This window comes from Simochromis diagramma, unplaced genomic scaffold, assembly GCF_900408965.1.
Source record: "Simochromis diagramma unplaced genomic scaffold, fSimDia1.1 OVJJ01000557.1, whole genome shotgun sequence".
In the NCBI taxonomy this organism is placed as follows: Eukaryota; Metazoa; Chordata; class Actinopteri; order Cichliformes; family Cichlidae; genus Simochromis; species Simochromis diagramma.
In genome coordinates this window covers 3,254-248,205 of record NW_024387156.1, presented here as the reverse complement: position 1 = coordinate 248,205, position 244,952 = coordinate 3,254, and the positions used below count along the sequence as shown (strand labels likewise).

Sequence of the window (244,952 nt, the reverse complement as noted above, 5' to 3'; positions counted from 1 at the left end):
TCCAGGCCTTGAGGGCCGGTGTCCTGCAGGTTTTAGATCTCACCCTGGGTCTATACACCTGAATCAAATGATTAGTTCATTTCCAGGCCTCTGGAGAATTTCAAGACATGAGGAGGTAATTTAGCCATTTGAATCAGCTGTGTTGGATCACGGACACATCTAAAAACTGCAGGACACTGGCCCTTGAGGCCTAGAGTTGGGGACCCCTGCCCTAAAGTTTACACTAAGAGGTTTGCCAGGTACCTGGTGGATATTAGAAGGTTAAATCCAGTTGGTTAAAACAGTCTTGGAATATTCTGGAAATACTTTCAGAGTCAGAGTTTCCAAAGACCTTTTTGAAAGGTCGACTGGTGTGGGTTTTTCTAACATTTTGGCTGCTCAGCTCTGTGACTGGATTTTAAGGTAAAAAGTGAAGAGGTGAAAAATATAAAGAGCCAGTAAAAGGCAAATGGACGGGTATTTTTAAATCAATATTTGGAATTCAATTTAAATAATTAAACCTGCCCTATTAATTTATGTATTCAAATACACTGGTGACTCATCAGAGTGCCCATTAGTGGATCCTATTGCTTCAGGGACTCGAATCCTCTACAGGGTTGACGATGCAAGAGCTCTTTGAACCGTGAAGGTGTTGGCAGACAGCAGGGAGCTCAGCAGAAACAACCACAGCTAATGTTACTGACAACGTTACCCTTCAAGTCGCACCCAAAGAAATACAAAGTTCATGTATTCAGCTCAGTAAAATCAGCTGCACCACAGTTTCCCTTCAAAGTAGAGTGTAAAAGAGACCAGGCACCTGCAAGTCAGTTATAACTTTTTTACTTTAAGATATAAAGCATCCTGAAGCAACTGACAGATTACTTTTGTCTTGTATAGCATATTTGATACTATATAATTAAAAGTGAATGTTGGAGGTAGAACATTCTGTGGTCTAAATTTGGCAATTTATTATTTCCTCTAACTGGGCTGAAACTGCCCTAATTATGTCAAAAGAAAGATGTTAAACGTGCTGTCCCATTTCACTAAGCCAGGTTTCCATCCAGTTGAAACCAAACCTAAAGTAAATCATGAATGAATCATGAGTTGGTTCATCAAACTGCACGTGGCTTTAACTTACCGGTCAGTACCATTAAAATAATAAGACACAAGGCAAAAGCTCAAAAGGTGGAAATGTAAAGTACACTTTTGCTATTATTATTATTATTATTATTATTATTATTATTATTATTATTATTATCATCATTATTATTGTTAAGGTTTTCAATCCTTCTATGGACATTGAAGTGGTGTTTCAAGTACATCATAAGTCTCTTTAATTGAAACATCACCAATTTTGTCATATTTTGGTGATTATGGATTAGACTACTAGTTCTTAATGTTTTTTAGTCTTCAATCCTTCTATGGACATTAAAGCTAAACACCATAACTAAATATTACTCTATGAAAAATATCCATAAACGGATAACTTTAGATCCCAATGTTATCTACAGGACTGCAGTTGTCAGTATAGGGGTTCTGGCCCGTTAAAACTGCATTTTAAAGCATTTAGAAGTAGAATTCTACTTTAATTTGTGCCACATTGTTCACTTTTCAACGCTTCAAAACAAAGCAAAGCGTCAGTAAGTCTAATTAGGAGGACAATAACAAGGTTGTAGTAGGATGTTAAACAGACGCGTTGTTGCTTGGTAAACACTCCAAGGTAAAAAAAACAAAAAACGACACATGCCCGTGGCCCGGGATTCCCTCCACATGCTGCCTTCAGAAGTAATGAGGACAGAATCTAGACCATGTGAGTAAAGTGTGCGGGTGCTCGGGGGATTCTCTGTGCTGCAGATGGTTTCGCTCGGCTTCAACCCTGATTGTACAGACAGGAAAAACCTCTGAGCTGACAGCTAAGGGACAGGAGGCTTATAGCTTGTACGTTATACAGGTACCCACAGAGGCAGTATGTAACGCTTCCACAGAAATGTCTCACAAAATCTTCTTATTGGTTCCCAGTCATAATCAGCTTGTGAAAATTTAGAAATATTCAAATGTACCAAGGAGCACTACAATAAATTCCAGCTCAAATTATTTCTTTTTTTGATTTCCTGGACGATGAATGTTCATCCTGCTATCCATTCTCTTCCGCTTATCCAGCTCAGGGTCAGAGACTAGTGTGCAGCTCGGTGCCCTAACAGAGATACATTACACAAAAAGAGGCACCGGGCAAACGTTCAAACATTGTTTTATCTTAAATAACAGTTTTACAAATTGGCGAAACAAGAGTTAGAGGCTTTTTCAGTGAAAGTTTTAATCCTCCTTAACAGTCCATAACAGTTAGGATCTAAATTAAATAAAAATATTTAAGTTATTATGTATCATATTATTATGTGTCATACACATGCTAATACTGGATCATAAGGAAGGATTTATTTGTGTGTATAACATTTTAGTTTTGCACTTGGTATGATTTATGTTAATTTGAAGGGCCACCTGAGTATAGCAAAGTATGTAAGTTAATTAAGTGTTATTCTTTTATCTTTTATTTCTCGAGTCAACAAAAGAATCAAAAGTTTAAAAATTTTGGAAGCAGTAAACGTCTTAGCCTCATATGCCACAGGAGATTTTGAGACTTGAAAGTCGGCCTTTGAATTTGCAAGTCTGGAAATGGCTGATCTATATTAATAGAGCATCATATTTAAGCAGAATTATGTTTCAAATTTTGCTAAATAAGAAATCACAAACACTTGTTTTGAAGGCATCTGCAATTCCTCTTTTGATTCGTGATGACGTTCCTCCATGGCAGCAGTTGGCACCCCACGTCACGTCCTGTGGAAAAGGCAGCCATGTTTGGTGGTGCTGAAGCATCTCTGCTTTTCTCAGTAAACGGTCTGCAAACTGTAACGATGCTGAGCAGCAGACAGCAGGTGGTGGAGAAGCTGTAGGGAGTTTTAATTTGAATATCTTCACAGCTCCCACATGTTGGCAAAGACATTGAAGTAGCTTCTCAATCTGGATCTGTTCAAGAACGATCAATGTGAAACATGTTTCAGGAAGTCTGCAGAGCTGCTGGGACATGTGATGTTTGGTTTGCACAGCTGTGTTTGCCTGGTGTTGCTGGTATTCGTGACAGTTGCTGAGGGAAGAGTTTAGACAAAAAATTAAGTGCTTTAAACATATTTAAGCTCATCTCCAGAAACACTCCGGGTAAAATTACTTAATTTTCTGCCAAGTAGCAGAGTTAACAATAGACCTGCAATCACGAAGTGTGATTCATCTTGTATCAGGGGGAGTTTTTAATCATCAACTGTTGTTTCCAAATGTCTACCACCGCCTTTCAAACATGCCCAGCAGTCTAAATTCGACCCTGCTTTAAGCAATATTTTTGCCAAGCTGTTCTCTGAGCGAGTGAGCTGTTATTGTCCTGTCATCTCCTCCTCGGGTTCAGCTAGGAGACTGCCATCATGTTTCGTTGTAAACTTGAATTTTGCTGCTGTAACACATTTTATTCACATCACTTTTCGTGAGAACGTCCATCCTGTCTTAGATTTGTGTTGACTGTTGGACACCTTTTAACCATTCCTTAAAAAAGCCTGAGAGCATGAATGTATTGTTTGTTTAATACGTCAGATTCATATCTGATTGTTCTTTGTCTTCATCAGTGATCTTTGTGCAAAATTCAAATTTATTCACAAGTGGCGTTCCTCTAATGTCCACTTGAGGCTCCAAAAATGAGAGTCTGTCTCACTTGCAGCACAATGACCCAAATATGTGTGTATGATGACGGGAGGCTTTAATTTCTGATCTTAAGGAAACTGAACAGCTGTGGAAAAAGCTGAAAGTCCACAAACCTGAGAACATTGGTGGGACTTCTCAGTCTGGTGACCCATGAGAAATCAGAAGGTTACCCCTGAAATTAATTAATACCAAGCAAGAATTCAGTTTATTCTCTGTATTTTAATTGTAGAAAGACCTTTTATCTCAACAAAAATTCATTTGAAGTCATCGCTTAAGGGACAACACATGGGTCTGAAAAGTAAACCCAACATGGAAGTACCAAAAGCTGCAGTTCCTTTAACATCCAGCAGGTGCTCCAGCAGTTGGTCAGTACCCATAGACTCCCATATTAACACTGTACAACAGAAATAAACATGTTTACAGCCTGATACAATCACTGAATTGGCCTTTATACTGTATTCACCCTTTAGTTTGTAACTCATCTTTTTAAATTGTATTAAGGTTTAAAGTTTGCATTGCTGGGGTGAGGCCTTTTTGACTGACAGGTGGATAGTGACACAGGTGGCTATAGCTGCTAGCTGTTTGCTAGGCTTCGCTTCCGCTAACTGGTCTCCCTGAACTGGACCTCTGTTTGTACTGTTGGAGTCTTTTGGAGCATTTTAATGATGTTATCCGACCAATAACATGACTGCTGTGTGATTACTGTACTAACAGACTGTCTAAAGAAGCTACTTAATGTAGTCTGCCAACAAAGCTAGCTCGCGTTGGCTAATAACATATCCAAAGATGGTACTTCTGGTTCTAGAAACAAGATTATACATATAGCACCTTAGTGTGCCACCACATTTCAAAATCGAGTTGAACCATCTGATGCATACTGTCTGTCTGATGCTCTTCAGAAACCTGTGAAGAAAAACAAGCTTTCGTGTTCTGGTGTCCTGTGTGAGACACCCGTGACACTAACACACTTTCTTTCTAGCACAGGATGTCTGGTTCCCACGGGCACTTCTCTGGAGTGCTCCCTCAGGGAGAGTGGTCCATCCTAATCCCCTAATTAAGATAAAAAGTCTGAGCTTGGCTGGGCTAATGTTCTCCAGACCGCTTAGGGAAACATAAACACCAGTTTACAAAGATATTGTGTCAGTCATTTAAACATGTAGGGGGGATAACCACAGATCCAGTCACAGTGAGAATGAACAGTTTGACTCCATGAATGTAGAGAGGCAGAAACAGGACTGAGTGATGTAGCGTCATTAAAACATAATCAGTGCCTGAAGGAGTCAATCAAAAGTCATCAATTCTTTACCTTTTCTGCTTCTTGGACCCTTTCTTCTATTTGTGCAGCTGCTCCTTTTAATACTTGTCCTTGCTTGCTTGCTTGCCTTGTTTTTGCCACTTTTATCATTTTAATTCTTCTGATTCTCTCATCTACTTTCTTTCTGCCCTTTTCTCTAACATTTTCTCTTTCCATTATGCTGTTGGATAAAAACTTTCTAAAAAAAAACAAAACTAAGGGATGTTTATGTGAAAGAAAATTTGTGCACACTTTGAATCTGTTTCTACCGTTAGCTCCTGTTTTTCTTCTTTAACACCATTAAAACTTCCTTATAATCCAGGATCCAGCTGTTTAAAAGCCATCATGTCGTCAATGAATTTCATTTGTCCTCTCCAAAGAAAATGTAGCTTTTGTAGCATTTCTGTGTATTTTCGTGAGACTTGATGAGGTTTTATTGTCTCTGTTTGAGGTCTCCATGTTAGATTTTCTATCTAAAGCCATATGCTAAGCTGTGACCTGCAGTAGCAACTAAACGCTGTATTTAGCTTCTTAACACAAGCAAACGTTTCATTTCATTCTGACAGATGTTTCGGTTTTAATCCACAATGTAACAGTCAGTGACTGAAAGGTGGATGATGGTTAAATGTTTTAGTTCTTCATTGACTGTTTCTCCATAATTATTCTCGGTGTTATTCTAATGACTGTCAAATCATTTCTGTTTTTTGTGTTTGGATCATGCCTTTGTATTAAGAACTGTGTTGTCTGCAGGTATCTTGTCGTCTCTCCATCTTTTTTGAACCTCAGCACTGTATCATGTGACCCAGGTAGCCGCTTCGCCCGTGTTTTCACGATAAAAATGATAACTATTGTGCCTCATAGAAATCTTTAAATAAAAACAAACCTTTTGTCTTCAAAGCCTCGCCATAGAAGATTCTTTTTTCATTTTCAGATCTTCGTGACTTTAATTTATTGATATTAGCTTCACAGAAGCAACTGTGGCTAATCAAATTAAATGTGTATATGAGAATATCAGTTATCTATCAATACCAGATATAGGCGTTTACTTGCTAATGATAACTCTGTTTATGTTACAAAACACACCGTTCCTAACTGATCTCAGAGTTGGCAGCCGCTTATATAGCATGCTAGTCCAGAGATTTACACACAATATGCAATTAATCAGAAATGGCTGCTGGCCTCTCAGCTTAACAAGCTCAAGCTCAGAATACAAACTCTAGTGGCTCATAGTCAAGCAGAGTTACAAGGTGACAGTAATGTAAAGGATGGTTTTAACAGAATGAGAGTTCACTTTCACTTTGACATATTTTAAATGACATCTATTTTTAGATTTCACAAGATAAACACTTGCTTTTCTTGACCTGGTGGCATGTTGCTGGTGTTTGCATGAATTGGCTAAACGTATCTACTCAAGATAGTATTTTACAATAGCCTTGAGATTAGTGTTTCCATTGTTGGTTTAAAAAAAAACATGATGAGAAGGGGCAAGTCTGACTATGAAACCAATTGGCCATTGGTTATCAACTGTTAATCACAAATCAATAGCCAATGAACATACCATGAATAATCCTTCATTTTGAAACAGAGTTTAGAGTGACTGAGCCCATAATCTCTGTAGGACTAAACTAAGTGAACTAACAACAGAAGCGTAAAACCCTGTGTTGCGCTGGAGTTGATGATTTGAAGACTTAATTTCTAAGCTAATGTTACCTGGTGTTTTTTTTTTTTTTCTTTTTCCGCATTAGGACTATCAATGAGAGGCACTGACTCAAAAAACCTGTTGTGGGAAACAGAAACGACTCCTCAGGCCTTTAGACTCAAAGGGGACAACTCAGACAAGGAAGTTCTGTTCACACACTGGCAATGAAAATGGCTTCATGCATTAAAAAAAAAAAGCAAGCCCAGGCTCTACCAGAAGCAACCAGATGCAATCTTCAGGCAAGGTTCAGTTTCTAGGCCCAGTCACCAGACTACAACCAGGCTCCACCATCAGCCACCAGGAAAGTCAACCAAGGCTAGGATCAGGCTCCAATGGCCCAGGACCAGACATCCTTATTAGCCTCCAGGCAATACAACCGACTGAAATTTCAGTTGTAGCTTAGGCATTTAGCCTTTGTACAGAAGAGGTAAGACTGTTTGCATTATGCCACCAAGAAAAAGTGTAGTCAATGAAGAAGCAAGCAAGCAATTTAATCATATAGCACGTTCAGAGCAACTCCCAGCTGAACACAAAGTGCTGTACACTTGACATGCCAGAAATGATACATTGAATAAGTGAAAAAATAAATAAAAATAAAATTTAAAAAAAATAAGATGATAATTAAAATGATCTTAAAAATAATAAAATTACCACAAATAGCAAAAAATAAAATAGTAAAAAATGATAATTAGAATTACATTTAAAACAATAAAATCAGCACATTAGATTAAAACAATAAAATCAGGGTCATATTGTGTCATATGCCAAGGAGTAAAAATGGGTATTAATAAGACATGTTTTAAAAGTGGACAGTGAAGGGGCCTCTCTAATGTGCTGGGGCAGATTGTTCCAGAGATTAGGAGCAGCGATAGAGAAGGCTCTGTCCTCTGAGCTTTCTCTATATATCTTCCAGTTATTCTGGAAGATATATAGAGGTCAGTTAACTTCATGTCTGAAGAAATGACAAAAATCTCAAAACAGCCAAAAAGTGATTCTGGACTTAATGGGAGAGATAAAAGACCTTAAAAAGCAAAACTCAAGAGGGTTAAAAGGATTGCTCTCTCGAGTTTGTGAGCTGGAACAATACTCCAGAACGAATGGCCTGATAGTGAATGGGCTGGAAACCATGCACAGATCATGTGCAAGTTACTGCAGGAGAAAATAGGCAACCTTCAGAGAAAGAACAACTCTCCTTAGAACAACAGGTATTTGCCTTTTTTGAAACAAGGGTATAAATTTAGAAAGCAAGGACACTGATGTATATCACTTTCTTCCAAGAAAAAACTTTGGAGAAAAATTGAGAAACCTCTCATCATAATTCATGTTATTAACAGAAAACAAAAGAAACAGTTCCTTAAACAGGGACAAAAACTGATAAAACTATGTTAACGAACACCTAACAAAGAAAAATGCTGACACTTGAGAAAGCAACTAAAAGTAGTACTAGTGGAGAAGTACTAGTCAGTAAAAAAGTAAATGTTACAGCTGTTACAGAGAGGATGTCCTGTGAATGATGTTGACAGTCATATATTGCAACTAACACAATATACATGTTAGAAATTGAAAATGAGATTGATCCAGACAACAATTTACTAAATAAAATGGAGACTAACTGTTGCTATTACAATGAACAACAGTTTAATGACACAATTCAGCATGTGCAAGGAATATCACTTATTCATTTCAACATCAGAAGTTTATATGCACATTTCCAGAACATAAAAGAATACTTGGCACAGTTTAAAAAACATTCATTATAATTGCAATCTCTGAAACATGGCTTAAGGCAGATAAGGTAACCGATATTGAGCTGGATGGATATGAATTAAATTGCATGAGGAGGTGTGGCTCCATATGTTGGAAAGAGCCTCGTGTATAAGATTGTTGACAGCATGACAGTGTCTATAGACAATATATTGGAATATGAATGGAAAAAAAAGAGAGATATAGTTCTCAGTTGTGTATAAAGAACACCTGTCACGGTCTGGCTGGCAGACCGTGGGGGTATGGGGAAAGGAGGACCCAGGCACGGAGCTCTATGTGTAGACAGTGCGTTTATTTACAGTGAGGTAACAGATGCACAATAAATCCCCTTTGCTCCCTAGACTCCCATGTGTGTCTTCCCCTCCAACGTCCATGCTCGTGCTCCTGGCAGTTGTGTTTCTGCACACCCTGTGCGTGCTGCCCTTCTGGTCCCTCGTTCCACCTGCAGGACAATAACAGAAGCAGCCGTTAAACACTGAACCCATGCGCGCACACAATCCGCACTTCCTAATACTACACACACTGACTTGGAGTCTTAGCTTAATGATCCCACGCCAGTGGGAGCTCCAACACTCTCCTAAGTAGCTCCCCCGACGAGCCCTGATCACCAACAGGTGTGTGGCAGGAACTTCAGGTGTGGCCAGTCCTCCTGCAGGGCCACACCCATCAGGCCTGCATGTGGCTGTCCTCCAGCCACACATGTACACACCCACACCCTGCCTATACATATAAGTGGAACACAGAAGCATAGTGCAGAAAAACACATCCCCAAATAATAATAATAATAATCATAATAATAATAATAATCCCTACTGCTCACGGAGACCTCCCGAGCCGGGTCCATGACCCACCAGGATCAAACATAAAATGTTTAACAACATTATGGAAGAACTGTTCACAAAAACAACTCCAAAGACCAATTTCATCTGTGAGGATTTCAATATAGATTTGTTGAATCCAAACATAAAAAGACTGATGATTTTATTGAGCTAATGTACAGAATGAGTTTTTTTTCCAACAATTACAAAACCAAGCAGACCATCACCAACCATCTTACAGTGCCACTCTGCCACTATTTCAATTTACCTACAGGGAGAAGACAGGGCATAATGAAGTGGAGTATAGGAGAGTGAGAACAGAGTCTATATATGCTCTTAGAATGGATTACCTAAACCATAACTGGAAGAGTGTATATGAACAAACTAATGTAAATAAAGCATATCATTTGTTCTTGCACACATTTAAAACCTTGGATGGCAAACACTGTCCAATAAAACAATACTGCTTTAAAAGTAAGTATTCAGTCCCTGGATGTCCAATGGTTTACAAAATGCTTGTAAAAAAACAATAATCTGTATCAAAAATGTAGAAATTGCAGAACGAAACTGACAGAAGTATAAAAAATATAAAAATGTATAAAAATGCATTAACTAGAATTAGAAGGGAATGTAAGAACGATTATTATAACAAAACGCTAGAGGATAATAAGAATAACACTAAAGGTAAATTGAAAATATTAAAAGTATTTTTAGAAATAAACAAACCAAAGCTAATTACCCAGACTATTTCAAAAAACATGGTTATTACAAATAGGAATAAGGTGATTAACAGATTTAATGAGTTCTCTGTCAGTGTGGTCCAAATCTAGCAAAGGAAATAAAAAATACACTGCCTAAGGAGAACAACGCTAGTTCTTTCTGGAAGAAATAGTTAATAAATGTAAAAATACATTTTCAACACTGATTGATGACTATAGTAAAGAAAGTAATTGATGGAATTCTATCACTACCAATATATATATATATATGTAATTTATCATTCAGAACAGGTACTTTCCCAGAGAAAATGAAAATAGCCAAAGTTATCCCATTACATAAAGCTGGTGACAAGCATAATTTTACTAATTACGGGCCATTTTCCTTATTTTCACAATTCTCTAAGATAATTAAACATCTATTTGTTGCAAGACTTGACAACTTCATTGAGAATTGTAATATTTTAATGGGGAGTCTGTATGGCTTTATATCAACTAGATTAACATATATGGCAATATGGAGTTAATGGAAAATATAACTGAATATATAGATAACAGAAAACATACAGTGGGGATATTTATTGACTTGAATAAAGGCTTTGATACATTTAACCACAAAATATTGTTACAAAAACTGGAAAGATATAAATACCACACATAAATTGCACAACTCTCACAAGCAGAGATGGGCAGTAACGCGTTACTGTAATCCGATTACTTTTTTCAAGTAACGAGTAAAGTAAGGGATTACTATTGCAAAAACGGTAATTAGATTACTGTTACTTTCCTGTAGAAACGCTGTGTTACTAAAACCATGATTTTTTTGCGAGAATGTCTCATGACAGCCACGTTCGTGACAACAGCTGTGTGCAGATCAACAATGGATAATATATCGAGTGTGGGAGAGAGTATGAGCGTGCAGCGTTTAAAGCTTGGAAGTACTGACCTTACTTTGAGTTTGATTCCATAAAAAGTGACAAAAACATTAGTGTCCGTTGTGCGTGGGAAGAAAACTTCTTTTTACAGCGAAAAAACCCCTAAACTTCCAAGCAAGCACCGAGTGCGCAACGAGGTAATGGGAAACTCACAGAGAAACTCGCGGATTCTTCCACTGACCGCCACAGCACACCTGCACCAGGGTAAACCTCCGCCTACCCAACTCCTGCTTTACAGGTGAAAATAGAGCAAAAGGACCGCTAGTCTTTGATCTTATTTATTTTCTGCTGTGTTTTACTTGCATCTATTTGAAAGAGTGAGTGTAAACACACACACAAAAAAAATTATGTGCTGGAATGTGCAGAAAATAGGTTTAAATATTAAACAAATTTCTTCCAGTCAGAGAATGTTGCATATAATTAAATTTTTGCTTGATGCATAAAGTTAAAAGATTAAAACTAATAAAACAAGTTTTAAAAAGGGACCTTTCCATTTGATTACATTTTGTATGATGGATTATGTAGAAAAAGTAGAATTGCGCTGAAAGAGCTATCCTTTATCACCTATTCAGGTTGTAAATCGTGTTTTTAAAAAGTAACTAAGTAACTAAGTAATTAATTACTTTTGAAAATAAGTAATCAGTAAAGTAACGAGATTACTTTTTTGGGGAAGTAATCAGTAATTAGTTACTGATTATTTTTTTCAAGTAACTTGACCAACACTGCTCACGAGTCATGCAATTTATGTGTGGTACTCAAAGCAAGTAATAATATGCTTCCAAGTAATGTTCAAAATGTATTTAAGAATAGAGAAGTACGAACTGAGAGGAAAATGCAATTTAAAGCAGCTATGCGTTCGCAGCACTCGTTAAAGCATGTGCACATCAGCTTTTGGAATAACTACAGGCAATACATATTTGATGAGTATACAAATAAAGAGATTAGGTCCATCATGTATATTTTTTATTCTGGTTTTTTATGTTTTCCATTTCCTGATTGTTTTGTTGAAATTTTAATCGTTTGAAATGAAATAAAGAAAGAACGTTGCATAAAGAACATTTATCTTCGCAAATTTTTCTTTGTTTCAGGATTGACCATGATGTTTCAAATCCTTCTGAGCCTAATTTAAGACTGAGTAAATAAGTAGAAAAGAAAAGATAATGGTATGTTTTGTGGGAAATGGAGATGATGAGAAAAAAATGGTGATGAAACGAAAGTAGTTGGTAAATGAGCATTGATGCTGTGGGCAGCGTTGACCGTGTAATCACAATGTCCCTGTTTGATTACCAGTCAAGGATGTTTGTTGGATTTAATTTTCACCCTCTTTCCCCTCACTTCCTGCTACCTCACAACTACCCTCCATCAAATAAACCTAATTAGTAATATTAGACATATTTAGTGACAACAACAATCATACTGTGAGCATGAAAAGTCTTCCCTTGGAAGAGATGGAAGATTTTAATGCTTCTACCACAGGTTTGGAAAGTGGAAAATGTTTTTTTGTGTTGTAATAAACTAAAATGATTTTATCTCTTATTATTCTACACGTTAGTCAAAGTGAAATCAGTGCTCTTAGACTTGTCTTTAATTTGTAATTGGACAAAAAGAGGAGCTGATTTATTTATTTTGTATGCCCATCAAATGAAAACTCAGTCATTGCTTGCTGTGAGTCAAAAAGGGTTAACAAGCCATTTCGCACAGTTTTTTTCTACTCTTGGATTTGTATGATGTCACGGTGGGTTGACAGCCTTATACGGGCATCAGAATCAGAACACTTTATTAATCACTGAGGAAATGATGTGGTCACAGTTGCTTCCACACAGTAAGAACAATAACTAACTAGAAGCAATCAAATAAATCAAATAATACAATAAATTACAAAGTATAACAAAATAACTCTAAGCATCGTCCTTACAACCATCCATCTAAAAGTAGCGAAGTAAGGTCTGAAAATCTGCTGAATAGCAAAAGACCACAGGGAAAGCTAAAGGCTAGGCCTGAAACTCTGATTGTGGGTGACTCTGCCGTGAAGGATGTACAAAGGATGTGCGGTAAGAACACTAAAGTCCTCTGCTTTCCTAACGATATGGTCAACAACCTGAAGGAGAGAATTCTTCAAATTGCAGATGAATATCCAACTGTGACAAACATTGTTCTGCATACAGGGTCAAACGATGTGTCCAAACAACAGTCGGAGGTTCTGAAACGGGACTTTATTGGATATTAAATACTGTAAACTCTCTGAATGCAGCTGTATTCATCAGTGGACCTGTACCGCCGGTCAGAGGAGGAGACGAGAGATTCAGCAGGTTGTTTACACTGAATAAATGGCTTATATCAGCATGTGCTGACCACTCAGTGCATTTTATCGACAACTTTAATATTTTTTGGGAACGCAGGCATCTGTTCAAAGCAAATGGATTTAATTTTAACAAGTCAGGGGTGAAACTGTTCACCTCCAACTTGTTTTATTCCATACGTCATCCATCTGTGCTTGGTGCCAAGGCTGAGATAAACGAGGAGTTATCTCATAAAGAGGAACAAACAGTACTCCAAGAACAGACAAAGCCCAGCAGAAACCTTGAGGAGGAGCTCCATTTGCCCCCACCCGGGAAGAGCCTCAGAAAGGAAAGACATCTAAGGCATCTGAGGAAGAGCCTCAGAAAGGAGAGACATCGAAGGCAAGAAGAGGGGTCCCTATTTGCCTCCAACTCTCTCAACAATACCAACGACCAGGACAAGGGACCACGACCTTCCCCAGTCCCCCAAACCCCTGACAGGCCATCACCCTCCTCCCCCTCCCTTTCTCCCTCCTCCCCACACCTGAAATTCACTGAGGAGATGATGGAGCGGGTCAATGCTGGGCTCAGATCTACCCCCCGTCCCAATCCCTTTTTGTCCCCCATAAACCCCCCACCAGAGCGGCCAAAGGTTCGCCATCGAGCCCCACCCTCAACAGAGCAATCGAAGTCACATTGCCCAGCCTCGCCCCCCTTAGTTCCTCTTTACCACCTTCATGCCCTGTCTCCGCAGTCTGATGTGTGATGTGTGAAGGGTCCGGGCTGTGAGGATTATGGCAGTGGTGACTTTTCCCAGGAGAAGCTGGGACCCTGTTTACTAGAAGGTTTTAAAATTTCTGTACTTTTAGGTGACAGGAGACATGTGGCCTGGTCAAAACACAGAGAGCTGCACTCTAAAAGATCTTTAAACATAGTAAACATACCTTGTGTGCCACAGACTGCTCCCAAACACGAGGGGACAAGTAATACCTCTAAAACACTTAAGTTGGCTTTATTAAACGTTAGATCTTTAGCTGGGAAAACATTTTTAATTAATGATTTAATCACTGAGCACAGCCTTGATTTTATGTTTTTAACTGAAACTTGGTTGGACCAAAGTAACAGTGGAGCTGTTCTCATCGAGACGACCCCTCCTAACTACAGTTTTATCAGTGAGGCCAGGGTGAGCAGGAGAGGAGGAGGGGTTGCTGTCTTATTTAATGAATCATTTCAATGTAAGCAGCTATCTCCTGGAAGTTTTCAGTCTTTTGAATATGTGGCTTTACAGCTGAAGGCCCCATCCAAAGTTGTGTTTCTTAATGTTTACAGGCCTCCCAAATACTGCACAGACTTTTTTAATGACCTCAGTGAACTGCTGTCTGTGATCTGTGTTGATTTTGACTGTGTAATTATTGTTGGGGATTTTAACATTCATGTGGACAACCCTCAGGACAAAGGGACTAAAGACCTGAGTAACACTCTGGGCAACTTTGGGCTGACTCAGCATGTAACAGAGGCCACACATAATAGAGGACACACTCTTGACCTACTGATCTCCAAAGGCCTGAGCATTTCAAAGGTTACTGTGTCTGATGTGGGCCTGTCTGATCATTACTGTGTTTTCTTTGAAAGTAAAATCTCAGCCCACACAAATATATCAACAACAGTGATCACAAAACGGTGTATAACTGAACACAGTAGTGCAATTTTTAACCAGGTCTTCCCATTAACACCTGACCTGTCCAGAGGGTCAGTCAATGAGCTCGTCAATAGCTTCAATGCTAACATGTTAAATGTAATGGACACTATTGCTCCCATTAAGGTGAAGGTTATCTCTGGAAGGAAAAAGTCTCCATGGAGAAACTCCACACTGGTGAAAAATGAAAAAAGAGAGTGTAGGAAAGCTGAGCGCAGATGGAGAAAAACAAACCTCCAGGTTCATTATGACATTTATAAAGAGAAACTTCACAATTATAATTTACAACTGAGGAATGCAAGGAGGTCCTACTTCTCTGACATCATCACTAAAAACAGCCATAATGCTCGGGTCTTATTTTCTACAGTTGACAGGCTAACAAACCCTCCTGTGTCAGTGGCAGCTGAACTTCATTCGACCATGGCCTGCAATGACTTTGCCAAATTCTTCACAGAAAAAATCCAAAAAATTAGACAAGCAATTGGTACATCAACAGCAAATCTAGGATATGTATTGTGTCCACCAAAAAACAGTTTAAACACCATGAAACAGTTTCAACCTATTAACAGCAAAGACCTGGAGGACATCTTAGGTAAACTGAACTCCTCCTCCTGCTGTTTAGATGTCCTGCCAACAAGTTTTTTCAAAAAGGTCTCAAAGACTTTAGAGTCAGACCTGTTACAAATCGTCAACTTTTCTTTATTATCAGGTGTGTTTCCAGAATCACTAAAAACTGCTGTAATCAAACCTATACTGAAAAAGGACAATCTTGACAAGACACAAATGAACAACTACAGGCCGATCTCAAATCTCCCATTTTTAAGTAAGATCATTGAAAAAGCAGTTTCTCAACAGCTCAGTTACTTCTTAAAACAGAATAATTGCTACAATGCCTTCCAGTCAGGTTTTAGACAGAACCACAGCACTGAAACCGCTCTGACCAAAGTGTTTAATGACATATGTCTGAATACAGACAGTGGAAAAATGTCAGTCTTAGTTTTACTGGATCTCAGTGCAGCATTTGATACAGTTGACCACAACATATTACTCAAACGACTGGAGAACTGGACAGGTCTTTCAGGAACTGTACTAAACTGGTTCAAAACATACTTAGAAAACAGGAAATACTTTGTATCAATAGGTAACTTCACATCTGAGCAGACAAGTATCACATGTGGAGTTCCCCAAGGTTCCATCTTGGGACCCCTTCTGTTTAACATCTACATGCTCCCACTGGCACAGATTATAAAGAACAACAAAATAAACTATCATAGCTATGCAGATGACACACAAATATATATCACAATGTCACCAGGAGACCGAGGCCCTGTACAGGCTCTTGGTAAATGCATTGAGGAAATCAATGACTGGTTGTGCCACAATTTTCTCCAGCTAAACAAAAACAAAACTGAGGTAATAGTCTTTGGCGCCAAAGAAAAACGATTACAGGTCACCAGAGAACTTCAATCTATACATCTAAAAACCACAAACCAGGCAAGAAATTTGGGTGTAGTGATGGATGCAGACCTAAACTTAGAAAAACACATTAAGACAATAACAAAGTCAGCTTACTATCACCTCAAGAATATTTCAAGGATAAAAGATCTGATGTCTCAACAGGACCTGGAAAAACTAGTCCATGCATTCATCTTTAGTAGGCTTGACTACTGTAACAGCATCTTTACAGGTCTACCTAAAAAATCAGTCAGACAACTACAGCTCATTCAGAACTCTGCTGCTCGAGTCCTCACTAAGACCAAAAAAGTGGACCACATCAGTCCAGCTCTGAGGTCTTTACACTGGCTGCCTGTCCGTCAGAGGATAGACTTTAAAGTTCTGATGCTGGTCTATAAAGCTCTGAATGGTTTAGGACCAAAATACATCAGTGACCTCCTGACCCAGTATGAACCTTCCAGATCCCTCAGGTCATCTGGATCTGGTCTTTTATCAGTTCCCAGAGTCAGAACCAGACACGGAGAAGCTGCATTCAGCTTCTATGCTCCTTATATCTGGAACAAACTCCCAGAAAGCCTCAGATCAGCTGAAACACTCAGTTTATTTAAATCCAGGTTGAAGACTCACCTGTTCTCAGCTGCATTTGAATAAAGCACCAAATCCACACTTTTAAGCTTAAATTTCAAAACTTACATTTAACTACTGATTTTATCTATTGTTCTGATTTTATCTGTTTTGATTTTATATACTGTTTTGTTTGTTTGTTTGTTTGTTTGTTAATTAGTTAGTTAGCTTATTTGCTTGTTTTAATCAATTTTAAATCATGCTTTTTATTTGTTCTTGTTTCTAATGTCTCTGTAAAGCACTTTGAATCACCTTGTTGTTGAATTGTGCTATACAAATAAACTTGCCTTGCCTTGCCTTACAACACCACCTTACGGCAGTCCAGCTCCATCCCCACAACATTGCTGGCCTTAGGATGTGTTTATTGAGTCTGTTGGCATCTGCGACCCTCAACCTGCTGCCCCAGCATGCAACAGCATAGAGGATGGCACTGGCCACAACAGACTTATAGAAAATCCTGAGCAATGTCCGACAGATGTTAAAAGATCTCAGCTGCCTCAGAAAATAGAGACGACTCTGGCCCTTCCTGTAGAGTACAGTGATGTTTTTACCCAGTCCAGTTAATTATCCATCTCTACCTGCCCCAAACAATAGTCTTTATCAAACCAGATTTTACAGTAGAATTAATTTAAAATAGTCTCTTTCAGAGAGTAACAACCTCATACTCCTCCTTGAAAATTAGATACTGTAAATTGTAATCCTTTTGCCCTCCCTTTCTCCGGACTAAACTAGCACTGTTTACACATATTGCATATTATATGTGCATAAGAAGAGCAGAAAACATCTCCAGGGTTACAAACCGACTGTTTAACTGAGGAAAATATATCTAATTGCAAAGTTTTAATATTAGATATCAGGCAGTGAAGAAGGTCCAGCAGTGCGCTTTGTTGTAAATAGAAATATTTCTGCAAGGTATTCAGTGTGCGGGAGTCTCCCACCCCTACTCAAAATTATACTATTGTTTACACAGAGCATTGTTATGTAATATGAAATATTCCAAATACCCACGCAGTGATGAAACCCTGGCAACACCTCCAGAATAAAGCCAAACTTTTCACTGGGGGAAACCACACAAATTGTATAAAACAAAGCCTGAATTAGAACAACACACTGAAAATGTGAAAAAAATATGTTTCTGTAATGCTAAAGTGCAACAGAAAGCTTTGTTTTGCCTTTCTTCCGCACTGCTGCTGCCTAGTGCTCAGAGCAGTTCAGTGGGTTTGTGTAGCACTGCAGGGCCTTTCCCTTACAGTGTGAAACAGCCACAGACGCTCCTTACAGATAACAATGCACTGAATTAAAATGAGCTTGAGTGCGTGTGTCCTCCCTTTCATTCGATGTCCTCCATTTATGCGCTTTCATTCATAAACCCCAGCCAAACGAAGGGAGACGAATGGCTTCCTATCGGACAAGAGGAGCGCACACACACGCACACACACACACTTGTACTGCATGAGTCAGTGCACTCGCTCTTTGTAATCAATGAATATTCAATGACTCTCTTACAAACACATATTGACCCTCGCTCACCTTGCTCAGCACTGTTAATGCCAAACCACTTACCTCGAGGCTCTGCTGTGATGAGACACACACTCTCCATATTACCATGTCACGCTTTGTCATCACTGTTAACTCAACACATCTGATCATTAAAGCGAGTCCTTCAACCTAAACGACCACATGAGTGGTTTGATAAAACCCCTCCTTATGAAACGTGAGAATGCTACGGTAAAGGTTCGGCTATGTTTAGTCACCAGATGAGCTCAGGTGGGTTGACCTGTTCTTCTCACTTCCAGCTTCATGTATTTATTTTTGGACTCTTCTACAGTATCTTTGTACGTTTCACAGCACAATAATAATTCTTCTTTATCTTATTCTAACCCTCAGTTCATCCTCAGTCCTCAGATTACAGCCTTCTGATTGGTTATTGATGCACATCAATAGTGTAGCAGGAGATATGTGACTGAAGATAAGGGCAAGCAGGTGCAGAAGACCCTTTTTAAAGAGTGCCATCATGAATACAAATAACAGACTGAAGTTCACTCTGTTGGAAACCCATCCATCCACCCCAACCTCCTCATTATGCTGACATTGTTGCCTTATAACTTGAACAGCTCACAGGCTGCAAACCAGCAAACACTCAGGATAAAGCAGCTTTTTTTGTTTATGTGACTGCCACCATGACTTTGTAACTGATGTATTTCATTGGGAAGTATATTTCCCACTTGCAGAATGTACGCATCTGTGTGAAAGTGTTTATAGATGGGCAAGGCAGCCCAGAAATTTTAGTTTTTCTAAACATAACCCAATAGTTTTAGTGCCCCAACCTAACCAGTATGTTATATTAGAATTCTAACAAAGCCACGGGCTTCCACTTTTGTTCCCATTATAATTACTACAACCACTAGGAGGTGCTACTGGGGTACAGGGAAATAATGCTTAAACACCAGGCTGGTGGACGTAGAGTCTAGCTGTGAAAACTGTAGTTAGAGTTGAAGTGTTTTAAACCTGCAGTTTTTCTAGCATCAGAAGGGGGCGACCCCTCAAATACGATAAAAAAATAAGCAGGGACGTTTAAGGTCAGGTTTACCTCACTTCAGTATGAATGTGCAGTCTCTAATTCACATCCACCCCTCATTCATCACGTCTAGTTTCTACCAGGGCAACCCTCAACTTAAGGATCACTAATGTCAGCTACAGCCATGTTTTAAATACAGTCTATGGTTGGAATCTACTCCAGTACGAACCGCCTGTTTGTTTGGGGAGGGTTTTTGTTCCTCCTGAGGATGACAGACATTTTCAAATGTCATTGTGCTATTTTGAAGTCAAGCTCGGGATTACATACTCTGTTTGAGGTCAGTGAATGTACCATTGTCAGTCTGTGATATTTCAGCCAGAACACACAGCTGTAGATTCAGACTGTGTCACTTACATGCACTGACAACTGACTCGCGCTACTGCTTTATAGCTTATTTATGGTGTCTCATTATTAGTATTGTTCTGCACTTTTATAAGAATTCCTAATTTCATTGTCAAATCAGTTAAGTTTTGTATTAAAGACATGAAGTTGTCACTTTATGTTTTACTGAAGCTTACCTTTGTGATGCAGTAGCATTTCTTACTTCTTAATACTCTTTTATATGACCTTCCATATGGAACAACACACCAAGAAGTCATGTGGTAAAGTACCTAAGATCATCTTTTTGCAGCCCATCTTCAAGAATTTGTAGTTGGTGTAATGGTGTAATTTGTAAATTCATAAAAGGATCTCCTATTAGATGAACTATAAAAATGATTCTTAACCCGTGATTTTATAAGTTTTCTAGCAAATAATATATGGTAAATGGCCTGTATTTGTATAGTGCTTTTACTAGTCCCCCCTAGGGACCCCAAAGCACTTTACACACCCAGTCATCCACCCACTGGTGGAGGCAAGCTACGGTTGTAGCCACAGCTGCACTGGGGTAGACTGACAGAAGCGAGGCTGCCATATCGCGCCATCGGCCCAACAGGTAGGTAAGTGAAGTATCTTGCCCAAGGACACAACGACCGAGACGGTCCGAGCCGGGGCTCGAACCGACAACCTTCTGATTACAAGGTGAACTTCCAACTCTTGAGCCACGATCGCCCACAATATAAAATTGTGGTCTGAAATACCAGTGATAAAATTATAAGATTTAATAATTCGCTTGGGCTTATTGGGTTCTAGAGTGTCTCGTTATTCTTGTGGGTTGTTCAATGTGTTGAGTATAGTTTAAAGTCTCCATTAAATCCTTGAGTGTTTTTCTGTCCTTTTCACAGTCCCAGGTGACATTAAAATCTCCCATTACAATTATTTCATTAGACTTATTATTTATAGTATGATATTTAAGTAATATCTGTAGTTGTTCATAAAAAATATTCTTTGCGGAAGGAGAGCGATATAAACAGATCAACGTAAATGACATTTCTGGGGAAAGAGTGATTTTAACAGAAATATGTTCTATTTCAACATCTATTGGTGAACTAAGTAAGCAGCAATCCAGGTGTTTTTTTACATACACAAGTATTCCTCCTCCTCTTGTTCCAATTCTATCCCTTCTGAATACTGTGTACTCTGGAAAGACAACCGCAGACTCAGGAGAAGAACTTGTGAGCCAAGATTCAGAGATACCCAAAATAGAAATATTGGAATTGCTTAGAATATGTTCCAGTTGCTCATGCTTTGGTCACATACTGCAAATGTTAATGTGTCCACATAGAAGCCCCTTTGGTTTATTTTTAGTGTCCCAGATTACTTTAGCCTGATTAAATGTCTTGCAGATCTTTTTTCCTCTGTAACTTTTATTAGCAGGATTTCTTGTCCTTTTGTTGACAATGCTATGAGCATTTAACGATGAGAAACCCTTTACCGGAGACTGTAGTTGAGGTACAGCAGGTGGGGGCACAGGCAGCCGAGGTGGAGGCCCAGGCAGCCGAGGTGGAGGCCCAAACAGCAGAAGCGGAGGCCCGGACAACAGGGGCGTAAACACTATTAGTTGCAGTTGTAGCCTTACTAACTGAGACGGTGGTTGGAGCACAGTTAGTTGAGGTGGAAAGCAATGCAGAGATAGCTGTGCCCATAGGCTAACTAGGTTAATTAGTTGTAGCCAGTCCAAATCACTGATGTTTGAAATAGGTCCAGGATTTAGTTCTATATCACCAGCCAAAAGTAGCATCAGAACAAGTTTCAGAATCTCCAGGGACAATTGTGGTGTATTTAATTGTTCATGTTTACCTGTGGGTGGTCTAGCATGACCAAAATCCAAGAATCTTGTGAACAAAAGATGTTGACTCCATTTGGCTGGGAAAATGGTATAGTTATCCATCTTTCTTGGACATGTCGAACTCCACAGAAGATAAAAATGTATAAAAACAAAAAGACAAGTTGATGTCAAGATCCAGGGGTTTTTAGATGGTTTTTTAGGTGGGTTTTTTTTTTTTTTTGCAAAAGCACAGGACCTGCCAAGCTGTGTGTCTGCACCCATTCCAGTTTCTCAGATGTGATTATTATCAAATATGAACTCAAGTTTGGAACAAAACTAAACATTTTAATTCCCCACATAATGAATGAGAACTTTTTCTCATTGTTGACAAAAATAAATATAATTGATTTCAGTCTTAGAAAGTGTGCTGTTGCTTTTTCTCCAATAAACCGCCAGCGTGTCCCAGCACTGTCCCAGTACTTTTTGGATTACTTTTGATGAGTAATGATGAAGGAAAATGTTCTGTTCTGCTTATGTTGGACCTTTTGACACAGTTGACCACCACATTCTGCTTGAAAGGCAAATGTGTGTGGAGGCCTTTTTTGGTTCGGTGCCAGTACAGCGGGGGTTAGTGATGGGTTGGTGTATCTCCAACTGCCTTAGAGTGGTTCTCCTCATATTTACATCACCAATGTTTTCTGTGGAGGTCTCTTATTTCAGGCCATCCTCTACCTCCCTTACTTAGAGTGTCCCTCAAGGTTCAGTTTTGGTGCCTTTAATGTTTTTATCTTCTTCCCCTCCAACATATAATGAGCCCCTTCAAGGATATTTCCTATCACTGTTATGCTGATGACATTCAGTTATACATTTCTTTTAAGCCCAGAGATTTATCTGCACTCCAGCTTGTGAATGATTGCTTAGATTCAATCAAACGTTGGATAGCTGTTAACTTCCTACAACTTAATGAGGGGAAAACTGAAGTCCTTGTATGCGCTCCTGACAGATTTTTACCTCAGATAATGAAAGCCCTTGGTCCTCTTTCGGTTTATGTTAAATCCTCTATCAGGAATTTAGGTGTCACTTTTGACTGGACTCTCACATTGGACGGTCATGTCAAATCTGTGGTTCGGCCTTGCTTTTATCATTTAAGAAATGTTGTTAAGTTAAGCCCTATTGTGTCTCGCTCTGAACATTTATATCTGCACACTTGGACTACTGCAACTCATTGTTTATGTGTCTAAGCAAAGGCTCCCTGGAACATCTGCAGGTTGTGCAAAATGCTGCAGCTAGGCTTCTGACCAAATCCTCTAAACATTCACATGCTATGCACATTGCTATTTCAGTTATACTGGCTTTGAATTCAGAGTCCATTTTAAAATCTTAGTTTTGAATTTTAGAGCTTTGCATGGACTGGCACCAGCTTACATCTCTGATCTTCTACAGCCTTATGTCCCTAGCAGGTGAACTCATCTGATTAGGGCCTGCTTGCTATACAGCACACTAAGATGAGAACTAAGGGTGATAGAGTTTTTGCCACTGTGGCCCCTAGACTGTAGAAGTCTATCCCTCTGCACCTCAGTAGTCACTTCTAAAAAACATCTCAAAACTCACCTTTTTAGAATTTCTTTTGGTTAATTTTTGCCTGTTTATGTTGTTTGTTTTATGTTTTAGGACTTGTTATTCTATGTGCAGCACTTTGTGATTCTCTGTCTAGAAAGGTGCTATATAAATAAAAATTTTACTTACTTACTTACTTTGAGGTTAGCAGACTCATCAGTGCGGGCGTGCAGCCGCTGAGGGCTCGGCTGGATTAAAAAGCTGCAGACGCTCGGCCCTCTGTGGCCATTTAACTCCTCTGCTGTTCAGGCAGAAACACAACTCTTCCCAAGGTGCCTTCTTTTCAGCTCGTCAATGTAAGGAGCACTCTGATCAGCAGAATGAGAACCTAATTGAGACCAGTCCATCACTTCCCCCCGCTGTACTGGCACCAAACCAAAAAAGGCCTCCACACACATATTTTAATACAAACTGATGATCAGAAGCTTAAAAACACTTTCCCTCCACTCTTCTGCAGAAATGTTAAATTCAGTGATGCTCTGAGAAAGCAGACGTTTCTCCGCAAAGATTTAAGTAAACCATAATCCTGTGCTGCTGCTCACCCTTTGTTACACATGATGACGTTTTCTGTCTGGTAATACTAGGCCTCAAATTCTTTATGTTAGCTGAATTTGGACATTAACTTCCCTGCCAGGTCACAGAGGGGAGGCTGAGCTGGATGTTGGTCCTGGGGGAATGGGGTTCAGCTTGGCCCCTCTGACAGGACCTTCTCAGCTCTCCTTTAAGCATGCCATAGCTGCTCTATCTGGGTTACCCAGTTCTGTTCGGGCCTCAGCGTGCCCTAGATCAATATGGAAATCAGAGGTTTTAAATGAGCCTCACAGATGCAGATTGGAGCAGTACACAAGAAAGTTTTCTTATGTGTTGGTGTGACTGTGCTTCAAGTTCATGTTCAGTTCTTGTTTTTGTATAAAGTTTTCAGGTTTTCTGACGATCCAGATTCTAACATTGTATAACGTCTTTAACTGATGTGAAACTTTGGACAGTGATGCTCAGTCTTAGAGGATGATTCAGTCTCAACTACTCTGAGTCAAGTACAGGGTGGGCCATTTATATGGATACACCGTAATAAAATGGGAATGGTTGGTGATATTAAAGTCCTGTTTGTGGCACATTAGTATATGTGAGGGGGCAAACTCCTCAAGATGGGTGGTGACCATGGTGGCCATTTAGAAGTCGGCCCTCTTGGATACAACTTTTGTTTTTTCAATAGGAAGAGGGCCATGTGACACATCAAACTTATTGGTAATGTCACAAGAAAAACAATAGTGTGCTTGGTTTCAACGTAACTTTATTCTTTCATGAGTTATTTACAAGTTTCTCTTTGTTCACAGCCATTGACATGTCGAAGAGGTTAACACGTTAACACGTGAAACCAAGCACACTATTGTTTTTCTTGTGACATTACCAATAAGTGTGATGTGTCACATGGCCCTCTTCCTATTGAAAAAACAAAAGTTGTATCCAAAATGGCCGACTTCTAAATGACCACCATGGTCACCACCCATCTTGAGGAGTTTCCCCCCTCACATATACTAATGTGCCACAAACAGAACTTTAATATCACCAACCATTCCCATTTTATTACGGTGTATCCATATAAATGGCCCACCCTGTAGAGTGTGATTAAAGTGGTGGGTGGGTTCTTTTACATTTTGAGAGAAGCCAATTGAGTCTAATAACAGATTAAATGCCATGTTGAGGCTGTCATTTTTTGCATCTACATGAATGTTAAAATCACCCACAATAATTATTTTATCTGAGCTGAGCACTAAATCAGATAAAAAGTCTGAGAAATCAGACAGAAACTCTGTATAAGGCCCAGGTGGATGATATATGATAACAAGTAAGACTGGTTTCTGAGTTTCACAGCTGGGGTGGACAAGGCTAACCATCAGGCTTTCAAATGAAGTCTGTCTTGGTCTTTCGTTGATTAATAGGCTGGTGTGAAAAATTGCTGTCACACCACCCCCTCGGCCTGTGCTTCGAGATTTCTGGTAGTTAGAATGACTCGAGGGTGTTGATTTATTTAAACCAGGGGTCCCCAATCCCAGTCCACGAGGGCCGGTGTCCCTGCAGGGTTTAGATGTGTCCTTGATCCATCACAGCTGATTTAAATGGATAAATTACCTTCTCAACATGTCTTGAAGTTCTCCAGAGGCCTGGTAATGAACTAATCATGCAATTCAGGTGTGTTGACCCAGGGTGAGATCTAAAACCTGCAGGGACACCGGCCCTCGTGGATTGAGATTGGGGACCCCTGATTTAAACTAACATAATCATCCTGCTGCAACCCGGTTTCTGTAAGGCAAAGTAAATCGATTAGTTGATCAATTCATCAACTGGACAATGTGACTGCGATCATTGTCCAGTTGATGAACCAGTTTGGTCCAAGCTTTAGCTGTGGGACAGATGGCCTCACAATTACCTCTAGAATACTTTGGTACTCTGATGAGTTCATGGTCCACTCAGATCATCACCCATCCACCACCATGCTGAAAGTTGCTAAGAGGTGTTTGTGGTGATGTGCTGCATTTGATTTTGGGCGAAGATCTCAGCTTTGGTCTCATCTGTCCAAATGACAATGTTCCAGAAGTCTTGTTCTTTGTTATGAAGAAACTTTGCAAGCCTATGCTGTGCTACCATGTTCCTTTTAGTGAGAAGAGACTTCTCCTGAAATCCTTCCACACAAAATGTACTTGTTCAGTTTGCAATTTGTTTGTTTTTTCTCTGAGATTTGCATGGTATGGGATTGGAATGAACGTCAGAAGAGTTTATCAAAACATTGTGTAGCAGGAGCATGAATCCAAAAATCACTAGACCGAAGACAATGACGGCTCAGTTTTAACAGTTAATATATTTACTAATGACACCAACAATAAAATAATGATTGGGATGTTAATCAATAACAGCCACCTTCCAGTTTTTATAGTTTTCAGAATCAGAATCAGAATCAGAATCAGAATACTTTATTGATCCCTGGGGAAAATTATTTTTTTGTTACAGTGCTCCATTATAAACCAACATAAACCAACATTAACAAGACAGACAATACGCTAACTAAGAATAGTACAATATATACATATATATATTAGGGGTGCAACGATACACAAAATTCACGGTTCGGTTCGGTTCGATACTTTGGTGTCACGGTTCAATATTTTTTCGATACAAAAAAAAATGTTCATGCCTTTTTAATTTGTCATTTATTAAATTTTCACGGCACATTCCGCACCACATCTCTGTGCGTTCATCATTTGTTTGAAGCCAGCTCACCTCCTGCAACTACTTTTCTGAGAATACGTGCTTCTTTTGTGGTTCGGACTCCTGACATTTCTTTGGAGGTGGAGGAACATCACAGTAATTGCTTAAATGAGTTTGCTTCTTCGACATCTTTAAGAGTTCTAAACAAATGTCTGTCCTCCTCCTGAAAATCTTATGTACGCAAACACGCGTTGCAACTTCTTATCTTGTGCGCGTTTTTTATTTTGACAGCGAATGCGCACCTGCGGACCACTTATGTGCACCCCTGGTTATATAGCTCGTCATATTGCAGCCACAGAAATTCTTTTGTCCATGAAACCATAAAGCTGCACTTTCTTTTTGCCTTATAGTCTGATTTGTCATAACTTTTCTGTTTTGTGGTAAGCTTTTCTTTGGCTGTCACTTCTTCACCCTGACCTGTCTTATTTGGCTCAGCAGAACTAAAATATATATCCTGCTGCTTTTACACACGCACTCACATAACGCTCAGCGATTCTCTGCGTGATCAACCTCTCACATGTTTAAGCTTGCTGCGGGAGATTTCACTTGTCATGTTTGCATAGTAAGCTAACGATTGATAAGACGATATCAGAGGAATTGGTGCGCAAATTATCATCACTCACCAATCAGTACTGTCGCTCTCTATACACAGTTCGCTCATTGCAAAGTGAAAGCAAAAAACAAGCGCAAATTCAAACGCGATTTCAATATGTCACATATTGACAGTGGCTCACCGATGCCAATGACATAATTACCCAGCTACATTTCTGAAAGAATGCAAAAGCATTGACATATATTTTTCCTTCCTACATAGGCCGACGGGCAGGGCAGAGATAGATTTTGGTAGCCCGACTGGAAAAATCGCTAGCCCGACGTTGCCCTGTATCTGATTGAGGAATCACTCATCTTTGGAAAAGAGAGTTTATTACAGAGAAATGGCTCTTTCCAAAATAAAAGCTATACTATACGCTTCTTCTGGGCTATATTCTCAGCAGCATATTAAACATATCAGGTCCCCATAAGGAGAATCATGTGCTAACGGCTGTCTAAATGACTCGGGTAAAGTTTGTAGCATGTGTGCTTGTTGTTTGTCGGCATAAATGTGTAGTCATATTCGTTGTGTTCCCACTAGTGCTGTCAGCGTAAATCTCGTTGAAATGACGTTAACGCCACAACACGGCAAATCTCCGTTAACGAGCTACCGTGGATCGCCCCGTGCATGGGGCTGGACGGCCAACACGTTAACGAGCTAACTGCGCTAACACACTAGCTCCCACCAATGTAATTAAGCATTGCGTGGCACATCCAACATACTGTTTTACTTTAGTCCATGACGCGCTTAACTTCAGGGTCATACATCACATGAAAACCAAAATAATTCCAAACGCCAGATCTGAATGAGGGTGGGGGAGGTTCAATTTGCCATGTTGCAAGGAGAACTTAACTTCTGTCTGGCTAGCTTGCCCTGCGCTCAGTGAATCTGCGTTCGACTACTCCGCCTAGGCTGCACTGTCAAGCGCAGATCCACTGAGCGCTCAACACAGACAGCATCGTCAGAAGGATGGTTGATAAAATAAATTAAAATTTTTGTATTGTTCGATACATATGGGTACCGAACCGAAAGCACTGTATCGAACGGTTCAATATCGATACGAGTATCGTTGCACCCCTAATATATATATATACATAAGTCACTCATTAATAAATAGCTGGAAAAGAAACATGTGTAGTTGTAGCAGTAACCAGCAGTGTTGGGTAAGTTACTTTAAATTAGTAACTTAGTTACATTACTAGTTACTTCTATCAAAAGTAACTCAGTTACTTCAAGGTACTCGTCACTTTCAGAGTAACTAGTTACTAGGGAAAGTAACTTTGGTTTTACTCAGAATTCTCTTGTTAATGTGTTGCTTCCGTAACTGGATACCCAGCAAGATTGTCAGTCTTCTAGCTTGCTTACTTGCCACAAGTGCACTGTGCCACCTACCAATAGAAAGGAAAAAATAATGTGCACATTTCCACGAGAGAAATCCCACACCTGATTCTATCCTAGCCTGCTTTTTACATCCAACACAAAAACTGCAGTTGTGGTGCTTTCGATTGTACTCAGAACTCGGAAATTCTGCCTTCTGAATAGGAAGATGTAGGTAACACCAGACCGCAGATGAGCTGCATACAGGGCTGGACTGGGACAAAAAAATCGTCCCGGGCATTTTGACTAGAGACCGGCCCACCATTATAGGAAAAATCATAAAGCCTTTGAATGAAAATAAACACTGTTGTGACAGTGATGTACACTGTTCTGATGGTATATATGTATCAATCTATCAATTGTTTGTTGCAAGACTCAGATAATTATTTTTTTAAATGTGAGACATTTTAAATGAGAATAAGAAAGTATTTCCTTGTGCCCCCCTTTCCCTTTTAATGCCCTACATGGACCCCTGGCAACACTTTGCTAGACCCGCCCCTGCACAGTTACCAGCTGTCAGCTACTTAGAAAAGGATCCTGGTGTTATTTGTCTCTCAGAAACAGTTCATAACTTCCCTTCAACTCATGTTAACTAAAAGGTAAACCTGTTTCTCCATCACAGCTCTGATGATTCAGTAAGGACATCTCCTGGTTTCATCTTCATGTTTCCCTTTCACCACATATTCAAACCGATATCATGACCAACAGGTTTACAGCTGTGGCTCCAGCAAACATCAGCTGATACTAGAAATTAATATTAAATAAATTCTAACAACAGCTGATCAAGCTTAAAAGTGCTGCTGTTGTTTACCGCAACATCCGCTGGTTTCCTCTTTCTGGCGCAAAGTGGGCGATAAATAAACAAGAGAGAAAAGCCAATCAGCTGATCATTGATCAGTTTCATGATTGAAGTAGAAACAGGAGAGAGAGGGTGAGAGGATGAGAGGATGAGAGAAGAAGAGGCAGCTGTGCAGCGTAAACACAGAATAACTCCAGCTTTGTGTCTTTTTCCATTCTAGCTGAAGTCCGGGACAAACTGTTCCTTTTCACCTCAATACGAAACGCGTAATATTTTCTCTGAATACGAGACATTTCCGTTTTTTACGGGACGCTTGGCAACTCTAATAATTAACCTTATGAACAAAATAAAGTTCAACATCAGTAACATCATAGCACCACCCAGCTGTATAGAAACTCCGTCATGCTAGCTAGCATGCAGTACGAATAAGTCAGCATAACGAAAATAAACTCCACCTAAACTTGGTTCATATCTGACCCAGAGAGACTGCAGGTTATAACTTCTTACCTGAAGTTCAGTTCACCTGACACTCTCGGACCAGCGGCCGCTTCGGGTCTCTCCTCTTGCCTCCCTTTTCCTTCATCCACCTGCTGGCTTCCACCACTTGCTAATGTTATTGAATCTGTGGAAGCTCCGCGATAGCCACCACACGAAGTAACGAATAACGAGCCTATCTAAATCCAAGTAACGAGTAACGCGTTCCCGGTTTTGGCATAATAACTAGTTACCGTGCTCGTTACCACAATAATAACGTAGTTACTGTAATGCGTTACTTAATAACGCGTTAGTCCCAACACTGGTAACCAGTGTGTTAAGTGGATGCGTTGTACAGGGAGATGGCCACAGGCAGGAAAGATTTCCTGTGTCGTTCAGTGGTGCTTTTCGGTAATCTCAGTCTCTCACTGAACGTGCTCCTGTGACTGACCAGCATGTCATGGAGTGGGTGGGAGGTAGGGATGGGTATCGTTTAGGTTTTATCCGATACCGGTGCCAAATCGGTACTTAAAGAATGGAGAACACAAAATTGGTCCAAAAACCTCTCATGTTCAGCTGTTTTTTGTAAAAAGATAACAATGTTAACCTTTTCTGCAGCTATGGGGCATATATGGTATCACTCTTGGCTGGAAGCAGTGCTTAAACAATGGAAAAAACACAAACTTTGTCCTAAACCTCTCATGTTTAACTGTTTTCCACTTTTTCTTTGGTCATTTTAGCCTTTTTGGCCAGGGTGAAGGGAGCATCTGCCATCAAACAAGAGGACAGCCGCATGTAGCTATGATGATGTTTGCTACTTCACCTTACATGCATTAATGTAATAACGTGGTTAGCCTACTCAACGTAAATTACACATGAACAACATTAAGCTACTCACGCAGAGAAGAACAGCTGCTGCTGCATCATCCTCATCATTTCTGCTACACTGGCAGGGCTAGGGGCCAGGACTCTCCTCTTCGTGTTTTTGGGGGATTTTGCATAACAGGCAACCCACCCGCAGTAGGTGTGCTCGGTGTGAGGTCTCGCAGCAAGCTATCAAATACGGCGCATTTCTCGGCTTTAAAAAAAAACCCCGCTATGCGTCGCCAGGTGTTTCATCAGATTCGAGGTGTTACCTCCTTTGACAGTATCACAGTATCAGCTTAAAGCACTTGTTGCGGGCTGCTGAGTTTGCATCTTTTGCTGTGAAGTACAGCCAGACTTTTGACCGCTTTGCCTTGGACATTTTTAATCTGTAGCTCTGCTCTAAAAGAACGTACGTACCTGGGCCCGCCTACTATCCTCGGAAACGTAAAATGATTGGCTAGAAGTGTACCACAGCTCAGGAAAAAAAAGCACCGAAATAAAGCACCGAAATGTGCGCTGCTTTTCGGTCTGGTTACTACCGTTTATGTCAGAACCGGTGCCATGATGGCACCGGACACCGGTACCCATCCCTAGTGGGAGGTGTTATCCAACATTGTCTTTATCTTGGACAGCATCCGCCTCTCCGACACCACCTTGAGGTAATTACAGTAATTACAGGAAGGAAAAGCAGGACAACAAAACAATCTACAAACAGGTGAGAATGGTGGCATTGATGAGTAGCTTTATAAACATTTTACTAATGCAAAATGACACAGTATGTGTTCCAGCCCTAGAGAAATATCATGATCCTGGCACTTTTGATTTTGTGAGTTATATTTCCGCTTATCCTGTTTCTCCCATATCTCATAAAGTCTAAGTCTGTGCAAGTTGTTCTTATGATTTAATTATTTCTGGTTTTATTTTGATGGTTTCTTATCTCGTTTGTGTTGTGTTTAGTTTCACTTCCACTATCTTCTTTTCCCTGATTAGTTTCAATTGTGTATCTCACGCATCTCCATTGTGCCCCAGTCACCCTACTGTGTGTATTTAAGCTTGGGCCCCAGTCAGGCCTTTGTCTGTTTGCTTACACTTATGTTTCTTAGTAATTGTGTTCAGACAATTTTGGATTCCTGCTTTTTTTTTTCATTGGTTTTTTCTGGTACCTGTTTCTACATCATCAAACAAAAACAAAAACAAAAAGATGGATTATATAGATAGTCCATGGATCCCAAAGATATTGCAAAACGCCAGTAAAAAGAAATATATCCTGTACAGAGAATTTATAAAGTGCAGACCTAAAGAAATGTGAATGATGATTTTAATAAATTCTTTGTAAGTTTCAGATGAGACCTAGCTGATAAAATTACTGCTTTGAGAAAGAGCAGAGGAGCAAATAGAAGAAAAATCCTAATTAAATGTTTCTAACAGCACAAGAGGAAAATACAGTAATTGATGTTGTAGAGCGATGTCAGGACAAAATCTCAACTAACTGAAATGGTATTGATATGAAAACTGTTAAAAATGTAATTGAATGATTTTAAAAACCTCCAACCTTCATCTGCAATCTGTCATTATAAGGCGGTACAATTCCAAACAAAATGAATAGGCCTGTTTCTCTACACTCACGATTCACCCAAACACTAGTGAAATACTTTATTGATAGACTGGATAAATATTTAAATGAACACAAACTATTAATAGAGAGTTGACATGGATTTATGTCAAACTGATTAATGTTTAATGCATTAATTGAACTAAATGAAGAAATCACAAATTGTATCAGTCAAAGAAAGTATGCACATGGAGTCTTTATTGACTTGAAGAAAGCTGTTGACACAGTTGCCAATCAGATATTAATTGATAAATTGGAAAGGTATGGTATTAGATGGGTGGCGTTGGACTGGATGAAAAGTTACATAAACAACAGGCAACAGTTTATGAAGGTGGGAGAACATTAATCAAACCTTTAAACCTTGCTTGTGGAGTTATATGGGGTCTAAACCTCTAGATCATCAGATATATTGCGGTTCATTTTATTTGCAAATGATACAAATATTCTTTATCATGGAGAAAATTCACAGCAGCTTTTAGTAAATTCACATAAGAATTTACTAAAAACAAATTATCACTGAATTTAAGCAAAACTAAAATTCTATCCATCCTACCATATTTTTCCGCTTATTCGGGGCCGGGTCGCGGGGGCAGCAGCCCAAGCAGAGAAGCCCAGACCTCCCTCTCCCCAGCCACCTCCTCCAGCCTATACGGGGGGACACCAAGGCGTTTCCAGGCCAGCCGAGAGATATAATCTCTCCAGCGTGTCCTGGGTCTGCCCTGGGGCCTCCTCCCGGTGGGACATGCCTGGAAAACCTCACCCAGGAGGCGCCCAGGGGGCATCCTTCTCAGATGCCCGATCCACCTCAACAGGCTCCTTTCGATGTGGTAGAGTAGCGGCTCTACTCTGAGCCCCTCCCGAATGGCCGAACTCTAAGGGAGAGGCCAGCCACCCTTCGGAGGAATTCCGAAATTCTAATGAAGTTTTTTTTTTATTTTAAATTTCAAATATCTATATATTTGAAATATCATTATCTTAAAAATGTTAAACATGGAGAATGATTTAAGCAGCATTTGAAAATGTGTGCATAATATTTATGAGCTACTGTAACCTTTCACCCAAAGAAAAAAGGCCACAAACAGTGAGGCAGATATTTTTATTCAGCACTTTATGATCAAGTTTACAACAACAGGACAGCAAATTCTAAAACTCAATTACACATTTTCTTAGGGCCTGGTTATTTAAATCCAAATCACTTTCATGAATCCATCACGATATGACAAACATAATAAAGTTTACATAAAACAATCCAGCAGGTCGAATGTATCAGAGAAAATCTTTAAAAAAAGAAAAAGTGCAGACCAGCTTTCATAATAATGAATTTAGCCATAGTATTTTAAATGTAATGTAAATGTAAAATGCCATATGATAATACTATAAAATAAAATATGTTGCATGAGCAGAGGTAATTTAAAATGAAAATCCTCCAGCATCTGAGTTGAACAGAAAAAAGAAGTTTGGCCAGCTTTTCAGTTAAGTTTGAAATATTTAAAAAGAGAAAAAAAATCTCTGCTTTTTCTAGAAACGTATACAATCACAAAAGTCAAATTCTTTCACAATATTTATAATGATGGTTTTATTAAGAAAACATGAGGTTTCTGCATTGTATTCATACTTCAGTCTTTTATGTTTAAAGTTTAAATGGTTTACAAGCATTAATTACATTAAAGAGGAGATCAGTGTGCTCATTTCCAACTCCAGAGCTTTCTTCTCAGGCTAGTAAAGTAGCTTAATGTGATATCGAGTATTTTTACTATTTTTTTTTTTTAAATCCTCTGAGAAACAGGCTACTGTCACTTTAAGGCCCCTCCCCTCTCTTAAAACTTATCTTATGATTAGCCAGCTTTCAGAAGCCAGTTGAGGGGCGGCACTTGGAGCTTGTGATCTGTACTAAAAGTACTTTTCTTTACAGGGATTACATTTGCATACCTCAGTATTTAAAACTTTGGTCACGTTTAACATGAATGTCTAATGCTGTATTATAAAATATATGACAGAGAATAAAGCCTCTTTGAAGTCTGAATACAGCAGGTTATGTTTGCTTGCAGCTACTCAACAGGTATAAAAGAGAAACAGAAGTATTACACAACCAGGCAGTTGTTGACAGACATATATATTCATCATATTGTAAAAAAGAAAAAAAAAAAGAGTATTACATCTATATTTACATACAGCAATATGTGTGTTTAGAATTTTTAAATAAACAGCTTATATGGAGCAGTGAGTGAGAACATACTGGAGGGTATAAAAAATAGATGGCTCTTTCCTTCCCTGCTGTCACTCAGTTATTATTTGGATCACAACAACCTGAGATCAACCAGTGCCTACATTAAAGGGACTCCACTATGTTTTTCAATGAGTTTAAATCCATTTCTAACAATTTAATTTTTCAAAGTTTGTTGTTTTTGTTGACAATAAACTATATATTTTTTTTAACATTTAGGATTCAGATAGGGCTGAATTTGATCGATCATTTGTGCCTTCTTTCTGTAGGTTTGAGTCAAAGCAGTCCTGTAAATTGAGCTGTTCCAGTATGTTTAGCTGGTGGACTTTGCTGGACTGTCAGGTGGATTTAGAAAAAAAAAAGAAAGAAATCCAATTTGCATGCCAATCTGAGATCAGATGCAGATTATTTAACAGGTACTCACAGTTCTTAAACAGCTTTACGGAAGATGATTTATTCAAAATTACAGAAATGACTATATAATTATAATAATATGCTGCACAATTATCATTCAATCCTTTTTTAAAATATATAAACGTATGGTTAAAAATAATAAGTGTCAGATGTTTTAATGGTTTTGGATTCTTGTGTTGAATAAAATCAGACTGTAGATTTAGTGGAAAGTCTGTGAGGTGTTATTTGCTAAATTTACTAAATTTTAAAAACTTTTCTCAGATTGTGCTGATCACCAGCTGATCACCAGCTCTAGCTACGAAAGTCTTCCCTGCAGCGCCAACAAACCCAGAACCTCCGACTTGTCTTATGCTTTGTTTTTATTTAATCCCAAATCTGCACTTTAATTTCTACTTTTCCTCAATGAATTTGTTGCTGTAAAACCAGTGATTCAGAGTGCAAGACCTACAGCCCTGAAAAAAGGGTTTTACAATCTTGGACTTATTTATTTATATTCCCTGTTTTGTCCGTTTCTTGTGTTGGAATGTTTCCTCGTTTTGATCGCATGAACATCGTCATCTCTTTAGCGTCCAGTGTAAATGAAATCTGAGAAAACAAAGGGACAAAAAAGGAAAAAAAATGACTATGATTGCAGACAAATACACAGTTTCTACTGAAATATATAAATGCAGTTTCAGTTCAACTGTCAAACACAGAAATGGGACGGTTCACGTCCACAGGTGGACTGTTTCATTACTGGGCTCCGATGACAAATGTTAGAAACAGTCTCACCTCTGCAGTACTCAGGGTTGAAGTTTTCGTAGATGGGGTAGAGAGGGTTCTCCTGTTCGCTGCGATGCTTTCTGGCTCTCAGGACATCCCGAATACACTGATACAGGAAGGCATACTGGCACTGCAATGCAACAAGACCGTTATAATGTTGTAATAAACACCTTCCGGTGCTTTTAGAGCATTCAGTGCAGAATTCATTCATGTCCCATGGAAAACACAGACGTTACTTTCACTAACCAATAATTTGTCAGTTTTCATCAATAACCTTTTTTATTTCTGACAAAAACACGACGATAACAAAATAAAAACTAATGCAAAAGGACAAAATACTATTGATCCTTTCGTCAGCAAATAAAATTGAATTGACTAAAACACATGATTAAGACTAAATCTAAAACGAAATCAGCTTTGTTTTTCTTCCATTATTAATTTTTTCCCACGTTTTAATGATGTAGCTCCAGTTTAGTCTAAAATTCTCATTGTAATATTAATAGTTCAACTTGTTTTTTATGTACAACAGTGTTTTTTTTGATTCGCTACAAACTGGTTTGGGTGTTGTAACGTCATCATAAACTGTTTTTTCAAAACCAATTTGCATTCAATATTTACTAAAAAGGAGGATAACATCCTACTTTTAAATCTTTATTGGTAGTTAAATTCTAGATTAGGTCAATATTTCCTGATGTTTCTTGTCTAATAGTTTCAGTTTTAATTATGTATTACCATAAACCATGCAGATTTATCAATAGCCAATAAAATCTGGTTTCTTTTCTTCCAATTATTTGTTTTTTTGCGACTGGTTTATTTCAAAGTTTATTGTTGTTTGCCTTTGCTTCCATGTGGGACTATCCTTAATCATATTCTAATAAGTAAAATTGAAATAATGACTAAAATACCTGCTAAATATAATGAGGTGAACTGAAGTGCTACAATCACTGGTCTAAGTGGGAGAAATGTCTGGTGTACAAGTTGAAATCAAATAGTCAAACGAATGTCCTAGAATTCAAAGCTAAATACTTAAATATTTGAATGTAGCTCTTACCTCAGTCTGGACCATGTGCTGGCGGTGCAGGCGGAGGTCGAACACGCAGCCGTAAAGGTCGATGGTTCCTTTGGAGTCCAGCTGCTGCAGAACCCGATCCAAAGCAATGAAGGTCCCTGTGCGCCCGACTCCAGCACTAACAAGCAAAAACATCCAGTTATCAAAGATCTTAAACAGAGAATCAAAGAAGGTTCAAGGACTCAATAGTTCACTCTTTTTTTTGGGGGGGGGGTTCTAATGACGGGATTCTGTTAACTCACAGCCAATCAGATTTCTCCCTGAGGACAGCCTCAAGCATCTACCTGCAGTGAACGACGGTGGCTCCGGTGCTGGGCGATCGGTCCACATAGTCCCGGGCTGTCCTGACAAACTGGATCAGGGACTGGGTGCTCTCAGGGACGCCGTGATCAGGCCACACCGTGTAGTGGAAGTGACGTAGTACCCGAGGATAACTGCAGCTGCTCTCCTGTCCAGGTCGATAATGGATTTATTAGGATTGTTATCACCCATAGCAACATTCAAGGTCTGGATTTTGAGGCTTTAGATATAATGTAACATAACGACATAACGTTCGTTTCAACATAACATAGTGGAAATCAACTTTTTCATGGCCACACCAAAAACATGCAGAAATAATCAGAATAATCCTTCTGTAGCCTCTCGATTCACCCTCTCCATGAAACAAGGGTGGTTTCATGGAGGTTAGCTCCTCCCCTTTTAACAGATATTTGAACAGCAGGTGGGTGGACTCTCTGTCACAGAGATAAACATACTGTATAAGGATATCCCCTTAAAACCTCAAATCTCTGCAACTTTAGCTTTACAGACATTGTTTGGCCATGTTTATCACATGAGCTTTATTTGGAGAAGTTATGAAAATGAAAGCTTCACAATAAATATATCCCTTCTTCATTCTTTAGATATTACTGCTTTTCTACATTTTTACGCTGGAATAAAAAACGAGAGTAAAAAGAGGCATACCGAGGTGATCTTGAACTCTCGGATGGTCCACTCAGGCAGGACAGACTCTGACAGCATCTGAATGACCAGATCACCGTAGTACAGAGGCTCTCTGTCTGCAGGCCAGTACTGGTCACACTTCACCTGGAAACACAGCATTCATATAGTTTAATTACTTCTCAGGGTTGAGTTTATCTTCCTTTGCTAACCTGTGAGAAGAATCTGGAGCTCTTTTCAGCTTGCAATCAAAGCTCATAATTTCAGTTTCATAATCGTTCCACTCAAGTGGACATTTTGATCAAGTGGACGCCTCACCCGTCCTTTCTCCACACACTGGGTCACCATGATGATGTTGTAGACGCCGTGCTCCCACACCATCCGCCAGAAATCATCTTTTGTGCCCGGGAGCGGCCCCTGGGTGGCAATGTACTCCCTGCGGTAGTTATTACCCTGCACATGTAGGCAAGAGAGGCGGTATTAGTGTCATTGTCAGTGAGTGCGCTCAGTTTGTGCTTTTTAGCATGTGCTCATACAGGTATGTAGCTGGCGTTGATGTAATCGGAGCAGGGGTCGTCCTCCAGGTACGACAGCTTCACTCGGGTAGAATCATCTAGAAAAATGAAGAAATAAGTCACCAGCGGCTTTCATTATCTTTAACGTGTAGTTTAAACTAACTCTAATGCAATGAGTACTGAACTGGTTTAATAAATGTTGACTGAATTCCTCCCACTACATCCAGCATCCACAGAGCAACGTAACCATAAGGCGTTTTAGCTCCATTTTTGGTCTCCACCTGTTCTTATAAATAATTTCTGGGTTTTTAGCTTCTTAAGGTTTCTCTTTCTTCAAAAGCTGTAACTGTCTGCTGTTTGCTGCTGAGCTGGGCACTTTTAGAGGTTATTTATTAAGTAGTCATTTACCTAAAATCAGTTTGTACACCCAGAACTAAAAGTGTGAAGGCTATAAAAGCACCACAGGGCGACAGCCAGACTCTGACTCTGAAGTATTGCTCCAGTTTTCTTGTTTCTTGTTTTCTGTGTTTCATCATTGTAGAAGTTTCACTAAAATGTCTTTTTTCACATTTTTTTTTTTTTTATCAGTTAACCTTTATTAAACTGTCAGTATATAGAAAAAAGGCTAATCAGTTTGGTAGTGGTAGTGTGGTAGTCTCGAGAGGAAAAATTAGGGATAAATTAATATTTATTAATAATTATTTAAAATTGTTTGCAATTGTTTGGATAACATTAAAAATTTTGGATTAAAAACAGGTTTAACTGATGCTCTCAGTCATTCAGTTATTCTTATTTTTTTCTTGCAATTTTAATAAAATTTATATCATCTTATTGCAGCTTTGCAATAATACTAAACATCAGATTCGCACATTTAACCTTAAACCAGCCAAAAACTAACAATTATTTCTATCAGTCTACTTAGTGAAGAAGCAACCATCATTTTGAGCTACTGAGGACATATTTGTAAATGCAATAAGCGCAGATTCCTTATAGTTTAATCTATATGGTCACATTAATGTTTCACCATAGGGTAAAGGATGCAGTTTATGTCTGATGGTGAAATTCTAACACATCCACTCCAGAATAAGTAATGAAAACAGCGTCTCTCACAGCTTTCCTGAGGTTCTTATTATTGAATGTGAAAGATGTGTGAATGCGAAACAGACTCAGTAATGACTCATTTCACTGAGAGAGAGAGAGAGAGAGAGAGAGTGTGTGTGTGTGTGTGGTGTAAGTGTGTTTACTTCTCTGACAGTTAATTATAGAGGTGATGTTGTAAATGTGGCACCTCAAGTCATAAATCTGATTTTTTTGCAGTTATAAATGACGGATGCTTAATTACTTTATTTTAAACTGAGGATACTTCAGAAGGAAAAACTTTGAAAATGACAAATTGTGGATGTGGAAATTTCATTTATAATTGCGTAAAACAGATGTACCAAACAATCTTCATGTGATTAGAAATCTGTCTGTATATCACTCCCATAGCAAAAAATCAATGAACTAACATTTCAGACACTTAAAAATAATTAGCATCATCCCCAACGACGCAGACAGAAAACATTTTCACAGATGTATCATAATTTTAAACATTACATTTAACAGATGATTCATTAATTGAGTAATAACAATTAAAACAGCAACTCTTTTGTGCTATTTCAAGCAAATGTTATTGTTACCTGAGTAAAGATTGCGTCATTCAAGGAAATTCAGATTCAGTGTCATTATTTAAAACAGCTCCTTTCTTTTTCTTTCTTTCTTTTTTTAAATCAATACATCCTTAATATAATTTAGCTGTTTTTCAGCCCATCATCACACTACCTTTGAATGAGCAAAAATTCAGTTATGCAAATTGATTAAACTGGACTCTGATACGAGGGCTGAAACTTTAAGATCAATTAAATTTGGCCGGTTGTTGGTATCAGCTGATCAACTGGTTGGAGGACATACCATTTTATAGTTTTTAATCTGCTGGTTGGAAAAAAGATGCTATGCGAAACTATTTTGTGACGTGTGGATAATAAATAATATAGAGGACAATCTGCTTGGGTGGCTAAGAAATGGAAACGAAAAGCTAATTAAATGAGTAAATATTCCACATAGATGCCGTATTTTCAGTAGTATTGTGTAATTATGAAGGCTTTTATCACCTCAAGCCTCAGAGTTCATCCTTGTCGCCAAGGGAACAGGTGCTGCCTCATTAAAGCTCTTGACGATGTGATAATTGCCATGATTTCCACTTTGATTTATTTTTCTTTCTCACTGAGGGACTTGAAGGGTTGTCAGCTAACTGTTATGTGGAGTGACTGTTTTTTTTTTCTTTTTTCTTTTTTAACTTTTTGAGAAGCAAAAAAGCTTTAAAGCTAAAAACTGCACTTACATGGCAGGATGTTGTTGTAGCGGTTCTTTCCTCGGTTTTCCGGCACTCGGGCAACATCCATCGTCTGGTTACGGCCGACATCCTTCAGATCCTGAACAGAGATGAGAATAATTACATTTGTACAGTTATAAACATCAGGACTTTGTGACTAACAAGACCAGCCAAAAATCTGCTTTTGAAGAAAAGCAGTGCCATTCCTCATCAGAGTCATGGTACATTACTTGACCTTTAAGTTTCAGAGAAGCAATGATTGAAAAGCAAAATGGTTCTGAAAAGGCGGGCAAGTCGAACCAACAGCCAACTGGCATAAGCATGAGCCCAGAACAAGCAGTTTGATTTGCTGTGAAGTTCGTACACAATTAGAAGACTTTCAAGGTTTTTGAGTGTAAGATGGGTGTCCAAAACCCAGAGTTATTCCAACAGAGTGATCTGATGTTATTCAACTGAACTGTGAAGCACTTTGATGCAGTTTAGAAGACCTATTTTGTTTTATTTAATCAGTGACTGTATATCACAGAAGTACTTGTTTTTTTAATTTACCTGATTTAATTTAAGTTCATTTGTTGTTATTAATACCCACACAGTCAAAGGGACTGTGTGGGTATTAATTTTTCCTTATTTTATAGTTTTAAAGGTGCTCAATGATGTCAAGAGAGTGAGCCGTGTTTGGTGAGGAAATAAATGGCTGCACCCGTTAGAGACTCTTCTGTCATTCTTAATGCCAGGGGCTGCTACAACAGTGATTTAATATTATTAATATGCAAAACCTCTGGTAAAAGAAACAGTGTGTCTTTCTGTCTTCCTGAGATTTAACACTCCAAATGAAAACTGAAGACATGCCCAACAAACAAATAGTATGATTGATCAGGTTCTTGAAAACACTTTTTGTAATAATTTTCATACACTTACCTCAAACTCTTCAGAAAGCAAGTAGTTGGAGTCGGCCTGCAGCTTGGTTAGATGCGACTCGAAATGGCCCGCTTTGATAGGACTGAACAGAGAAAGATGGACAAATACTCAGCAAAAGGTATATACTGGAGGTAGAGTGGTGATTTTTAGCCATTTCAACAAATTAATTACATACAAAGTTTCAGAAATAAAGCCTAAACTCTCACCTGGTGATCCGACGGTTACTGCAACAGAAGATTAAAAAATTGAATTAATTCATGTGACAGTACAATAAGGTGGTGAAACATAGGTTGGTTTATAAAGGTGGATAATCAACTAGACAGTAACACAAACATAATACAGGAGTGAAAATGATACATTATGTATAGTTTTATCGCCTCTTGTAACATTATGCAGTAAGAAGAATACAATATGGTTCTGTTATAGCAATATTTCCAGTCTAGTAGACAGTCAAAACATCTCTATTATTTAATTCTTTATCTATTACTTAATTGTGTTGGTGAAGTCTTTATCAAAGAAAAAGCTGTATGTAACAGTCCAAAATGTATGCTCTCCTAGAGCTTTCTTTTTCTAAAACAGTCCAGCGAGCTGGATTGGAGTCCTTGTTGTGCTAATTCTGGCCCCTGGGCCTTACATTTGACACCCTTGTTCTAAAATGTCATTGACTGTGATTTTACGCAAAAGTGGGGTTTAATTTAATCATCTATAATTTAGCTGGTTCAATCAACACTTAAAACATCTCATATACTCAGTGCAAGAAAACCTTACATTTGTGACCTTAAAGTCATTTTAATTCATGGCCCACAAGCTGAGGTGGGCTGGCCTATCCTGTGACAGAATGATGGACAGGCTGAGATGTCTGACAGACGTGTAATATGAAAAATACCACAACAACAGCCTATTTTTACACATTCGGTGGGTTTAAAACACTTGTGTCTAATCACATTACTGCAATTTACACGCCTTGCAAAGCTGTCCCGTAAGCCGAATTGGACCCTCTGGTCGGTTCTGGCCTAAATAATGCTGGAATTTTTCATCTGCGATTTGTTTCCAAGTGAATTTGAGATCTGATAATCACTGCTACTAGCAAACGCAGAGGAGCATCGCCTTTATGTCCAGTTAAAAAACATGCTGTAACTGTAAGCTGGGGTCATTTATAAAGCACAGAGAAGCTTTGTTTCTACGCTCTGTTACATTTGTGGTTGATGAGCTGTGGCCAATATACAAACGTATGCAGACACACACACACACACACACACACACACACACACACTAATTAACAGATGCTGCGGCCTGTGGTGGGTGAATGATGAGGTAATCTGAGAGAGGGAGCGAGCACTTTATTGGAAACTAATTCTTCTTCACACACTCACATATTGGACGTGGGAGGCGTTGGAAACTAATCTCTCCCTCTCTCACGTACTGAAGAAGAATAATTATAGATGTGCCGCGCGCACAAACTTACCTCCGGACGCCCATATACATCCCTGAAGTTGGAACTTCTTTCCACATGCTCATCCTCACCACCGGGTTCTCCTGCACAGCCCTACACAGAAAATATCAGCACTGATTAGGAACATTAAGATCAAAGAGTTAAACCAATGAAAACATTCGAGCCCTGCCCTCTACGCTAATAAACGTGTTCACCAAATCACAACTAATTAACTCTGTAAATTAGCTTAACAGCTAAATGACTGTGAGAAAACTGATGTGACATTTTGGAGCTAATTTTCTGTTCAGGGCTCTGTTGTGGGACCATAAATGTTACATAAAGTCATGAAGCCAGTTGGAAATTTCACACTGATGCCACAGAGACAACGCCCCATCCAGAGTTAGTGGCACTGATGGTGTAGTATTTAAAAAGGAATGTGTGTTATCTCAGATATGCTTTAAAAAGCTGTTAAAGTGTCCATTCTTTTGACTTATACAAGAGGAAATCTGCAAACAGAAGAACAGATTCAACTTAAAGGTAACAAACTCTAAGCTGTAGTTAAAAAAATGTTTACTATTCTGTTCTTAGTCTGAAATAGAAAAACTTTTAAACTTAGCCAAATTATATTCTCCTTTTTCTTTGCACAATCTTAAACTGTCAGATGGTCCAAACAAACATGACCACAGGTTCAAATAATGAAGTAAGTGTTTGAAAACGGTAGAAGCCAGCAATCCAGTGTTTGGATCTCGGCCTAATCCGGCTTCATCAACAACTTTTCCTATATTTCACTTTGTTTTTAACTTCACTACAAACTGTGGCTTTCCCGCTTTGTTCTGATTGGTTTAACATTTGTTTTGAAGATTATGTAATCTGTTGTTATATTAATATTTCCCCTCTGTGTCTATCTCTGCTCCACTCCGTGTGTGAGGAGGTGCACTCAACGTGAAACTGTGAGCAGGGAAAGGATGCGCTAACATGACCAACTGGAGTTCAGCACCTTCATAGGTCTCTAAGAGAAAAAAAACCTAGATGATTTAATTTGAAAATCATTCAAATACACAGCTGTGTTTTAAACTCCCAAACACTGACTCATTCAAAGCTCCCGTAGTGGAGTTTCAGATTAAAGAGCAGGAAATGAGCAGCCCATGTTTTGGCTGATCTTACGCTTCCAAGCGTCCTTGAGGTAACTACAAGCAGAACGCCCAGTGTACTCACACTTTGCGTAGCCTCTGTCTGTAGGCCAGCAGAGAGACGACTGCCACCATCATACCAATGAGGAACATGCCAGCACTCAGACCCTCCACCACGCCACCTAGAGGCTCTGACAAAGAACAACACATATCGGGAGATAGCTGAGGTTAGACAGACCAGCTGTGATGTTTCAGCTTTTACTTCATGTGCCCTTGAGTGGAAGGTGTAGATAAAACATCTGTGTCATATTAATGCGTCAAAACTCAAAGACACTGCAAATTTTTAAAAATTTAGATGAGATGGTCCCAAAAAATTCATTAATTCTACTCATTGCTATCCTTAGTTTACAGAAAAGTTAGGTTTGGTTAAACTCAGGTTAGATTTTTAAAAGAAAAAGAATAAAATCTTTAATCATCAGTGAAAATGGTCGGCCGTCTCACCTGCATGAGTCCGGAGTGGCTCTGACAGGTAAGTGTCAGTGAAGAGCGGCTGAGAAAACTCTCTGTGGTTCTCGTCAAACAGTCGGGTGAAGGCTCGCACGCTTAGCCTGCGCGAGCGGACACACACACACATACACGGTCAGTAGCTGAGGGGAGGTGTTTCTGTGCTCAGTGGCAGTTCAGCAGCATCAGTTTCTCATTACCTGTATGATGTTTTTGCTTTCAGCGGCCCGTCACAGAAGGCACCGTAGCTGTCACTCAGATAGAGGTCACCATCATGGTAATGATCACAGGATCCCCCCAGCCGGTCTCCTCCTGCGCCCAGATTCACCTCCACCACCTGATCAGGTATTGATTGACCACATTAATATATTGACAGATATACAACCAGCACAGTTCTTATTCAGAGGGTGACTGTGATCATTTTTTTAACTTCTTCACTTTTTTAAAAATTATCTTAAAAAATGTAATAAAATTTAATATTTTAATTCTAATGTCTTAAATTTTAATTAAGCAAATAAATAATAAATAAAAATGTTCTTTGTGAAGATCAGAATCTTGAGTTTAATCAGCACCTTTATTATGACTAAAGGTTTGGTTGTTTATGTCAAGTCATTTTTAGAAAAGTTAGAAAAAGATCTATTTCAACATGTAATTTGCAGATTACCTGCCCAGCAGAACTCTCAGTGTCCTGTGGACAGCGGCTGGGGAAGTAGGCAGTCTGATAGGCTCTGACGGATGAGTTGCTGATGTAGTCGCGGTATGAGGGCAATGGGTGGCGCTGTTCTGGCTGCAGCATTTCATTGGCTGTCAGAAGAGACAAAAAAACTTGTCTACCTCCAGTTTGCCGGTCTGGAAATGAATGTAAGTCAAAGTAATGTAAACATGTGTTGGTGTGTTTGTACCATCAGACTCGGCCACGATCACGGTGAAGTATCGGACGGCTCCGTTGGTGTCGCTGAACCAGGAGCAGTTAAAGCGAAACAGGATGGAGGATGACTTGATCTTCGATGACCTTTTGGTGACACGTACACTTTGAGGTGGGACAGGAGGGCCTGACAGGAGAGAGGACTGGTTAAACAAATATAAGTGCCATTTTGACTTTTTATTAAATATATTTTTAGCTCATAATAATTGCAGTAATCATTTTAAAAATTAAGTTGGAACTTTTGTTTATTTTCTCAAGATTTGGACATTTTATCAAGCTCATAAGCTATTTTATAACTATGAAATTATCATATGACATACATGATTATTCATGGCATTTAAAAATATTGTAATATTAATTGCAAAATAAACAGCACATTGAAATGTTTTTTCTGAAAACTCTGAAACAAGAAATGTACAAAAGTTTATAAAAACAAAAATTCTCAAAAGAGAAAAACAATATTATGCTTCCATAATCAGCACAATAGTATCACATGGTGATCATCACTACTAGTATACCACAACACTGTGAAAAGTATATAAAAATATAGTTTTGTTGTTTCTGAAGAAACTGGCTTTTCCAGTTTCCATTCGCTCTTTCTCCCAGTTTCATCCTTAGCTTTCTCTTTTCCTGAAATGCCAACTATAAAAAAAACTTGTGCATTTTCTGCCTTTTTCTGTTTCCAGTGCGCTTGTGTCAGGATGATTTATAATGCAACACAAGCACAAAGAGGGAGGAAGAGATGGACGTGAACTAAGGGGGGACAAAGAGAAGAAAGGAAAAGGTTCTTGCAGAGGAGAAAAGTTTCCAGAGTGTTTGGGGTCATGGTGACTTTTTCAAAAAGGGCAAAGAGAAAAATAAAGTGACACTTCAAAGATTAAGAACCTGTGTGTGTGTCTCCTTCCTTCATTATGAACACACACACACACACACACAAAAGTTCCCTTCTGTTGTTTATTTTTTATTGTAGCAGGAGTTGACTGCACCAGATGTTCAAACTCGGCCTAGTTAGATAGAATCATAGGAGGAAGTGTGCTATTTAGAGGTTTTAGACCCTTAATAAATTAAAGATAACGCCTTTTAGTTCCAATTCAGTGTAAGGTATAGCTACATACATATACAGCAGAAACAAAAGGGTTTGACAGCAAACACGGAAAACCAGATGATGTCGAGTCAGATCCCTTCTGTTTCTCTCTGGCACCCATGACAGGATCATGAAGTCATGAAGTTGGCTTATTCAAATAAGAGCTGGGCTTTAGAGTGATTGAACAATCAATCACAATTTAGTTTGCTTGTAAAATGACAAATGTGACCTTAAACCTGAATGTTATTAATGAAAAAACTCATGGCGAGTTCCCTAAAATGTGAACCACAATCTGGGAGTGAATTATGGGTGGACAGCTGACGGGCAGCTGTGCCAAAGTCAGTGATGTAAAAAAAAATGTCTGCTGGACGCTTTTCTTGGACTTTCAAGTAAGGAGAAATCTTCACAAGAGCTGCTTTATGTTGCTTTAAGTTAGTCATGGGCTGCTAGTTTGACTCATGGTAACTGCTAATTGAGTATTTCTAGCTTGCCATGTGATTACTGGTTATTGTTGATGTGTCAAACACAGCAGTAAAGTCAAACATCAGTCACTGAATCCCCCCTTAGCATTCCACCCTCTCCTCCAAATGTGATTGTGTTTGGCTACAGAAACCCAAGATGGCAGTGGACATAAAGATTAACTACAAGTTAAAAACATTTGAGCGTTTTTAAGGAATTAGTTCAGAAAAGTATAGAATAGTCACAAAGTTAATCATGATATTTGAGCATTAATGCCACTGAAACAGGTAAAGAAAACTGACTATGCACAAACTTGGAGTAAAGTCAGTCTTCAGTTCCCTCTTTGTTTCCCAGGTGAGCAGTCCTACTTAAACTGAGGTTTTATTTAAACAACCAAATCCAACACTTTACCTGAGGGGAATATTGGTGTGTGTATGTATGCTTGTCTATCTATCAATGTGAGGACCAATGAAATTTAATGAAAAGTGAGGACTGTTCTGGGTCAGTCCTCACATGCTTAAAGGGTCTTAGTTCAGGGCTCAGGTCAAAAAGGTTTAGGTCCAGGTTAGGTGCCTGAGACTGCCTTATTTAAATGAAGATCCTTGTAAGTGTGTGTTTAAACTCACGGTCAATCATAGTGACGGTGGTGTGTGTCACCGGCGGGCTCGTCTGTCCGGCTGATGACACTCTGACCATCACAGAGTATTTCCTGTATGGCTCCAAGTGGTCCAGTGTCACCGCTGTGACGCCTCCCACTAGCTTCAATGCTGAGATCAGCTCCCGGTCATCGTAGCGCCGACACTCAACCTCGTAAGAGTCAAAGTCAGCGTGTGGAGGTGACCAGGAGCAAGAGAGGGAGGAAGAGGAGAGAGGGAAGCAGTGGATGGACTTTAGAGAAGATGGACCTAGAAAAGAGGAGATAAGGACACAAGGATAGGAAAGAAGTATAGAAAAAATGAAGACAAGATGAGAAGAAAGATGATGAATGAAAAGTGACAAAAGGAGACAAAAAGAACAAGTCCAATGAACTTTCTATTTCTCACTTTGCTTATTTTCAAGTTTGACCTTCATGAGTAAAATAAATTCCTTGTGGGGTTTATTTTTTCAAAACAGAGAGCGACAAGTCTGCTGCTGCTAAATTCCCCATTTATTTTTCCTGATCAGATGATAAAATCACTCTTTAAGAGATGATGAATGTGCCTGAGGACAAAGACAAAGGCAAAGGACAACACATTTGTCATTTTTTTGGCTGGGAGCAGACAGAAGATAGAAAAATAAGATGAAACTTTTGTATTCAAGAGGTGAAAATGAGGGCCTTTGATCTGTAAACATGAGCTAATTATGACATAATTATTGTACTACAAAATTATTTGGATTAAAACTCCTGTGAGTACAACAGATAAATAAATAAAATCAGCACTAATCTGACTGCCCTTTAACAAAGTAAAAATATCTAGGTTGCCCCCTGGTGGATAGGTGGAGTATAAGACATGTGCTCCCCCCCCCCCTCTTACATTAGCCAAACCAAATAAGTGAATATTTTGCTGAGATTAATTCATTCTTATTTCATTTGTGCTCATTTCTGCTGATTTCATGCAGTTTAATGGTTAGTAGTCATTATAACTTAAATCAATATGAATCCATGATTCAGTGAAAGTGTACACAGGTTACATGTAGAGACAGCGTCTATTAATATCCTCCAAGCCTTTTTGAAATGTTAAAAATAATGGCAAACGATTAAAGGTAATAACAAAAGCTTCAAGCTGTTCCGTTATCATCTTTAAACATTTAAAGATGGATTGATACTCTGCTTTTTGGTTGTTTTTGACAAGGTAAAAATAGTTTTAGGGCTTTGGGGTGCACTCACCTGGGTCTGTATTCAGTGAAGAATGAATACAACATACCTCTGATAAACAGACATTACTTGCATTCAGTTGTTTTTCAAAGGGATTTTCTGAGTCTTTTTCTTAAAGTCGTCGTTACTCTTCTAATGATACACAGGGAACTTTTGGCCATGTACAGATCTAGCTTTTAATTTTGTACTTCCTGTCTGAGTGAGCTCAAATTAAGGGCTTCTCTGTGGGCATCTATAAATGTGTTAAATACTTCACCACTTCGTCTGCTGGAAATTAAAAAAGGAAGCTGTGAAGAGAAACTGGGTCAGATTTATTTAAATATATGTGACCTGGATATTTTTTATTCCTCTCCCTGATGGTTTCAGTCCCTGCAGCCAAAAACCCTCTGGACAAGCAGGATAGGATTAAAAATGGATTTAACTCCACAGAGAGACTCAGAGCCTCTGCTGTGCTGCCATCAAGTGGAATAAAATCATAAATGCAGCTGGTTTGTAAAATGCTTTTAAAGCTTTGGATCCTCTTCTTGTAAGCTGATAGTATTTTTTAATGTTTGCTCAAATTATCTATAAACATAAATAAAACCATAAAGATTGTCTAATGTGCATTTCTCTTATGGGTCATGATTGACAGCAGTTGCCCCCGGTCAGAGGTTGATTAATCCTGATCTGATTAACAGAAAATGCAAGAAACATGCCAAAATTAATATGCAGAAAATTTTTCCACGAACAGGAAATATTAAGACAGTAAGGTCAGTATAAATAAGTCTGATTAAATACTCGCACAGTAGTAATTGATTTATTTTTCTTCCTTTAGGTTCACCCTACTTGTTCTTATGTTCCTCTGGATTGGCTGGCTCCTGACTGTTGGTCCACCTTTGGCTCCGCCCCCACTGGCAGTCATCAGAGTGAAGTTGTACTCTCGCCCTGGAAACATCCCGCCCACAATGCAGCTGGTCAGATGGGTTTGTGTGACCGTCAGCTGATCAGGAGGAGTCCACTGCAGACTGAAGTTACTGTAGTCTCCTTTGGTGGGAACAGCCCACAACAGCTCTATTGTGTCATTGCTTGGGCCTTGTTTGACAGACAGGTGGGCAGGCGGTTGGGGAGCTGGGGGAAAAAAAAGTAATCAAAATAATTTGGCATTTAAACTACATCAAAAAAATGTGCTTGTGTGTATTTTCATTTCACTCACAGGTGCGCCCAAATGCTGAAACATTATTGGTCAAATCTCCACTGTGCGTGATGACCTCAGCACGGTACAGTCTACCAGGGACCAGCGCAGTGAAGGTGTGACTTGTGTGCTCCGCACCAAGAGTCTGGGCTCCCAGGGTGGATCCAGAAACATCGTACAACACCACCTTACGTAACAGGGAAACAAACAAATCAGCATGAGATTCTAATTGAGAACTCCACTGAAATTTTTTCTGTTTTAAAATCGGAGAGTCACGGGGAGGAATTTAATTCTAAACCATGAAGACCGAACTCTGCAAAACATGGCTAGTGGGATTTATTTTTTTGTGGACTGAAGGAGGAGGTCATGTTTGCAACAGTTTAACTGCAGATATCACAGAGATACATTTACCTCATAACTGCTAAAGCTTCCCTCTCCATGGTGCCAGCTGACTCCCAGTCTGTCCGTCCATCCTGAACTCTCGACCTGTAGAGACAAGACTGGAGATGGGACTGCAGAGCAGAGGGGGGACAAAAAGGAAGAAGACATTTTAACAATGTGACTGAGGTAAGTGAAATGAGAAGAAACAAAAAGAAGAAAATTTTAAGAGAATAGAAAGGAAAGATGGAAGAGGAGAAACTATCTGACTAAATGCCGAGAACGTGGAAAAAATATCTTGAAGGTGAGAAAAGATGAGGACAGAATGAAATGAAGGCTAAGCGATGGCTGTGATGTTTGTATCCATACAACAGCACTGACTGACCGGTTCTGGCCAGCACAGATGATTCGCTGCTCATGTCTCTGCTCCAGCTCACCACCTGCAGCTTGTACAGACTTCCTGCTCTCAGTCCAGAGAACACACAGCTGTCTGCAGCCGAGCCCACCTTCTGCAGGTCCACCTGTTCACCTGCATTCTGAAGAACACACAGCGCACATTAACACGATGAAACTTAGCATGAACTTAGCTTAGAAACTTAGCTTAGCATGAACATCAGGAAACATGTGAATGTTGATCCCACCGTGTGATGATCCCTCCTGCTCCCAGGAGAGCCCTGCCTGTGATTGGTGGTCCCCTCAGAGATGCTGTACAGGGTCAGGTCATAGATGTCGACATGGCCATCGGATGGACGCCAAGAGAAGGAGAGAGAGGAGGTGTTGGCTGAAATGACCAATAGATTACTGACGGCAGCGGGACCTGAAGAAGAAAGGATTCACCTTGGGTCAAAGTGTGCATTTACAGGAGGTTCTTTCAGGAGGTTCTTTAGTGAAAATACTTCTTTTAACATGGGAGTCTATGGGGCCTGAATGACTGCTGGAGCCTCTAGTGGATGTCACAGGAACTGCAGGGTTTCAACACTTTTTAAAAAAAAAAACATGTAGCAGAAGAGTCATAGTTGTATCATAACGTGTTTTATACGTCATTACCGATCCGTCCTCTTAGTAAAAACTTCTAAATTGAGACTTACGTGTTTGCCCCTCTGCGCTCGCCTCCAGTGACGGCACGCCACCACTCAGCGTTACGACCCTCACGCGATACCACTTCCCTGACGTCAGACCTTCCAGAAGCTTGCTTCGACTCTCGGCTGCGACCGTTCTATTGATCACCACAATGCCGGCCTCGTCCAGCAGCTGCAGGCTGTAGCTGTCATATGCGCCCACTGGTCGCTCCCAGCTGACGGTGAGGCTGTGGGTGGTGTGATCATTATCAGCCTGGAGGGCTGTGACTCTGGCTGGAGCTGTGGTGAAGGAAAGAATTTACCTATGTTCAGTCTGCACTGATCTAAATGACAAAACTCTAATAATCTGTCAGGTGCCTTACCTGTCCTGCCTGTAGCTGTGTTGCTATTGCTTAGCTTCCCACTCATCGATTGGACAGTGATGGTGTAAAGGTGACCTGGGGTCAGCTCTAAAAAGTCCAGGGTGGTGACATGTTTGGGAACAGGACGAGTGTCGATAGTGACTCCGTCCTAAAGACAGAAAGTTGAGAGAGAAGTCTTAAGTCGTCTGTTACTCCACCCCCTCCGCATCCCTTCATTATACAGTCTGAACATCACCCATTCATCAGTCGACCCAATGCGTACATGAGCTGCTCGTGTTGGTGTGGAACTGAAAGTACACACATTTTTAGATGTCTTTAATTTTTAATACATTTAATTTAAATTATGAGTTCATATGACTGCTGAATGTTTTGAGCTCAAACTAGGGTGTACTCATGCTGGGAATGTTTGCCTCGTACTGTCCTTTAGCACAATTATCCCTACACCCAGGCCCATGTTTGTTATTAAAGCAATTTTTACAGCAGAATGTTGATTTGCTGTCTGAGTTATATACCACACCCCGAACTGTTATCTGGTGCTTTGTTGTGTTTTGTTATTCAAATAAAAACATTTCCATTATATTATACTTATACAGAACAGGTACAAAATCACACTGAACCTATTATTCCATCTAACTGTATACATTTCAAACTAATATGTTTATGATAAGTGTGAAACTTGCAGTGTTTCATATCAGATGCATTTTTATGAATTGCAGTTGAAGTTGGAAGCAAAAAAGGGGTTAAACAAATCATGTGGTGAGGTGTCTTTGGTATTAACTTACCACGGTCAACAGGGACACAATGTACATGTCCAGGTCTCCTTCGCCAGGCATCCAGGAAGCCAAAAGTCCAGCAACAGAGTCAGTCAGACCAGGTTGTGGAACCAGGTGGAGGTTTCCTACAGCTCTGGGAACTGAAGACGAGATGGATTTACTAAACTTCAACCCAAGATGCTTGCAGTGAAGCTGTGAACATATACTCTGCATTTCTAACCTGTTCGCCCCTCAATGAACTCTGCTCTCTGATATGATCCACTGAATGTCGCCACTACAATCTTATAAAGCCGCCCAGGCGTCAAAGAGGTCAGCCGGTGTTGTCGCACCTCACCACCCAGCGTGACCGGAGGGAATACTCGAGAATCGTTGAAGAGCAGAGTGACCTGGAGGTACAGGAAGTGGTGCAGTGAGATGAGTTCATCCTCTGGGAAACAGGGGTTGAATTCATGTTTGATGATACATTTTAACATTTTTAAATCATATCAGTGGGAAAATGCACTTAGAATACTTCACTTACTCCACAATTTTTAAGTAATTATAGTAATTTATTTTAACCATAACCCTATTAAACATACTTAAAGTACCTGCTTACTCGATCATATTTTTAAATTCCCTCAGTAATATCCGAATTACAACACATTATAGCTGATACTGATTATTTAGACCGGTGCTTTCAGATTGAACTGAAAAATGTTCAGGTGTTTGTCTATGAATAACTAAATATTTTTTAAACAAAGTTTTGTGAAGCACACCTCATAGTAATCCACGTCTCCAGGGGCGGGGCTCCAGGTGACGTTCAACTTGTCGGTTCCTGCATTGCTGAGTAACAGATTCTGAACAGCTGCAGGAACTAAAATACAAAATTCATCCCAATCAGGAGAAATAACACACACAAAAATAACTTTTCTGTAATATTACCATGTTAGGTCATTTTTCCCATTATGTCTTACTCACAGGTGCGTCCATCAGTGGAGATGCTGCTGACATAGTCTCCACTCCAGGTTTCCACAGTGACAGTGTAGAGTCTACCCGATGTCAGAGATGAGAAGACGCACTCGTTGTGTCCTGCTGAGACACTCTTATTCTGCAGCACGGTGTGATTGTAACGGATCAGAACCACGTAGCGGTCGAGAACCCCAGCCGCTTGGCGCCAGTACACCTGAAAGTATGACACAATAAGATCACATAGTAATATTTAAAAATTTAAAGAATCAATCAATCAGCTTTATGACTCTCTGTTGGTTCTAGCTTTACTCTTATTTGTACGTTTGATAACTCCTTCACCCAAGTTAACTAAACCTGGTTATGGCGAGACCAGGTGCTCTAGTTCAAAGCTGATGGCGGGGTTCCTCAGGGCTTGGTACTTAGCTCATTTTTATTTTTAATACATATGTGCTCAGGCATGTTAGAGTAGTGCACATCATCAGTGTTATGTGATGACACCCACATCTATTACAGCTGTAATCCCAACACGAATAAAGTGTGCCACCTGTTTTGCAGACAACAGCCACTCCTGTTTTAGCTGTAACAGTTTGTGTAATGGGTGCTAATTTGTTCTCAATTAAGCCACCTAGAAATATTTGTTTTGATGATTATTCAGCCTTAAAACAGATAACCCCCACATTAATTTTGGCTGTGACTCTTTTGTTATGTGTAAGATTAAGTGTCTTAAAAACATGAAACATTTAATTAAAAATATATAGTTTATACAGAAATTCCAACACATTATTTGAGGGATCAAAAGGTAATTTAAAGTAGTGAGAAATTTCCTTTTAATCTACTTTTGTGTCTTGTCAAAAAAAAAAATGACACTTTTGCACCTTAATTTCTTTTAACAAATCCATAATTTAGTCTCTCAGAGCCTGAAGTCGCAACACAGGTTCAGAAGTAAAATCGTTTTTGGACTATCAAAAAAAAAAACCCCAAACATTCAAATATCCCCGAAAGTTGTCTTTTTCTGAGATGTAGACCACTTAGGTTATCATTTCACTAAGAGAGCTTTAAAAAAACAAATAAAACAAGTAAAAAACTGCAACAGTAACACCACATTAAATTAAATGTTATTCTTGTTACACAGATATACCTTGAGGAAGTTGTCTCTTCCAGAGTGAACAGCTATTGGATTTTGCACAGTGGCTGGTTCTGCAAAATGGATCAAAAGACAAAGCAACAGAGATGTTTTAACTTAAGTACAAACAAAACTGGTAGATGGTAAAATAAACATAAACTCAGACAAATATAAGACTTTAAAAGGACTGGATTCTTACGTGTTCGAGCTAGGACGGTGGCGGCAGTCTCCAGGTCACCACTCCTTGTTTTTATGACCACCGAGTAAAGCCGGCCAGCCTCCAGCGACCTGAATGAGCACTCAGGTGGTGAGGAGTGGGACACAACAAATTTGTGTTTAGGAATTCCCTTCCTCTCCTCAAGGCAGACCAGGTAGCTGTCCACGACTCCTGACACAGGACGCCACGACACCTGCAGAGCATCAGACTTGCCGCCATTTGAAACAGTTATCTCAGAGACAGGCTCCGGGGCTGAAAATAAAAATATCATTGTATCGTTTTTACTACAGTGTTAAATATTTGTAATATAGAGAATGAAATGAATGCATCTCTTTTAAAAAAAGTGCATAAATTGTAAATTCAAAAAAACATAAATAACCTTTATCCCCTTTGTTTCTCAAACTTTTCTTAAAAACAAACAATGAAAATTGCGTATGCCATTGCAGATACAGCAATGATGCCACTTACTGACCAATAGAAGGTTATTTGAGGGGATTGAGGGTGGAGTCAGGTTTTGTTTCTCTACAGTCTAAATACTGATTCGTTAGCAGGAGAACAATACAGACATTCACATCCAGAGTATTCTGAAAGTATCTGGAACATTCTATGGGAACACAGTACAGTAAGTGCTCTGAACAGGAAGTGTGTGTTTGCTTGTATAAGTGTTTATGTGAGATGTAATATGAGTCTTAGACTTTCTGAGGACATTTAAAGACCAAATAATGCCAAATTTTGTCTTCACATTTAAACAGACCTTCAAAGGGTCACTGCTGAGTCCAGACTTAGTTATGGCTCAGATTGAATTTTAGGTTTTGGTAATGGTCCCAAGAAAGCGACAAGTCTATTGCTATAGTGCCCAAGTGTGTGTGTGTGTGTGTGTGTGTGTGTGTGTGTGTGTGCGTGCGTGCGTGCGTGCGTGTGTGCGTGTGTGCACAGGAGGTGTTCCACACAAACCAAAACGCTCCTAATGGTCAAAGGCAACATTCCAAACGTTCTTTTTAGTGTTTCAGCCATTGTTCTAGAAACCACCTGATGTTGTCACATAACATATTTTTACTTACCACTTTACCTAACTTTAACCACCACAACCTGAAACCACACCAGGTGGTAACCAACTTCTCAAGAAAATAATGTCTGACAAATCATCAACATTCAGAAATGTCATGCTTTCAATAAACAAACAAGAAAAAACCCAAAACATTTACATGTTTTGTTTTGGGTTTTTAAACAGTTATTTTACAACATTATTCATCTGAAAAGAAGTAAGGAAAAAAATTTTCATGTTGAAATCATGCTCTTTCTTTTGACTAAACTCTAATATTTCCAGTGAGCCTGATTTTACAGCGGTCCACAAAGTCGACTCAGGACATTTTTTAGTTACGGTACTGTAAACTGTCTGCTGACATTCCTGTTCAGACTGTTTGGTTGAGAGGGTCACTGAGTTTTTCCTGTTCACAGACGCCGAATCTGTTCACCACAAGGGAACACACACAGCAATATTGTCTCTACACAATAAGATCCCGGCAATTAAACGGTGTTACATAAGCTGTCGTGCGTTTGCATGTTTGTGTGTTGTAAACATTTCACAGTTTCTCTGGCTTCCTGAACAGTAACAGTTACTGTAAACTGGAGCTTTTTTGTTAACATGATTTTTCCCACTCTGAAACAGAATAAAAAATGTGTAAATAAATATTGAATTCCAAACAATGTCACATTCACGTGTGCAGAGGGAGTACAAACACAGCTGTGCCCTCAGGTTCATTATTTAAATACAAGCACTGATTTTTTTCTTTCTTTTTCAGCCATTCTGTTGGCGATTTGCTTCTGTGTACTGGCTTGTTATCCTATTGCACGACCCAAGCTTTAGCTTTAGAAAAGGTCATCTAGCATTTGATTTTAGAATACTCGGAAGTCCATGGTTTATGGAAGACTTGATGATTGCTGGGTATCCAGTTTCTGTTTTTGTAAATCAAGCCCAAATCATCAGCCCTCCACCAACATGCAGACAGTAGGTATGAGTTTTTAGTGCTGACAAATAAGCTAACCTGGTTCAAACACCCGCTAACTGAGGCCTGTAGAGTCTGCATGATCTGAGCGTGGGGTTAATTTGCTGGAAAATTAATGTTCAAAATAGGACATGTGGAGGGTTGGTGTGACAGAGGAGGATATCAGGGATTTATTGAGATGAGGGTTAGGGTTGGGGTTAGGCAGATGATCTGCTGTGGTGACCCCTAAAGTGAGCAGCTGGAAGATGAAGAAGAATGATGGACTATTCCAGATGGGCAAAACATCATCCTCTATAGAGGTGCTTACACTTACTGATGATTAATCAATCAAGTAAAATTGATTAGCTGCTACTTACCCAGTTAATTTCTGTGGAAGTAGGGAGTTTTGACCTTATTTTTCACATGATTTTTATTTTTAGTTTCTATATGTATTTTTTTTTATTTATGATGTGAAATTATTAGAAAGGAGAGATCTCTTAACATAACCCATTAACAATAAATACATTTTCATCAGAGACTGCAGAGATATAAAGGTTTAATAAAATGTCACCTGTGCGTGCCTCCAGACTGATGGGTTTAGACTGTAGCTTCCCACTGACAGTGACAGCCTGCAGCCTGTAGAGGGTGCCAGGTGTCAAACCAGCCAGCAGCAGAGAAGAAGAGCTAACTGGAACGCTGTAGTTCTGAACCACAACACTAAAAAGGAAAATACATGTTAATATTCACACTGACATGAATAAAAGTTAAAGCAGAGTGGATAAATGTATAACGAGGGACTTTAAAAGCAGCTGTAGATGTTGCTGGTTACACATACTGCATGATTGCAGTTTGACTTCTATCTGTTTTAAGACGTGGGCTGAAAGATGAATGATCTCAGACCTCGTGTAATGCTGTAGATTTTACAAGTGTTTTAAATACCCTGATCAAACAGAAGTTACTGTAATAGTTTCCTTATAGACACACCTATCCTGTAGCAATGTCAACATGTACAAGTCTACATCTCCTGGTGGTTTTGTCCATGAGGCCTCAAGATTGTTGACGCCCATGTTTCTCAGAGTGAAGGCATGCAATTCCATGGGAACTGAAGACAAACAAAAACACATGAGGAACTTAAAGTAAATGAACATCTTCCCAAAATACTTAAATATTCCTTAAGCCATTCAATAACACTTATCTCAGCATTCAGTTTTTTAACTTTTACTGTTCTATAAATGCTATTATTGTATGTTGTATATATATTAGGGGTGCAACGATATTCGTATCGATATTGAACCGTTCGATACAGTGCTTTCGGTTCGGTACGCATATGTATCGAACAATACAACATTTGTAATTTATTTTATCAATTTTCCTTCTGACAATGCTGTCTGTGTTGAGCGCTCAGTGAATCTGTGTTCGACTACTCCGCCTAGGCTGCACTGTCGAGCGCAGATCCACTGAGCGCTCAACACAGACAGCATAGTCAGAAGGAAGAGCGCAGGGCAAGCTAGCGAGACAGAAGTTAAGTTCTCCTTGCAACAGGCAAATTGAACCTCATTCAGATCTGGCGTTTGGAATTATTTTGGTTTTCATGTGACGTATGACCCTGAAGGTAAGCGCGTCATGGACTAAAGTAAAACAGTATGTTGGATGTGCCATGCAATGCTCAATTACATTGGTGTGAACTAGTGTGTTAGCGCAGTTAGCTCGTTAATGTGTTTGCCGTCTAGCCCCATGCACGGGGCGATCGGCGGTAGCTCGTTAACGGAGATTTGCCGTGTTGTGGCGTTAAGGTCATTTCAACGAGATTAACCTGAAAGCACTAGTGGGAACACAACGAATATGACTGCACATTTACGCCGACATCATCCTAGTGCAAAGACAAGTGGAAGCAGACAAAAAAAAGCAAGCATGCTACTAACTTTAGCCGAGTCATTTAGACAGCTGTTAGCACATGATTCTCCTTATGCTGCTGAGAATATAGCCCAGAAGAAGCGGATAGTATAGCTTTTATTTTGGAAAGAGACATTTCTCTGTAATAAACTCTCTTTTCCAAAGATGAGTGATTCCTCAATCAGATACAGGGCTTGCAATATCGCTAGCCCGACGTCCCGGAGCTAGCGATTTTTTCAGTCGGGCTACCAAAATCTATCTCTTCCCTGCCCGTTGGGCTATTGTAGGAAAAATATATGTCAATGCTTTTGCATTCTTTCAGAAATGTAGCTGGGTAATTATGTCATTGGCATCGGTGAGCCACTGTCAATATGTGACATATTGAAGTCGCGTTTGAATTTGCGCTTGTTTTTTTGCTTTCACTTTGCAATTGTGCGAACTGTGTATAGAGAGCGACAGCACTGATCTGTGAGTGATGATAATTTGTGCACCAATTCCTCTGACATCGTCTTATTAATCGTTAGCTTACTATGCAAACATGACAAGTGAAATCTCCCGCAGCAAGCTTAAACATGTGAGAGGTTGATCGCGCAGAGAATCGCTGAGCTTATGTGAGTGAGCGTGTAAAAGCATTTCAGTTCTGCTGAGCCAAATAAGACAGGTCAGGGTGAAGAAGTGACAGCCAAAGAAAAGCTTACCACAAAACGGAGAAGTTATGACAAATCAGACTATAAGGCAAAAAGAAAGTGCAGCTTTATGGTTTCATGGACAAAAGAATTTCTGTGGCTGCAATATGACGAGCTAAATAACCAGGGCTGCACATAAGTGGTCCGCAGGTGCGCATTCGCTGTCAAAATAAAAAACACGCACAAGGGTTAGGGTTAAATTTAAAAACTGTACTTTTGAGTTAAAATATATATTTATAATTTTAATAAATGACAAATTAAAAATGCATGAACATATTTTTGTATCGAAAAAATATCGAACCGTGACACCAAAGTATCGAACCGAACCGAACCGTGAATTTTGTGTATCGTTGCACCCCTAATATATATATATATATATATATATATATATATATATATATATATAAAATAGTTAAAATTACATTCTGATATTTTGAACAATATCATAATCTTTTCTGACACTGTACGTCATGTTCAGTTATCTGAGAAAAACGTTCCACATTTTTACATGCCAAAATAAAATCAGTTGAACTGGTGTTCTTTCCTACGGTACCTCGTGGGGACCTGCAGTTTTACTACCACTAACACATGGGCAGTATAAAAACACACACCTGTTCTCCCCTCCACAGAAACAGAGGTGTTCAGTTTTCCACTTCTGGTTGTCACGGTAATGGTGTACAGTCTACCAGGTGTGAGGACATTGAAGGTGCACTCCCTCATATTTGGCTCCACCGTCCTGGTAGCCTCTGTGTTGTTACCTAGGAGACAGCAGGAAGTATAATGAAGAAAAATCACCTATTTCTAACATTTAAGAGTCAAACTTTTGAAAATAGCAATGCTGATTTCAGAGAGTTTACAAAAAAAGAAAAAGACTGGTAGGCTGTACTGTTATTACCATGGTAAAGGGTGAGGAAGTAGCTGTCACGTAACCCCAAGGGGGAGTGGCTCCACATAGCACTGAGTGAGGTCTGATCAGAGTGCCGAATGTGGAGATCCAATACCGGAGCAGGAGCTGCAGAAACAGACGGAAAAGCAGCAAGTTTTACTGCAAGTTGTTATTCTGGCACACCAGTACAGGAGCCCAGTTCAGCCCTTACTTTGAAGTGGTCAGATTAGTCAGTACCACAGGTCAAAGCTGAACTTCACAAGTATGATATGTACTATCATATGTATTTGTGCTGATATATTTCTGACCTGTTGATCCCTCACAGCTACTCTCAGCTGTCAGTCCTCCACTCTCCACTCTCAACACAACTCTGTACACCCTCCCTGGTGTTAGTCCTGCACTGGGGATGCTGAAGTTCACTGCCTCCTGGTCCAGAGATGTGCTGACTACCTGTTGAGAGCCATCAAATAGGAACAGCCTGTAGTTCTCCCAGTGACCAGCTGGAGGCGACCAAGCCAGGAAGAGGCCACCAGAGGCAGAGGGAGACAAGGTGAGGAGGGATGCTGGAGCTGGAGCTGGAGACAAGAAGACGCCAGGGTGAGGGGAAAGGGGGGAAACAAAAAATAAATAAATAAAGGGCAGCTTCATTTCATCATCTCACCTGTCCTGACAGTGATTTCTGATTGGTTTGTCAGTCTGCCACTCCTAGAAGTCACTGTAAGCTGATAGGCTGAGCCAGGAGTCAGCTGATGGATGGTGACTTCTGTGACGTTCCCAGGCAGGGTGGTCTCCCAGAGCCTCGTGCCATTGTATGTGAGCGTGACGATGAGAGCGTCCAGGTCGCCTTTGGGCTTTTGCCACGACAACAGCAAGCTGGTGCTATTCTCGTAGTTAGTGGTGAGGTTGAAAACAGCAGAAGGCACTAAAGAGAAAAGAGACTCAAATGTAACATTTACTTTTTTTCCATTTTACTTTGCTGTCTTCCTGATTTTTTTCCTTTACTGTTTCACTCTCTCACCTTTCCTTGTTTCTGTTTTTCTGACTGTCCTTGTTTTTTTTTCCTTCTTTTCTTTCTGCTGCCTAAATTTTGTTTAATTCCTTCATTTTATTTCTTTTTCTCTCTTGCTTTTTGTCATTTTGCTTTTTCTGCTTTCACTCCTTCCTGTCTTGTTTCCTTGTTTTATTCTTGCTTTCCTTTCCTTTTTGCCTTTCCATCTTTTTATCCCTTCATTCATTCACTCATTTACCTCTTTCCTCCTGTCATTACTTTCCCCCCTCTTGCTCTCCTCCCTCACCTGTCTGAGCCTCGATGGTCCGGCTGTTTTGCAGCTTGCCGCCCTCTGTCACCACAGTAATGTTGTACAGTCGACCTGGCACCAGGCTGTTTAGTGTGTGTCGCGTTGTTGTGCTCCCTAAAGTCTCGTTCTTCAGCAGACCTGCAGACATGACAGTGGAGAAGAAGTTGAGAGGCTGAAAGCTTCAGACTGCTTGAAACAATCAGCTAAAAACAGTTTTTTTCTGTTTCTTCAATCTGAAAGAACCTGAAATGTAAACTCACTCATGGTGCCTTATTTTAAACTGTGAATCATGCAGAGCTACTCTGGTAGAGTCCAGGATTAAAAGTATGGAAACGCTGAGAGTGGATGATTGCATCAGGGCTGTTTCTTTTGAGGACATGGATGATCATAAGCAGTTAGAAACATCACAGACGTACCGGACTGATCTGGACTCTCAGACTGTTCCCACAGCTGAAGCCTGAAGCGCTGCGTCCTGCCGTTTCCGGCCTGCCAGGAAAGGCTTAGACTGCTGCAGGTCCTGGATGTCACCGCCAGGTCAATCACTGCCGAGGGCTCTGAGACAAGAGCAAATTCAACATTAAACTAAATAATTCAATTTACGGCCCGCTTTAACCTTTTGCCTTGCATGCTTATTTCATTTAATCATTTGTACCTGTTCCAGCTTTTGTAAGGTTAAGTGCAAAGACTTGCAAGCATTTAAATGCCCATTTAGGCTGGCTGTTCAGATTTTTGTTGTTTACTCCCCCCAACCCCTGTCGTTCTTGTTTTTTTGTTTTTAAAGAAAAGCTAATGGCGGAAACTTTAACTGTTTATTTGTGGAGATTGTGATGACTGTATTTGACCTCAGACTGGAGTGGCTGGTGACACAAGAGTACTTTTTTAACAACCCTGTGAGGCTGCAGAGAGGCGATGTGGGAGAAATTCAAACAGGCATGTGTGTGTGTGTGTGTCAGCAGGCCTCCCACGATGTTCAGACTTTGATGACAAGGCCACAGATGGATGCGATGGATCCTTTTCCTGCTGAAACCTCCCTGCAGTCCGACTGACCTTCATGTTCAAAATATATAATTTACCTTAAAGGAACAGTCCCACTGTTTCAGACACAACATGGAGCTCTTCCATGTTCGAGCTCAACACATCCTTTGGTTAGATGACAACCACAACATCAGTGGACACAAACACAATGCTGTAACGCAGCACATGTGAACATGGTGCAGCTCGAGGCCGTTTAGGATCCACAGTTATTTCTTTGTTCTTTGTTCAAGCTTTTCTGACCCACAAAGCTACGACTGGTCTGAAGAATTTAGGACTGGTTCTGTACGTGCAGCCAGTCGCAGCCCTCTTCCTAAAACTGCTGTGAAGAAATGCCACCATGCTAATGGTTAAAGGCTACAAAGGAGTAAAGACATGGCATCAACATAGACCTTCACTGTGAAATGATTAGAAGTATCTTTACTTTGTAACTGGCAGATATACATGAACACTTTAAGAATTCTCTCATAACCTGAACCCAACATTAAATATTTAAGTTTTTCCTCTGTTGCCAACCAACTCTCTGAAATAAGCGCAGGAAACCTCGACACCACCCATAGTTCAGAGCAGAGAGCTTGTATTTGTTTCCAATAGCCTGAAAATGATTTATGAAATTTGACCATTTTCTGTTACTATATGGGATAAAAATCAATGTCAGAAAATGATAACTGTTGCTTTTTTTATAGAAACTGTTAGCATTCATACATCTGCTGACTGAAGTCAATCATTTTCAGGTTCACATTCTCAAATCAAATAAACACAGAGTTAAAATTGTTTCAGCTCCAATAAAATCATCAGTGTGTCTTCTCTCCAGGAGCTATAATGAGGTGTGATGTTCAAACTTCTATGACAAGCAGGACTGATGAGGTTTTAGTTTTAGAAACATCCTATGAGGTCTTATCTTAAAGACCTCTTAGTACTTTTCTTCTGTCTTCCTCCCCTTACACCCAGCCAGCTGCAGCAGATGGCCACCCCTCCCTGAGCCTGGTTCTGCTGGAGGTTTCTTCCTATTGAAAGGGAGTTTTTCCTTCCCACTATATGCTTGAGCATAGTTTGATGGTCGGGGTTTTCCCTGTTTTATTGTAGAATCTTTACCTTACAATATAAAGCACCTTGGCAAAACCGCTGTTATGTTTTGGTGGTATATAAATAAAACTTAACTGAACCAAGTTAGAAATTAGCTACTTCGTTTTTATCTGTAGAGGATATACCATGTTCTGACTTTCTTTCTAAAAAGTCTTAAATGTAGAGTACTGCTATAACTTTGCCATAAATTTGGACAAAAATAAAGATGAAAACTAAATAGTGATGTTTGGAAGGTCAGTATAGTTGTGCTAGTTTATATAATGATTTGATATGTTTTAGCCTACCTCGTGACTAGCTACAGATCTAAGACTAATATAAAAACACTTGCACAAGGAAGATGGAGGATGGGCGTTAAACTGTTCTCAATAATAGTTAATGTTGAGGACAAACAGACAAACGTCTTCATGTGACAGGAAGAAGATCCCAAAAACAGACCAAACTTCAGACCACGGTGTCTGACATGATCCTTCACGCAACAACTTAGTTAAATATAAAACTAAAGTCGGGATTAAGAAAGCTTGAATAATCTAGTAAGCTACAGGTGGATGGTTCTGTATCTAAAGATATCTTCAAATATCTTCAATACTAAGTTTCTATGTTCTTTGAGACGTGAGACAGTTGCCTGGTTCATAGTTTGATTTTTCAACCAACTAACCAACCAACCAAGCCGGCAACCAAATAAATACATGTGATGTAAAAATATTTGACCAGTCCACTAAAGGTCAGTGGATGTAACAGTCGGCATGCCACAGAAGATAAGAAATCACAAACGCCACAGTAGAAGTGTTTTGCATTTCTGAGAAGGTTACTGTCGGGACTCGATTGGGTGCAGCAACACCCAGTTTTCCCCAAACTCAACACACACATGAACACAAACACACACTTATACACACCTTCACACCCTTTCCCAGTGCTTCCCACAGAACAAAGAAACAATGGAGGCAGGAAATGGCTGAACCCTGAGCTCTGCCCACGATGGAAATACACACTGAGGGTCCAACTTCTGTTCTGGACTCCCGCCAGCGTAGAGACACAACACACACACATGCATTTACTTTAACAGCTCTATCACTCTCTCTCAGCAGGGCAGGGGTTCCTGTAGCTAATCACAGAGCTGCAGAGAGGGGAAGCTGCATGACATTAACTCTGAGATACACAAAGACATGGAGGTCGAGTCCTGTTGGTTCACTTCAAACGCGAGAGGGCAGAGGAGATGGAAACAATGCAATGAAACAGAAAACAATAGAGTATTAGCTCCACTATAGTGAATGGGGTTTAAGTCTGTGAACTGGTGCAGGTATGGTGTGTTTAGCACCGTGTCAAATAAAATAAAAATTTGTCATGCCCTAATAAAACTACAAGAAGTAGCAGAAATGTCACACGTTCAACATAAATTAATTGTGCATTTGTAATCAAAATTACTGAGTATTCTAAGTAAGTAATGAGTATGCACATTAATATGGATACTTCCGTCAACAGTATGTATCTTTTTTGAATATTTTAAATTTTTGACACATCTAGAGGGGATCAGGACTTACTGGTGTGCGCGGTGATGTTTGCAGACTCCTGATCGGTCTTCGACTGCACCTGCAGCTGGTAGGTGGTCCCAGGCTCCAGGTGATCCAGAACACAGGTGAAAACTTCTCTCATGCTCTTGTTTCCTCCTGCTTCAACTCCTAGCTGGTCGGTTCCTACATGATGTGCTCTGCTTGAACCCTCCAACGCCTCCTCTTCTCTTGTTCTTTGCCTACACTCGATGCCATCTGTATCTGGAGAGGTCACAGTGAAAGAGCAGTTCTGTCCAGGTGTGCTCACAGTCAGTGATATGGAGTCCAGACTGGATACCAGTTCAGATAAGGAGATGCTACATGGTGAAGAAGCTACATTTTCCTCTGCGGGAGCTGCGCTGCTTCCATTCTGACAGAAGAGATTGGACATCAGTGAGAAGAAACATTGAGAGGAAAATTTTAGAAATAAAAGCATAACATGAGGTTTTTTTTCCAGGTGTTTGTGACCAAAAGGTACACCAGTTAATACTGGGGGAAAAAACGCAATGCCTGAGCAAGGAAACCAAAAGCTGCATTTCTCCACTTGAGGCTTCAAAAGCGAGTCAGTCCTCAAAGACTTCATTGTTAGAGCTTTACAGGAGTCATACCTTTTGGTGCATTTCTAATCATCTGACCAATAATATGGCTCCTGTGCAGTTAATTGTATCAAACAGTCTATAAAGTTTGAGCCATTGTGGCCCTGAGAGGTCAAGTGCACTGCAACTAAAGAAAAATTAAGAAAACACCAGCAAACGCACATGCAACAAAAGTTGAATTAACAAGAAGTTGAACTTAAAAAAAAAAAAAAAAAATATATATATATATATATATATATATATATATATATATATATATATGTGTGTGTGTGTGTGTGTGTGTGTATAAAGGAAAAGAAAATCTCACAAAACACAGCGGAAGTCTTTTTGGGGATGCAATATTTCTAATGGAACAGCTGCAGAAGTGACAGAAAAAAAACTATGCTACAGGATGCAGGTAAAGTGTGTTTTAATGGGATGAGTTGTTTAATATTGTAATTATATGTTCGCTTCCAGCCGTTTACCATTAGCTCGTCACTTCTGTCTCCATTGTGTTTCGTGAGGATGTCTTTTGTGAGCTGATGCTGTCTTTTCTGCCTTGAGTTGCAGTGCATTTGACCTCTCAGGTCCACCGTACTGAAATTCTGAGAACTGATTTTGGATGTTGCTGAGCACTAATGAGCAGGTCTCTGTATCTGTTAGCCAATACCACCCTATCATCCAAATATGGTTAACAGTTTCTACAGACATGTTGATGCTGGAGCGTTCAGGAATCTGCAGCCTGTTTTCCATAAGGGAGGAAACAACAGACTTTTATAGTCTGCTTTCAAGTCTACAGGAGGCTCATTCCCAAAATGAAGACGTTGGGCGTTGCTGTACTTTGATCCCATTGTTCTGATAACTTTCTGAAGTTCTGGCTACAGAGGAGCCAAAACGTAAGTAATACTCAGATCATGAGTCCAAATTTTCCCCACCCTTCTTAATTTTGATCAGCAAACAAAAACTTTTTTTTCATTTTTCTTTAATATTTTCTGCTTTCCAAATATTTTTCTGATTTTGACTCACACATGAATAGGGGCATATTTTGGTGTTGATGCTCCAACCACTGAGAGGTAAGAGCCCAGTTTGACCTGCAAAGTTGGCGCTGGGAAGTAAGGGGGGTGGTGTAAGTTGAGCGGCTATTTTTAGAGTCCTTTCTATACCTTGTTCTGTAGTTTGTTTTTTCCTACTTGTTTTTGGCTTTCAATTTAACTCACTGAGGTTCAGACCCTAAAAACAGCTCAACTGGGTTTAGGAAAAGATCACAGATGGACACAGTGATGCCACCAGTTGCATGCTAAGAGTGCTAAGTTATCAGCTAATGCCAGCTAAATTAGTTAGCACGCTGCATCCATAGACTGTATCAGAGCATCACACAAACTCCTGCTAATCAGTGCTCTGTAACATCCAAATAAAATCCTAGAATATAACTCCTCAAAACTGCAGCTCAGACATCTTGGACGGTCTGTTAGTACAATAACCTCACAGCAGCCATATTAGTGATCAGATAATGTCATTAAAAATGCTCTACAACGCTCCAACAGCACAAACACAGTCCAGTTCAGTGACTCCAGTTAACTGAGGTGAAGCCTAGCACACAGCTAGCAGCTCCAGCCACCTGTGCCACCGTCCATTTAGCAGTCAAAGAGACCAGGCCCCCAACAATGCCAACTGTAAGCCAATTTAAAGAGGTAAGTTATAAAAATATTCTGTACAATTGTTATGAAAAGATTAAATTAGCTACAGAGAACGAATTTATACATAATTCCTGCTTTAAAGTTGAGCATTTTAAAACGTTTATAGGGACTGACTTGCTTTTGAACCCTCAAGTAGACATCAGTGTAACAGCAGATTTTGTCTAATGGCCCCAGATGTTGCTACTTGGCCAACAACATTAATAACCTTTGAGATTCACACACCTTTATCACCAATGTAATATCCCACTCTGTCAAGCTACACACCAATGGACATTTTGTGTGTGACTTAGTCATACCAGCAGTGCAGCTTTGACAAAACAGCATTAATTAATGAGACTGAGGTGCACAAAGCTATCAAAGTGTCACCAAAAAATAGAATCAAATTTATTTGGTTCACCTCATGAGGGTCCAATCAGAAATGGCAGAAACTGACCGATCAAACCAACAAGCTTTTTAGCAACTACTGTCAGCGTCTGCTGCGAAGTATAAAGATTAAGAGTTTATTTTAGTAAAAGGGCTGATTTTAAGGCTTTGAGAGCTGCAGAGTTTCTGAAGTATCCACCGCACGGACAGTTATTCAGCTGTGCTATTTAAAGAGCTGCGACTGCATGTTTGTGCGTTTCTATCTGTTTTGGGTTTGACTGTTGAACTGACCTCCTCTGTACTATGATAATAAAGTTGGAGATAGTTGCTTCTGAGCTTTTTGTCCTCAAATTTTGGCCAGCACAAGAGAAAATAAAACAATTTGTCACTGATAATGAAGTTCAGGGAGTTCAGAGACAACAATGCGGCAATGAGGCGACAGTCAGGAAGAGAAGGAAGTGCGACCGAGGAAAATGAGACTGTATAAATGTTGGTGTAACTTACTAATCACAGAAGTAGCAGCATGAGGTTATGGTTAAATCAACCTTCAATCGGCTTTGATATACTTTGATATAGTTGGAATTCTTTATTAATAAAGAAACGCCTGAACTGCCCCCAAACACTAATGTGAGCTAAACCTTGGCTTACTGTGAGGTCAGACTCATTAACCCTGTCCTACCCAGATAACTGACAGTGAGACTAGTCTGGGCTTCATTTTGCAAAAGTTAAGCACTGGAAAATGTGTGCTATGACATGTCCAAATGTGGCCCACATGTCATAGCACACCTCATATGTGGCACGTCATCGTTAAACCTCTGGGAGATTTCAGGCAGTCAGTCAAAGTCAAATATGGCCCAAGCAAAACTGTACAGGAGCCAAACCTTCACTGCTACTTGGGTAAACCTGCTGATGTGCAGTTTTTGGTTTCAGCCAACAATCATCAGAGTGTAAACCTGAAGACACTGGCTAGAAGTAAAATGTTCTTTTCAGTGTTTCTTTCACTGAACAAACATAAAGAAACATGAAACTGAAGCAATGATAGTAAGAACATCCCATTTTTTTTACTTCTGAAAAAAAAATACATATTTATTATTCGGAACTGTAATCTAGAAATGCATTCATCAGGAGCATGTGTTTCTTCTCTGCTTTTCTGCAATCACATCCCTGGTTTAGCGCCAAACAAGTGACTCGCTTGTTTGAGTGTTTTAACTGCCAGGTCCACATATGTGGACATCACATTTTGGGTTGTCTAGACCAAAATACTAAATTTTGCTCTACAAGGGCATGATATCCACTTACAAGGACATTATACGCCACTGTTCTATCGAAATTTAAAACAAATGTCCTCAATTGTGGATCTCATTTTTCTCAGAAACAAAAATTGGGTAAAAAAAAAAAAAAAAAAAATCTGGTAATTCTTTGTTTTTACATTCATCAGGTCCTAATATGTCCAAATATCAAAGAGAAATTAAAAATGCATGCCATGGAAGAGTTCAGGTCTTAGGAGGTTAAAGTGGATGGAGGTATATTTAATGAAGTGAACCGTGCAAAAAGAAATCATTTTATACATAGAAAAATGTTTTAGATTGTGTAAATGCTCCATCACATGTTGGAGCTCAAAGCAACACAAAGAGAGATGGAACTTTATGAGGTTTCCCTTTGCAGTAACAGGTGTCACCAAAGAAGACAAACTGTATCGCACAAACTTTTGTTTGTATCGAACTCAAAGTCTAAATTATAATTTTTAAAGGGTTCATTTCAAATAAAGTCCCATACATTTCTGGCAATTTTCTTGATTAAACATTTCCATTTTGGTGTTTAGAACAGGTCAAAAGCCTTTGAAAAGTGTTGAATGTTAAACAAATCAAACACTATGCATAGTTCACTGGTGACCTGATGGATGCTAACACCAAGATTTGTTTGTCATGAAGACAAATCTTTCTTAAAAGGATGAAAAATACAGATTGTTCTAAATATATACGTATATGTATATATATTTGGTTGGTTTAAGACAAAGTTTGCTGTTATATCTCAAGTTTTCTAACTAAGAATGACAAGGTCCTTAAAGCTTGACATTAACATAAATTAACCTGTTTTCATCTTTTTAGGCTAAACAGTGAATCTACTCTATGTAACATCTCACATGGATTTCATTTTATTTATCTCATTGCGTGTAATTTTATTCACACCTGACTTCTTTGGTATTTAAAATGTAAAAAAAAGAAGGGCCAGTTTTATTTTGCAGTTTAATTTAAAGAACTGAAAGAAACCATGATTTAATATTTGCTCATCTTGTATTAGGCACACTTTTGAAAAGAGAGTTGCGGAGACTTGTTCACAAAGCACTTTGTTTCTTTTCTTGTTGCATTTTCGTAAAAGTCCATGAAATATATAATAATTACTAAATTTCTAAAAAAAAAAAAAAAAAAAATTACATATTTGAAAAAGTAAAAAAAAGTTTGCATTGTGTCCAAGATGACCCTGGACTACAGGAGCATGCAGAGTGATCAAAGTTAATCTAAAGAGTAACTCAGATCGCACGAGGTTGATATCACATTTGAAGCTTCTTATGTATGTGCTCCTTTTCTACACAGATCATGAACGTCAGACTGACCTGATGCAGCATCAGCAGCAGCAACGAGGTGAACCGCAGACAGCAGAAATAACTGCAAACTTTACATTTCAGCATTTTGATCCTGTCTCAGATCCCCACGCGGACCATGCACCACCATAATCCTGAGCCTGAGGTAGGACGGGTGTGTTTGTATTCACTGTTTCAGGTGGATGGTAGAAAATATCCTTCTCTTTAGTCTCTTTTGTGTTCAGCAAAGAATCAAAGTCCTGATAGGAAAGCGAAGAAAAATGTTGAAAAAAAGTGGTTAAATGTCCTTTTTAATATCTTTTAAAAAATTATTCCTTTTTAGACAAAAAATTTAAATTTTCCCAGGAAATGTGGTTTTATTTATCCGTCGTCTCTGCTCTGCCTCGTGTCCATCCTCTCCTTAAACCTCTCAGAGTAAAACAGCCTTTCCCCTCTTTGCGCTCCCTGTCTCACCAGCTGTATGTCTCTCTTCCTGCCTGTCTGTCTGTCACTCTATAGTGTTGAGGTTGGGACTCAGTAGCGGACTTCCTCAATCAGGCCAACAGACCTGTGAGTCACTGCAAAGGCACGACTACAAACCCAGTCTGGATGGAGGCTAAAAATAGGCCCGCAACTACAATAGCAGCACACCTTGATGCACTGACAGCAGAGGTAGATGTTAAAAATAGAGACGAGTGTTTGATTAAATCTCACTGAGACTGAAGTTTAAAGTTTGCTCCGTCTCTCTTTTTTAGTGACAGCTTTGTCTTTGGATGCCGCTCCATTAGTAACTTTGCTGTTTCTGTGGGTCTATATTCGGCTCAGCTGTATATTCAACTCTAACAAGTCTTCTATTGAGTAGGTTTACAAGCTAAACGCCAAGCGACTGTTTCTCCCTTCAATGGCAAGTGACCTGCTGGATATTCAGAGAGCATAAAACCAGTGCATCAAAGAGCTGGGGAATTATTTTTATAGAGCCAACATCAATGATGATTATATTCATATAAGAATTTATATGTATGACTAAACTCTATCTTAAGAAAATATATAATCCATAAAGTTTCTTGATTAAACATTTCCATTTCTAGCCATGTAGTGGCTAGAATTTTGTTTGCACTGACAACAAAAGGTCTCATTCTCAACAGGTGCTGGACTTCACCAGCACTGCCCACAATTCTTTTTAGGTATTTGTCGGCAGCCTTTCGTGAAAAGGTTCCTGTTAGGTGGTATATTTAAGGTGGCCCAAGGATTGCTTCACTGAGTGATGAAATCTGGCTTGCCCTGCAGCAGTTTGCAGCTGAGTTTGCAGCTGAGTGCAAATCACTGTGTACTAACTGTATATAGTTGAAGTGACAATAAAGGCAACTTGACTTGACTTGACTTGAAGGAGTAAGGGTTAGTACCTCAAAGCCTGAGGCCATGGACATTTCCTGGACACCAGCTAGATAATATACTCCATGCATTACTACCAGGAGCAGGCCAACCCAGGACGTGCTGGATTATGCTTCTTGGCTGGCTCGGTGTCCCTGCAGTGGAATTAGAGGCCTCATTTAGGGAGGGGGAGGTCTGGGCATTTCTGGTTACACTGTGGTCACCATGACATGGACCAAGATAAGCATCAGAAAATGGATTGATGGTTTAATAGGTCAGTATAACGAGACAGACCCATGGTTTATTTAATGGGTATGCATTAAATATATGCAACCAACACTTCTCAAAAGGAGCAACGTGACAGCAAGGGGACTCCATTTCTTCTTTCGAAGTTTTACGACTACCAGCGATCAGCTGCCGAGTGCTTACAGGCGAGTTTCCATCACCCATGCAAACTACAGACAACCGTGTCAATCTGCGAGCAATAAAAGCATTCACAAGGAGATTTTGGTGCATCATCTTCTAATTTCGCCTAACAAAGTCCACCAACCTCAGGGAATACACAGCATTCCCTAGTGAGGACCCCAAGGGGGCCCACTAACCAGTGTCTGAGACACAGTAATGGACAAAGTGGTTTTCCAACAACCACAGTTTTTTGTTTTTTTTGTTTTTTCCATAGCAGAATTTTAACATAGAAGCCTAACACATCCTCACATGTGTGACAAACTGCTAAATACTGGAAATCAAATTTCAGCTTTTCCATTTTTCACTGTACAACTTTTATCTTGTAGTTTCAATAAATACAAGTCAAAATAATAAATACCATGAAAGTTATGTTGGAAAATTCAGATTTGTTGGTTCTTGTCTGTAATGCCTAATTAGCTGTAATTGTGCTTTCAGGCCTCTGGTTAGCTTTCTAGCATGATGGAGTTTTGTTTATATTATCTTTGTAAAAAACGTAATAATTCTAATTCAGTTTTGTGTTATGAATTTCTCTACTGTTTCCCCTTTTCCTCCCAAAATATATACACTTAATTATCCACAATAACAAGACAATGATCGGTAGATTTTTGGCCAGGGCTGCCAAAGATCAAATCTGAGCCAGAAAAGGTCAAAGTCGACTTCTTTATGAAGCAGTGTTAGCAGTGTTATAAGTTAAAGGCCAAACTCCTTTTGTTTCAGTTAGTTTGAGCCACATTTAGTCATCCCCACCTTTTTCCTTCCTTCCTGTTCCCCTCCTCTCTCTCTCTCTCTCTTAATCATAGTTTCTAGGAACAAAAATTTTCAGCTCTACACAAGTTAGTCTTTAGTGTGACTCTGACCATTAAACATTTCATTTTATGGAATCTGGTAAATTTTAATGCAACAGTTTGTGCAGGGGTTACTCTCAAATATTTTACTGTATACTAAAAGTTTTTCTCCCAAAGTAAGCTCTATAAATGTGTGTCACTTTTTCATGTCATGTTGACCGCTTCTCCCAGTCTCTGTTCAAATGTGACTTTTAGGTGTTTTTGTAACGCCACATTGCTCACATTCCTCAAAAAGGTTTGCACACACAAATACATGATGCTTAATTTAGAAACTGAGACAACTCCCTTTAAAAATTCCCCATTTAATTTTTTTTAGCTGCTGTTTATTGAGAAGATGCTGATTAAATGCTGGGATTAAAACTTTAAATTTAACCACAGTAAATTAACGTATCTCAGCTGTAATATCGTAACTTCTCAATGTTTCCAGAATCCCTACATATACTATTAAATAATAGTATAAATATTTTTTTCCCATTTATGTCTTTCTTTTCTGATACACTTTGTAAGTTGAAGTTCTTTTGATTTCTTTTAACAACTGTTGGATTATAATATTATTGTCATATTAGGTTGTTTATATAAATTTCCATTTGCTATAACAGACTAGGTATTATATGAATATGTTTTTATGGCCTTCAGTACCAAACATATTTCCTGTGTTTCTTGATATTTACATGCTGAATATTTTTATCAGCACATCTTTATTTTGTTGTTGTCGTCACTGCTTCTTGATTTATTAAAGTACATAAAAAGTAAAAAATAAATAATAAGATAAAAATATTTAATGTCATCGCATAACTTCAGCATTTAAATGTCAACATTTGGCAACCAGAGGTTCCAATCCTGCACCCCAGACAGCTTTACACCATGTAAGACTTTACAGAGAAGTAACTGAAGTTATTTTCAAGGTTTAGATATTTTGTGGGATATCACATGAAAAAAAAAAAACCCCTGCTAATATACATCGTAAACACAAAGCAGTATTTTTGCTGCAGAACATTTGTGAATTGAAAATCAAAAATATTATTACTTATGTAATTATATTCTGCTTATAATCACAGACTGAAATTATATGTTTGAGATGTTCAGGGAAACTATTTTTGCATTTTTTCCAGTTACTTCTGAAAATGGGGTCAAGGCCAGAGGTCGAATGGAACACGATATTTAGATGCAAACTATAACGTGATAGTTTGAATGCCCACATAGCAGTGCCATTTCCTAAATGTTACCAATATAAACATAGGCAGCAAAACTTTAAACAAAGTTATAAAAACAAATGACATTTTATGAAAATTTGAGCTTGAAAAGGTCTAAGGTCCATAGTCAAATATTTAGAATCCTCATATCATCCTATATATCTATAGTTGTCAATACAAACAGTGGCAGTAATAAAAAGTTTAAAAACAGTTCTATATGGCCTTTTATTATCATTCTGACCTTCAGATCAATCTACTAACCCTGAAGGAGAAGTCAGAGGTCAGCTATACAATATATACCATACTCGTAAGGAAATTGATAAGTTAGGCACCGCTGAATGACACAGGAAGTCATTCGTGCCTGTGGCTCTGTCTCTGTACAGTTCCTCCATCTAAAGCACAAGTACACACTGCAGTAGCTGCACACTGTCACATCCTCCACAGAGAAAATTACAGTCAGTATGATAAGACAGGCACTTTCAAATTTATCTCATTCAATTTTATGTAAGACTTTGGAATATTTATACATCAGACCTATTTGTATTCAATAGAGCTATTTTGTAATTTTTTTTATTATTAGTACTTTAACTAGTGAGTTATGTTTGTACTATCTTCGAGCAACCGTACCCTCATAATTTCCTCTGGGATTTATAAAGTAGTCTGTTTTTGTCAATTTGTTATTATAAAAATCACTAAATCACTTCATCCTGAAGACCTTGGTGGGTGTAAGTTAAATTTGAATAGACTGTTAACATGATCCCACTCTACACTCCTACAAACTTTTATCACAATTCATACAAAACTTTTAAGTATTGTATTTACAGATGGAAAAAAAACTAACACCATTAATCGAACACTGTTGTTAAATCCCCTGAATTTAAGCTGAAAGTCTGCACGTCCAACATGTTATTAATGTTTGATGTAAAACTTTAAAAATTGTCTCACTGTCCAAATACTTATGGCCCTGCCGGTATCTGGTTTTAAATCTACAGAAACGTTTAGACAACAATATAATCTGTCAACTTTTATACAAGTCCTTGCTGCTGCAATACTCCCACATGTTTGATTCCTCTATTCAAGTTAGTGTACAATACACATGTAAAAACCTTGGATATTATTTGGACAAAAATAAATTTAGGTCCTCTATTTTTATTTGCCTATATGCTGCCACCTCAGTTCTGGCAACATTCAATTTAGATGGATTATGAACACAAACCTGGAAAGAGTCAATCCAGATAAGCAAACAGGAATCCATATTTTTCATGTTCAGTGTTTTTAATCCTCAGGTTACAGGTAACAATATAGATATATATATATATATATATGTGTAGATAGAGTAGATAACAAGGTTACAGCACTACTCAGTGGCTAATGTTCTGAACCATTACAACATTCAAGCTGGTTAGTAATACATTAAAAAGCCATGTTTCATAGGTATAATAGTTAGACCGTACATACACTAAATAGTATCAAGTGTACTCTGACTGATCTGTAATGCCCACACAAAAGAAGTTTAGAGGGACCGTTATGTTATGTTATGTTATGTTATGTTATGTTATGCTCTCTCTCTCTCTCTCTCTCTCTATATATATACACACATACATATATATATACACATACATATATATATATACACACATACATATATATATACACACACACATACATATATATATATACATACACACATACATATATACACACATACATATATACACACATACACACATACATATATATATATATATATATATATATATATATATATATATATACATATATATACACACATACATATATATATACACACATACATATATATATATACACACATACATATATATATACACACATACATATATATATACACACATACATATATATATACATATATATATATACACACATATATACACACATATATACACATATATACATATATATATACACATATACATATATACACATACACATATACATACACATACACATACACATATATATATATACACATACACATATACATATACATATATATATATATATAAGGGGTGCAACGATACTCGTATCGATATTGAACCGTTCGATACAGTGCTTTCGGTTCGGTACGCATATGTATCGAACAATACAAAATTTTTAATTTATTTTATCAACTTTCCTTCTGACGATGCTGTCTGTGTTGAGCGCTCAGTGGATCGGCGCTCGACAGTGCAGCCTAGGCGGAGTAGTCGAGTGCCGATTCACTGAGTGCAGGGCAAGCTAGCGAGACAGAAGTTAAGTTCTCCTTGCAACATGGCAAATTGAACCTCCCCCATCCTCGTTCAGATCTGGCGTTTGGAACTATTTTGGTTTTCATGTGACGTATGACCCTGAAGGTAAGCGCGTCATGGACTAAAGTAAAACAGTATGTTGGATGTGCCACGCAATGCTCAATTACATGGGTGGGAGCTAGTGTGTTAGCGCAGTTAGCTCGTTAACGTGTTGGCCGTCCAGCCCCACGCTCAGGGCGATCGGCGGTAGCTCGTTAACGGAGATTTGCCGTGTTGTGGCGTTAACGTCATTTCAACGAGATTTACGCTGACAGCACTAGTGGGAACACAACGAATATGACTGCACATTTACTCTGACATCATCCTAGTGCAAAGACAAGTGGAAGCCGACAAAAACAAGCACGCATGCTACAAACTTTACCTGAGTCATTTAGACAGCCGTTAGCACATGATTCTCCATATGGGGACCTGATATGTTTAATATGCTGCTGAGAATATAGCTCAGAAGAAGCGTATAGTATAGCTTTTATTTTGGAAAGGGACATTTCTCTGTAATAAACTCTCTTTTCCAAAGATGAGTGATTCCTCAATCAGATACAGGGCTCGCAAAATTTTTCCAGTCGGGCTACCAAAATCTATCTCTCCCCTGCCCGTCGGCCTATCGTAGGAAGGAAAAATATATGTCAATGCTTTTGCATTCTTTCGGAAATGTAGCTGGGTAATTATGTCATTGGCATCGGTGAGCCACTGTCAATATGTGACATATTGAAATCGCGTTTGAATTTGCGCTTGTTTTTTGCTTTCACTTTGCAATCGTGCGAACTGTGTATAGAGAGCGACAGCACTGATCTGTGACTGATGATAATTTGTGCACCAATTCCTCTGACATCGTCTTATCAATCGTTAGCTTACTATGCAAACATGACAAGTGAAATCTCCGGCAGCAAGCTTAAACATGTGAGAGGTTGATCACGCAGAGGATCGCTGAGCATTATGGGAGTGCGTGTGTAAAAGCAGCAGGATATATATTTTAGTTCTGAGCCAAATAAGACAGGTCAGGGTGAAGAAGTGACAGCCAAAGAAAAGCTTACCACGAAACGGAAAAGTTATGACAAATCAGACTATAAAGGCAAAAAGAAAGTGCAGCTTTATGGTTTCATGGACAAAAGAATTTCTGTGGCTGCAATATGACGAGCTAAATAACCAGGGCTGCACATAAGTGGTCCGCAGGTGCGCATTCGCTGTCAAAATAAAAAATGCGCACAAGATAAGAAGTTGCAACGCGTGTTTGCGTACATAAGATTTTCAGGAGGACAGACATTTGTTTAGAACTCTTAAAGATGTCGAAGAAGCTCCTTTAAGCAATTACTTTGGTGTTCCTCCAAAGAAATGTCAGAAGGAGTGCGAACCACAAAAGAAGCGGGTATTCTCGGAAAAGTAGTTGCAGGAGGTGAGCTGGCTTCAAACAAATGATGAACGCACAGAGATGTGGTGCAGAATGTGCCGTGAAAATTTAATAAATGACAAATTAAAAAGGCATGAACATTTTTTTTTGTATCGAAAAAATATCGAACCGAACCGTGAATTTTGTGTATCGTTGCACCATATATATATATATATATATAAAAAAAATTTTTTTTTAACTGTACAATTAAAAATGATCTTTGAGTAAATGCACATGTACAACTCATAGCAGAATTGGTAAAGCTTAAGAAAGTATTCCAATGCATGTATTCATGAAAAGAAGTTAATACGACATGAATCAATGTGCAAGAGAGACCGAAGATTTAAATTAGAACAGCTTTGAACCACTGGGCTAGAAACTTTTTATTAGCTAAAATTCCTCAATAGGGTAATGTTTGCAAATGAGTAGATTTTTTAATTAGGAATAATTTACACCAGCCAGTCCCCAACCCCCGGGCCATGGACTGGGAGGGGTCCATGAGTCGTTTGGTACTGGGCCGCGAGTGTTGAGGCTCGGGTGTGTAATTTATGGTTTTCAGTGGTTTTAATCGTTATTTTTTATCGTTAACTCTGTTTCCCTGGGTCTTTTCACGCGTTTTATTAATAATCTTTTTATTTTTGGTACTGGTTTTATTTTGTTGCATTTATCTGCGACACCTTAAAGGCCGGTCTGTCAAAATATTGTCAGACATAAACCGTTCCATGGTGCAAAAAGGTTGGGGACCGCTGATCTACACTAAAGAACAGATCCGTACATAACTGACAAGCTGATCGACTTTGGCTAGCTAAGGCTAGTGAAAGATTTAAAACTTTAAAGTTATACTGTGTACAATTTCCACCACCAGATATCAGTTCACTGAGTTCTGCTTTCTTACCTCTGCCAATCAAGTGCAAAATCCTAGCTACAGTGACTGTTAAAGGGCAAACAAGTTTTAGTCAGCCAAAAGAGTTTAAACAGATTAAATTTAGACTATAACCCATAATACCTGCGGGCAGCTGGCATGTTTCAAGAACTGTTTGTGTAAAAATACTTTTTGGATACACTATATTTCAATATTTGAATAATAGACATTAAATACAAATGGATATGGTCACTTAAATATTTTGCAGTATTTTTCATTTTTACCCCAGAAGCACCCCAAAAACTCTTGCCACTATTGATATGCAGAGAGTGTACTCTGATAACAAAGTGACTCTGGACTGGATCCAGCTTGGAGAGTTTCCCTATTGTGTAATCTGTTTGCCTACTGTTTAGCTCAGCTGTCAATGCTGGATGAGAAACATCCACCTTAATTTTTTTAATGTGCTGAAAGTGGTTCATATATTAGCACAAGTTTAAAATTAGTCTCTGTGCCAACATAGTTAACTATGCATGTGAAAATGGTAAACAGCTTTTCAGGTGTTTAAGATTTAGCTTTATATTAAGTTTAAAATTTCAAAGTACAAGACAATGCTAGACTCCTGTATAAGAATGTAAATACACACCTTAGCACTTTTAAATGATTGGAAGTTTTAGTTTTGTTTGGTCCACATGCTCATAGTTTCTATTGTTGATTTCCTGGAATGAGCCAGAATAATCATCCAGTGCCGATGACTTTTGCAAATTTCACTCTGTAGTTTCTGTATTCATTCTGAGTCAAGAAATTAAAATTTAAGCTTGCAGTAGTTTCTAATGAAGTGAAAGAAGAACATTCTCTAAATGGCTATACATTAGCATCTGAGTTAACAAAAAAAAAAAAAAAAAAAAAAAAAAAGTAAATTTGAAGATCTTCAGCAGAAAGTTGAATTCTTACAATAAACACTAAGAGCCCGGAAGCTGTAAATTTCATGTCAAAAAAATGAAATGCACTCTAAATTGTTTTCAATACAATGTGATTACAGTATGATAATTCTTTAAACATTTAGGGTCCCTTTAAGCTCCATCAACAGTCAACAACAATACAAGTACAGAACATGAACCACATCCTACTGTACACAATACTACGTCAGAGGCAGTGTGTGTTGTTGTGCCCGCTGCTGTAGAGGGCATGGAGACTGGGCTGAACCCACTTTCACTTCAGTCAGTTCAAACAGAGAAAATTGTATCACTACTGAAATATCCGGATTCGTCATCCAGTTCCTGAATTTGCTGAAGTGAAGGGCGGGTTGATGACGGTCCCATGAGGCACGTTGGACGTGCAGACAAAGAGACTTTGGTCCGAAGTCCCATGATTGTATCATAAGTAAAGAAGTAAATAAAAATATATTGTTACATAGAAAAAGTCTTTAAAGTTCCTCTTGTTTATTTTCCCTTAACGGTCTGATCCCAATGCTCCCAGTTATAGCAGCGAGATTTGTGTTTTTGTGATGTGTACTTTGAAAAGATAACTGCCCACATTGGGTTTAATAGCACTTTAACATGTACTGTACATGGTTTTCCCATTCACACAGAGAGAATATTAGATGATAATGCCAGTGTTCTCCATTACTGACATTAGTGTTGAAACCTCTGATCTCTAACAGAAAACTGAAATAGATGTCTCAATATTGTTATTTTTGTTTCACATTTTGTTCAAAAGAATATGTAGTTAGTCTATTGGTTCTTTAAAAAATAATTTGCTGACAAATATAAGAGTCGATACTTTTTCTTTATCTCTTTAGCTGTAATTTGGTTTAAGGAAATTTAGAAATTACTGCTCCAACACAGAGAGAGGCTTAAACAAAACTAAGGTTTGAGGTTGTGTCAAGCTTGGATTTTCTGTCTCCAACAGACCAAAAGCCAATTTTTAATTCATGTCGAACATTTAATGATAATGAGATATGTAGCCCAAATGGCTACAGTTGACAGAGGACTGCTAAAGACATCAAAAACATGTAAAAACTGTATAAAAATAAAGTTATTATTACTTTGATACACCAAAATAACATACTCACTAAATAACATAATTTACAACAGCACATCGATGTGATGACTGCACCATATTTCACATTTTTGGTATAAAGCAATATATCACACAACAGGGAACATGTCAATGCTAGACAAGGTTAACTAGATGGAGTGTAAACTCTGAGACCGAGCAGCACTAATTTCGTATTTGTGGCATCAGGAATGGCTTGTATTTTTTGACCCTGTTTTAGAAAGCCAAACTAAAATGGCAACACTCAGTTTAGAGAAGACCTCTGTTGTCCTTTGCTACAGTCTGTGTTCATTTGAACTATGAATCATGCGAAGTTACCAAAGACCTTAAATAAAAATATAGAGCTTGAAGTAGCTATATCAAATCCCCTTCAGTTAGGCAGGGTTCAAACTGCTGGGGGGATAGTGGGGGGGATTTCTGGGCAAAAGCTAAAATATGTTGTTTTTTGTTTTTGTTTTTTTTACACTCCCTGTGCTCTTCAGCAATCACAACCTGATTTAATTATAGATCAAATATAGGGCTGCTCAATATAACGATATATATTGGATGACGATATAAAAACGTCTATCGTTTCATTTTATGCTATCGTTTGTTTCGTGGTGTCGCAAAATAAACTGTTTACGGCAATATTTTTTCATCGTTTTGATGGTCACTGTAGTGGCTATATTAATTTCTTAAAGTTCTCTCTTTCTCTTATATTTAATATAACCACACTACGGACGGACAAGCGCCTGTTTAATGCGTTGTCGTTAGCAACAAAACCACTGCGTGTCCGCTTGTTTATTTTCCACATAAACCTTTCACAATAAAGCTCAAGATCCTGTTTAAACTTTTCAAAATAAACTGAATCACATGAAAGAGTATGCAGAGTGTTTACGGATGAGAAGCAAAAAAGAGCCGTCAGGTGTTAAAAAATAAACCTTAGACTCAAACATTAGAACAGGCTTTTCCCCGCAGCACGCCGTGTAATAAATACTTACAAAGAAAACGGCGGCCGTTACAACTTATGTCTAAAAATGTATAGTTTCATTCAGCGTTAAAACACTCGACTCCAGTTACACGACGCCCAGCTGGAAACACTTCACGCAAGCCGAGCTGCCCGAGATTCACAGAATTTATAGAAAATGTTAAAATTTTGTGATTTATATCGTTATCGGGACGATAGATGTCTTATATCGGGATATGAGATTTTGGTCATATCGCACAGCCCTAATCAAATATGAGTTTTGACTTTTAATTTAACAATTAAAAACACTACTTGTGAGATACCTTGTAAGCCACCATTTTCCATTTCCCTATGTATTTTCATTTGTTTATTTATTTATTTAATGTATTATTCATTATTCTTTTTAAGTGTTAACATAAAGGTGATAAAGAAAAAAAATTTTTTCTTTTGCATTGTAAGTTACAGCTACCATATTACCCAGACTTAGCATTGCTGCCAGAACCTCTCTGGAGCTGTACTTGATGAATATTACATAAACAACTGTTAACATCACTATACAAGCTTCGCTTAGCAGCAGAATATTAGATTTAATTGGTTTAACAAAAATACTGTATTAGGATAATGCACTACTAGTTATAGCATGAGTTAAGTGGTTAGTATATATTTATCAACATTAAAGCAATAAAACTACTGGAGCTATAATTAGCCACTAATTGCTTTGCTGTACTACAAGAACTATAGCTTAGCGGAAGATTAGCATCAATCTGCTTTGTTAGCTTTTAGCATGTTGCTAAAGGTAGCCCCATTTGGGACCTCAGCAAAAGCTGGGAAACTTACAGAAACAAGAATGTAAAAGTTGCTGTTACCCCATGGGCAACCATTGATAAAAGAATTTATTTGTTAGCCGTCTATCCATTAGCTTACATAACTACCAATGTCAGTTGTTAATGTATCTGAACCTAGCATTAGCCCTATTGATGTCAATCTAGTTTGTGTGTTTGGCATCTCTGAGAAGTTTGATGTGCAATAGTTTAACAAGTCAATGAGATTGTGAAAAAATATGAAAAAAGAAAACCCACCAATAAATAACAGGTTAAAAAAAAGGAGCATTTGAACCTTGTCTTAGCCTAAGTGTAGGAAGTGCACTGACTAAATCAGAGAGTAATGAACAGCATGCTGAGGTCACAAACAGGTAAGTGTTGGTTCAACAGTACTAGAATAGTTTAACCAGTGGTGCAGCTAACAGTCATTTTTCAGTAGCCATTTTTATAAAAACACCACTTTACAAAATAATGAAAATGCTAGAAGACATAAACACAACAGTGTTATTGAACAATGTACCATCAGTTTCAGTAAATTGAAGTTGTTAAGTCTCCATGACAAAAGAGACATTATGGGAGAGTCTGGTTAGTTAAAACTCGATCCAACAATCGGTTGGTTAAGTGAAGTGGGCGGGTCCACAGAGTTTGATGAAAAAGAAAAGATGAAAAGATACATTCCATTCTTAATAATTTGCCTTTCCCTTTTCCTTGAGCAGATTCTTCCCAGAACAGTCCTGCTTGGTTGTCCATGCTGTCCATCAAATTCCAAGGCCTCCTCCAGAATTTCCCCAGACTTCCCAAACCACAGTTCACACCCGCAGAGGACTGTTTTAGCACACTTCCAGGTTAAACTTGTACCTTCGTCAGGTGGATAAACCTCACTGGCCAGTTTCTGCACATAGACGGGCTTCATATAGGCTCAAGGCATGATGGACAAACTCATACTGCTCACCTGTCTGGATCATGCCTCCTCTACATAACGGAAGAGAGAGACAGAGTTAGGAATGAGAAGCAAAACTATTTGTTTAAAACATGCAATAGGGATGAATTTAGTGCTGGCAATAAACCATAACACACCATCTGACTCTAAAGTGCAGACAAAGTCAAATTTGCAATTTATGTATCTTATGTCACTTAACAAGGCTGGGCGACATGTTATAAATCTCCAAAACAACTCCTGATGAACTCAACAAATCAAAGTCATATTCGTCCAATCATTCAAACTTTGTTATGATTACTAATAATTTAATTTAAATTAATATGTATTGGATACATGTTTAAAAAAGGTCCTCAATGAGCGCTTTAGCAACCACAAAGAGGACAAAAAAACAACAACACTGAACATAATCATCAATGGCAAGGAAAAAAGCGACCACACAGAAAGAAAACTGCCAAAACCAGTTTAAACAATCAATGCAACACAAAACAACTGCAGGACAACTTAAATTTCCACAAATGAGGGGGGGAAAAAATTAAAAAAAAATAAATGTCCAGATACACATAAAATACACAATTGTAAACAAAAACAACCAGAAAGAGAGAAAAAATGACCACAAACTAAAACAAGACTATCACCAAAAGGTCTGAAACAACTGCAAGGATGTCAGACACACTCAATGCCTTCAAAGGGAAACCAAGAGACCACAGAGACTTAAAATGACCACAAAGACGAGCGAGGCAGCTTCAGAGTTTATGCAAAAACCATGTTTCTCAGTGACTAATGGTACTTTCTTACAAGAGCCAGTTAGAGGTTTAAATGTCAGCTTTTTAACACCCTTTGGATTGTTTTAATCATGGAAGTGAGGACCTGCAGGTCATCAGTAAAAACCTGCAGGAATACACGTGTGTTACCTGTCGGCTCGGAGCTGGCAGGTGATGCCCAGTACATCCACCACTCCTTCCAGCTGTAGCTGCCGGCAGCCCATCGTCGTGGCGATGAAGCATCCCGTTCGCCCAATCCCAGCACTGCGATCAAACGAGCAGGGTGTCATTTCATAATTATATATTAGTAACAGAACTGTCACGCTGTCGGTCAGTCTGTCAGTACCTGCAGTGGACTATAACTGGTCCCACGGTGGTGGCGGCCCGTCTGTCCATCTCTACGTCAGTCATGAGCTGCAGCAGCGGCAGTGCTGAGACCGGGGTTTTGTGGTCAGGCCACGATGTGTACCAGTAATGCTGCACAGAGCGGGTTTGGTTCCCACACTGCATACATGAAAACATACATGACATATTAGTCGTGATTCTCAGCTCTGATGACAACACGTTCCCTGCTGTGCAACGTGTACCTTGAGCGTGAGGCTGCGAGTGGTGTAGTGTTCGCACTCTCTGATGCTGTTCACCAACACTTCAACCTTCCCATAGATGCCTCTTTTCTCCGGCCAGTACAGAACACACTTCTACAGAGGCAAGCACAAAGACGGCATTCATTAACTTCAGCTCACCTTTAACTCCTGCTGAGCACTTTCCAGATCACTCCATTTTTGTTGCTATACACTCAGCGCCTACAACACTTAAAATCTACCCTGGCATTAAGAAGACGCTCTTTCTTCCACAGTCTTTGCTTTTTAGACTCTTACCTCGTTCTTCTCCTTCAGTTTGGTTATCATGACAATAACTGGTGACTCCTCTTGCCAGGCCATTTGCCAGAAGTCATTCACCGTGTTCACCATAGGACCCTGAGTGGCGATGTACGCCTTATCGTCCCCCAAGTAACCCTGCAGAATGAACCAATCACACAGCAGGGTCAGCATCATTCACAGAATGATGAATGTATTCCTCCACCAGGGTCTATCAGCAGCAGTAGACAAAATATACCGGGATTTCCCAAAACTTCATGAAGACATGTGCAAAGAAAGAACCTGTTACATTTTGGAATACATAAATAAAATAAAAACGTAGAAAAACCCATTTGTCTGCATTTAAACCATTTTTACACAAAGAAAAACGGCAAGAAAATGTTAGAACTGTAGATTAGTCTAAAATAAAGAACCTGAAAAACATAAACTTGGTTATTCAGCTGATCCATTCGCTCGTATTCACCGTTAAACAGCAGGTTAAATCTTTCATGCCTGTATATGAGCTAGTTTAATTGAACAGTGATTCAGTGTTCTCTGGCTGGCATGGCCTTTAAGGCATTTGTGAATAAAAACTTGTTTTATTTCAGGGTGCTCCTCATGCTGTCGGTTTTTAACAGACATAACTGATAACTGGATCAGGATGTGGCTAGTTCCAGACTAGCTTGAGCTAAATGTGTGCAGAGAGCAAAAAACGGTGCATTAATGACTCCAGGTGACATAACAAAACAAACAAACAGTAAGACCGTGCCAAACTGAACTTCAAAAAACATATTTCATTTCTAAGCTTCAAATTAAAAAAAAAAAAAAAAAAAAAAAAAAGTGCTGTGTTTCATTTCATAATCGCTGTTATTTTCATGTAATTGAAGTGCTTACTTATTCTGGATGAATAAGATTTTTGGTGTGTGTGTGTGTGTGTGTGTGTGTGGTAGGACAAAGAAATTAAACAGCCTCTGTTGTCTCATGAGGTCCGCCGCTTTAAACTGTTTCAGTGGTGTTTCCTGACAGGAAGACAGTCTATTGTGTGGAAGTCTGAGAGCGACATTACAGACTTCTACAGGCAAATACTTTCACTGTGTAGGTCGACGAGGAGCCAGAAGAAAAAGAAAAGGCTGTTTACATTCCAGATGAATGATAATGACAGCCTGCTTGCTGTTTTTTCTAAGGTTTAGAGAAGATTTAACAAAACAAATGTCATCATTAACTGGACTGAAAAGTTTTTCAAAACCTGAGTAAGTACTAAAATGTCTCCCAGAATAAACACAGCAGCTGAGAGCTAGAACAAAAAACAGGAAATACAAGTAAGCCAGGCAAAAATAAATAAATAATACTCAGAGTACAATTTGTTGTTATGCAACTGATCTACAGAAAGAACATGAAAATACAGATGAGTTGATCAAAACAACACAAACAGCAAAGAAAACACAAAAAGCTAATTGTCTGGAAAATAATGAATAGAATTTTTTTTTCAGAATAGAAAAAGGAAAATAAATGAAAACAACAAGTATGTTAAGTATTAGTTCATAAATCGATTGCTTGGACTGCAGGACAGTTTGTGCCGTTACCCACCCGTATGTAGTTAGCATTGATGTAGGTGCTCAGCAGGTCATTGGAGCTCTTTGACTTTAGGATCACTCTGGAATGAGGGTCTAGGAAACATACCAAGGACAGGAGATGAGGACACAAGGAAAGGTACAAAGGAGAAAACTAACGAGAATAGTTTAAATTAAGCTCAAAAACATTCTGAAGAAAAGTATCACTTTTAATCAGCACCTGAATTTTGAAACTCATGTCTCAAAGTTTACCCAGTCTTGTTTCCTTCATCTGAGAAATATTGTGTAAATCAAACTTTTACTGTCAGTCAATCATCTTAAACTTTTAGTACACACTTTAATTTTCTCTAATCTTGATTATTGCAATTCACTTTTCATATGCGTCACTTCTAACACCTTATCAATGCAGCTGACCTCTCCAATCACCTAACCAGGGTCGTCTAACAGTCCCTCGCTATCATATTAAAACCAGAGGTGACAGTGCTTTTAAACTGTAGCTCCCAAACTGTGGAACCGCCTTCTTCAGCCTATAAGGTCACCTGACTCTGTTATTTGTTTGAAATGGCTGCTGAAAACTTATTTTTAGGTAAAAGCTGAGGCTTCAGTATAGTCCTAAACAAGCCAATATATGATGACAGTGGATATCTACCTATAACATCTAGGGTTGGTAGAGTCCTATTGCAGGTTATGTTTTAACGTTTGGAGCACATTTAAGAACAACACAGAATGTGGAACAGAGGAAAGTCTGATTGACAGCAGCTCTAGGTGAGCATTCCTTTCTCTTGATTGGTCGGAAGGAAGGAACAGTGCTGTATTAATAACCCCACCCTCCTCCCAAAGCACGGCTACACAAACCAAAAAGTAAGTGTGTGTGTGTTAGTTACATAATGTCTTAATCAGGATAAGTTCCTGGCCAACAGTGTGAGAACAAACTGTGCTCAGAGGAAGATGTATTGTTCTGTCTGCTCATGGGGAAGAGGGAGGTGCGATAATAGCTGTCCTTACGGTTGTTGGCCTTTGACACCAAGTCCCGCCTACATAATAAAACAACTTCCTGGTTCATCAGGAAATCAGAGACTGGGATTGTTTTGGAAGTATTTCTAACTCCATAGCAACACTGAGAATACTCACTGGGCAATATGGTCTTATATCTGTTCTTGGTCCCATGATTCGGAATATCCAGCTCCTTGGGATCTATGAAGTTCATTGGGATTTCCTGAGATTTTAGGAAGACAAGTTTCAATTTTATGGCACATTTCTTACCCAGATTAAAACACAATGCACTTTACATGAGTATTATTTCAACTTGACTTGGTTAGTTAATGATCTTTGTAAATGAAGAAAATGCAATGCCTTTCTCTTCTCATTGCAAGAAACTGCTGCTGATTTTCTCACATAGAGCTCTAAAATCCATTATAAAGCTGTTCCAGCTATGAACTTGAGGGCATTATGAAAGACTGCATCACTGCATGTAAATCAGCCCTTCAACATTTCAGTGTGTCCCATCAGAAACCCAACCAAAGCATGAAATTCGGGCTCACAGCGAACTCTGCGTGCAGCCTGTGGGTGTTGTTAACGATGTCGCGCAGCTGCTGTCGGGTGAGCGGCCGGCCAGCCGACAGCAGGTACTCCCTGGCCACTGCCTCCCTGGGGGTTACCACGGCGACGTTAAGGGGCTCCACAGTGCCGAGAGCAGACATGTCCAAAACCAGGGAGACATTAGAGCCACGTCTGCAGAGGAAGGATGGGAGGGAAGAGACAAAGACAGCTTTTGTTAAAAATGGAAGGGCTCATCACGCGAACGAGTTCCCTTCCTTCCTACATTTTTATTGCACTTCTCTGGTTTGCTGGTTGAGTTTCAGTTTGGCTTGGTCAATTTTAAGGTTTTTCCTGACTCAGAGTTTGCAATTTGATAAACAAAAATCCCCCTTAATGCTTCAGACAATAATTTAACACAAAGAAAAACCAAAATTGGTTGAAAACAATTTTTGTTTACTTTATTTTACAACAGCAGTGATTTAACCTCGGCTCTTACTAAAAACTCTGTTTGGTCTGACAAACTCTTGCTTTCATAAGGAGACAACGCTCTTCCAGCTGATAACAAACCACCGAACCAAACATCAAAGAAGTTGTCGTGTTCAAAATGGTTTGCTCCATCTGACAAATCACTCACTTTAAAAGCTCAGTCTCATTCCTCCTGTACATCTTCAAACCAAAAATTCAGTTTTAAAATAATTAACTGCTGTTCACCGTCATCATGACTCCACACAATCTGGTTTTACGTATGTAGGGGAAACCACCGCCAACCTCAGCAGGGTATATGGTTCAAAGAAGGATTCATTCACTTCTGGGGCTCAAACCTGGTCACAGACAGTCTGTTTGATGAATTGTTACTGTCCCATTATAACAAAAATATAGTCAATTATTTTACGTTCAGGGAATCTGATCTGTCTGGTGACTGACCATTTGCCAATTACAAAGTAATTCAGTGACAGATTCCTGCAGTCTTGCTAATCAACAGCTAGCCAACAAATGTTAGCTTATTCGCTAACATTCAAGTCAAGTGCCAAGAGAGCTCTGAATTATACATCGGGGAAACCAAACAACTTCTGCTTAAGCAGATGGCACAACAGGATTCCGAAGTCAATTATTACAAGATGAGGATGTGCACATGGTGGACTGGAAGGAGCACTGGGTTGACTGGGCTGACAAGGACGCCCATTTTTATGAAAAGGGGACATCTCTGAACCAATGAGGGGACCTAATGGTCACAGCAGCCAAAAAAGCTGGGGTGCAGCCATCTCCCTCACAGTTTGCATGGTAATTGCTTATGAAATGGCACTTGTGGCTCATGGTTAGGCACTGGAGCTGGTTTCAGTTGTTATGCGGCTTTATGGTTTATAATGTAGGGAAACCTGCAGTCAGCTGACTGAAAAAGTTACTTTGATGAGAGATGAAATATTTCTTCCTGGATGAATATGCAGCATCCAGATGAACAGACAAACATCCACCTATTGACATGAAAGTCTGGTTTTATAAGACTCATTAAAACATGATTTTTCAATAATTCATGATAATTTTATGAATATTTTCAATTCAAACTGGAACTTTTCATACTTTGTGTACTTTGGTTTTACTTGCACATCTCTGGTTGTTGCCTCCTTGATATTAACCCTTTAGAGCCGATCGGCGCAGGAACGCTCTGTTTTGCGTAACTATTTTTAAATCCCAGTAGCACTGCAACCACGTAAGCTAGCGCAAAAATTTTTTTTGCATATGAAACCGGAGGAGTTGTACTTACATCTTATGCCATCAGCTTGTCCTAGGTCACGGTTTCCTTCCACATAAAGCTTTGCAAAAACTGCATAAAAAGCACTTGCAGGAACAAAAACATAATATTCCACAAACACGCTTTACCGATCCGATCAGCTGTTCATAACACTTCCTACGTTGGAATAGATGTCAGCGCGAACTTTTGCATTTCCGCCATTACCTGCCCGAAACCGGAAGTGACGTCATTTTCGTGGAAATGTAGTCTTTTTTTGCGATCAGGGCCTCAGGGCCTATACTGCTCTTTTTAAAAGTTATCTTTGACTTTATGACTTTCTGTGTCGTTTCTGGGATGCTTAGGACTCATATTGCACTGCTGGAAATAGTTTATTTTGATGCAGATGCTGCTTTTTTGCAAATTTGCAGTATAATATTTATTTTCGTTTTTCCTGCAGTGTATAAAAATTGGTGTATTTCAAAAATAAAACTATGAAGACACTCAAAATTAATTTCCTGTGGTGGGAAACTATTTTGTGCAACTTTTTTGTATTTACAGTTTTGAGGGATAAGCCTCTTAAATTTCTCTAACTACAAATATATGTTAAAAAATCAAAAACGATTTTCGATTTTTTTGTAGTTTATTGCACTTTTTTTGCAATTTATGTAATTACTATGCACTTAATGAATACATATTATTAAAATCTGGGCTATAATGGTTGTATTGATGTATAGCAACTTGAAATGCTCCCAAAAATGGCTCCACAGCATGTAAAAATATAATATAAGCTCTGGCGGACTTGGTTCTATGGTAGGTCTTAAAGGGTTAATTACATGCTGCATGCATTCTTCTGTCTAAAACATGGGGTGCTGCCATCCCGTCCAGTGCAGACATATCTGGCTAAATAACCAATGCATTTTACGTTATTCAAGAATCTCGTAATAATCCCTAAATAAACAAAGGAAATTCTTTATTGACAGCAGATTAATAACCAACACAAACTTCATGTTGAAAGAGCAGAACTGCTGAGCTGAACTCGGACATTTTCTGTGTCACAAAAGTGTCGGAACAAAAGGCCGAGAGGTACAGAAGACAAGGTGTGCTTTGATGGGGTTCATGTGGGTGGACTCTCTTCGTCTGACTACGTGTCGGCCAGTTTCCTCTCCAGGATGCTGCTACTTCCAGTTTGTCTGATTGGCGATTGGCTGCCATCCAGAGTGGACAACGCACACACAGACACACAAGTGAGACACAGACACCGAGAAAAACATCCTGTTCTCACTGAGAGCCCGAAATCTTCCTTCCTTTTCTTACCTTAAGGAACACTGTATGTTTAATTACCTCACTCTGATGTGACCAGAACAAAATGGCCTCCGAGGTCTGAGTGTGATTTAGTGGAAGACTTAGGAGCAGCAGATGAAGCCCTAAGTGCTCAACGTCAAGCTGAGGCGCACAAAGATGTTTTCTTTTCAGTTATGAAACTACTTAAGGGGGGAAATGAGCCTCAGCCAAGTTTGAAGGCGACAGCAACTGTATGAAAATGTAAGTCGGCGTTCTCTCAACACGTCTGACTTAGAAAAATGAGGTCAAACTAATTTACTCAACCAAATCCAAGCGTCTCACAACTAAATGCGTCTTATGTAACTAATGTGCCGAAGGGTGACTTTTTAAGGCAAAAACATCATCATATTACTGAAACGATATGATGATAAAAACCTTCAAAGATGTGAGATAAACTTTAGGCACACCTGCCAATGTTTGCCAAGCTTTTACTCTTTTAAGATTTGTATTAAGATATTTATGATATCTAACAAAGGGACAAATTGTTGAAAAGAGTGAGTCAGTTTAAGTAAGTGTACACGTTATATGGCACAGGTTGGGAACACAAGAAGACCAAAACTTCACCAGGACTACGGATTCACAATCCTACCGCTTTAAATTTATTAGTAATCTGATAATTCAAAGGTAAGGTGGCAAATTCTTTCCACTCGAGGTGATTCATGTTAAACGCCTGTCCACACAGAAAGTGATTTAGTTGTTGGAGAACGCCTCGAGCTGTTGGTTATCCGCTAGCAGGGATGCCACGCTCCTGCTGAGGAGGTAATCAGCAGGACTCTTTGGTCCCACTCAGAGTTGATAAATTCTGTAATTCGGGATCCACCAACTTCACCTCCACAGCAATTAGTTTGTTTACAAGGCTCAGAGTTTCAGATACTTCCCATCAGACAGGCCAAAGAATCTGATTTAGTGGAGAAGTAACCAGTAAAACTCCAGAGCCTACTCCTGCCTTGCCAAATATATTGCACTCCACTCGGGAGAGAAGTCTGCATTACGAAGCTGGAGGTGTCATTAATCACAGCTTTGTCAGCCAGAAGAATCTCAACTGCAAGCTGAAAATGACTTGATTAGGTCTAAGGAAAGAAAACATCAGAGTTTGGGTTAAAGACGCCCTGAATAATCAGGAACTAGCCCTTTATCAACTCCATCAGAACCAGACAGCTCCTGGAGCGAGGTCTCAGCGCACACACAGGATGGACTGAGGGGACAAAGAGGGGTCGTTTTAAATTTTCAACTCGAGACCAAGAATAAAAATGCGTTCATAAGAATCAGTTTATGACTGTGGAAACCTGAACTAACAATACACACCTCACAGCTCCAAGCCTGAGACAAGTGTGGAAGTGTGTCCGACGGGACCCCTCTATTCATATAAACACCAGCCTAAGGACCTGCTGAGTCCTCTCTGATAGATATGAACACACACTCTGCAGACTGATTACAGAGGAAACTTACGTGACCGTCTAAATGCAAGCCTTAGGTACTGATAAACAGGCAGACAATATATTAAAAGGGAAAAGCTGAACCCTTCACCCCTATAGTGAGGGGAATCCCCTGGTTCCGCTCTGCGGTGCCCTCCAAAGCCACTTGTACCCTTAGAAGGAAGGGTTGCTGCAAATCACTTTTATCCTACGACAACATTTCTATCCTGATGGGAGCGGTCTCTTCCAGAATGATAACGCTTCTCTCCAAAGGCTACAAGGGCTCACTGAGTGGTTTGAGGAGGCTGAATATGATGCGAATCAAACACTATGGCCTTTAAAGTCAACAGATCTTAATCCAGTTCAATCCCAAATTTAACATCACAGCTATAGAGCAGCTAACACCATCAAAAGCAACAGCTTACAAAAGTGTTTGCATTTTATAATCAGGAAATAGATGGTACCCAGCTTCAAAGAGGTTTTTCTTCTTTTTGCACAGTTTGTGTCGAACTTGCCAAACACATTTCTCGTGCTTCCAAGTCTTTAGTAACAACGAGAGTAAATGTTAAGACTCCATGAAATGAGAAGACTGAAAAAAAATAAACTAATCATGGATTTAATGTTTCCACCACACTTTCCACCTTGTGTAAGCACATCTGTTCAAAGGCTCATTGTGAGCACGTACACAGCTCAACACCTGCCTGCTCCAACAATCACAGGTTAGAGGTTACGCTACTCCACGCACGCACACACACACGGAGCGCGTTCTTCCACTCACAAACACTGTGAGTGCTCATTAGATACATTTCCATCTGAATATTTAAAAAAAAAAAAAAAAAAAAACAAAAAAAAAAAAAAACATACAGGCTTCATTGCCATTTGAAATTCAGTAGCTTTTTGATCTTACAATATTTTATAATTAAAAAATTCCCATTTCCAGATGCTTTTACATTGGACAGTAGATATGTGTGCTACCACACAGCTGAAACTGTACTGAACCTCTACTGAGCGCACGTCAGTGTGACCGGGTCCTACAGTTACTAGTCTGGTTTTATTTAATTGAAGTCTTTTTCAGGGACAGGCTCTCTTTTTTCAGTCCAAACCACATTCAGCACAACAGAAGAGTTCAGGTCTTAAAGTGTGATGTTCATGTTTGGTACCGGTGTTTTTTTCAACATGACAATCCAGAAGAAATTCTTACCTTTCTTGAAGTCCTGCAGCTGGTTTCATCCTGAAGGGGGAGGGGCAGGGCTTCAGCTCGTTATTGGATGTAACTGGGGTCACGCTGGGTGGGGGTGTGTGGTTGTTGCTACCAATAATTGGTACAGGTGTGGGGGCGGGGCTATGAGGAGAAAATAGAGTAAATTAAGCCTAGACTGATTAAAAACTATCAAAGCAGCAAGCTGTGGAGCTTCATAAGATCATTCCCATTATGAACATCTGCAGATGTTATGCAGCTGAGAAGTCCCGACTTTTAATCAGATTATCACTTTATTAAAACTCAAACAGAAACTACCAAAGCATCATGGGAAAAAGTCTGTGGCTAAATAAAATAACCTTGGCAGAGGGACGACAGGTGGACCGAGGCGATGGCAGGCTGTGATTGGCTGTCGCTGGGGAATGGGTGTGGCTACAGCAGGCAGGAGCTCAGCTTGGACCATGCTTCCTGAAATGATCACCTGAAACACACACACTCGTTAAGTTGCATTCCTGAGCCACCTGGCTGTTTTAAGCTGGGCATACACTGGAATTTTTTCAGTCATGTTATTCAGCTCAGGTTCGTCAGTCACGATGCGTGGTCTCACACTATACAGCACAATGCTCTGATGCGACCTGAGTGCTCACACTATGCGTCCATAACATGAAGCTTATAACACAAAATCTGTCTCTTGGTCTCCCTCTGTCACACACACACACACACACACACTTTGCTTAAGAAAAACATTGATCAGGCAGCTGCAACTCAGCAGTAATGTCCATCCAACTCTTTTCACGGTTGGTGCAGTCGTGATAAATTTGTGAGGCTAGACCAAAAAGGCTCAGATGAGCTTGCCAAAGTTCTACAAGTTGTGCTTTCATCGCTTGTGTCCAGATCACACGCTGCACTGCCGTGCTGCTCTGTCTTCCTGCTTCCATTTCTGTTTGCGAGTGCGCATTGTGAGAGGCTGCATTGACATCCTCACGAGTGCCGACAGGATTTCAACCAGGTTTGATTTTCTTGCGACCCTGCGATTGTTGATCGGGAGTTGGTCGTGAGGTGTTAATCACTTCTCATCACCCCATGTATACTACACGATGCACGACACACGATAAAGGCGAAACTCGGGCCGATCCCCAAAACGGTCGCAAGACTGAAAAATCCACTCAAAATGGACCAAAAATTGCACAGTGTATGCCCAGCATTAGACAAGCAGTGGGAGTGTGGTGGTGACCTTGGTGCCCTTTGACCTCTGGGTGGGGTCTGGAGGTACTGTCGGGGTTAGATGGAGGTCAGGGGGTGGAGCTTTCAGCTGTCTGTCAGAAACCTGCACCTTCTCTTTCATTCGGTACAAAACCTGGAGGGAAAAAAGAAAGAAAGATCGAGGTCGGTTGCTGCAGAGCGTGAAGGATGGAGCTCGTTCAGATCAGGAACCTGAAAATGTTCTGATCCCAGATGTGAACATCCAGGATTTGCATGCTGGAAAAAACAAACAAAAACAAACAAACAACAGGAACCTTCTACAAAAAAAATACACTTAAGGATAAATGATGATGTCATTTATTGGTTTTTTTAACATTGCATTTTTAGTCTCTTCTATTTTGTTCTTTTTTCTTTTAGGAGTAAATTTTTTTGTTTTACCTTCCTGTGGGCCATAATTATTTTATCAAGTTTTCCACTCACTTTTTTCTATGTCTTCTATCAGCTGTATTTAATAACTTCTTGCTTTGTGCTGGTTGACTGATTTTCTCATATATTCTCTGTTTACTGTGTTTAATTTATTTTATATAGTTTCTTACGTCTATATTTTTTTTATATTCTTTATTATATTAATATTATTTTTTTAAATATATATTTGGGTTGACTTGTGTATTTCCTTCCCATTATTTTTTTATTTTCTATTTATTGTATTCAAATGTTGTTTTATTTCCCCCACTCTATTTCTTTTTCAAATACTGGAAAGTGACATTTGTATTCTTAGATTTTTAATATATTACAGTTTTATTCTATTTTATCATCCTTTTATGTTATTCTTATTTTAATGTATTTATTGCTTTGTTTCTTTTGAGGGTTCACTGGTGAGTTTCTGCTTGAAGAGCAACAAAATTTGTCCAGAGGAAAAACAATTTACTTCTTTCTTTTTTGTTTTTAAATATAATATTTTAACAGGTTTTCATTCCGTTTTTGTTCTGTTTTCGGTCTGTTTGTTGGATCTGACATAAATCTGCTAAACCTGTGAATATTGGAACATTGTAGAAAAGGAAGAGGAGAAAAAGGGGAATATAACAGAATACAAAAAGGCTGAGGCATGTGGAGGTTTGTGTGTGCAGGTGCTCCTTCATGTGGACAAGATGTGACGTGCAACTTTTAAATATTAGTGACTTTTTTGTGTTTGCTTTAAAAATTATTTGTTGTTCATATGCATATGATTATGTGATTTTATTTGTTTCTTCTTTCTATTTGGGGTTTATTAATATTTTTTGTCATTTGTTTTTTATAACTTTTTATTTTCTTTTTGTATTTTGGGGAGTGACTTTGTAATCTTATTTAATGTTTTTATTAAGTTTTGTTTGTCTCTTTTGTTTGTAATGTTTTCAAATTTTTATTATTTCTAAGAATGAATTATTCATGAATTTGTTTTCTTTCTTTCTTTCTTCTTGGAGAATTCATTTATTTACTTTGAAGGCTTCATATGTTCTTCAGTAACTCTCTGACCTAATTACATGTAAGTCAAAGTGCTTGAAGGAGTTCTTGTTAACTGGTTGATTGGATTTACTGATGTGGCAGCTGAGGATTGTGAACCCAGATTTGAACCCAACATCGACTAATTAGATTAGCAAATCTTCTATCTTCTTTCACTGTGGGATATAGGACAAGTTTTTATGCTAACTTTATACACATTAGTGAGTGAGTGTCCAGTCTTGCATATTTACAAAAAAAACAAACAAACAAACAAACAAACAAACAAACAAACACAAACAAAAAAACCAAAACAAAAAACACACATTTACCATCAAGCAGGTGATGACGATGACGAATACAGTGAAGAAGAGGACGACAGCATAAAAGCCTTCTCTGCTCCACACGTGGTCCCTCTGCTCGCCCTGAAGGACGTTTTTCTACAGAGGAAACGAAATTTAAAATCCAGTTTGTGATCATCTGTTCAGGATTTGCTTTATGACCTCCTCACGGTCTGTGTTAGGCTGTGAAGGTGGGAGGCAGATCTGAAGACGTTCAGTCCATCATGATCTAATATTTCCCAACAGGCCTGCATCTGTCAGCTCGTACTTCCTGAGAATATCTGATTTCAAAAAATTTCCACAAAATTATTGAAGCTATTCGTCCAGAATATGTGAACACAGTTTTTGTTCTTCACAGTGATTTTACAGCCTTAAGCTGCATTTATACTTGACCTTTAAAGTTTATTAGATTTACAGACTCTGGTTTTGTTTTGTATATTTTTGGTAGCACGTTTTCCAAAACAGTGGCTCCAAATTTTTTGCACAGTACTTTAAAGATCACCATAAAGAAGATATTATAGGAGCTGCCATTCAGTCAGAGATTAATAACCTCTGACTGAATGTTGTCACTGCAGTCAGAAGTCTGAGAGCATTCGATATTCAAAAACAGATTTTTGGTGGATTACTCCTTTAACGCAGCCTGATTGTGGGCATCTGCTTCTCACTGACACCTGTGGGAAGTTTCTGATTTGTTGCTGTAATATCGCCACAGAAGAAGAACTGCGTTAGTCACAGCTGCGACTGTGAGTGATAATATTAACTTAACGTATAAAGCTGCTCCGCTCCTCATCTGGCTGATCGATGGCGCTTTAATAGTTCTATTAAACTTTCAAGAGCGGCGCTCTGCCCTCTAATAATCTCAATCCATCCTCCCTGCCTGTCTCCATGGCAACTAGTGGGGATGCTTAACAAGAAACACACACACACCTCAGTGGAGACCTCGGTGATGCCAAAGTGTCCCAGGTGGCGATGAAGCACCCTGACGTTCAGTGATTGGATGACCTCCTCGGCGGGGCGGGGCTCGGAGATCCCCAGCCTATCGGAGGACACAAACAGCTCGATGCCATTCTTCTTCTCCTGTAAGAGATGTCTGTCAGTCAGGCAGTCAAGTGAACAGCGGGTGAGCAGCGGGTGATCGACTGGCATCTTACATTCAGCTGGTTGATGTGGACATGCCCCACAGGAACGCCCAGCGCTGCCGCTACACCCTCCCGAAACCACCGAAGAAGACTGACGTTCAGCCTTCTCACATCCACAGCCAGGTACTGAGAGAGAGAGAGCGAGAGAGAGAGAGCGAGAGCGAGAGCATTATGACACAAAAAAAATAAAATAATGCTCCATTTATTTAAAAGAAACTAAATTTTTGCATCATTCAGTAGGAATTCATAGCAGGCCAAAAATCAAACCTCAGCAATCACAGACCGCCTGATGTCGGCTGATGCTGTTTCCAAAGTCATGGGGGTAAGGCCTAAACCGGACCAGTTTGTGTCGTTTAATGCAATCATCTCACCCAAAAAAACAAAAAAAAAAAAACAAAAAAAAAAACACAACAACAACAAACATAGCTGCCCTGTGCTTAGATGCATAATTATTGTACCAACAAACCATCTGAAGAATCTAGTTTTGGTGAGTAAAATTCTAGAAACTGTAAAACTATATTTTATGGACGCATTTGCCCGATAACCCCAAAAGTCATAGCAGTCAAAAAAAACTCTATTGATGCAGCCGTGCTAGGATATTAAATCTAGCCAAAAATATCAAACAGCAAATATCAAAAAAGTCATGCAAAAAACAAAAATACCAACACTGGAGCTTTACAGTGAGTCCACGACCAGTCCAAGGCCTGAAGCCTGTCGATTACATACTGTAACCCCAGGTTCTGAGAACACGGGTGCAGCCGTCTAATACAAAGAGACCAAAAACATGTCATGACAGTTTCGCACTGATGGGAGGACACCGTGAAGCAGATGGGAAAGTTATGCTGATCTGAACTTTGATGCAGTATGATGGACAGGACTATGAATGCGAGAACAGGACATTATTAGCTGAAGGCGGTCACCGACACAAGCTGAGCTGGAAACTAAAACTTGGAATTCAGCTGAAAAACACCTGCAAACATCACCTGATTATACAGCGCACCGTTTTTGTGATGTTTTCAGATTTGAAATTATTGCATCGTGAATGTGTGTTTAAAGGGGAGAAACAGAGTATTCAGCCAGTCGTGCTTTACTGTACTCTCTTTTTCTCCTTGGTCTGGCCAAAATAACAAAAATAACAATAAAAAGAAAAAAAAAAAGGAAAAAAAAGAATGACAGCTCTGAACTGAAGATCAGTCCCGACTCAGACAAATAAAACTGGAAAAGAAAACCTAAATAATCACCATGCTGGATCTCCTGCCTCTCCTTAGGAGGAGAGACTTTTGTTCTGTGGCTTCATCACCAAACAGATCAAATCATCCCTCCATCGCCCATCCTGTTATTTTATCTCTCTGTGCTCTCACCCTCCTCCTCCTGTTTGGCTCCTCTGGTTTTCCCAACAGCCTCTCAGCTTCCAGAAAAAGTGATATGACAGACGCTAATGAGTCACTGAAGTTTACTGCAATCTGTGTGCAGAGAGAGCCAACAGGAAGTGCTTCTTTGGATGAAGACTGACGAGTACACAGACAAAGAGCTGTTTGGTTTAAGTCTCTCATTTCAAAGTAAACTTTATATTTAAGGGAAGTGAAGGTTCAGATTTATTGACTTTAAATCCACTTATCAAATCCAAAACCTCCCAGATCCCTCAATGATCATCTCCAGTTGTAATCATTTGCAAACATTACAGATAGATGCAGTTGGCTCAGTTAACAGCAGTTTATAGACCTGAGCTACTTCAGTAGGGACGGTGGGGCCAGCGGGGGCTTTGTGTGCTGTGGATCAGTTTGACTATGCGGGCAAAAGAAATACTGCTGTCCTTGTCATCTCACACCTGTGCTGAGACACTACAGAGAGCGACAAGCTGAACACACTCGTAAGTGCTGCCGCTGCCCTAACATCACACTGTGCGTGCTTGTGTATGTGTGTGCATGTGCTTGCATGTATGTGCATGCGTGTGTGCACGCGCGCATGTGGGAGGTTGTTTACTAATGGCTAAAACAACCTGTTCTGCTGCCACTTAATTCAATATGAGGAACAAAAAGCAGAGGCACACAGCTGATGTTATTATCCAACTGCGTCTGGTTGCAGCTCGTTCTGTTAAACAAACATCTCAAACTGCTCGAGAGACACAAAAACACAAACACGTAACCCACTACTGCAGAACTGGACGCCACTAACCAACCGATGTCTGCTCTATAAAGGTGAGCAAACTGAAAAATACCAAAAAAAAAAAGCTCAAATTAAAGCAGTTTGTTGAGAAACTCATTTAACTTTCACCAACTGACAAACCAAACCAGATGTTTAGTCATAGATGATAAAGAAAATGAGAAACCTACGAAGCTCGAGTCACCACAAAACAGAATCAACGATACAAAACAAACCTGTTTGTTTAAAAATTGTCAAAGAAACCATCATGTTTATGCCTCAGAAATCAGCTTCACCTGCTGACAAACCAAAGTATTCAGTTTTCTGACGTGAACAGCTACACAAAATTAAAAATCTCAGATTTAAGATGTTTAAACTTCTTCAGTAATCAAAATAAAATGTTTCTCTGAACAGTTTGCTGAGACTTAGCTTCACAGGCTGAAAATCTCAAAACTCTTACTGGCTCAAATAACCAGAAAAAGAGAAAGAAGAAAAAGATGAATCTTCAAAATTGTAAAAGTTTTGATATTAACAAATTAAAAAGTTCTCAATAAGAACCACTTCATTTTCCTCAGTGCTTTAAAATGCCTGGAATGGTCACCCAGTGAACTAAATACCTTCAGATTATTGACAAACTGTTTCAATGTGAAGAACGACTCATCAGCTGAGTGAAAGTTAAACAGAGAAACTGTCAAATACAGAAAGAAGCTCACCGAAGTTCATCCTCAGAAGCAGGTGTAGTCTTAAATGGATGTCAGTGAAAGAGGAAAAAAAACAAGCAAACCACCAACAACACCTACACAACCTTACCGAGCAAACATGCAAACATTGTTGATCCTCGCCGTCTGCCACAGGAAGCTTTTCACTGAATGAACAGACACATACACAGAGGCAGGCGATGCGCCTAGCAGTCTGGGCTCAGGGACTTTTTTCTCCATTTCCTCATCTTGTCATTCCCTGATCTCTCATTGGCTTAGAGGAAGCGAGAGCTCAACCTGCTACCTGATTGGCCGTTGTCCCAGTAATGCCATTATCCCGCTGTGCTTCCTGTCGAGATCAGGTGCTATTTCTGTCCTCCCCCCACACACACACACACACAAATGTTAATAACAGCTAATTAGCTGATAGCCTCCGGTCAGGTGGGAAGGGAATCCAATTTGGTTCAATGAGAAAAATCGGAAAGAGGGGGAGGCTAAAGTAGTGCAGATAAATAATAAAAACATAAAAATATTTAAGAGTTGGAGAAGAGGAACAAGAAAAAGTGCAGGAAAAAAACTCAAAAGCAAAAGCAGGAAAGGGAAAAAGGGCAGTAGGGCATTAAAATCAATCAGAGCAGCAGCGATTAGGCAGCTAATTGAGTAGTTGGTTAACAGAGAAGTAATGCAGCTATTTTAAGTAAATAAACAGAAAAGCCAATTAAAGTAATCACTGTGGCCTCTGAGGAACTGACAGACTTTTGACCTCTTTAGGGAGCTAAGTGAGCTGGAGTTATTCCTATAGTCCTGCTGAAAGAAGCATTTAGGAAAACTTTCTTAAATAAAATATAGAAAAAAAACATTACACCATGGAAAATAAGTAAAAGTACACACTTTGCAGAATCATATACTGTACGTCTTATTAGTGGATCTGATGTGATACATAAAGAATCAATTATTATTAATTATATAAAATAATCATGATGTGAATCAATAAAGAGAATGATTGGTTGCTGCCCTATAAATAAGTAGATTACCATTTCATTAAACAAATGGTTTATCATTAAGTGGCAACCTCAATGCACGTAGAATTAACCCTCAAGTATCGAAAAACTGCAGTTCCCCCAATGTCCACCAGAGGCTTGAGCAGTGAAAAATATGGAAGCCTGTTTCCGCCACTTAAAAAAAAAAAAAAAATCATAAATACACACACACACACACACACACACACACACACACACACACACACCGAAATTTTGAGTTATCCTTCTTGAAATTTCGATTGATTAACTCACAATTTTGTTTTATTAACTCGAAATTTTGAGAAAAATAAACTCAAAATTTCGAGTTAGCTCTGCCAATCAGTAACCTACGTGGAATGTCCACTCAAAACCAGTTCACAACAAATTGGCGCTTTCGAGAGTACGTTTGCTGCTATGTGATTCAGCTAATAACACAAGGATTTCATCATTTGTGAAGCCACGCTGAAAATAATCAGCAACTTGTGCATTCATGACTGGCTGTAATACTGGTAGCTTAGCTGTAGCATTTGTTTTCTTACCGTATTTGGTCCATTTGATCGACCTTTGTTGTTATTATTTATTTTATTTTATTTTCAGTTGTTACAGATGGGACAGACATGACTGGGGGATAGGAAAGGGAGAAAGAAAGATGAAGGAAAAGAAAAACAAAGGGAAAGAGGGACAGTGAGAAAGGGCACTTAAAAAGAAAGCCAGAGAAAAAAAAAAAAAGGGCAAACAAAATCTCCTGGATCACTTGTTGAGAGAAAAAGACGAGAAAATGAGCAAAAAAAGAGAGAAACATAATAAACACAACATCATCGCATTAATCTAGCTAAGTGTAAACAGCAGTAAATACTAAATATTGAATGCTGTGGTGCAGGATGCAGGACTGACAGCGCACAATGTGCTTTGAGGTAGCAGCCAAGAAAGGTGTAGTTTATGTCTATGGACAGTGAACACCCGTGTGCACACCTGTGTGGATCAGCGCGCTTGTATTCAAAAGGTTTCCCCATGTAACGGTCTGCTAGAGGGTGTAGGGAGCCATAGCCCCGTCCCCCAGGGCATGAAGCAGGCATGGAGGAGATTCAGGCCCCAGACATCCAGAGGCCCCAGAGTGCGAGAGCCCAAGGAGGACCACCGGAGGGGCATCTGTGCCACTTTCCTGGGAAGAGCTGAGGAGAGCCCCAGACGAGGGGTCACCCAGCAGCCACAGAGCAGAAGCCAGAGGGGGCTGCACTGGCGTGCCCGTCGGCTCTGCCGGCAGCCAGCTGTGTCAGAGTGAACTGAGCTGCAGGCCCAGAGGCCGGAGGCCCAAGGGCCCCCTACGCCCCAGAAGAGGCCTGACCGAGCAACAGGCGCCAGGCCCTGCCAAGTAGCTACCGGGAGTGAGCTGATACATACCTGAGCGCCCAGCCCCGGACACCAAGAACCACCAACGCACTGACCCCTGAGGGCATCAGCCACTGGCAGGGAGTGTGGTGAGGGGAGATAGGCCTCCATAGCAGCTGTAGCATTTGTAGCTGAGGGTTTCAACTTCCGTGTAACAAGGAAATGACGTCATTCACGTAGATTACTGATTGGCAGTGCTAACTCAAAATTTCGAGTTATTAACTCGAAATTTTGAGCAAAGTCAAAATTTCGAGCGACTTTTCTCAAAATTTCGAGTTATGGATACTTTTTTTTTTGTGGGGGAAAACAGGCTTCAATAGACCCAGACTCTTTAGAGCAGAAATAAACATGTTTACAGCCTTACAGAAACAAGTTGGTCTCTGTGGACAGATCCCTCCCTTTCAAATTTTTTTATAGCTTATTCATCTGGAAATTTGAGTTAGGGGCAAGGCCTCTTTGACTGACAGGAGGATCACGACCCAGGTGGGTGTAGCTGCTAACTGTATGCTAGGCTTCAGCTCAGCTAACTGGAATCCCTGTACTAGACCTGTGGATTGCATTTGTACTGTTGGAGCCCTTTTATTTGCGATTATCTGATCAATAATATGGCTGCTGGGCAGCAAATCGTAGTAACAGACCATCCAAAGAAAGAAATTCCAGCCCATCGACACAGTATAGCCAACCAAGCAGGCTAGCATTAGCCAACTACTCCTCCAAATGTGGTACTTCTGGTTCCAGTAACAAGGTGTAGTCTTGGTCACAGTGTCTACGTTTATCTGAGCCTTGCCGGAGGTTCATCACAGGGAGTTTTTGCTTCTCACTGTTGCCAAGTGCTTGTTCATGGGGGGTTGATTTTGGGGGCTTTCCTCTGCATTATGGTAGGGTCTTTACTAGTGGTGCAACGGATCAAAAATCTCACGGTTCGGATCAGATCACGGTTTTAAGTCACAGATCGGATCAATTTTCGGATCAGCAAAGAAAAGAAAAAAAATACAAAATTTTAACATTGACTTATTAACTTATTTAAGTACTTTTTGCCTATTAAAAACATTAAAATCAAGACTCATTCCACAGAATTATATAAAAACAAATTAAGGTGCAATATAGGGCAGTACAGGGCTTTGTATCTACCACTCCGCTGTGATATAATGAGCGGTCACGGTCACGTGGCTTTCCGTTGCCCTGGAGGTCCACCCATTTGTAGTTGGGCAACAGAAGATGCCTGGGACAGTTCAGCCATAACTTATAACTTATACATAACTTTTCCTGCTCATGCATGCCTGGGTACAATCTTGTCACTAAAGTGGACGCGCAATGGGATATGTGGCTAAGCACGTTCATCATAGTTTAAACCCCTTGTTTTGCACAAGGGAATACGGCCTCCCATCTGCAGCTAAACACCCCAGTAGCTTTTGTAATAGCTTTAGCCCGGTCGGATTGGGCAGCAAAGGGCTGCTTAAATGCCGCAAACTCCTCTGCTCCTCCACTTGGACCACTATCGCTGGCTATAACTATCGCTTGACAGACTGACCACGTGCACCATACACATACTTTTTTTTCTTCTTTTTCGAATCTTCGGATCACGTCGAACCGTGGAGTGGGATCGGTTCGGATTACGGATCAACCGTGATCCGTTGCACCACTAGTCTTTACCTTACAGTATAAAACGTCATGGAGCAAATGTTGGCTGTGGCGAAGGTGTGGTCCGGGGCGCGGCTGCAGGGGAGGAGTGGTGCAGTGAGCTCAACGGGGCGGTGCTGGTGAGAACAGCTGATGGCGATTTGGACTGATGGTGGTTTTCCTTCCTTTTATATAGTTAGGTGGAGCGGGGGAGGAAGACTCTGCGGGAACCGACCGCTGTCAGACGGTGTTCTGTTATAATTTCGTGGACACTCTCAATAAATGTGGAATCTGATGATAACAACCTGTGTGTGGGTGTATCTGTGCATAGCGTACGTCACATTGGCATTATAAAAATAAAACTCAACTGAGCTGAAATGCATATACCTCTTCTGCATATGGATAACGTTGCCTTGCCGGATGACAAATTAAAGGAAAAACCAACAGAAAGGGTTGAGTATAAAGGTCAGGCCAAGAATGGTGGGTATTTAACAGAAATATGCAATATCATTAATAACAGAGATAACAAAACAATAATCCAAGCGGAGAATTAATTTTGACTGCTTGACATCGCCTAATTACTCAGACTGACACGACTTCAGTCAGAGCTGGTAATATTTTCTGTACCGTGAATTTAATCACATTATGATTTTTTTCTTTAAATAACCGTCTCGGTGTGGAATCTGCCTCAGTCTCTTTTTCCTTCCATTGTGCAGCTTCTGTGCAGAGCGCTGGTGGGAAAAACGTGAGCGACACGTGACCTCAAGCTCAGTGAGATCTCACACAGACACACACGGCTGAATGAGTGGGATAACATGAGGTTAGATTATTCATGCTTGTGTTGTTTCCTTTGAGAAAAATTACTGCAGTTGTATTTTTATCAGCACAGAGTGGTATCATGACATCAAATCTCCTTATTCTATTTGAAGAGTTTATTTTATATACTTAATTTATTTCTGTTAGTTTATATTATATTTATCATAACAGCATTTACTGGTTATTTTCAGTGTGTGTGTGTGTGTGGGTTCTCAGCACAGTGAGCAGCTGATTATTACCCATCTGAATATTTTTAGGATACAAAGGCCCTTTATGAATCTGTAAGAGGCTGGTAAACAGTATAGAGTGCAGTGCTAACACACGATGTTTCACTTACTAACGTAAAGACTTTCAGTATATTGATATAAAAATGATTTGAGTACAGGAAGCAGTAATGGTGGTAGGGTTTGGGGTGGGTATTACACTAGATTAACATCCACCCCTTTTCACAATTTACACCTATTTGAACACCCACATGGAAAAGATGTTAAAAACACAACACAAACAAAACTGCGCCCAGGGATAAAAAAGGGAAAAAGGAAGCAGGAATGAAATCAAAAAGCAATGATTTGCAAATCACAAACCCTGAGAGAAAGACCATTTAAAAAAAATAAAAATAAATAATAATAATAATTTTGAATTTGGCAGCTCCAGAAAGCTGGAATCTAGCAGGATTCTAGCTGCTCAGCAGTTCCGGGTCTTTGTCGTATTTCTGATTTCATAATGCCATGTTAGCTAATATTGTTAAAGTAGTAAAATAAAAGAACTAAATACAAAGAGAAGTGGCACTAAAATAATCTCACTTGACTAAAGATTTAAACTATGCATTTAAAAGTTAAAAATCACTCAACGACACACTAGTATGAACGTCAAAGCAAACCTGTAGACAGACTTTAGGAGTTAACCGAGCAAACGCAGAGCAGTGGATGAATCATGTTCATCTCTGTGGGTTTGAAGTGGTGTCAAAGTTCTCTCCACCAGCAGTTATAACGCACGCACGCACACGCACACACGCACACACACACACATAAACTCAGTCACCCGCCCGCTGGTTTGGGTCTGCATGTTTAAACATTGGCTTTGCACATTTGAAAATTTGAAGGTTTTTCAAACTCAACAAGAAAAATTCAATAATCTGTCTCCAGGAAAAAGTTTGACTGCACATCTGTTCACCCAGTGACTTTTCACCTTCACAGAGGGACGCCTCCAACGTGCCCCTTCTGCATCAGACATCCTGCTAAAGTGGTAAACCGTTGCACTTTTATATCAAGTACAGCAAAATCTGTGTGCAACAACCAGCTCACACATGCAGTGAGAAGCTGACAGGGAAACAAAGGCCACACACACACACACACAGACACACACTCACACACAGTAGTGTCTTCCAGGCATGCGATGGGATGCAGAGACAGGAGGTGACTGGGTACCATCTGGGAGTTACGCAACCACTCCGCCTCTCTCAGCTTCCATCATAGCATGTTCCTTGAGTCATATTATGTTGACATATCACAACAGAATAATAACAACAACATGAGATTCAGGAAGAGGTTTGCAAGTCTGCATATTCAAGAAGTGCAGCAGGGGAGTTTGAGAGCAGCAAATGTAGGAGTTGTGGGGGTGGACGGAGAGAAGGGGAAGTTTCAGGTTTGTAGGTGGCTCGATTTGTCTTAAGCTTATGCGCATCATACTTTTATTAGACTAAACAACGCAGAGCAACAGCCTGTTAGCAATCGTAGGTAAACAGTGAAGTTCTAGCAGGCCTAATTTTTTTGTCATCCACGAACAAAAACAGGAAACTACACCTTTAAGGTGGATGGTGACACAGACTCAGGTAAGTGGAGTCCCTGAGCTGGACCTCTGGACTGTGTTTGTGCTGTCGGAGCTTTTTAATGCACCGTGGCCACCAAAGAGTTAGATCAGTGTGAGTGTGGCGAGGCTCAACTGTGTCACAGAAACTCTCCGTCCATTAGTGGTGAAGTGATGGCACGGCAGCAGCCTGCAGGGACGGGTCATGTGACCACACGGGAAGTCAGTTAACACAGAAACGAGTTATTCAAGTGTACACTGCGCCTCACAGCAGTTTCTCATTGATAAAAGCAGAAAGGTCATCAGGGGACATGAGTGGCTGAAAAATCAAGTCATTGTGTCAGAAAATCTGACTGTCTCTCAAAAACAGGCTGACTGTGGCCCAGTGGCAGTCAGAGATAACTCACCAACAAATTAGCCACACAATTTAATTAAAACTAAAATTACACACAAGCGTTTAACTTGGAAACCACGAAGGGAATAAACACTTGCTTACGAAAGAAAAAAGAAATGCCAGAGTCCAATAATGTACTTTTCGTACTTTAACCAAAAACTGGTATTGTATTTTAATACATCTCATGTTTATTACCTGCTCATAAAAGCTGATGTGACCCTGATTAAGTGGTCCCATGAATGTGTTAATTCCTTAACTACAAATTTAGATTTCATATTATTTTCTCACAGCAGTCCTTTCAAATGTTCTTATGTTTTGGTCTGTGTGCGTTTTATTCATTGTGCATTGTGAAGGGTGACCTATGCCCCGCTGGAAGGACCCCACATCCTGCAGACTGATCCAAAAACAAACACAGAGGGAGACTGAGCTGCAGAGACAGACAGGTAGCCATCTGTAAGCTCTCAGCATCCTCGCCCGTCTTTTAGTTTCCACTGGAGGTTTCTCCACATTGCCTCTACTCCTACAATGCATCTGTGGCGATGACACCATTGACTGCTTGGCGAAATATTGTGGGAGTGTTGGTAGCGAGACTTCACATTTCAGGCATGTAGAGATTCAGTTAAATGAATCAGCAGCAGTGTTTGTCCTATAAATAAATCTCTCTGCCTGCTGTGAATCAGACCAAGTATCAGATGACTGACCACAGCTCTGAAGACGTACACAAGGAATCAATCATGAAATCCAATATGTGGTACAGTGGGGAGCAAGCAAATGGTAAATTAAGACAAAAATAGTACAGGAAATATTTTACTGTGTTCACATGATGACACATGAACTCCTATAACTAGAGTCACGCCCTGGTGATCTCTGCTTCTCATATATAATAAAAGTGGCTGCTTGTGTTCAATAGTGAGGAAGTCTGGACACCACTAATAGTGGTAATTACTAATAGTAATACTACAATCAAACCCCAGCAAAAATGAGCTTTACAAGTAGTTGTTCCACCTTCTGCTAGAGTGAAGCGCAGCCAATCAGAAGACGGCTATTATAAAGGAAGAGTTGCCCGAGTTGTTTCAGACACAGGATGAATATTCATTTATACTATGACTCATGCAGTTACAGCAACAAGCAAATGAAATTTTTTTTTTTTTCCCCCCACAGACCCGCTAGAAAAAAAAAAAAAAAATCCTCATGAGAGTAAAAATAGTCCAAAAAAAGATTTATGGATGTGTTCTTTGCTGAGAAGAACACACCTGAGCATCAGTGTGAGAACACAGCACAGCTGAACCTGCAGTCAGAATCTGGGTCACAGAAAAAAATGTTATGGCTTTCCAACATCGTTATTTATAAGGAGAGCTTGTTGGTGTCATCATACCGTCGTCTAGCACTGCCATCTTTTACCCGCCTATCTCCCTCATTCGTCCACCTGTGTCGTTGTCTCAGCATCGCTGTGAAGGTCACTGCTGTTTGTCCCCGAGTTACGCAACCACCCCATTGTGATGGTAAAGTGGGTCTCTCATGCACACGCGCACACGCGCACGCGCACACACACACACACACACACACACGATCAAGGTTACCATAGCAACAGTGAGTGCAGCATCTCTCTTCCTCCTCCACCCATGATGTGGATAGAGCAACGCCTCACCCATCATTCACTTCCTGTCCCTTCACTGCGACCTCTGATCTTCTCAGCATGAGCTGCCTGTAACCTCCCTCACCCCGTTTATCCAACAATCATATCAACGGTGGGAAAATAAGACGACCGACTCACACCATCCAGAAATTCCTTATCTGCAGCCTTCAGCTGCTGGAATTTCACCAGCTGTCAAACTGACATTTCATCATTATGGATTCCTGTTGGTCAGATTTACTTCCAGGGCTTAAAGCAAGGAACATTTGTGTCTGAAATATATTTCAGAAACCAAACATCCTCTGATAGAAAGAATGCATTTTTCAGCACAGACACTCAGTTTTCTGTATTCTGGTGAATTTATAAAAACGAACTTTTCTGCATCGATATAAGAGAAAGCCAACTTCCCTTCTAATCCCCAGTTTTGGTAGTACACATCATAACATGCTAAAATCATAACGTGACAAGCTGTAAACCCAACGGACAGTTAATATGGAGTGTTCACGCACATCTTCAACCTTTCCCTCTCTCTGTCTGTAGTCCCAGCCTGCTTCAAAATGGCCACCATCGTCCCTGTACCCAAATCCTCCACCATCTCCTCATTGAACGACTGGCGACCTGTAGCCCTGACCCCCATCATAAGCAAATGCTTCGAGAAGCTGGTCAGGGACTTCATCTGCTCTGCACTACCCGACTCACTGGATCCTCTACAGTTTGCATACCGCCACAACAGGTCCACTGATGATGCCATAGCCCTGACACTACATACTGCCCTGTCACACCTGGAGAAGAGAGACACGTATGTGAGAATGCTGTTTGTAGATTACAGCTCAGCATTCAATACCATCGTTCCCTCGAAGCTGGACAGGAAACTGCAGGATCTAGGACTGAGCAGCTCCCTCTGCAGCTGGATCCTTAGCTTCCTGTCTGACAGACGCCAAGTGGTCAGACTGGGCGGCATCACCTCATCCCCCGTCACACTGAACACTGGTGCTCCACAGGGGTGTGTACTGAGCCCTCTCCTATACTCACTCTACACCTACGACTGCACAGCCACTAACAGCTCCAACATCATTGTGAAGTTTGCGGACAACACTACAGTGGTGGGTCTTATCACCAACAGTGATGAGACGGCTTACAGGGAGGAGGTCAGCGCCCTGACCCACTGGTGTCAAGACAACCATCTCACCCTCAACGTCGCAAAGACAAAGGAGTTGATAGTGGACTTCCGGAGGTGCAGAGAAGTACACACCCCCATCACCATCAACGGCACTGCTGTGGAGAGAGTGAGCAGCTTCCGGTTCCTTGGTGTACATCTGGCTGAGGATCTTACGTGGTCAGTACACACAAACAAAACAGTGAAGAAGGCGCAGCAGCGCCTCTTCTTTCTCAGGAGACTGAAAAGATTCGGCATGAGCCCCCGCATCCTCAGGACCTTCTATCACTGTGCCATTGAGAGCATCCTCACTGGATGCATCACCACCTGGTATGGCAATAGCACCGCTTACAACCGCAAAGCTCTCCAGCGAGTAGTGCGGTGCTCTGAACGGATAATTGGAGGTGAGCTTCCCTCCCTCCAAGACATCTACAGGAAGCGGTGCCTGAGGAAAGCGGGGAGGATCATCAAGGACTCCAGTCACCCCAGCCATAAACTGTTCAGACTACTTCCATCAGGAAGGAGGTTCTGCAGCATCCGGTCCCGTACCAGCAGACTGAGAGACAGCTTTTTCCATCAGGCCATCAGACTGCTGAACACGTCATAGACACCTCAGCTTCACTACTGGAACTTTAACATTATGCACTCCATACTGTACAGTAATGCCACTGTTTTGCACATGTCTCAACTCTGTATATTTTATATATTTTATTTATTGTTTACTCTATTTAATTTGTAAAATATGTGTACACACACACACACACACACACACACACACACACACGTAGAAAAATATTTAGTATGCACATCCAGAAATGCATATACTATTATATATTGTACATATATTTATTAGTTTCAGATGTAGCCATTCTTGTATTTTGCTTGTTTACATTATTGTATTTTGCACAACTCTGTTGCTTGTGAAGCTCGCACACAAGAATTTCACTCACATGTGCTGTGACAATAAAAGTGATTTGATTTGATTTGATATGACTGTGTTCATGTCCAGACTGAGACCCTTTCACACTTCGCTCACTCCTCAGTTTGTGTCAACATAACATGTATCCTAAGAATTCCACTGATGTCAAATGGCTGGTTACTCACCACAGTAACCAAATGTCGTGCGGATATAGCGGCATGCTCCGGCTGCACCTCATGATGTGGTTGTGCCAGCAGGTTAAGGCTTTGCTGGCCGGCGGGCTCCTGAGGAAACAGACCATCAGGTAGGTCTTTGGCTAATCTGGCAGGGTGCTGATGGTGACGATGATGATGGAGGTGGTGCTGGAACTCTGGCAGTTTGTTCACATCCTGATGACCATACAGAGATGGAGGGAAACGACCCAAGTGGCGGAAAGGTGAGGCCTCATTGGAAGATGATTCTGTGGAGAGAAGGGGGGGGGAGAGTTAGTTTAGAATTCCTGCAGTGGATAATTTCCACAGTCCGTCAGACCAGCAGGTTTATGCTGATGCATCGACTCGGACTGAAGCTGCTCTAATGAATGATGCACCTTTTTAATCTCAGTGGTATAGTGTTGGAGCCATAGACTGTGCAAGAGGAAACCCCTGCTCACCAACTAAACCCAACCAACTGTGACAAATATGAACTGCATAATTCACCATCGCCCTTTAATTATCATGGCAAAAGGAACAAAAAACCCTGAGGAAGCACTTTCAGTGCAGCAGCATATGTGATTTCACATACGAGCATATACAATACAACTGAATATAACCTCTATGAAAGTGGTATGAGATAATCTTAGTGGATGTGGACCCAGTACAGAACCCTGAGGTGCACCACACCACATTAAACTAAAGTATTTTTCTAAAGCTATACCTCATCCATTGGTTTGGAAGCCTCAACATTAGTGTTTTGGGTCCCGCCATGTTGTTTTTTTCCATGCTGTTTTTTTTGGAGCCAGAAGTGACCAGATTAACGAACATATTCGTTAATGCTAGCAGGTCTGTGCAATGCACAAATAGAGCTTACTAGGTAGCACTAAGTAACATCTAAAATAAATCCTCCTTACTCACATAAACTGGAGCACAGCCTTCTTGAATGGACTGTTAGTGCATTTAACCTGACAGCAGACATATTATTGGTCAGATAATTGCACTAAAAATGCTGGAAAAGCTTAGCACTCAGCTAGCAGCCGTCTGAGTCACACTTCACCTGTCAGTCACAAAGCCACGCCTTTAAATGCAAATTTAAAGGTTAATGCGATTTAAACAGGTGAGTTATAAAAACATTACCTCCTTACATTTGTTATGATGGATAAAATCAGCTAAAGAGACCAAAACTATTAATTGTAAAACCATGAACATGACACATTTGACATAAGTGAGAATTAGATGAGCAATTTTTTGGACTTCACAAATAAAAATACTTTTTCTATTTTTATTGTAAAGATGTGGATAATGTCCACAGAAGTAGGAAAGCGTCAAATCAGTTGCTAGTTAAAATAATTTCAGAGAATGAGCGTTATTTTACAATAATTAATTTAAATTAATGTTAATAGTTCTTTAGTAGATTTTAATTACACATAAAAAAAATTTCAAAGTAATCTGTGTGCTGGCATTTATCCAAAGCTTTTCACTCGAGACTTGAGAAAGAAGACGTGCACCAAGGCTTTACAGTTCAAAAATCTATTTCTTGTAAAAATCCTCTGCTGTGTCCTCCTCCTCATGCCTCTTATCTTTCATGTCGTTCTCCAACACATCACAATCAGTATCTCTCACAGAGATGAAGAGAAAGCAGCAGACAAAATGAAAGCAGGAGATCCCATCTGTCTACCTCTGCCATCCCAGCTCATTGGGCAGGACAGAGACTTTCATGAGTCTGCAGGCAGGCTGAGAGGAAACCCCTGTGCACTGAGTGAACCCACCCATCTGTGATGAATACAAACACTGCATAATTCACCATCAGTCTTTATTTATCCTGAGTGGTGGTGGTGGTGGGGAGTGGGGGGGGGGGGGGGGGGGGGGGTTGACTGAGAGAAGCACTTTCTCCGTTTCATATTCATTCATGGTCCTTTCTATTTAAAGAACACTCAGACATGAAAGAACCATCAGAAGTGGCCAGTCCTCTTCATGTTTAGTTTGCTGGCGGACAGAAAATTAACCGATTTGATTAAGCAGAAAGTTTCTGAAATATACACTTGAAGACATTAAAAAGCTCAAGTCTGCATGTGAATCAATCAAGAATTAAACTTTAAAATGACTAATCATGTCTAACTAACACAAGAGGCCTAGTGCATGAAACTCTGTATATTCACAGCGATAGACTTGTGTATTGTCCATCTTTTTATTTATTAAAGTCAATTTGTTAGGTTTTTCTGCTGCCTAGCTATAACGCTAGCTTGCATCACTTATGTTATTTTCACTGTCTGCAGGAGGAGGAGTGAGCAGATGATGCTGGAAATTTCTCCTGCAGCTTCAGCCTGAGCTGACAGACTGTTCGTCCGGCCGTCTGTTAGACTCCAATGTTTGTTCTGGCAGCAAAGACACGGAAAAGAAGGTGTCCTCCGACTGCTGTCGGTCTGCAAACATTATTTTTCTCTGCTGTATCGGTGCCAAAAACCTGTTTTCTGTGAGTCAACAAATGCAGACAGAAACCAGGAACAGAGACCTGATATAGTCTCAATTTTATCTGGAAAATACATGTCTGAAAGTAGGTTTCATTAAAAATAAAAGAAACATGTTGAATTTTGCTGTAAAACATTAACAGCAACAGGAAGCTGCAACAATAAATCAGGTCTCAGCTGAAATGAAAAACTGAAGCAGGCCTTTCAGGCGTCCGGGAAGCTGACATGGCTCTTCACGTCTCTGTTTGGCATCTTTTTCCCTAGTGACAGCTTCCTGGTTGCCATGCACAATGCTGAGTTGAGCTGTGCTCGGATTGGACAGAGGAGCCGGCTCTGCCTCTTTTCCATGAGACTACCAGCAAATCACAGGTCAAATTAGAGCAAGGGCAAAGTCTTCAGTATGCGCGTGTGTGAGAGAGGAGGAGAGATGTTTAAAGTTATGACTATTAAAATTCATTAACAGGTTTAAATGAGAAAAAACAAGGACACAAGGATGTTGACTTCTTGTTTCTGTAAAATAAATCTGTTTCAAGTTAAGTATCGTGTTTGTCTTCTGTCTTTATTTCCATCCAATGTTTGTCTTGAAAGAATCTCCCTACACTGCAGCGGGTAGGAATGTACCCACTGGAACATTTGGGGTCTATAACACAGATCGTATAGAAAAGATGGATGTAGCCACTGTGACATCACCCTTTTGTTTCTGAGCTCCGCATTTTGAAGCCTTACCTTTAGCATTTGGGCCTCCATCATGTTTTATTGGACCTAGTCACCATATCTGTGATGAGTGCCATGCCAAGTTATCAGCGAAGTGAGCAAAATTGGTTAGAAGGTTGGCAAACATCCAAATAAAATTCTACAATTTCACTGCATATAGGTCATATTGTTGATCAGATACTTGTAAGAAGGCCACAACAGGCTCCAATTAGCTTTAGAGACCACAACTGTTTGTGGTCAACAAAGTCTGCCAAAATCAACAGACACCAAACACTGATCTGCCCTGAAAGGGCCAAAAGAAGGAAGACAAAAAAAGTGCTCATCCAACAGGTGATGTACATAAATCTGCAAAAAGCTATGTACCTCTCAAATATCAAATTATGAAGATTACAGATCTCACACTATAGTCAAAATTCCATCAGTCTCAAACCAACGTGGTCGCACAATACCAGCGTCTCAGGAGATCTCAGTGTTCCTATGTCAAGATGTTTCAAAAGTGCTTACTTTTAGTTTTCTTTGCCTTAAAAGCTTAATCCCATTCAAGGTGTGAGATATCAATGTTATTGCCATCTTTCTTTACATCCAAGCAGTGATGCAGAATCAGGACTCTTTACAATTTTTAAGGCAGTAAAATTCTTTTCAGAACATGAATGAGCTAAGTCCCTGGAACAAGACGAATATCTGGATCTGGATTCGTCTGTAATATTTTCTTCTTCTGTCATTCTTATTTAATTATGCCCACTCTCTTGTATTGGTAAAGAATCCTTTCAGAAATTTCTGGATCCCGATTGAGTCCCCTTCTTCTGGTTAGACCTTTCCTAAATCCATTCTCAAATTTGGAGAAACCCAACGACGAACACCAAACCTTTCCTATGAAACTCTTAAACTACTTCAAAAAGCAAACCCATTTCCCTCTACCTTTTATTAGAGTTATTCCAGTCGTTCCAGCAGCATCCATTTCACCTGCCTGGGGAAATCTAAAAGCAGCTTCCAGGAAAACAAAAGTGCAATCTTCTTCCTGTTTAGGAGCTTTCATTTCCCCCAGGAGGCTTCATGCCCGTTGTCAGACAGAAAAGTCAAAGGGATGCTCGTATGGAGCCAAATCAAAGGAGCAATGATACATTTTTAGCCAAATTAAAAACTTGTCTTTAAACAGCAGGAACCTAACTGTACTTGGAGGAATCTGAACCGAGAAGTTTCTAGTTTACAAAAAAGAAAAGCGCTTACATATACATGCCAAAAAGGGCAGCATTTGTACCAAAACAACCTCACAGAGGAAAATGCTCCGCAGCTCACTTACTGCAGAGCTCCAGTTTTACCTCAGCCTGGTAAAAATGGAGCCGTGCAGTGAGCCAGTAGCTGATCTTATTCTTCAGCTGTGCGCTTGTTTCCAGCCCAGCACCTGCTTCTACTTCTACCAGTCATATCATGTAGCAATACTGAAATGCATCTGTCTGTGGTGCACAGGTAAAAGTGAATCCCTGCAGTGTGGGAGCCATCGATTTTCTTGAATTTCTATATGACCTCGTGTAAAACACAGCAGCTGTCCAGCTGCCAATTAGGAGCCCAGGTTTGTGGGGACACAGTCTGGTGGTTTACTCTGACCTAGATTCAATTTTGAGACTTTGCTCAGGAACTGCGTCATTAAAACAGCCGGGAAGGTGCAGTGAGGATGCCAGCACCTTCTGCCGCAGCTTCAGATGACTCGATTATAGAAATGGAATATTTTTAAATGCAATCCTTTTGATACAGAAATTATTAAATGGAAAGAAATTTTCAAGCACAGGTCTTAAAATGCTATGCTTAAAATCACAGTACTCCACTTCAGTGTGTCATTCTGGGATTAACATTATTAAACAGAAACTATTAAAATGTTGCTCTGTGAAAATGATATAGCATCTGCACTAGAAAATACTGGAAAACTATATGAGTCAGCAATGGAAATGGGTTCTATCATAGCCTATTTTTGCAGTATTTGCAGCAATAGAGTCATCTATATTCAACACTTCTGTACAGACAATATTTAAAAGTCTGTCTTTTCTATGTTTTTGTTCCTCTACATGTGTACAGCACACATGCTGTGGGAGACTTAAGCACTTCTTCTGAGGAATGTCATCTTAAGGACTTAAACTATGTATTTGCAGTTGATATAACATCACCTGCACTGGGTAAAATCCTATTAAGGACGCTAGCGGTTTTTCTTTCTTATTTTATCTGGAAGACCTTCAGCCAGCTATCAAACAAGCAAACCGCACATTAGAGGAGATGTGAGCACCATCTGCGCGCATGTTTACAGGCTGGACTGTAGAAACATATCTAATCACCGAAACAGGATCACTGTGAAGTAACACACAGCAGGCGCTTACCTGTGAGCAGCAGCTGTGTCCATATTAGACACACGGACAGAAACATGGTGAATGCTCCTTTGCAGCTCACTCTGAAAGAATCAGCTCCTCGGATTTCCTCCTGCAGCTTGTCTCGGTGCTGTAATCAGCCCGCGGCTCTTTCCTTCATTAAGCAGCCGCTGCCAGAGCTCCGCAGACCCGCTCCGGCACCGAACCCCGCGTCGCTCCTTCTCCGCCCTGCCGTGCCCTAAAGCGGCCTGGCCGAAAAAGGAAGAGTCGCTCTCCAACCGCGTTAGATGCGAGCAAAAGCAGAGGACTCTCTCCCTCTGACATCAAAGGAAGAATAGTGTTTGTGTCCACATCAGCTTCAGGTGGAGGATGAAGAGAGAGACGAAGGGGAGGAGAGAAGGCGTGGAGAGGAGACGAGGATTCGTCCTTAAGAATATCAGCGCTCAAATTAATCTCAATACTATTAGAATGATTTCAGTCATCTTCGCCATTATTTTGTTTAGCGATTAATAGAATTACATTTATAAAAACCTATGTTAGCAATAATGCAACAAATCGTTTACCCAGAACATAGGTGTCAAACTCTGGCCCGCGGGCCAAATTTGGCCCGCAGCCTATATATTTGGCCCGCGAAGCCATACCAAATTACTATTAGAGCTGGCCTACTGGTATTATACAGCTAATATATATATTGTTTAGTATTAACCTTTGCTTGTTCCATATTCAGTTTTTCAGCAAAACTTGTTTGAGTCCATAAGAAAAGATTCATTCTTATATCTAGAGGAAGATTTTTTTTTTTTTCAATAAATATTAACGTTAGCCCGCAACTTTGTTCCAGTTTTGAATTTTGGCCCACTGTGTATTTGAGTTTGACACCCCTGACCCAGAACATCGTTTTACTTTAAATGACTGCAATAAAATTGTAATTTTTCAGTCACTGGCCTGATCCCAGAATGTATTTATCATATCATATTATATCATGTTAGGTTCACTGGTGATTTTAATTGGTTGTAGGTGTTGTAGATGTGAGTGTGAATGGTTGGTCTGTGTTCCCCTGCTACAGACCGATGACCTGTGCAGAGTGTATCCCGCTTCTTGCCCTATGGCAGTTTCCCCACAACCCTAAATTGGATAAGGAGAAGAAAATGGATAATGTAATATAATATAATATAATATAATATAATATAATATAATATAGGTGACTATAAGAGACTACAAGGTAACTCTAGCTCTGGCTGTCTGGACATTGCTTAATCACCAGGAGTGTAAAGTATGAAATAATAATACAAATAATACTTTCAGTTTGGAGATGCTGCTGTGGAACACCAGCTTGAAGTTGCTCTGTGGCTCCGGCTCAATCCAGATCAGTCAAACGTGGGATGCTTAGAGGAGACAACAACTGACAGTTGTAGCCGAGTCCATGCTAATCACCTGATTGTCAGCTCTTGGAGTGCCAGAAGGTTAAAACAAGATGTTTGGCAGAGATTTGTCAAGTCATTCATGGGCACGGCCCACATACTCATCTCCGCTGCTCATCCCAGAAATGTGTTTTCCTTACAAATAAGGCTCAATTTAAGGGGAAATAAACAGAATAAATAAATGAATAAAAAAAGGGGTATTGCCAAAAAGCTTTGTTACAATAATAAAATAATTTAGCAAAACATAAATTTTCTTACTTATTTTAATATATAGAATTATTACTTTTTGACCAACTATGTGCACAAGTACAAGGAATTGGGCTCTAATTATTTCTTTGCTCTCAGAACACAGTCGACAACAGACAATACCAGCATGCGCAAAGACAATGGAATAACAGAGCCTTTCCAAAAAATTAGAATATCATGGAAAAGTATATTTATTTCCATAATTCCATTCAAAAAAACTTTCATAGATTATAGACTCAGGGCCCACAACTTAAATGATTTTAAGGACTTAGTTGTTTATTTGTACATAATTTGGGCTTCCTGCTCATAAAACCCACAAAAATAGGAACCTCTTACAGACAGGTCAGACCTGTCTGTAAGAGGTTATTAATGACATTTGGTAATCTTGTTTTCTCAAAAGGATTTTTACCTGTGTAGGTTGTTTGTAAAATTAGTGAAACACCCGAAGCTTCATATAGTCAATATCTGCAACTTCAAAGTGAAAGAGCTATGTGTATTTATGCACTTGGCACAGTAGCTGTAAATATTCATCTCTACCAATTATTCCTGACAGAGGAGTTATTCTAAGAACTCAGAGCTGAGGTTCCCCTTTTCTAAGACTGTATGTTCTTAGAAAAGAGGAAGCTGTTAGTTGTTTATCACACAAGAGTTCATGTCAAAAGTCACATAGACATTTGCTTAGTGATCAATAAAAGAACACATTTCATGAAGCTGATCACACTATATACAATTTTCTTCTGACAAACATTTATGGCTCTCAGGCTTTTTTCACATTGATGTGTTTAACAAAGTCACAAATATTTATAATGTCACCTTTTTTTCAAATTCAGATTCAGGGTTTGCAGTAGTGACTGTTGAGTCATTTTTGATAACGTTTCCCAAAAGAAAATCATTAAATAATCATTACTATTCAAATCAAATCAAATCAAATCAAATCACTTTTATTGTCACATCACATGTGCAGGCACACTGGCACAGCACATGCGAGTGAAATTCTTGTGTGCGAGCCCCACAAGCAACAGAGATGTGCAAACACAACAACACAAACGAGCAAAATACAAGAATGGCCGACCTGAAACTAATAAATATATGTACAATATATAATAGTGTATGCATTTCTGGATGTGTATACTAAATATTTTCCTACGTGTGTGTGTGTGTGTGTGTGTGTGTGTGTGTATACACATTTTTACAAATTAAATAGTAAAAAACAAATAAAAAAAAATAATAATAATAATAATAATAATAAAATATATAAAATATACAGAGTTGAATATGTGCAAAACAAGTGGCATTTATATACAGTGTGGAGTGCATAATGTTGAAGTTCCAGTAGTGAAGCTGAGGTGTCTATGAAGTGTTCAGCAGTCTGATGGCCTGGTGGAAGAAGCTGTCTCTCAGTCTGCTGGTACGGGACCGGATGCTGCAGAACCTCCTTCCTGATGGAAGCAGTCTGAACAGTTTATGGCTGGGGTGACTGGAGTCCTTGATGATCCTCCCCGCTTTCCTCAGGCACCGCTTCCTGTAGATGTCTTGGAGGGAGGGAAGCTCACCTCCAATTATCCGTTCAGAGCACCGCACTACTCGCTGGAGAGCTTTGCAGTTGTAGGCGGTGCTGTTGCCATACCAGGTGGTGATGCATCCAGTGAGGATGCTCTCAATGGCACAGTGATAGAAGGTCCTGAGGATGCGGGGGCTCATGCCGAATCTTTTCAGTCTCCTGAGAAAGAAGAGGCGCTGCTGCGCCTTCTTCACTGTTTTGTTTGTGTGTACTGACCACGTAAGATCCTCAGCCAGATGTACTCCAAGGAGCCGGAAGCTGCCCACTCTCTCCACAGCAGCGCCGTTGATGGTGATGGGGGTGTGTACTTCTCTGCACCTCCGGAAGTCCACTATCAACTCCTTTGTCTTTGCGACGTTGAGGGTGAGATGGTTGTCTTGACACCAGTGGGTCAGGGTGCTGACCTCCTCCCTGTAAGCCGTCTCATCACCGTTGGTGATAAGACCCACCACTGTAGTGTCGTCCGCAAACTTCACAATGATGTTGGAGCTGTTAGTGGCCGTGCAGTCGTAGGTGTAGAGTGAGTACAGGAGAGGTCTCAGTACACACCCCTGTGGAGCACCAGTATTCAGTGTGATGGGGGATGAGGTGATGCTGCCCAGTCTGACCACTTGGCGTCTGTCAGACAGGAAGCTAAGGATCCAGCTGCAGAGGGAGCTGCTCAGTCCTAGATCCTGCAGTTTCCTGTCCAGCTTCGAGGGAACGATGGTATTGAATGCTGAGCTGTAATCTACAAACAGCATTCTCACATACGTGTCTCTCTTCTCCAGGTGTGACAGGGCAGTGTGTAGTGTCAGGGCTATGGCATCATCAGTGGACCTGTTGTGGCGGTATGCGAACTGTAGAGGGTCCAGTGAGTCGGGTAGTGCAGAGCAGATGAAGTCCCTGACCAGCTTCTCGAAGCATTTGCTTACGATGGGGGTCAGGGCTACAGGTCGCCAGTCGTTCAGTGAGGAGATGGTGGAGGATTTGGGTGCAGGGACGATGGTGGCCATTTTGAAGCAGGCTGGGACTACAGACAGAGAGAGGGAAAGGTTGAAGATGTGTGTGAACACTCCAGCCAGCTGAGCCGCGCATGACTTGAGGACGCGGCCGGGAATCCCGTCCGGACCAGTAGCTTTGCGCGCGTTCACCTTCCTGAAGCACTTCCGCACATCCTCCTCAGACACAGTGTACGCACTGACGTCATCCGCGGTGCGCACACTGTCCGGTCTCATGGTGTTCGCTGCGTCGAATCTAGCATAGAATACGTTTAGATCCTCACACAGAGAGGCCGTGGTCTGCGGTGTGCTGGTTTTCCCTCTAAAGTCTGTGATCGTGTTTAGTCCCTGCCACATACTCCGAGGGTTGTCAAACTGTTGCTCCACCCTGTCCCTGTACTCACGTTTGGCTGCTTTGATCGTCTTCCGGAGTTGGTAATGTGCATGTTTGTAGTCCGATGTGTTCGCGGAGGCAAAGGCGGTGTTCCGTGCCGCAGGCGCGAACATCTCCGTTAATCCAGGGTTTTTGATTTGGGAAGGATTTAACTGTTCTGGATGGGACGACATCTTCCACGCATTTCCTGATAAATCCACAGACTGAGTCTGTGTATTCATCAATGTCTCTGGCGGCCACGTGAAACATTTCCCAGTCCGCGTGATCAAAACAGTCCCGCAGCGCAGACTCCGATTGGTCCGTCCAACAGTGCACCGCCCTCCGGGTTGGAGCTTCCTGTTTCAGCTTCTGCCTGTAGGCGGGCAGGAGCAGGATGGAGCAGTGATCTGATTGGCCGAATGGGGCGCGGGGGAGGGCTTTGTACGCATCCCGGAAAGAGGTGTAACAGTGGTCGAGTAGCCGGTTTCCACGTGTGTTAAAAAGGATGTGTTGATGGAGTTTTGGTGAGACTTTCTTCAGGTTTCCCTTATTAAAGTCTCCGGCTGTGATAAACGCTGCCTCTGGGTGTGCGGTTTCCTCACTGCTGATCACTACTATTCAAAACTAAATCATTTTTCTTAGCATTATATTGTTAATACATATTATCACAGCATCAGAATTTACAAGTAAAACTGATGATGGTACAAAAATTAAACATTAAGATGAACAAATATAATGGGCACATCTGATTATGTGTTAGTAAACTGTGAGTAAAGAGGCAACAGGTAACCATGACAATATTATAACTATTTATTTCCTGTTATAAAACAGTTGACGTCGTATAAATTTTTAAATCTGAAAAAAGCAAGCTTTCATACTGTCCTTTTCTTCTGCTGTGAATCTTATTGTTTCACTGCTCAACTTGCTGGTAGAGCTGTCGTCATATTTATAGAGACTATAGATAAAAACTAATTGGAAAAATAAAATGAAAATCGAAATAATCCTGAACTGACAGGAATAACAATCTGCAAATTCAGTAGTATGAACAAATGTTTGCATATTTGATTTTCTAATCTTTTTGGATATTTGTCCATTTAAATGTTTCAGATTGTTAAACAAATTTAAATATTAGACAAACATAACAGTGGGGTTGGGTTAATTAGAAACACTAAATTGTGAATGTGGGGGTGAATGTGAGTGCAAATGGTTGTCTCTGTTCATGTGTTAGCCCTGCAACAGACTGGCGACCTGTCCAGGGTGTACCCTGCCTCTCAAATTCAAATTCAAATTCAAATTTTATTTGTCACGTACACAGTCATACACAGTACGATATGTAGTGAAATGCTTGGACAACTGCTCGTGACCTAAAGAAAACAAAAAAGGAAAAGGCTATGAATAAGATAGGAAATAAATATGAAAAATTAAAAAGGGTAAATTTAACTAGGAAGGAATAAAATATAAATTAAGGTTAAAAATGAAATAACTGTACAACACAAATTAGAATGAAGGGTAAATTTAACTGGGAGAATAAGATAAAATATATAAATTAAAGTTGAAAATAAAATAACTGTACAACAAAATACACAATATAGAACTATATAAGAATGTATGAAGAAATATAAATAAATATATACACAATAACAGCAGCTGTACAAGTATTAACTGGAAATGAAGAATATAATGTCCAGTGTTGTGCAATCCACATTATGTCTTGTGCAGTGCAAATATGCTTAAAGTGATTTAAGTGATGAAGTGAAAACAATGTCCAGAATGTCCAGTGTAAGAACCATATGTGTGGGTCAGTACTGTGTGGTGGTGTGATTGAGAGACCGTATCGCCTGCGGGAAGAAGCTCCTCCTCAGTCTCTCTGTGTTGGTCTTCAGGGAGCGGAATCGCTTTCCTGACCTCAACAGAGAGAACAGTCTGTTGTTGGGATGGCTGAGGTCCTTCACGATTTTCCTGGCCTTGGTCCAGCACCGCCTGCTGTAGATTGAGTGCAGGTCAGGGAGCTCGGAGCGGATGGTGCGCTCAGCTGATCGCACAACCCTCTGTAGAGCTCGTCTGTCCTGCATGGTGCTGTTCCCGAACCAGGTTAAGATGTTTCCCGTCAGGATGCTCTCTATGGTGCACGAGTAAAAGTTCCTGAGCACCTTGGAGGGCAGTTGGAAGTCTCTCAAGCGTCTGAGGTGGTAGAGACGCTGACGATGATGACCATGGTGTTGATGTGACAGGACCATGACAGGTCCTGCGTGATGTGAACTCCGAGGTATTTGAAGCTGTCCACTCTCTCCACTGGGCACTCGTTGATGACAGGGGTCTGGTAGTTCCTCTCCTGCTTAGTGCTGAAGTCCACTATCAGCTCCTTTGTCTTACTGACGTTTAGAAGGAGGTTGTTCCTCTGGCACCAGTTCTCCAGATTCCTAATCTCCTTCAGGTAGGCCGTCTCGTTGTTATCAGAGATCAGGCCCACCACGACGGTGTCGTCAGCAAACTTGATGATGGTGGTGGAGCTGGTAGTGGCCACACAGTCATATGTGTACAAAGAGTACAGCAGGGGGCTCAGAACACACCCCTGGGGGGCTCCAGTGCTGAGAGTGGTGGAGGCTGAGACATGTCCGCCCATCCTTACTGCCTGTGGTCTGCCAGTTAGGAAGTTGGAGATCCACAGACACATAGATGAGCTGAGTCCCAGATGCTCCAGCTTGGTGGTGAGTGTGGAGGGAATTATGGTGTTAAATGCAGAGCTGTAGTCTATGAAGAGCATTTTAACATAATTCCCCCTTCTAGTGTCCAAGTGAGTGAGTGATGTGTGGAGGAGATGAGAGATGGCATGGTCTGTGGAACGATTTGGACGGTAAGCGAACTGTAGTGGGTCCAGTATGTCTGGTAGTGAAGAAATGATGAAGTCTCTGACCAGGCGTTCAAAGCACTTCATCACTACTGAGGTGAGGGCTACAGGGCGATAGTCATTGAGAGAAGCAGGGTGGGGTTTCTTCGGGACAGGAACAATGATGGACTCTTTGAAGCATGTGGGGATCACCGACTGAGATAAAGAGATGTTGAATATCTCAGTGAACACAGGAGCTAGCTGGTATGCGCAGTCTCTTAGGATACGACCTGGGATGCCGTCTGGTCCTGCTGCTTTCCTGGTGTTCACTCTTTTGAAGGCTCTCCTTACTTCATGCTCGGAGATGACGAGCACATTTCCGGTGCTGGCAGTATCTTCCTGTCTGCAGCCGTTAGCGCCGCTAGCACTAGCATTGTTGGAGTCCTTAGCTGCAGCCTCGAAGCGAGCATAGAAAGTGTTCAGCTCGTCTGCCAGAGTCACGGCCGCGTTCGTCATACCAGTTGTTGGTGCTTTATAGTCCGTTATTGTCCTTAGTCCCCGCCACAGGCTCCTAGAGTCACTCTGTTGGAGTTGTGACTCTAGTTTCCTCCCGTAGCGCTGCTTCGCCTCTTTCACCGCCCTCCGCACGTTATATGACGCGGCTTTGTACGGGTCCATGTCCCCCGTCGTGAGTCCCGTGTTGTAGGCAGCGGTGCGGGATCTCAGAGTGTCGCGGATGGTTTTATCCACCCACGGCTTCTGGTTGGGAAACGTTGTGATAGTCTTTGTCTCCACGGTATCATCCGCTAGTTTCCCGATGAATCCCACAACCGCTTCCGTAAACACGTTGACATCATCATCGGAGCTGTTTCTGAACATGCCCCAGTCTGCGTCATCGAGTGCGTCCTGTAACGCGGCCACCGATTGATCCGTCCAGCGCGCGACCTTCCTCTGAACCGGAACTTCCTGTTTCAGCCTTTGTTTGTATTTTGGCATGAGGAAGATGGCGGCGTGATCAGATTTGCCAAACGGGGGGCGGGATTTTGCCTTGTAGCCGTCCTTGACCGTAGTGTAGCAGTGGTCCAGTGTCCTTTCACCTCTGGTGGGGCAGGTGATGTGTTGATAAAAGTTCGGCGCTGCGCGTTTGAGGTTGGCGCTATTAAAGTCCCCCGTCACAATAAGCGCAGCGTCCCGGTGTTGTGTCTGGTGCTGTGTGAGTGCCTCATGCAGCTCGCATAAGGCGGTGACCGTGTCCGCTTGTGGTGGAATATAAACGGCACTTATAATGACCGATGTAAATTCCCGAGGTAGATAAAAAGGACGACACATGATGGACAGTAGTTCCAGCCTCTCGCCCTAAAGCAGCTTGGATAGGCTCCAGCGCCCCCGCGACCCTGAAAAGGATAAGTGGAAGCGAATGGATGGATGGATGGATGTACAAGCTCTGAAGTATAAACTGAATATTCCCCACAGTTCCCCATCATTCCACAGGGTGAAGCTGCAGCTCAAAACACTACAACCACAACCTACACTAGTTCAAAGCACACTGATTCTCAGTGTTGTGTCATAAACAGAAATATTCTGCAGAGACTTTTTTAAAGAATATTTAAATGAATAAAATAGATGAACTAAAATGCAGGTGAATATGGAGCAGAGGGGGTGGAGTCAGTGTGTGTCTGCAGAGAGTGTGTAGAAGGACAGAGCAGCAGCAGAGCAGTCCAGACATACTGCTGAGGGAGACATAGGAATGATGGTGGACTCTGCTGTGTCTGACAGCAGAGCTGTTCCCACAGCAGTTCACTCTGCAGCACTAACAGTCATCTGAACTGCTTCTCATTCCTCTGTCAGTCACTGCCGGATTAAACTCTGCTTTTCACTCCACTTCCCAGTAACAATGACCAGTTGGAACATCTCCCCAAACACAAGCCGCTGCTGTCCTTTCTTAGCCCTGGTAACTTCACTTCCAGCTGTAGAACAAAGAATAAAAGAACAGAGATGATAAATGAGTGTTTACAGAGGCTCTCTTCAGCAGCTGTCAGTCAGTGTTGCAGGAAATCCAGCAAAAAGAGCAGCAGGGACTTGGTTGTGGTGGAGCAGCTGCGTGCCTTCCTCTCAGTTTTGGACTTAATATGCAGAACTAGAAACACTTTATACTTATACTTTATACTTACTTTATTACTGTACCAACACTTTAGTGATGGCTCTCTGTGTTTTCATGAACATCTCATCTATTTCTGAATCACTTAATAAACAGAGACTGTCCCTGAAGATATCTGGATGAAACCCCTAAGAGAAGGACAAATATATATAAAATATAATTTTTTTAATATATAAAATATATATAAAATAGTAGCAGAGCTTCCGTTCTGCATGCTAATAAATGTACTCTTAAATAACACCCAGTTAATTTCTCTGCTTCAGTCAAATTGATCTCAGACCTGTCACGAAGATGAAGCTAATCTGGTGTGTAGTGTTAAAATGAATACAAAAATATGTGAGATCAGATTGGAGAGTTTGATTCAAATTGTATGGCTGTCAGTTAGAATCCAGCTTTATTTCTTGTAGACATGAACACAACACTAATTATCTTCACAGAACTTAAACACCTGATCACAAAAAGATTTTTGGATCATCTGACTGGTCGAATGTCATCTGTCTCCTCTTACATCTTCAATGAATAAAGCAGGCACTGAAAAGTTTTACAGAAAACACAGGAGTTTTGCTTTCATACTAACTTTCTTTAGCACAATACTTCTGAAGCAAAGATGGAGTACACCCTCTACTGACCTCATACACTCTAGTCTGCAGTGTGGATTTTTGGCTAGATCAGAGAGCAGCTCCACATCTGAATCCTTCAGTTTAGAATAGAATAGGATTCAACTTTATTGTCATTGCACATGTCACAGGTACAGGGCAATGAAATGCAGTTTGCATCCATCCAGAAGTGCTTTAGCCATGATATAGATATATTACAATGTATACATTTACTTGTAAATATGTGTTGGCTTTACTTGTAAATATGTGTTGGCTTTAGGGTCAAAATCTCAAATTGAAGGTTAAAATTGCATAATTGTAACAAAAAATTAATTCATTTGAAATTAATCTCTGAGGAAAAATTACTTTGAATTTACTAACAAAGGTTTAGTAAAAAAAAATGACTAAAATATCCATTATAAAGAAATGAAAACCTTTTGTGTTTAAGTAAAACTCAAATTGGATTCAATAATTTTCCAATTAAACTTTATAAATAATGACTGAATAGTAAGAGAAAATCAAATTAATTTAACTTTTCTGAGTAAAATGAATCAATTTCACAAAGAGAACATTCAAACAGTAATTGTTTTTATTGTGGAATATAAAATGTATACAAAATTTATAATTAACATTTTTCTGATTAATTTAGATTGCATGCACTGAAATTCTTCACTAGTGCTTGGAATAATAATAATAATAATAGGAAGAATAGACCATACTTAGAAATACAGTTTCAGCCAACTTCTCAAGAAGGTCAGTCTTTACTTTGGAAAAGTAGAAGATTTCCATTCTTTTTATACTCCTCAGTGGCTCTTTCCAGTTACATTTCAGTTTTGTATGCTGACTGTGGAATAGGGAACAGCGTTGGCCAGGTCTCACAAAGTTCTGCCTTTTGAGAATAATGGTGTCCCGAGAAGTAGTTGCAGCAGAGTCTGCATTGGATACAACTGGATTGGATGATGAGTCATAGTCAGCTGACAGTTGATCAGTGTCTTTGTCTTTTATCTGGTCACTTCTGCGAATAGTGAAGTAGTCCTGAAATTTTGGTTTAAAATACTGAACTCGTTTGAAATCCCAAAGGTATCCTTCACAACACTTTGCAGCTCCTTTTCTGTTGGTGGGATCCCTGATGGAAGAACCAACTTCTCGATTTGGTCATCAGTGATTACATGGAGCTCTATCTCGTTCAACCTAGAATAAAATGTAAATGGGCAGAGTTAACTTAGTAGGGTCAACTTAGTCATTTTCTTCTGCTTCAATTTCAAAACTAGTAGTTTAATTCAATACAATCATCCATCACAACCTATTTAAAATTCATAGTCTACATACTGATCAGCTGAATTTAAGTTGAGGGATCTTCCAGCAACTGAAAAGAAGACAACATTAATAACAATCACACTCTCCGAAGTAAAAATTTTACACACAAATTGTTAAAGACAAATTTGAATTAATACTAAAATTTTTAAAGGTGAGGTTCACATATAAAACGAAAGGTCCAAACGCATAGAAAAATCTCAGTTTTCAAAAATACTCTGGTACTACGTGTGGACGTAGCCTGATACACCAACCAAGTTTAACTGGAAACTCGCATCATCCCTCTATGTGAGCTGTGCCTGCACTAAAGTCACAGGGCTCCGACAGCATGAAAATGTAAACCAGTTATGTTGCTGGACTGAGCCACTTTAGCTTAATTACCACAACTGAAAAACACTGCATGGAGACAAAAGCTTCAAAAAACTGTGACTGACAAAATCCCGCACAATTGTTTTTAACTACATCACTGAGTGATGTAAATGAGGGAGGTTACAGCCCATCGAAATACATCATTAATATATGTTTTAATATGATAAAACATGTGGTTAGTCAAAGCTCTGAAGTAACACAGCCACAAAAGCTTGGAAAGTGATCTTATGCTAACAGTCCACTTCGTGCCATTTTGCGTAAAAATACAATACTGTCATTACAGTGGTCATTATTAATCTAATTTTGACGTATCATACTGTTTAGAACTAGGGATGGGTATCGTTTAGGTTTTATCCGATACCGGTGCCAAATCGGTACTTTTGAAACGGTGCCGGTGCTTAAACGGTGCTCGAACCGGTGCTTAAAGAATGGAGAACACAAAATTGGTCCATAAACCTCTCATGTTCAGCTGGTTTTTGTAAAAAGATAACAATGTTAGCCTTTTCTGCAGCTATGGGGCATATATGGTATCACTCTTGGCTGGGAGCAGTGCTTAAACAATGGAAAAAACACAAACTTTGTCCAAAAACCTCTCATGTTTAACTGTTTCCCACTTTTTCTTTGGTCATTTTAGCCTTTTTGGCCAGGGTGAAGGGAGTATCTGCCATCAAACAAGAAGACAGACGCATGTAGCAATGATGATGTTTGCTAGTTCACCTTACCTGCATTAATGTAATAACGTGTTTAGCCTACTCAACGTAAATTACACACGAACAACATTAAGCTACTCACGCAGAGAAGAACGGCTGCTGCTGCATCATCATCCTCATCATTTCTGCTACACTGGCAGGGCTAGGGGCCAGGACTCTATTCTTCGGGTTTTTGGGGGATGTTGCTCCGGGTCCGATAACTGGCAACCCACCCGACGTGCATGGTGTGAGGTCTCGCAGCAAGCTATCAAATACGGCGCATTTCTCGGCTTTTAAAAAAACGCTATGCGTCGCCAGCTGTTTAATCGGATTCTTGGTGTTACCTCCTTTGACAGTATCACAGTATCAGCTTAAAGCACTTGTTGCAGGCTGCTGAGTTTACATATTTTGCTGTGAAGTACAGCCAGAATTTTGACCGCTTCGCCTTGGACATTTTTAATCTGTAGCTCTGCTCTAACAGAACGTACGTACCTGGCCCCGCCTACTATCCTCGGAAACATAAAATGATTGGCTAGAAGTGTATCACAGCTCAGGAAAAAAAAGCACCGAAATAAAGCACCGAAATGTGCGCTGCTTTTCGGTCTGGTTACTACCGTTTATGTCAGAACCGGTGCCATCATGGCACCGGACACCGGTACCCATCCCTATTTAGAACTTTTACTCAAAACTGCTATACGTTATTGTTTAAAACGGGTCGTATATTCGTACAAATTAAGATAATCTTACCTCGGACAAAATGGAGATCATCCACTGCTGAGCTGTGTGTGTCCTGCACGTGGCACAAACAGACTACGGGCGGAAGTGTAGAATGATAGAAATGAAAATGCTTTCATTAGTTAAATCTATTAGATTTCTTCATTTTTCACGGTACTCATACATTTTTGTTAAATCTGCTCAACAAACTATTGCTTAATTTACCCCAAACAAAATTGTGTAAATTTAAATAACTGAACATCTCAAAAATGTTTAATTTTGCTTAGATTTAATTAAAACAACACATACATGTTTTTACTGAGTAATAGTTACTATTACTTTCCTATTAGATACTAATTAACGCAAATCACAGTTTTTACAGTGTGTGCACACACACACACACACACACACACACACACACACATATATACACACACACACACACATATATACACACACACACATATACACACACATATACACACACACACACACACACACACACATATACACACACACACACACACATATACACACACACACATACACACACACACACATATACACACACACACACACACATATACACACACACACACACACACACATATACACACACACACACACACACACACACACACACACACACATACACACACACACACACATATACACACACACACACACACACACACACACATACATATATATATATAATTTTCTGAGTCCTTGGTTGTACCGTTTTGATTATTGTCATTTCCCTAGGTTTCAATTACGGCTGTTACGGGTTTAGTTCTTAGGTTTTGTGTGATGGCTCCCCTGTGTTCTGTGTTATGTCTACTGTGCCTTTCTCTCCCATGTTCCAGGTCCCTATGTTCTGTCTCCCCAGTCTAGTCAAGTTTACATGTCTAGAGTTTAGTTTGTGTGTTTACTGTTCTACTTTGAAGGTATGTGTCTCATGTCATTGTTTCTAGTTTTGCTTCCCTTGTCTTATCCAGTCCAATTACTCCCAGCTGTGCTCTCCTTCTGTGTCTCATTTCCATCGTTATCCCTCAGTGTATTTAAGCCCTGTGTTTCTTTTTGTTAGTGTTGCGTCCTCCCTCATAACTGTGTGTGATTAGCCTCCCCCCGTACGATTTATTATCAGTTTTCCCAGTTTAGTTTTGTATCGTTTTGCCTTGTTTTTAGCAATAAAGCTGCATTTTTGAGTTCACATTCCGTCTTGGTGACTTTTACATTTGGGTCCTCTCCTGCCTACACACAGCCGTTTTGTGACAGACACCTACTGTAAGAGCCAATTAAAGGTTAATTTTATTGGTACTGGTAAAATGATTAGAGGAGAAATATATGTTTGATGTTAAGAATATAATTCTAGTTGATTTTAAAATACTGTTTGTTAAATGTATAGAATAGAGAAGTGCAACATTCTAAAGCGCTTTTTAGTATTTTGGGCTTCCGGCACACTGTAATTACGTAGTTGGGGAGTCGGATAAGCTGGAAGCAACACAGTTTTTTGACCGAGTCTTGCCATGTAAATTAAAAGTTTCAATAAACATTTTTTTTGCAAGAAAAGTACCTGGACTTGCTCGCGTTTCAAATGCATGTTGCCGGACTGCAGTGGCGGCTCCTGAAAAAAATCTCAGGGGGGGCAATTTTTATGATATCGACTAAAATGACCCATTTAATGAGTACATCAAACAACACAATTTTAATTTGTTGCTAGGTGATTAACTCATACAGTGATACCTCATGCCCACTAGATGGCAACACACAACAGAAAGCTTTCCTCTAGCTACATAAGTTACAGGTAGAAAGCGAAAGAAATTAGCATCCAGTAGCCTTTAAGCAAAAATGAATGTGTCCACTTACTCATTACTTAGGCTACATCAATCCAATGTTGTGTGGTGTAATCAAGCAACAATATAAAGCCGGCTGCATCATATAAATCAATATGCACAGCCTGTCAGCCACGACTTGCGCTGGAACCAACTCCGACAAAAAGTCCTGTTGTATGCTTTTGACTTCTCCTTCGTTGCCTGGGTTAGTTGAATTTCGGGCTTGTCAGGTCCCAACTCTTTAACTTGCAGTTTTTCTGCCATTGTCCTTCTGGCAAAAGGGTAGGTTAGAAGCGATCTAACCGAATTTGGGGGAGGCTGTGCCTCAACCGTTAACAATACCGCTGCCATCGTCTCTCTCTGACCTTATAGCTCACTTAGGCTACTGACTGAGGTAAAATTCTAGAACAGCAAATCTTCGCGCGTTTTCTGCAGGGGCGCAATTTTAAGCGCCCCCAAACCATTTAATTCAGCGACGCTGATAGGTCAAATATTTATTATTTTCCCCTGGCAACCATTTAATGATAGGCTATTTCGCTGCATATCAAGGGCGCTTTGACGAGCGCCCCAGAAGAAGAAAAACACCGTTTGTTGGTTGAACTTTAATGAGTCAGCTGGTGAAAATGTTAAAATACGCCTGGCTGTATATGGGCACACACATAGTAAAACTATCATTGATGAATTTTTTAAAAATATATATTTTTACTCCTCCACATTTGGGGGGGCGGAGCCCGAGCGCCCCCTATGGGCCAGCCGCCACTGCCGGACTGACTCCTAAAGGTGGTACAGAAGAGTGAAATAGAGACGGAGTGCCGCCGCTACACCTACATTCTTCACTCTAAACTACGACAAATTTTGAACACAGCAAAATTGTCCATAAAAATAAGAAACCATAGGACACCTGAATTAAAAACAAACACACACACTTATGGGCAGAAATCTGTGCCATCAGAAACTGAATTTGAATAAGTTCAATTTGAATTTGAATTGCTCAGATTGAATCTGAATTGTAACTTGAATAAATGCTTTTGAAAACTGAATTTGAATTAGTCTAAATTGAAATTGAATTTATACTTTGAAAATGAATTGATTTGCTTTGAAACTGCATTTTATCCTTTAAAAATTCAGCTCTCGAATAATTTCAGTTTCACTTCTCACCATTCAGTTTCAGTTCTACAATTCAATTTCAGTTCCAAAATTCAGTTTTTTGGAACTTACATCCGGTTCTGGTTCAAGCGCAGATTAATAGAACTACGTTTTACTAGCGGACCGAAAGTGTTACTGACGGGAATCTACAGCGTCTTGAGCTGAATTAAGACTTCAGAAGTCATTCGTCATGTCGAATGACCAGCGGATAAACTCTCAGGTTGGTAATAAATGTATTACATGTATAAGAACAAGCGTCATGTTAACAAATGATAGCCGTAAGGTAACTTTTATGCTTATTGTAGCTGTTAGCTCAAAACGCTAATTTAGCGTAGTTTGCCCTGAATTCAGCTTTGACAAACAAATATGATCGACTGTTTCTAGTAGAATTCCAAAGTTGTCATCTTGGACCCTCTCAGAGTACCCCCTCTGTATGCTTGCAGAGACCCCTACAGTAGGGAAACATGCAAAGCGGTGTCCAAACCTTTGTATTTTAGCTTTATTTATGTCTTACACAGCATCCCAACTCTTTAGCTAACTTAATAACTTTAGCTAAAGTGAATAGTTAGTCTAATTCATTAGTGCAGCATTACTGGATCACCTCTGTTTGAAATGATATAATGTGATATACAACTATCACTGAAACAGCAAACTTTGTAAATAAGCAAACAACATTTCTCATTCTCTAAACGTTTGGCCACAGCTGTAGATTACACTATCAGTGCTTGTTCACTCTTGACAATAATTACATTTCTAAATTCTCTTTGTGCATTTACAGGTATACAATATCTAATATTTTATCTAAATGACTGCTTTGTCTTTGAAAAGGTGAAGAGCCTGAGGCCGGTGACAGTCCAGTTCTACTCTAAGTACATCCTTACAGTGGCTCACAGGACAAGGCCACATTCCTGTCCTGCCAGAAGAGAAGAGAAACTTCAGAGTCTTCATGCAGTTCAACCACACCTGTCATATTCCATATGTCATATTCCATATGACAGGGGTCTCAAACTCCAGTCCTCAAGGGTCAAAGTGTCATGCAACTTTTCCATGCCCTCGAGGACTGGAGTTTGAGACCCCTGCCGTATGGTGTTCATGCTGTTTTCTACCCCACAGTTACAGCATGTCTGACTGCCTGTTCAGGATATGCAAAAATATATGATGAGTTTAAGCATGTGATGACTAAGGCCTTCCATTATGGTGTTTGTCATCACATGTCACAGACATCTGGATGATCATTTGGAATAAACAAAAAACTAAAAACTTGTTACTTCATCTTTTATCTTTATTATTATTATTATTATTATTATTGTTGTTGTTCTTATTTTACACTTTTCATTGTTAGGCATTAGGTTTATTTGTAGTAGTCCTTTCCAACGTCTTTCCCTCTTCCATGTTACGGTGTCAGCTTGTCAGCATCTATTTGGGTTTGGAAGTGGAACAGAAAGTAAAGAAATCCAAAGTGCCATTAAAACCAGGAGAGGTTCTTATATTTCAGAAGAAGGGATTAATTCAAAAGAAATGACCTCAATGCCATATTTTATTTAGGAACCCAAGAGAGCACTTTGCAAAATAACACATTCTTATAATTTCACCCTCAGATGAGCCAAGCTACGACTGTCAGGGAAGGTGATGTAGGTACAGAGCATATGAGAGTGGTTAAGTTAATGTCTCTTGTCTAGATGAAGGCACAAGAGGGATCAATGGCAAGGCGTAGAGATTCAGTGTCTTCAGTCTTCAGTGGACACTCCATTTCTGGCACAAAACACCTGTAAAAGATGGCCGATTTAGGAGGTGACCCGACAACTTCAGCCTGTCAAACATATTAATGGAGCAGTATGCTTTAAAAAAAAAAAATCTAATTAAGCATGCACTCAGTACCCTAAGAATTATTATGGTAGTTAAACACTGATAGTTGTATATCATATTATATCACTTCAAACAGAGGTGATCCAGTAATGCTGCACTAATGAATTAGACTAACTATTCACTTTAGCTAAAGTTATTAAGTTAGCTAAAGAGTTGGGATGCTGTGTAAGACATAAATAAAGCTAAAATACAAAGGTTTGGACACCGTTTTGCATGTTTCCCTACTGTAGGGGTCTCTGCAAGCATACAGAGGGGGTACTCTGAGAGGGTCCAAGATGACAACTTTGGAATTCTACTAGAAACAGTCGATCATATTTGTTTGTCAAAGCTGAATTCAGGGCAAACTACGCTAAATTAGCGTTTTGAGCTAACAGCTACAATAAGCATAAAAGTTACCTTACGGCTATCATTTGTTAACATGACGCTTGTTCTTATACATGTAATACATTTATTACCAACCTGAGAGTTTATCCGCTGGTCATTCGACATGACGAATGACTTCTGAAGTCTTAATTCAGCTCAAGACGCTGTAGATTCCCGTCAGTAACACTTTCGGTCCGCTAGTAAAACGTAGTTCTATTAATCTGCGCTTGAACCGGAACCGGATGTAAGTTCCAAAAAACTGAATTTTGGAACTGAAATTGAATTGTAGAACTGAAACTGAATGGTGAGAAGTGAAACTGAAATTATTCGAGAGCTGAATTTTTAAAGGATAAAATGCAGTTTCAAAGCAAATCAATTCATTTTCAAAGTATAAATTCAATTTCAATTTAGACTAATTCAAATTCAGTTTTCAAAAGCATTTATTCAAGTTACAATTCAGATTCAATCTGAGCAATTCAAATTCAAATTGAACTTATTCAAATTCAGTTTCTGATGGCACAGATTTCTGCCCATACACACTTACCTCAACTAAGTTGTATATGGAAAAAAAAAAAAAAAAAAAAAAAAAGAGGCTTTTGTTAGCGTGGGACCCGGTAATGTGGGGAAGTAACAATAATAATAATGTTTAAAAAGTCCACATGACAAAGCAGGTTCTGTTTACAATTAAAAACTAAACTTAAAGAGAAAGCAAAGCTACTTCCAATATCAAGTTATTAAAAACAAAACGATGACAACAAAAATTAGAAGCTCATCAAAAAGAACAAACTCAAATCACTCTCAGACATCTGACAGAGTCCTCTAACCAGAAAGAAGACTTCAATTGCCACAAACACAGACTACATGCTGAAGAACAAAAGCTATATGGCCCTCAGGTTTTCCTATCTCAGATTACTGTGAGGTAACCTTTTTCTTTTCTTTTTTTTTAAACCTAGAGAACAGAATTGTTGATTTTATCCTCGACTACTGGTTTGGTGTATGGATTGTAAAGGACCCAATGTGAAAGACACTGGAGGCAGAGCATTCTAACTAGAAGTAATCTTCAGTAGCCATATCTAAAAGGAAAACCAGTACTGAAAGTACTGAAAACAGAGATTACTAACACATAAAATATCACACTAGGCCACAAATATATCCAATGCATCACCACGGGGGAGGGGGGCAGAGACAGGGAACATTACATTCATCACACAGCATAGGTGTCAGTTTATAAGGGACTTGCTTAACACTTCAAACTAAGGCACATTCAGTAAACTGACCTCAGAGTTTCCAGTCTACAATTTGGGCTCTTCAATGCAGCAGACAGCAGATCCACTCCTGAATCCTGCATCACATTCAAGCTCAGGTCCAGCTCTGTCACATGGGAGTTCTTGGCCTTTAGAGCTGAGGCTATGGTTTCATAGTGAGTCAGTGACAGTTGACATCCAGAAAGTCTACAATGACAGATACATTTTTAAAAATTTGTTATAAAGATAGCACGTTTTTCATACATTTCATGTGGAAATGGGGTGCTCACGCACAAATCTGTGGTTATCTTATATTATTTGCCCACTAGATGTCCTCATCAGTTCACTCCCTTGTCCTTTGCCCTAAAGGCCCAAAGGTGTACAAATGCAGATATGATAATCATGTAGATTTGAATTAGGTATGAAAAAGTGATGCAATGGTGGCCTTCTGATGCTAAGTCACCCAAAATGACATTGCACCTAAAAACTTAGTCAATAACACTCAAGGCAACAACAAGGCAAAGACAAAACAAACAACCACAACAATGACAACCACAGTCACATTTTTTTATTACTGCATCCATCCACTTATGCTGAGCGGCCAGGTCTAACAGTATTCTTTCTCAAATAATGGATTAGGCAAAATAAATGTAAATAATAGCAATAATTTCTGTAACAAGGACAACCTTTAGCCTTATGTCATTGTACATTATATGCAATACCCTCATTCTTTTATCACTACAAAAGATAAATAAAAAAGATAAAACACACACACACAGAAAAATAATCAACCACAAAAAAAACAAAAAAACAGAACAGCTTAATTAACACTGATTTAAGATGTTAATCACACCTTGTCTCACCAAGCCTTTCTGCAGTTCCTCACAGCTGGAATCAATTTCCATTTTCCCACCAATGTTGTGTTAAACTTCCACAGATCCAACTCATCCAGAACCTCTTCAAATGTTTGCAGCATTAAGACCAGAAAAGTGCACTGGGACTCCGAGAGGGCTCTCCCTAATTTGGTCTTTGACCTCAGGAACTCTTGGATTTCCTGATGCAATGTGCGGTCATTCATCTCCAACAGACAGTAGATGATGTTGATGCTTCTGTCCGGAGACATGTTGTAAATGTTCATTGTCGTCACATTGTTGATGACTCGCTGGGTGATTGATAATGCTCTGGGTCTTTCCTCTGTTTGACCCCACAGGCCTCTGAGGTTTCTATAGCTGTTTAGTGTCATTGTTTGAATTGAATTCTTTGAATTGAAAAGGTCTATGAGTCTGTCATTTATTTGCGTATTTGTCTCTGTCTGACCAAGTAGATCTCCTAAGAGTCTCTGGTTGGACTCCAGAAAGAGACCATGAAGGAAGCGAACAAACAGGTCCAGGTGGCCATTTTTACTTTCGAGGGATTTCTGCATGACTCTCCACAAAAATTTATCCAAAAATAATATATCTGTGGATGATGATGAATAAGATACTAAAGATTAAGGATAAATACAAAGACCATTTCTCAGGAACTTCTGAAGCACTTCTGTCTTCTGGTTGGTGTAACAGTGAAACATGTAGACTGCAGCCAGAAACTCCTGAAAGCTCAGATGAACAAAGTAGTAGACTGGTTTCTGAAAGATACCACATTCTCTTTTGAAGACATTTGTACAGACTCTTGAGTACAAAGAGACCCCTGGACCATTGATATCATGTTGCTCCATGTCTTCTCGGTAAAACACAATGTTTCCTTTCTCTAGATGTTCAAATGCCAGGCTTCCCAGCTTCAGAATATCTTGCTTATCAGTCTCCATCAGTTTTTGTGGACGTGTTTTATGTCCCTCATGGTACTCATATTTTTTTGGTTGAATTAGTAGAAAATGTAAGTACATGTTAGTCATGGTCTTGGGCAGCTCTCCTCTCTACAGGGAGTGCAGAATTATTAGGCAAATGAGTATTTTGTCCACATCATCCTCTTCATGCATGTTGTCTTACTCCAAGCTGTATAGGCTCGAAAGCCTACTACCAATTAAGCATATTAGGTGATGTGCGTCTCTGTAATGAGAAGGGGTGTGGTCTAATGACATCAACACCCTATATCAGGTGTGCATAATTATTAGGCAACTTCCTTTCCTTTGGCAAAATGGGTCAAAAGAAGGACTTGACAGGCTCAGAAAAGTCAAAAATAGTGAGATATCTTGCAGAGGGATGCAGCAGTCTCAAAATTGCAAAGCTTCTGAAGCGTGATCATTGAACAATCAAGCGTTTCATTCAAAATAGTCAACAGGGTCGCAAGAAGCGTGTGGAAAAACCAAGGCACAAAATAACTGCCCATGAACTGAGAAAAGTCAAGCGTGCAGCTGCCAAGATGCCACTTGCCACCAGTTTGGCCATATTTCAGAGATGCAACATCACTGGAGTGCCCAAAAGCACAAGGTGTGCAATACTCAGAGACATGGCCAAGGTAAGAAAGGCTGAAAGACGACCACCACTGAACAAGACACACAAGCTGAAACGTCAAGACTGGGCCAAGAAATATCTCAAGACTGATTTTTCTAAGGTTTTATGGACTGATGAAATGAGAGTGAGTCTTGATGGGCCAGATGGATGGGCCCGTGGCTGGATTGGTAAAGGGCAGAGAGCTCCAGTCCGACTCAGACGCCAGCAAGGTGGAGGTGGAGTACTGGTTTGGGCTGGTATCATCAAAGATGAGCTTGTGGGGCCTTTTCAGGTTGAGGATGGAGTCAAGCTCAACTCCCAGTCCTACTGCCAGTTTCTGGAAGACACCTTCTTCAAGCAGTGGTACAGGAAGAAGTCTGCATCCTTCAAGAAAAAACATGATTTTCATGCAGGACAATGCTCCATCACACACGTCCAAGTACTCCACAGCGTGGCTGGCAAGAAAGGGTATAAAAGAAGAAAAACTAATGACATGGCCACCTTGTTCACCTGATCTGAACCCCATTGAGAACCTGTGGTCCATCATCAAATGTGAGATTTACAAGGAGGGAAAACAGTACACCTCTCTGAACAGTGTCTGGGAGGCTGTGGTTGCTGCTGCACGCAATGTTGATGGTGAACAGATCAAAACACTGACAGAATCCATGGATGGCAGGCTTTTGAGTGTCCTTGCAAAGAAAGGTGGCTATATTGGTCGCTGATTTGTTTTTGTTTTGTTTTTGAATGTCAGAAATGTATATTTGTGAATGTGGAGATGTTATATTGGTTTCACTGGTAAAAATAAATAATTGAAATGGGTATATATTTGTTTTTTGTTAAGTTGCCTAATAATTATGCACAGTAATAGTCACCTGCACACACAGATATCCCCCTAAAATAGCTAAAACTAAAAACAAACTAAAAACTACTTCCAAAAACATTCAGCTTTGATATTAATGAGATTTTTGGGTTCATTGAGAACATGGTTGTTGTTCAATAATAAAATTATTCCTCAAAAATACAACTTGCCTAATAATTCTGCACTCCCTGTAGTCAACATGTGCTCCAGAACTGTAGCAGTGATCCAGCAGAAGACTGGGATTCTAGACATGATGTGGAGACTGCTGAATGTCTTCATGTGGGAGATGATTCTGCTGGACAGCTCTTCATCATTGAATCTCCTCCTGAAGTACTCCTCCTTCTGGGCGTCAGTGAAGCCTCGTACTTCTGTTATCCTGTCAACACATGTAGGAGGGATCTGACTGGCTGCTGCAGGTCGAGAAGTTATCCAGATGAGAGCCGAGGGAAGCAGATTCCCCTTGATGAGATTTGTCAGCAGCTCGCTAACTGATGACTTCTGTGTGACATCAGACACGAGCTTCACTTTAGTGAAATTCAGTGAAAGTCTGCTTTCATCCAGGCCGTCAAAGATAAACAAAAGTTTGCAGACAGCGAGTTGCTCTGCTGTGACCTTTCGTAATATTGGATGAAAAACATCAAGCAGTTCCAGAAGACTGTACCGGTCATCTCTGATCACGTTCAGCTCCCGGGATGAAAGCAAGACCACCACATCAATGTCTTGGTTTTCCAAACCTTCTGCCCAGTCCAGAGCGAACTTCTGTACTGAGAATGTTTTTCCAACTCCAGCAACACCAGTCGTCAGAACCACTCTGATGGGTTTCTGTTGTTCAGGTAAGGCTTCAAAAATGTCTTGGCACCTGATTTGAGTGTCATGCATGGGTTTCTCCTTGAAAGCCATTTCTAGCTGCCTCACCTCGTGCTGGGTATAAACAGTTTTAATTTGTCTCTCTGTGATATGGAACTTTGCATAGATTCCCTGATAGACAGTTCCACTGCCCGTTTCATCAGCTCTTTCAGACACATGTTTATATTTCTTCCTGAGATCGATCTTATGTTCATCTAAAAGCTCCTGAAGGCCAGCATCTTCTGAAAGATAAGAAAAACAATCAAGAACAAAGAAAGAATTTAATATTGATTTAATATCTGAACAAAACACCAAAAAATAGTTTTCATAAATAAGCCCTTCAGCAGACAGATATTCAGTCTTACTTTGTATACAGCTGCTCCAACTTGCTGTCTGTGGCTGTGGACATGAAGAAAAATTATAGTGCACACAAACAAGGAAATTGACTCACTAGTCAAATAAAGGTTATTCTGATTATGACCAGTACAAAAGACAATAAAGTCAGAGCCTTCATCGGGAATTAGATGTAGATATGGCAAACAACCCTGTTACGCCGCGAGGAGCAGTGAGGGAAACATCAGACTTCACTCTATCTTAATTGAAGTAATTGTTTTATTGTCTCTTGCCAACATCATGCACACACAGACAGCAACTTCTCAAAATGGCTCCCAATCCATTTCCTGCTCCCTTTAAATACTCTAAAGACCACGCCTTCTTAATACAAACTGGCCTATAAAAGAGCTGCAATTGAGGCAGGCCTCTTCTTTACTGGGAAAACAAGATGGCCACCACAGAGGTAACCTGCAAAACACTTTGTTACATGAATACTTCCCAACAAACCCTAAACACCAACTTCAAGCCAATTGCAGAAGTTATCACCATTTACAAAGATATGCTCTATCCCCACTGCTGTTCTGGATAGTCCTGATAGCCCTCAGCCAGATCATTAACAAGACTGGTCATGGATCAGCCATCATCAGCCACCATCTCTACATGGATGACATCAAGCTGTTTGCCAGGAGTGAATGAGACATTGATTTGTTGATCCCCACCACTAGGAGCAACAATATCAGAAAACATTAAAGTAGTAATAAGGAGAAGTAAGTTAGTCAGAACTGAGAGGATTGTACTACCAGAAGCATTACATTGCAGAAAATGAGGATAGTTATAAGTACCGTGGAATCCCACAGGCTATACCTTTGAAGAGTAAGGCAAGTCCTGAGACGTTAGCTTAATGGGAAGAATAATGAACAGCTACACCCTGCTGGTTATCAGATGCCCTGCTTGGACAATAAGCTGGCCATAGAAGAAAATAGACACCACTGACAATAAGACTAGAAAGCCCCTGAAGGGTTACGTGCAAAATCCAGCACCCTGAGACTATACCCCAAGTGGAAAGAAGGAGGCCAAAGACTAGTGAGTGTCAGAACTACTATCCAGGATGAAACGAGAAAGAGCCATGAGTACATCAGAAAGATGGCCACAAATTATCGCATATTTTGTGAATACCTCAGGTAGCACGAACCTGTAAAATAAAAGGAGCAAGGAGAGAAACTATCGTAGAAGGACAGTCGACTGCACAGCAAACACCAGCAGATAGAAGAAGTGGCTAATGGCTGGATTGAAAGATGGCACAGAAGCAGTAATAGTGGCAGCACAGGAACGAGCTCTGGGTCTGAGATCAATAGAGGCTGTGGTCTACCACACCAGCAAAAAACCCAAATGCAGGCTGTATAGAGATGCTCTTGAGATAATCCAGCACATAACAGCTGAGTGCAAGATGCTAGCAGGTAGTGCATACATACAGAGTATACAGGAACATCTGTGCAGAGTATGTGCTTGTCCCAAGGTTAAGATGGTGGGTGAGAATGAATAAGATCCTGTGAGACTTCCAGATACAGAAAAGCAATCTGCTGACGGCAATCAACCGCACATAGATGGACAAGCAGAGAAAGAAGCCTGTAGTGATAGATGTAGCTATACCGAGTGATAGCAACATCAAGACGAAGGAGAAAGAGAAGCTTCAGAAACAGCAAAGGCTGAGAGATGAGCTAAAGAAGATGTGAAAAGTGAAGGCACCAGAGGTCCTCATAACTGGAACACTCAGGGCAGTAAACCCCAAACTTGGATGGAGAGTATTAATATATCCTATAAACAAAAGTGAGAAGATCCCAGTTGCGACCACTGTTGTACCAGTTCTGACTTCTCTAATTCATAATTTAAACTGATCTGTGCACAATTGCTCTCCTTAATGAAAACATTGTTCTCTCCATTGTGAGCTGACCATCAGATCCATTAAGAACAAAAAGTCTCTAACCTTGTGTTTGAAGTTTCAGGTTCAGTACTCAAATGTGGATTAGGATCTTTGGGCTGCTCACTCTCCATAGACATCTTGGAGACTCTGCTCTCTGTCTCTGTTGCTGACCTCTGGAAACAGGAACATTGAATAAATCCCACATTGTTCTTGTATATGTTCCTGTTGCTTGGACACTGAGATGACTATCATGGTCGGGTTCATGAGGCTGAGGCTCTGAACATGATCAAGTGTGGCATTTAAATCCTAAGTCCTGATTATGGCTATGCAGGAACTTGTGTTTTGAAGATGGACAGTCAAAATGAAGTGCTGGCAGAGCAGAAGGCACAGCTCTATTGTCCGATCTTTCTGCACACACACACGCTGCTGTGTTTGAAAAAACAGCTGTTTTATTTTACTATTCAACAAGTGATATTCTTCACTGTGCAAATACTACATTTAAACTCTGAGCCTGTAAAGTGCTTAGACAATACTAAAATCTCTATCACACCAATTCTGATGTTATCATGCCTATTGAAGAATTTAAGCATAAAGTCATTTGAATAGAAACAGTGTCATGAATTTTTTTTTTTTTTTTTTTTTAAATAGCACACATATGAACACAAGTAGTAAAGGTTTTATTATTAACTTGGTAAACTCAGCTTGCTTCTCATTGTTACACCCCACTTAGAAACGAAGTAGTACTGGGTTGGGGGCAACACAAAGTGTAATGAAAACCATTTACGACCACAAAGTTGATGTGATTAAAACATGGTTTATTTCACAGAACTAATTAGGCCCAAAAATAAACACAGGGAAGCTCTACGCATCAGGGGCCCGTTCTTCGTACGTCGCTTACTACATCCAAGATCAAATGACATATCCAAGACCAAATCATCGCGCTAACCGTGAGCTCGCTAATCCGGTTCTCCGAACACACCTGCTGTTGACGATTAGTACAGATGGATGAAGTAATGTGAGATCACTGGGTGTCGTAAAAGGGGCTACGCATCGATAGTAGAAACATTGATCGGCAACCCTCTGACTGGTCGGCGAAAATGTCGAAGGAGCGCGCTCGGTATTTTTCGGCAGCAGAGCAAGAACTCTTGAGTGAGGGATTTCAGGAGTTTCAGAGTTTAATTAAAACGCAAGGGAACACTGCAAAAGGCTGCAAAAGCAAGGAGAGAGGGCTGGCAGAAAGTTGCTGACAAATTAAACTCGTAAGTAATTTAATAATAATAATGGAGTGGATTGATATAGCGCTTTTCAAGGCACCCAAAGCGCATGACAATGCCACTATTCAGTCACTCTCACATTCACACACTGGTGGAGGCAGCTACAGGTGTAGCCACAGCTGCCCTGGGGCAGACTGACAGAAGTCAGGCTGCCATATCACGCCATCGGCCCCTCTGGCCAACACCAGTAGGCGGTAGGGTAGATTTATCATATCACACTATATTATCCAATATTATATTACATTATATTATATTATGTTATATTATATCCCCTTTCACATTAGAGCCACAACAGGACCCACTAGAACATGGGAACAAGTAAAAGTGAAATATAAGAATATTCTACAGAATGGTAATATTTATCACTTATATTGCTTTTAGTCTCTTGCAAAGAAACCCTGAAATAATCTGTTTGTTCATAACAGCAACCACGAAAAGGGCAGAGCAAAAAAAGACAGGTGGTAGTCCTGCACCCCCTCGTCAACAAGTTGGTTAAATAAATAATACCCTCACGGGAATATCGATATCTCTCTATGAGCACACTGTCGCGCTGAGCTAAAGGATCCTGTCTATCCCGCAATATACGCTGGATTCTGAGAACTCTCCTTATCAATCTTGCACCTTCCGCAATGGGTTGCTCGCGTAAACGGACAGGACATGGCTGCGACAGGCTTCCCAAATCCACCTTCGCTTTTATAGCCGTGGTCTCTCATCTTGCTTACACGAAGTAATTTGCAATTACTACTCTGAAATATGAATTACATCTGTAATAATCACATACATGTAATAGAATGATTAATAGTACATTTCCCTTTTTTAGAAAAAAGTGAAGGAAATTTCTGTCCCGGGTTTCCTCCGTGGCGTGAGCGATAAGCAGAGTTTTGTCCTTTCCTTATAAGACTCCTAATTATTCAAAGTAACGCTCAGGTATGCCGTTCAGCGGGTTAGTTACAGCGCCGGGAGTAGCTTGGGAGAACAAAATGACACAGAAACTGCTTCAGGTTGCTCTTCCAAAATCAACTCAAAGGTTTATTAAGTACACAACAGCTTATATAGAGGAAAAAGGTTCGTGTGTCAGCATGTTCTCAGTTCAAACCGGTACAGACCAAATAAGGAAACGTCTTCCTGCCTCCTGAGCAAAGAAGTATCCTTTGTGTAGTTTATCTCTTCAGTTACAATTTATGATCATCCCAGCAAAATACACTCCTAGACATAGAATACAGAGTTCTTTCATTAGTGAATTCTGAAACAAACCACCTGGCCTTTAACAAGCTCTTTTCTAGGAGATAAAGAAGGGAGGATGGGAGTAAGGAAGTGATCTCTGTGGTGTTTTCGACCTTGAGGTACCATCCTGTGATTCTTACACATTAATTCTTGGGTCACAGAGAAAGAGAAAAACAACTAGTAAATGGGCCTTATTGAGTAACAGTTTTCCTGTATAATATCACTATAAAACAATATCCTGTAAATGCTACCATGGTATCAAAATATCACAACAGTTCCCTCCTTTTATCATGAAATGATAACATAGTATAAAGACAGAATGTAATAACATAATATAAAGACAAATCATAAACATAAAACAAATCATGAATGGTCCTTCATGAACTGGTCCTTCGAGCAAGCTTAATATCAAAAATTCTGAGAGCGTATACATGGTATCACACAACAGACAATAATTATCAAAAACATGCGGCAACGGTTACAAAGGCTACAATTAGTTCCTTCCATTTTCCAAACGTGTCCTGTAGCCACTTATCTAGCCACTGACCGTGGCCTGTATTGGCAATTAGTTCTATCTTCAATGCTTCAAGTCTATTCATAGCTTGTGTGAATGAACCGTTAGGGGCGGTATTATTGGGAATGAAAGTACAGCATACATCAACGGTCACTAGACCACAGGTACCGGTCCAATTAACAGGTAAGGCTAGTCTAAGAGTATTATTGCACAACCAATAAAATAGAGCATGAGGTATTGTCAGCAAAATATGACCTGCAGAAATGTGAACATGCTTGCAGTCTACAATACAAGATAGCAAAGAAAAATCCTAAAGTTAATGCGATAGATATGATAAATAACCTAAATATATAAGAAAATATATAGGAAAAACAGTTCTTCAGTCATCTCCTGGCCTGGTCCCAGGTTCGAGAGACATATAATAAGCGTCGTGTGATGACAATGGGCATTTCATTTTCTCCATTATCAGGATGGAATGAGTCTAGCTTTATCAGGTTAGACATCATGTGGTACTCTCAGCTTTCTGTTCCTGCTGGATGTTTGAGTACCTTGCTGTGGCTCTTTCAGACGTTGTGTGTTAATCAGTGATTGCGTGTGTGTAGGTGGATTGGATCCGGGCGCTGGCTCGCCGGAGATGTCATCTACCCGTGTGTATTTATTTGTTCTAGTTCCCGGCGCTGGCCCGCCTGAGTCGTCGTCTGCTTGATCCGACGCCTGAGATGGTCTGGTTGGGCTGGTCTTAACCCTGCTGGCATGAATCCACTGAGGTTGTCCGTCCGTAAGGATGCTGGTTCTCGTCACTGCCAGTACAGCCTGGGGGCTGGAAAACGCGCGGCCTCCCAGAGTGTCCTTGGTTTTAGCGACTTCACCAACACCGCATCTCCTTGTCTCCACTGATGGAACTGTGGAGGGGAGAGGCTGAGAGAGACAAACTTTCTGATAGTTATTATTCAGTGTTTCTACCAGATTGTGAACATAGTCGGACAATGCAATATACATCACCTTCTACTAGCGGTGCCCCTCTGGAAGCTGACCATGGTGTTGGAAACGGTCTTATTTCAAATGGAGATAATTTGGTTACTGCAGATGGAGTCATTCTAATCTCACAAAGGACTTGAGGAAGTAATTTGATCCAGGTCATTAAAGTTTTAGCACACTTTTGAATTACTTCTGATGTGAATGAAGGTCCTCTATCACTGTTAATCTGGTGAGGTATTCCAAATCTGGGTATTATTTCATTGCTCAACTTTTGACAGACTACTTCTGCAGTTTCTTTTGAGGTTGGATAAGCTTCTACTCATTTACTAAATTGATCCTGGTAATAGTGGATCAACTTAGTAAGTACTTGATGCTTCCTTGCGCTGGCATGTGTGTAAAATCAATTTGTAATGTATGAAATGGAAAATCTGGTTGTGATAAATGCTGATGTTTCGCTTTTGGTCTCCCTATATTAGTTCGTGCACATGTTAGACAGGTTGCTAATATGCTTTTTACTGCATGTGATGTTTTCTCAATTACAAATCTTGATTTTGATTTTATTGCCATTATTACCCCTCTTTGTCCGACATGACTCATACCGTGAAAATGTCGGACAAGGACTGGCAGCGGGCAAGATGGGAGGGTAATCAAACCCTTAAGATTTTTATATAGGCCATATCTGTCATCTAAGGTACAGTCATTATTCTCCCAATAGGTGTAATCACATGCAGAGGCCTGCTCTTGTATAAAGTTTAAATCAACATTTGTTTTTAAATAGTCTAGGAGTGTAACAAGTGGCAGCTGTAGGGGCACAGATAATACTTCCTGTGGAGGTGGGAGCTGTGATGCAGCTGCAGCCTTGGCTGTCACGTCTGCTAAGGCATTACCTGTTGCTTCGTCTGTGTCAGCTGTACTGTGTCCTTTCGTTTTTACGACTGCAACGGCCGATGGTAACTGTATAGCCTGCAAAAGTCTTTGCACAAGATCAGAATTAGCAATCGGTTTTCCATCAGCAGATCCAGATCCTCTTTGTCTCCACAATGTGCCAAAGTCATGTACGACGCCAAATGCATAGCGGCTGTCTGTGTAAATTGTCACACGCTTATCCAAATGGAGCTCACAGGCGCGTATTAAAGCCATGAGCTCTGCTTTTTGTGCTGAGTGAAATGGTAATGAGTGAGCCTCTAGTATGATGTCAGGCAATGTCACCACTGAATAGCCACAAAGAAATGAGTTGTCATTCGGCCTTGAACAGGACCCGTCCACATAAACCGTGGCTGAGTCTGGGATAGGTGTTTGCTCTAAATCTGGACGTGGTGCTGTGGATTCCCGTATACGTGTCATGCAGTCATGAACATCAAGCCTGTCTGAGCCATCCTGTCGGTCAGAAGAACACAGCATAGGATCAATAAATGTGCTGGCGAATCAGGTGTGCTGCTTGCTTTTATAGTGAGATTTGCATATGTTGTGTAGTTATGTTTGCTACAATGGTCGTGACCTGGTGATTGGTGTGTAGAATAGTGTCATGTGAGAGTGTAAGCTTCTCGCAGTCCCTTATCATGATAGAGCAAGCTGCTACTGCCCTCAGGCAGGCCGGCATTCCTGAACAACCACGGACAGCACCTTGAATAGAAGGCTACTGGACGGTAGCCACTGCCATGCTCTTGGGCCAGTACACCTGTGCAGGTTGACAACAGTCACGCAGAATGTGGTCATGAAAAGAACAGTCTGGTATCCACTGTCTGCAATAGTTCACCATGCCTAAGAAGGACAGCATTTCCTTCTGTGTAGTGGGCCGAGGGACGGAGGTCACAGCTTTGACCCTGTCTGCAGTCATGGAACGTTTTCCGTGAGACAGTGTGAATCCCAAATATTGAACAGAAGTCTGACAGTACTGCATTTTCTTTGCTGATGCTTTGTGGCCAGTCTGTTGGAGGTGCTGGAGAAGCATGTGTGTAGCAGTTTGACATAGTTCCTCACTCGGAGCACAGAGGAGGAGGTCATCCAGTACAGCCCTCCAGAGGAGTGAAGCTGTCCAGGGTAGCACGGACCACCATTGAGAAAGCCGCAGGACTGTCTATCATGCCTTGGGGCAAACGAGTCCAAGTGTACTGCTGATTTCTATGTGTGAATGCAAATATCGGCTGTGTGTCTTCATGCACAGGTACTGAGAAAAAGGCGGAACACAGGTCCACCACGGTAAAATGTATAGCTGTGGATGGAATAGATGTCAGTATGCTGGGAACGTCTGAGAGGTGGCAGAGGCATAATGACTGCATTAATTTGCCTTAAGTCTTGTATGAAACGCCATACGCCAGGTTTGTTAGGCTTTGGCACAGGATTGACAGGAGTGTGGGCTTTGTTGCTCCTGTAGTCAATAAATCTCCTATGATGACATCTAGGGCTGAGGCTTTTTCGGCAGAAATGGGATATTGCCTGACATATACTGGCTTGTTGTGTTTCAGCTGTGCGTGATCATAATGTCATATTCTGATATTCAGCTGGTAACATAACTGCAGAAATAGTACAGTGGATAGGGTAGGTTAGATCTATGTGTCGACATGGTGTAGTTATGTCATAACCTATGTCTGAGTTATGTGACAAAATCACTGTTTGACCTTCACTTGTGTGAGCAGTTATCATGTTGTTGAACAGTGTGAGAGAAACAAAAGTGTGGCTTGTTGTATTTGTACACGGAGAGAGGAGAGACTTGGCACAGTCAAATGCATGTTGATACTCGGCAATCCAGATGAGTTAGAGGACAAACCTGCGTTTCTATCTGTTGTGCCATCTTTTGCTGTTTGTTTGTTTCCTCTCCCTATGTATGAAGGGTGAAGTTAACAGTGGTCCCAGTGGTAATCGGAGCACTTGGTAGAGTGACCCCCAAGCATACATGCCAACCCTCCCGATTTTTCTGGGAGAATCCCGAATTTCAGTCCCAATCCCGAAAATCCGGCCCAATTAGACCGCGAAGGCAAGGTCCTCAGGTGGACGAAGCCTCTGAATTTGTACACCCCCGCTGGTTCTGGCTGGACAATAATAACGGTGACATTTAACTCATTTTTTTCAAATAAATAAACATTGTAAACAAAAGTTTTTATATATATATATGTATATGTATACCCCCCACCCCCCACCCCCCAACAGCCCTTTTGAATATCTCCCTAATTCTGAGGTCTCAAGCTAGGCGACTGGCCAGCAACATCCCAGGGGCACTGACAATATTACACATTATACTCCAGACAGACAACAAAGAAAAATGTTGATGCTGAATATGACATGAAAACATGTTACCATAAAAGATGTTCACATTGTTAAAACATGACAAATTGACATCCAAAAAAAAAACAAAAGAAAACAATGCACTGCGAATTGTGCCATGCAATTTGATTGATGTACATTGACTGAAAATTCATCACAAAATTAAAAATGGTGATGGTGTTACACTGTAAAAAGTTAATGGATAAATCAGTGAAGATTGTGGGACATGATGACACTCCATGAGCGTCTGGCAGCACAGATAAATGAGCTCACTAATGGGTGAGATGAACCCAGAACTGCTAAATGAAGGCCAGATAGTCTTGATCTCCAAGCATCAAGAATCTGAAGGGACTGGTCCCATCCAGCCCCCGACTAATAACCTGCATCAGCTCATTAAGGAAAGCTCCCTCAATATATAAGTGGAGCCCACAAACACCACAGAAGAAAAACACAAGCTCCTGGTTTCACTCCACGTTGTGCACCCTAAGACTGTATGCTAATCGGAGGTCATGGGCTAGTCAGTGTCAGAATCACAATGCAGGATGAAACATAATTATTGATGAAATCAATAATTATAAGAGGTCATTGCAGACATATCCTACATATAAGATAAGATAAGATAAGATAACCTTTATTAGTCCCACACGTGGGAAATTTGTTTTGTCACAGCAGGAAGTGGACAGTGCAAAAGTTATGAGGCAAAATTTTGAATACAATAAGAATAAATACAGTACACAACTGTACAGAATAGAATAAAATACTATATACAGTAGAATAAAATAAAATAAATATACAATAAGATAAAAATAGAATACAAATACAAATACTATATACAACTGAGTAAAAATACAACGATGACAGAAAGGATTATTGCACTTAGTATTATTGCATACGTATGGATGTGTGTGCTTGATCAGTTAAAGTCTTTATTATGGAGTCTGACAGCAGTGGGGAGGAAAGACCTGCGAAATCTCTCCGTCCCACACCGTGGGTGCCGCAGTCTCCCACTGAAGGAGCTGCTCAGTGCTGTCACAGTCTGCTGCATGGGGTGGGAGATGTTGTCCATCAGGGATGACAGCTTAGCCGCCGTTCTCCTGTCACTCACCACCTCCACTGGGTCCAGAGGGCATCCTAGAACAGAGCTGGCCCTTCGGATCACCCTGTTCAGTCTCTTCCTGTCCCCAGCAGAGATGCTGCCGCCCCAGCAGACCACGCCATAAAAGATAGCAGAAGCCACAACAGAGTCATAGAAGGTCTTCAGGAGTGGGCCCTCCACTCCAAACGACCTGAGTCTCCGCAGCAGGTACAGCCTGCTCTGCCCTTTCCTGTAGAGGGCGTCTGAGTTATGAGTCTTGTTATAAAGATAACAAGATCAAAATTCCAACCACTGTTTTCTCTGTTGGGACTATAATTCACAATTTAACCTGACAGGTTCTAAATGATTCATAAATTCTTTCCTGGAGTGAAATATTGGTGCACTAATAAGTTTTTTTTATGAAAACATATTTTTCCTATTGCTAGCTGAGCATCAGATTGATTAAGGACAAACAGTCTTTCACATTGGGTTTGAGGGTTCAGGTTCAATATTAAAATCTGGATTTTAACTCTACATAGACATCCTGGAAACTCTGCTCTGTGGTTGTGCTGCTGATGTCTGGAAACACAAACACAGAATAAACCCCCATTGTTCTTGTGTATATTCCTGTTGTTGGGCACTGAGATGATTCTCTGTCAGTGTCATGTTTATGAGGCTGAGGCCCTGAACATCATCACATTTGATATTTGAATTCTAAATCATGTTCACGGTTGTGTAGGAACTGATGAGCTTCAAGACAAATGGGCGGAGTCAAGTGCTGACACAACAGTAGACACAGCTCCTCCTTCCCTTGAGTGACCTGTCTCCTGAAATATCAGGTCAGATATATAATGACTGAAAAAGAAATAAAGGAATACTTTTTACTCCGAGTACAGCTTCAAGTAAGTTAAACTTCTGGGATATTGATGTGGTCAGTTAGATAGCAGAGGAGCTTGTTAATCAGCTTCAGCTACTTTGGTGTTTATGAAATTAACAAGTGCATTAGAGGAGCAACAATGAGTCAACCCCCAAAACAGGTGGAGGCAACGTGACATTTTTCCCTCCTCATCTTTTCTGACTGTTTTTCCAATAGTTTGACATTTGGGCTGGGTTATTTATATAGCACCAAATCACAACAACACTGGCCTCAAGCTGCTTTATATTGTGAGGTAAAGACCCAGTTGGCCCATTACTGGTAACATGAGGTTATATCTGGACCATACAGAAGTTGCACAGGTAGTCCACCTCTGCCAAGATACCACATCAATACATGGCACTGTTTAAGGTTTACTGTGTCTCCTGGCACAGCCTCAAGAGCATGGAAGAGAGTCCAGAAGATAGGAAGTTACACTGGAAGAGCTGGACGGGCCGTAGAAGGTCCTTAACCCATCAGCATGATTGGTATAACAGGATTAGCATAGTAACAGGGCCCTGCAAAATCACCTCCAACAGGCCGCTTATGTCACTGTCTCTCACCAGAAAATCAGGAAAGGATGTCAGGAGGGTGACCTGAGGGCCTGATGTCCTCTAGTGGCCCCTGTGCTCACTGCCCAGCACCATGGAGATTGACTGGCATTTTTGACAGAAGACCAGAATAGAGCACCAGGTCTACCACTTGCGCCCTGTGCTTTTCAGAGGTGAGAGAATGTTCACCATGAGCACAAGTAACTGACTGGTCTGGAGAAGCTTTGGAGAATGTTATGCTGCCTGTTACATCGTTCATGACCAGTTTGGTCTTGGGTCAGTCTGGAGAGGCATATCCACTCAGGGACAAGCAGACCTCTCCAGGCTAGGCACTGGCACCAACACTACCATTAGGTGATGAAACCCTTGGACCCATTGTGATGCCGAATGGTTGTCTTTCTTTGAAACCATGTGTTCTTTTTGGACAATAAGGTTTTCTATTTGACATTATTGTTGATTCGTGGGTTTTGACGTTAACTAAGGCAGGTGAGGACTGCAGTTTTTTAGATGTGTTACTGCAAATGAAACGGTTCAGAGCAGAGGTGGGACCAAGTCATTGTTTTGCAAGTCTCAAGTAAGTCTCAAGTCTTTATCCTCAAGTCTCAAGTCAAGTCTCAAGTAATGTCAGGCAAGTCAGAGTCGAGTCTCAAGTCACTGGTGTAAAAGTCCGAGTCAAGTCACAAGTCTGAAATTTTCAATTTCAAGTCCTTTCGAGTCATTAAAAAAAAACCGAAAAAAAGCATGTTGCAGTTATATGCTAAATGTAAATATTAGACCATGTAATTTTTAAATTTGTGTTTTTCTCAACACATGACAAAATAGTGAACTTAGAAAATATACACAAATTGCACCTCTTTAGAATGCAGCTCAATTAAACCTAGCTCCAAGAATAATTTTCACCGACATTTCTGAGATAAGCTGCATGTTATTCTTGGATGCGGTTGTAGGACCGGCTTTAAAATCGCATGACAAAAATATCATACACATTAAAAAAAAACTGCATCACCAACGTAGCCTGGAAAACATTTGCTAGTTAGATGAAGTCGGCTATCTCATCGTAGCATATTTATATGCATATTTATAATTATACGGTTCTTGGACTGAGTGCATACACTCATGAAGTTTAGTAACTTCAGGTCACTGTAACAAGCCCAGGTACAGTTTACCGACGGATGGGTGCAGGACCTTGAAATGCACCGTGTAGAACGAAAGACCATCGTACCTATCATAAGTTTACCAGTCTCACAAATCGTCGTCATAAATACACATTCGTTAACCGTTTATTAATAGGACCTTTGAGCTCAACGATAATTAATTAGCAGTGGAAATAATTTCTGGTACGCATCACAGAAATGTAGCAGTGACAATAATACTGTATGCTGTAATCGCACTGGGCAATTAGTGATACAAAACAACTGTTTTACCCTGTGAATAAAAGTATATGTTTTTGTCAATGTACCATATTAACAGAAGCGAAACACAATATTGTGTCAGGACAATTCACTATTTATGCACAATAAACAAAGGAGCATAGCGCGACAATTTCTGTTCAGCGCCAGACTTGCTTGTAACCTATATCACCAATTATGTTATGAAAATGACGTATTAACTACAACAGCAGACTGACCTGTGTGGGAATGCTTGGAGCAGACTAACCTGTGAGCTGGAGGGTTCTGGGACGTTATATTTGATCTTTGAATGGCTGCAATCCAGGCCATCCGTCGCCTGTTTGTCACTTCGGAAACACGGCTCGAACAATTTCTCTTCAACGACGTAATCCGATAACAACCGATCTCTTTACCCGTCGGCTTCCCGTGGCTGTCATGCGACCGGCTATTGCAGTTAATAATACAACGGCTTCTTGACATTTTTGTGTTTCTTTTTATTGCTGTGTGACTGATTTCAACTGAAAGCCTGCGTGCGCTAGTACCTCTTGCCACGAGTTCCCAGAATCCTTTGCGGTTCTACCCGTGGATGACGTCACATTTTCAATCTCTATATAATATGCATGTTAAATTTTATATTTGGGGTGAAATATCAAGTCTTTTCAAGTAAACCGGTTCAAGTCCAATTCAAGTCCCAAGTCATTGGTGTAAAAGTCCAAGTCAAGTCACAAGTCTTAGAACATTTTTTCAAGTCAAGTCTAAAGTCATAAAATTAATGACTCGAGTCTGACTCGAGTCCAAGTCATGTGACTCGAGTCCGCACCTCTGACAATAATATTGTATGCTGTAATCGTAATGGGCAATTAGTGATACAAAACAACTTTTACCCTGTGAATAAAAGTATATGTTTTTGTCAATGTACCATGGTAATAACAGAAGCGAAACACAATATTGTGTCAGGACAATTTCCTATTTATGCACAATAAACAAAGGAGCATAGCGCGACAATTTCTGTTCAGCGCCAGACTTGCTTGTAACCTATATCACCAATTATGTTAAGAAAAATGACGCATTAACTACAACAGCAGACTGACCTTTGTGGAAATGCTTAGAGCAGACTAACCTGTGAGCTGGAGTGTTCTGGGACGTTATATTTTGTCTTTGAATGGCTGCAATCCAGGCCATCCGTCGCCTCTTTGTTACTTCGGAAACATGGCTCGAGCAATTTCTCTTCAACGACGTAATCCGATAACAACCGATCTCTTTACCCGTCGGCTTCCCGTGGCTGTCATGCGACCGGATATTGCAGTTAATAATACAACAGCTTCTTGCCATTTTTGTGTTTCTTTTTATCGCTGTGTGACTGATTTCAATTGACTATGTGCACGAGACAATGCTAACTTCCTGGTTTGAGACAGGATGTGGGGTTGTGCATTTCCGGTAGCTTTACTTTGCGGTCAATCGCTACTGCGAAGATATACTCCAAAATCATGTCCAAAACTCGAAAACGGAAATATTGCGTTAAGTTACAAAGAGCAGAAGGTGGGAACACTCGCTGCTGTTGTGTCATAAAAAATCTAATGATCAATTTTGACGTTTAAAGCGTTTAGATCGATCAGTTGTTTACATCACTCAACACAAGCAGAACTGCATTACTGCAGCAGAAGACACGTCGTCCACATTCAGAAGCACATCTCTGTATAATGACTGGTCTTATGATTTAAACAGGCAAATGTTCAGCATTCAAACTACAGGTGAAGAATAGTCAAACCAGATGTTTCCCCCTTATGTCGATATCAGCTAGTCAAGTACACACCTACACAGCATGTTAACAAACCCTGAAAAAAGCCACACAAAAAATGAATGATTGCTGGTAACGGTTTCTATACATTAGTATTTACGAAGGGTATGTTGTGACTTACCTTCAAAATTACAGCGGCCCCTCGCTATAACGCGGTTCACCTTTCACCTCGCTGTTTCACGGATTTTTTAGTGCAAGTTTGCACGTTTTTTTTACGTCACATTGTGTCCTGCGTCCTGATCGCTGCAGACGATCTCCTCTGTGACGTCTCTCCTGTACAGTACAGAATCGCTGCATTGATCGCTAGCAGTGTGACTCTGAAGTGCAGTACTGTATGTCCGCGATGTCCACCAAACGTTTTGCACCGTCAAAAAATAAATTTGGCTACTTGATTTCACCTATTGCTGGTTATTTTTTAGAACATAACACCCGCGATAAACAAGGGACAGCTGAGAAATATAACATTTGAATCCCTTTTCTCTTTTGCTCTGAGGCGCGGGGAAAAATATCGACAAATCGATGAACATCATTTACAGATATATTGGGTAAATGCCCAAGACATCTATAGAAATGTAAATCGCCACTTGATTCATTTGCTTAACTTGTTTTGGACCGTAAACCAGGCACGAATAGGACACCGGAAACAAAGCTCCCCACAGGCGTTTCCGCACCGGAAGTAGCATATGCTAACGTGCACATAGTCAATTGAAAGCCTGCGTGCGCTAGTACCTCTTGCCACGAGTTCCCAGAATTCTTTGCGGTTTTACCCCTGAGTGACGTCACATTTTCAATCTCTATATGCACCCAGGACAGCCTGGAAACAGGAGATCAATCTTGGTTTTATTCTTTTCATAAATAAGTTTTGTACATCCTTTAGATACGGTCCCTTTTGTTTGTTGTTTTGGGGTCCACCCCGAAGCTATAGTTCGCTCCTTTCCTTTGTTAGAATTCAATCACTGTGAAAGAAAATCACTATCAAAATTGTACTGGTTGTCTGATGTGCTGCTTGGGGTCAGACAGGGGTGGATCACCCTTATATTATGGTCTGGCCACCCTTAGAAAGGCCATAACACTAACTAAAATGAAAATTAAAACTAGACTTATAACTGGCTGGTGTCCTTACCAGTGACCTTGGGTCTGAACTGTGGGCTCCTCTTTCCAGGTGTTCGTACTGCCTGAGTGGGACCAAGATGTGCTGTCTTGCCTCTTTTGGGTTTTCTGTATGTTTCTGGCTCAACATGCAAGTATCCACTTCTTGACGTTCGCTGTTGGTTGCAGCCACTTGAGGTTTTTGGGCTCATTTGGGTTCTCAACACTGGGTGACTTTGATGGGAGTGAAAGCATCCTCACAACATAAATCACCACACTAGCTGCTTTTGTTTCAGATTTTTTCTTTATCCTTGTTAACATGTTTGGGTACTGGGTTTACCTGTAATGCATTTTGTGCTCCAAAAGCTGTTATTTTGTGCAGCTGTGCTCCAAAAGCTGTTAGCATGACCTTTTTTATCATTAGATTGTGCCACACCAGCACCTGAGAGATAAGCTTTGAGTTTGATTTTGTGTTTTGCAGGCACTCAGGAGAATAAGTCATGATGTTTCTTGTGTTTGTCATGTTAGTATCTCAGTGCTTGTCAATCACCAGTCAACAGTGTCACCACTGTGAACAACATCCTTCGACTGTTCGAGCCAAAACCTTCGAGAAGTCCCTGCAGCCGCTTCAAAACTCATCACTGAGCTCGATCTCTCTTTTAACACGCTGGAGACAACAATGAAAGACGACTTTCTTTCATATGCTGCTTTGAGGGCTTTGTTCGTGAATAACAACAGAATCAAAACCATCCATGAAGAGACATTTCACCCGCTGATTAATTTGGAGAAACTGGACTTCCACAAACCAGTTGGAGACTTTGTCTTCTGGATGGTTTCAGAACCTGATTTCTCTCCACTATTTCAATCTTTTGGGAAACAAATATACAACACTGGGTCCGGGAAACCTTTTCCTGCCACTGAGGAGCTTGAAGACCCTCCATTTTTGAGGAGCTTTCCTTCAGTCTGTCAGTGAAAGGGATTTTGTTGAACCTTGAAACTGCCGTGACCCTGTCCAAAGACCAGCTGGCCACCTGGCCGGGTCAGTCATGGATATTCACAAATACCCCATAGTACTGGTGGAAAAGAAATATCGAGGGAAAATCCATGTTCAGACCATGTTCAGTGTGTCGTGACACTTGCACGATGGAAGAACACACCCACCCCAAACTGTTTTAGACTTAGAGCTTTTTATTGTCATTGTGCAGTTTCTTGCACAGTGAAATTGGGTAAGTGGAGAGCATAGAGCCGCTGTATCTGTGCGCACCACCATCTTGCATTTTTTGCACGTTTGGATATGCGCCGATGGTGTGCGTTCAGTGGTGTCAGCTGGTGAACCAGCTGGTCATTCAAAAAGCACCTTTATGCCCCTCACCATTAATGGAGGTCCCATTTGAGCGCTTTGGCATGGACCTCATTTTATCGATGAGAAAAAGAAAGTCTTTAGTTCAGCTGTTGTTAACTGGTCTTGACTTTGTTAATTAAACATTGCAAACCTGCCTTCAGTGTGTCCTGTACATGAGGTCATTTAGTACACCACAGCACGGTGAGTATTTTTGAGCTGATGAAGTTCAGCCCAAACAGGAAACTTGCAGCAGGAGACAGCAACTTGTTAAAATGTTATAAAAGGTACAATGAAAGATTTTCACCCTACAGGGTTGATCCAAGGATAAATGTCTAATTTGGTCAAATTTTTATAAGCCATTTCTGGAGAGACTGCAGTGGAAATGTTGTCACTTTTGGACTTTGCTACCTGCAGCTAAACATTTGCAGCTAAATCATTTATTTAAAAGCAGAAGCTGCAACTGATCGAGGGAATATTTGTCTGAAAACTTAAACTGAACTCCAAGGGTACCATTGCTCCAGCTTACCATCTTTACCTGAGTGAATCAGTTTGTTGAACAATCTAAATGATTCAGAAACTTCTGTGACATCAACTTAACTAAGGCTCATTACAAATTTCACAAAACACTGCTGAATACTTTTAATATTTTTTTATTAGTTATTTTTGTTTTTGTTGTTATTTTGATTTTAATAAAACAAAATAAAATAAAGAATGAAATCATTTCTTTGTTTTTTTAAATTTAATTTATTTTACAAATAAATTAATAATAATATTAATAATAATAATAACAACAAATTAGTGCTGTCAGTGTTAACGTCATTAGGTAAAATGACGTTAACACTGACAGCACTAATTTGTTGTTCCCAGAGAGCAAGCCAAACACTGGTCAAGAAAAGGACGATCTCTAGTAGATTTTGTTTTAACCTCCTAGGACCTGGTGTCCACATATGTAGACATAACATTTTAGGTTGTCTAGACCAAAATACAAAATTTTGCTCTTCAAAAACCTGATATCCACTTATGAGGGAGGACATTACACTGCCACTGTTCAATCGAAATTTAAAATGAATGTCCTCATATGTGGATCTCATTCTTTTGAGAAACAAAAAAAAGATAGTCCGAATCTGATGTCTATGTTTTTACATTCATCAGGTCCCAATCAACCCAAATGGCACAGAGAAATTAAAAATGCATGCCATGAAAGTTCAGTTCTTAGGAGGTTAAAAATGTCCCTGCTGATGAGACCAGTGAATGTGGGGCGACGGTGGCAAGAAAAAACTCCCTCCTGGAGGAAGAAATCTTGGGAGGACCAGGCTCTCTGGGAGGACCCTTCCTCCTAAGGGCAATACTTACCTATACTTGTCCTCCAGTGTGCGATGGTGGGCTGGGACGACTGCTTTTCCTTCTCAGCATGACGATGACCTTAAATTCCTTCCTTCCTTCCTTCCACTTCCTGTTTCAGAACTGAGAATGAAGACAAAACTGGTTAACAAGGTAACAGGACATTTAAAAATTCTCTCACTTCAGGATGAGATGCTGTGTCTTCTTACGTTTCTCTTGTAAAACAGGATGTAGGCCGAGTGCTGCTGTTGCTCACAAACTGCAGATCCAGTTGTGTGGAGCACCTGTGCGTCATTATAGGTGAGCCAGCGATCTGATGTAGAGTGCTGACTCTCCTCAGGATGGACAGAGCTACAGATGTAGTGTCCTGAAATCACATTAAGACAAATGAATCCAACTTCTGGAAGTCAACTGATTCAAGCAAACAGTGATTTTGACTTAGTGCTTCTTAGAACATCAAAAGCTTTTGTGTGTGAGTCCTTCACTGAAAAGTAGCAAATTTTCATTTTCTGTTTGTCACAAGTCTGTTGTTTTACCTGACTCTGTGCCTCCATAATGACTGATGATGCTGACAAGACTATAACAGCCACCACCCTGAGAAGGAACAAATCCAAAGAGTGTTAGTTTCATAAAGTCTCACATCAGTGCCATAATTAAGCTGATTTGCTGAGGCTACGTCCACACTAATGCGTTTTCGTTTGAAAACACATCGTTTTCTCTCCGCGTTGACCTCCCGTCCACACTGAGATGGCGTTTTCCTCAAGGAAAAACACAGCATCTTGAAAACGCTCTCGAAAACGCATACATTTCAAAACGGAGTTGTCCCGTCGCAGTGTGGACACTCGAAAACGCAGACTTTCTAAAACGATGACGCATTTTAGTCATGTGATGCAGTCATGTGAGCAATTAAACAAAGATAAGCCGAGTGCATTATACAGCAGTTGTTTTGATTGCTCTCAACTTTGACAGCCCTAAAAAAGATTAATATCAGTTTGTACATGCTCCGGATAGCTTTTCTTCAAATTCTGTAATTCTCACTCACTTTTGCGCATGCGCAGGACTGGAACGTAGGCGTTTTCGGCCGTTTCAATGCAGACGCACAACTATTTGAAAATGACTGAAAACGCTAGTGTGGACACGGAGTTTTCAAATCTATCCGGGCTAGTGTGGACGTAGCCTGAGACGTTCTGCAGTCTGTTTTTACCTGATTGGATGACACCACCAAGTCCCTCTGCAGCCTGACGGGGTCATCCACCTTCTGAATCTTGTAGGTTTGTGTAAAGCCAAACCTCTTCAGATGCAAGATCAGAACTCTGGCAGAAAAGAAAAAAAACACAAACAAGGTAGAAAATAAGAAGAATGAGTGTCAAACACAAACAGAAGATGGGAGAAAACGACTGCTCAAGTATTGTCTCGAAAAACTCTGATATTTGATGCGCCACAGTTTGCAAACCTGGTCAGTCGATCAATTCTGATGTGACCTTACTCACCTTGGCAGTGTATCAAAAGACGACTTCAGTTCTGAGGCCGTCCCTCCACAATCACAGCGAAATTCTATTTCTTGTTCCTGAACAACAGCACAGAGAAAACAGGCTTTATGGTAGAAAGAAATCTCAACATATGCACACACACAAACACTAACAAAAAAGGTGTGTTAAGATCACTGATACGACAACATGTAGACGAGTATATATTGGGTTTTTTTTGTTTGTTTTATTATGTCTGAAATAAATAAAGATACAAATAAAGATACAGATACAACTCTATTGGAATTTGTGATCTTACCTTCAAGTATGTCTCTAACATGTTTATAATAGACCCCTCTGGAACAAGGTCAAGAGACAAACTGGTGAATTCCTCTTGCTGGGATGATTGGTGACTGCAGCTACACATTTCAGGAGTAACGTAGTTAAAGTAAAGATCAGGTACGTGGAAAAGAAGTATATGAAAATATTGCAACCAGCTCTGCGTTTCTGAAAGACAGGCTTACCTCTTGCATGTCCTCATGTTTTCCATTTTAAAAATGTGATGGTCTTCTACTGGGCAGGTATAACTTTGGCCCAGGAGAGCTGCGTTCCTCTCCAGGTGAGGTGCGAGCCTTTTGACCTCATTGAGGAACAATGTTAGGAATTCATGAGCGTCCTGAAAGAAAAGCAGAGAGATTTAAAACAGTACATCAAAATCAGAAGGTAAAGCAAAAAACGAAATGTCCAAATAGCTGACGCACTTTCTGTGCACTGCCGGTGTATTCGGGAGCTTGATTGCTGAATGCCTTCTTAAAAGCTCTTAGGTGGTGATCTTTGAGGCCATAATCTGTTGACTCATGACAGTCCCTGACATCAATAAGCCTTCTGTAGAAAGGAAGGGTAAACAGACATTTCTGCTGTTAGATCTCTTTGTTCTTCAGGTTTTTGAAGAAAGTAGAAGGTTGACGTAGCACACCTTAAGAGCTGAGCTTCTGGATCGGTGCTCCACAAAACCTCCTGACGCCTGATGTCTCTTATGAACTCCTCAATGTTGAGGAGGCTCTGCAGGCAGGAGTTCATGTAGCAGGTGTTTCCGATGTTTGGAAACCTGACACACACGCGCAACGTTTACAGTATCAGTGTAAAATAATTCATTTTCTCCACTTTGACAAAGTGAGCTTTGGTCTTTGTGCACCACGTGTACTCACCCGAAGCGGTCTATAGTCCCAGTTTGACTTTCTATTTTTTTCCCACCGCATGCTACACTGCTCCAAAAAGGTAAAAACACAAACACAAAATTAGGAAAGATGGCAAGATTCTGAGCAGTGTATGTGCATGTATGCATGAGCTTTGAAGTTGAAACATTTTGGAGGACGTCCAAAAGTAGTAAAAAAAGATGTAAATACACAAGGTGGAAGAAAAATGCCAATAAAAGGGAAATAAAACAGCTCCAACTAAACCACTGCTATAAATATCTCCAGCAGCATTAAAGAGTGGCGCATTTCTTTACCTCTGATGAGACGTAGAAGGAATTTCCTTCTCTGCCACGTTTTGTTTGTGTAATTTCTGTTTAGAAACAAGAAAACCAACATCAGTAATGGCATAAAACAAACATCTCTCCATGAAAAGTGTCCAGTTAGAAAATGTGGTATTATTTCATATTATTTATCACTTTAGTGAGCTGTCAGCTCATGAAGCAGATATATAGGAATATCTTTAAATAAAATAAAAACAATTTATTCATGCTTTAAATTGAGTTTTAAAGTTTGTCCTATGAAATACAAAATCCTTCATTTGGTTCTGATCAAAATTCAGTTTTTACAGAAATCATCCATGAAGCTTCATTAAAAGATTCAAAAATGCTTATTTACCATAAAAAATATTTAGAGAAACATCCTGCAAGTCTCTTCAAACTTACCTTTCTGTGAAAAAAAAAACGTTTAAACATCTTTGAACTTAATTTAATGACATGGATGTGCTAAATTGCTCTTAATTCTTCGCATTTAACTGTGATGAGTAAATGCTTGATGACAGTGACTCTTTCCATAAAACATACCTTCCAGAATTTAAAAAGAAACCAGCGACACTTTTTTTGTGTCTTCACAGTGTTGCTCTCTGCCTCTGCATCGCTGTCAGTTTGCTGCAGAGGACGAACAAACATAAGTTTATTAAAAAAGTAAAGTCACTTTAAATTAACAAGTGCAATTTAAAGAGAATGTGCATTTCATATGTTTTGTGTAAAAGCAAACCGAGGAACAGCAGAGGTGTCTCCATTTTCTCTTCTTCTTTTGACCATTTTCAGCAACAGAAGCATCCGGGATGCTGATGAGGACAAAAGTGTAAATGTTATTTTTCAAAGTGGAAATTTTTAACAAGGAGTACATGCTGGAGATTGCAGATAAAAATGAATAACTGTAATGGAACAAAATCATGTATTTTGTACATTTACACTCTACATTTTCAAACGCTAATCTCTGAATCAATATAAATTATAGACAAGACTAGAAGTAGTAAAAAAGATGTAAATACAAAACACCAATAAAAGGGAAATAAAACAGCTCCAACTAAACCACTGCTATAAATATCTCCAGCACCATTAAAGAGTGGCGCATTTCTTTACCTCTGATGAGACGTAGAAGGAATTTCCTTCTCTGCCACGTTTTGTTTGTGTGATTTCTGTTTAGAAACAAGAAAACCAACATCAGTAATGGCATAAAACAAAGTATATGGTAAGAAAATACAATATCCTTCATTTGGATTCAAAATTCAGTTTTTACAGAAATCATCCAAGAAGCTTCCTTAAAAGTTTCAAAAATGCTTATTTACCATAAGAAAATATTCAGAGAAACGTGCTGCGAGTCTCTTCAAACTTACCTTTCTGTGAAAAAGAAGTTTAAACATCTTTGGACTTGATGAGATTGCAGCGAAAATCTCCTCAGCTTTGCAAAAGTTCAACTGAAAACAAGCAGTCAGAGGTTGTATATTTATAAACGTTCAGCATAGAACGTTCATACCCTGAACAGCAAACATCATCATTATGATGTATGGGGCTAATTTGCATATTTTGGAATGTATGCTCATTTGAACTGTATGGCACTCGTCTCCAAGCAACTGCTACAAAATACAGGTCAAGTCAAGTGGCTTTTATTGTCATTTTAACCACGTGCAGAGGTACTGTACAGAGTGAAATGAGACAGCGTTCCTCCGAGACCCTGGTGCTATATATGACATATACGGACAAACCCAGGACTACATAAAGTGCAGTGTGCATAAATTGCAAAAATAAACAAGACAAAACAGTGCGAAACTAGACAGAACAGGACGATACAGACACAAGACAATGGAAATGTTGCAAAATGCTGAGTATTGTGCAAAAGTTAACTAACGTGTGTGAAGGTGTGCGTGTGCCAGTGCAGTCACTGAGTGTTCAGGGGTCTGACGGCTTGTGGGAAGAAACTTTTCCGTAGTTTGGTAGTGAGGGCCCGGATGTTCTGGGACCTCTTCCCAGAAGGCAGCAGGGTGAAGAGTGTGTTTGAAGGCTGTGTGGGGTCCTCCAGCAAGCAGGTGTTATAAGGAGGGGAGAGGGACTCCAATGATCTTCTCAGCTGCTCTCACAATCCGTTGTAGGGTACTGCGATCTAATGCGCTGCAGTTACCATACCAGACAGTGATGCAGCTACTTAGGATGCTCTTGTTAGTCCCACTGTAAAAGGTGGTGAGAATGGATGGTGGGAGATGGGCTTTCCTCAGCTTCTGCTTGAAGTAGAGACGCTGCTGGGCCTTCTTGGTTATGGAGCTGGTGTTGAGGGAGCAGGAGAGGTTCTCCGCCAGGTGGACACCAAGAAATCTGGTGCTCTTGACGACCTCCACAGAGGATCCATTCATGTTAAGTGGGCAGTGATCCCACTGTGCTCTCCTGAAGTCAACAATCTCTTTTGTTTTGTCCACGTTCAGAGACAGGTTGTTGACTCTACACCTCTACAGATGGCCCGCAGTGCAACCCTTCAGCTTCCTAGTAGATTCACCTATATACAAATTTAAAGACCTAGGAGACTTAATTCTCGTCACAGAGTTGTAGCATTCACAAGATTTTCAGAAAACTTGAACTCAAGGTCAAGGTCACTGATATTCAAACTGACCCCAGAACTTTAGTAGATGCACCAATGGTATCAATTCAAAATCCTACGCTTCTCGTTCTCGAATTATTGTCTTGACCAAGCTGAGTATACAATTATGAAACAATCATTTTCCATTTTTATTTCACTATCTGTAACTAAGACAAATAAACAGTATTTGGGACACAATTCACTATTAAAGTGGTTAGTGAGACTCCACATCTGATAACAGTATAACACACTGCTTATTTATGTAAAATTGTCATCAATAAATGTGTTCAAAACAGAAGCTACACTGGCTTTAAAAGTTTTTGTTAACTCTGACTACCTGTCTGCTCTTACCTGTTTCTTTTGCTCTCTGCTGTCTTCATCCTCCATCCAACTCTACAGCTATTTTTAGGGATGACATGATGAAACTGAAGGGTGTCTGGGCACCGAAAAAAGAAAAGAAGAGAGATTGGATTAGGCTGCAGCTGGCGTGCCATTCTCTCACTTCAGGATGAGATGCTGTGTCTTCTTACGTTAATCTTGTAAAACAGGATGTAAGCTGAGTGCTGCTGTTCCTCACAAGCTGCAGATCCAGTTGTGTGCAGCACCTGTGCGTCATTATAGGTGAGCCAAGCATCTGATGTAGAGTGTGGACTCTCCTCGGGATGGACAGAATTACAGATGCAGCAGCTGTTTCCGATGTATGGAAACCTGACACACAAACAAAAGTTTACAGTATCAGTGTAAAATAATTCATTTTGTCCAGGTTGAGAAGGTGAGCTTTGGTCCTTGTGCACCACGTGTACTCACCTGAAGCCGTCTGTAGTCTGAATTTTATTTTCCATTATTTATCCACCGCCCAAATGTTTCACTACGCTACTGCAAAAAGGTAAAAACACAAACACACACAATTAGACACTGAGCACTGGATGTGCATGTATGCATGAGCTTTGAAGTTTAAACTTTTTTTTATCATCAACAATTTTTATTTATTTCATTTTAAACTTCAATAACAGAGTTTAAGGATAACTACATAAATAAATAGTTTAAAAAACAAACAAACAAAAACAAAACAACAACAAAACACAACACAACAACAACAAAAAACAAAACAAAGAGAAGTTATTCTATTCTTTCTTTGCACACCAATTCCCACACCACCACTCTGTCATTACTCCTCTGTTCTTCAAGTTACAGAAAGCCAGCTTGTAAAGGGGGACCAAATACAATCATATTGATGCAATTTGTCTAATAAACCATAAGTCACTTTTTCGTAAGACGCCAACTTAGCCATTGTCTTTAGCCACTCTTCATAGGGAGGGGGGTTCTTTTTCCGCCAATGTCTTAGCAGGACCCGTTTGGCCGTAGTAAGAGCCAAAATAATCCATCTTTTTGTATAACTGGAAAAATCTACATCAGAAAGTTCTGTGGTTATACCAAGTATGGACAGTTTTGGTGAGATACCAAATCTCCTTTTTAAAACACTGAAAATTACCTCCATTATATTTTCCCACCAATCCCGAAGTGCCGAACAGCTCCATAAGATATGTAAAATCAAAGCATTTTGACCATCACATCTCCAACATTCGTCCGTAGAGGCCAGGTTCCATTTATACAATTGTTGAGGTGTTCGATGCCACATATGGATTATCTTAAGTTGAATAAATCTACTGCCTGTTTCTTTATACATAGTATTAATATTTTGAAAACATGAATCCCATTCAACTGAAGATATGTCCAATGCCATGTCCTGGGCCCAGTAGCCCTTAACTTAAGGAGAGGGTCAGCTGACCGTTCTTGCAATGAGTGATAAATCTTAGAGGTAATGCCTTTACCCAAGGGTGATCTTGAGAGCAGGACTTCCACAGGGCTGCCCACAGGACAACTCAAGGGGGTTCCCAGCCACTTCGATAATGAACTATGTATTTGGACATATCTCCAGAATTGATTACGCTGCAACTTATATAACTCTACAATTTTATCAAAGCTTAAAAAACATTTAGTCCCACAGCCAAATAAATCTGATACATTAAGGATGCCTGCTTTACGCCACTGTAACCAGTCAACCGATGTCCCTCCAATTAAAATTCTTTTATTACTCCATAAGGTTGCCGAAGGTGATTTAAGATCCCCATTAGCTACAGGAATACAGCAGGTAGTCCACCTGGGATCCACAGATTTACTCTCTGAGAGTACACCGCTTACAGAGACATAACCTTTCCTTTAGTATGTAAGGATTTAAATAATTAAATAAAGCTAATTTTTTCGTGATTTTTATATACACATTGCAGTTGTGCTCATTAAAAGCTGGCACTCTTTGTAATAAAGGTCAAATGCATCAATAAAGTGCTATGGGTGAATTAAATTATTGAGACTGACATGTTGACAAACATACTTGCATATCATAACTAGTTAAAGTCAGGGGTGTCATGGCCTTGGTGTGTGGCTGTAAAATTCCGCTGAAGGTTTGGACCTCCCTGGTATCCACCCATGGGCGGGGCCTACAGCCTCCCTCACCTGAAGCTGATTGAGGCAATCAGGTTGGAGATTTAAGCTGCTTGCTGACACCGCGTCCTCGCCAGTTCGTCAATTACCCTATGTTGGTAACCAGGCCTCACGCATCATGTAGATGAATCTCAAGTGCTCTACTAACCTTGCAATCTTGTGTTCTAGTTACTCCTAGAAATTTCATCACACTGAACCACTCATCTTGGAAATCTGGTTTCAGAATCATCTCCTTGCCTCACCTGCCTGCCCTCCTGCCCTTACACCACCTCGGGACCTTCACCGCTCAGGACAGCTGCCACACACTACCAAACCCACCTGGACCGCACCACCTCTCCCTCAACGCTTCCATCTCCCACCTGCACAGTAAGACGAAGATTTTCATAGCTTCCACCCTCTCCAGAACTCATTGGCTACCGCTCTAACACTGCTCTCCTCTCTTCCAGTACGTACCTAATCACCAGCCAGCTGTCATTGCTTTCTTGGACCTGTCCCCTTGCTTATCCCTCTCCCCTGGCCAAGACCCTCACGCCCCATGTGTCAAGTACTATTGTAAACGTCATTTTTGTGCTAGTTAATAAACCTTTGTTAAACCCTTTCCTCAGTCTCCGCTTTGAGTTTTCTGCACGTGGGTTTGATTTTTGGTACTCTGCCTCCGGCCGTTTTGTGACAAGGGGGATATTTTTCTGGACCAAGGGAGTCTGAAAAGAATGTCCCAGACTGAGATAATAAGTAGGAAAAAACAGGCTGCAAATTGCTAGCTAATATTTAACGCAGCAAGGTTAGCGGGCAAGGTGTTTTTCTTTCTTTTTTTCCATGAAAAGGAGCAGATAAGAGATGAGGTCAGGCGTGAATGAAGTGTGGGAGAAGATCCAGTCAGAGACAGCAGGATCGGCTGCGTCGTTTCCCAAAGAAGATCAGTCATAATTGTTTTTGTGCGGTAGAAAAATGTAATGCCCACTTACAGAATCATCCTTTTTGTTAAGCACATTGTTGGTTCACATTGAGGTCCAGCATGCTGAAAATTCTAATTTCAACTGCTGAAATCAATTAAATCTTTTAAAAGATAGTCACTCTCATATACTTAAGGGGGGGGAAAAAAATAAACACGTAACTAGTATGAAATACTTTCTGCACTCACCTTTGGTTGCTGTTTTAAGAAATTCATTGCTTCTTCAAAGTGGTCCAGATGTGTCTCTGTGATATTGTCACCCTTCTTATTGTACACCGCCATTGGGAGAACCATGAAACCTTTGTTGGCCAATAGACTGGGTCTTGCCTCAGATATGAAGGTGGGAATATCAAACAAAGCAGGAAAAGGACCTTTTTCTGGAAGAAAGGAAAAAAAGGTTCTCGTCAGCAGCAAAGGTTTCATTTCTGAGATGAAGGAAACAATGCTGATTTATAAGCTGGTTAACGTTAAATAAACTAAAATGAAGATAGAAAGCTAGGAACCACCTCCAGTACCTGGAGGAGTGAACAAGACTAAACGGATGTTCCCTTCATTGACGGAGATCCTGGTGACCCCATCTCTCATCAGAAGCCTCTCATTTGTCATCTCTGCCAGTAATCTGCCCTCCTCTTCATTCACAGAAAACTTTACCACCTGGGGGTTTATGGCATTTGTCTTTAGATATATTTTGTGCATGGTATGTGGCCTCATGGAACACAGCAGACCCATGGGTTCTACTCCAACGTTGCTCCCACCTAGCGAGGGGTCTCTTTTCAGGTCGACCTCCCCACTGCCATCAGCCCTGTAGGTGGCCGAGGAGCTGAACACTGCTCCCTTGTCATCAGTTAATTTGGCTCTCATGTTGACAACCTGCCTTGGCCTCAGCCCGGCCACCTTCACCTGAATGGGCTCATCAAACATACATTTGATGCTTGGCAGCAGCTTCAGTCTCACTTGAGAGAACATCTTTTCTGAAAAAGAGAAAAAGATTGGACTTTATGAATGTAAGATAAAAAGTCCCCTTACACAATACTTTTTCTAAGAAGATTCAGAGACAGATTGATTCATATTACATATTGTTTTATGTTTTCAGACAAACAGAGAGACAGATAAAGACTGAAGGGTGCCATTGCTACCATGCAGTGTTTAAAATAATCCACTGTCCCAGTTTGTGCTCAGTGTGCATGAAATGCTTTACACCAAACTCCACTCAAAAAATTTGCCAATTTAAATACGTATGATTAGCAAGCAAGCACCACACTATAAGTGCCCACTGTTAATTCAACAAGCTGTTAATATTAGATCCATTTCAGACAGTGGCAGTAATATTTTACACTGGGCAGCAAATCAGCACAGCAGGATCTTTCAGAGTGAGACAGAAACTCTGTGTCCTATTTTTTGTTAATTTTTAATAGCTCTTGCACAGCCACTGTTAATGTGATACCTTTGCACCAGATACCCTCCCATGCACCCATCAGTAAAGACTTCTTTTATAAAGTATGAAGTACTCAGATACAGCTTTCTGTACTCCGACTCCGGGCTAGCCTTTAGCCTCGGCAGTCGTAGCTGGAAACACAGTTTTACACGGTGGTGCGACCGTTGAAACAAAAAGTCACTTCACCCACAATCTGTTGCGAAGCTCTCACACGGTTAGCTTTCTAGTCATACACTCTTTTGTGCTAGTTAACCTCAGTAAAACTAGCTGAGTCTCTCACTTTGGTTCAGCTAACCTCGTGCATCTCTCCCTGCCGTTCTCTTCTCCTCCTCCATTGCAATAGATACACATGTCCCGTTTCATGCTACCTTCACGGGCCTCCAGAAAATTATAACTCTGAACAATATTTTAACCCTTGTGCTCCCCTTTGGGGCAGCTCCGGACCCCGGGGGTCCCAGAGTACCGCGCATCAGGGTTGGCTCCTGCGCCCCCGTACACCCACGTTTCCCTCCCTGAATGCCACTCCCGTTTCAATTTTTCTCCTAGTTTCAGGCAGGCTCTATCATGTTAGTCCATGGGAGGCCGCTGTTAAGTGGCATACTGTTAATTGCACGGGTAATCTCCTCCACTGTAATTGGAGCATCTATAATCTGCTGGTCAGTAGTAGAAAGCTGTGGCAGGTTTAAATCAGTAAAGAATGCTTCGAATTTTTGTTCATCTAAACTCCCTTGTGTAGAATAAAGATTATTGTAAAAGGCCCTGAATCCATCATTTATATGTCTAATAGAAGTTGAAATAACCCCATCTGATTGTTGTATGCCTGGGATATGGTTCATACTGTCTTTCTGTTTAAGACGGTATGCTAATAAACGACTCGGCTTTTCTCCCATTTCCCAATATGCTTGATTAATGCGAAATAAAGCGTATTCTGCCTTTCTGTTGTACAGTACATTCAACTTATATTTAACTTTAACAATTTTATTCAACGTAACTCTGTCTTTTGTATGGGAATGTACTGCCTCAAGTGCCTTTAATTTGGCTTCTAACGTAATGATATTCTTGTTAGCTGCCTTCTTTTTAAAGGAAGCGTAAGAAATTGTCCTCCCTCTTAAGTATGCCTTCATAGCATCCCACCAAATAGCCAATGAAGTGTCCTCTCGATTATTTGTCTGTTTGTAAAATTGTATTTCATCTCTTATCAATTTAATAAACCCAGAGTCTTTAATTAAGGACACATTTAAATGCCATCTGCGGCTTTGAGGAATCTGTAAAATATTTCCAAGACATAGAAAAATTGGCACATGGTCCGAGAATACTATATTACCAATACTCGAATCTATAGAGTTATTCACTAAGGCTTCAGAAATAAGAAAGTAGTCGATTCTAGTATAAACATTATGAGGCGGAGAGTAAAAGGAATATTCCCTGCCTTCTGGATGCATTGTCCGCCAAATATCATTCAGACCTAAATCTGAGGTCATCTGCCTTATGGCAACTACAGATTTACTCTCTGTGCCTCTCCTAGGAAGTGATCTATCTAGGTCTTAATCCAGTATTTGATTAAAATCTCCTCCTACCACTATTTGTGCACCTTCTAATTCCAAAAGATACTGTGACAGGTTGTGAAAAAAGGCGAGTATGTCTGCATTAGGTGCATAGATATTACATAAAATTATTGGTGTGTCCAGTAGTTGTCCATAAACCAATATAAATCTACCTTCCTTATCTGTTATTACTTTTGTTTCAGTAAAGCTAACTGCTTTATGAATCAGAACCGACACTCCCCTACTTTTACCAGTTCCAGGACTGGAAAAGACTTTACCTACCCAGGAACATTTAAGTTTTAAGGCTTCTGACTTACACATGTGCGTTTCTTGAATAAAGGCTATATCAACTCTTGATCACTTTAGATATGTTAATATTTTCTTCCTCTTAATCCCGTTATTCAACCCCTTAACATTCCAGCTGGCTATTTTGAAATCTGTCTGTCTATCCATGTTATATGTTGTCTCCTTGACCTGGAGACAACATATAAGATGACACCGCCATGGACCTCAACCTGCAGGCTTTGTGTTACCTGTTTCTTTATACAGGAGCTTGTAGGGGTGGACTGCCTTTTTATTTCATTACCCTTTTCTCATGTTTTTCTTAGTTAGGGAGATAAGACATTGTCATTTGGTTTTATTCTTTTCATAAATAAGTTTTGTACATCCTTTAGATACGGTCCCTTTTGTTTGTTGTTTTGGGGTCCACCCCGAAGCTATAGTTCGCTCCTTTCCTTTGTTAGAATTCAATCACTGTGAAAAAAAATCACCATCAAAATTGTACTGGTTGTGTGATGTGCTGCTTGGGGTCAGACAGGGGTGGATCACCCTTATATTATGGTCTGGCCACCCTTAGAAAGGCCATAACACTAACTAAAATGAAAATTAAAACTAGACTTATAACTGGCTGGTGTCCTTACCAGTGACCTTGGGTCTGAACTGTGGGCTCCTCTTTCCAGGTGTTCGTACTGCCTGAGTGGGACCAAGATGTGCTGTCTTGCCTCTTTTGGGTTTTCTGCATGTTTCTGGCTCAACATGCAAGTATCCACTTCTTGACGTTCGCTGTTGGTTGCAGCCACTTGAGGTTGTTGGGCTCATTTGGGTTCTCAACACTGGGTGACTTTGATGGGAGTGAAAGCATCCTCACAACATAAATCACCACACTACCTGCTTTTGTTTCAGATTTTTTCTTTATCCTTGTTAACATGTTTGGGTACTGGGTTTACCTGTAATGCATTTTGTGCTCCAAAAGCTGTTATTTTGTGCAGCTGTGCTCCAAAAGCTGTTAGCATGACCTTTTTTATCATTAGATTGTGCCACACCAGCACCTGAGAGAAAAGCTTTGAGTTTGATTTTGTGTTTGTGTTTTGCAGGCACTCAGGAGAATAAGTCATGATGTTTCTTGTGTTTGTCATGTTAGTATCTCAGTGCTTGTCAATCACCAGTCAACAGTGTCACCACTGTGAACAACATCCTTCGACTGTTCGAGCCAAAACCTTCGAGAAGTCCCTGCAGCCGCTTCAAAACTCATCACTGAGCTCGATCTCTCTTTTAACACGCTGGAGACAACAATGAAAGACGACTTTCTTTCATATGCTGCTTTGAGGGCTTTGCTCGTGAATAACAACAGAATCAAAACCATCCATGAAGAGACATTTCACCCGCTGATTAATTTGGAGAAACTGGACTTCCACAAACCAGTTGGAGACTTTGTCTTCTGGATGGTTTCAGAACCTGATTTCTCTCCACTATTTCAATCTTTTGGGAAACAAATATACAACACTGGGTCCGGGAAACCTTTTCCTGCCACTGAGGAGCTTGAAGACCCTCCATTTTTGAGGAGCTTTCCTTCAGTCTGTCAGTGAAAGGGATTTTGTTGAACCTTGAAACTGCCGTGACCCTGTCCAAAGACCAGCTGGCCACCTGGCCGGGTCAGTCATGGATATTCACAAATACCCCATAGTACTGGTGGAAAAGAAATATCGAGGGAAAATCCATGTTCAGACCATGTTCAGTGTGTCGTGACACTTGCACGATGGAAGAACACACCCACCCCAAACTGTTTTAGACTTAGAGCTTTTTATTGTCATTGTGCAGTTTCTTGCACAGTGAAATTGGGTAAGTGGAGAGCATAGAGCCGCTGTATCTGTGCGCACCACCAGTCTTGCATTTTTTGCATGTTTGGATATGCGCCGATGGTGTGCGTCCAGTGGTGTCAGCTGGTGAACCAGCTGGTCATTCAAAAAGCACCTTTATGCCCCTCACCATTAATGGAGGTCCCATTTGAGCGCTTTGGCATGGACCTCATTTTATCAATGAGAAAAAGAAAGTCTTTAGTTCAGCTGTTGTTAACCGGTCTTGACTTTGTTAATTAAACATTGCAAACCTGCCTTCAGTGTGTCCTGTACATGAGGTCATTTAGTACACCACAGCACGGTGAGTTTTTTTGAGCTGATGAAGTTCAGCCAAAACAGGAAACTTGCAGCAGGAGACAGCAACTTGTTAAAATGTTATAAAAGGTACAATGAAAGATTTTCACCCTACAGGGTTGATCCAAGGATAAATGTCTAATTTGGTCAAATTTTTATAAGCCATTTCTGGAGAGACTGCAGTGGAAATGTTGTCACTTTTGGACTTTGCTACCTGCAGCTAAACATTTGCAGCTAAATCATTTATTTAAAAGCAGAAGCTGCAACTGATCGAGGGAATATTTGTCTGAAAACTTAAACTGAACTCCAAGGGTACCATTGCTCCAGCTTACCATCTTTACCTGAGTGAATCAGTTTGTTGAACAATCTAAATGATTCAGAAACTTCTGTGACATGAACTTAACTAAGGCTCATTACAAATTTCACAAAACACTGCTGAATACTTTTAATATTTTTTTATTAGTTATTTTTGTTTTTGTTGTTATTTTGATTTTAATAAAACAAAATAAAATAAAGAATGAAATCATTTCTTTGTTTTTTTAAATTTAATTTATTTTACAAATAAATTAATAATAATATTAATAATAACAACAAATTAGTGCTGTCAGCGTAAACGTCATTAGGTAAAATGACGTTAACACTGACAGCACTAATTTGTTGTTCCCAGAGAGCAAGCCAAACACTGGTCAAGAAAAGGACGATCTCTAGTAGATTTTGTTTTAACCTCCTAGGACCTGGTGTCCACATATGTAGACATAACATTTTGGGTTGTCTAGACCAAAATACAAAATTTTGCTCTTCAAAAACCTGATATCCACTTATGAGGGAGGACATTACACTGCCACTGTTCAATCGAAATTTAAAATGAATGTCCTCATATGTGGATCTCATTCTTTTGAGAAACAAAAAAAAGATAGTCCGAATCTGATGTCTATGTTTTTACATTCATCAGGTCCCAATCAACCCAAATGGCACAGAGAAATTAAAAATGCATGCCATGAAAGTTCAGGTCTTAGGAGGTTAAAAATGTCCCTGCTGATGAGACCAGTGAATGTGGGGCGACGGTGGCAAGAAAAAACTCCCTCCTGGAGGAAGAAATCTTGGGAGGACCAGGCTCTCTGGCAGGACCCTTCCTCCTGAGGGCAATACTTACCTATACTTGTCCTCCAGTGTGCGATGGTGGGCTGGGACGACTGCTTTTCCTTCTCAGCACGACGATGACCTTAACTTCCTTCCTTCCTTCCTTCCACTTCCTGTTTCAGAACTGAGAATGAAGACAAAACTGGTTAACAAGGTAACAGGACATTTAAAAATTCTCTCACTTCAGGATGAGATGCTGTGTCTTCTTACGTTTCTCTTGTAAAACAGGATGTAGGCCGACTGCTGCTGTTGCTCACAAACTGCAGATCCAGTTGTGTGGAGCACCTGTGCGTCATTATAGGTGAGCCAGCGATCTGATGTAGAGTGCTGACTCTCCTCAGGATGGACAGAGCTACAGATGTAGTGTCCTGAAATCACATTAAGACAAATGAATCCAACTTCTGGAAGTCAACTGATTCAAGCAAACAGTGATTTTGACTTGGTGCTTCTTAGAACATCAAAAGCTTTTGTGTGTGAGTCCTTCACTGAAAAGTAGCAAGTTTTCATTTTCTGTTTGTCACAAGTCTGTTGTTTTACCTGACTCTGTGCCTCCATAATGACTGATGATGCTGACAAGACTATAACAGCCACCACCCTGAGAAGGAACAAATCCAAAGAGTGTTAGTTTCATAAAGTCTCACATCAGTGCCATAATTAAGCTGATTTGCTGAGGCCACGTCCACACTAATGCGCTTTCGTTTGAAAACACATCGTTTTCTCTCCGCGTTGACCTCCCGTCCACACTGAGACGGCGTTTTCCTCAAGGAAAAACACAGCATCTTGAAAACGCTCTCGAAAACGCATACATTTCAAAACGGAGTTGTCCCGTCGCAGTGTGGACACTCGAAAACGCAGACTTTCTAAAACGATGACGCATTTTAGTCATGTGATGCAGTCATGTGAGCAATTAAACAAAGATAAGCCGAGTGCATTATACAGCAGTTGTTTTGATTGCTCTCAACTTTGACAGCCCTAAAAAAGATTAATATCAGTTTGTACATGCTCCGGATAGCTTTTCTTCAAATTCTGTAATTCTCACTCACTTTTGCGCATGCGCAGGACTGGAACGTAGGCGTTTTCAGCCGTTTCAATGCAGACGCACAACTATTTGAAAATGACTGAAAACGCTAGTGTGGACACGGAGTTTTCAAATCTATCCGGGCTAGTGTGGACGTAGCCTGAGACGTTCTGCAGTCTGTTTTTACCTGATTGGATGACACCACCAAGTCCCTCTGCAGCCTGACGGGGTCATCCACCTTCTGAATGTTGTAGGTTTGTGTAAAGCCAAACCTCTTCAGATGCAAGATCAGAACTCTGGCAGAAAAGAAAAAAAACACAAACAAGGTAGAAAATAAGAAGAATGAGTGTCAAACACAAACAGAAGATGGGAGAAAACGACTGCTCAAATATTGTCTCGAAAAACTCTGATATTTGATGCGCCACAGTTTGCAAACCTGGTCAGTCGATCAATTCTGATGTGACCTTACTCACCTTGGCAGTGTATCAAAAGACGACTTCAGTTCTGAGGCCGTCCCTCCACAATCACAGCGAAATTCTATTTCTTGTTCCTGAACAACAGCACAGAGAAAACAGGCTTTATGGTAGAAAGAAATCTCAACATATGCACACACACATACACACAAACACTAACAAAAAAGGTGTGTTAAGATCACTGATACGACAACTCTATTGGAATTTGTGATCTTACCTTCAAGTATGTCTCTAACATGTTTATAATAGACCCCTCTGGAACAAGGTCAAGAGACAAACTGGTGAATTCCTCTTGCTGGGATGATTGGTGACTGCAGCTACACATTTCAGGAGTAACGTAGTTAAAGTAAAGATCAGGTACGTGGAAAAGAGGTATATGAAAATATTGCAACCAGCTCTGCGTTTCTGAAAGACAGGCTTACCTCTTGCATGTCCTCATGTTTTCCATTTTAAAAATGTGATGCTCTTCTACTGGGCAGGTATAACTTTGGCCCAGGAGAGCTGCGTTCCTCTCCAGGTGAGGTGTGAGCCTTTTGACCTCATTGAGGAACAATGTTAGGAATTCATGAGCGTCCTGAAAGAAAAGCAGAGAGATTTAAAACAGTACATCAAAATCAGAAGGTAAAGCAAAAAACGAAATGTCCAAATAGCTGACGCACTTTCTGTGCACTGTCGGTGTATTCGGGAGCTTGATTGCTGAATGCCTTCTTAAAAGCTCTTAGGTGGTGATCTTTGAGGCCATAATCTGTTGACTCATGACAGTCCCTGACATCAATAAGCCTTCTGTAGAAAGGAAGGGTAAACAGACATTTCTGCTGTTAGATCTCTTTGTTCTTCAGGTTTTTGAAGAAAGTAGAAGGTTGAAGTAGCACACCTTAAGAGCTGAGCTTCTGGATCGGTGCTCCACAAAACCTCCTGACGCCTGATGTCTCTTATGAACTCCTCAATGTTGAGGAGGCTCTGCAGGCAGGAGTTCATGTAGCAGGTGTTTCCGATGTTTGGAAACCTGACACACAAGCGCAACGTTTACAGTATCAGTGTAAAATAATTCATTTTAACCACTTTGACAAAGTGAGCTTTGGTCTTTGTGCACCACGTGTACTCACCCGAAGCGGTCTATAGTCCCAGTTTGACTTTCTATTTTTTTCCCACCGCATGCTACACTGCTCCAAAAAGGTAAAAACACAAACACAAAATTAGGAAAGATGTCAAGATTCTGAGCAGTGTATGTGCATGTATGCATGAGCTTTGAAGTTGAAACATTTTGGAGGACGTCCAAAAGTAGTAAAAAAGATGTAAATACACAAGGTGGAAGAAAAATGCCAATAAAAGGGAAATAAAACAGCTCCAACTAAACCACTGCTATAAATATCTCCAGCAGCATTAAAGAGTGGCGCATTTCTTTACCTCTGATGAGACGTAGAAGGAATTTCCTTCTCTGCCACGTTTTGTTTGTGTAATTTCTGTTTAGAAACAAGAAAACCAACATCAGTAATGGCATAAAACAAACATACAAGGAGTCTCTCCATGAAAAGTGTCCAGTTAGAAAATTTGGTATTATTTCATATTATTTATCACTTTAGTGAGCTGTCAGCTCATGAAGCAGATATATAGGAATATCTTTAAATAAAATAAAAACAATTTATTCATGCTTTAAATTGAGTTTTAAAGTTTGTCCTATGAAATACAAAATCCTTCATTTGGTTCTGATCAAAATTCAGTTTTTACAGAAATCATCCATGAAGCTTCATTTAAAGATTCAAAAATGCTTATTTACCATAAAAAATATTTAGAGAAACATCCTGCAAGTCTCTTCAAACTTACCTTTCTGTGAAAAAAAAAAACGTTTAAACATCTTTGAACTTAATTTAATGACATGGATGTGCTAAATTGCTCTTAATTCTTCGCATTTAACTGTGATGAGTAAATGCTTGATGACAGTGACTCTTTCCATAAAACATACCTTCCAGAATTTAAAAAGAAACCAGCGACACTTTTTTTGTGTCTTCACAGTGTTGCTCTCTGCCTCTGCATCGCTGTCAGTTTGCTGCAGAGGACGAACAAACATAAGTTTATTAAAAAAGTAAAGTCACTTTAAATTAACAAGTGCAATTTAAAGAGAATGTGCATTTCATATGTTTTGTGTAAAAGCAAACCGAGGAACAGCAGAGGTGTCTCCATTTTCTCTTCTTCTGTTGACCATTTTCAGCAACAGAAGCATCCGGGATGCTGATGAGGACAAAAGTGTAAATGTTATTTTTCAAAGTGGAAATTTTTAACAAGGAGTACATGCTGGAGATTGCAGATAAAAATGAATAACTGTAATGGAACAAAATCATGTATTTTGTACATTTACACTCTACATTTTCAAACGCTAATCTCTGAATCAATATAAATTATAGACAAGACTAGAAGTAGTAAAAAAGATGTAAATACAAAACACCAATAAAAGGGAAATAAAACAGCTCCAACTAAACCACTGCTATAAATATCTCCAGCAGCATTAAAGAGTGGCGCATTTCTTTACCTCTGATGAGACGTAGAAGGAATTTCCTTCTCTGCCACGTTTTGTTTGTGTGATTTCTGTTTAGAAACAAGAAAACCAACATCAGTAATGGCATAAAACAAAGTATATGGTAAGAAAATACAATATCCTTCATTTGGATTCAAAATTCAGTTTTTACAGAAATCATCCAAGAAGCTTCCTTAAAAGTTTCAAAAATGCTTATTTACCATAAGAAAATATTCAGAGAAACGTGCTGCGAGTCTCTTCAAACTTACCTTTCGGTGAAAAAGAAGTTTAAACATCTTTGGACTTGATGAGATTGCAGCGAAAATCTCCTCAGCTTTGCAAAAGTTCAACTGAAAACAAGCAGTCAGAGGTTGTATATTTATAAACTTTCAGCATAGAACGTTCATACCCTGAACAGCAAACATCATCATTATGATGTATGGGGCTAATTTGCATATTTTGGAATGTATGCTCATTTGAACTGTATGGCACTCGTCTCCAAGCAACTGCTACAAAATACAGGTCAAGTCAAGTGGCTTTTATTGTCATTTTAACCACGTGCAGAGGTACTGTACAGAGTGAAATGAGACAGCGTTCCTCCGAGACCCTGGTGCTATATATGACATATACGGACAAACCCAGGACTACATAAAGTGCAGTGTGCATAAACTGCAAAAATAAACAAGACAAAACAGTGCAAAACTAGACAGAACAGGACGATACAGACACAAGACAATGGAAATGTGCAAAATGCTGAGTATTGTGCAAAAGTAACTTTGTGTCTGTATGTATGTGTATGAGTGTGAGATACTGCAGATAAGTGCTTGGTAGTGACGTGTGAAGGTGTGCCAGTGCAGTCACTGAGTGTTCAGGGGTCTGACGGCTTGTGGGAAGAAACTTTTCCGTAGTTTGGTAGTGAGGGCCCGGATGTTCTGGGACCTCTTTCCAGAAGGCAGCAGGGTGAAGAGTGTGTTTGAAGGCTGTGTGGGGTCCTCCAGCAAGCGGGTGTTATAAGGAGGGGAGAGGGACTCCAATGATCTTATCAGCTGCTCTCACAATCCGTTATAGAGTACTGCGATCTAATACGCTGCAGTTACCATACCAGACAGTGATGCAGCTACTTAGGATGCTCTTGTTAGTCCCACTGTAAAAGGTGGTGAGAATGGACTGGTGGGAGATGGGCTTTCCTCAGCTTCTGCTTGAAGTAGAGACGCTGCTGGGCCTTCTTGGTTATGGAGCTGCTGTTGAGGGAGCAGGAGAGGTTCTCCGCCAGGTGGACACCAAGAAATCTGGTGCTCTTGACGACCTCCACAGAGGATCCATTCATGTTAAGTGGGCAGTGATCCCACTGTGCTCTCCTGAAGTCAACAATCTCTTTTGTTTTGTCCACGTTCAGAGACAGGTTGTTGACTCTACACCTCTACAGATGGCCCGCAGTGCAACCCTTCAGCTTCCTAGTAGATTCACCTATATACAAATTTAAAGACCTAGGAGACTTACTTCTCGTCACAGAGTTGTAGCATTCACAAGATTTTCAGAAAACTTGAACTCAAGGTCAAGGTCACTGATATTCAAACTGACCCCAGAACTTTAGTAGATGCACCAATGGTATCAATTCAAAATCCTACGCTTCTCGTTCTCGAATTATTGTCTTGACCAAGCTGAGTATACAATTATGAAACAATCATTTTCCATTTTTATTTCACTATCTGTAACTAAGACAAATAAACAGTATTTGGGACACAAGTCACTATTAAAGTGGTTAGTGAGACTCCACATCTGATAACAGTATAACACACTGCTTATTTATGTAAAATTGTCATCAATAAATGTGTTCAAAACAGAAGCTACACTGGCTTTAGAAGTTTTTGTTAACTCTGACTACCTGTCTGCTCTTACCTGTTTCTTTTGCTCTCTGCTGTCTTCATCCTCCATCCAACTCTACAGCTATTTTTAGGGATGACATGATGAAACTGAAGGGTGTCTGGGCACCGAAAAAAGAAAAGAAGAGAGATTGGATTAGGCTGCAGCTGGCGTGCCATTCTCTCACTTCAGGATGAGATGCTGTGTCTTCTTACGTTAATCTTGTAAAACAGGATGTAGGCTGAGTGCTGCTGTTCCTCACAAGCTGCAGATCCAGTTGTGTGCAGCACCTGTGCGTCATTATAGGTGAGCCAAGCATCTGATGTAGAGTGTGGACTCTCCTCGGGATGGACAGAATTACAGATGCAGCAGCTGTTTCCGATGTATGGAAACCTGACACACAAACAAAAGTTTACAGTATCAGTGTAAAATAATTCATTTTGTCCAGGTTGAGAAGGTGAGCTTTGGTCCTTGTGCACCACGTGTACTCACCTGAAGCCGTCTGTAGTCTGAATTTTATTTTCCATTATTTATCCACCGCCCAAATGTTTCACTACGCTACTGCAAAAAGGTAAAAACACAAACACACAATTAGACACTGAGCACTGGATGTGCATGTATGCATGAGCTTTGAAGTTTAAACTTTTTTTTATCATCAACAATTTTTATTTATTTCATTTTAAACTTCAATAACAGAGCTTAAGGATAACTACATAAAGAAATAGTTTAAAAAACAAACAAACAAAAACAAAACAACAACAAAACACAACACAACAACAACAAAAAACAAAACAAAACAAAGAGAAGTTATTCTATTCTTTCTTCGCACACCAATTCCCACACCACCACTCTGTCATTACTCCTCTGTTCTTCAAGTTACAGAAAGCCAGCTTGTAAAGGGGGACCAAATACAATCATATTGATGCAATTTGTCTAATAAACCATAAGTCACTTTTTCGTAAGACGCCAACTTAGCCATTGTCTTTAGCCACTCTTCATAGGGAGGGGGGGTTCTTTTTCCGCCAATGTCTTAGCAGGACCCGTTTGGCCGTAGTAAGAGCCAAAATAATCCATCTTTTTGTATAACTGGAAAAATCTACATCAGAAAGTTCTGTGGTTATACCAAGTATGGACAGTTTTGGTGAGATACCAAATCTCCTTTTTAAAACACTGAAAATTACCTCCATTATATTTTCCCACCAATCCCGAAGTGCCGAACAGCTCCATAAGATATGTAAAATCAAAGCATTTTGACCATCACATCTCCAACATTCGTCCGTAGAGGCCAGGTTCCATTTATACAATTGTTGCGGTGTTCGATGCCACCTATGGATTATCTTAAGTTGAATAAATCTACTGCCTGTTTCTTTATACATAGTATTAATATTTTGAAAACATGAATCCCATTCAACTGAAGATATGTCCAATGCCATGTCCTGGGCCCAGTAGCCCTTAACTTTAAGGAGAGGGTCAGCTGACCGTTCTTGCAATGAGTGATAAATCTTAGAGGTAATGCCTTTACCCAAGGGTGATCTTGAGAGCAGGACTTCCACAGGGCTGCCCACAGGACAACTCAAGGGGGTTCCCAGCCACTTCGATAATGAACTATGTATTTGGACGTATCTCCAGAATTGATTACGCTGCAACTTATATAACTCTACAATTTTATCAAAGCTTAAAAAACATTTAGTCCCACAGCCAAATAAATCTGATACATTAAGGATGCCTGCTTTACGCCACTGTAACCAGTCAACCGATGTCCCTCCAATTAAAATTCTTTTATTACTCCATAAGGTTGCCGAAGGTGATTTAAGATCCCCATTAGCTACAGGAATACAGCAGGTAGTCCACCTGGGATCCACAGATTTACTCTCTGAGAGTACACCGCTTACAGAGACATAACCTTTCCTTTAGTATGTAAGGATTTAAATAATTAAATAAAGCTAATTTTTTTCGTGATTTTTATATACACATTGCAGTTGTGCTCATTAAAAGCTGGCACTCTTTGTAATAAAGGTCAAATGCATCAATAAAGTGCTATGGTTGAATTAAATTATTGAGACTGACATGTTGACAAACATACTTGCATATCATAACTAGTTAAAGTCAGGGGTGTCATGGTCTTGGTGTGTGGCTGTAAAATTCCGCTGAAGGTTTGGACCTCCCTGGTATCCCCCCATGGGCGGGGCCTACAGCCTCCCTCACCTGAAGCTGGTTGAGGCAATCAGGTTGGAGATTTAAGCTGCTTGCTGACACCGCTTCCTCGCCAGTTCGTCAATTACCCTATGTTGGTAACCAGGCCTCACGCGTCATGTAGATGAATCTCAAGTGATCTACTAACCTTGCAATCTTGTGTTCTAGTTACTCCTGGAAATTTCATCACACTGAACCACTCATCTTGGAAATCTGGTTTCAGAATCATCTCCTTGCCTCACCTGCCTGCCCTCCTGCCCTTACACCACCTCGGGACCGTCACCGCTCAGGACAGCTGCCACACACTACCAAACCCACCTGGACCGCACCACCTCTCCCTCAACGCTTCCATCTCCCACCTGCACTGTAAGACGAAGATTTTCATAGCTTCCACCCTCTCCAGAACTCATTGGCTACCGCTCTAACACTGCTCTCCTCTCTTCCAGTACGTACCTAATCACCAGCCAGCTGTCATTGCTTTCTTGGACCTGTCCCCTTGCTTATCCCTCTCCCCTGGCCAAGACCCTCACGCCCCATGTGTCAAGTACTGTAAACGTCATTTTTGTGCTAGTTAATAAACCTTTGTTAAACCCTTTCTTCAGTCTCCGCTTTGCAGTTTTCTGCACGTGGGTTTGATTTTTGGTACTCGGCCTCCGGCCGTTTTGTGACAAGGGGGATATTTTTCTGGTCTGAAAAGAATGTCCCAGACTGAGATAATAAGTAGGAAAAAACAGGCTGCAAATTGCTAGCTAATATTTAATACAGCAAGGTTAGCGGGCAAGGTGCTTTTCCTTTTTTTTTTTTTTTTTTTTTCTCCCCATGAAAAGGAGCAGATAAGAGATGAGGTCAGGCGTGAATGATGTGTGGGAGAAGATCCAGTCAGGGACGGCAGGATCGGCTGCGTCGTTTCCCAAAGAAGATCAGTCATAATTGTTTTTGTGCGGTAGAAATATAGACACTTACAGGGTCATCCTTTTTGTTAAGCACATTGTTGGTTCACATTGAGGTCCAGCATGCTGAAAATTCTAATTTCAACTGCTGAAATCAATTAAATCTTTTAAAAGATAGTCACTCTCATGTACTTAAGGGGGAAAAATAAATAAACACGTAACTAGTATGAAACACTTTTCTGCACTCACCTTTGGTTGCTGTTTTAAGAAATTCATTGCTTCTTCAAAGTGGTCCAGATGTGTCTCTGTGATATTGTCACCCTTCTTATTGTACACCGCCATTGGGAGAACCATGAAACCTTTGTTGGCCAATAGACTGGGTCTTGCCTCAGATATGAAGGTGGGAATATCAAACAAAGCAGGAAAAGGACCTTTTTCTGGAAGAAAGGAAAAAAAGGTTCTCGTCAGCAGCAAAGGTTTCATTTCTGAGATGAAGGAAACAATGCTGATTTATAAGCTGGTTAACGTTAAATAAACTAAAATGAAGATAGAAAGCTAGGAACCACCTCCAGTACCTGGAGGAGTGAACAAGACTCGACGGATGTTCCCTTCATTGACGGAGATCCTGGTGACCCCATCTCTCATCAGAAGCCTCTCATTTGTCATCTCTGCCAGTAATCTGCCCTCCTCTTCATTCACAGAAAACTTCACCACCTGGGGGTTTATGGCATTTGTCTTTAGATATATTTTGTGCATGGTATGTGGCCTCATGGAACACAGCAGACCCATGGGTTCTACTCCAACGTTGCTCCCACCTAGCGAGGGGTCTCTTTTCAGGTCGACCTCCCCACTGCCATCAGCCCTGTAGGTGGCCGAGGAGCTGAACACTGCTCCCTTGTCATCAGTTAATTTGGCTCTCATGTTGACAACCTGCCTTGGCCTCAGCCCGGCCACCTTCACCTGAATGGGCTCATCAAACATACATTTGATGCTTGGCAGCAGCTTCAGTCTCACTTGAGAGGACATCTTTTCTGAAAAAGAGAAAAAGATTGGACTTTATGAATGTAAGATAAAAAGTCCCCTTACACAATACTTTTTCTAAGAAGATTCAGAGACAGATTGATTCATATTACATATTGTTTTATGTTTTCAGACAAACAGAGAGACAGATAAAGACTGAAGGGTGCCATTGCTACCATGCAGTGTTTAAAATAATCCACTGTCCCAGTTTGTGCTCAGTGTGCATGAAATGCTTTACACCAAACTCCACTCAAAAAATTTGCCAATTTAAATACGTATGATTAGCAAGCAAGCAACCACACTATAAGTGCCCACTGTTAATTCAACAAGCTGTTAATATTAGATCCATTTCAGACAGTGGCAGTAATATTTTACACTGGGCAGCAAATCAGCACAGCAGGATCTTTCAGAGTGAGACAGAAACTCTGTGTCCTATTTTTTGTTAATTTTTAATAGCTCTTGCACAGCCACTGTTAATGTGATACCTTTGCACCAGATACCCTCCCATGCACCCATCAGTAAAGACTTCTTTTATAAAGTATGAAGTACTCAGATACAGCTTTCTGTACTCCGACTCCGGGCTAGCCTTTAGCCTCGGCAGTCGTAGCTGGAAACACAGTTTTACACGGTGGTGCGACCGTTGAAACAAAAAGTCACTTCACCCACAATCTGTTGCGAAGCTCTCACACGGTTAGCTTTCTAGTCATACACTCTTTTGTGCTAGTTAACCTCAGTAAAACTAGCTGAGTCTCTCACTTTGGTTCAGCTAACCTCGTGCATCTCTCCCTGCCGTTCTCTTCTCCTCCTCCATTGCAATAGATACACATGTCCCGTTTCATGCTACCTTCACGGGCCTCCAGAAAATTATAACTCTGAACAATATTTTAACCCTTGTGCTCCCCTTTGGGGCAGCTCCGGACCCCGGGGGTCCCAGAGTACCCCTGGGTCGCATTTCACAGGCCGCGCATCAGGGTTGGCTCCTGCGCCCTGTACACCCACGTTTCCCTCCCTGAATGCCACTCCCGTTTCAATTTTTCTCCTAGTTTCAGGCAGGCTCTATCATGTTAGTCCATGGGAGGCCGCTGTTAAGTGGCATACTGTTAATTGCACGGGTAATCTCCTCCACTGTAATTGGAGCATCTATAATCTGCTGGTCAGTAGTAGAAAGCTGTGGCAGGTTTAAATCAGTAAAGAATGCTTCGAATTTTTGTTCATCTAAACTCCCTTGTGTAGAATAAAGATTATTGTAAAAGGCCCTGAATCCATCATTTATATGTCTAATAGAAGTTGAAATAACCCCATCTGATTGTTGTATGCCTGGGATATGGTTCATACTGTCTTTCTGTTTAAGACGGTATGCTAATAAACGACTCGGCTTTTCTCCCATTTCCCAATATGCTTGATTAATGCGAAATAAAGCGTATTCTGCCTTTCTGTTGTACAGTACATTCAACTTATATTTAACTTTAACAATTTTATTCAACGTAACTCTGTCTTTTGTATGGGAATGTACTGCCTCAAGTGCCTTTAATTTGGCTTCTAACGTAATGATATTCTTGTTAGCTGCCTTCTTTTTAAAGGAAGCGTAAGAAATTGTCCTCCCTCTTAAGTATGCCTTCATAGCATCCCACCAAATAGCCAATGAAGTGTCCTCTCGATTATTTGTCTGTTTGTAAAATTGTATTTCATCTCTTATCAATTTAATAAACCCAGAGTCTTTAATTAAGGACACATTTAAATGCCATCTGCGGCTTTGAGGAATCTGTAAAATATTTCCAAGACATAGAAAAATTGGCACATGGTCCGAGAATACTATATTACCAATACTCGAATCTATAGAGTTATTCACTAAGGCTTCAGAAATAAGAAAGTAGTCGATTCTAGTATAAACATTATGAGGCGGAGAGTAAAAGGAATATTCCCTGCCTTCTGGATGCATTGTCCGCCAAATATCATTCAGACCTAAATCTGAGGTCATCTGCCTTATGGCAACTACAGATTTACTCTCTGTGCCTCTCCTAGGACGTGATCTATCTAGGTCTTGATCCAGTATTTGATTAAAATCTCCTCCTACCACTATTTGTGCACCTTCTAATTCCAAAAGATACTGTGACAGGTTGTGAAAAAAGGCGAGTATGTCTGCATTAGGTGCATAGATATTACATAAAATTATTGGTGTGTCCAGTAGTTGTCCATAAACCAATATAAATCTACCTTCCTTATCTGTTATTACTTTTGTTTCAGTAAAGCTAACTGCTTTATGAATCAGAACCGACACTCCCCTACTTTTACCAGTTCCAGGACTGGAAAAGACTTTACCTACCCAGGAACATTTAAGTTTTAAGGCTTCTGACTTACACATGTGCGTTTCTTGAATAAAGGCTATATCAACTCTTGATCACTTTAGATATGTTAATATTTTCTTCCTCTTAATCCCGTTATTCAACCCCTTAACATTCCAGCTGGCTATTTTGAAATCTGTCTGTCTATCCATGTTATATGTTGTCTCCTTGACCTGGAGACAACATATAAGATGACACCGCCATGGACCTCAACCTGCAGGCTTTGTGTTACCTGTTTCTTTATACAGGAGCATGTAGGGGTGGACTGCCTTTTTATTTGATTACCCTTTTCTCATGTTTTTCTTAGTTAGGGAGATAAGACATTGTCATTTGGTTTTATTCTTTTCATAAATAAGTTTTGTACATCCTTTAGATACGGTCCCTTTTGTTTGTTGTTTTGGGGTCCACCCCGAAGCTATAGTTCGCTCCTTTCCTTTGTTAGAATTCAATCACTGTGAAAAAAAATCACCATCAAAATTGTACTGGTTGTGTGATGTGCTGCTTGGGGTCAGACAGGGGTGGATCACCCTTATATTATGGTCTGGCCACCCTTAGAAAGGCCATAACACTAACTAAAATGAAAATTAAAACTAGACTTATAACTGGCTGGTGTCCTTACCAGTGACCTTGGGTCTGAACTGTGGGCTCCTCTTTCCAGGTGTTCGTACTGCCTGAGTGGGACCAAGATGTGCTGTCTTGCCTCTTTTGGGTTTTCTGCATGTTTCTGGCTCAACATGCAAGTATCCACTTCTTGACGTTCGCTGTTGGTTGCAGCCACTTGAGGTTGTTGGGCTCATTTGGGTTCTCAACACTGGGTGACTTTGATGGGAGTGAAAGCATCCTCACAACATAAATCACCACACTACCTGCTTTTGTTTCAGATCTTTTCTTTATCCTTGTTAACATGGTTGGGTACTGGGTTTACCTGTAATGCATTTTGTGCTCCAAAAGCTGTTATTTTGTGCAGCTGTGCTCCAAAAGCTGTTAGCATGACCTTTTTTATCATTAGATTGTGCCACACCAGCACCTGAGAGAAAAGCTTTGAGTTTGATTTTGTGTTTGTGTTTTGCAGGCACTCAGGAGAATAAGTCATGATGTTTCTCGTGTTTGTCATGTTAGTATCTCAGTGCTTGTCAATCACCAGTCAACAGTGTCACCACTGAACAACCTCCTTCGACTGTTCGAGCCAAAACCTTCGAGAAGTCCCTGCAGCCGCTTCAAAACTCATCACTGAGCTCGATCTCTCTTTTAACACGCTGGAGACAACAATGAAAGACGACTTTCTTTCATATGCTGCTTTGAGGGCTTTGTTCGTGAATAACAACAGAATCAAAACCATCCATGAAGAGACATTTCACCCGCTGATTAATTTGGAGAAACTGGACTTCCACAAACCAGTTGGAGACTTTGTCTTCTGGATGGTTTCAGAACCTGATTTCTCTCCACTATTTCAATCTTTTGGGAAACAAATATACAACACTGGGTCCGGGAAACCTTTTCCTGCCACTGAGGAGCTTGAAGACCCTCCATTTTTGAGGAGCTTTCCTTCAGTCTGTCAGTGAAAGGGATTTTGTTGAACCTTGAAACTGCCGTGACCCTGTCCAAAGACCAGCTGGCCACCTGGCCGGGTCAGTCATGGATATTCACAAATACCCCATAGTACTGGTGGAAAAGAAATATCGAGGGAAAATCCATGTTCAGACCATGTTCAGTGTGTCGTGACACTTGCACGATGGAAGAACACACCCACCCCAAACTGTTTTAGACTTAGAGCTTTTTATTGTCATTGTGCAGTTTCTTGCACAGTGAAATTGGGTAAGTGGAGAGCATAGAGCCGCTGTATCTGTGCGCACCACCGTCTTGCATTTTTTTGCATGTTTGGATATGCGCCGATGGTGTGCGTCCAGTGGTGTCAGCTGGTGAACCAGCTGGTCATTCAAAAAGCACCTTTATGCCCCTCACCATTAATGGAGGTCCCATTTGAGCGCATTGGCATGGACCTCATTTTATCGATGAGAAAAAGACAGTCTTTAGTTCAGCTGTTGTTAACCGGTCTTGACTTTGTTAATTAAACATTGCAAACCTGCCTTCAGTGTGTCCTCTACATGAGGTCATTTAGTACACCACAGCACGGTGAGTTTTTTTGAGCTGATGAAGTTCAGCCAAAACAGGAAACTTGCAGCAGGAGACAGCAACTTGTTAAAATGTTATAAAAGGTACAATGAAAGATTTTCACCCTACGGGGTTGATCCAAGGATAAATGTCTAATGTGGTCAAAATTTTATAAGCCGTTTCTGGAGAGACTGCAGTGGAAATGTTGTCACTTTTGGACTTTGCTACCTGCAGCTAAACATTTGCAGCTAAATCATTTATTTAAAAGCAGAAGCTGCAACTGATCGAGGGAATATTTGTCTGAAAACTTAAACTGAACTCCAAGGGTACCATTGCTCCAGCTTACCATCTTTACCTGAGTGAATCAGTTTGTTGAACAATCTAAATGATTCAGAAACTTCTGTGACATCAACTTAACTAAGGCTCATTACAAATTTCACAAAACACTGCTGAATACTTTTAATATTTTTTTATTAGTTATTTTTGTTTTTGTTGTTATTTTGATTTTAATAAAACAAAATAAAATAAAGAATGAAATCATTTCTTTGTTTTTTTAATTTAATTTATTTTACAAATAAATTAATAATAATATTAATAATAACAACAAATTAGTGCTGTCAGCGTAAACGTCATTAGGTAAAATGACGTTAACACTGACAGCACTAATTTGTTGTTCCCAGAGAGCAAGCCAAACACTGGTCAAGAAAAGGACGATCTCTAGTAGATTTTGTTTTTAACCTCCTAGGACCTGGTGTCCACATATGTAGACATAACATTTTGGGTTGTCTAGACCAAAATACAAAATTTTGCTCTTCAAAAACCTGATATCCACTTATGAGGGAGGACATTACACTGCCACTGTTCAATCGAAATTTAAAATGAATGTCCTCATATGTGGATCTCATTCTTTTGAGAAACAAAAAAAAGATAGTCCGAATCTGATGTCTATGTTTTTACATTCATCAGGTCCCAATCAACCCAAATGGCACAGAGAAATTAAAAATGCATGCCATGAAAGTTCAGGTCTTAGGAGGTTAAAAATGTCCCTGCTGATGAGACCAGTGAATGTGGGGCGACGGTGGCAAGAAAAAACTCCCTCCTGGAGGAAGAAATCTTGGGAGGACCAGGCTCTCTGGCAGGACCCTTCCTCCTGAGGGCAATACTTACCTATACTTGTCCTCCAGTGTGCGATGGTGGGCTGGGACGACTGCTTTTCCTTCTCAGCACGACGATGACCTTAACTTCCTTCCTTCCTTCCTTCCTTCCTTCCTTCCACTTCCTGTTTCAGAACTGAGAATGAAGACAAAACTGGTTAACAAGGTAACAGGACATTTAAAAATTCTCTCACTTCAGGATGAGATGCTGTGTCTTCTTACGTTTCTCTTGTAAAACAGGATGTAGGCCGACTGCTGCTGTTGCTCACAAACTGCAGATCCAGTTGTGTGGAGCACCTGTGCGTCATTATAGGTGAGCCAGCGATCTGATGTAGAGTGCTGACTCTCCTCAGGATGGACAGAGCTACAGATGTAGTGTCCTGAAATCACATTAAGACAAATGAATCCAACTTCTGGAAGTCAACTGATTCAAGCAAACAGTGATTTTGACTTGGTGCTTCTTAGAACATCAAAAGATTTTGTGTGTGAGTCCTTCACTGAAAAGTAGCAAGTTTTCATTTTCTGTTTGTCACAAGTCTGTTGTTTTACCTGACTCTGTGCCTCCATAATGACTGATGATGCTGACAAGACTATAACAGCCACCACCCTGAGAAGGAACAAATCCAAAGAGTGTTAGTTTCATAAAGTCTCACATCAGTGCCATAATTAAGCTGATTTGCTGAGGCTACGTCCACACTAATGCGTTTTCGTTTGAAAACACATCGTTTTCTCTCCGCTTCGACCTCCCGTCCACACTGAGACGGCGTTTTCCTCAAGGAAAAACACAGCATCTTGAAAACGCTCTCGAAAACGCATACATTTCAAAACGGAGTTGTCCCGTCGCAGTGTGGACACTCGAAAACGCAGACTTTCTAAAACGATGACGCATTTTAGTCATGTGATGCAGTCATGTGAGCAATTAAACAAAGATAAGCCGAGTGCATTATACAGCAGTTGTTTTGATTGCTCTCAACTTTGACAGCCCTAAAAAAGATTAATATCAGTTTGTACATGCTCCGGATAGCTTTTCTTCAAATTCTGTAATCCTCACTCACTTTTGCGCATGCGCAGGACTGGAACGTAGGCGTTTTCGGCCATTTCAATGCAGACGCACAACTATTTGAAAATGACTGAAAACGCTAGTGTGGACACGGAGTTTTCACATCTATCCGGGCTAGTGTGGACGTAGCCTGAGACGTTCTGCAGTCTGTTTTTACCTGATTGGATGACACCACCAAGTCCCTCTGCAGCCTGACGGGGTCATCCACCTTCTGAATGTTGTAGGTTTGTGTAAAGCCAAACCTCTTCAGATGCAAGATCAGAACTCTGGCAGAAAAGAAAAAAAAACACAAACAAGGTAGAAAATAAGAAGAATGAGTGTCAAACACAAACAGAAGATGGGAGAAAACGACTGCTCAAATATTGTCTCGAAAAACTCTGATATTTGATGCGCCACAGTTTGCAAACCTGGTCAGTCGATCAATTCTGATGTGACCTTACTCACCTTGGCAGTGTATCAAAAGACGACTTCAGTTCTGAGGCCGTCCCTCCACAATCACATCGAAATTCTATTTCTTGTTCCTGAACAACAGCACAGAGAAAACAGGCTTTATGGTAGAAAGAAATCTCAACATATGCACACACACATACACACAAACACTAACAAAAAAGGTGTGTTAAGATCACTGATACGACAACTCTATTGGAATTTGTGATCTTACCTTCAAGTATGTCTCTAACATGTTTATAATAGACCCCTCTGGAACAAGGTCAAGAGACAAACTGGTGAATTCCTCTTGCTGGGATGATTGGTGACTGCAGCTACACATTTCAGGAGTAACGTAGTTAAAGTAAAGATCAGGTACGTGGAAAAGAGGTATATGAAAATATTGCAACCAGCTCTGCGTTTCTGAAAGACAGGCTTACCTCTTGCATGTCCTCATGTTTTCCATTTTAAAAATGTGATGGTCTTCTACTGGGCAGGTATAACTTTGGCCCAGGAGAGCTGCGTTCCTCTCCAGGTGAGGTGTGAGCCTTTTGACCTCATTGAGGAATAATGTTAGGAATTCATGAGCGTCCTGAAAGAAAAGCAGAGAGATTTAAAACAGTACATCAAAATCAGAAGGTAAAGCAAAAAACGAAATGTCCAAATAGCTGACGCACTTTCTGTGCACTGCCGGTGTATTCGGGAGCTTGATTGCTGAATGCCTTCTTAAAAGCTCTTAGGTGGTGATCTTTAGGCCATAATCTGTTGACTCATGACAGTCCCTGACATCAATAAGCCTTCTGTAGAAAGGAAGGGTAAACAGACATTTCTGCTGTTAGATCTCTTTGTTCTTCAGGTTTTTGAAGAAAGTAGAAGGTTGACGTAGCACACCTTAAGAGCTGAGCTTCTGGATCGGTGCTCCACAAAACCTCCTGACGCCTGATGTCTCTTATGAACTCCTCAATGTTGAGGAGGCTCTGCAGGCAGGAGTTCATGTAGCAGGTGTTTCCGATGTTTGGAAACCTGACACACAAGCGCAACGTTCACAGTATCAGTGTAAAATAATTCATTTTAACCACTTTGACAAAGTGAGCTTTGGTCTTTGTGCACCACGTGTACTCACCCGAAGCGGTCTATAGTCCCAGTTTGACTTTCTATTTTTTTCCCACCGCATGCTACACTGCTCCAAAAAGGTAAAAACACAAACACAAAATTAGGAAAGATGTCAAGATTCTGAGCAGTGTATGTGCATGTATGCATGAGCTTTGAAGTTGAAACATTTTGGAGGACGTCCAAAAGTAGTAAAAAAGATGTAAATACACAAGGTGGAAGAAAAATGCCAATAAAAGGGAAATAAAACAGCTCCAACTAAACCACTGCTATAAATATCTCCAGCAGCATTAAAGAGTGGCGCATTTCTTTACCTCTGATGAGACGTAGAAGGAATTTCCTTCTCTGCCACGTTTTGTTTGTGTAATTTCTGTTTAGAAACAAGAAAACCAACATCAGTAATGGCATAAAACAAACATCTCTCCATGAAAAGTGTCCAGTTAGAAATTTTGGTATTATTTCATATTATTTATCACTTTAGTGAGCTGTCAGCTCATGAAGCAGATATATAGGAATATCTTTAAATAAAATAAAAACAATTTATTCATGCTTTAAATTGAGTTTTAAAGTTTGTCCTATGAAATACAAAATCCTTCATTTGGTTCTGATCAAAATTCAGTTTTTACAGAAATCATCCATGAAGCTTCATTAAAAGATTCAAAAATGCTTATTTACCATAAAAAATATTTAGAGAAACATCCTGCAAGTCTCTTCAAACTTACCTTTCTGTGAAAAAAAAAAACGTTTAAACATCTTTGAACTTAATTTAATGACATAGATGTGCTAAATTGCTCTTAATTCTTCGCATTTAACTGTGATGAGTAAATGCTTGATGACAGTGACTCTTTCCATAAAACATACCTTCCAGAATTTAAAAAGAAACCAGCGACACTTTTTTTGTGTCTTCACAGTGTTGCTCTCTGCCTCTGCATCGCTGTCAGTTTGCTGCAGAGGACGAACAAACATAAGTTTATTAAAAAAGTAAAGTCACTTTAAATTAACAAGTGCAATTTAAAGAGAAGGTGCATTTCATATGTTTTGTGTAAAAGCAAACCGAGGAACAGCAGAGGTGTCTCCATTTTCTCTTCTTCTGTTGACCATTTTCAGCAACAGAAGCATCCGGGATGCTGATGAGGACAAAAGTGTAAATGTTACTTTTCAAAGTGGAAATTTTTAATAAGGAGTACATGCTGGAGATTGCAGATAAAAATGAATAACTGTAATGGAACAAAATCATGTATTTTGTACATTTACACTCTACATTTTCAAACGCTAATCTCTGAATCAATATAAATTATAGACAAGACTAGAAGTAGTAAAAAAGATGTAAATACAAAACACCAATAAAAGGGAAATAAAACAGCTCCAACTAAACCACTGCTATAAATATCTCCAGCAGCATTAAAGAGTGGCGCATTTCTTTACCTCTGATGAGACGTAGAAGGAATTTCCTTCTCTGCCACGTTTTGTTTGTGTGATTTCTGTTTAGAAACAAGAAAACCAACATCAGTAATGGCATAAAACAAAGTATATGGTAAGAAAATACAATATCCTTCATTTGGATTCAAAATTCAGTTTTTACAGAAATCATCCAAGAAGCTTCCTTAAAAGTTTCAAAAATGCTTATTTACCATAAGAAAATATTCAGAGAAACGTGCTGCGAGTCTCTTCAAACTTACCTTTCGGTGAAAAAGAAGTTTAAACATCTTTGGACTTGATGAGATTGCAGCGAAAATCTCCTCAGCTTTGCAAAAGTTCAACTGAAAACAAGCAGTCAGAGGTTGTATATTTATAAACTTTCAGCATAGAACGTTCATACCCTGAACAGCAAACATCATCATTATGATGTATGGGGCTAATTTGCATATTTTGGAATGTATGCTCATTTGAACTGTATGGCACTCGTCTCCAAGCAACTGCTACAAAATACAGGTCAAGTCAAGTCAAGTGGCTTTTATTGTCATTTTAACCACGTGCAGAGGTACTGTACAGAGTGAAATGAGACAGCGTTCCTCTGAGACCCTGGTGCTATATATGACATATACGGACAAACCCAGGACTACATAAAGTGCAGTGTGCATAAACTGCAAAAATAAACAAGACAAAACAGTGCGAAACTAGACAGAACAGGACGATACAGACACAAGACAATGGAAATGTGCAAAATGCTGAGTATTGTGCAAAAGTAACTAACGTGTGTGAAGGTGTGCGTGTGCCAGTGCAGTCACTGAGTGTTCAGGGGTCTGACGGCTTGTGGGAAGAAACTTTTCCGTAGTTTGGTAGTGAGGGCCCGGATGTTCTGGGACCTCTTTCCAGAAGGCAGCAGGGTGAAGAGTGTGTTTGAAGGCTGTGTGGGGTCCTCCAGCAAGCGGGTGTTATAAGGAGGGGAGAGGGACTCCAATGATCTTCTCAGCTGCTCTCACAATCCGTTGTAGGGTACTGCGATCTAATGCGCTGCAGTTACCATACCAGACAGTGATGCAGCTACTTAGGATGCTCTTGTTAGTCCCACTGTAAAAGGTGGTGAGAATGGATGGTGGGAGATGGGCTTTCCTCAGCTTCTGCTTGAAGTAGAGATGCTGCTGGGCCTTCTTGGTTATGGAGCTGCTGTTGAGGGAGCAGGAGAGGTTCTCCGCCAGGTGGACACCAAGAAATCTGGTGCTCTTGACGACCTCCACAGAGGATCCATTCATGTTAAGTGGGCAGTGATCCCAATGTGCTCTCCTGAAGTCAACAATCTCTTTTGTTTTGTCCACGTTCAGAGACAGGTTGTTGACTCTACACCTCTACAGATGGCCCGCAGTGCAACCCTTCAGCTTCCTAGTAGATTCACCTATATACAAATTTAAAGACCTAGGAGACTTACTTCTCGTCACAGAGTTGTAGCATTCACAAGATTTTCAGAAAACTTGAACTCAAGGTCAAGGTCACTGATATTCAAACTGACCCCAGAACTTTAGTAGATGCACCAATGGTATCAATTCAAAATCCTACGCTTCTCGTTCTCGAATTATTGTCTTGACCAAGCTGAGTATACAATTATGAAACAATCATTTTCCATTTTTATTTCACTATCTGTAACTAAGACAAATAAACAGTATTTGGGACACAAGTCACTATTAAAGTGGTTAGTGAGACTCCACATCTGATAACAGTATAACACACTGCTTATTTATGTAAAATTGTCATCAATAAATGTGTTCAAAACAGAAGCTACACTGGCTTTAGAAGTTTTTGTTAACTCTGACTACCTGTCTGCTCTTACCTGTTTCTTTTGCTCTCTGCTGTCTTCATCCTCCATCCAACTCTACAGCTATTTTTAGGGATGACATGATGAAACTGAAGGGTGTCTGGGCACCGAAAAAGAAAAGAAGAGAGATTGGATTAGGCTGCAGCTGGCGTGCCATTCTCTCACTTCAGGATGAGATGCTGTGTCTTCTTACGTTAATCTTGTAAAACAGGATGTAGGCTGAGTGCTGCTGTTCCTCACAAGCTGCAGATCCAGTTGTGTGCAGCACCTGTGCGTCATTATAGGTGAGCCAAGCATCTGATGTAGAGTGTGGACTCTCCTCGGGATGGACAGAATTACAGATGCAGCAGCTGTTTCCGATGTATGGAAACCTGACACACAAACAAAAGTTTACAGTATCAGTGTAAAATAATTCATTTTGTCCAGGTTGAGAAGGTGAGCTTTGGTCCTTGTGCACCACGTGTACTCACCTGAAGCCGTCTGTAGTCTGAATTTTATTTTCCATTATTTATCCACCGCCCAAATGTTTCACTACGCTACTGCAAAAAGGTAAAAACACAAACACACACAATTAGACACTGAGCACTGGATGTGCATGTATGCATGAGCTTTGAAGTTTAAACTTTTTTTTATCATCAACAATTTTTATTTATTTCATTTTAAACTTCAATAACAGAGCTTAAGGATAACTACATAAATAAATAGTTTAAAAAACAAACAAACAAAAACAAAACAACAACAAAACACAACACAACAACAACAAAACAAAACAAAGAGAAGTTATTCTATTCTTTCTTTGCACACCAATTCCCACACCACCACTCTGTCATTACTCCTCTGTTCTTCAAGTTACAGAAAGCCAGCTTGTAAAGGGGGACCAAATACAATCATATTGATGCAATTTGTCTAATAAACCATAAGTCACTTTTTCGTAAGACGCCAACTTAGCCATTGTCTTTAGCCACTCTTCATAGGGGGGGGGTTTCTTTTTCCGCCAATGTCTTAGCAGGACCCGTTTGGCCGTAGTAAGAGCCAAAATAATCCATCTTTTTGTATAACTGGAAAAATCTACATCAGAAAGTTCTGTGGTTATACCAAGTATGGACAGTTTTGGTGAGATACCAAATCTCCTTTTTAAAACACTGAAAATTACCTCCATTATATTTTCCCACCAATCCCGAAGTGCCGAACAGCTCCATAAGATATGTAAAATCAAAGCATTTTGACCATCACATCTCCAACATTCGTCCGTAGAGGCCAGGTTCCATTTATACAATTGTTGAGGTGTTCGATGCCACATATGGATTATCTTAAGTTGAATAAATCTACTGCCTGTTTCTTTATACATAGTATTAATATTTTGAAAACATGAATCCCATTCAACTGAAGATATGTCCAATGCCATGTCCTGGGCCCAGTAGCCCTTAACTTTAAGGAGAGGGTCAGCTGACCGTTCTTGCAATGAGTGATAAATCTTAGAGGTAATGCCTTTACCCAAGGGTGATCTTGAGAGCAGGACTTCCACAGGGCTGCCCACAGGACAACTCAAGGGGGTTCCCAGCCACTTCGATAATGAACTATGTATTTGGACATATCTCCAGAATTGATTACGCTGCAACTTATATAACTCTACAATTTTATCAAAGCTTAAAAACATTTAGTCCCACAGCCAAATAAATCTGATACATTAAGGATGCCTGCTTTACGCCACTGTAACCAGTCAACCGATGTCCCTCCAATTAAAATTCTTTTATTACTCCATAAGGTTGCCGAAGGTGATTTAAGATCCCCATTAGCTACAGGAATACAGCAGGTAGTCCACCTGGGATCCACAGATTTACTCTCTGAGAGTACACCGCTTACAGAGACATAACCTTTCCTTTAGTATGTAAGGATTTAAATAATTAAATAAAGCTAATTTTTTTCGTGATTTTTATATACACATTGCAGTTGTGCTCATTAAAAGCTGGCACTCTTTGTAATAAAGGTCAAATGCATCAATAAAGTGCTATGGTTGAATTAAATTATTGAGACTGACATGTTGACAAACATACTTGCATATCATAACTAGTTAAAGTCAGGGGTGTCATGGTCTTGGTGTGTGGCTGTAAAATTCCGCTGAAGGTTTGGACCTCCCTGGTATCCACCCATGGGCGGGGCCTACAGCCTCCCTCACCTGAAGCTGATTGAGGCAATCAGGTTGGAGATTTAAGCTGCTTGCTGACACCGCTTCCTCGCCAGTTCGTCAATTACCCTATGTTGGTAACCAGGCCTCACGCATCATGTAGATGAATCTCAAGTGATCTACTAACCTTGCAATCTTGTGTTCTAGTTACTCCTAGAAATTTCATCACACTGAACCACTCATCTTGGAAATCTGGTTTCAGAATCATCTCCTTGCCTCACCTGCCTGCCCTCCTGCCCTTACACCACCTCGGGACCTTCACCGCTCAGGACAGCTGCCACACACTACCAAACCCACCTGGACCGCACCACCTCTCCCTCAACGCTTCCATCTCCCACCTGCACAGTAAGACGAAGATTTTCATAGCTTCCACCCTCTCCAGAACTCATTGGCTACCGCTCTAACACTGCTCTCCTCTCTTCCAGTACGTACCTAATCACCAGCCAGCTGTCATTGCTTTCTTGGACCTGTCCCCTTGCTTATCCCTCTCCCCTGGCCAAGACCCTCACGCCCCATGTGTCAAGTACTATTGTAAACGTCATTTTTGTGCTAGTTAATAAACCTTTGTTAAACCCTTTCCTCAGTCTCCGCTTTGAGTTTTCTGCACGTGGGTTTGATTTTTGGTACTCTGCCTCCGGCCGTTTTGTGACAAGGGGGATATTTTTCTGGGCCAAGGGAGTCTGAAAAGAATGTCCCAGACTGAGATAATAAGTAGGAAAAAACAGGCTGCAAATTGCTAGCTAATATTTAACGCAGCAAGGTTAGCGGGCAAGGTGTTTTTCTTTCTTTTTTTCCATGAAAAGGAGCAGATAAGAGATGAGGTCAGGCGTGAATGAAGTGTGGGAGAAGATCCAGTCAGAGACAGCAGGATCGGCTGCGTCGTTTCCCAAAGAAGATCAGTCATAATTGTTTTTGTGGGGTAGAAAAATGTAATGCCCACTTACAGGGTCATCCTTTTTGTTAAGCACATTGTTGGTTCACATTGAGGTCCAGCATGCTGAAAATTCTAATTTCAACTGCTGAAATCAATTAAATCTTTTAAAAGATAGTCACTCTCATGTACTTAAGGGGGAAAAATAAATAAACACGTAACTAGTATGAAATACTTTTCTGCACTCACCTTTGGTTGCTGTTTTAAGAAATTCATTGCTTCTTCAAAGTGGTCCAGATGTGTCTCTGTGATATTGTCACCCTTCTTATTGTACACCGCCATTGGGAGAACCATGAAACCTTTGTTGGCCAATAGACTGGGTCTTGCCTCAGATATGAAGGTGGGAATATCAAACAAAGCAGGAAAAGGACCTTTTTCTGGAAGAAAGGAAAAAAAGGTTCTCGTCAGCAGCAAAGGTTTCATTTCTGAGATGAAGGAAACAATGCTGATTTATAAGCTGGTTAACGTTAAATAAACTAAAATGAAGATAGAAAGCTAGGAACCACCTCCAGTACCTGGAGGAGTGAACAAGACTAAACGGATGTTCCCTTCATTGACGGAGATCCTGGTGACCCCATCTCTCATCAGAAGCCTCTCATTTGTCATCTCTGCCAGTAATCTGCCCTCCTCTTCATTCACAGAAAACTTTACCACCTGGGGGTTTATGGCATTTGTCTTTAGATATATTTTGTGCATGGTATGTGGCCTCATGGAACACAGCAGACCCATGGGTTCTACTCCAACGTTGCTCCCACCTAGCGAGGGGTCTCTTTTCAGGTCGACCTCCCCACTGCCATCAGCCCTGTAGGTGGCCGAGGAGCTGAACACTGCTCCCTTGTCATCAGTTAATTTGGCTCTCATGTTGACAACCTGCCTTGGCCTCAGCCCGGCCACCTTCACCTGAATGGGCTCATCAAACATACATTTGATGCTTGGCAGCAGCTTCAGTCTCACTTGAGAGAACATCTTTTCTGAAAAAGAGAAAAAGATTGGACTTTATGAATGTAAGATAAAAAGTCCCCTTACACAATACTTTTTCTAAGAAGATTCAGAGACAGATTGATTCATATTACATATTGTTTTATGTTTTCAGACAAACAGAGAGACAGATAAAGACTGAAGGGTGCCATTGCTACCATGCAGTGTTTAAAATAATCCACTGTCCCAGTTTGTGCTCAGTGTGCATGAAATGCTTTACACCAAACTCCACTCAAAAAATTTGCCAATTTAAATACGTATGATTAGCAAGCAAGCAACCACACTATAAGTGCCCACTGTTAATTCAACAAGCTGTTAATATTAGATCCATTTCAGACAGTGGCAGTAATATTTTACACTGGGCAGCAAATCAGCACAGCAGGATCTTTCAGAGTGAGACAGAAACTCTGTGTCCTATTTTTTGTTAATTTTTAATAGCTCTTGCACAGCCACTGTTAATGTGATACCTTTGCACCAGATACCCTCCCATGCACCCATCAGTAAAGACTTCTTTTATAAAGTATGAAGTACTCAGATACAGCTTTCTGTACTCTGACTCCGGGCTAGCCTTTAGCCTCGGCAGTCGTAGCTGGAAACACAGTTTTACACGGTGGTGCGACCGTTGAAACAAAAAGTCACTTCACCCACAATCTGTTGCGAAGCTCTCACACGGTTAGCTTTCTAGTCATACACTCTTTTGTGCTAGTTAACCTCAGTAAAACTAGCTGAGTCTCTCACTTTGGTTCAGCTAACCTCGTGCATCTCTCCCTGCCGTTCTCTTCTCCTCCTCCATTGCAATAGATACACATGCTACCTTCACGGGCCTCCAGAAAATTATAACTCTGAACAATATTTTAACCCTTGTGCTCCCCTTTGGGGCAGCTCCGGACCCCGGGGGTCCCAGAGTACCTGGTCATTCACAGCCGCATCAGGGTTGGCTCCTGCGCCCCTGTACACCCACGTTTCCCTCCCTGAATGCCACTCCCGTTTCAATTTTTCTCCTAGTTTCAGGCAGGCTCTATCATGTTAGTCCATGGGAGGCCGCTGTTAAGTGGCATACTGTTAATTGCACGGGTAATCTCCTCCACTGTAATTGGAGCATCTATAATCTGCTGGTCAGTAGTAGAAAGCTGTGGCAGGTTTAAATCAGTAAAGAATGCTTCGAATTTTTGTTCATCTAAACTCCCTTGTGTAGAATAAAGATTATTGTAAAAGGCCCTGAATCCATCATTTATATGTCTAATAGAAGTTGAAATAACCCCATCTGATTGTTGTATGCCTGGGATATGGTTCATACTGTCTTTCTGTTTAAGACGGTATGCTAATAAACGACTCGGCTTTTCTCCCATTTCCCAATATGCTTGATTAATGCGAAATAAAGCGTATTCTGCCTTTCTGTTGTACAGTACATTCAACTTATATTTAACTTTAACAATTTTATTCAACGTAACTCTGTCTTTTGTATGGGAATGTACTGCCTCAAGTGCCTTTAATTTGGCTTCTAACGTAATGATATTCTTGTTAGCTGCCTTCTTTTTAAAGGAAGCGTAAGAAATTGTCCTCCCTCTTAAGTATGCCTTCATAGCATCCCACCAAATAGCCAATGAAGTGTCCTCTCGATTATTTGTCTGTTTGTAAAATTGTATTTCATCTCTTATCAATTTAATAAACCCAGAGTCTTTAATTAAGGACACATTTAAATGCCATCTGCGGCTTTGAGGAATCTGTAAAATATTTCCAAGACATAGAAAAATTGGCACATGGTCCGAGAATACTATATTACCAATACTCGAATCTATAGAGTTATTCACTAAGGCTTCAGAAATAAGAAAGTAGTCGATTCTAGTATAAACATTATGAGGCGGAGAGTAAAAGGAATATTCCCTGCCTTCTGGATGCATTGTCCGCCAAATATCATTCAGACCTAAATCTGAGGTCATCTGCCTTATGGCAACTACAGATTTACTCTCTGTGCCTCTCCTAGGAAGTGATCTATCTAGGTCTTAATCCAGTATTTGATTAAAATCTCCTCCTACCACTATTTGTGCACCTTCTAATTCCAAAAGATACTGTGACAGGTTGTGAAAAAAGGCGAGTATGTCTGCATTAGGTGCATAGATATTACATAAAATTATTGGTGTGTCCAGTAGTTGTCCATAAACCAATATAAATCTACCTTCCTTATCTGTTATTACTTTTGTTTCAGTAAAGCTAACTGCTTTATGAATCAGAACCGACACTCCCCTACTTTTACCAGTTCCAGGACTGGAAAAGACTTTACCTACCCAGGAACATTTAAGTTTTAAGGCTTCTGACTTACACATGTGCGTTTCTTGAATAAAGGCTATATCAACTCTTGATCACTTTAGATATGTTAATATTTTCTTCCTCTTAATCCCGTTATTCAACCCCATAACATTCCAGCTGGCTATTTTGAAATCTGTCTGTCTATCCATGTTATATGTTGTCTCCTTGACCTGGAGACAACATATAAGATGACACCGCCATGGACCTCAACCTGCAGGCTTTGTGTTACCTGTTTCTTTATACAGGAGCTTGTAGGGGTGGACTGCCTTTTTATTTGATTACCCTTTTCTCATGTTTTTCTTAGTTAGGGAGATAAGACATTGTCATTTGGTTTTATTCTTTTCATAAATAAGTTTTGTACATCCTTTAGATACTGGTCCCTTTTGTTTGTTGTTTTGGGGTCCACCCCGAAGCTATAGTTCGCTCCTTTCCTTTGTTAGAATTCAATCACTGTGAAAAAAAATCACCATCAAAATTGTACTGGTTGTGTGATGTGCTGCTTGGGGTCAGACAGGGGTGGATCACCCTTATATTATGGTCTGGCCACCCTTAGAAAGGCCATAACACTAACTAAAATGAAAATTAAAACTAGACTTATAACTGGCTGGTGTCCTTACCAGTGACCTTGGGTCTGAACTGTGGGCTCCTCTTTCCAGGTGTTCGTACTGCCTGAGTGGGACCAAGATGTGCTGTCTTGCCTCGTTTGGGTTTTCTGCATGTTTCTGGCTCAACATGCAAGTATCCACTTCTTGACGTTCGCTGTTGGTTGCAGCCACTTGAGGTTGTTGGGCTCATTTGGGTTCTCAACACTGGGTGACTTTGATGGGAATGAAAGCATCCTCACAACATAAATCACCACACTACCTGCTTTTGTTTCAGATTTTTTCTTTATCCTTGTTAACATGGTTGGGTACTGGGTTTACCTGTAATGCATTTTGTGCTCCAAAAGCTGTTATTTTGTGCAGCTGTGCTCCAAAAGCTGTTAGCATGACCTTTTTTATCATTAGATTGTGCCACACCAGCACCTGAGAGAAAAGCTTTGAGTTTGATTTTGTGTTTGTGTTTTGCAGGCACTCAGGAGAATAAGTCATGATGTTTCTTGTGTTTGTCATGTTAGTATCTCAGTGCTTGTCAATCACCAGTCAACAGTGTCACCACTGTGAACAACATCCTTCGACTGTTCTAGCCAAAACCTTCGAGAAGTCCCTGCAGCCGCTTCAAAACTCATCACTGAGCTCGATCTCTCTTTTTAACACGCTGGAGACAACAATGAAAGATGACTTTCTTTCATATGCTGCTTTGAGGGCTTTGCTCGTGAATAACAACAGAATCAAAACCATCCATGAAGAGACATTTCACCCGCTGATTAATTTGGAGAAACTGGACTTCCACAAACCAGTTGGAGACTTTGTCTTCTGGATGGTTTCAGAACCTGATTTCTCTCCACTATTTCAATCTTTTGGGAAACAAATATACAACACTGGGTCCGGGAAACCTTTTCCTGCCACTGAGGAGCTTGAAGACCCTCCATTTTTGAGGAGCTTTCCTTCAGTCTGTCAGTGAAAGGGATTTTGTTGAACCTTGAAACTGCCGTGACCCTGTCCAAAGACCAGCTGGCCACCTGGCCGGGTCAGTCATGGATATTCACAAATACCCCATAGTACTGGTGGAAAAGAAATATCGAGGGAAAATCCATGTTCAGACCATGTTCAGTGTGTCGTGACACTTGCACGATGGAAGAACACACCCACCCCAAACTGGTTTAGACTTAGAGCTTTTTATTGTCATTGTGCAGTTTCTTGCACAGTGAAATTGGGTAAGTGGAGAGCATAGAGCCGCTGTATCTGTGCGCACCACCGTCTTGCATTTTTTGCATGTTTGGATATGCGCCGATGGTGTGCGTCCAGTGGTGTCAGCTGGTGAACCAGCTGGTCATTCAAAAAGCACCTTTATGCCCCTCACCATTAATGGAGGTCCCATTTGAGCGCATTGGCATGGACCTCATTTTATCGATGAGAAAAAGAAAGTCTTTAGTTCAGCTGTTGTTAACCGGTCTTGACTTTGTTAATTAAACATTGCAAACCTGCCTTCAGTGTGTCCTGTACATGAGGTCATTTAGTACACCACAGCACAGGTGAGTTTTTTTGAGCTGATGAAGTTCAGCCAAAACAGGAAACTTGCAGCAGGAGACAGCACCTTGTTAAAATGTTATAAAAGGTACAATGAAAGATTTTCACCCTACGGGGTGTCAATGATCCAAGGATAAATGTCTAATGTGGTCAAAATTTTATAAGCCATTTCTGGAGAGACTGCAGTGGAAATGTTGTCACTTTTGGACTTTGCTACCTGCAGCTAAACATTTGCAGCTAAATCATTTATTTAAAAGCAGAAGCTGCAACTGATCGAGGGAATATTTGTCTGAAAACTTAAACTGAACTCCAAGGGTACCATTGCTCCAGCTTACCATCTTTACCTGAGTGAATCAGTTTGTTGAACAATCTAAATGATTCAGAAACTTCTGTGACATCAACTTAACTAAGGCTCATTACAAATTTCACAAAACACTGCTGAATACTTTTAATATTTTTTTATTAGTTATTTTTGTTTTTGTTGTTATTTTGATTTTAATAAAACAAAATAAAATAAAGAATGAAATCATTTCTTTGTTTTTTTAAATTTAATTTATTTTACAAATAAATTAATAATAATATTAATAATAACAACAAATTAGTGCTGTCAGCGTAAACGTCATTAGGTAAAATGACGTTAACACTGACAGCACTAATTTGTTGTTCCCAGAGAGCAAGCCAAACACTGGTCAAGAAAAGGACGATCTCTAGTAGATTTTGTTTTAACCTCCTAGGACCTGGTGTCCACATATGTAGACATAACATTTTGGGTTGTCTAGACCAAAATACAAAATTTTGCTCTTCAAAAACCTGATATCCACTTATGAGGGAGGACATTACACTGCCACTGTTCAATCGAAATTTAAAATGAATGTCCTCATATGTGGATCTCATTCTTTTGAGAAACAAAAAAAAGATAGTCCGAATCTGATGTCTATGTTTTTACATTCATCAGGTCCCAATCAACCCAAATGGCACAGAGAAATTAAAAATGCATGCCATGAAAGTTCAGGTCTTAGGAGGTTAAAAATGTCCCTGCTGATGAGACCAGTGAATGTGGGGCGACGGTGGCAAGAAAAAACTCCCTCCTGGAGGAAGAAATCTTGGGAGGACCAGGCTCTCTGGCAGGACCCTTCCTCCTGAGGGCAATACTTACCTATACTTGTCCTCCAGTGTGCGATGGTGGGACGACTGCTTTTCCTTCTCAGCACGACGATGACCTTAACTTCCTTCCTTCCTTCCTTCCTTCCTTCCACTTCCTGTTTCAGAACTGAGAATGAAGACAAAACTGGTTAACAAGGTAACAGGACATTTAAAAATTCTCTCACTTCAGGATGAGATGCTGTGTCTTCTTACGTTTCTCTTGTAAAACAGGATGTAGGCCGACTGCTGCTGTTGCTCACAAACTGCAGATCCAGTTGTGTGGAGCACCTGTGCGTCATTATAGGTGAGCCAGCGATCTGATGTAGAGTGCTGACTCTCCTCAGGATGGACAGAGCTACAGATGTAGTGTCCTGAAATCACATTAAGACAAATGAATCCAACTTCTGGAAGTCAACTGATTCAAGCAAACAGTGATTTTGACTTAGTGCTTCTTAGAACGTCAAAAGCTTTTGTGTGTGAGTCCTTCACTGAAAAGTAGCAAGTTTTCATTTTCTGTTTGTCACAAGTCTGTTGTTTTACCTGACTCTGTGCCTCCATAATGACCGATGATGCTGACAAGACTATAACAGCCACCACCCTGAGAAGGAACAAATCCAAAGAGTGTTAGTTTCATAAAGTCTCACATCAGTGCCATAATTAAGCTGATTTGCTGAGGCCACGTCCACACTAATGCGCTTTCGTTTGAAAACACATCGTTTTCTCTCCGCGTTGACCTCCCGTCCACACTGAGACGGCATTTTCCTCAAGGAAAAACACAGCATCTTGAAAACGCTCTCGAAAACGCATACATTTCAAAACGGAGTTGTCCCGTCGCAGTGTGGACACTCGAAAACGCAGACTTTCTAAAACGATGACGCATTTTAGTCATGTGATGCAGTCATGTGAGCAATTAAACAAAGATAAGCCGAGTGCATTATACAGCAGTTGTTTTGATTGCTCTCAACTTTGACAGCCCTAAAAAAGATTAATATCAGTTTGTACATGCTCCGGATAGCTTTTCTTCAAATTCTGTAATTCTCACTCACTTTTGCGCATGCGCAGGACTGGAACGTAGGCGTTTTCGGCCGTTTCAATGCAGACGCACAACTATTTGAAAATGACTGAAAACGCTAGTGTGGACACGGAGTTTTCAAATCTATCCGGGCTAGTGTGGACGTAGCCTGAGACGTTCTGCAGTCTGTTTTTACCTGATTGGATGACACCACCAAGTCCCTCTGCAGCCTGACGGGGTCATCCACCTTCTGAATGTTGTAGGTTTGTGTAAAGCCAAACCTCTTCAGATGCAAGATCAGAACTCTGGCAGAAAAGAAAAAAAAACACAAACAAGGTAGAAAATTAGAAGAATGAGTGTCAAACACAAACAGAAGATGGGAGAAAACGACTGCTCAAATATTGTCTCGAAAAACTCTGATATTTGATGCGCCACAGTTTGCAAACCTGGTCAGTCGATCAATTCTGATGTGACCTTACTCACCTTGGCAGTGTATCAAAAGACGACTTCAGTTCTGAGGCCGTCCCTCCACAATCACAGCGAAATTCTATTTCTTGTTCCTGAACAACAGCACAGAGAAAACAGGCTTTATGGTAGAAAGAAATCTCAACATATGCACACACACATACACACAAACACTAACAAAAAAGGTGTGTTAAGATCGCTGATACGACAACTCTATTGGAATTTGTGATCTTACCTTCAAGTATGTCTCTAACATGTTTATAATAGACCCCTCTGGAACAAGGTCAAGAGACAAACTGGTGAATTCCTCTTGCTGGGATGATTGGTGACTGCAGCTACACATTTCAGGAGTAACGTAGTTAAAGTAAAGATCAGGTACGTGGAAAAGAGGTATATGAAAATATTGCAACCAGCTCTGCGTTTCTGAAAGACAGGCTTACCTCTTGCATGTCCTCATGTTTTCCATTTTAAAAATGTGATGGTCTTCTACTGGGCAGGTATAACTTTGGCCCAGGAGAGCTGCGTTCCTCTCCAGGTGAGGTGTGAGCCTTTTGACCTCATTGAGGAAGAATGTTAGGAATTCATGAGCGTCCTGAAAGAAAAGCAGAGAGATTTAAAACAGTACATCAAAATCAGAAGGTAAAGCAAAAAACGAAATGTCCAAATAGCTGACGCACTTTCTGTGCACTGCCGGTGTATTCGGGAGCTTGATTGCTGAATGCCTTCTTAAAAGCTCTTAGGTGGTGATCTTTGAGGCCATAATCTGTTGACTCATGACAGTCCCTGATATCAATAAGCCTTCTGTAGAAAGGAAGGGTAAACAGACATTTCTGCTGTTAGATCTCTTTGTTCTTCAGGTTTTTGAAGAAAGTAGAAGGTTGACGTAGCACACCTTAAGAGCTGAGCTTCTGGATCGGTGCTCCACAAAACCTCCTGACGCCTGATGTCTCTTATGAACTCCTCAATGTTGAGGAGGCTCTGCAGGCAGGAGTTCATGTAGCAGGTGTTTCCGATGTTTGGAAACCTGACACACAAGCGCAACGTTTACAGTATCAGTGTAAAATAATTCATTTTAACCACTTTGACAAAGTGAGCTTTGGTCTTTGTGCACCACGTGTACTCACCCGAAGCGGTCTATAGTCCCAGTTTGACTTTCTATTTTTTTCCCACCGCATGCTACACTGCTCCAAAAAGGTAAAAACACAAACACAAAATTAGGAAAGATGTCAAGATTCTGAGCAGTGTATGTGCATGTATGCATGAGCTTTGAAGTTGAAACATTTTGGAGGATGTCCAAAAGTAGTAAAAAAAAGATACACAAGGTGGAAGAAAAATGCCAATAAAAGGGAAATAAAACAGCTCCAACTAAACCACTACTATAAATATCTCCAGCAGCATTAAAGAGTGGCGCATTTCTTTACCTCTGATGAGACGTAGAAGGAATTTCCTTCTCTGCCACGTTTTGTTTGTGTAATTTCTGTTTAGAAACAAGAAAACCAACATCAGTAATGGCATAAAACAAACATACCAAGGGAGTCTCTCCATGAAAAGTGCAGTTAGAAATTTTGGTATTATTTCATATTATTTATCACTTTAGTGAGCTGTCAGCTCATGAAGCAGATATATAGGAATATCTTTAAATAAAATCTCTTCAAACTTACCTTTCTGTGAAAAAAAAAAACATTTAAACATCTTTGAACTTAATTTAATGACATGGATGTGCTAAATTGCTCTTAATTCTTCTCATTTAACTGTGATGAGTAAATGCTTGATGACAGTGACTCTTTCCATAAAACATACCTTCCAGAATTTAAAAAGAAACCAGCGACACTTTTTTTGTGTCTTCACAGTGTTGCTCTCTGCCTCTGCATCGCTGTCAGTTTGCTGCAGAGGACGAACAAACATAAGTTTATTAAAAAAGTAAAGTCACTTTAAATTAACAAGTGCAATTTAAAGAGAAGGTGCATTTCATATGTTTTGTGTAAAAGCAAACCGAGGAACAGCAGAGGTGTCTCCATTTTCTCTTCTTCTGTTGACCATTTTCAGCAACAGAAGCATCCGGGATGCTGATGAGGACAAAAGTGTAAATGTTATTTTTCAAAGTGGAAATTTTTAACAAGGAGTACATGCTGGAGATTGCAGATAAAAATGAATAACTGTAATGGAACAAAATCATGTATTTTGTACATTTACACTCTACATTTTCAAACGCTAATCTCTGAATCAATATAAATTATAGACAAGACTAGAAGTAGTAAAAAAGATGTAAATACAAAACACCAATAAAAGGGAAATAAAACAGCTCCAACTAAACCACTGCTATAAATATCTCCAGCAGCATTAAAGAGTGGCGCATTTCTTTACCTCTGATGAGACGTAGAAGGAATTTCCTTCTCTGCCACGTTTTGTTTGTGTGATTTCTGTTTAGAAACAAGAAAACCAACATCAGTAATGGCATAAAACAAAGTATATGGTAAGAAAATACAATATCCTTCATTTAGATTCAAAATTCAGTTTTTGCAGAAATCATCCAAGAAGCTTCCTTAAAAGTTTCAAAAATGCTTATTTACCATAAGAAAATATTCAGAGAAACGTGCTGCGAGTCTCTTCAAACTTACCTTTCGGTGAAAAAGAAGTTTAAACATCTTTGGACTTGATGAGATTGCAGCGAAAATCTCCTCAGCTTTGCAAAAGTTCAACTGAAAACAAGCAGTCAAAGGTTGTATATTTATAAACTTTCAGCATAGAATGTTCATACCCTGAACAGCAAACATCATCATTATGATATATGGGGCTAATTTGCATATTTTGGAATGTATGCTCATTTGAACTGTATGGTACTCGTCTCCAAGCAACTGCTACAAAATACAGGTCAAGTCAAGTGGCTTTTATTGTCATTTTAACCACGTGCAGAGGTACTGTACAGAGTGAAATGAGACAGCGTTCCTCCGAGACCCTGGTGCTATATATGACATAGACGGACAAACCCAGGACTACATAAAGTGCAGTGTGCATAAACTGCAAAAATAAACAAGACAAAACAGTGCAAAACTAGACAGAACAGGACGATACAGACACAAGACAATGGAAATGTGCAAAATGCTGAGTATTGTGCAAAAGTAACTAACGTGTGTGAAGGTGTGCGTGTGCCAGTGCAGTCACTGAGTGTTCAGGGGTCTGACGGCTTGTGGGAAGAAACTTTTCCGTAGTTTGGTAGGGAGGGCCCGGATGTTCTGGGACCTCTTCCCAGAAGGCAGCAGGGTGAAGAGTGTGTTTGAAGGCTGTGTGGGGTCCTCCAGCAAGCGGGTGTTATAAGGAGGGGAGAGGGACTCCAATGATCTTCTCAGCTGCTCTCACAATCCGTTATAGAGTACTGCGATCTAATACGCTGCAGTTACCATACCAGACAGTGATGCAGCTACTTAGGATGCTCTTGTTAGTCCCACTGTAAAAGGTGGTGAGAATGGATGGTGGGAGATGGGCTTTCCTCAGCTTCTGCTTGAAGTAGAGACGCTGCTGGGCCTTCTTGGTTATGGAGCTGCTGTTGAGGGAGCAGGAGAGGTTCTCCGCCAGGTGGACACCAACAAATCTCTTTTGTTTTGTCCACGTTCAGAGACAGGTTGTTGACTCTACACCTCTACAGATGGCCCGCAGTGCAACCCTTCAGCTTCCTAGTAGATTCACCTATATACAAATTTAAAGACCTAGGAGACTTACTTCTCGTCACAGAGTTGTAGCATTCACAAGATTTTCAGAAAACTTGAACTCAAGGTCAAGGTCACTGATATTCAAACTGACCCCAGAACTTTAGTAGATGCACCAATGGTATCAATTCAAAATCCTACGCTTCTCGTTCTCGAATTATTGTCTTGACCAAGCTGAGTATACAATTATGAAACAATCATTTTCCATTTTTATTTCACTATCTGTAACTAAGACAAATAAACAGTATTTGGGACACAAGTCACTATTAAAGTGGTTAGTGAGACTCCACATCTGATAACAGTATAACACACTGCTTATTTATGTAAAATTGTCATCAATAAATGTGTTCAAAACAGAAGCTACACTGGCTTTAGAAGTTTTTGTTAACTCTGACTACCTGTCTGCTCTTACCTGTTTCTTTTGCTCTCTGCTGTCTTCATCCTCCATCCAACTCTACAGCTATTTTTAGGGATGACATGATGAAACTGAAGGGTGTCTGGGCACCGAAAAAAGAAAAGAAGAGAGATTGGATTAGGCTGCAGCTGGCGTGCTATTCTCTCACTTCAGGATGAGATGCTGTGTCTTCTTACGTTAATCTTGTAAAACAGGATGTAGGCTGAGTGCTGCTGTTCCTCACAAGCTGCAGATCCAGTTGTGTGCAGCACCTGTGCGTCATTATAGGTGAGCCAAGCATCTGATGTAGAGTGTGGACTCTCCTCGGGATGGACAGAATTACAGATGCAGCAGCTGTTTCCGATGTATGGAAACCTGACACACAAACAAAAGTTTACCGTATCAGTGTAAAATAATTCATTTTGTCCAGGTTGAGAAGGTGAGCTTTGGTCCTTGTGCACCACGTGTACTCACCTGAAGCCGTCTGTAGTCTGAATTTTATTTTCCATTATTTATCCACCGCCCAAATGTTTCACTACGCTACTGCAAAAAGGTAAAAACACAAACACACAATTAGACACTGAGCACTGGATGTGCATGTATGCATGAGCTTTGAAGTTTAAACTTTTTTTTATCATCAACAATTTTTATTTATTTCATTTTAAACTTCAATAACAGAGCTTAAGGATAACTACATAAATAAATAGTTTAAAAAACAAACAAACAAAAACAAAACAACAACAAAACACAACACAACAACAACAAAAAACAAAACAAAACAAAGGGAAGTCATCCTATTCTTTCTTCGCACACCAATTCCCACACCACCACTCTGTCATTACTCCTCTGTTCTTCAAGTTACAGAAAGCCAGCTTGTAAAGGGGGACCAAATACAATCATATTGATGCAATTTGTCTAATAAACCATAAGTCACTTTTTCGTAAGACGCCAACTTAGCCATTGTCTTTAGCCACTCTTCATAGGGGGGGGCAATGTCTTAGCAGGACCCGTTTGGCCGTAGTAAGAGCCAAAATAATCCATCTTTTTGTATAACTGGAAAAATCGACATCAGAAAGTTCTGTGGTTATACCAAGTATGGACAGTTTTGGTGAGATACCAAATCTCCTTTTTAAAACACTGAAAATTACCTCCATTATATTTTCCCACCAATCCCGAAGTGCCGAGCAGCTCCATAAGATATGTAAAATCAAAGCATTTTGACCATCACATCTCCAACATTCGTCCGTAGAGGCCAGGTTCCATTTATACAATTGTTGCGGTGTTCGATGCCACCTATGGATTATCTTAAGTTGAATAAATCTACTGCCTGTTTCTTTATACATAGTATTAATATTTTGAAAACATGAATCCCATTCAACTGAAGATATGTCCAATGCCATGTCCTGGGCCCAGTAGCCCTTAACTTTAAGGAGAGGGTCAGCTGACCGTTCTTGCAATGAGTGATAAATCTTAGAGGTAATGCCTTTACCCAAGGGTGACCTTGAGAGCAGGACTTCCACAGGGCTGCCCACAGGACAACTCAAGGGGGTTCCCAGCCACTTCGATAATGAACTATGTATTTGGACGTATCTCCAGAATTGATTACGCTGCAACTTATATAACTCTACAATTTTATCAAAGCTTAAAAAACATTTAGTCCCACAGTCAAATAAATCTGATACATTAAGGATGCCTGCTTTACGCCACTGTAACCAGTCAACCGATGTCCCTCCAATTAAAATTCTTTTATTACTCCATAAGGTTGCCGAAGGTGATTTAAGATCCCCATTAGCTACAGGAATACAGCAGGTAGTCCACCTGGGATCCACAGATTTACTCTCTGAGAGTACACCGCTTACAGAGACATAACCTTTCCTTTAGTACGTAAGGATTTAAATAATTAAATAAAGCTATTTTTTTCGTGATTTTTATATACACATTGCAGTTGTGCTCATTAAAAGCTGGCACTCTTTGTAATAAAGGTCAAATGCATCAATACAGTGCTATGGTTGAATTAAATTATTGAGACTGACATGTTGACAAACATACTTGCATATCATAACTAGTTAAAGTCAGGGGTGTCATGGTCTTGGTGTGTGGCTGTAAAATTCCGCTGAAGGTTTGGACCTCCCTGCTATCCACCCATGGGCGGGGCCTACAGCCTCCCTCACCTGAAGCTGATTGAGGCAATCAGGTTGGAGATTTAAGCTGCTTGCTGACACCGCTTCCTCGCCAGTTTGTCAACTACCCTATGTTGGTAACCAGGCCTCACGCGCAATGTCTATGAATCGCAAGTGCTCTACTAACTTTGCAATCTTGTGTTCTAGTTACTCCTGGAAATTCCATCACACTGAACCACTCATCTTGGAAATCTGGTTTCAGAATCATCTCCTTGCCTCACCTCCCTGCCCTCCTGCCCTTACACCACCTCGGGACCTTCACCGCTCAGGACAGCTGCCACACACTACCAAACCCACCTGGACCGCACCACCTCTCCCTCAACGCTTCCATCTCCCACCTGCACTGTAAGACAAAGATTTTCATAGCTTCCACCCTCTCCAGAACTCCTCATTGGCTACCGCTCTAACACTGCTCTCCTCTCTTCCAGTACGTACCTAATCACCAGCCAGCTGTCGTTGCTTTCTTGGACCTGTCCCCTTGCTTATCCCTCTCCCCTGGCCAAGACCCTCACGCCCCATGTGTCAAGTACTATTGTAAACGTCATTTTTGTGCTAGTTAATAAACCTTTGTTAAACCCTTTCCTCAGCCTCCGCTTTGAGTTTTCTGCACGTGGGTTTGATTTTTGGTACTCGGCCTCCGGCCGTTTTGTGACAAGGGGGATATTTTTCTGGGCCAAGGGAGTCTGAAAAGAATGTCCCAGACTGAGATAATAAGTAGGAAAAAACAGGCTGCAAATTGCTAGCTAATATTTAATACAGCAAGGTTAGCGGGCAAGGTGTTTTTCTTTCTTTTTTCCATGAAAAGGAGCAGATAAGAGACGAGGTCAGGCGTGAATGATGTGTGGGAGAAGATCCAGTCAGAGACGGCAGGATCGGCTGCGTCGTTTCCCAAAGAAGATCAGTCATAATTGTTTTTGTGCGGTAGAAAAATGTAATGCCCACTTACAGGGTCATCCGTTTTGTTAAGCACACTGTTGGTTCACATTGAGGTCCAGCATGCTGAAAATTCTAATTTCAACTGCTGAAATCAATTAAATCTTTTAAAAGATAGTCACTCTCATGTACTTAAAGGGGAAAAATAAATAAACACGTAACTAGTATGAAACACTTCTCTGCACTCACCTTTGGTTGCTGTTTTAAGAAATTCATTGCTTCTTCAAAGTGGTCCAGGTGTGTCTCTGTGATATTGTCACCCTTCTTATTGTACACCGCCATTGGGAGAACCATGAAACCTTTGTTGGCCAATAGACTGGGTCTTGCCTCAGATATGAAGGTGGGAATATCAAACAAAGCAGGAAAAGGACCTTTTTCTGGAAGAAAGGAAAAAAAGGTTCTCGTCAGCAGCAAAGGTTTCATTTCTGAGATGAAGGAAACAATGCTGATTTATAAGCTAGTTAACGTTAAATAAACTAAAATGAAGATAGAAAGCTAGGAACCACCTCCAGTACCTGGAGGAGTGAACAAGACTAAACGGATGTTCCCTTCATTGACGGAGATCCTGGTGACCCCATCTCTCATCAGAAGCCTCTCATTTGTCATCTCTGCCAGTAATCTGCCCTCCTCTTCATTCACAGAAAACTTCACCACCTGGGGGTTTATGGCATTTGTCTTTAGATATATTTTGTGCATGGTAACACTAACTAGCTAGCAAGATTATAAACCTGGTGCTAAACTAAGAGAAGCCACAAAATCAGTTTGAATAAGAGTAAACATTTACTCACCAAGTCAGTGTATCAGGTAAAGATCCACAGCAATGACAATAATCTCTTGAGCTGACGCTTCTCCAGGTTTGCTCAACATATTCCATAACAAATGCACCATGAACATGCGGACTGATCTGGAAGGGAGGAGGACGGTAGTGACGTGGCATTTTCAAAACACATCTTTCATCCTTCCGCACTGAGAAGCAAAGCTTCCAGCTTACTTAGCTTTTCTAAGTTAAGACAACTCAAATAAATTGAGTTTATCAGCATTTTTGCATAAAAAGTACTGGTAACTTATTTAAATCGAGTTCTAATAACAAATTGTTAAAAATTGAGTTCAGCCTATCTAATATTTTTAATTAAACACAATATTACATTTTACAGTGTACTCTTACTTGTTAAACACATGCTCCCATCCACTCTCTTGGTCCAGAAGCTCCATAATCCAAGTGTCCCAACTCAGGTCTGATGGCATTTTTTCAGTGGTGTTTTTAACCTCTTGGGAACTTTCACTACATTCCTTACTTGATGCAGAAAGAAGAAACGAGTCAGGGATGCATAGCAAGCACAACAAGACACCAGCAGCCCAGACCTTTCACCAACTGAAGACATTTGCAGCACCATAAAACATGACAGAGAAGAGCTGGGACTATGTGAAAGGGTGAAGTGCTGCAGTAAAGTTGCAATGGTCCTATCTTTTATACAGTCTATGGTTCACTCTATTAAGATGTGATTATTTCCAAGGTCCATTTAGTTTTAGTTAGCTGAAGCTAAACCAGAAGTTAAAACGAGATGGTGAAAAACATTTTTAGTTAATGTTACGACTGTTGTCGTAATGTTGTCTCATATGTAAATCTGAGTGTGCAGGTGCCTTTCCGTGATTGGTGCATCCATGGGACGGCCCATACAGATTGGCTAATGACCTGGAGACAACATATAAGATGACACCGCCATGGACCTCAACCGGCAGGCTTTGTGTTACCTGTTTCTTTATACAGGAGCATGTAGGGGTGGACTGCCTTTTTATTTGATTACCCTTTTCTCATGTTTTTCTTAGTTAGAGAGATAAGACATTGTCATTTGGTTTTATTCTTTTCATAAATAAGGTTTGTACATCCTTTAGATACGGTCCTTTTTGTTTGTTGTTTTGGGGTCCACCCCAAAGCTATAGTTCGCTCCTTTCCTTTGTTAGAATTCAATCACTGTGAAAGAAAATCACCATCAAAATTGTACTGGTTGTGTGATGTGCTGCTTGGGGTCAGACAGGGGTGGATCACCCTTATATTATGGTCTGGCCACCCTTAGAAAGGCCATAACACTAACTAAAATGAAAATTAAAACTAGACTTATAACTGGCTGGTGTCCTTACCAGTGACCTTGGGTCTGAACTGTGGGCTCCTCTTTCCAGGTGTTCGTACTGCCTGAGTGGGACCAAGATGTGCTGTCTTGCCTCTTTTGGGTTTTCTGCATGTTTCTGGCTCAACATGCAAGTATCCACTTCTTGACGTTCGCTGTTGGTTGCAGCCACTTGAGGTTGTTGGGCTCACCTCTTCAGATGGCGCCGCGGATGGCAGCCTCGGTACTGCGCTCTCTCGCACTTTTCTTGTTTTTGTTTATTTTCTGCGCTTTTGGTCACTCAGACCACATCACTTTCTCCAGAGATCAACTGCTTAACATCAGGCAGTCATCTCACTATAGTTCTTATCCATTTTTCACAAACCCGGAAAGTTTTTTGGAGATTTTAGTTGGAGGCACAGCAGCTCTCTGTGGCTCCTGGAGAAGACGTAGACGGGGGAGTCGCGCCGGTGCGCTGGTGAAACTACGTCGGCGAGGATTCCGCATGGCACTCCCCTCCATTCACCTCGCGAATCTCCGCTCTCTTCCAAACAAAGTCGACGAATTACTGCTCTTAAACCGGACTAACAAGGACTTTGCACGCTCTGCTGCCCTCTGCTTCACTGAAACCTGGCTCAGTGAGCGAGTCCCAGACGCTGTCTTAAATCTGCCGGGCTTCCAACTTCACCGAGCGGACCGCGAAACAGAGCTCTCAGGGAAAACAAAGGGTGGTGGAGTCTGCTTCTACATTAATGAAGGTTGGTGTACTGATGTCACAGTGTTACAGAAACACTGCAGCCCACACTTGGAAAGTTTTTTCATCAACTGTAAACCTTTTTATTCACCGCGGGAGTTTTCTTCCTTCATGCTGGTCGGAGTTTACATCCCTCCACAGGCCAACGCGAACAACGCACTGTGCGAGCTGGCTGACCAGATTACTACCCTGGAGAGGAAATTCCCGGATTCCTTTACAATTATTCTTGGGGATTTTAACAGAGAAAACCTAAACTACGAACTCCCTAAATACAGACAGCATATAGACTGCCCCACCAGGGACAACATCATACTGGATCACTGCTACACCACTCTAAAAGATGCCTATCGCTCTGTGCCCCGGGCAGCTTTGGGACATTCTGATCACTGCATGGTCCATCTTATTCCAGTTTATAGGCAAAAACTCAAACGTGCCAAGCCTGTAGTCAAAACTGTGAAGAAGTGGACTAACGCAGGAACTGCAGGACTGTTTTGACTCCACTGATTGGACTGTTTTTGAAGCTGCATCTGAGAACCTAGATGAGCTCACGGACACTGTGACATCATACATCAGTTTCTGTGAAGACGTGTGTGTGCCAACAAAGACCTTTTGCACATACAACAACAATAAACCATGGTTCACTCCTAAACTCCAACATCTTCGCAAGGCCAAGGAGGACGCCTACAGAAGTGGTGACAGGGTCCTGTACAAGCAAGCCAGGAACACACTGACCAAGGAGATCAAAGCAGCTAAAAGGATCTACTCCCAGAAGCTGGAAGAACGGCTCTCAGCCAACGACCCTGCGTCAGTGTGGAGGGGCCTGCAGGAAATCACCAGCTACAGACGCCCCCCACCCACTATTGAAGCAAACAAAGACCTGGCCAACGAGTTAAACACTTTCTATTGCAGGTTTGAGACGGACAGACTCCCACGCCCCACCCTCCCCTCCCCAGGGACATTGCTTCAGACATTGACCCCCAACACACCTTCCACCTCTCCCCCCTACACCCTGCCCCTCCCCAATCAAGACTCAACGACCACCCCCACCCTCTCCAATCCAGACTCAACGACCTCCACCACACCTCTCACCCCCCTTTCCTCCTCCCTGAAACTAAGAATACACACTCAGGATGTGAGCCGACTATTCCAGAAACAGAAGCCCAGGAAAGCCCCCGGACCAGATGGCGTCTCACCCTCCTGCCTCAAAACCTGTGCTGAACAGCTGGCTCCCATCTTTACTCGCATCTTCAACAGATCCCTGGAGCTGTGTGAAGTTCCCTCCTGCTCCTCCTCCTCCCATCATCCCTGTTCCCAAGAAACCCACCATCACAGGACTGAATGACTACAGACCTGTCGCCTTGACATCTGTGGTCATGAAATCCTTCGAACGACTGGTGTTAGCCCATCTGAAAGACATTACAGGCCACCAGCTGGACCCTCTGCAGTTTGCCTACCGGGCAAACAGGTCAGTGGATGATGCAGTGAACATGGGGCTGCATTACATCCTGCAACACCTTGACCGCCCGGGAACTTATGCCAGGGTCCTGTTTGTGGACTTTAGTTCGGCTTTTAACACCATTGTGCCTGAACTTCTTTCCTCCAAACTCTCCCAGCTCAGCGTGTCACCAGCTACCTGTCAGTGGATCACCAGCTTCCTGACAGACAGAAAGCAACAAGTGAGGCTGGGGGAGATCACCTCTGAAACCCGGTCCCTCAGTATTGGTGCCCCTCAAGGATGTGTCCTCTCACCACTACTGTTCTCCCTCTACACTAACGACTGCACCTCCAATAACTCTGCTGTCAAACTCCTAAAGTTTGCAGATGACACCACTGTCATTGGCCTCATTCAAGATGGTGATGAGTCTGCATACCGGCAGGAAGTTGAGCGGCTGGTACTCTGGTGCAGTCAGCACAATCTGGAGCTGAACACTCTTAAGACTGTAGAGATGACAGTGGACTTCAGGAGACATCCCTCAACTCTGCTCCCCCTCACCATATCAGACAGCCCTGTGTCAACTATGAAGACCTTCAAGTTCCTGGGTACAACCATCTCCCAGGACCTGAAGTGGGAGACCAACATCAACTCCATCCTCAAAAAGACCCAGCAGAGGATGTACTTCCTGAGACAACTGGGGAAGTACAGTCTTCCACAGGAGCTGCTGATCCAGTTCTACACTGCGGTCATTGAGTCTGTCCTGTGCTCCTCCATCACAGTCTGGTATGGAGCAGCCACTAAACAGGACAGGAGCAGACTGCAGCGGACTGTACGGGCAGCAGAAAGGATCATCGGCACCCCCCTGCCCTCCATCCAGGATCTGTACTTCTCAAGAACCAGGAAACAGGCAGGGAAAATCATCACAGACCCCTCACACCCTGCACACAGACTTTTTGATCTGCTGCCCTCTGGCAGACGGTACAGAAGCCTGCAGACCAGGACCACCCGACACAGGAACAGTTTCTTTCCCCTCGCCATCTCCCTTCTTAACAGTTGACCTGTCACACTGCTCCCACTGCCAGACTGCAACTGCACCTTATGTACTTTTTGTAGTATTCATTCCACCTCATTCATTTCTGTATTTTATGTATATAAGTTTAGATTCGTTATTTATAGTTGATTTACACAGCTTTGTGTATGTATGTGTAATGTGTATATATAGACACGTGTGTGTGTGTGTGTGTGTGTGTGTGTGTGTGTGTGTGTGTGTGTGTGTGTGTGTGTGTGTGTGTGTGTGTGTGTGTGTGTGTGTGTGTGTGTGAGATTTACATTGCTGTGCTTGAGAGCCACCATCTACCGGAACCAAATTCCCTGTATGTGTCTGCACATATACTTGGCCAATAAACACGATTCTGATTCTGATTCTGATTCATTTGGGTTCTCAACACTGGGTGACTTTGATGGGAGTGAAAGCATCCTCACAACATAAATCACCACACTAGCTGCTTTTGTTTCAGATTTTTTCTTTATCCTTGTTAACATGTTTGGGTACTGGGTTTACCTGTAATGCATTTTGTGCTCCAAAAGCTGTTATTTTGTGCAGCTGTGCTCCAAAAGCTGTTAGCATGACCTTTTTTATCATTAGATTGTGCCACACCAGCACCTGAGAGAAAAGCTTTGAGTTTGATTTTGTGTTTGTGTTTTGCAGGCACTCAGGAGAATAAGTCATGATGTTTCTTGTGTTTGTCATGTTAGTATCTCAGTGCTTGTCAATCACCAGTCAACAGTGTCACCACTGTGAACAACATCCTTCGACTGTTCGAGCCAAAACCTTCGAGAAGTCCCTGCAGCCGCTTCAAAACTCATCACTGAGCTCGATCTCTCTTTTTAACACGCTGGAGACAACAATGAAAGACGACTTTCTTTCATATGCTGCTTTGAGGGCTTTGTTCGTGAATAACAACAGAATCAAAACCATCCATGAAGAGACATTTCACCCGCTGATTAATTTGGAGAAACTGGACTTCCACAAACCAGTTGGAGACTTTGTCTTCTGGATGGTTTCAGAACCTGATTTCTCTCCACTATTTCAGTCTTTTGGGAAACAAATATACAACACTGGGTCCGGGAAACCTTTTCCTGCCACTGAGGAGCTTTCCTTCAGTCTGTCAGTGAAAGGGATTTTGTTGAACCTTGAAACTGCCGTGACCCTGTCCAAAGACCAGCTGGCCACCTGGCCGGGTCAGTCATGGATATTCACAAATACCCCATAGTACTGGTGGAAAAGAAATATCGAGGGAAAATCCATGTTCAGACCATGTTCAGTGTGTCGTGACACTTGCACGATGGAAGAACACACCCACCCCAAACTGTTTTAGACTTAGAGCTTTTTATTGTCATTGTGCAGTTTCTTGCACAGTGAAATTGGGTAAGTGGAGAGCATAGAGCCGCTGTATCTGTGCGCACCACCGTCTTGCATTTTTTGCATGTTTGGATATGCGCCGATGGTGTGCGTCCAGTGGTGTCAGCTGGTGAACCAGCTGGTCATTCAAAAAGCACCTTTATGCCCCTCACCATTAATGGAGGTCCCATTTGAGCGCATTGGCATGGACCTCATTTTATCGATGAGAAAAAGAAAGTCTTTAGTTCAGCTGTTGTTAACCGGTCTTGACTTTGTTAATTAAACATTGCAAACCTGCCTTCAGTGTGTCCTGTACATGAGGTCATTTAGTACACCACAGCACAGTGAGTTTTTTTGAGCTGATGAAGTTCAGCCAAAACAGGAAACTTGCAGCAGGAGACAGCACCTTGTTAAAATGTTATAAAAGGTACAATGAAAGATTTTCACCCTACGGGGTTGTCAATGATCCAAGGATAAATGTCTAATGTGGTCAAAATTTTATAAGCCATTTCTGGAGAGACTGCAGTGGAAATGTTGTCACTTTTGGACTTTGCTACCTGCAGCTAAACATTTGCAGCTAAATCATTTATTTAAAAGCAGAAGCTGCAACTGATCGAGGGAATATTTGTCTGAAAACTTAAACTGAACTCCAAGGGTACCATTGCTCCAGCTTACCATCTTTACCTGAGTGAATCAGTTTGTTGAACAATCTAAATGATTCAGAAACTTCTGTGACATCAACTTAACTAAGGCTCATTACAAATTTCACAAAACACTGCTGAATACTTTTAATATTTTTTTATTAGTTATTTTTGTTTTTGTTGTTATTTTGATTTTAATAAAACAAAATAAAATAAAGAATGAAATCATTTCTTTGTTTTTTTAAATTTAATTTATTTACAAATAAATTAATAATAATATTAATAATAACAACAAATTAGTGCTGTCAGCGTAAACGTCATTAGGTAAAATGACGTTAACACTGACAGCACTAATTTGTTGTTCCCAGAGAGCAAGCCAAACACTGGTCAAGAAAAGGACGATCTCTAGTAGATTTTGTTTTAACCTCCTAGGACCTGGTGTCCACATATGTAGACATAACATTTTGGGTTGTCTAGACCAAAATACAAAATTTTGCTCTTCAAAAACCTGATATCCACTTATGAGGGAGGACATTACACTGCCACTGTTCAATCGAAATTTAAAATGAATGTCCTCATATGTGGATCTCATTCTTTTGAGAAACAAAAAAAGATAGTCCGAATCTGATGTCTATGTTTTTACATTCATCAGGTCCCAATCAACCCAAATGGCACAGAGAAATTAAAAATGCATGCCATGAAAGTTCAGGTCTTAGGAGGTTAAAAATGTCCCTGCTGATGAGACCAGTGAATGTGGGGCGACGGTGGCAAGAAAAAACTCCCTCCTGGAGGAAGAAATCTTGGGAGGACCAGGCTCTCTGGCAGGACCCTTCCTCCTGAGGGCAATACTTACCTATACTTTTCCTCCAGTGTGCGATGGTGGGCTGGGACGACTGCTTTTCCTTCTCAGCACGACGATGACCTTAACTTCCTTCCTTCCTTCCACTTCCTGTTTCAGAACTGAGAATGAAGACAAAACTGGTTAACAAGGTAACAGGACATTTAAAAATTCTCTCACTTCAGGATGAGATGCTGTGTCTTCTTACGTTTCTCTTGTAAAACAGGATGTAGGCCGACTGCTGCTGTTGCTCACAAACTGCAGATCCAGTTGTGTGGAGCACCTGTGCGTCATTATAGGTGAGCCAGCGATCTGATGTAGAGTGCTGACTCTCCTCAGGATGGACAGAGCTACAGATGTAGTGTCCTGAAATCACATTAAGACAAATGAATCCAACTTCTGGAAGTCAACTGATTCAAGCAAACAGTGATTTTGACTTAGTGCTTCTTAGAACGTCAAAAGCTTTTGTGTGTGAGTCCTTCACTGAAAAGTAGCAAGTTTTCATTTTCTGTTTGTCACAAGTCTGTTGTTTTACCTGACTCTGTGCCTCCATAATGACCGATGATGCTGACAAGACTATAACAGCCACCACCCTGAGAAGGAACAAATCCAAAGAGTGTTAGTTTCATAAAGTCTCACATCAGTGCCATAATTAAGCTGATTTGCTGAGGCTACGTCCACACTAATGCGTTTTCGTTTGAAAACACATCGTTTTCTCTCCGCGTTGACCTCCCGTCCACACTGAGACGGCGTTTTCCTCAAGGAAAAACACAGCATCTTGAAAACGCTCTCGAAAACGCATACATTTCAAAACGGAGTTGTCCCGTCGCAGTGTGGACACTCGAAAACGCAGACTTTCTAAAACGATGACGCATTTTAGTCATGTGATGCAGTCATGTGAGCAATTAAACAAAGATAAGCCGAGTGCATTATACAGCAGTTGTTTTGATTGCTCTCAACTTTGACAGCCCTAAAAAAGATTAATATCAGTTTGTACATGCTCCGGATAGCTTTTCTTCAAATTCTGTAATTCTCACTCACTTTTGCGCATGCGCAGGACTGGAACGTAGGCGTTTTCAGCCGTTTCAATGCAGACGCACAACTATTTGAAAATGACTGAAAACGCTAGTGTGGACACGGAGTTTTCAAATCTATCCGGGCTAGTGTGGACGTAGCCTGAGACGTTCTGCAGTCTGTTTTTACCTGATTGGATGACACCACCAAGTCCCTCTGCAGCCTGACGGGGTCATCCACCTTCTGAATGTTGTAGGTTTGTGTAAAGCCAAACCTCTTCAGATGCAAGATCAGAACTCTGGCAGAAAAGAAAAAAAACACAAACAAGGTAGAAAATTAGAAGAATGAGTGTCAAACACAAACAGAAGATGGGAGAAAACGACTGCTCAAATATTGTCTCGAAAAACTCTGATATTTGATGCGCCACAGTTTGCAAACCTGGTCAGTCGATCAATTCTGATGTGACCTTACTCACCTTGGCAGTGTATCAAAAGACGACTTCAGTTCTGAGGCCGTCCCTCCACAATCACATCGAAATTCTATTTCTTGTTCCTGAACAACAGCACAGAGAAAACAGGCTTTATGGTAGAAAGAAATCTCAACATATGCACACACACATACACACAAACACTAACAAAAAAGGTGTGTTAAGATCACTGATACGACAACTCTATTGGAATTTGTGATCTTACCTTCAAGTATGTCTCTAACATGTTTATAATAGACCCCTCTGGAACAAGGTCAAGAGACAAACTGGTGAATTCCTCTTGCTGGGATGATTGGTGACTGCAGCTACACATTTCAGGAGTAACGTAGTTAAAGTAAAGATCAGGTACGTGGAAAAGAGGTATATGAAAATATTGCAACCAGCTCTGCGTTTCTGAAAGACAGGCTTACCTCTTGCATGTCCTCATGTTTTCCATTTTAAAAATGTGATGCTCTTCTACTGGGCAGGTATAACTTTGGCCCAGGAGAGCTGCGTTCCTCTCCAGGTGAGGTGCGAGCCTTTTGACCTCATCGAGGAACAATGTTAGGAATTCATGAGCGTCCTGAAAGAAAAGCAGAGAGATTTAAAACAGTACATCAAAATCAGAAGGTAAAGCAAAAAACGAAATGTCCAAATAGCTGACGCACTTTCTGTGCACTGCTGGTGTATTCGGGAGCTTGATTGCTGAATGCCTTCTTAAAAGCTCTTAGGTGGTGATCTTTGAGGCCATAATCTGTTGACTCGTGACAGTCCCTGACATCAATAAGCCTTCTGTAGAAAGAAAGGGTAAACAGACATTTCTGCTGTTAGATCTCTGTGTTCTTCAGGTTTTTGAAGAAAGTAGAAGGTTGACGTAGCACACCTTAAGAGCTGAGCTTCTGGATCGGTGCTCCACAAAACCTCCTGACGCCTGATGTCTCTTATGAACTCCTCAATGTTGAGGAGGCTCTGAAGGCAGGAGTTCATGTAGCAGGTGTTTCCGATGTTTGGAAACCTGACACACAAGCGCAACGTTTACAGTATCAGTGTAAAATAATTCATTTTAACCACTTTGACAAAGTGAGCTTTGGTCTTTGTGCACCACGTGTACTCACCCGAAGCGGTCTATAGTCCCAGTTTGACTTTCTATTTTTTTCCCACCGCATGCTACACTGCTCCAAAAAGGTAAAAACACAAACACAAAATTAGGAAAGATGTCAAGATTCTGAGCAGTGTATGTGCATGTATGCATGAGCTTTGAAGTTGAAACATTTTGGAGGATGTCCAAAAGTAGTAAAAAAAAGATACACAAGGTGGAAGAAAAATGCCAATAAAAGGGAAATAAAACAGCTCCAACTAAACCACTGCTATAAATATCTCCAGCAGCATTAAAGAGTGGCGCATTTCTTTACCTCTGATGAGACGTAGAAGGAATTTCCTTCTCTGCCACGTTTTGTTTGTGTAATTTCTGTTTAGAAACAAGAAAACCAACATCAGTAATGGCATAAAACAAACATACCAAGGGAGTCTCTCCATGAAAAGTGCAGTTAGAAAATTTGGTATTATTTCATATTATTTATCACTTTAGTGAGCTGTCAGCTCATGAAGCAGATATATAGGAATATCTTTAAATAAAATAAAAACAATTTATTCATGCTTTAAATTGAGTTTTAAAGTTTGTCCTATGAAATACAAAATCCTTCATTTGGTTCTGATCAAAATCCAGTTTTTACAGAAATCATCCATGAAGCTTCATTAAAGGATTCAAAAATGCTTATTTACCATAAAAAATATTTAGAGAAACATCCTGCAAGTCTCTTCAAACTTACCTTTCTGTGAAAAAAAAAACATTTAAACATCTTTGAACTTAATTTAATGACATGGATGTGCTAAATTGCTCTTAATTCTTCGCATTTAACTGTGATGAGTAAATGCTTGATGACAGTGACTCTTTCCATAAAACATACCTTCCAGAATTTAAAAAGAAACCAGCGACACTTTTTTTGTGTCTTCACAGTGTTGCTCTCTGCCTCTGCATCGCTGTCAGTTTGCTGCAGAGGACGAACAAACATAAGTTTATTAAAAAAGTAAAGTCACTTTAAATTAACAAGTGCAATTTAAAGAGAATGTGCATTTCATATGTTTTGTGTAAAAGCAAACCGAGGAACAGCAGAGGTGTCTCCATTTTCTCTTCTTCTGTTGACCATTTTCAGCAACAGAAGCATCCGGGATGCTGATGAGGACAAAAGTGTAAATGTTATTTTTCAAAGTGGAAATTTTTAACAAGGAGTACATGCTGGAGATTGCAGATAAAAATGAATAACTGTAATGGAACAAAATCATGTATTTTGTACATTTACACTCTACATTTTCAAACGCTAATCTCTGAATCAATATAAATTATAGACAAGACTAGAAGTAGTAAAAAGATGTAAATACAAAACACCAATAAAAGGGAAATAAAACAGCTCCAACTAAACCACTGCTATAAATATCTCCAGCAGCATTAAAGAGTGGCGCATTTCTTTACCTCTGATGAGACGTAGAAGGAATTTCCTTCTCTGCCACGTTTTGTTTGTGTGATTTCTGTTTAGAAACAAGAAAACCAACATCAGCAATGGCATAAAACAAAGTATATGGTAAGAAAATACAATATCCTTCATTTGGATTCAAAATTCAGTTTTTACAGAAATCATCCAAGAAGCTTCCTTAAAAGTTTCAAAAATGCTTATTTACCATAAGAAAATATTCAGAGAAACGTGCTGCGAGTCTCTTCAAACTTACCTTTCGGTGAAAAAGAAGTTTAAACATCTTTGGACTTGATGAGATTGCAGCGAAAATCTCCTCAGCTTTGCAAAAGTTCAACTGAAAACAAGCAGTCAGAGGTTGTATATTTATAAACTTTCAGCATAGAATGTTCATACCCTGAACAGCAAACATCATCATTATGATGTATGGGGCTAATTTGCATATTTTGGAATGTATGCTCATTTGAACTGTATGGCACTCGTCTCCAAGCAACTGCTACAAAATACAGGTCAAGTCAAGTGGCTTTTATTGTCATTTTAACCATGTGCAGAGGTACTGTACAGAGTGAAATGAGACAGCGTTCCTCCGAGACCCTGGTGCTATATATGACATATACGGACAAACCCAGGACTACATAAAGTGCAGTGTGCATAAATTGCAAAAATAAACAAGACAAAACAGTGCAAAACTAGACAGAACAGGACGATACAGACACAAGACAATGGAAATGTGCAAAATGCTGAGTATTGTGCAAAAGTAACTTTGTGTCTGTATGTATGTGTATGAGTGTGAGATACTGCAGATAAGTGCTTGGTAGTGACGTGTGCGAAGGTGTGCCAGTGCAGTCACTGAGTGTTCAGGGGTCTGACGGCTTGTGGGAAGAAACTTTTCCGTAGTTTGGTAGGGAGGGCCCGGATGTTCTGGGACCTCTTTCCAGAAGGCAGCAGGGTGAAGAGTGTGTTTGAAGGCTGTGTGGGGTCCTCCAGCAAGCGGGTGTTATAAGGAGGGGAGAGGGACTCCAATGATCTTCTCAGCTGCTCTCACAATCCGTTATAGAGTACTGCGATCTAATGCGCTGCAGTTACCATACCAGACAGTGATGCAGCTACTTAGGATGCTCTTGTTAGTCCCACTGTAAAAGGTGGTGAGAATGGATGGTGGGAGATGGGCTTTCCTCAGCTTCTGCTTGAAGTAGAGACGCTGCTGGGCCTTCTTGGTTATGGAGCTGCTGTTGAGGGAGCAGGAGAGGTTCTCCGCCAGGTGGACACCAACAAATCTCTTTTGTTTTGTCCACGTTCAGAGACAGGTTGTTGACTCTACACCTCTACAGATGGCCCGCAGTGCAACCCTTCAGCTTCCTAGTAGATTCACCTATATACAAATTTAAAGACCTAGGAGACTTACTTCTCGTCACAGAGTTGTAGCATTCACAAGATTTTCAGAAAACTTGAACTCAAGGTCAAGGTCACTGATATTCAAACTGACCCCAGAACTTTAGTAGATGCACCAATGGTATCAATTCAAAATCCTACGCTTCTCGTTCTCGAATTATTGTCTTGACCAAGCTGAGTATACAATTATGAAACAATCATTTTCCATTTTTATTTCACTATCTGTAACTAAGACAAATAAACAGTATTTGGGACACAAGTCACTATTAAAGTGGTTAGTGAGACTCCACATCTGATAACAGTATAACACACTGCTTATTTATGTAAAATTGTCATCAATAAATGTGTTCAAAACAGAAGCTACACTGGCTTTAGAAGTTTTTGTTAACTCTGACTACCTGTCTGCTCTTACCTGTTTCTTTTGCTCTCTGCTGTCTTCATCCTCCATCCAACTCTACAGCTATTTTTAGGGATGACATGATGAAACTGAAGGGTGTCTGGGCACCGAAAAAAGAAAAGAAGAGAGATTGGATTAGGCTGCAGCTGGCGTGCCATTCTCTCACTTCAGGATGGGATGCTGTGTCTTCTTACGTTAATCTTGTAAAACAGGATGTAGGCTGAGTGCTGCTGTTCCTCACAAGCTGCAGATCCAGTTGTGTGCAGCACCTGTGCGTCATTATAGGTGAGCCAAGGATCTGATGTAGAGTGTGGACTCTCCTCGGGATGGACAGAATTACAGATGCAGCAGCTGTTTCCGATGTATGGAAACCTGACACACAAACAAAAGTTTACAGTATCAGTGTAAAATAATTCATTTTGTCCAGGTTGAGAAGGTGAGCTTTGGTCCTTGTGCACCACGTGTACTCACCTGAAGCCGTCTGTAGTCTGAATTTTATTTTCCATTATTTATCCACCGCCCAAATGTTTCACTACGCTACTGCAAAAAGGTAAAAACACAAACACACAATTAGACACTGAGCACTGGATGTGCATGTATGCATGAGCTTTGAAGTTTAAACTTTTTTTTATCATCAACAATTTTTATTTATTTCATTTTAAACTTCAATAACAGAGCTTAAGGATAACTACATAAAGAAATAGTTTAAAAAACAAACAAACAAAAACAAAACAACAACAAAACACAACACAACAACAACAAAAAACAAAACAAAACAAAGAGAAGTTATTCTATTCTTTCTTCGCACACCAATTCCCACACCACCACTCTGTCATTACTCCTCTGTTCTTCAAGTTACAGAAAGCCAGCTTGTAAAGGGGGACCAAATACAATCATATTGATGCAATTTGTCTAATAAACCATAAGTCACTTTTTCGTAAGACGCCAACTTAGCCATTGTCTTTAGCCACTCTTCATAGGGAGGGGGGGTTCTTTTTCCGCCAATGTCTTAGCAGGACCCGTTTGGCCGTAGTAAGAGCCAAAATAATCCATCTTTTTGTATAACTGGAAAAATCGACATCAGAAAGTTCTGTGGTTATACCAAGTATGGACAGTTTTGGTGAGATACCAAATCTCCTTTTTAAAACACTGAAAATTACCTCCATTATATTTTCCCACCAATCCCGAAGTGCCGAACAGCTCCATAAGATATGTAAAATCAAAGCATTTTGACCATCACATCTCCAACATTCGTCCGTAGAGGCCAGGTTCCATTTATACAATTGTTGCGGTGTTCGATGCCACATATGGATTATCTTAAGTTGAATAAATCTACTGCCTGTTTCTTTATACATAGTATTAATATTTTGAAAACATGAATCCCATTCAACTGAAGATGTGTCCAATGCCATGTCCTGGGCCCAGTAGCCCTTAACTTTAAGGAGAGGGTCAGCTGACCGTTCTTGCAATAGGTGATAAATCTTAGAGGTAATGCCTTTACCCAAGGGTGATCTTGAGAGCAGGACTTCCACAGGGCTGCCCACAGGAACACTCAAGGGGGTTCCCAGCCACTTCGATAATGAACTATGTATTTGGACATATCTCCAGAATTGATTACGCTGCAACTTATATAACTCTACAATTTTATCAAAGCTTAAAAAACATTTAGTCCCACAGCCAAATAAATCTGATACATTAAGGATGCCTGCTTTACGCCACTGTAACCAGTCAACCGATGTCCCTCCAATTAAAATTCTTTTATTACTCCATAAGGTTGCCGAAGGTGATTTAAGATCCCCATTAGCTACAGGAATACAGCAGGTAGTCCACCTGGGATCCACAGATTTACTCTCTGAGAGTACACCGCTTACAGAGACATAACCTTTCCTTTAGTATGTAAGGATTTAAATAATTAAATAAAGCTAATTTTTTTCGTGATTTTTATATACACATTGCAGTTGTGCTCATTAAAAGCTGGCACTCTTTGTAATAAAGGTCAAATGCATCAATAAAGTGCTATGGTTGAATTAAATTATTGAGACTGACATGTTGACAAACATACTTGCATATCATAACTAGTTAAAGTCAGAGGTGTCATGGTCTTGGTGTGTGGCTGTAAAATTCCGCTGAAGGTTTGGACCTCCCTGGTATCCACCCATGGGCGGGGCCTACAGCCTCCCTCACCTGAAGCTGATTGAGGCAATCAGGTTGGAGATTTAAGCTGCTTGCTGACACCGCTTCCTTGCCAGTTCGTCAATTACCCTATGTTGGTAACCAGGCCTCACGCGTCATGTAGATGAATCTCAAGTGATCTACTAACCTTGCAATCTTGTGTTCTAGTTACTCCTGGAAATTCCATCACACTGAACCACTCATCTTGGAAATCTGGTTTCAGAATCATCTCCTTGCCTCACCTGCCCTGCCCTCCTGCCCTTACACCACCTCGGGACCGTCACCGCTCAGGACAGCTGCCACACACTACCAAACCCACCTGGACCGCACCACCTCTCCCTCAACGCTTCCATCTCCCACCTGCATAGTAAGACGAAGATTTTCATAGCTTCCACCCTCTCCAGAAAACCTCATTGGCTACCGCTCTAACACTGCTCTCCTCTCTTCCAGTACGTACCTAATCACCAGCCAGCTGTCGTTGCTTTCTTGGACCTGTCCCCTTGCTTATCCCTCTCCCCTGGCCAAGACCCTCACGCCCCATGTGTCAAGTACTATTGTAAACGTCATTTTTGTGCTAGTTAATAAACCTTTGTTAAACCCTTTCCTCAACCTCCGCTTTGAGTTTTCTGCACGTGGGTTTGATTTTTGGTACTCGGCCTCCGGCCGTTTTGTGACAAGGGGGATATTTTTCTGGGCCAAGGGAGTCTGAAAAGAATGTCCCAGACTGAGATAATAAGTAGGAAAAAACAGGCTGCAAATTGCTAGCTAATATTTAACGCAGCAAGGTTAGCGGGCAAGGTGTTTTTGTTTTTTTGGGTTTTTTTTGTTTTTTCTCATGAAAAGGAGCAGATAAGAGACGAGGTCAGGCGTGAATGAAGTGTGGGAGAAGATCCAGTCAGGGATTGCAGGATCGGCTGCGTCGTTTCCCAAAGAAGATCAGTCATAATTGTTTTTGTGCGGTAGAAAAATGTAATGCCCACTTACAGAATCATCCTTTTTGTTAAGCACATTTTTGGTTCACATTGAGGTCCAGCATGCTGAAAATTCTAATTTCAACTGCTGAAATCAATTAAATCTTTTAAAAGATAGTCACTCTCATATACTTAAGGGGGGGAAAAAATAAACATGTAACTAGTATGAAACACTTTTCTGCACTCACCTTTGGTTGCTGTTTTAAGAAATTCATTGCTTCTTCAAAGTGGTCCAGATGTGTCTCTGTGATATTGTCACCCTTCTTATTGTACACTGCCATTGGAAGAACCATGAAACCTTTGTTGGCCAATAGACTGGGTCTTGCCTCAGATATGAAGGTGGGAATATCAAACAAAGCAGGAAAAGGACCTTTTTCTGGAAGAAAGGGGGGGGGGGAAAGGTTCTCGTCAGCAGCAAAGGTTTCATTTCTGAGATGAAGGAAACAATGCTGATTTATAAGCTGGTTAACGTTAAATAAACTAAAATGAAGATAGAAAGCTAGGAACCACCTCCAGTACCTGGAGGAGTGAACAAGACTAAACGGATGTTCCCTTCATTGACGGAGATCCTGGTGACCCCATCTCTCATCAGAAGCCTCTCATTTGTCATATCTGCCCTCCTCTTCATTCACAGAAAACTTCACCACCTGGGGGTTTATGGCATTTGTCTTTAGATATATTTTGTGCATGGTATGTGGCAGAGGTGGGACCAAGTCATTGTTTTGCAAGTCTCAAGTAAGTCTCAAGTCTTTATCCTCAAGTCAAGTCTCAAGTAATGTCAGGCAAGTCAGAGTCGAGTCTCAAGTCACTGGTGTAAACGTCCGAGTCAAGTCACAAGTCTGAAATTTTGAATTTCAAGTCCTTTTGAGTCATTAAAAAAACGAAAAAAAAGCATGTTGCAGTTATATGCTAAATGTAAATATTAGACCATGTAATTTTTAAATCTGTGTTTTTCTCAACACATGACAAAATAGTGAACTTAGAAAATATACACAAATTGCACCTCTTTAGAATGCAGCTCAATTAAACCTAGCTCCAAGAATAATTTTCACCGACATTTCTGAGATAAGCTGCATGTTATTCTTGGATGCGGTTGTAGGACCGGCTTTAAAATCGCATGACAAAAATATCATACACATTAAAAAAAAAACTGCATCACCAGCGTAGCCTGGAAAACATTTGCTAGTTAGATGAAGTCAGCTATCTCATCGTAGCATATTTATATGCATATTTATAATCATACGGTTCTTGGAGTGAGTGCATACACTCATGAAGTTTAGTAACTTCAGGTCACTGTAACAAGCCCAGGTACACTTTACCGACGGATGGGTGCAGGACCTTGAAATGCACCGTGTAGAACGAAAGACCATCGTACCTATCATAAGTTTACCAGTCTCACAAATCGTCGTCATAAATACACATTCGTTAACCGTTTATTAATATAACCTTTGAGCTCAATGGTAATTAATTAGTAGTGGAAATAATTTCTGGTAGCATCACAGAAATGTAGCAGTGACAATAATACTGTATGCTGTAATCGCACTGGACAATTAGTGATACAAAACAACTGTTTTACCCTGTGAATAAAACCTATATGTTTTTGTCAATGTACCATATTAACAGAAGCGAAACACAATATTGTGTCAGGACAATTCACTATTTATGCACAATAAACAAAGGAGCATAGCGCGACAATTTCTGTTCAGCGCCAGACTTGCTTGTAACCTATATCACCAATTATGTTATGAAAATGACGTAATAACTACAACAGCAGACTGACCTTCGTGTAAATGCTTGGAGCAGACTAACCTGTGAGCTGGAGGGTTCTGGGACGTTATATTTGATCTTTGAATGGCTGCAATCCAGGCCATCCGTCGCCTGTTTGTCACTTCGGAAACATGGCTCGAACAATTTCTCTTCAACGACGTAATCCGATAACAACCGATCTCTTCACCCGTCGGCTTCCCGTGGCTGTCATGCGACCGGCTATTGCAGTTAATAATACAACGGCTTCTTGCCATTTTTGTGTTTCTTTTTATCGCTGTGTGACTGATTTCAACTGAAAGCCTGCGTGCACTAGTACCTCTTGCCACGAGTTCCCAGAATCCTTTGCGGTTCTACCCCTGAATGACGTCACATTTTCAATCTCTATATAATATGCATGTTAAATTTTATATTTGGGGTGAAATATCAAGTCTTTTCAAGTAAACCGGTTCAAGTCCAATTCAAGTCCCAAGTCATTGGTGTAAAAGTCCAAGTCAAGTCATAAGTCTTAGAACATTTTTTCAAGTCAAGTCTAAAGTCATAAAATTAATGACTCGAGTCTGACTCGAGTCCAAGTCATGTGACTCGAGTCCACACCTCTGGTATGTGGCCTCATGGAACACAGCAGACCCATGGGTTCTACTCCAACGTAGCTCCCACCTAGCGAGGGGTCTCTTTTCAGGTCGACCTCCCCACTGCCATCAGCCCTGTAGGTGGCTGAGGAGCTGAACACTGCTCCCTTGTCATCAGTTAATTTGGCTCTCATGTTGACAACCTGCCTTGGCCTCAGCCCGGCCACCTTCACCTGAATGGGCTCATCAAACATACATTTGATGCTTGGCAGCAGCTTCAGTCTCACTTGAGAGGACATCTTTTCTGAAAAAGAGAAAAAGATTGGACTTTATGAATGTAAGATAAAAAGTCCCCTTACACAATACTTTTTCTAAGAAGATTCAGAGACAGATTAATTCATATTACATATTGTTTTGTGTTTTCAGACAAACAGAGAGACAGATAAAGACTGAAGGGTGCCATTGCTACCATGCAGTGTTTAAAATAATCCACTGTCCCAGTTTGTGCTCAGTGTGCATGAAATGCTTTACACCAAACTCCACTCAAAAAATTTGCCAATTTAAATACGTATGATTAGCAAGCAAGCAACCACACTATAAGTGCCCACTGTTAATTCAACAAGCTGTTAATATTAGATCCATTTCAGACAGTGGCAGTAATATTTTACACTGGGCAGCAAATCAGCACAGCAGGATCTTTCAGAGTGAGACAGAAACTCTGTGTCCTATTTTTTGTTAATTTTTAATAGCTCTTGCACAGCCACTGTTAATGTGATACCTTTGCACCAGATACCCTCCCATGCACCCATCAGTAAAGACTTCTTTTATAAAGTATGAAGTACTCAGATACACCTTTCTGTACTCCTTACAGGACAATAAACCGCTGGTAAAAATTTCTGTAGTTAAAAAGGGATATTTGACACGAGAACACTCAACCGTTGGAGGTTATGTGAGGCCTGGAAGGTGGGACTGCTGGAAAATTAAAACATTACGGCTTGAGTTCCACAAAGCTCAAGGTAAATAAAATACCTTTACAAATTTCTTCCATATTCTTAGAAAATTCTGATAATTTCTTTAATATCTTTTAAAAATTCTGATTGTAGCAGCCAAAAAGGAAATCACAAGGTGTTGGCTCTTTCCCGGGCCACTCAGGATATCAGAGTGGAAAAATATTGTGAATGAGATTTATGTGATGGAATCTACATTTTACAGTTTCAGTACGACTTAAGTGTGCTTTTGTCAAATTATAGAGCAGATTTATTAAGCTCCCTGCGACCCTGGAAAGGATAAGCAGAAGCGAATGGATGGATGGATTTATCAAGCTTCTGCCGCCAGACTTTCCTGAAGTCTCTTCGGTTTAGAAATTTAGATTAAAATACTCTTAGAACTGCATATCTCTAAAAGTAAAATATGAAAAGAAACCCCCAAAACACTTTTGATGAGTTTAGAAAAACAACAGAACTACAGCTGGATATTTGAATTATTTTAAATTATAATACCAAGAAAATCACAACTAAATTAAAGGCTTGAGCAATGTGTGATGTGGTTAACTGTTGTTGTGGAAGTTTTCCATTTAAATAAAGCCTGCAGACGAGCGGTGAGCGGTAGCTAACAGTCTTTAATCAAAACACACAAAGAACAGACAACCAGGCTTGGTGGAGAGCCTACATGACCGTGGGGCAGGTCAGCAGAGTCTCCCCTGAGTCTAACATGGCTCTCAGTTAAATACCTTCTCCAGGAACAAAAGGCAGTACACAGCTGTTTCACACCTTAACCTCCTAGGACCTGGCGTCCACATATGTGGACATCCCATTTTGGGTTATTTAGACTAAAATACTCAATTTTGCTCTACAAGGGCCTGATATCCACTGATGAGGACATTATACTGCTACTGTTCTATCAAAATTTTAAACAAATATCCTTATATGTGGCTCTGATTTTTCATAAAAACAAAAATAAGGTAAAAACAAATCTGGTAATTCTTTGTTTTTACATTCATTGGGCCCCAATATGCCCAAATAGCAAAGAGAAATTAAAAATGCATGCTGTGGAAGAGTTCGGGTCTTACGAGGTTAAGGTTCACACTCCCTTGCTACCTCCCAGAGAGACAAAAGTTTCTTCCTGTGGAGTTGTCTGCTTCCCCCAACCCCCACCATTTGTCTTATAGTATGAGTGTGAAACATGTTAAAATCCAGTGGCACCAAGGCATTATACAATAAAATAATGTGATTAATACATAAGTAAAAGAAATTCCTATACACTGTCAACTGTGATTGGTGTGTGCGAGTGTATTATGCTCAAGGAGCTTTAAACTGCACAAATGAGCAGATTTGTGAAGTTTAGCTTCAAAATGTGCTTTTATATGTTCATTATGATTTTGAAATATGCACTTGTAAATAGCTTTCTGTATGTTTACATTTCTGTGTGTTTGTGTGGAGCAGGGATTTGTGAGCACTCAAAATTCACACAGTGCACACATTTGTAAAATCTTTTTTTTAGATCATTTTGAGATGTATTATTTCCATAAAATATGCAACAGCCCAAAGAGAGTTTTACATGCATGTTTTTTAATTAAAACCAAAACTCACTGAAGAAAATGAGTCACTAGTCCGTGCTGTTTCTTGATGTACCCGTGATCTTGTGGACTTATGACGGACTTGAGTCGCAGACCAAATATGGTTCAATACAAAATATGCTCAAAGCAAGTGAATACCTTATTTCTAGTGGCGACTTGTGTGGACTTAGTACCTTACTTACTACCTTAAAATACGAGTAAACCATTAAACAGGAGTAACTACATTGTCTCACCTTGTTTTGTTTTTTCTTCTCACATAATAACAAACTGCTTCCACCTAACGTTAAGAAATTAATCTGTGGGTTGGACCATATCAATAAAGCCATTTTTAGTTTCCCATTTACACATTATATATATTTGAATATTTTTAATATGTTATGTTTCATGGGTCATCTTTTTAATTTGCTGGTCTCTCAGAAAGGAAACGGTGTAAATTAAACTTTAAACTGAAGTCTATTTGTGAGCTCATTATTCTTTGTTGCATTTTTTTTAGGCTTTAATAGTTTTAACACAATTGTTTTTTGTTGTTGTTTTTAATTACAACATAAAGATCAATTTACAAAAGATAAGTACAGTAATGTGGGATCAAATAACAAAATCAGCGTTACGCAAAAATTTAAAACATGTATCTACACTCATCATATAATGTTTTTGGCACTGCGATGATGGAACAAATAGCCAAAGCAAATAAAAAGTAATTTCAATGAAACATTAAGAAAGGCCGACTGGAAATAAACCATAGCTGACTGTAGAGTCCAGGATAAGCAGACAGAAGATCAAGTGACAATCCCAAAAAATTATAAAGAAAAATGAAAAAAGAAACATGTGTACAGGGCTCAGGAGATACAGGAGGGGAAGACATGTGCGAATCATAATTTCACCTAAAATTTCAAACTGTCATATCAACAACTATTATATTAATTATAAAATGTGATTTTCATACAGTCAATTTGCTGTCATGATTTATGTTTCTATAACTCAAGCTTTCTAATCATCCTGTTTGAATCTATAACTTGGCTTTAGTCTGTGCTGCATCACAACTCAGGTGAGTTTTGAAGAAATCCTGGATCTTCTTCCACAGGTGGATCTCAGCTGCTATGTGGGCCTTGGGCTCACCTCCCCACAGCACTCGCTTGCCTACACCTGCATTGAAGCTGGAGGGGCAGTGGGGTGCATAAGGTGGCTCCAACATGTGTCCAGCTCCAGGGTAAAAAACTGTCTCAAAGTTCTCCTTCCCATGATGCTTAAGTCTCACCACCATTTCATCCATGTAGGCTTCGCTGTCCCAGTTGAGGTCGTCTCCTACAACCGCAAAAAGAAAATGGCTCTTGGCTCGTTCAATGGGGATCAAGCTGCCCTTATTCTTCTCTGCCAGGGGATCTTCAAGAGCATCCTTTATGATGATTGCACCTGACTCGGTGGGAATAAACTTGCTTTCGTCAAACAGTATTGGTGACAGGATCAGTTGTTTCTTGTAGTAGAGAGGCGTGACCACATTGGCGTTACAGGCATTCATGCACACTATGGCCTCGACACCTGGCACAAAAGCAGCGAGTGCCAGTCCGATATTTGCTCCCTTGCATCTTGACATTATGCCAACTCCTTTACTGCCCACCTGTGAAATAACACAGAAATTAAAAGGCGATGCAAATCTATAAAACATTTGGAGCGCAGGGCTGACTTTACCTGTCATTATTTTCATTTTTGTGGACTACATGTGTATATTACCATTACTAAATAAATAAACACATTCATATATGCACAGTGAAGCTATCATGATCCGGGTGAGTGGCTGGAAACTTCTACCAGGGTCTTGAGTCTCCTTGGTATCTGGCCCTGGGCAGGGCCGTCATATCTCCAACAGCTTCACTCACCTGGAGCTGAGTTGAGGCAATCAGGCTAAAGAGATTTAAGCCTTACACTGATATTCCCTCTCCAACAGTTTGTCAACTACTCCATGTTGGTAGCCGGCTCTAATGCTCCATGTTATTTGACAAGTGCTTTTCTCTCCGTGCCTCACCTGCCTGCCCTCCTGCCATCACACTCCCTCGGAACCTACGGAACTCAGGTCAGCCATCTCACACCGTCTAACTCACGCCCCCTCTCCCTCCAAGCATCTTTCACTCCACCTGCAAGTAAGCAAGAAATATAGCCATGCTCACCTTTTCTAGTACTCCCCTTTTACCACAGTTCTAAACTCCACGCTCCTCAGTGTGATCGCTCTATGTACCAAGCCATGCTACAGTTACCCCTTCAAGCCCAATTTCCCCCACTTGGCCCCATGACCACGTTATCACGCTACGCAGAGCCGCTGTTACATTCTACAGTCTATTCCTCTTTTGGCAAATCTCTCAAGCTCCTCCAGATTTTATTGGCTTCTAGCATGGACCTTGGTTCACTTCAGACTGCAAATTTTTGTTTGTTCTCGTGATTGTCCTTTTTGAGACTACAATTCTAGATTCTAGTGTCTTGGCAGTAGTATTGGGGTCTTTAGACACATCTATCACTAGTTTTCTTTCTAGAGTGTTTGAAATCTTTTGCTTCCATACCCCTTCAAAGCTTTGTTCTGTACTGTGTGACTCTCTTGGCTGAATTTCTTACATTGCATTATATAAAAACTTGGAAATGCTGTGATAACTGTGTATATCTATTTCTTGCTTAGAAAATCTTCAAACATTTCTGATTCTATAAAATTATAAAAGGATTTCTTCTGTTTTTGGGGTGATGCGTTCTCAAGTGACAGCTCAAACATGGCACAGCAGTGGCTTCTACTATCAATAAAAAGGTCAATTTTTCAGGGGGCTGATAATGTTGATCTTGAAAATTATTATTTGTTAGAAATTATTATGTTATTGTGTGATAATAGAAACAATTCATGTTTTCTCAAGAAGATTTGTGCGATTACAAAAAATATATCGTACAAGCTAGAGGCTTTATGCTCTCATGAAATTTATTCAATTATCTGAATAGAATGTAAATGAGAGTATTTCTGGAACTCCACTTAAGCTAATAAGATCCCCATTAGCTACAGGAATACAGCAGATATTCCACCTGTGATCTACAATTTACTCTCCTCTCTGAGAATACACAGCGTATAGAGAACATAACCTTTCCTTACAGTATGAATTATCTTTCTGCTGTCTGTGCGCACTATAAGCAACTCCCCATTTGTTGCTGTTTAAGAAATTCATTGCTTCTTCAAAGTGGGTCCAATGTGTCTCTGTGATATTGGTCACTCGTCTTATTGTACAACCGCCACTGAGAGAACCACAAAGCCTTTGTTAGCCAGTAGACTGGGTCTTGCCTCAGATACTGAGGTGGGCAAATCCAACACAGCAGGAAAAGGACCTTTTCCTGGAAGAAAGAAAAAAGATTCTAATCAGCAGCAAGTCATATTTTAAATTTTATTCTTAACTTCTCTGGAAGCCAGTGAAGGGACGCAAGAATAGGTGTAATATGTGACAGTCAGCTATTTTTTGTTAGCAGTCTTTCAAACAAAGGTCTTGCTGCATTCTGTACTAACTGGACATGAGTTGTGGAGGACTGAGAAACGCACCTGAAATGTGAACTACAGTAAGCAAGGTGGGAGAAAATAAAATTTGAACTAGAAGTTTCAGATGACTGAATGACAGTTAAAGTTTAATTTCGACAATGCTGATTTATAAGCTAGTTAACGTTAACTAAACTAAAATGAAGATAGAAAGCTAGGAACCACCTCCAGTACCTGGAGGAGTGAAAAGGACTCCACGGATGTTCCCTTCATTGACGGGAACCCTGGTGACCCCATCTCTCATCAGAAGCCTCTCATTTGTCATCTCTGCCAGTAATCTGCCCTCCTCCTCATTCACAGAAAACTTCACCACCTGGGGGTTTATGGCATTTGTCTTTAGATATATTTTGTGCATGGTATGTGGCCTCATGGAACACAGCAGACCCATGGGTTCTACTCCAACGTAGCTCCCACCTAGCGAGGGGTCTCTCTTCAGGTCGACCTCCCCACTGCCATCAGCCCTGTAGGTGGCCGAGGAGCTGAACACCACTCCCTTGTCATCAGTTAATTTGGCTCTCATGTTGACAACCTGCCTTGGCCTCAGCCCGGCCACCTTCACCTGAATGGGCTCATCAAACATACATTTGATGCTTGGCAGCAGCTTCAGTCTCACTTGAGAGGACATCTTTTCTGAAAAAGAGAAAAAGATTGGACTTTATGAATGTAAGATAAAAAGTCCCCTTACACAATACTTTTTTAAGAAATTTCAGAGACAGATCGATCCATATTACATTACAATTATGTTTTATTAATTACACCAACAACCACTGTCCCAGTTTGGTCTCTGAGTGCAGGAAACCCAAATCCAAACTCCACTCAAGAAATGTGCCAGTTTAAATATGTATCATTAGCAAGCAACCACATTACAAGTGCCCACTGTACTCTCTGTCAATAATGTTAATATTAGATCCATTTGAGACAGTGGCAGTAATATTTTACACTGGGCAGCAAATCAGCACAGCAGGATCTTCCAGAGCGAGACAGAAACTCTGACTATTTTTTGTTAATATTTAACAGCTCTTGCACAGCCACTGTTAGTGTGATACCTTTGCACAAGATACCCTCCCATGCACCCATCAGTAAAGACTTCTTTCTAGTTAAGTAAATGGTTTGCATGGATTTCCATTAAAGGTTTTTTTTATGTTCAGTACAATTATTCAGTCACTCGTTGAACTTCAGGCAGTTTTGATTCCCGTTTTCATGATCACACAGCCATTTCAACAGGTAAACACCAACTTCAAAGTGATATTTCTCTTCCATTTGTTTACAATTAAACTTTTAAAAACATAAAATTTGAATAGATGTTGATTAGGACAAAAGGTCCCAAATCCATGACATCAATGCATAGTCACAATTAATTAAAAGTTAATAAGACTTGCAAGGTGGTAACACAAGCTGACTGGAAATAACAGAGGCACAAAAAGTCCAGGATAATCAGGAAAATGTGATCCAGTGATACAGTCCTGCCTGGCAGGATGATGTGTTCACAGAATTTGATATATATTCTGTCATGCAATCAGTTAAACCAGGGGTAGGCAACTCCAGGCCTCGAGTGCGAGTGTCCTGCAGGATTTAGATAACACCCTGGGTCTTGCACCTGAATCAAATGATTAGTTCATTACCAGTCTTCTGGAGAACGTCAAGACACGTTTAGGAGATAATTTAGCAATTTGAATCAGCTAAAACCTGCCGGACACCGGCACTTGAAGCCTGGAGTTGCCTACCCCTGGGTTAAACTGTTATTGATTTCTCAATGTTGTTCACAAATTACATTCTCTATACCCTCAAAGCAGTCCTGCAGCTTTGATATATATATATTAAATATATATGTGTGTGTGTCTGTATATATGTATATATATATACACACACATATTTATATATAGTCATATATTTATAGTGGCTAACCTGTTAGAATTGCATGTCTTTAAAAGTGAAAGAAAAAAATGAAACAAAACAAAAAAAACAAACACAGAAGCTCAGAAAAACAATAGAACGATAGCTTAATTTTTTTTAATTACACAACTGAATTAAAGGGCTTGAGCAATGTGTGACATGTTTGACTGTAAATTAAATATATATTTAAAATAAAAGACTACACACACACCACCACACACACACACACATACAATAAAATAAAATAAAATATGCGCTCAATGCTCAGTGACATTTTAACAAGAGAATGGTAGATGTGTGAAGTTCAAATTTGTAATTACGTTTGAATTACGTAAATTATCACTGTACTGTAACATGTACAGTACTTGCAAAATAGTTTCCATATGTTTACATTGCTGTGTATCTGTGTGGACTGGAGCACGGATTTGTGAGCACTCAAAAATTAACTCAGTCCGCACATTTGTATAGCGTAGATCATATCATACGCATTTTTCAAACCTTTCGAGACAAATGTATCTCCATATATGTGCAACAGCCGAGAGTTTTACAAGGATGTTTTTTTTCTTAAAACCAGAACTCACCGAGCGAATGAGTCTGGTGGTTGGTTTTGTTTCTCGAAGTACCCGTGATCACGCGGACTTATGACAGACTTGAGTCGCAGCCCAAATATGTTTTAAATTCAAAATACGCTCAAAGTAAGCGAATATCTTCTTGCTTCTGATGACGACTTGATTGGACTTCGCCTTAGCCAAGTATCCCAGAATGCATTTCCAAACGAAATTCAGAACTGGAAGTAAAGTTCTGAAAAAGCACTGTTTCAGGTGCATAAAATAGTGCGACGATTTCGGCGAGAATGTAGCAACATTAATATCCGGCCAAATTATCAAAATATTACCTATTTGCAAAAGTTAAGCACAAGATATATATTTTTAGGATATATATATATATATAATGGGTGACGTTTGCTTTTCTGCAGTGGTTTATTCTTGAGAAAATCGGTTTTGCAGATTTTAAAGTCAGCCTGCAAAAAGTGTCTGATTTTATTTCACTTTAATGTGTTGACATCGGTGTTTTTACCCACCACAGTCAAGCCAGCCGCCGCTTGTTAACCGCTTAAACGTTCGTGCGCTTCTACACTGAGTTTTAGGGTAGTATGCAACATGTCAATCTGTTCCTGGATATCCTGAAAGCCGATGTCAAATCAGCTCCAGAAATGATCATATTATATTTCAGCTGTTTTCAAAACAAACGGTCTGTAGGTAAGTTTGTAGATTATTTTCGAATGAAGAAAACAGGTCATTTTAACATCTGACCTGATTGTTTTTGTTGAGTTAGCAGCATGATCCCTGAATACATGTACAAGAGTAACATAATATTTTTTAATATTTAGTTCATACAGCACACACATGTTACTGAAAGGTTACAAGTCTGTTGATTGTTCAGTCATTGACTAATCATTCACCACACTGAAGTTCTTAACAACTGATTTGTTAAGAAGTCAGTCCACCGTTTGCTCCAGTCTTTCCAGAGTGCTTCACACTGATGGTCCCTTTAAAGTCGAGCATTGTGCAAGAATGAAC

General features: G+C 40.4%; 8 protein-coding genes and 4 long non-coding RNA genes across 22 annotated transcripts; 1 reads left to right on the top strand and 11 right to left on the bottom strand.

Moving 5' to 3' along the window:
• Positions 1-33,403: 33,403 nt before the first annotated feature.
• Positions 33,404-71,090, bottom strand: ptprb (protein tyrosine phosphatase receptor type b). Its single transcript, XM_040048366.1, has 40 exons — positions 70,641-71,090; positions 65,383-65,761; positions 62,143-62,280; positions 61,724-61,864; positions 61,090-61,350; positions 60,737-61,003; positions 60,438-60,554; positions 60,154-60,300; positions 57,948-58,065; positions 57,535-57,680; positions 54,961-55,230; positions 54,777-54,835; positions 53,648-53,852; positions 53,446-53,543; positions 52,911-53,076; positions 52,700-52,830; positions 51,918-52,065; positions 51,565-51,834; positions 51,118-51,293; positions 50,862-51,012; positions 50,510-50,610; positions 50,120-50,285; positions 49,753-50,034; positions 47,699-47,977; positions 45,507-45,656; positions 45,269-45,408; positions 44,805-44,941; positions 44,602-44,708; positions 44,186-44,291; positions 43,004-43,084; positions 41,745-41,762; positions 41,539-41,620; positions 40,630-40,720; positions 38,271-38,347; positions 38,053-38,187; positions 37,759-37,881; positions 37,080-37,243; positions 36,778-36,913; positions 35,736-35,856; positions 33,404-35,549 (listed from the first exon to the last, which is right to left on the bottom strand). Exons 1-40 carry the CDS (start codon positions 70,713-70,715, stop codon positions 35,527-35,529), a joined length of 5,982 nt encoding a protein of 1,993 aa, XP_039904300.1. The 5' UTR covers positions 70,716-71,090; the 3' UTR covers positions 33,404-35,526.
• Positions 71,091-82,465: 11,375 nt separating this feature from the next.
• LOC120744229 (receptor-type tyrosine-protein phosphatase R-like) lies at positions 82,466-118,271 on the bottom strand. The gene is made up of 16 exons (XM_040048465.1): positions 117,724-118,271; positions 112,167-112,441; positions 98,402-98,515; positions 98,178-98,327; positions 97,242-97,349; positions 95,465-95,587; positions 94,590-94,711; positions 94,234-94,374; positions 88,550-88,739; positions 88,140-88,224; positions 87,025-87,104; positions 85,459-85,596; positions 85,168-85,278; positions 84,927-85,084; positions 84,731-84,844; positions 82,466-83,851 (listed from the first exon to the last, which is right to left on the bottom strand). Exons 1-16 carry the CDS (start codon positions 117,767-117,769, stop codon positions 83,758-83,760), a joined length of 2,049 nt encoding a protein of 682 aa, XP_039904399.1. The 5' UTR covers positions 117,770-118,271; the 3' UTR covers positions 82,466-83,757.
• An 8,285-nt stretch (positions 118,272-126,556) lies between these two features.
• On the bottom strand, positions 126,557-139,395 carry LOC120744274. 2 transcript variants are annotated; one of them, XR_005698331.1, is made up of 6 exons: positions 138,264-139,395; positions 137,444-137,617; positions 136,711-136,715; positions 130,990-131,052; positions 129,200-129,236; positions 128,560-129,061 (listed from the first exon to the last, which is right to left on the bottom strand). It is a non-coding gene; the product is annotated as an uncharacterized LOC120744274 (long non-coding RNA). The 2 variants fall into 2 exon arrangements; XR_005698330.1 differs by lacking the exons at positions 128,560-129,061; positions 129,200-129,236; positions 130,990-131,052; positions 136,711-136,715 and adding an exon at positions 126,557-127,083.
• Positions 134,771-135,204, top strand: LOC120744275. The gene is made up of 2 exons (XR_005698332.1): positions 134,771-134,916; positions 134,996-135,204. It is a non-coding gene; the product is annotated as an uncharacterized LOC120744275 (long non-coding RNA).
• Positions 139,396-160,044: 20,649 nt separating the features above from the next.
• LOC120744230 (ubiquitin carboxyl-terminal hydrolase 29-like) lies at positions 160,045-233,631 on the bottom strand. Of its 9 annotated transcripts, XM_040048466.1 has the most exons (32): positions 233,538-233,631; positions 233,207-233,394; positions 230,347-230,415; positions 230,070-230,247; positions 229,891-229,975; positions 228,343-228,423; positions 228,089-228,144; positions 227,719-227,791; positions 227,526-227,609; positions 226,971-227,026; positions 210,687-210,759; positions 210,494-210,577; positions 210,115-210,170; positions 195,348-195,420; positions 195,155-195,238; positions 194,608-194,663; positions 179,768-179,840; positions 179,575-179,658; positions 179,019-179,074; positions 164,262-164,334; positions 164,069-164,152; positions 163,523-163,578; positions 163,221-163,277; positions 162,989-163,120; positions 162,774-162,897; positions 162,537-162,688; positions 162,332-162,431; positions 162,037-162,113; positions 161,751-161,859; positions 161,083-161,140; positions 160,756-160,913; positions 160,045-160,669 (listed from the first exon to the last, which is right to left on the bottom strand). In XM_040048466.1, the coding sequence occupies exons 5-32, from the start codon at positions 229,924-229,926 to the stop codon at positions 160,664-160,666; spliced, it is 2,211 nt and encodes a 736-aa protein (XP_039904400.1). In that variant the 5' UTR covers positions 229,927-229,975; positions 230,070-230,247; positions 230,347-230,415; positions 233,207-233,394; positions 233,538-233,631; the 3' UTR covers positions 160,045-160,663. The 9 variants fall into 9 exon arrangements, with proteins under 9 accessions (XP_039904400.1, XP_039904404.1, XP_039904405.1 ...); XM_040048467.1 differs by lacking the exons at positions 160,045-160,669; positions 160,756-160,913; positions 161,083-161,140; ... (8 more) ...; positions 164,069-164,152; positions 164,262-164,334 and adding exons at positions 164,887-164,967; positions 166,470-166,554; positions 176,331-176,488; ... (6 more) ...; positions 178,486-178,617; positions 178,718-178,774; XM_040048468.1 differs by lacking the exons at positions 160,045-160,669; positions 160,756-160,913; positions 161,083-161,140; ... (8 more) ...; positions 164,069-164,152; positions 164,262-164,334 and adding exons at positions 165,526-166,037; positions 166,470-166,554; positions 176,331-176,488; ... (6 more) ...; positions 178,486-178,617; positions 178,718-178,774.
• LOC120744234 (acyl-coenzyme A thioesterase 1-like) lies at positions 166,874-170,550 on the bottom strand. The gene is made up of 3 exons (XM_040048479.1): positions 170,088-170,550; positions 169,762-169,949; positions 166,874-166,994 (listed from the first exon to the last, which is right to left on the bottom strand). Exons 1-3 carry the CDS (start codon positions 170,536-170,538, stop codon positions 166,992-166,994), a joined length of 642 nt encoding a protein of 213 aa, XP_039904413.1. The 5' UTR covers positions 170,539-170,550; the 3' UTR covers positions 166,874-166,991.
• LOC120744237 lies at positions 181,302-182,215 on the bottom strand. Its single transcript, XR_005698325.1, has 3 exons — positions 182,202-182,215; positions 182,023-182,107; positions 181,302-181,590 (listed from the first exon to the last, which is right to left on the bottom strand). It is a non-coding gene; the product is annotated as an uncharacterized LOC120744237 (long non-coding RNA).
• Positions 182,427-187,144, bottom strand: LOC120744232 (acyl-coenzyme A thioesterase 1-like). The gene is made up of 4 exons (XM_040048476.1): positions 186,861-187,144; positions 185,645-186,100; positions 185,319-185,506; positions 182,427-182,547 (listed from the first exon to the last, which is right to left on the bottom strand). The coding sequence occupies exons 1-4, from the start codon at positions 186,898-186,900 to the stop codon at positions 182,545-182,547; spliced, it is 687 nt and encodes a 228-aa protein (XP_039904410.1). The 5' UTR covers positions 186,901-187,144; the 3' UTR covers positions 182,427-182,544.
• On the bottom strand, positions 191,287-193,769 carry LOC120744235 (ubiquitin carboxyl-terminal hydrolase 37-like). The gene is made up of 7 exons (XM_040048480.1): positions 193,624-193,769; positions 193,419-193,518; positions 193,202-193,278; positions 192,915-193,023; positions 192,247-192,304; positions 191,920-192,077; positions 191,287-191,833 (listed from the first exon to the last, which is right to left on the bottom strand). The coding sequence occupies exons 1-7, from the start codon at positions 193,647-193,649 to the stop codon at positions 191,828-191,830; spliced, it is 534 nt and encodes a 177-aa protein (XP_039904414.1). The 5' UTR covers positions 193,650-193,769; the 3' UTR covers positions 191,287-191,827.
• Positions 197,962-201,638, bottom strand: LOC120744233 (acyl-coenzyme A thioesterase 1-like). 2 transcript variants are annotated; one of them, XM_040048478.1, is made up of 3 exons: positions 201,175-201,638; positions 200,849-201,036; positions 197,962-198,082 (listed from the first exon to the last, which is right to left on the bottom strand). In XM_040048478.1, exons 1-3 carry the CDS (start codon positions 201,623-201,625, stop codon positions 198,080-198,082), a joined length of 642 nt encoding a protein of 213 aa, XP_039904412.1. In that variant the 5' UTR covers positions 201,626-201,638; the 3' UTR covers positions 197,962-198,079. The 2 variants fall into 2 exon arrangements, with proteins under 2 accessions (XP_039904412.1, XP_039904411.1); XM_040048477.1 differs by lacking the exon at positions 197,962-198,082 and adding an exon at positions 199,973-200,066.
• Positions 216,129-217,011, bottom strand: LOC120744236. Its single transcript, XR_005698324.1, has 3 exons — positions 216,693-217,011; positions 216,420-216,558; positions 216,129-216,281 (listed from the first exon to the last, which is right to left on the bottom strand). It is a non-coding gene; the product is annotated as an uncharacterized LOC120744236 (long non-coding RNA).
• A 4,294-nt stretch (positions 233,632-237,925) lies between the features above and the next one.
• Positions 237,926-242,127, bottom strand: LOC120744277 (acyl-coenzyme A thioesterase 2, mitochondrial-like). The gene is given in 4 exon segments (XM_040048567.1): positions 237,926-239,544; positions 241,091-241,164; positions 241,167-241,283; positions 241,654-242,127. Coding segments are annotated over 4 exon segments (1,251 nt in total). The 5' UTR covers positions 242,105-242,127; the 3' UTR covers positions 237,926-238,935.
• Between the last annotated feature and the right edge of the window lie 2,825 nt (positions 242,128-244,952).

Coding starts and splice junctions, on each gene's coding strand:
- ptprb (XM_040048366.1), bottom strand. CDS start 70,715: ATGCTGAAATGTAAAGTTTGCAGTTATTTCTGCTGTCTGCGGTTCACC. Junction 62,281..65,382: donor AAACATCACCGCGCACACCA/GTAAGTCCTGAT, acceptor CTCTTGTCTCAG/AGCCCTCGGCAGTGATTGAC. Junction 50,286..50,509: donor GAAGCTTTAGCAGTTATGAG/GTAAATGTATCT, acceptor CTGTTACGTAAG/GTGGTGTTGTACGATGTTTC.
- LOC120744232 (XM_040048476.1), bottom strand. CDS start 186,900: ATGGAGGAGGAGAAGAGAACGGCAGGGAGAGATGCACGAG. Junction 186,101..186,860: donor GGCAGGGAGAGATGCACGAG/GTTAGCTGAACC, acceptor TCTCTTTTTCAG/AAAAGATGTCCTCTCAAGTG. Junction 185,507..185,644: donor AGTCTTGTTCACTCCTCCAG/GTACTGGAGGTG, acceptor CCTTTCTTCCAG/AAAAAGGTCCTTTTCCTGCT.
- LOC120744229 (XM_040048465.1), bottom strand. CDS start 117,769: ATGTTTCTGTCCGTGTGTCTAATATGGACACAGCTGCTGCTCACAG. Junction 94,375..94,589: donor CCTGTCGTCCCTCTGCCAAG/GTTATTTTATTT, acceptor TTCTCCTCATAG/CCCCGCCCCCACACCTGTAC. Junction 83,852..84,730: donor TGCCAGCTCCGAGCCGACAG/GTAACACACGTG, acceptor TCCGTTATGTAG/AGGAGGCATGATCCAGACAG.
- LOC120744233 (XM_040048477.1), bottom strand. CDS start 201,625: ATGTTCTCTCAAGTGAGACTGAAGCTGCTGCCAAGCATCAAATGTATG. Junction 201,037..201,174: donor AGTCTTGTTCACTCCTCCAG/GTACTGGAGGTG, acceptor CCTTTCTTCCAG/AAAAAGGTCCTTTTCCTGCT. Junction 200,067..200,848: donor TCTTAAAACAGCAACCAAAG/GTGAGTGCAGAA, acceptor CTTACTGTGCAG/GTGGGAGATGGAAGCGTTGA.
- LOC120744234 (XM_040048479.1), bottom strand. CDS start 170,538: ATGTTCTCTCAAGTGAGACTGAAGCTGCTGCCAAGCATCAAATGTATG. Junction 169,950..170,087: donor AGTCTTGTTCACTCCTCCAG/GTACTGGAGGTG, acceptor CCTTTCTTCCAG/AAAAAGGTCCTTTTCCTGCT.
- LOC120744230 (XM_040048466.1), bottom strand. CDS start 229,926: ATGGAGGATGAAGACAGCAGAGAGCAAAAGAAACAG. Junction 164,335..179,018: donor CCTTCTACGTCTCATCAGAG/GTAAAGAAATGC, acceptor TGTCCTCATCAG/CATCCCGGATGCTTCTGTTG. Junction 163,579..164,068: donor TTCTTTTTAAATTCTGGAAG/GTATGTTTTATG, acceptor GTTTCTAAACAG/AAATTACACAAACAAAACGT.
- LOC120744235 (XM_040048480.1), bottom strand. CDS start 193,649: ATGGAAAACATGAGGACATGCAAGAG. Junction 193,519..193,623: donor AACATGAGGACATGCAAGAG/GTAAGCCTGTCT, acceptor TGAAATGTGTAG/CTGCAGTCACCAATCATCCC. Junction 193,279..193,418: donor TGTTAGAGACATACTTGAAG/GTAAGATCACAA, acceptor GCTGTTGTTCAG/GAACAAGAAATAGAATTTCG.